This window comes from Canis lupus, chromosome 3 (assembly GCF_048164855.1).
Source record: "Canis lupus baileyi chromosome 3, mCanLup2.hap1, whole genome shotgun sequence".
NCBI classification, from domain to species: domain Eukaryota; kingdom Metazoa; phylum Chordata; class Mammalia; order Carnivora; family Canidae; genus Canis; species Canis lupus.
The window spans coordinates 32,623,600-32,894,189 of NC_132840.1; the positions used below are offsets into that span (position 1 = coordinate 32,623,600).

Here is a 270,590-nt window from a genome sequence, read left to right on the forward strand (position 1 = left end):
CCTTTTTGTGATCCACCTTGCATATCTGACTGCTCATGTGCCAACCATGTCCCCACATGAGGCCTTCGGGCTTGGGCCCTCCTCTGGAAACATGCTCATTCGTAGACATCGCTCCTTTTCTCACTTTTTTTTTTTTGGGGGGGGGGGTGGGATTTCTAGCCTTTTCCTGCTACATTGCAAAATTCCTAGTATATTCTAGATGATAGCCCCAATGGATTTGCTCATTTCAACGAACTCAGGTTCCATCCTGTCCGTTGGTCAGGAATCCCTGACTTTGATACAATCAAATGCATCCATTCTTTGCCTGATGGTTTGTACATTTGAGGTTTTGCTTTGGGTCTCGCTCCCTGTGCCTCCTAGGATGCCAGGCACCAGCGAGCTCTCCAGCCTGCCTTGCACAAGCTATGAGGGATCCAGCTCTGTTGTGCACCATACAGTGACCCCATCCCACTGATTTGTCCAGATAAGGTCATGGCACATTCGTCCCTGGGCTGTGTCTCCTCTGTCTGTGTCTCGCTTTGCCCAGATCACCTGGTTTATAAAACTGTCACTTTGCCATGTGCCCCTAACACCTGCAAGAGCTGGCTCTCCTCTTCCCTCTTTTTCTTTTTTTAAAGATTTTATTTATTTATTAATGAGAGACAGAGAGAGAGAGGCAGAGACACAGGCAGAGGGAGAAGCAGGCTCCATGCAGGGAGCCCAGTGCGGGACTCGATCCCAGGACTCCAGAATCGCCACCTGAGCCAAAGGCAGACACCCAACCTCTGAGTCACCCAGGTGTCCCTCTTCCCTCTTTTTTTTATGTTTACTTAGTTATTCATACCTTTTTCTCTCACAGATTTTAAGAGTAAATTTATCTAGTTCCTGAAAAATCTCCACCTGTAATTTTGAACAGGACAGCTTGGGCTTTGCAGTCCATGAGGGAGAAGTGGTACTTGTCTAACGCTCAAGCCTCATCCACAAGCGCAGAGCACGTCTTGTGGACTCAGACTGGTGTCAAGGGCATCCATCGAGGCTTCCCATTCTCTCCACAGATGCTCTGTATACTCTGGCTTCAGTTAGCTCCCAGGTACTTTATCATTTTTCTTGCTCTTGTGAATTCTTTATTTTTTTCCCCCTAACTGGTTAATGGTGGTATATAGAACACTATTGATTTTTTTCTTTGTTAGAAATGAGGTGAGGGGCGCCGGGGTGGCTTAATCAGTTAAGTCACTGACTCTTAATTTCAGCTTGAGTGTTGGTTTCTGGGTTGTGAGTTCAGGCCCCACATTGGTCTCCACACTGGGCATGGAACCTGCCTTAAAAAAAAGTGGATTTTACATAATGTAAAAGTAACCTTTGGAAAAAAAAAAAAAAAAAAAACAGAAACAAAAACCTAAGCCCCACACCCAAAGTGGGTCTTTTTTTTTTTTTTAATTTTTTTATTTATTTATGATAGTCACAGAGAGAGAGAGAGAGGGGCAGAGACATAGGCAGAGGGAGAAGCAGGCTCCATGCACCGGGAGCCCGACGTGGGATTCGATCCCGGGTCTCCAGGATCGCGCCCTGGGCCAAAGGCAGGCGCCAAACCGCTGCGCCACCCAGGGATCCCGCCCCAAAGTGGGTCTTGAGCTCACCACCCCGGTATCAAGAGTTGGATGCTCTCCTGACGCGCCAGCCACACAGCCCTGAAAGTAACCATTTTAAAGTATATGTTGCAGTGGCACTTAGCGTGTTCACATGTTGTGCAACCACCACCTCTGCCTAGTTCCAGGACATTTTCATCGCCCCAAGGGAAGCCCCACACCCATAAGCACTCACTCCTCAACCTCCCAGCCCCTAAAACTACTAATATGCTTTCTTGTTCAATGGATTTGCCTATTCTGGATATTTCATAGTAATGGAATCACACAACATGTGATCTTTTATGTCTGGCATCTTTACTATTCTTTACTATAATATTGACCTTTTTATTGTGATAAAATATACTTCACATAAAATTTACCATGTTAACCCTTTCTGGATACACATCTCAGGGGCATGAAGCACATTCATACCGCTGTGCAGCCATCCCCATGTCCATGTCCAGAACTTTCTGCGTTCCCGAGCCAACTCTGTCCCATGAACATTCATGCCCGCCCCAACCTGCGTGCCACCATCCACTCTCTGTATGACTTGACCAGTCCAGTTTTCTCATGTAAGTGAAGCCACACGGTGTTTGTCTTTTTGTGACAGCCAATTTCACTCAACATAATGTCTTCAAGGTAATGTTACTGGCTTTTGTAGATTAGTTTTTCATCCAGCGCTCTCATTGGGCTCTTGTTCTAAGAGTTTACCCATCAATTCTCTTTGTTTTTCTAGATGGATGATCCAGATCTTCTGCAAATAACATCAGTTTTTGTCTCTTCTCATATCCAGATGCCATGTCCCTCGCTGATTTTTCCTCACCCTATGGAGAAGGTCTCCAGGACCATGTGAGGCTGTGCCGGGCCATGGGGCACCCTGACCTGACCCAGGTCTTAAAGAGAATGGGTTGGAGGCTTCCACAGGTCCTATGACGTCAGCTTCGAGGTTTCAGCGTGTGGACACTTTGCTAAGAGGTATCTTTAAAATCACAAATGGGTTGGTTGTAAGATTTATTAAGAACTTTTACTGCATCACTTGAGCTGATCACACTTTTCTCCTTGTGTTAATCTATCAAACCAGCCTTGGATTTCTGTGATGAAACTCATTCGGTCATGGTGTGTTATTTTTAATACACCACTCCATTGGGTTAGTTCCAGAGGGGGTCTCTGTGCTGAAAGCTGAAGCCTGCATCCTCGCCCCATGGGTCAGCACAGTGGCCTCACCTTCCTCTGCCCTGACCTCCTTGGGGACTTTCCCCATCTTGGGAGGAGGGGCAGCGCACAGGAGTCACAGCAGGCTCCAAATACCACAGCCTGAACAGCAGGCTTCCCCACACATCGGGAGGCCTCTCTGCTGCCTGCATTCCCTAGGCCGGGTCCTGGGGGTGGGCACAGGGGAAGGCCCCTTCCCTCACATCCTGGGGGCATCATGAGCCCCCTTGGAAGGTGGGGGACCATCAATGGGGTCCATGGTGGGTGAGTGATGGCAGGTGTTGTAAGGTGTGGGTTCTAACGACATCTGTTTGTGTATGTCTCAGACAGAGACTCTAGCAAAGGGAGCAGAAACATTTCAGAAAACAAATCATCATGTGCAGGGAACAAATCCCATCCTTTCCAAGGGAAGACACAACAGAAAAAGAGCTCACTGTATATACCTAAGACATTTGAAGAACTGACAAGTTAGAACCCTCAGCTCCTGTGATAGTTCCTTTTCACGAGGGAACCACCTGCAGGAGGCCACGCTTGGGAAAATATTGAGCACCAAGTGTTTAAGAAACACCAAGGCATCAAGTGCCTATGAGTTAAAGTTTATTCAAATAATAAAACTGCTCTGGGTGTCAGCTCAGCACTCTTAGGTACACGTAAAAAGCATAAGCCAAATGGGGTGCACCCTAGGGTGTGTGTTCATTGCTATCAAATTAGGAAACCTTAGGGAAGCCCAATGATGCTTCAGCACTAAGACCACCCAAAGGACAGAGGAGCAGAAGGGACCCTGGCCACCCCTGGAATGGGACCCACGAGCTCTGACCAGGCACCAAGGCTGTAATCAGTAAAGGACACAGACCAGGTCTTGGGAGATGGGGGGCTTTCATCACAGGGCAACATGCAGATGGAGCAAAGAAAAGGAAGCCGGGGTGAGGGCCTCAGAAAGTGTTCTCAGCAAGGGAGATGGCCCTGGAGGGAAGGTGGATGCAGTGGATTGGGTGGGGGGGATAAAGCAGGTACAGCCACACCTGTACCCCCTACAGTTTAGGGGTACAGGTGTGGCTTTGGGGGGAAACTTCTGTCCAGGGAAGGCAGGTGTGGCTAGGGTACAGGTATAGCAGGGGAAATAGCTACTTCGGGGGGCAGGTGGCACTGGGGGTGGGACCTTTGCTGACAGGCTGGGGCTGAGGGCTGGATAGATGGGGAAGCCACAATGTACGCGGTTGGCAAAAGACATGTTCCCAGGGCTGGCAGGAGTGATAAGTGGGGACAGCAAACAGGCCAGGGGACCATGCTTCCCTGGGAGCAGGTCTGACAATGGGGGTGACCAGCAGGCCCAGCCCAGAGAGGGTCTGATAGAAGTTGTGCTGGAACCCCGACCAGTCCCCAGATGGCCAAGGAGCCAGGGAGATCATGAGTGTGCAGGACCAAGCACCAAGGGGTGGGGGTGGGAGGGCACTGGGCCTGCCCTGAGGCCTGGGAGCAGGGTCAGGTGCCAGAGCCAGCCCTCACATCAGTCTCTACCTTGTGACCAGCTGTCCACATCAGCTTTCTATCCTGTGCCTCTGGGATCATTGCCTCTGCTTGCGGGGACCTCGCAAACCTCCAAAGGAGAGGAGGGCAGTACCAATTGTGAGGCTCTTTCAGCCCATGCGACGTTCAGGGACATTGGGGGTGGCCCTCCAACACCCACCAGCATGTGTGGTGGTGACACACAGTCAGGGCCCAGGAGGACTGCCTCGGAGAGGGTCTGTCTCAGTGTGTGTGTGCACATGTGTGTGCCTGGACATGTGTCAGCGAGGTGGTGGAGGGGCAGGTCCAGCCTTTGGCTGGAAAGCCTGCCCAGGCCCCAGGCTGTCTGCAGTTCAGGGTGCCTGGGCTTGGCCATAGGGTCAGAACCATGAGAATCCACAGGCTGGGGCAGCTGCAAGGACCAAACCAGCCAGGCGGAGCCATGCTTGGCGTGACGGGTTTCTGGGCCCTCGAAAGGCCAAAGGCTCTCAGCTGACCACTATCCACTCTTCCCAAGATGGGCAGGACCCTTGTGATGCACTGGGAGCCAATGAAGGAGCATTTCCCTCAGGATGAAGCATGACCTCATGGAGCCCGTGGGCTGGATGGGCAATAATGCAGCCCTGACTCTGGTGAATAAACAGGAAGGCACCTGATGCGCACCACCCACTCTGGTGCCAGGACACGCAGGTGAGTGCGATGCTTGCTGCCCTCTGCCCCAGGGATACCTGCGGGCGGGCCTTCAGCAGCAAGGTGGTCAGCTGTGGGAGCAGGAAGGGAACAAGCTGCTCCCAGCCATGAGCCGCCCCCAGAACCAGACAAATAGCAGGACAGATCAGGTTCAACACGAGTCCTCCTTAGAGTCAGCCCAGCCCCTGAGCTCAGCCAGACAAGCAGGAGGGAACGTGCAGGTCCCGGGCAGGCAGCACCGGCTCCTGAGAGTGGCCAGCGATTCCCACGCGTATGGACGGGGCCCCCTTGGCGTGAGCCTGGCGGTGGAGGTGGGTCACCGGCCACAGATGGGTCCCCAGCACACCGAACTGGGAGCCTCACTGCAGGCAAGGACGTGTTGGGTGCGCACCGCACAGCACACACCAGCACATGGGTGGGTTTTCCCTGATGGTGAAGTAGTCACTCGGTGGAAAATACATACAACTGTTCGAAGGAAGTCACCACCAGGGCAGATCCACATCTCACAGGTACATCACCGACATGTTGGTGCGCTTCCTTATAAACTTTTCCTACGCATTAATACAAGTATAGGCTAAAAGCCAATTATGCTTTTCCCATTCAAGGCCACACTGTCTTTTCTCCCTTTTTGTTATTATGCACTCACCAGACACAGCTTGGTGTCATAATATTACCCGTCTGTGGCAGGGTTTGCTTAAGACAGCTTCTGTGAGGTCAGGCAAGCACCTCATCTCTTGTTTCTGATTAGAATTCTAGGGACCAGTTCAGAGGGCTAGTGCCCAGGGGAGCCAGGATGTGGGTTTGCGTCACCTGACAGGTGAGCCACGGGGAGGCCGAGCTGCTCATCCCAAGGCTGGCCTGGGAGCCGGGACTAAGAATTGGCCCCAAGCTCTGGAGGTTGGCCACATCCTGGGGTCCCCCCGGAGGGGCAGGCCCCATGCCTCCCTCAATGCTGCTCCCTGGGGACCACAGGACTACCCTGCAGGCCAACACTCTGGGGTGGCTGAGGGTCCTGGCTCTCAGCCAGAGCTGTGGGGCCTCTCCCGCCCCTCCTCAGCTGTGCCCTCTGCCTCCTCCCCCAGCACCAGCCATGTTCCACCCTTCTCACAAACAGGACTGCGGGGTGAGTGCCGTGGTGTCTAAGGGAGAGGTCTCGGGTCTGGAATGGGCTTTTGCTAACTGGAAGGTGGCTGTGAACTTTGTACTTGCACTGGGAGCCAGGGGATCTTCCGGCAGCTGGGACCAGGCTCCTCAGTCCCTGGAGGGCCCAGCTCCCCAGAGGGATGAGTCAGGCCTCTAGGTACCCAGACAGCAGAGGGGAATGAGGTCTGGACTGCATGCCCCTCCCCAAAATCCTTAGGGGGTCAGGGAGAGCACAGTCCACATGGCCAGGGTTCCCAGAGGACACACCTCTGTGACAACAGCCCCTCCGAGGAGAGGCCTGCAGGGTCCCCAGGGACTCTGACCACACAGCCTACTACACCCTTACCACCACTCTTGAGTTCTGGGGCGGGGGAGGCAGTACTCTCCCAAGAGCCAGCCTTAGGCATCTGTGCAGACCACAGCCGCACACGGTGAGGCTCCAGGGCTGTGGGTCCCCTTGGCCCCTTTGTTTCCACCATCATATCGTCAGCACACAGGGACTCTGCTCCAGGACACGCCCTCAGTGCCCATGACCCCGCCACGCATCCTGCGCAGGACATGGTGTCCAAGCACCCCTCGGCATGGCCCCTGCTTCATATCCCATGAAACCCCAAATCCTCCAGAACCATCCCACCCTCCCTCTGTCCCCACCCAGGCCACCATTTGCGGCGGTTTGCTCACGTACTGCTGCCACAGCTCTGAGAAGCTTCTTGTGGCCTTTGTCCTGTGAGCCCTCCGTTGCCAAATAAATATTTACCCAGGGTGGGGCTTGTGCTCAGGGTTAAGCATTAAATGGGCCTAAAGTCAGAGCATCTGGTGGCAGCCGTGTATGGGCCGGGGCAGCCAAGGGAGTGCGGGGATGCAGGCCTGTTGGCACGCCACATTCCCGGCCTCCCCATCCAGGGCAGAAGAAGAGCTCACCCCTCAGCCAACTCCGCATCAGGCGAGGCCAGCAAAGGGACTGACCAGAACAGAGGCAGAGGGAAATCTGGGGAACGTGAGGTGACAGGAAGCCATCATCCATACCAGAGGGCAATCCCCAAGGCTGTAGAATTTATAGGACTTCTTGCTGCGTAACAAGAGACCCCACCTGTTGTAGGTGGAAATGACAGGTATTTGTCATCTCTTTCTGAGGCTCAGGGCCCCGGGGCAGCTGTCCCTGCAGTGTGGGTGTCAGAGTGTGACTGGGGGCTCCCACGGGGCTGCCCATGAGGGCTGGTGTCCCCCAGGGCAGGCAGTCCTGAAGAGAGCCCTGAGACAAGCTGTGGCCTTTTCAGAGCCAGTCTGGAAAGAGCTGCTGCCCACCTCTGTCGCATTGCATCCACCTTGAGGTGAGTCCGGAGTTGGCCAGGGGAGGGGTGGCATGGGGGACAGGTGCCTCGCAGTGGGATGCCTAGGCAGATCACAGGTGGCCAGCCTTAGGTGCTTGGAGTTGCAACAGCCACCAATCAGGATCATTGCCCACTCAGTTTTGGTTTTGTTTTTTCCTGGAAGTCATTCATCCCATTTATGGATTTGCTTGTGTTTACTGGTGAACTGGTGACTGGTTGGTTCAGAATATAAAGTGGGAGGACTTTAACTTAATTCATACAAACGCATGAGCACACATTACCCTCATGGGGACAGGCCTTCTCTTCAGAGACCCTAGGAACCAATGTGCACGCTGCAGTCCTGGACACCTATTGTCTGACAGCACCTTGTTCCACAGAAATGTTGCCACATGTCATCCTTATGTGGTCTTTTCAAGCATTAAACTTAATTTCCATAAGAACAGCTCCATGTCTGGGGCCATTCCATCTGTTTTTCACTTAAATCACCGCGGCATCTTGAACTTGGCTGAGTCTCCAAGGCAAACCAGTGTCTGGGCTGATTTTGTATCACCTTGGCTGGGCCACAAGGGGCCTCAGCTATGTGGTCAAACATTATTCCAGGTGTTTCTGTGACGGTGATTTGGATGAGATTAGTGTGTGAATTGGAGAGTCCTGTCCGTGAAGGTGGGCCTCATCTGATTCATGGAGAGGCTGAATAGAACACAAAGGCCAACCTTCCCCCACCAGGAGGCCATCTCTCCCGCCTGATGGCCTTCAAACAGGGATGTCTGTCCTCTCCTTCTCTACGCTTGGCCTGAGCTAAAACTTCAGCTTTCTGGGTCTCCACCTTGACAAGTGCAGATCTCAGGACTTCTCAGCCTCCACGGTTGGGCGCAAATTCTTTACGGCAGATCTTTCTTTGTATATATACCCCACTGGGCTCCCTGCAAGGAGCCTGCTTCTCCCTTTATATCTCTGCTTCTGTCTCTCTTTCTCATGAATAAATATTAAAAAAAAAAAAAAGGAAAGAAAAAGAAAATGAGAGCGCAGAGGTGCTCAGTGCAGAGGGAGGTGTGATAGCCGCCAGGTCTCCTCTGAGGTGCTGGCGAAGGTTTGGGGAGCTGGGGGTCCCATGATTTGCCTGGAGGCACGGAGTGTGAGAGGGTTAAGGAAGGCTCCCGTCCTCTCTGCTGGGAAGGGGCTGTCTCAGCGCCAACCTCAAGATCACTCCGACGTGCTTCAGTGTGGAGGGACCAACATTCAGGTCTGAGAAGCCAGCACCTCCCTGAGAAAGGGTCTGGATTGTCGCCAGCACAGCAGAACCACCTGGGCCAGTGTCGGGGCTGGCCGCCCATCAGACAGGGGCGCCACCTGCAGGCCGGCCTGAGAACGTGCCTCCCTGGGAAAGGGGCTGACCTGAGCAGGCCACAGGATCCCACTGTTCAAGGGTAAAGTTACCTCAGCCCAAAGGGAGGAAGGGGTCCCCTTTCAGCCCCACAGCAGGTGGCAAGGCGAGGCCCTGCAGGATTGAGGTCACCAGGGCAATTTCCTGCAACGTGCCCAGGCCTCAGCTAGGGGGTGGCCGAGCCCTGAAGGTAGCGTGACCTCAATAGTCCACCAAGTGGGACAGGTGCTACAGAGATTTGCTAATAACAAACAGAGTATTGGCTTCCCTGTAAGGCTGGTTCTTTGGAGTTTTGAGGACATTCCAGCAAAGGTTGAAATGCTCTTTGGCTTTCAGCTGTGAGCAAGGAGCATTTGGGGCCCAGGGCTCAGCCTGGCAGGCACTGTGTCCATGAAGCCAGCATCCTCCAGGCCCCATTCCCACTCAGCCTTGTGGCTGACTCAAGGCTGCTTTTTGTGCTTTGCCAGGTGCCAGGTATTCACACTGCATCCTTGTAGCCCTAGGGTCCTGGGGGGCTATGTGCTGGGTTCCTGCTGCAGGTGCCAGGCCTGCTGGTGGTCCCTGAGCAGTGAATGTCCCAGCAGGGCCTCCCCTTACACAGCTGAAAGGCAAGGCTGGGGTAGGGAAGCCTGGGGCATCCAGCTGGGCTTCCTGCTGGGCCTCAGATGTCCACCATGCACCCCACAGCCTAGGGAAATGGGCCTGTTGAGGACCGGGTTGGGGGAGCTGTAAACATGGCAATTAAGGCCTCCTTCTAATTGCAGGCAATCAATTCGCTGAAAATTGAGCCTCCCCCAGCATTAGGCTGTTTGGAAAGAGCTAACAACCTTCACCTGCTCCCTGTGCTGTGCAGATGTTCCTGCAGATGGGCGTGGACAGGGACATCAGGTGTGCTGAGGGTCCTGAGCCTGCTTACATCCACATATGTCCCTCAACAGCTGTGCCAGGGTTAGAGCACCTTCCCACCTTCCTGGTCACCGCAGAGAACACTCTCTCGAGGGAGCTGGGGCGCTGGGAGGAGCAGGAGCAGGGAACTTAGACTGGCCCAGGAACCTGCCTTCCTGAAGCAACCTCAGAAAGGCCTCAGATGGGAAGCTGGCTGTTTTGCTAACGCTTCTCTGGGGCAATCCTGGCTCAAGAGAGTGTGGCTCGTCAGGGGCTCCGTTGGCAGTTCAAAGACGGTTTCTTCTCTCAGAAGCTGCAGGTCCCCTTTGTCTAAACAGCCACGTTATAGGAAAAAGCTGGGCATGAGGAGGGTGAAGACAGGACACAGGACAGAAACCAAAGCCCAGAGGTGGGAGCCAAGCTGCAGGGAAGGTGGAGGAGCAGAGCTTCCAGAGTCCCACGTGCCCGCTACTCAGGTTCCCAGCCAGTAAGATCTTCCTAAAGACGAGGTGCCTGTCACTGTAGAGAATCCATATCCTTGAGGCTCCTCCTTCACCCCCATTCCAGATGTGGCTTCCACTTGCCTCCCTGCTCCCAGAGGCGGCTCCAGGACATGGCTTTCAGATGCTAGTGCTAGTAGGCTGGGCTTGACTGGGCCCAGGTAAGGCCTCTGCACAAACTTTGGAGATCTGGTGCCTGGTGTGGGGGGGATCTGCTCGTCTTGCTGCTGCCCAAGATCAGCCTCAGCTGTAAGTTCCTCTGTTTATCAGACCCTCACCTCCCAGCCTGGAGCATCCTGCTCCTTTCTTCAGGCTCTCTTGCCCTCCTCATTGGGGGCCAGTTTCAGATTTCACCAGGGAGGCTCCTGAGGAGCTGGCACAGCAATAGTTTCTACTGGGGAGGGACACTATTCATACTGAATAAACACAGTATGTTTATTCTATTATTTTATGCCACGTATGATGCTTGTGACCACCCTGCAATCAAGATGCAGCCTGCTCCACCCCCAGAGGCCCATCCTGCTCCCCTTCTGGTCACCCCCACCATCCCTAACCCCTGGCAACCACTGTTGTCAGCTCTCCACCTCTATAACTCAGTCATTTCAGGAATATTAGGTAAGCAGAACCATACAGCATATTGGACTGGATTTTTTTCACCGAGCAAATGCCAATGAGATTCATCCAAGTTGTCTTAAATTATTCCAAAGTGACTCTTAACTTTTCCAACACTGTACGTTAGTTGGGTTTCATTTTACAATACCAAGTCTAAGAAGTTTCCTCTTATGAACACTGGCATATGAACAATGGCAACACTAACCCTCTCATAGGAAGAGTTCTCTTCTGCTTTACAAACACAGAATGTGTCCTGATTCCACTTGAATGCCCCAAATGTTCGGGTATGGCTTTTTGACTCTCCCAACCTTCCCCATACTGAATTTGAAATCTCCGCAGGGTAGAGAGGTGTCCATGCAGGGACACAGCCAGCCCAGCGGGCCAAGGTGGTGCCGCTGACCTCGAGATTTCTGTGGGATCCACTCCCTGACCACTGTGGGTTTCTATGGGCACCAGCCCATGTCCTATTGTGTGTTGGCCTACAGGAGTATACCACACACAATTGCTGAATGAGATTTTGCATTTCTGTGGCTCTTAAGATAGTTAACTAGATATATTTTTTGTTTTAGTCTAGGGAATTGTAACTTAATGGGCTTCTTAAGAGATGTCCTTGTATTATGCACTTAACCTAATAAAATCTTGTATTCTTTCATCTTCTTGGCACCATTCTAGCTCATGGGGTTACTTAGAATGTCCCAAGAACATCTCTCTTGGCCTTTTCTGGGCCACAGGGTGCCACTGACCTTCAGAACATTTACCTGGGTGCCGTCACTCTGACAACAGCTTCACAGGTCTTGCTGGGCTTTCTCTGCCTGCTTACACAAGAGGAGTGGCACTGGAGGGGGGGCAGGTGTGCACCACCAGGCAGTTGCTTGGCAACGAGAAAACCAGTCTAGGGCAGCCCAGCCCCTACATCAGGAGAAAACCTCCCTGGATGCCTGAATGAGGGAGAGGACAGGAGATACTTGAACAGCAAGGTCTAGGCCATGACAGGACACGTGGAGGACATGACCGCCGCCAAGAGATGCCCAGGAAGGCTGGGGAGGAGGCTCAAGCTGGGAGGTGGATGTGGCAGGGGCTGAATTTAGGAGATGAGCTGAGGCGGTGGGGGCAGATAGAAATGGTCAGCTCTGAGCTCTATCCTGTCACTCCTGGGAGCACCTGTGGGGACTGGCAATGATGGGGGCTCCTGCTAGAAGGGTTCAGGCCTTCCCTAGGCCTCATCTTGCCCCCCAGCTTGGAATCAATCAGGCCCAGAATGGACAGAAAGGTGGAAGCCCATTGCTGGGCCTAGTGGGAACAGCCTGTGGCCACCGTCCTACGGCAGCTTCCCCAGCCAGCTCCATCGGCCCTGTCCCCCAGTCTTCCTGGAACACTGGCCTCCCACCTGACTGCCAGGCCTGTGACCCACAGAAGCCCCCGAGGGGTAGGCTGACAAGCTCCAAACCCTTTTATTAGCACACATGAGAGTCATTAAGTAATGGAAAACCTGTGAGTGCTGCAGGATGCTCACAACTGTTCTTTTTTTCCTGGGGCAGCTCCGCAGCAGAGCCTGAGAACACACTTGGGGAAACGCCCCCGGCCTCGCGGCCTCGGTGTCATCCTTCTGGGATGCTGTACAGGTCAATCACCCACACAGACCCCATGGACAGCCCCCTCGCCATCCGTGAGTCCTCGGGGCTGTGGGGTGGCGCGCCGGCTCAGAGAAACCCCAGGTCACACCCGGGTCTTGCCGGCCGGGCAATGGGGACCCCAGGTCTCTGCTCACCTGCAGCCCTGTTTCTTGGCCACGACACCCCCTGGAGGCGCCCCCGTGCCCTGGACGGTGTGTTGCCACCCGGGGGACCAACCCCAGCATCAGGAGGGTCTGAACAAGCCGGACACGCTAGGGGGTGTGGTCAGCCCGGGGGGGAGGGGCGGGTGCCGGCAGGTAGGATAGGACCCGCCCCCGCCCCTTGAGAGGCTGCCTGAGGTCTTCCGAGCTGCAGAACCGGTCCTGTCAGCCCGAACAAAGATTCCTTCCTGGGCCCGGCGCTGGCTTCTGGTCAGGACTTGGGCGTCTGCAAGGGCGCGGGGACGCCCGGAGCGCCCGCTACAGAAGGCCTCCCAGGGGACAACGTCTTCACTCCCCCGAAGGAGCCTCTGCTGGCCCGCGGCTGAGGTGACGTCACCTGGCCTGGACCCGGCACGTGACCTCGGTTGTGTGACGTCACTCCTGTCCTCCGTCCTCGCGTCCAGCCTCAGCCCAGACCGGAGCTTTCTATACTCTAAAACCAATAGTGTTTGTTCAGCGTCGTCGCCTCGGGAGCAGACTGGCGGTCTTCTCCTCCAGGTAGCCTCCGCTAAGGCAGACATTGGCCGAAGCCCCAGCGACCCCGCACGTCCTCTCCGGCCCCGCGCCGCCGCTGATTCCCGGCACAGACCCCGGCGGACCACGCGCAGCCACCTGCGGGCCCTCCTCCCCGGGCTTCCCGGTCTCCTAGCAACGCCAAAGATGGCCGGCGCGCGAGGACTCTTGGGGAGTGTAGTTCTTCCCCTCTTTCTCAGCTCGGTCTGGGGCCCAACTATGAGGACCTAGGCGCCCTAGACTACACTTCCTAGGTTGCTCCGCGCGCGCCTCCCACGACCTCGCGAGAACCCAGTGCCGGAACCCATCTGGAGAGAGGGAGCTCTCGAGGTGATCGCCGGGAGTTGTAGTTTGAGATGGGGAGTCGCGCTGCCTGGTACCGGAGTTGAGACGGCAGAGAGACTACAAATCCCAGGGGGCGCGGCGCGGCCGCCTGGAGGGCGGGGGGTACGAAAGAGGAACGCGAAGGGCGCCGGGGTGAGTGAGGGGCTGGGGGCGGGCGCGCGGGCTGCAGGGGCCGGGGGCGGACCCGGGGCGGACCGGGGACGGGGGCGGGGGGTGGCCTTGGGGTGCGGACCCTGGGATCGGGCGGTCTGGGCGCGGCGCGGGGCGAGGAGCCCGGACAAAGGTCCGCGGGGATCCGGCTCCCCTCGGGCTCCGAGCCTCCTGCAGGTGCCGTCCGCCAAGAGAGCCGGTGGGTAGCTGGACTTAGGGTCCCCGCCCCCGGAGTCGTGGAACCGGGGCGGGGTGGGAGGCCGCCCTGGAGCCCTTTCTAGGCTGGCACTGTCCCTTGAGGCTGCTGGGTTCTTCGTCCGTTTGTGGCCGCGAAATAATCAAGGCTGAGCCTCAACGTCGGTTTTCCGGGAGCGTGTAGTCACCACAATTTGATATGTTAATTCAAGGATAATTTAAGACTAGGTCGTTTGGATACACTTGGATACGGCTTTTCAAGGATTTCAAGGAGTAGCATTTTGGTAAATGCAGTTTCTCCCCCCAAAAACTGTTCTTGTGACAATTCTTAACCCGCTTCATCCTATTAAATTCGAGGGTGTCAAACTTGGCCCCGTTTTTTGTTCTGTGTTTTTCTGAGTATTACTACACTACACGGAGAGGGCTGAGCTGGGTCTTCGTCTCCCGGTGGTTTTGAACCCGGGGCAGCCCCGGAAGGGCGGGTGCAGGTGGTCCAGGTGCGGGGTGGTGGTGGTGGGGAGCTTTAATAGCCCACCTGGATCATCCGGTTCCCACTCCCAGCTAAGAGCCGCTGGACTGTGTTCAGCCAGAATCATGATGGCTACATTGTTTGCAGAAGTTCCTAGAAGGAAATAAAATCTGAATTATCAGGAAGTTTTCCTAGCATGTGCACACCCCACGCCTGCGCTAGTAAACTCTCCCCAAAGGAGAGCAAACCGATGTCCTGCTGGGGATCGCCTGAGTGGGCTAGTCCACAGGCAGGACCCCAGAGGCACCTCCCAACCCCTCCCTTACTCTTGTACTCCAAAGTATGCTGTGATTTATCATCTAACTCATTTGAAGAATGACTCTAGTCCCCATAGCTCTGAGAATTCCACGTCCTGAGGCTGAGAATGCCTTTGAGTGCTTTTCCAGCAGGCAGAGCCCTGGGGTACCTTGGGGGGGGGGGTCCACACCCCTCACAGAATGGTGGTCAGTGGGCGCCTGCGTGCTGCCCTTAGCATCTGCCATAGTGTCAGCAGATGGGAATGTTTCCTTTATGTCCATTCAGATCGACCACAGCCTTTATTTTCCATTACAGCATGAGATAGGATTTTCAGATGGAAAAGTGAGTTCTTATTTTTCCCTCAGTCATATTCTGTGTTGGCTTCCTTTGCTTGCTGAGAAGACAACCAGCAGTACCTACTCTGATGGGAGGAGGTCCAGTGGGCCTGTGTCGGCTGCCGTCAGTGCATCAGACCCCGGAGCTGGTGACCACCCATCCGCCCCCCTCCTGTCTGGCCACAGCCCTTGGAGGCTGGGGGACAGCTGCAGCAGATATTTGTGTGGTCATTCAGGCCAGGCTTCTGGCTGCAGTGCCTGTTTACAAAGTTGTCCTGTCAGCACTAACCCCTTACTGACTGACCACAAATAATTCCACCCAGTTAACCCTGATGCATTGCTAGTTTGGAATCACAGCAACCTGGAGGCTTTATTTCTTCGCTGAAACCAAGTCTCCTAAGGAAAAATGAGTTGTGAGAGAACATATAGTACACTTTAAAATTTCACCAAATTTTTCATTACCACATAGAAATATTTTTACCCAATCATTTAACTTTTTGGCTCCACTACGATTTTTCAAAATGAATCACATCTATTCAGTTAGTTATCGAGGTGTAATTCACATGCAGTGAAATGCACAGGTCCACTTTGACCAGTTTTGACAAAGCTGGGTGACCTGCACACTGATTGTGATAGAAAACATTTCTGTCATCCCTGAAAGGGTCCCCTGTGTTGTGGGCTGGATGGTCATGTCCCCAAATCCATATGCTGGGGCCCTAACTCCCAGTGTTTTGGTGTTTGAAGGTGGGGCCTTTGGGCAGTGGTTAGGGTTCGATGAGGTCGTGGGGGGTGAGCCGTGTGGTGGGATTAGTGCCTTAATGAGAAGAGAGAAATCTGCTCACAGGCTTAGGGAAGGGCCGTGGCACAGTTTGAGAGTACCACCCGCAAGGCTCAAAGGGGCCTGTGCCAGGCACTCCTGAATCTCTCTCTCTTTTTTTTTAAAGACTTTATTTATTTATAGAGACAGAGAGAGGCAGAGACACAAGCAGGCATCATACAGAAAGCCTGACGTGGGACTCCATCCAGGGTCTCCAGGATCACACCCTGGGCTGCAGGCGGCGCTAAACCGCTGCGCCACCTGGGCTGCCCACTCCTGAATCCCTTGAATCTCCCAGCACTTTGGGGTCTTTCCTCCAGACCCTGGGTGTTGCAGTGTTGGCACTCCTAGGTTGCACCACAGTGCGCTTATCTGCCCTGTGATGGCACTTGGTGTGGTTTTTTGGGGTTTGGTTAGTATGACTGAGGAGGTTATGGACATTCTTGTACACATTTTGTGGGTTTGCTTTCCTTTTTCTTGAGAAAATCCCTGGGAGTGACACTCCCTATGGGTCTCATAAGCAGAGCAATGTTTCATGGTGGCTTTAATTTGCATTTCCTTGAGCTTAGTGATGCTGAGCGCTTTTCCACCTGCTTATTATGATTCATACCTCTTTTCTGAAATGTCTGATCAAGTCTTTGGCCTTTTTTACAATGATCAAGTTGTAAAAGCCATTTATATCTTCTGGGTACACAGCTTGTCAGATACATATTGCAACTATTATCTCCCATTCTTTGACTTGCTTATTCATTTTACTAATGGTATATTTTAAAAATTCACTTAAAAATTTTTGGAATAATATTAGATTTACAGAAAAGTGGCAAAGACAGCCAGTTCTCCCTTATACCGACCTTTAGGTAACCACAGTGCATTTGTCAAAACTAAGAATCAGTGGGGCTGTTCCTGTTGCTCACACTCCAGCCTTCGGATTCCACTCCGTTCCCCAATGTTCCTCTCTATGTCCCACACTATGCTGAGTGTCATGGCCCCTCTGTCCCCTCTGGGATGTGCTGGTGTTTCTCTCTTACTCTTTCATGACCTCGACAGTTTTGGGGAGGACTGCACAGGTGTGGGGTCCCTCATTTGGGGTTTGCTGTGCTTTCTGGTGCTGAGAGTGGGGTTGGGGTTTGGGAAAGAACACCCCAGAGGTGAGGTGGCCCTCTTGTCATATCCCATTAGTGGGTAGTTGGCATCTGTAGGACAGCTCGGGACACGTTAGCCTGGTCACCTGGTCCAGGTGGTGTCTGCCAAGTGTCTCCCTGTCCCTTTTGTCTTCTTTGGGAGCCACTCAGTGAGACAGTTGCCCTCCAGGGAGGTTGGGGTGGGGAGCCACCGTATGATTTGGATTTCTGTGGGGAGCATTTCTGTCTCCCCGTACGTTGACTTATCACTTGTTTCCTTCTGTCAATCGGGACTCCTGGATGTTTGTTGTACACTTTGGGTAGGATCCAGTACTGCGCTGGTCTGCCACTCGCATCATTCCCACTTGGCGGTGGGGAGCCCTTCCATTTGTTTGTTTTGGGGGCACTTCCTTACTTGCTGGCACTACCAGGTGCTCCAGGGGCAACTCTCCAGGGAGCCCTGGCTTCTTATATTGCAGGACGGTGTGTAGAAGCCCAGATCTGGGCACTGATTCTGTGCATTGCTGCTGGGGTCACTGCCTGGAGCCCTCCTGGTGGGCAGGGCTAGATGATCTGGGGTCGGTTATCTGTGTGTATCTGTACCCAGCTTATTTGTAACCTTCCTGTGAGAACCTGGCTCCCACCCTCCACCATCCCTTTTTTTTTTCCTTTTCTTTTCTTCCTTCCTGAGAGAGTGGGGGAGGGGGCGGAGGGAGAGAGAGAATCCCAAGCAGGCTCCATGCACAGGCCTGAATTCCGGGGCCCTGAGATCACGACCTGAGCCAAAGTCAGGAATTGGTCGCTTAACCAAGAGCACCACCCAGGTGCCCCCTGCCATCCACCTTAGATGAGGTGTCCAGCCCAGCCCCAGTGTGCACATTAAAGCTCTTTCAGAATTGTTCACCCACATTCTGCCCCCACAAGAGACAAATTTACCAACTCAAGTACAGTGCTCATGTGTGGTTCTTCTTATCTTACCTCTCAGGCAAGTACCATTTTCCAGAGACACTGAGATCAGTTCCTGGTTCCCATCCCCTTCAGTGTGGGATTGTCCTACATTTGTAACACAGTCAGTCGATGGTCACAATCTATTCCGTCTTGCGATCCTTGACATTCTGTTTCATTTTTTTTTTGCATACGTTAAACTTTATTCTCTGTGATACATGCTTCTATGGATTTTGACAAATGCATAGTCTCATATCCACCATAATGGTATATTTTGATGAGAAGTTTTTAGTATTGATAAAATTTAATTTATGAATTGGTTTTCTTTTTATTTTTTTTTATGTTTTTATTTTTTTCAAATTTTTATTTATCTATGATAGTCACAGAGAGAGAAAGAGAGAGAGGCAGAGACATAGGCAGAGGGAGAAGCAGGCTCCATGCACTGGGAGCCCGACGTGGGATTCGATCCCGGGTGTCCAGGATCACGCCCTGGGCCAAAGGCAGGCGCCAAACCGCTGCGCCACCCAGGGATCCCAATTGGTTTTCTTTTTAAATTCGTGCTTTCTGTGTCATTTCTAAAAGTCTTCGCCTAACCAAGTCACCAAGATATCCTCCTGTATTTTCTTCTAGAAGCTTTATAGAATCTGTTTTCACATTTAGCTTCATGGTCCATCTCTAATCTTTTCATATGATTTGAATGTAGGTCCAGTTTTTATTCCATGTGAATAGCCACTTGTCTGGAACCATTTGTTGAAAATGGATCCTACTCTATTTTCCTCCATTGAATTGCTTTGGCCTCTGTCAAAAATCACCTGACTGTGTTATTTCTGGATTCTCTGTTTTGTTACATGGGTCTGTTTATATTCTCACCAATCCAACTGTCCTGTGATTGTAAGTCTTCAAGTAAGATCATGTAAATCCTCCATCTTCTTTTTAAAAACTGCTTTGGTTCATCTAGGTTCTAAGCATTGTCTTATAAATATTAGAATAAGCTTGTGAAAAAAAAGAATCAGCTTGTGAATTCCTCAAATAAAAGGCTTTTGTAATTTTGATTAGTATTGTGTGAAGTATAAGAACATGTGGAGACAATTTACATCTTAATAATGTTGAATTCTCTAAAACACTGACATGGATTAATGGGTATTTCCATTACTATAAAATGGCGTATATAATATATGCCATTATGGTATATCTTTCCCTTATTTAGATCTTGAATTTCAGCAGTGTTTTATAGTTTTCAGGATAGAGGTCTTACGTATTTTAAAATAAATTTATCCCCAGGAACTAGCAAATAATGTTTTTTTTAAAGATTTTATTTATTTATTAGAGAGAGAGCAAGAGAGATCGCAGAGGGAGAGGAAGACAGAGAAGCAGACTCCCTGCTGAGCAGGAAGCCCAGTGTGGGATCATGACCTGAGCTGAAAGCAGATCATTAACCTACTGAGCCATCGAGGTGCCCCAGCAAATTATGATTTTGAATGCCTGTAAATGATATTTATTTATTTAAGTTTCATTTTCCAATTAGTTGTTGCTGGTATATAGAAATAACAATTCATTTGTATATTGACCTTATATTCTTGGAACATTGCTAAATCCACTTATAAATTATACTAGCTTTTATCTGTAGATTTCTTAGGGCTTTCCATGTAAATGGAAAAGTCATGCCACCTGCACAGAGACAGTTTCTTGATTTTCTCTCCTTATTGCATTGGCACCTACAGGACAACACCAAATAGAAGTACTAAGATTGGACATCCTTGATTTCTTCAGTCTAAAGACTGAAGGGGGAAATGTCCACTATTTCACTGTTAATGTGATGTTAGTTATAGGTTTGTTTGTTTTTTTTTTTATAGGTGTCTTTTATCAGGTTTGGGTGTTATTTCCTTCTATTTTAAGTTTGCTGAGAGTTTTTATTATAAATAAGCCTGAAATTGTGTCAAATGCTTGTTTTGCGTTCTACTGAAAAGCTCATACATGTGATTGTTTTTCTCCTTTAATCTATTAAGGTGGTAGAGTACAGTAACTGGTTTTTGTATGGTAAGCCAATGTTGTGTTCCTGAAAGAAGCTCCTTTGGTCATGTTCTATCATCTTTTTCATTTGTTACTGTATACAATTTGCTAATATTTTGTTTGAGTTTTTGGATTGATGTTCATGAAGGATATGAGTCTGTATTTTGTTCCTTGTAATGTCCTTATCTGGATTCTGTTAGAGGATTATACTTGTCTGTCTTTTGAGTCTTGCTTTCTGTCCTTGTAAGTGAGTTGGGACATGTTCCCTCCTAGTCTGTTTTCTGAAGGACTGTGTATAATACTGGTATTTCTTCCTTAAATGTTGATAGACTTCACCAGTGACACTGAGTTTGTTGTTTTCTTTATGGAGAGTTTTGAAATTGTGAATTCAATTTCTTTAATGGCTATAAGGCTATTCATATTTTCTGCTTCATTTTGTATCATTTTTGGTAATTTGTGTCTTAAATAAACTAGACCATTTCATCTAAGTTGTTGAATTTATTGGCTTAAAGTTTATAATATTGACTGATTATCCTGCCATGTTTGTAGAATTTATAGTGGTGTCTCCTTTTTCATTTCTGATATAATTTGTGTTGATATTTTCTTCTTGATTATTCTTGCTTGAGATTTATCAATTTTATTTACTTATTTTTTTAAAGATTTTATTTATTTATTCATGAGAGACACAGAGAAAGGCAGAGACACAGGCAGAGGGAGAAGCAGGCTCCCTTCAGAGAGCCCAATGGGGGCGGGGGGACGGGAATCCCAGGACCCCAGGATCATGACCTGAGCCAAAGGCAGCCTCTCAACCACTGAGCCACCAAGGTGCCCCTCATTTACTTATGTTTATTGAAGTATAATTAACATGCAGTGTTATATTAGTTTCAGGGGTGAAACATAGTGGCTCAACAATCCCTTACATTACTCAGTGCTCACCACAATCAGTGTAGTCCTTATCTGTCACCGTACAACACTCCACAGATATTGACTATATCTCCATGCTGTACTTCCCATCCCTGGCATTTATTTATTTTGTAACCGGAAGTTTGTACCTCTTAATCCCCTTAATCTATTTTACCTAGTCCCCTACCACTTCCCCTCTGACTACCACCGATGTGTTCTCTGTATTTAAAAGTCTAAATTTGTTTGTCCCTTTTTTCTTTGTTTCTTCATTTGTTTTGTTTCTTAAATTCCACATCATGAGTAAAATTATATGGTATTTGTCTTTTTCTGTCCAACTTATTTCACTTAGCTTTGTACCATCTTGGTCCATCCATGTTGTTGCAAATGTCAAGATCTTGTTCTTTTTTATGGCTGAGTAATAGATCATTGTACAGATATATCACATCTTCCTTATCCTCTCATCTATGGATGGACTTGGGTGCTTCCATATCTTGGCTATTGTAAATAGTGCTGCAATAAACATGGGGGTGCATATACCTTTTTGAATTAGTGTTCTTGTTTTCTTTGGGTAAGTACCCAGTAGTGGAATTACTGGATCATATGGTATTTCTATTTTTAATTTTTTGGTGAAGCTCCATACTGTTTTCCAGAGTGGCTGTACCGGTTTGCATTCCCACAAACAGTGCATGAAGGTTCCCCTTTCTCTACATCCTTGCCAACACCTGTTATTTCTTGTCTTTGATTCTAGCCATCCTGACAGGTATAAGGTGATGTATCATTGTGGTTTTGATTTGCATTTCCCCGATGATCAGTGATGTTGATCTTTTCAAAGATCCAACTTTTGATTTATTTTTTTTAAGATTTTATTTTATTTATTTATTCATGAGACACACAGAGAGAGAATTTGTTGAGTGTCATATTCTACAATTGTCAGTTAATTGATAATTTTACCCAAATCTTTTATATCCTTACTAATTTCGTTGTCTACTTGATCAATCAATTATTGAAAGAGGGATATTAAAGTCTCAATCATGGTTGTGGATTGTCTTTTTCCTTTTTGTCCTGTCAACATATTCTTTATGTATTTGGAAGCCTTTTATTAAGTGCCTACACATTTAAAATAGTCTTATCTTCTTGATGAACTTACTCTGTTATCATTGTAAAAGATCCTTCTTTTTTTTCTAAGGCAGTACTGTTCTTGAAGTCTACTTTGTCTGATACCACTATATCTACACAAGTGTTCTTATATTCAGTATTAAGTGGACTAGCCTTTCCATCATGTGCTTTTAATCTGTCTTTATCTTTTAAGCTTGTTTCTTACAAAGAACATATTATTGGATCTTTTTATTCAATATGACAATTTTTACTTTTTTTTTTTTTTTTAATTTTTATTTATTTATGATAGTTACAGAGAGAGAGAGAGAGAGGCAGAGACACAGGCAGAGGGAGAAGCAGGCTCCATGCACCGGGAGCCCGATGTGGGATTCGATCCCGGGTCTCCAGGATCACGCCCTGGGCCAAAGGCAGGCACCAAACCGCTGCGCCACCAGGGATCCCTATTTTTACATTTTTGATAACTATAATAACTACCATTTATTGAGGTACTTATATATATTTTGTAATTTTATTTTTTCCAGATTTTTTATCATGGTAAAATATACATAATATAAAATTTACCATATTAACCATTCTTAAGTGTATAGTCTGTGGCATTAAGTATATTTATATTGTTGTACAACACTCACTACCATCCATCTCCAGAACTTTCTCATCTTCCCAAACTGAAACTCTCTCTACATTAAACACTAACTCCTCATTCTTACTTCTCTCCAGCCCCTGGCACTCACCATCCTACTTTCTGCCACTTAAATTTGACTGTTCCAAGTGCCTCATATAAGTGGAATTATACAGTACCTGTCTTTTTGTGTCTGACTTACTTCACTTAGCATAGTGTCCTCCAGGTTCATCCCTGTTGTAGCATATGTCAGGACTTCCCTTTTTTCAAAGTCTGAATAATACTCCGTTGTGTGTATATGCCACATTTTGTTTTCATTCATCTGTTCATGGACACGGGGGTGCTTCTGTCTTTTTGGCTGCAGTGAATAATGTTGCTATGAACATCCATGTGCAAATATCTCTCTAAGACCCTGTTTTCAGTTCTTTTGAGTATATAATCAGAAGTGAAATTCCTGGATCATATGGTAATTTGGTGTTTAATTTTTTGAGAAACTGCTATACTGTTTTCTACAGTGGCCTTCTACAGTGGGTGGCTACACCATTTTACATTCCCACCAGCAATGGACAAGGGTTCCAGTTTCTCCACATCCTAGTCAACAGTTGTTATTTCTGTTTTTCCACCTCATGGCACAAAGTAGTATATTTGCTACATCCCTAATGATTAGAGATGTTAATCTTTACTTTTTAATTGAGTATTTAGTCCATTTATACTTAATGCAGTTATTAGAGTATATGAGTTTAAATCTAAACTCAAATTAAATTGAAATATCTTGGTGTTTGAATTGTTTTTCCCATCTGTTCTTTGTTCTTCCTTTCCTCCTTTCAGGTGAATCCAGTTTTTGAAAGTTCATTTTATTTCCTTTACTGATTTTTTTAGTTCTCTCTCTCTCTCTCTCTCTCTCTCTCTTTTTTATAACGATTTTATTTATTTACTCATGAAGAGACACAGAGAGAGAGAGGCAGAGATATAGGCAGAGGGAGAAGCAGGCTCCCCATGGGGATCCTGATGCAGGACTCAATCCCAGGACCCCTGGATCACGACCTGAGCCAAAGGCAGATGCTCCATCACTGAGCCACCCAAGCATCCCATAGTAAAAGATTTTAACGTCTCTTGCTCTCACCAAATATTGGAACAAAAACCCAAAAGAAATTAGTAAAGACAAAGAGGATCTGAACACTGCTTTCAGACATCATGACCTAATTGCTATTTATAGAAAGCTACACTCATCAAAACCAGAATACAGGGATCCCTGGGTGGCTCAGCGGTTTAGCACCTGCCTTCGGCCTAGGGCATGATCCTGGAGTCCCAGGATCGAGTCCCACATCAGGCTCCCTGCATGGAGCCTGCTTCTCCGACTGCCTATGTCTCTGCCTCTCTTCCTCTCTCCCTCTCTGTGTCTCTCATGAATAAATAAAATCTTAAAACAAAACAAAAAAAAAAACCAGAATACAAATTCCTACTACGCGCATATTGTACATTCTTTAATATAGATCAAGTGCCGTACCCTAAAACATGTTTCAAAAAAACTAAAAAAGTAAAGCTGTTTTTATTTGCAGAGGACATCATTTATGTAGGATATCCTAAGAAATTTATAAAAAGTGCTAGAACTATCAAGTGAATTTAGTAAGATTTCAGAAACCAAGGCTGAGGGACAGATTTTAACTGTATTTTTATGTACTGACAGCAAACTATTAAAAAATGAAATAAGAAATTCAGTTCTATTTGCAATAATACAAAAAATAAAATATTTAGTAATAAGTTTAAAAACTTATTTGTTAAGTAGTCCGAGCTCATGTAGAGGACTGGCTTGTCCAGAACCTTCTTCTGCTTAGGACCACCTCTGCACCACAAACTTTAGAAGACAGCTGAAAAGAAAACTCGAAGAAATGGGAAGTGAGCACATTCATAGATTGGAAGACTCAGTATTATTAAAGTGTTGATTATCCCAGCCAAAATTCCAGCAGGCTTTTTTGTAGCAACTGACAAAGTGATTCTAAAATACGGAAATGCACATAACCTGGACTTGACAGAGCTATTGAACAAAGCAAAGCTTATATGACCTGTTTTTCAAGATTTCAGTAAAGCTTTAGTTATTGAGACTGTGGTGTTGGTGAAGGATGGACACAGAGATGAATGGAGCAGAAGAGAAAGTCTAGAAATAGACCCACACATATACACTCAGTTGATTTTCTTCTTTATTTATTATTTTCTTAAGATTTTACTTATTTATTCATGAGAGACACAGAGAGAGACAGAGAGGCAGAGACACAGGCAGAGGGAGAAGCAGGCTCCATGCAGGGAGCCTGATGTGGGACTCGATCCCAGGTCTCCAGGATCATACCCTGAACCAAAGACAGACGCTTTAACTACTGAGCCACCCAGGCATCCCTGAACATACGTATATCTGATAAAGAACATGTGAAGAACTATTACAACTCATAATAGAAAGCCAGTTAAACAAAATGGGCAAATAATTGAAGAAAACAAACACTTGAGTGCCAAGAACCATCATTAGCCATCAGGGAAATGCAAATTAAAGCAACGGTGAGCTATTACCACACACCCACTGACACAAAGCCAAGTGCTGGTGAGAGCATGTGGTGGTACCAGCATGGGAGACAGATCGGCAGGTTAGAAAGGTAAATACACACTTACCTTGACCCAAGAGAAATTAAACAAATGTCATACAAAGACATGCACAAAAATGTCTACAGCAGCTTTATTCATAGCCACTAAAATCCAGAAACAGTCCAGTCAGCAGGTGGTTGGGTAAAGGCAACGTTATATATCCTCACAACAGAATATCATTCAGCCATAAAGGAATGAAGTGCAGATGAATCTAAATATCATTAGTTCAAGTGGGAGGAGCCAGGAACAGAAGTGTGCATACTGTATGGTTCATTTACATAAAACTCTAGAAAATGCAAGCTGATCTGCAGTGACAAAGATCAGGCGTGGATGCATGAAGCCAGGCTTGAGGAAAAAACAGCAGAGGGGCTCAGATGTCATCTGCGGGTAGCAGAGACATCCTCCACAGTGTGTCTGAACTCACTGAGCTGTGTGCTTTACATGGATGCAATTTATCGTACATAAATTATATTCCAGGGCAGCCGGGGTGGCTCAGCAGTTTAGCACCGCCTTTAGCCCCCGGGCGTGATCATGGAGACCTGGGATTGAGTCCTGCGTCGGGCTCCCTGCATGGAGCCTGCTTCTCTCTCTGTGTGTGTCTCTGCTTCTCTCTCTGTGTCTCTCATGAATGAATAAATAAAAGCTTAAAATAAATAAATTATATTCCAATAACATCAACTAACTAGTGTTGATTAAAATCTTAGACTTCTGAGGGGCGCCTGAGTGGCTCAGTTGGTTAAACATCTGCCTTTGGCTCGAGTCATGATCCTGGGGTCCTGGGATGGAGGTCCCTGTTGGGATCCCTGCTCAGTGGGGAGTCTGCCCCTCCCCTGCCCTCCACTTGTGCTCTCTCTCTCTCTGTCTCAAATAAATAAAATCTTTAAAAAAAATTTTTTTGGGGGATCCCTGGGTGGCACAGCGGTTTAGCGCCTGCCTTTGGCCCAGGGCGCAATCCTGGAGACCCAGGATCGAATCCCATGTCGGGCTCCCGGTGCATGGAGCCTGCTTCTCCCTCTGCCTATGTCTCTGCCTCTCTCTCTCTCTGTGTGACTATCATAAATAAAAATTTAAAAAAAAAGTTTTTTTTGGACTTCTGATTCCTGAATTGAAAGTATTTTGTGACTTATTGTAACCCTGAGGATGCCTCTTACCACAGAGTAAGCTAGAAGATCCATGACTTTTAGGGTTTCCACAAGGCAGAGAGAGCACACATTGAATAGACAAAGAGGAAGAGATTTGATCACACCTGTCAGCGTGTCTGTGACATTAGGAGTTCCTATCCTAGAAAGGAGAAGGTACATTTTGAATAATGCATGCATTTCAAATGGGATGGCATGAATAAGGGGGCTCTTAACAAGGCCTGGTTGTTCCTGCTTCTGCAGGGCTCCTAAGCACTAAGTGAGGAGCAAGACAGAGCCCCAGCCCGTGTCCCAATATCGCTGTCAAGCGCATGTCATCCCGGCATCCTCGATGGTGGGGCTTTTCCCCAGGCTGGAACTTGCTCACTTCCTCGTCCTGATGGTTTTGAGGCCGGATGAGGAACGGGTTTCTCATTCCCCGGCCCAAAATGTATTCCTTGCTGACCCACGTTGTCACCATGGAAGCTTCATCTCCAGGAACCTGAACAGGTTCCCTGAGTAACTACAGCTCTTTCTGTTGAGTAAGAAGTCTTTTTAGAGGTGACTTTTTTACTCAAAATACTTAGCCAGCTGTGTTCTGGACAGATTATAATTATGGTTACCAGGTTGCAAGTTAAGAGAAACTTATTTTTTTTTAAGATTTTATTTATTTATTCATGAGAGACACACACACACAGAGAGAGAGAGAGAGAGAGAGAGAGGCAGAGACACAAGCAGAGGGAGAAGCAGGCTCCAGGCAGGCAGCCCGATGTGGGACTCAATCCTGGGACTCCAAGATCATGCACTGGGCCGAAGGCAGGCACTAAACCACTGAGCCACCCAGGTGTCCCAGAAACTTATTTTTTTAAAGATTTTTTTTATTCATTCATGAGAGACACACAGAGAGATGCAGAGACACAGGCAGAGGGAGAAGCAGGCTCCCTTCAGGGAGCCCAATGCAGGACTCGATCTCAGGACCCCGGAATCTCGCCCTGAGCCAAAGGCAGATGCTCAATCGCTGAGCCACCCAGGCATCCCAAGAGAAATTTGTTTAAAACCTTAACAGCATAGCAGGATTTGTCCTCTGGTCATTGGGAATGTGACAGCTTCGGTACTAAGTCAAGTGGGCTGCTGAGTTTTGAATTTGCTGGTGTTGGGAAACTTATGTGCAGCATGTGGGTGGCACTGTCCTGTCTGCCTGCTACCCCATCGAGGTCTTCTGCTCTGGAGTTGTCCTCAATCATGGTTCTAGATGGTAGTTCTGTCACCCAAGGTGACATTTTTCCTGCAGTTTCCATGACAAGAGCAGGGTGAGGAGTAGAAAATTGTAAGGCTGAGGGTCCCTGACTGGCCCCAGAGGTGTTTCACTGCCTCTTGGTAAAAATGCTTGAATTGGGGTTTTTCCAAGGACAGAACAAGGTGGTAGATGGGCAAGTCCTGTCCAAACTCATGAGTAGGGCTGGCGCATCCAGAAGTCCCTATTGTTTAGTTTCCTCAGGCGGGAGGGAGTGACTGAAAGCTGTGCAGGAAGGAGCGAGTTCATCCAGATCCACAACCAGATGGGTTGATCTCAGCTCTGGGGGCTTTTTACTGTAAGTCAGTGGAGCCTACCCACACAGGCCTCACCGTCTGCCTTGATTTGCAGGCTTGGGACCAGGGATCTGCAGTTTCATAGCAGCCCCGCCCTGCCAGCTAAGCACTGGGCACCCACTCTGGATGTCTGCAGCTCCCATCCCAGAGGGCCAGGTAAGGGTCCTGCACCTCAGCTCCCACCTGGTGCCCTGAGGAGGTGCCCACATCTGCACAGTTCCCCTATCTGTTGCAGACCCTATGTTCTGGAATATGGCGCTCCAGCGTGCCATCCTCCTGGCGGGCCTCCTGGTGGAAGTTGCCAGCAAATCCTCAGAAAGTGTGGTAGGTATCTCATCCCACCGTGGCTAGGGCCAGGAAGTAAAGTTGAAACCTTCTTTTCCTAGTCATTCATGGAGGCAGTGGGCCCTTTGCCCAGAAGGGGCCTCACCCTTCAACCTTATTTACCCACTGTCGGGGTCAGAGACGCTTGTGCCTCATGGAAGGCAGCAGACACACGCCCCTGAGCTGGCACCTGCTCTGTTATGCCCCCTAGAGCCTTCTTTTTCTCTTTGCCAAACTAAACCTGTTGCGGTGGCTGGAAATGGGTCTCTATAGAGCTGCCCCTACTGGCACGAATGGAGCCTGTGAGCTGCCTGCCCAACTTGGTGGATGGAGACTGCGTACTCCAGGCAAGAGGCAGCATTAGACAGGGTCCCAGGCCAGTGTTATGGGTACGCTGCACCCTGGCTGTGCCCACATACACCCAGCCACACATCATCGAGGCCAGGTGGGGCCTTCCACCCTCATGGGCTTGGCCTCGGCCATGAACTGGCCTTGGACACCTCCTGTGATGGCATGGATACTCCACTCCTTAGGCACCCTTTACTGTTGAATGTGTTCTAGTCGCTAAAAACAAGCTCAGCTATGGCACACACACACTGAGCCAAGTTCCCACTAGAAACCCCTCAAGTCTGGTCCTGTAAATGCCAGCACCTGGCATATCTGTTTCCCATTCAGTACATGCCCACACATGCATACAGCAGGCGTGAGTTCACACCCTACAACCTGCCCTGGTCTGGGCACTTCCTCTGCAGGGGCCACACTGGAAATCCCTGGTGGAGGGCATCCATGGAATTGCTGAGAATGTCAGTGGAGCAGCCAGGACCCTGGGGTGACTATCTTTTGGGGAGCAAAGGGCAGACATGCCTCACCAGGGAGGCCGTGAGTGCCTGGGTTTATCGTCCTATTTTATTACAGTCTAGAAAATCATGTGCTGCTTTTTCCTGTGAAGTAGTCCACATGTGGCACTGGAGTAGGGTTTAACACCTTTAATTGTTTAATTTTCAAAGCCACCATCTGGCAAGTGGTGAATAACATACAGGCACACCTTGTTCTGGGCACCCGCTTATTCTGTTGCACTTTACAGATATGCTGTTTACAAATTAAAGGTCTGGGGCTACCCTATGTTGAGCACACCTATTGGTGCCATGTTTCTATCAGCATGCACTCACATCATGTCTCTGTGCCACATTTTGGTAATTCTCGCGTTTCAGACTTTTTCATGACTATCGTATTTGTTACGGTGACCTGTGGTCAGTGACACTGACCTGCTGAAAGCTTGGGTGATGTTCAGCATTTTTAGTGGTGAAGTTTATTTTTAAATTTTTTTAAAGATTTTATTTATGCATGAGAGACACAGAGAGAGAGGCAGAGACACAGGCAGAGGGAGAAGCAGGCTCCATGCAGGCAGCCCGATGTGGGACTTGATCCCTGAACTCCGGGATCATACCCCCTGAGCCAAAGGCAGACACTCAACTGCTGAGCCACCCAGGCATCCTATGGTGAATTATTTAATGAAGGCATGTAGGTTGTGTTTAGAAACAATGCAATTGCATGCTTATGAGACTATAGTTCAGTATAAATATAACTTTTACATATACTGGAAGACAGAAAATTCACTTGATTCACTTTATTTTGTTCTGGAACCGAATCTACAGTGTCACCGAGTATGCCTATACATTTTTCGGATTGAAGTGCTTTACCCTATATCCTCTTGTAGTCCACAGGGGTGAGTGGCAGTAGCTCTCCCTCAGACCGAGAGACCCACCTGCAGAAAGGGCCACCACCTCCACCACCTCCCAGGTGAGGCTTTGCATGGTCAGGCAGGCAGTGGAGAGACCACTCACAGCCCAGGACCACTCCCTGCCTCACCAGGGCTGCCCCAACCCAGGGCCGGTCAGAATCCCCAAGGGGTCCCCTCTATCTGGCTCTTGGGAATCTGAATGCTGAGAAACATGCTTCAATGTGTATTCAGTCATCAAACACTCACTGGCGACACGAAGTTCTGTCCCAGGAGGTGTTCATGTGCTGTTGCTGTGTCCTCACCTCACTCTGGGAAGCCAGGAAGCGGCCACCTGATTCTGAAGTTAGAAGAGGCAGAGCCGTGAGTGTTGGGTCAAGCCTGTGAAGTAGGATGCCATTCTCAGCCTGGCCTGCTAGTCCTGCTGAGCCCCGGGCTATGGGGTCTAGAAACTCACAGCCATCTCCCCCGCAGGGTCAGCAGCCTGAATGCTGTGTGGACATGCTGGCCACTAACACCACCTGCCAGGGCACAGGCCTGTGTGGTCCAGGTAAGCTGCTTGGCACAAGCTGACCTTGATGAGCCTTGGAGATGAGAGCAGTGGTCACCATGCCTGCTATGAGCCAACAGGCACCCAGGCCCCTCAGGAAGGACATTGGACATGCCTGGGAGCTGGGGTGAGGGGCGGAAGATTGGTCAGAGGCAGCGGGAAGGTGACAGGATCCCATCGGAGCCCCCCTTCTGGCCGGCGGGTGGTGGCAGGACCCCATGAGGGGCCTGGCTCTGGGCAGTGGGAGGTGTGGGGGAGGTGAGACTCTGCTTGTCCCTCTTAGGGTCCCTGGCAGGGCCATTAAGGGGGGACGAGCCCCCAGACTGATTTAACATAAGCTTCACATGACACGGGGGCCCCCCGAGAATCTGAGATCCAGAGGAGGGGCACAACAAGCCTGTGTGCTCACCTACAGGCTGAGCAGGGAGAGGGGACTGCAGGAGGGCAGTGGCGTGCTGGCTGCAGGCAGATGGGGACGCCCGACTCTCCATCTCTGGCAGTGAGTGTATGTATATCTTTCCTCCCACTGCATGGGCGTCCTCCACGGAGTCCTGTCTCCTGCTTCTCGGGGAGAAAAAGGAAGGTCAGAGCCGTTGGCTGAAAATATTTTTGTGTGTGAAAGAGGCATATTCTGGTTTCCCTCAGTTCCATTTGCAACTTTATCTTCAGAAAGTTTCACACACTAAAAGCCAAGTTGGTAGCTGCAGAGAGAATTGGATTGGAATTTGTGAGATAAAAGAGCAGCAAAGGGGTGGAAAAGGCATAGATGGAACCAGATGAAAAACAGGGGTGTGAGCACGCCGTCGCATGCCTCGCCGATGGGCCCGAGCCTGGCAGTGCTCAGGCCCGTGAAGCTGATGCGCTGGTGTCAGGAGCCGGCGTGCAGGCAGGCCTCCTCCAGCATTAAGTCTCTGTGTGGTGCGAGTAATCAGGTCCTTGGTAAGAAGCGTTTTTATGGAAATAAAAACAAATGTCAGCAGTTGGAGCAAATCATAAGTCTAGTTTTTGAGTCTAGAGGGCAGTCAGCTCAGTATACTTCTAGATGTTGGACTCAAAGCCAATTTAGGTGGAGTGAGAGTGTCTGAGGAATCCCGGGGTTGCCCTGTCCCTGGTGAGGCCAGGGGGTGCTTCTTGTGAACTTTCTGAGTGGCCCACACAGCAGCAGGCATGAGGCCTCAGTTCGCAGGGCTCTGGGGGAAAGGGCAGCTTTATTTCATCGTGATTCCCAGTCAGAAGGGTGGGAGGAAGGTGGGAGTGTTAGTTTGGAGAGTTGTAGCCAAACATTGGAAGAGAGACTGGAGGGATGCAGGAGCCAGTGCAGCTTACAGGCAGGTAACAGAATGTCAGACACGACAAGCAGGAGTCTGATACCCACACAGATGCGTCACAGACACAGTCACCCCCACTTCTACCAAAGATAATCATAGTGAGACACGAATTTGCTTTTAAAATAAGTCTAGCCTCATTGAACGTGGCCTGATCATCTACATAAGTGCAGCAAGACTAGTGATTGACCACGTAAGACTCTAAGTCTGCCTTGCTGGACCTTTCCCACAAGGAATCCTCCACTGGACTCCGGGGTTGGGGGACCAAGCCAAGGACTCGCCATCAGACCTCAGCCACAATGCCCATAGATTTGGGTGAATTCCTCTCTTCTCAAAGTCAAATATCCTGTTTCCTGGACTTGCCCAGAAGTGACCTTCCTTACTCACCTGTAAGGCTGGGAAGCCAGTTAAGCCAGATATCAGATGGTTTTTCAAAGGGGCTTCATTGGCTTCATCAAGTCACCCTTAGCTCCTTAGTCTTCCTGGTCACCAGTCCCGGCTCTCTAGCTGTTCCTTGTCCCTGCACACAGCAGCCCAGCCAGGGCCTCCTCGCGGCCGGCAGCCCCGGGTAGCGTTGCCCAGTTACTCAAAGCCATTCAGAGGGGTGCTTTTCAGGAGATCCGCTGCCCTGGTGCCAGGTTTGTGCCAGGCTCCTGTTCCCAGGCCCCTGGTGCAGTGCTAGGCCTGTCTGCCCACAGCATCGCAATCTTCAGGCTCTGCCATCCGCTGGTTGTCCCTGCAGAAAGGTCTTCTCACCACGACACATTGTGAGTAGATTAAACATCAGTAAAATTCATTATGAAGGACATGTGGTCTGTGGCATGTCCCTGGACGCTGCCCCCAGCACCAGCACTAGCATTCAGGGGCAGCTCAGTACTGGTACTCAGTATCAGACAAGCACGTATTTGCAGCCTCTGTGCTAAATGTTGGGATGTTAAAAAATAAAGGTATGAGTCACAGTTCCTGCCCTTAAGGGGTGCCCTAGCTAGTTGGCAAAGTGGACTATCTGTTAACCGCTGGTTGGGGGGGGGCCAGGGCTGCTGGTGGCAGCAGCCATCTGGGACCTCCCCAGGGCAAGGGGCAACAGAAGGGCAGGGGTCACACCTGGGCTGCAGACGGTGCCACCGATGGGGGTGAGCCTGGTCCCTTGTGGCACCTGTGGAGGTGGGCTGACATCCGTGGTCCGGCTGCCAGGGTCCTCTCTAGAGCACAAGGCCACTGCATGGCACCTGCCTGTCTCAGATTCCCAGTTTCTCTGGAGTGTTTTACAAGATGTCCAAGGAAAGGAGCCTACAGGAGCCCCTGGGTGAGAGCTTGGTGTGGCTCCAGTCAAGCTTGCATCTTTTTCTGAAATCGAATGTGCCATTCCACCCAGACTTCCAGAACAAGCCCATTAGCATTCCTGATGAACTGTCCTATCACAAACTCAATGCAGAAAAGCTCCCTGGAGGCATGTACTGGTGTGGGTGGCGGGGTGCTGAGTCTCTGTCTCCTGCACAGGCTGCTACGGACACCAGAATGAGGACGGCAGTGTCAGCTGTGTCCGCTGCACGAACAGCACCTATGGCTCTGCCTGCAGTGGCCGCCCTGCTGCACCCCCCGCCAGGCCCACATGGCCTGCTTCCCACCGAGGGGCTGCATCTCCAAGTTCTGGAGGAACGGGTGGGCGTCACCCTATTTGTCCCCACACCAGCAGGTGGCCCTCCTCACCCTGGACCACTGTCTGTCGAGGGAACACCCCCACCCCACCCTGCCCGCCCGGTCCCCTCTCCCTGAGTCTTCTTGTCCCTGCAGGACAGCCATAGGGTGAGGGCAGCTCCGTCTCCATGGCCACTTCCCTTCCTGGCCTCTGGTCTGTGATTCCCCTCTGGGCTGTGTCTCTTGCTCCCTGGGGGTCCTCAGTGGGGTCCCCTGCATGGTCCACATCTGCCCATGGCTCTGGGCTGCCTGGGGAGCTGGCAACACTGACAGCTCTGCTTCCCCACAGTCGCTGGCTGGGGTGCACAGTTCCCGATGAACAGGAGTGCGGGGACGCCCGGACAGCCGAATCTTGGTAAGTCCCTGGCTCAGCAGATCAGAGCAGGACCTCTGCCCAGGTCCTGGTGGAGGAAGGGGTCATCATCTCTGGCATTCCGTGCACTTGACCACCTACGCTGGCCTCAGCAGGGCCACAGCCACGGCCAAGGTCACACTGCACTCCAGGTAGGAGATCTATGGACAGGAACTCAGCCTGACCACAGAGCAGGGCTGGCTCACTAGGCATGGGCAGGCAGCCCTGGCCCTCACACATCCCCCTTTGCCTCAATCCTGGCCCACCCAGCCCCTCAGTCCATGGGAACCCAGGATGTGCATGTGGTTCTCTGGAGATGGGAGGGCACCCTGAGGTCCCCTTGCCCCCCTCCCCTGCGGCTCTTCTGAGGATATGGCACTCATCCTGCATGCACTGCATGCCAGGCACACAAACCTGGTGCTCAGGGGCAGACATGGGACCCTCCTATCTGAGATGCAGCCTACCCAGCCACGGGGGCATGACCCTGCCATGGGGGCCACTGTGGTCAGGGAGCAGGACCCGCCCCAGGAGGGGTCACCTCCTCTTCTCAGATGACCAGGTTGTGATGGAGGCAGAGGGCGTGTTGGACCCAGACTGAGGGCTCTGGCTTTCTGCACAAGTTTCAGGCCCAGCAGCCAGGGCCTCACACTGGCTGGTCACCAGAGCAGCAATTCTAGGGTGGGGTCAGCACAGATGGCCATGACCTCCTGGGACACCGTGCTGGGTCTGGCAGTGAGGGTACCAACAGAGGAACACCAGCAGGTCTGGCTCTAGAGCCTGTTTTCATTGCAGCAAATTTGGGGCAGGACATGGCAAATTAGCTGGAATTCACTACCTCCCAGGTTCTAGCATAGCTGTGGCCACACCTCATGCCTGGGTTTCAAGATCAGAAAGTCACCTCCCCATAGACATTGAAGAGCACTTTCCCCACAACTACCACCCAGAGGCCCCTGCCAGGGGCCCACCAGCCCATCCTGACCCTGTGTAGGTAAAGATGGCCATCTGGGAACGAGGAACAAGCTCCCAGGAGGCAAGGGTGTTACGGGGAACCCCTGCCTCTGCCCTGAAGGCTTTGACCTGGCAGCCGGGGATATGTGGCACCCCACAGTGTGCGCTGGGTCTTCAGGAAGGAGCTGGGGACCCCAGGCCTGGAATCCCTGTAGCCCCATAGCTGGGTGTGTGGGTCTCTGTGTGGGACCCTGTGAGGGTTCAGGTGTGCATGGGAATCCTGGAGACCCCTGTCCAATGCAGCCCGCCCAGGGCAGTCACTGGCAGCCTTTCCTTTTGCTCACAGGGAGCCCTCAGGTGGCAGCCTCTCTCTTCCTGGGGACCCTCTTCATCAGCTCTGGCCTCATCCTGTCGGTGGCTGGGTTCTTCTACCTGAAGCGTACCAGTAAACTCCCCAAGGTCTTCTACGGGAGAAACAAAGGTATTCCATCTTGCCACGCTAGGACCAGAGCGCATGCCCACTTACTGCCTGGGGGACGCAGGGAAGGGGTGTCAGCCCTAAGGACTCCTCACAAAACAATAAGAAGGGGACTTGGTTGTCATGTGGTTCTTTTGTCAGAATAAGAGGGGCAGCCTCATCCTGGGGAGGCTTCCCTTGGATTCTGTGGGGCCCTCAAAGGAAAGGTATTGGCATGACCCCACCTCAGGGCATTATGGCGGGGTTGCTGATCCCTGGTCTTGGGTCCACCTGCCCGCGGCTCCCCCAGCCAGCTGTGTCCTCTCCCTATCCTGCGCCCTGGGAATGGGGTGGGCAGGCTGGTGCAGAGACTGGGGGGCCCCACACTGCCCCAGCTTGCCCTGGGACTGGACACCAGACCTGCCTCCCTCTGGAAGAGTCGGTGTCACTCCTGCTATGCCTTCACGTGTGCAAGGCAAATGGCCCGGCCAACAGATCTGACCCTTCAGGGGATAGTGCCAGTGGGTGATTAGCCAGGGTCTCCTCACCCAGCCTCCATGAGACCCAGTGCTGGGTGCCTCAGTGGGGCTGTTGCAGCTCCCAGGTCCTGAGAGTCAGGAGCTGGGCCCCCATGCCAGTTGTGTGGGCACTCCTGCTCTGCAGCCATGGTCAGAGAGGTCTTGGAGTGGCTGCAGTGGCTGGGGCAGGCCCGCTCCATGTCTCTCCTCCCTACCACCCCCAGGCAGGGCTTGGTCAGCCTAGGTGGCCACCAGGAGTGCAGGGGTGCATAGCAGCCTCCCCGTGGAGGTGCACAGGGTGGGACGGTGGTGGTCTCCTTGAGGTGGGGGTGGTACCCTCTCTTTACCTGCTGGTACCTTCTGAGGGCTGGGTTGTCGCTCTGCCAAGAGGGCCTGTGAGGGAAGCTTTCTCAGGGTTCTTGGGGGGCCCTCACCCTGAATGCAGGGGGGAAATGCAGCTGGACAGGCACCCCGGGCACTGCTGGGTGGGCGTGTGGAGTCAGGGGAAGAGCCTCTGCAGCCCCGTGGACCCCCTCCCCAGGCAAGAGGCCCCGGTCCTGGGTGAGACCCCTGTGCGACCTCCCGGTGACACCCATGTTTGCCCACAGCCCCTGCTCTGCAGCCTGGCGAAGCCGTAAGTAACCTGGAAGGATGGGCCCAGTGCCCCACGCCGCGGGCCTCTGCTGGGGGCCACCCACTCTTCTCACTGTGCCTTTTCTCCTTTTCAAGGCCGCCATGATCCCCCCGCCACAGCCCTCAGGTATGTCAGTCCTCATCTCAGGGTGAAAATGTCAACATTCTCCTGCTTGTGGGATCGGCCCATCTCCGGGGACACCGCAGGGCTGAGCTCTGCAGGCACCCGGCCCTGCTGCTCTTGGGACTCGGGCCAGGTCTCCCTGCAATCCATGGCTCTCCTGCCTCTTCTTTTTTATTCCTTTTTATTCTTGACATGTTGAGTCTGTCAGGAGAGAAGGAGATTCCCCAGCACAGGGCCTGAGGCCACCCCTGAAGCCTTCGCTTAGCCATCACCAAGTCCCAGCTCAGCCTGGGTGGTGGGTGCAGAGGGCGGGCTGGTCTGGGTGTCAGGCCCTCCCCTGCCCCTCTGGAGGGGCTGGCAGTGCAGTGTTACTGGGCCAGGTGCCCCACCTTGGACGATTCCAGGTGTAGGCACACATTCAACCCCGTTTAGATGACACTATGAGTACAGAGAGGTTAGGTGACTGGCCCGTGGTCACACAGCTACAGGCCATGAGTGGGAGTCTCCTGGCCTCCCCCGTCAGTGCAGCAGTCTGCAGTGTGGACAAGGCGGGCTGTGCTGTGTTCTGGGGAGTACTTGTCTCTGCTTTCTCTAAGGGGACACCATATGCACATGCATCTTACATCTCTCTGTGTTATTCTCCTGGGGCCATGTGACCAATAACCACAGACGGGGGGCTTGAAATCACAGAAATGTATTCTCTCACAGTCCAGGAGGCACAAGTCAGAGATGCAGGTGGGGGCGGGGGGCACTCTCTCCCATCTCTAGGGGACGCCCCCTCCTGCCCTTCCAGCCTCCCTGGGCTGTGGCCACACCAGCCCCTGCTCCCGTCTTCACGTGGTTTCTCCCGGGTCTCCTCTCTCTTTCTCCCTCTTGTGAGGATGTAGGGCCTCCAGCTAATCCAGGAGGATCTCCCTTCAAGATCCTTGACCACATCAGCAAATACCCTTTTTTCAAGTAAGGTCGCACTTGCAGGTTCTGGGGCTTCGGACGTGGGCCCTGCTGTACCTCACAGGGCCTCGTGTCTCAGGAGAGCAGGGCCCTTGCCCAGGCCGAGGGGCTTGAGGAGCAGGGGCACTGAGTGTCTGTGATGAGTGGGGCGGGCATCCGGCTCGTCAGCAGCGGCAGCTCCACACACGGGCCGGGGCTCCCTGCTCGGCTGCTCCCCACGCATGCCAGGAGCTCTAGGGCCACCCTCCCTGTCTCAGGCCCTGCTCTGACCCTGCCTGTCTCTGACCCTGTTTCAGTGCGGAAGCCGCGCTATGTGAGGCGCGAGCGGCCCTTGGACAGGGACGTGGGCCCCCAAGCCATCTCCTCGGTGGAGGCCCGGGTTAGCAACGTCTGACCCAGGGCCCCCCCACCGCTCCGCACACCGCCTTGGAGAGGACCCAGCGCACAAGGGGCAGGTGCTGCCCAGCAAGGCCTCAGGACGGGTGTGGGCGCGGCCCCTGGCTCCGCATGGCGATGTCCCAGCAAGGGACGCTGGGCGGGAAGCTGCCCGAAGGAGCTCCTGCCCCCTAACAGCTGCACGGCCTGAGGGGCTGGGAGCCATGGCCAGAGCGTGGCCAGATGGGGCCTGGGCCCCTGAGGAGAGACTGCTGGGTGGCACCATGTCTGGCCAAGCAGGGGGCTCGGCTACTCCCCTCGCGGAGCCCATGGTGGGCAGACACCCCCAGCACCACAGGGCCTCCCGCATCCCCTCTGGAACGTGCCCGGACAAGGGACAAGAGGAGGTGAGGGACGAGAACTGGCCACTCCAAGGTGGAGGCGCCCACGGGGCTGTCCCGTAGCACGACCCCCTGACCCCCCCCAAGCCCAAGACTACACATTTCCCGGAGCAGCAGAGGCATTTCCTGTTTCTTCCCAACTTCTGTCAGTTTTAAGCAGAACACTGCTCTCCCCGTCGTCTCTGCCTCGACCTGCTCCCACACTGGGCCCTGCCCCCCCGGAACAGACACGGACCCGAAGCGATGGGAGACCAAGGCCAGGCCCCCAGAGGGACGTGTCTACCTAGGGCCACGTGTACCTGGACCACTGCCTGGGGAGCCTGGGTCGATGACCCCGGGGAGGGCTGTGCTGACCAGTGGTCCCGGACCCCCTGCCCTGGGTCTGAGATGCGTTTCTGGCACTGGCTGGTTCCCGAGGAGAAAGCAGCAGTCATAGCAGCTCTCACGCACTGGGCTGGGCCCTGACCTCCCCAGATTCCATCGGGGCTGCTACCTCCTCCTGCACCGTGATGCCCGCCCGAGCATGGACAGGTTGCGGATACTTGAACCCACGACAGGCCCAGCAGCTGACGGGCACACCAGCTTTAATCAGTGTCAATAAACTCTTCAGGGCTTCCCTCCACCGTTCTTACTGCTCGGTCTGTTTCTCAGTGAGGGGGCCATTGGCCAGGCTGACAGGACCTCTCTCACTTTACCAGGAACGGGTCCTCGTGGGCACTGCCGCTCTTTCCTCTGTTCCCCAGCCCCACCCCCACCCCCTGTCTGAGGAGAAGGGGACCCAGGTGGAGGTTGAGACCAAGATCAGACCCCACCCCCCGGCCAGCTTCAGGGACCACAGCGGGTGCTGCCGCGGTCTGGGCCGCTCTGTACCAATCTGGGGGCTGGGGCTGGGAGCCAGGGGAGAATGTGCAGAACCCTCCAGATCCCCCTGGTTTCTGAGCATGGGGGAGCCTGTCCCATCCTGTGGACCCTTGGGGAGGGAGGGGATTCCCTTGTCCTGTTCCCACTTAGCACCAAGCCTGGCTGCCAATCTGGGGACAAAACAGGAAATGCAGAGCCATGTGTGACCAGGAGAGCAGGTCCAGCCAGTCAGGCCCTGGCTGGGCCCCCACCTCCTTGTCCATCTCCCACCCTGGGTACAGATTGGAAGCCTGGGCTGAGGCCAACATCTCCATGTCCCTTCCCCAAACCCCCCTGAGCCAGCCTCAGCTTTGTCCCACCCTTGGCAGCAAAGACAACTCTGAATTCGACCTTGCAGCCCCCTCTGGCTCCCATGCTCGAGATCTGCTTCTCCCGACCTTCAAGGCCTCGGTGGCCTGGTGTTTGGGGCCCCCAGCCTGCCAGCCTCCCTGTGCCACTGGGCATCCCCTGGGCCTGGGTGCCACTGTCCTTGAGGCCCCCAAATAGTGGGGAGTAAGGTCACTGGACTTAGCAGCCTTGTGACCCTGACAGGTATTCAGTCGAGAAAGCACATGAGTGGGTGCAGTGGGGCACAGGGGAACCTGAGCCCGGTGTGGGGCAGCTGATAGGGTCAGGGCATCTGCAGGGGCACCCTGATTGGCTGCTCCTTCCATCCCGTGCTCCATTCTCTGCCAGTCCTTACCTGGACTCCAGCCCTCACATATGAGGCCTATTTATGGGGTCATTGGCTTAGGCCAGAGTAGGCTGGTGGGCACCTGTCCCCTTCTGACCCCCCACCACGTCAGCTGCTTTGGGGCCCCTCACACCCTAGGAGGTGAATGTGGTATGGGGAGGATGGGCAGTTGGCACAGTCCTGGGGTCACAGCTGGCAGCTCACTCACTAGTTCCCTCAGCACTAGGAGAAGCCCCGAGAGCTGAGAAGTCAGAAGCCAGCAAGAGGAAGGATGACCCAGCATTAGGGGATGGGTACACGAGGCACCCCACCCCAGGCAGGACCTTGTGGGGCCTGAGGAGGTGATGTGAGCAGAGGTCCCAGCCAGGAGCCTGGGCATGACAGCCTGACAGGGCTGGCCACAGCACGTCGGGGAGGGGCCACCGTTTGACCTTAGGAGACCTAGGCTTAGGAGGGGCATGGGATATCCTGGCAGGGCTGCCTCATGCCATGGGGCCATGCTGAGCCTGTCCAAAGACCATGGCCCCATTTCTGCCCATATTAGAATCACAGCCTGGACATGTCCCAGAGTCTCCCGTGTCATGTCCCCAGCTGATGGGTGGGACAGCAGAGCAGCTGACAGATCACCCAGCACTGGGCAAGCATGGGTGGGGGCTCAGCCCTCACACCATTAGGCCTCCTGATGGCCTTTTCATGCAGTGGCCATTCCATGGGTCCTTGGAAGCACTTAGAGTTTGAAGCCATTCTGTCCCAGTCCTGGAGTAGAGGGACCCCCTTGGAGATATAGTCCTCGCACCTGGCCAAGGACAACCTCTATGTCCAGCCCAGAACTCCCAGGTGTCTTGGGGATCAGGGCACCCACATTTCAGAGCCATGAATGGACAGGGGTGCAGTGCTCACTGGGGACCTCGTCTTGTCCCCAGCCAAGTACCAAGGCTGCGGGGTCACACGCTGAGAGCCATGCCCCCCCCTCACACATGTGAATGCACCTGTACCTGAGCAGGCACATTCGTGCTCAAACAGCCAGGTTAACCTGTTCATGTGCACACGCCCATGTACACGGAGAACATGCACAGTCTCTGCGCCTACACAGCACAGGATCTCAGTGCCAGAGGTCTGTACTCTGCTCCCTGGCAGGGAGGCCTGGCCACCGCCCAGATGGCACATTCCTCAGGCCTTCCCTTCGCCTCTGGGCACTGACTTGTCCACTTAGGAGCTCCAGTGACTTCAGAACTTGGTATTCCTAGGAGCCCTCAGGAGGGACAGAAGATACTTCCTGGAGGCAGCATGTGACCCTGACTCATGGTCCCCTTGGGAACCAGAGCCCCATCATGAACGAGCTGGGCCAGGCCCATGCTGAGCCCCCACCTCCTCTCTGAGCAGCTCCCCTGACCAGCACACCTCATCGCATGAGCTGGATCCTCTGGGAGGCTTCCCACTGTCAGAACTGTGGCAACAGGGCTGTGAGGGGCACAGGCTAGACCCCCGTCCCCACTCCAACCCCCACATCCTCCATCCAGACCCCCTCCTTAGCCCAAGCCTTTGCAAGGACCCCACCCTGACTGGCGGAAGCCGTTACCCCCTCTTCAGGAAGATTTCTGGTCCCCTGGCTGTGTTGGCGGCTTCCTTGGGCTTTGGGGCCCTTGCTCCTGTCCCAGCAGCCCCATGGCTAATCTGATCCCTGAGTCCACCCCTTAAGGGTACCCAGCCCTGACCCCTCACCCGATTCCCTGGACCTAGAGGTGGAGGGTTCCCTTGCGTATGTGCACATTGGGGTGCCATGGAAGCAGGCTGGGTGGATGGGGTGGGGGTGACAAGCTAGGCTGAGATTGGGGGTGCTCCTTGGAGGCCCCTCAGAAGGGACGTCCCCCTAGGCAATCAGGTATACCCAGAGTTAGAGAGTGGATCTGTTTGTGGAATGGCGGCTCCATCACCCTGGGGCTGCCGGAGGGAGATTTTACCCAGACATCAGCACCCCCAGACCTGCCCAGGCTGCTGAAGCCTCTGCTGACCCCCAGCCTCACCACAGGCTCTGACCTGTCACCTCTGACTTCCTGCCCTCCACTGCCCAGCCCGCCAGGGCAGGCGAGGACAGGAGGCCAACCCCTCCCAGAGGCCCCAGGCCACGCCCCCTGGCCTGCATGACCTCGAGTGTATAAATACACCTGCCAGAAACCACACCCTGAGAACTCAACACCTGCTCCGGACTGTGCGCCGCGTCTAGAAGAGCACACGCATCCCCCGAGACCCACTTGCCTGCGACAGAGCAGAGGGCACACCTGCCAGACCAGCACCACCAGGAAGCCCAGCCACTGGCAGTCAGCCCCGTGGAGGGACCCCTGCCTGGTGGAGCACAGGCTGGCCCAGCCCGGAGGACAGGAAGCAGCCGCTGCTGGGGCCTCACAGCCTGCTGGTGGCCAGCCAAGAGGATCATGCGCAGGCCTTGCTGACCCCCGGCCACCAGGTAAGGCCAGCTCAGCGGCACCCGCCCCTCCCTCGTACAGGCTCAGGGGGCGGTACCTCTGGGGAGGGGCTGGGAATCTCAGCGCCAGGAACTGATTATGTGGTCCCCCCAGACTGTGCCAAGACCGCTGCCTAGCCTGTGGCCACCACTATCCCCAGAGCGTGGTGACATGTCATGTTGCAATGCTGGGAGCACTCGTGACATCACAGCAATGTCACTGTGATTCATGGCGGTCAGAGTCATCATGTAGCAACGCCCAGACCTTCACGACACATCACCACAAAGTCATTCCACCGGCCCACCTGGACTAACAAGCAAGTGAGGGTCAGGGTCACCTCTAGGGGGCCCTTCTGGGCTCCACGAAGTCTGTCCTTCATCTTCCTCCCTGTTCTCCTCTGGGCAGGACCCATGTGGCAGGGCAAGAGGCAGAGCTGAGCAGAGCCCCAGTCAGCAGGTAGGCCCCCAGAGCCTTGCCAGGGAGACAGAGGCAGGGTCTGCTGTGGAAATGGGACTGGGGCAGGAGGACGACAGCCTGTGTGACCCTGCAGGGTGAGGGTTCATCCCAGAGGATGGCTGGGGCTGCTCCACCTCTGCTTCTCAGGTTAAGGGCATCACTAGGTCCTGGAGGCCAGCAGAAAGCCCTCATCACTAGCTAGACGAGCTGGCCCTACAGGTTTGGGCGAGGCTGGGAAACAAACCGTCCTCGGGACACTGGCCCCCACCCTGCTCAGGCCCTCCTCAACTTCCTGAAGCCTGCAGGCTTACCCTGGCCCCCGGAGTCCTGACCCTCACCCAGCCAGGCCTGGCACTGCCCGCCATACCGCTGCCCAAAAACCAGATGTGTACCAATCAGGTGTGCAAGCCGGTGGGATCCATGTTCAAACCCATCTCACCTGACTCCTCCAGTGAGAGCTCAGGTCCTGCTGACCTCTTGGCCAGGGGACCCTGGCTAAGTCACCAACCCTCTCGTGTATCCCATGACCCGGGCCCAGCCTGGCGGATCCCAGACGTCAATAGCCACTATTGTGGGTCATTGTTATCAACTTTATTTCTGTCCAGACAGCACTGCCAGGTAGGACAGGCCCAGCAGGAGGTGTCCACTGAACGGTCAGCACAACACCCTGTGCACATGGTCTTCATGCTTAGACCCTCTGTGGGCTGGCCAGGACTCGAGCACCCCCTGATGCTCACCCGTCGTGGAATGTGAGGAGGTGGGGGAGGCAGGATGGCAATTTGAACAGAAAGACCTTGACTCTCATACAGAGGGGACTTTCTGGAGCTGCCCACAGGTGGGCAGTGTCCTCCCAGAGATTTTGGGGCTGGTGCTAGGCAAGAGACATGAGGCGAGGGCAGCAGGAAAGGGGCAGCCTGTGATCACACACTGTGTTCTCCGTTTGTCCCACAGCTCAGAGTTGTGTCATTAGGACAGCAGGTGTGGCACGGCCATGTCAGCCCCCAGTCGGACCAGCCCTACTGCCCCAGCGCCCAGATCCCCCAGCACCCCTGGCTCAGAGAAGGTGGCTTCCCCCCTGGAGTGCTCCATCTGCTTCTCAGGCTATGACAACATCTTCAAGACGCCCAAGGAGCTCTCCTGCACGCACGTCTTCTGCCTGGAGTGCCTGGCCCGGCTGGCGGCCGCCCAGCCAACAGGCCGGCCCGGCGGCGAGGCTGTGCCCTGCCCATTCTGCCGGCAGCCCACAGCCGTGCCCGCTGCTGGGGCCCCTGCACTGCGCACCAGCCACCAGCTGCAGGCCAGGATGCCGGCACACCTGCGACGGGAGGAGCCCGTGTGGCTGGAGGGCACCAAGCTGTGCTGCTGCCTGCCGCCCTCCGTACCTGGCCTTGGAGAGCCTGGCATCGTGTGTGTGGATGTGGGCCTGAGCAAGCCTGCGGAGCCCACTGCGCCCACACCCGCCCCGGGCCCTGCCCGCCGCCAGGGCCGCCTGGCCCGCTGCTGGGCACGCTGCAGGGACTGGAGGCGTGTGGCGCTGGTCACGGCTCTGCTGCTCGTGCTCTTCTGTGTGGTGCTCTGGCCCGTGCAGTGCGCGCTCAAGACTGGGAACTTGCACTGCCTCCCCCGGCCCTCCACCACCATCACCACCGCCACTGCCTTCTCTTCCAGGCCCCTGGCTGACAACTAAGGTCAGCCACCTCTGCCCCGGCTCTAGCTGTGGGTCCCTGGCCCACAGCTGGTGTCACGGGTGTGCCAGCCATTAGGAGCCAGTCCCCTGGAGGAGCCCCAACATCTCCGAGGACCCCATATCCCATGCAGCTCACCTTCCCCCTACTCTGTGGGGCTGAATCCTGATGGCATGAACTAAAGGGTCCCTGAGACCTCCAAGAATCACAGGCTCCTATGTGTCCACTTTCCGAACCCCCATCATGGAGATAGCCTTGATGAGGCTGCCTCCCTATACACTGTGAATGACCTGTGTTAGCAGCCCTTTGCTGAGAAAGGAGAGCACTCACCATCTTTTTTATTCTCACATTTCACCCATGGCTCCTTCCCCAGGCCCCTTCCCCAAGTAGGGCTGGCCCCTTCTGTGGGTGGGTGTGCTAAGGGGGCACAGGGCAGTAGCAGGAGACCCAGTCCCCCAGTGCCCACCCCAAACTGTACATTTTTAAATAAAGTATTTTGTATCCACATTTGTTAAGGCATCCTCACCCTGTGTGCTCTCCTTCCCACACCACTGTGCTTTTCCCTCCCCATTTCAGAGAGCTTTGATCCAGAGGACACCCCTGCTGGACTGAAAGCCCTGCAACTCCTAGGGTGGATAGACCCCTAGGTTCTAGGGTGTCCAAGTCCTGCTCCCTCTGGGCTGTGGATAGGCTCCTCCTTCCCCAGAAGTGTGAGGCTCCCCCAAGAAGATGGGGAGGGCCCAGAGCAGCTGGAGTAGGGTAGGGATGGGCCTTCAGCATACAGAGCCCTCCCCCAACACCCCCCAGTATCCCCAAGAAGTCACAGCTCCACAGCCCTGCTGAGAGTCCCAACAAGAGGGCCCAGGGCCCCAGGACAGACCCCCTAGGATCTGAGGTCTAAAGATGCACAGAAGCCAAGGTGGCGACAACTAGTGGGCCCCGAAGATCCTGAAGACCTCCAGCAGACCGCCCTGGGCAGGGCTTGGCTGCTCAAATGGTGAAGTGAAGGGCATGAGCGAAGGGCAGGAGTCCTGCCAAACCCATGGCCACTGGCACCAGTGCTTGTTCCTGCTATGAGCCGTGGGAATCCTTCACCACCAGTGAGCCAGGCTGGTTCTGGATCCCAGGCCTCAGACTCCTCATCCCAAAGCTCAATGCTCCCTGCTCCTACTAGCTCTGGCTGGGCTCAGGGAGATCCTCAAGAAGCTGGGCCCCAGGCCCCAACAAAGACACAGAACTGAGAAGGAGTGGTTTTATTGAGGATACCACAGAGCCACAGGACCATCCGTGACAGGAGGGTGTGAGCACAGACTACATGTCAGTGACATCACACCCGCCACACACCAGTCATGCACACGTGTGAGCCTCAGGCACATGAGCACCTCACATGCACCTACACTGTGGGCAGCTCGGAAGCCACGGTGGGGGCTTGGGACAGGGAGGGCAGGCACAGATGCCAAGGATGGCTACAGTCAGGTCAGGCACAGACCCACCCCTTGCTCACTGGTCAGTCATGTCACACATACAGGCCAATACCCAAACGTAGCACACACAGGGTCAGAGGTGGTCACTGTGTTGTGCAGGTGGTGACTGGTGGCCTCCCATACCAAGACAAGCCCCTGAAGCCCTGCCTCCCCCTCCTCCCTCACCTGGGAGCCCCAGAAAGGGCAGGGACACTAGCGTGTCCGACTGCCTCTCCCCATTTCTAGGCTTCCAGGACCAATTAGGAGGATCTGAGGGCTCGGGGACTCTTCTTCCCCCCAGCACTCCCCCCCAGCGCCAGTCTGTTCTGCCCTAAACACAGTCCTTCTGAGGAAGGCGAAGCCTCCAGCGTGGCTCCAGCGCCCCCTCCCCGACCCGGGGTGCACAGACGAGGGATCCCCTCAGCGCGGGAGGCCTTGAAGGTTCTCATACACGCCGCAGGGGGCCTCCGCGGTCCTGCGGGGCAGAGACAGGGTTTGGTCTGCACCCGCGCGGGACCCCGCCCCGGGTGCCCCCCCTACGACCTCCCCGCTCCCGGGGCGGGGGGGGGCACTGCCCGGCCCCCCCACCCTGGGACCCAGGCCTGGTCCAGTTCCCCGACGACCTCCCCACTCCCGAGGCGGCACAGCGTGGCCCTCTTATCCCGGGACCCCGGCCCGGTCCAGCTCCGCGACGACCCCACTCACGCCGCCGCCCGAGGCAACGCGGGTCCAGCGCTGTGGCCGGAATCCTGCGACCTGACGCCCACATTCAGGTAGTCGCGCTCCCCCGGCGGCTGGCGGGGGGAGGTGGGGCCGCCGGTCACCATGGTGATGGCCGTGCAGGCCCCACCCCCGCCCGGCCCCGCCCCCACCCCACCTGCTCGCGCAGGCGCCGCTGCTCGTCCTGGATGTACCGCTGCAAGGCCAGGTACACGAACTTGTACTGCGCTTCGGTCTGCACCATTCCCGAGCGCTGCCGCCGCACCAGCTGGATGGTCTTGGGAACGTCGATGTCGCAGTCCAGACCTGGACACAGCGCGCTCAGGGCCGGGAGGACGGGGCGGGGCTGGACAGGAGGGGCGGGGGCCTGCGGGGGGCCGGGGCTGGACAGGAGGGACAGGGCTGGACAGGAGGGGCGGGGGCCTGCGGGGGGCCGGGGCTGGACAGGAGGGGCGGGGGCCTGCGGGGGGCCGGGGCTGGACAGGAGGGACAGGGCTGGACAGGAGGGATGGGGGCCAGCGGGGGGCCAGGGCTGGACAGGAGGGGCAGGGGCCAGCGGGGGCCGGGGCTGGACAGGAGGGACAGGGCTGGACAGGAGGGGCGGGGGCCTGCGGGGGGCCGGGGCTGGACAGGAGGGACAGGGCTGGACAGGAGGGGCGGGGGCCTGCGGGGGGCCGGGGCTGGACAGGAGGGACAGGGCTGGACAGGAGGGGCGGGGGTCTGCGGGGGGCCGGGGCTGGACAGGAGGGGCGGGGGCCAGCGGCGGCTGGGACTGGACAGGAGGGGCGGGGCCAGCAGGGGCCGGGGCTGGACAGGAGGGGCGGGGGCCAGCAGGGGCCGGGGCTGGACAGGAGGGACAGGGCTGGACAGGAGGGATGGGGGCCAGCGGGGGGCCAGGGCTGGACAGGAGGGGCAGGGGCCAGCGGGGGCCGGGGCTGGACAGGAGGGACAGGGCTGGACAGGAGGGGCGGGGGCCTGCGGGGGGCGGGGCTGGACAGGAAGGACGGGGCTGGACAGGAGGGACAGGGGCCAGCAGGGGGCCGGGGCTGGACAGGAGGGGCGGGGGCCAGCGGGGGGCTGGGGCTGAACAGGAGGGGCTAGGGCCGGCGTGGGTGCCGCGGGCTCACCCTGCCTGCGGATAGTGTCCACCAGGATGTCAATCACGATGATGGTGCCAGTGCGACCGATGCCGGCGCTGTGGGGACGGAGCGGGAGGCCTGTGGCGAGTGTAGGGGAGGAGGCCGTGGCCCTGCCCCGGCTGGACCTGCACTGCCGGCCTACCCCGTCCCCGATCGCACCTGCAGTGCACCACGATGGGTCCGGCTCCCGGCATGCTGCTCTGGGTCCTGTTCACCTCTTCCAGGAAGCCAAGGACGCCAGATGGCTCTGCCGGGACCCCATGGTCTGGCCAGCTGAAGTAGTGGTAGTGCTTCACTGTGCGCCGTGGCTCTTCCTGGGCAGGGCGGGCTGGTGAGCCGGGCCAGTCTGGGAGTTCCCAGGTGGGGCCAAGCCGGGGGTGGGGTGGGGGGTAGGGGGGTGTCAGAGTGGAGCTGCTGTGACCCCTCATCCCTGGGGATCAGAGGGCACAGGGCAGGAACCTGCAGAAGGCAGGCAGGATTTGCCAGAAGGAATGACCAGCAGGGTCAAGGCCCAGCAGATGGGGATGGGAGGGAACTATAGGGTTCAGAGCCTGGGGGCACTCAGATAGCTCCAGGTGGGCTCGGGCCCCTGGGGAAAGGAAGAGGGAGCAACAGGGTGACAGGTTTAGGGACAATGAACTCTATTTGGGAAAAGCCAAGTGTGAGGGGCCTGCAGGGCCCCCCAGGTGGTTAGACATAAGAAACCAGGTAGAGATGGGGGGCCTGGGAAGGGATCTGTTCCTGCCACAGAAACAGGCACCACTGGCATATAAAAGTCATTGACTCTGCTGAGGTGGCCCATGGAGAGAGTAGGGAGGGAGAGGCCATGTGGATATGAGGTCACCCTGGGGCCAGGGAACTGGGACCTGGGGGCCTAGGGTTGGGAATGTCACCTGCCTGTGAACACTGCCCCGTAGCGCCCAGGCCAGGACTGTGCCCACTGTCCCCACTGGGTTAAGGAACCTGAATTCCATCAAGGCCAGTAGGATTGGGTGGGGCCCCATGAGGGGGTTCTCCCAGGACAGGGCTTCCTCACCCCCAGTGCAGACCTGTGGACTTCTACCACTGTGACTCTGACCCTGCATGCCTTGTGGCCCTCTGGGCTCACCTGATCTGGCCGCCACACCTGCAGTTCCCGCACACAGTAGCCCTGGGCCTGGTACTCAGCCAAGTTGCAGATACGTACACAGCCATATTCTTGGCTGCCATGCAGCTCTGGCCAGTATCGGAAACATTTGTTCTGGGAGGAGGGTGCATTGCATCAGCTGTGCTGAAAGACCACCAGCACCCTTGTCCCTTATGCCCTATGGGGATTTGCATATGCATACACAGGGGCCTTCCAGAGTCCTCCCACCCCCTACCAGCATCCCGAAGGATGAAGGAGAAGCAAGACAGCATCAGCCACCAGCACAAGTCCACGTGAGCACATGATGGGGAGGGGGCTGTCCAAGCTCCTACCCGGCCTCGCTCCACCTCCCTTGTGGCCATGACAATGACCCGTGTATTCTCCTGGTATACCATCGCCCAGAAGGCAGCCACTGTGGTTTGCAGACAGCCCTGGGTGGCGATGTATACCTTGCCCAGTCCATGACCTGGCTTCGCCTCTGGATCACTCTGTAAGGGGGTGGGGGTCAGGTGTCCACTCTTTACAGGATTTAAAGTGCAGAGAACAATGCAAATCTATGCAAATGATGTACAATGTAGCACCAGGTGGTTCACAAGCAAATCAAAGCAGCACCACCAGGTGCCTCGCACATGGCCCCTCCTGCCCTAGGCTAGGGAGGAGCTTAGGACCAATATTTAGTCCAGCCCATTCTGAGAACCCCTTGGAAACTGCCACAGCCCCTCTCTCCCAATCATGTCTCCTGTCCTGCCAGGGTCCATGATCCCTGGGGGACCCAGATCTTCCTGAGCCTGTCAGCAAGAGCTCTAGATTCATCATAGAGGGATAGGGTGACTGGTATGTAGCCAAACATGGCTCAGGTTGTCCTATGTGATCCATGCTAGGCTCTACATGCAGCTGGCCACTCACACGTGTCTCTTGCACACCCACCCTGATGTAGTTGGCATTGATGTAGTCTGCTCCAGGCACATTGTCGTCCACATCATGCAGAGTGACACGGGTGGTATCAACTGGGAAGGGGAAGATGCTGCTCAGGTTCCCAGAGGAGGAAAAAATAGACCCCACCTGCCTCCTTGCCTGGGGACCCCACGCTGAGCAAGATGAGGGAGGGAGGGGCTCTGAATGTGCAGAAGGCAGAGTCACACTGGTGGTGGGAACCCATGCGGCCTCAGCCCACACAGGGCTCCTCCTCGCCAGATCGGTCCTGCCCCCAGTGTGGCCCCGCACTTGGCCCTCACAGGGAAGGATGTTCTTGTAGCGATTCTTGGGCTTGTTTTCCAATCGCTGTCCCTCTTTCCGGGGATATAGGAGCCGACATTCCTGCTGCTGCAGCATCTAGGGGAGGGGTCATGGAAGCCTCAGTCTGTTGTTCCCCAGAGCCTTCCACAACCATCCTTCCTGTCCTGACCCTCCCCCCCGACCCCCCCTCCGCCGCTGGCCCTGGTCCAAGCCCCAAAGGATGGGAGTCTGTGGGAGAGTGAACAGTGGTGAGGGGGGCGGGCACCTCAAACTCTTCCCAGAAGCCCTGCTTGGCCTTCTCACTGGCATCAGCAGCCCTGTTGAGCTCCTGTACTCGGCTCTCGATGCTTGCGGCATTGATCCTCGTGGCCTTGAGGGGCTGGCCGGGAGAGGATGCGTCCCTTAGCAGGGCCCAGCAGACCCCACAGCGCCTTCCCCCGGGGCAGCTACCCTGGCCCCACACCCTTTCCCCTGGGTACCGGGGTCCCTTGGGCCCTCCCCACCCCAGAGGTGAAGCTCACTCTGGGTCCCAAGGCATCCCCTGGGCTCTGGGCATACCTGCTTGAGATGAACCACAATCCCCGACTTCTCCACCATGGGGTTCTTCCTGTAGCGCTCCACCAGGTCTCTGAGGGTGTCGAACCGTTCCCCACCTCCTATGTCATACTTCCCATCTGGCTGTGGGGGCGGCAATGAGGGGCCTGGCCACGACCCCCTCCCCTGAGTCACACCCACCCCTGCTACCACCTCCCACCTGGAAGTGGATCATGATGTGTGTGACCCGTGGCCGGCGGTCTTCCTTGTCTGGCTGCTGTGTGAACACAGACAGCACGAAGTCCCCAGGCTTGCTCTGACTCTCCCGTACCAGGAAGGTACCCGGACGTCCTTTTTCCATCAGCAGCTGCTCGGCCTCCTTGCCAGACAGGTGCCCATGGTACCACCTGGCCCAGGGTGTGGGGTTCGTGGGGGACACAGGTGAGATGGGGCTTTGGCCTGGCTGGGTGAGGGGACACAGACCCACATGCAGCCAGAAGGCTCCAAGCCAAGACAGAGGGAGACGGACAGACCCACCCAGATCCCCTCACCCAGGCCAGCCTGTCTACCCTGCCCTACTCTCTGACTCTCCCTACCTAGGAGCAGGCAAGCAGAAGGCAGGACAGGTGGGGCCTGCAGGGCCAGAGGTGGCCACCAGGTGGCAGCCTTGCTCCAGCAAGGAGGGTCAGGGCCACCTTCCTAGACCAGCCCCACAGCCCCACCACCCCTCCCTGGCAGATGCAGTTCCTTCAGGTCTCAGCAGTGCAGGTCGGGAAACTGAGGCTGGATGAAACCGTTCACCTGAGTCACCAGCCAGGAGGGTGGGCATACGACTGGCTGCAGGGCTCCAGCTGCTCACGCTGACCCAGGGGACATGAGTCTCAAAACCCCAGGGGAGGGCAGCATGCAGGACTCCCTCAGCTTTGCTGCAGCAGTGCCCAAGCCTGGCCCTGAGCCGTGGAGCACAAAAGAAACCAGAGGCCTTGCCCAACAGGCCCTGCCCCAGGACATCTGCATGCACATGGTCACAAACACCCAGATGTCTGCTGCTCACCGCTCAGATATGGGGTCCTGGCAGCCCAGGGGGTGCCTGAGCTCAACGGGGGCCCCGCTGCGCTCACGGAGCAGCCCCCCATGCTGGCCTGTGTAGTGCTGCACCAGCTCCGCCAGCGTGGCAAACTTCTCCCCACCGTAAAGATCATAGTAGTCGCCTGTGTTTTGGATCTTGACGTGGGTCACTTCGTCATGGCGCCTAGAAGGGCAGGGACACCAGTCACTGTCATGGATGTGTGTGGGGGAGGCATGCTCCCACCAACCCCCTTCTTCCCATCACCACCCTCAGCTTCCAGAACAGTCCTTGAGCTTTTCCTGTGCTGTTATCTCTGCCTCTGTGGTTCCCCTGCCAGGAAGAGCCAAGGCCAGGCCCTTCCCCATCCCGCAAGCCTGAGAGCCCCCCCGCACCCCCCCGGCTGGTGGGTAACCCACCCCCCCGCTGTCCCCCTGTGCCGTCAGGACTGGACTTGCAGACCACAGGCCAGACTCTCCCTGAGCCTGGAGGCAGACACTGAAGCGACCCTCCGTGACCCAGACCACCTGCCTGGGGACACGGCCCCCAGGATGGCCTCTCCAGGCCTCGCAGCACAGGAAGCTATGAGGGAAGGCTCAGGGGAGAACCTCAGTCTCCAAAGTGAGAGAAGTCCATCCTGACAACTAGCCTCAGGCCCACCTGCTGCCTCAGTTTAGCAGAGAAACTGGAAAGATCTAGAGCCACCCCAGCAGATCACCACTCTTTCCCACAGACTGACCCCTTCCCATCCAGGGCCAACACAAGTCTGGCTGTCCACTCTGCTGCTTGCAGCCCCTCCCCATCCCTGTCTCCACACAATGGGCCTTTCATGGCCTCTGGCCAGACCCTCAGTCGGCAGCACCCCCAGGAGATGGGGTCATAATCGTGGGCCATTGAGGCCCCCTGCCCAACATACCAGAATCCTCAGAGGGCAGGAGAGAGGTCCTGCCAACTCCCCAACCTCACTGAGCCCTTCTAAACGATTCCCTCCTGTCCAGAAGCCACCTGGCCAGGAATGCCTGCTTCCCCCCATCCTTGCCAACCTGTTGGCTCCCCACCCCTGGTGGGGATGCTGACTTCCTAGGGTGGGGGTACTGATCCCCACCTGTCCCCCAGCTTAGGGTGTTGGAATCCCTTGAGCCTCCTGGAGCCTCAGGCCTGTCCACACCAGGCTGCATCACCCATCCACCTTCACCCACCTGACAGACAATGTGAAGCCTCCCGGGCAGCTCTTGCTGGGTCTCGCCAGGAAGCTCCCGTGCTGGCCCCTGGATAGGAGCAGCTTCTCTGCCTCAACTCCACTGATGTTGGGGTGAAACCACCTGGAATGAAGACCACAAGTTGGCTATCCCAGAGAGCTAGGATGTACCCTGTATCCCCCCAGCCCCACCCAGAGTCCTGGCCCACACCCAACCTCCACCTGGTGCCTGCTGTGGGCCTCGTGCTTACCACCTTCCATGGTCTGAGGTCTGTGGGGAAGGAGGTGGAGCTATGGGGTCCCAGGGATATAGATGAGCAGAAACTTTCCTACAGCTGGAGGGTGGGTGGGGTGACCACCACCATCAGGATCCTCACCTTTTTTTTTTAAGATCTTATTTATTTATTATTCATGAGAGACATAGGGAGAAAGAAGCAGAGACATAGGCAGAGGGAGAAGCAGGTTCCTGACAGGGAGCCCTTTGTGGGACTCGATCCCAGAACTCCGGGATCACGCCCAGCCGAAGACAGGCGCTCAACCACTGACCCACCCAGGTGTCCCAGGATCCTCACCTTAAACTCTGTGCCTGGTCCTTCTGGCCCTGTCAGGGCATCCCAGCTTGGCCAAAGGCACTCGGGGAGCCCCAGTGTCACCAGGGCTTCCTTCCTGCCTTTATAGCCCCATGAGCAGACCCTGTCCACTCTATGCCTCCAGGCGTGGTATTGGCCACCACCTTCTCTCATGGGGCACATGCTGCAACCTCAAGGACGGCTTCCCCAGCCCTGGCTCTCCTCAGAGAGCCGCAGGACTAGCTGTTTTCTGCTCCACTGACCCACAAGCACAAGGCTGAGAGAGCCCTCTCACTTCTTCTTCTTTCCTGCTTACTCTGCCTTATTTTTCTCATAGTATTTGTCACCTCCTTGACATACAGGATGTATTATTGGCTTACTGTCTATCTCCCACTCAAGCATTTAAGCTCCAAAGGACAGAGACTGTTCTGCCTGGGTATTAATGAATATGCCTGAATTAAGAAATGAATGAAAAGGGGGGTACCCAGGTGGCTCAGTCAGTGAAGCTTCTGACTCTTGGGTTTGGCTCAGATTGTGATTTCAGGATTGTGAGATCGAGCCCCCTGTTGGGCTCTGCTCTCAGGGGCAAGTCCGCTTGAGACCCTCCTTGTCCCTCTGCCCCTCCCTCCACTCCTGCTCTCTCTCTAAAATAAATAAATAAAATCTTAAAAAAAAAAAAAAAGAAGAAGTGAATGAATAAGTAAATGGATGGCAGGGGTACAGGTGGATGGGTGGCCTACACCTGAGAGGAGGGTCAGGACAGCTGGCAGGTTCCGCCACCTGTGGAGCCCAATACAGGCTGAGTCCTGTTGGTGAAGGACTAGAGGGGCTGCAACCCTGCCTCCACCCCCCAGCCCTGCCTCCCTGGGACTGGCCAGAGGGACTAGCCAGGAGGGCCCTTGCTCAGGGCTGTGGATGAGGCCACAGCCAAGACCATAGCTGCTATGTTCTTTACCCTGGTAGCTCTGATGTCCCCTCTCAGGGCAAGCTTTTTTTTTTTTTTTTTTTCAGGGCAAGCATTTAAAGCTCAGGTTTATTTTATTTTTATTTTTTGAAGATTTTATTTATTTATTCATGAGAGACACACAGAGAAAGGCAGAGACATAGGCAGAAGGAGAAGCAGGCTCCATGCAGGGAGCCCGACATGGGACTCGATCCCGGTTCTCCAGCCAGGATCATGCCCTGGGCCGAAAGCAGATGCTAAACTGCTGAGCCACCCAGGGATCCCCCTAAAGCTCAGGTTTAAATCTGACCCAAGAGATAGGAGCAAAGACGATCCTGCCCTGTAGAAATCTTTCTAGAATGGAAATCAGACCACATGTCTAAAGCTCCCTGGATCCCTCCCTCTGGGTCTTCTCCTCCTTCAGGGCCTGTCCTAACTCCTCTAAGGAGCCATCTGTGCACACAGTCTATACCTGTATGTCCCACACAGCAGCTTCCATGTGAATGTAAATGAATTAAAATTCAACAAAATCAAACCCGGTTCCTTGGTCACACTGCTACACTTCACTGCTGAGAGCCACATGTGGCTGGCAGACACTGTTGACAGTGCAGGTAGGAAACGTTTCCATCACCACAGAAAGCTCTGGTCTGTGCTGGTCTGCAAGCTCGTCCTTGCCTGAGTCCTCACAGGTCTGTTCCCCTCTGCCCTCCAGCCCCACTGAGACCTCAGCTCTCAGAGTGTCATCTGTCTCCAGGGCCTGTGGTCAGGCCTCTGTCCTCAGCAGCACCTGACAGACACGGGTGGTTATGCCTCCTTCTAGAAATATTTCTCCAGAATTCCACACTGCCCAGCTCTTCTGCTTTCCCTGGCTAGAACCCTCTGCTGGGCCCTCCTCTTTCTGACCTCTCAACGTCAGACTCCCCACCTGAGCCCAGCATGTGTCGACACATCCATGTGCCTTCTATACCTCTCACCCCACGTGGGATCTGAGCCTCAAACTCACAAATACTTCTTGGTATCTCTCTTTGGAAAGGTAACATTTCTATCTTTCATTTGCAAAATTTAAAACTCCTGGCCATGCCCATAAACCATAGTCCTCACTCAGGGAAGGGGACACCACTCACTCATAGCTCAGGTCACCAACCTGCAGCCCCTCGGTGCTCTCTTCTCCAGCAGCCTTGTGCCCTATCTTCCAAATGCACAGAACCAACTGCCTGTGCTGGGCACGGTGTATAGTCCCTGCATTTCCCTGCAGCCCCACTGCTCCCCTACCTTGTTTTTTTTTTTTTTTTTTTTTTAAGATTTTATTTATTTATTCATTAGAGACACAGAGAGAGAGGCAGAGACACAGGCAGAGGGAGAAGCAGGCTCCATGCAAGGAGCCTGATGTGGGACTTGATCCCAGGACTCCAAGATCACGCCCTGAGCCAAAGGCAGATGCTCAACCGCTGAACCACCCAGGCGTCCCTCCCCTACCTTGTTAACAGCCCATAGACACATACACAATTTGTGTTTATCACCTTGTGCCTTCACTGAGAGCAGGCTCCCCAGGGTCCATGTGTTGATTCAGAGAGGCCTGGAAGCCCAGATGACCTGCCCAGGGCCACCTGGCCTGAGTAACACTCCTGTTCACACTTTCCCTGGGGGAATCAGGGACAGGGCCATCCAGGTACTTCCTGGACTTGGCCTGAGACTACTGCTTTGAGGTCCCTCCCACACTGGCTTGTGGGGGAGCCAGACCTGGGGCAATTTTTGGTCAAGTGGTCCGGCAGCTGAGGCTGCCAGGGAAGGCTTCCTAGAGGCGGAGATGCCATGTGGTGACCTCCAGAGCTGGTCACAGGAAAGTGGGCGGCGAGACCACCAGGAACAGGGCAATGGCTTTCTGCTGTCCTTGAACCGTGATGAGACAGCGTGGGGTGGTGGTGGGGGGAGGACTAGAACCCAGAAGAAAGCTTCCAACCCCCTCCACCCTGGGCCACCTACTCTGTTGAACCACATCCTGTGCCCAGATGCCCCCTCCCCCCAGCCCCAGCAGGCAGCCTCCGATTCCAGTTCAAGATGGGCAATGCCCAGAGTGTGGGGGCAGGGATGGAGGGTGGAGGCCCAGAATCAAAGCCACAGAGAGGGGTGAAGGGCACCTTGGTGTCCTTTCAAGGATTCTCATACTTTCCGTCCCCCTTGCCTCCCCACAAACTGTCACTGGGTCTATCAGGTGGAAATCTTCAGGGGTGGGGCGTCCTGAGAACTTGCAGCCACTCCTACCAACGCGCTCCAGAATCTCAGGCTGAGGCAGGGCCTCACATCCCCCTAGCCAGACCTGGAGGTGGAGCTGGGTGCCCAGCAGGCCAGTGAGGCTTGCTGCCCCTGGCTACAGGGGTGGGAGGTGGTAGGGAGGCTACAGGTGCCCATCTCTAATCCCTGGACCCTCTCTGTGCCAGAGCGCTCCCTGCCCTGTGACGGGTCAATGACTCAGCTCTGCCTTGGTGATGCGGCCTTGCGGTCCCAGGGAGGGGAGGTAGGTAGGGTGAGCAGCACATACTGGGCTTCCCACAGGTCCAATGGCCTGGCACCCTCAGGCCCGCTGGACCCAGTCAGTGCTCAGGAACCCAGGAACAGACCAGGCCACCTAACCAATCAGCTTGAACCCATGCTGGCCACTGGCTGGCCTCACTCCCTGCACAGCCTTGCTGCAACCCTGGGACCCTGGGAGGCATGCGATACAGATGCTGGACACCCCGCAGGGCAAACACTGTCGTGGTGATGGGGCGTACACAGGCCAGTGGAGGGGGTTCCAGGCGTGAGGACTCTAGAGCACACGCAGTGTCCTTCCCCTCTCCCTGTTCCCAGCCCCCAAGAGGAAACCAAACCAAGGTCTGCCTGTCCTATAGAGAACTAAACTAATCAGAGGTGCACTTTCCTCTCCAAGCCTGGGAGCAGAAGGAGAGGTGGAGGGGGTGCAGCAGGCCCACCACCCCATCGAGGGATCCAGCCCTTCCCAGGTACCAGTACTAAGACACCTGCACCCAGCCCTGCCCCACAGAGAACAGTGCCCATTGACCCGCAAACCACAGGGCCACAGGAAGGGGACATGACGTGGGGGCGGACACAGGGGGATCGACTGTACTGCCCAGGCCTGATAGGGGTGCAGGCCATAGAGTGACCTCCAGATGGTCACCATGGGGTGGGGCAGAGAGGGGCTGGCAAGGGCAGACAGAGCCCCACCCGGGGCTTTCCCAGGCTGGCACAAGGTCACATGCACATGACACAGATGTGGCCTTCGCTGAGCACCAGGCTGAGGCTGAGGGGAGCCTGAGGGGTCATCCCAACCAGACATCTAAACCCCCTCCTCCCCAAATTTGGGCTGTTATCGACAAATTCCTGAGATCCGACTGAGTTCCGATATTTCTGAGCCTACAAGGGCTTATGACCTTGGTGGAGGCCAGTGTGCTTCGTGCATCCCTCCTAGGGATACTGGGACCCTCGTTACTGAGCTGTTGCTGGCGGGAGACGGGTGGAGACAGGGGTCTCTGCCTGGGGCTGCGGACCTTGCCCAGGCAGGGAGACACCCTGTGGACCTTCAGATCAGAACTTGTCTAGCTCCTCACGGATTGAGCATGGCCCCTCCTGTGACCTCTGGCTTCAGCAAGCCCCCAGTGATGTGTCTCCCACTTGTTTCCCCCACACACAACCCGACATCCCCATGCAGGCTAAGAGTCTGAGCTCACACACGTGTGTGCACATACCCATAGAGCAGGGACCCACAGAAAGGGCAGGGTGGACCCACTTCTTGTCACAGTTCCCATTTTTGCCTCATCCCGGAGGCTGGAAGCTGGCCTGACCTGTGGCTACTTAGGCTCTCAGTCCCCACCAGGGAGCTTGGCCTCACACCTGGCCCTTAGGAGGGTCTGGAGGAAAGATGAGTCCAGCCACAGAGGGCTGGTCCTTGTGACTAGACCCTCAGGAGCCCTATTGCCCTGGGTTTTGGGCCTAAGGAAGGCAGAGTGACCCACACCTGGCAGGATAGAAGCCCAGTGGCCAAAAGGGAGCCTGGAGCAGGGCAAGGGGCACAGGGGAGGGAGAGTGGGAGGGTCTGCCCATTCTAGGCTCCAACCCCTGCCACCCACCCCTGTAGGGGCCCTTCTGGTCCCTGGGGTTGGAGTGCTTCTGACCTCCACCCAGGCCACCCCTGCCCCCCTTTTGGAAAGAGTCCTTTCCAGCTGCCTCCTGGGCCTGGGGCCCTGGTGTGGGGCCCTGGCTGGACAGAGAGGTCTCGCCAAGAGGTCTGGCCTGGGGGCAGGTCTCCGCGCTACCCGTCGGTGCCCGTCGGGCCGGGCACCGCCCGAAGCGCATCTCCAGGGGTCGCAGGGTCGAGCCACCTAGCGGCCCTGGCTCACCTGCGCGAGGTCATGTCTGCTCCGAGCCCGGTGCCTGGCGGGTCCGGACGGCCGCGCCCTCGAGCCTCGGAGAGAAGGCCCCGCCCCCCGGAGCCCCGCCCCCCGGAGCCCCGCCCCCGGAGCCCCGTCCCGGGACTTCCTTAAAGGCGCCGCGCCCGCACGTGTGCCCTGTGCGGGAGAAGTTGGGATGAAAGCAACAGTCTTCGAGGGCATCAGACTTCAGAACCAGGGGATCACGCGGCCATTCCGGGCTCGGAGGGCGAGGTTGCGGGGCGGCCGGGACCGAGAGGCCCTCAGCCTGGCCGGGGCGTGAATGTCCCAAACCCCGCGTGTCCCAGGCCCCATGGGCTTTTCCTGCATTGTCTCCTTAGTGTGTGTGTGGGGGGGGGAGGGGGGTGCGGAGCTGGACGAGGAGACCCCTGAGGGACGGAGGCGGGATCCAGTGTGATGACCAGGGAGCCCCTTCTCCATCCTCCTACCGTGGGGGGCTTCCCTCCTTCCCTTCCTCCCTAAGTGGTGCTGACACACCCTTCACCTGTGCTCCAGCTGCGCTTCCCACCATCAGCTTGTTCCCAGCCCAGCCCCCACTGGCCAAACCACCTGCTCCTAAGCCTGTTACTGGGAGCAGCACCCTAATTCCTCTGGACTCTCAACCTTGAGACTCATTAGGAACATCAAGGCCCTCTCCTGTCCACCTCCCCTCTACCACTTCTTCAGGAGTGGTACAGCAAGGCATGGAACCTTCTGCAGCTTCCAACCCTGAAGCCCAGATCCCCAGCCACCCTACTGGCCCACCATGGACAGAGGGGCAGTGCTTCCTGCCTGGGATACTTTCTCTCCTACACACTCAGGTCACTTCACCTAGCCACCTGAGGGCTCAGCAGCAATTGCCCTGAGAGCCTCTCCTTCTGGAAGCATCAACTCCAAGATACTCCTGGTCCTCCTGGCCCCACTGGCCCAACTTCTCCTTGACCTCCTGGTATGAGAGCCTCTTCTCCCCTCACTTGACCCCCAGAGCAGCCCACCGGCTCCCATATGTTCAGTGTGCCCTCCACCTAGTACTGCATGGCTTCCTGAACTCCATTCGGTTGGATCTCAGCTCCTCAAGCTGAGCACCTCCAGATGCGTCAGGGTGGCAGCCACCCAGGTGCCCCAGTGCCTGCATTAGTGCCCTGCCCCCCCCGCCCCCACCCACTACAGGCCTATCCACTCTGCTCCAAAATCCCTCTCTTCTCCCTGTCTTTCTTGGGCCTCAGTACCCTGTCCTACACAGCAGGAATGCTCTCATAAAGTCTGACCAACTCTGGTTCAAAGCCCTCCTGGAGCTTCCTACAGCTCTTCAGACAGATCCCCAGGCTAACCAGGCCCTGCAGGGTCTGTCGTGCCTATCTTCACCTGCTCCCACCACCCTGATAGTCGGCTTCTCTATCCTCCAGCTGTTTGGGCTGGCCCTGCACTTCCTCCTGCTCAGATCACTTCCGTTTAGCCGCAGGACCCTTGCACTGAGGTACAGATACCTCCTGCCCTACCTCAGGCCTTCACACCCTTGCTCTAGCAACTTCCTCACCCTCAGGCCTGGGTCTGAGCTCCAGGTTTTCCTGGACCTTCCCTGGAGCCTCAGGCTAGTCCTGCCCCTTGTAAGCATCTTCTCCTGTCTATCCTTCCTCAGCATCTTGGGGTTCAGAGCCACGCTCCTTCCCTTTCCCAGCACCTGACAACTGACTGGCATACACTAACACAGCATGCATTCCACACATGTCTCCTGAACAAACAAGTTAAGGAATAATGGATTAAAATGTGAATGTGCATGGGCTAACAGGTCACCTGGGTGCAGAGTGCATGTTTTTTTTTGTTTGTTTGTTTCCTTATATTCATTTTCTACCTTTTTTCTATTAACAACAATAACAAAAAGAACATTTAGTTATCCTTTATAAAGGTCACGAGTTTCAGAGAGAAGGCCACTCAACTCTCCTTTTCCCCTGATCCTTGTTAGAGGTTCACAGACACTGTGGGGCTGGTCGGTCATAGCTCCACAGGACCAACCCATGTCAGGGACTCCTACTTAGGGTCTCCCAGTAGGGCCAATAGTCACCCTCCCAGCTAGGCCAATGAAAAGGGTGTGTGCCCTACCCACCCACCCACCCTGGCTGCACCTCCAGGCCCCCCACCCTCCTGTCCTTAGTACAACCAGACCACTCTCCTCACAGTTCCCCTTCCCATCCAGTGCTCACATACAGATGTAGAGGACATGTGTGCAGACACACACATGCACATGGGCACCACCCCCATCCAGAACAGTGTGCATTCTGCGAAAAGCAGCCCTACACCCCAGTGCAAGGCCCTTTGCTCCATCCAGAGCCTCCTAAGGAAGCTTGGAGCCTGTGCTGTATCACAAAGCTGAATAAAAAAAACAAAACAAAACAAAACAAAACACCAAAGCTGAATAAGAAGCCACAAGAGAGGAGGCAGCCAGGTCAGTGATCACTCGGCCAGGCAGGGCTCAGGGGTGGTGTTGGGTGTGGACAGATGCCAGCACCTCTTTTAAAGTGTTCAGACTTTATTTCACGGTGATTGACACAGACACAGACACAGACTGTAGTTAGTAACATGACATATGGGGGTCCCTCCAGCCTTTGGGCTCACTGGCCCATTCACCACTGTGGGAGGGTTAGGGCTGCCACCCCCACAGGACAGGGGGTGGGGGACAGGTGAGATGGGGTGTAACATTGCAGTTTTCTCTGCTGCCTCTACACTCACCCCTTGGCCTTGGTATTGGACAATGACACCCCTCACACCAGTGCTTGCTGTGGTGTGTGGACTCAGGAGACCTTGGGGCAGGACAGGAAGGATGATGGCCCTGTCATCGCAGGTGTCAAATGAAATCAATGCACAAAGGTTGGTGGTCAGACCTGGACATCCATCCTTGAGAGGGGGATGGCAGCTGGCCAAGCCAAGAGGCATGGTCGTCAACCACATCACATAGCAGCTCTGCTCCCTCTCAGGGCTCCTACTGGGACCTGGGGTCTCAGGGAGAGGACACAGCTATGTCCAAGGTGGCTGAGTAGACAGGCAAGGCCAGCTAAGGGCCAAGGTGCCCTGACCAGGTCTGGGCCTGGCCTCTGTTCTCCAGCACTCAGGGACTGGTGGACATAGTTGAAGGAAGGGGAAGCACAGCCCCAACAGTAACATTGCTTCTAAGTCACAGTATTGGCACAGGAGGCCTGGGAGGAGGCCGTGTGGGCTCGAGGCTAGCCCTGGCCTACAGCACACGCAGTGGGCAAGAGCAGCTCAAGTGGGAACCTGGAGAGACCCCTTAGGATTTGTGTGGAAGAAGGGCCCCCTCAAGCCCCAGCAGCACCTCCCTGCTCTGGGGACACAGTGGACACACAGGGAGGCCCAGCAGAAGGGGCTGAGACAGTGGGCCAAGGTGGAGGCGCACATCCTGAGGCTGCTGCTGGTCAAGCCCTTCAAGCTGCCTGCGCCAACTCCCCTGCAAGTCCCGAGACAGAGTTTATCTCTGTAGCTTGTCTGCTTGGACGGTAGGGAGGCTGGTCCAGCAGTCCCTCTGGCCAACACATAGGCAAGAAAACCATATCAAAAAAGCAATGAATTTACAAAAATAGAAAATAATGACAACGGGGTAGGTAGTGGACTGTGTTGTATGTCATGGGGCGGCACAGGGTCGGAGCTCTGGCTTGGTGACAGCATCCTCCAGCAGGTGCAGTGGGCGCTGCCCCACCACCACATCCCGCAGGCAGCCCACAAAGCCCGTGCCATAGGCCTTGGGCAGGGCCTGGCCTATGGGCAGCTTCTCCAGGCCACCTGCAGGAAGACAGGAGGAAGACCGCCCGGTGTAACAAAGGGATGGGCAGCCTGGAGCACCAGCCAGCAGAGAGACCCGCCCATACTAGAAAGACCAAGTGAATTACCTGGGGCCTGTTGGTGCCCTGGGGGTGAGGGAACCATGTGACCAGGAGACATGCTCCAGCCTCCTCGCCCCACAGTCACAATCGCCCAGGGAACTGCAGTGCCTAAGATGGAAGTGGACAGAGCCCTACCCTGACTCATTGGTCTGCCCTCCTGGATGGGGTGACTCAGGTGGCACTCTTAGTTGCTAACCCCAGGGGATGAGGTCTGTCTTTCAGAGATTCTGAGACCCTGGGGGGGCTCCCCCCACTCTGGCTGACCCGAAAACACTCACCCAGCCATAGAGTTCCGTCTGTGTCTAGCTGTGTGGCACCCAGCGGGGAAGAGCCAGTCACGGGAGCCTCATTGCCCACCTGAAGGGAACCTTCCCTCTGTTCCCTGGGGGTGGGTGAGGCCATCAGACAGTTCCAGAGGTCACATCTGCCCCCAACCCCCATCTGAGCCCCATATCCCTCTCACCCAGAAGCCCTGCCCTGGGGCTCACCATCATCACCCCCAGGTCTAGAATGAGATGGCCATGGTCCCTAGCAGAACACGTGGTGGCTAGGGCGGTGGGGGGGGCCTCATATGGGTTAGACTTTGCTGTAGGGGATGGCCAGGCTCAGACTATACAGACAGGTCTCCACACATAAATGGGGCAGAGCAAGTACCCCCCTTTTGGATCAGGGATTCCTCGGCCGTAACTGCTTCTCTTTTGTCCTCCTGTCCCTCCCCCATCACTGGCAGTGGTCATGAGTGACTGGGCACACCCCGGCTGGGCAAGTCCAGGCACCACCTGCCGCTATTCTGGGTGTACCAGGCTTCCCACTGACCTATGTGCCCTGACTCGTAGCCAGCGGTTGGTGTTGACCGGCACGGTGGAGCGCAGCACGACGGGCTGGGAGCCCAGGTCATAGGTCAGCTGCAGGCGCCCATCCACGATGGCCAGTGCGACATAGTCGGCCCGCTCCGTGGCCTTGCCGCTCCACAGCACCAGCCCCTGAGTGGCTTCCGTGCGCAGGCTCAGCTCAAAGTGGTTGCTCTGCAGGGCCTTCTCACTGCGGAGCAGAGAGTGGGTCAGGGCCTCCAGGAGGGCAGCCAGAGATGGGGGGCGGGAGGAGGGAGGGCCAGGGCCATGACCGCAGCTGTGAGGAGACCCGGGGAGACTGGATGGGCGGGTGGGTGGACTCCCGCATGGCACAGACAGGCCGAGAGATGGACGCTAGGACACAGGGCCAGATGGCAGATACATAAGCAGAGGAATGAGGTGCAGACAGCAGGGGTTGGGGTGCCACTGCTCACCTGGGAAGGGCCCCGGAATCCGGAGCATCAGGACTTAGAAGCCGGAAAAGAGGGGAAGCAGGTGAGCAGGGGACAGACAGGCTGTACTGTAGGGTCTGTGGGGGGACCTGGCAGCCCCTCCCCAAGTCCCCTTTCCAGCAATGGAGAGTGAGAGAGCAAGCACCCATGGGGGACACACAGGACCCCGGGACCTGGCTCTACCCGCCACAGAGCCGGGGCAAGGTCACGTGCTTACACATACAGTTGGTGGGCATGACCCAGGCCAAGGGCAGAGATGGAGAGGGGAGGCTGAGTGCTCGGATGCCTGGGAAGGCCCCTGGATGTCTGAGCGCATGTGTGCGTCTGTATACACATAGGCACATGAGGTACACGTGCAGGGACGCATGTGCACGCATACACACGTGCCCTCTAATGCATGCATACATATACATGCCCTCTAAGGCACACACACACACGTGCACACTATGCTGGTGCCTTGTGTCAGGGCAGTGGCTACAGGGGGTGGATGGAGTGACTGGCCCTCAGCATGAACAACCCCTCACCCCATTCTCCTACACAGAATGGAAAGTCTCGCCCCTGCCCTCTGCAGGGTAGGGGTGAGGCTTGGGATGTGCTGCCGTGGATGAGGAGCTGAGATGGGTGAGAGTGAAGGTGGGAGAGGGGGCCAAGGTGCTACTTACGCTGGGATCTCATTGGTCAGTTCGCTTGGAAACAAAGAGACAGGTGGTGAGAAGGAAGGAGAGTGGAGGAGGGGGTGAACACTGGGCCTTGCCCTCCTGGCCATAGGAGGAGGGTGGGTGTGGAGGGTCCAGCGTCTTACCGTGCATGGCATGCACGGACAGGACCAGACAGACCGCAGAGGGCAGAGGGGTGCCCGGCTCCCAGGTGGCGTGTTACCTCTCAGTCACGGCATTGAGGTACTCGACGTAGGTCTGTCCGTCAAAGGCCAGGGCGTCCACATCCCCTGCTGACTTCTCAATCAGCCCTGAGAGATAGTCGGGGTGAGGGCCGCCTCGGACAGGGCTCCCCCCATCCAGTCTCAGCCAGGGGCTGGGCAGCGCTCATCCTTACCCTTCTCACAGTGAAGCCCTGAGAAGCCCCCGGGGCACAGGCACTCATAGGAGGCCTCTCGAGGGAGGCAGGAGGCCCCATTGAGGCATGGGTGGCCCGAGGCCTGAGTACAAGGGTGGTGGGCAAAAGATGAGACATCCACTGACCGCACCACGTGCTCCTGGGACAGCAGCTGGTGGCCTTTCAAGGAGACCTGGAGGGATAAAAGATGGAGAACCTCTGTCTGGACTGCTGGCCTCTCTACCACAGCAGCCACCACCTCTGGGCCACCTCTGGGAGGGGCCCCACCCCTGCCCCATGTACCAGTTGGATGGCGCCATCGAAGCCAGAGAATACCGCAGCTGCCCGGGCCAGTTTGCTGAAGTCAGGGGCCCCTCCAACATAGAGTGGCTCCTTCAGGTTGAGGACAGTGTGTGGCACCTGGGGTGGGGGGAGATGGTGGGTGAGGGGCTGCGGGGCCTGTGCACTGGGCAGAGACCCAGACACAGGGCCCCAGACCAGCAGCCCCACCAGCCTGCAGGGACCGCCCCCTCGCCCATCAGCCTAGCTAGGAGGCAGAGTTAATCACGAACATGGCCAATGCGGACTTAGTGGGGGCAGGAGCTACTCTAGAAGGTAAATGAGTAGGGTGAGAGCAAGAGACCAGTACCTTGCGGGATTTCTGTCGTCCGAAGAGCAGGGTGGGGGTTGCAGAGCAAGGGCCAGAGAGCAGTGAGGGCAGAGAGAGACAGTCAGAGCACAGGGCGGATGGGGGAGAAAACAGTTCAGTGAGAGCCAGCTGTGGGGTGGGGGCGGCCAGGCCTCCCAGGAGAACAGGGAGGAGCAAGGAGGCAGGCAAGTTGGTGATGGGAGGCCCAGGGCGGCAGGGATACTCACCGGGGACTCTCCCAGCACGCGAGGCCCATCACTGACACGCATGGCACCCTTGCGGCCATTGCGCTCTAGTGAGACCCTGGTCCAGGTGTCCAGGGCCACCGGCTCCTTGCTCCTGGTGAGGAGGGGTTACAGTGAGCAGGCTCTGGGCCCTGCCAGCCGGCCACCCCAGAGTGTCCCCAGCCTCACCCCCATGCCCAGCCACGAGGGCGCACCTGATGACCGCTGCTCCCTTGCCCAGGTCATAGCGGAATTCCAAGAAGCGGTCATGCAACGCCAGTGACACAAAGTCCCCCTTGCCGTCTGTTTTCTGCCCATTGTAGAGGAGCAAACCACTGGGCCCACGGGCCAGGAACACCACCTCCAGTGCCAGCTTCTCCCTGGGGTCAGTTAGACTCAAGTGGGCAGGCATCTCAATGGCCCTTCAGCCTGCAGGCTGGACGGGGGTTAGGGGGAGGTTTCCCCTCATCCCCCACTTCTGTCTACTGACCCCAGGTCCCGCTCAAAGGTATGCAACCCTTTCAGCTCCAGGTAGGAGAAGCCATGGAAGTCAGCCAGGAAGGGCTGGGAAGAATCCCGCTCCGAGACTGTGGAGGAGAGGACAGTGGTCACATGGGGGGCCGGCCCTGACCCCTGGGGCTTCCTGTAACTCCACTGATCTGCAAGCTCCAGGACTAACTCAAGCCCTAACACCGACCTGAACCGTGACCCTAACATCAACCAGAACCCACACCCAAATGCTTAACCCTCAACTCCTCATCCCCACCCTCCTCCCTGCACTGACGGCCCAGGGCCCCCACCTGTCTGGCAGATGGCACCCCCTCGTCCTCGGGGGCATTCACACTTGGCCTCCCCATCAGGCAGCACACGGCAGGGGGCTGCCCCATGGCAGGGGTTCGGCTCACAGGGGTTCTTGTCACCACTACAGGTTGGACCTAGGAGACAAGATGGGGTCCCAGGAGGTTCGGGCCCCTGCCCACAGACACACGGGCATGCCCTCACCCCCACCCCGGCTCCCGGCCTGGGCCCCACCCTCACCAAAGCGGCCAGGTGGGCACTGACAGTGGAACATGCCAGCCTCCAGGGCCTGGCACGGAGCCCCGTCGAGGCAGGGGTTGGGCAGGCAGGGGTGGTCTCCACACTCGCCCACCCCGGAGCTTCGGGCTGCAGCCCCTGGCCAGCTGCTGAGCTCTAAACGCTGATTATTGACATCCAGCAGGCGGATGCAGCCCTTGAGGCCAACGCTGATGGACGTCCTTTCGAGTACCCTGCCGCCAGGAGGAGGGTCGGGCATCAGAGGCCAGAGACCAAGGCAACTGTAACACTGGCACCTCCAGCCAGCCAGGATCGAGGTGGTCCCCAGCCTATCCCTCCTCTAGGGGCTCCCGGAATGGCCAGTCCCACAAACAGGACAGAACCCAGAAGTGCACTGAGGGTCAAGGGGGCTGGCCCAGCCCCTTCTCAGTGGTAACACGGCAGCCACCCAGGGCACAGGGTGAGGACCAGGATCAGGATCCGATCAGGGTCACTGCCATCATCACACTTGTCCTTCCACCCATTTTGCTATCCACAGCTTGGGCCTCCTGGGTGCCACCCACAGGTCAGGGGTCCAGGGTCAGGGCTACCCCACCCTCCTTGATGCTCACACAGAAGCCTGATCCTCAGGGATGCCGCCCACAAAAAGGTCTGTGTCCAGGTTGAGACCATCTGTACCGCTGGGGCTGTGGCCCAGCACCAGGGGCTCACCATCCACTGAAAGTGTTCCCCGGCGCCAGTGCCGAGACAGCTCCAAGCGATGCCAGCGGCCAGGCTCTATAGGCACTGAGCTGGTCAGTACTGCAGGCCCGGAACCTGTGTCAAACCTGATGGATGGGAGTAGACCCTCAGGTCAGCCAAAGGGAGCCAGGGCCATGCCAAACCTCAGCCTCTCGCCCTCACTCCTCACCCGCCTTGGCTCCACCCCTGGCCACCCTCACCCCAGCATGTCCCCCCACCCCCTCTGGGCTGCCCTATCCACTGACCTGAGCTGCACACGGCCCCCCAGCAGCGTCAATGCCAGGAAGTCCTTGCCCTGGGCATTGCCATTATAGAGCAGCAGGCCCTGTGGCTCTAGTGCCCGGAACTCAAGTGCTAGGCGCAGCGTGTGGTAGGCACGGAGGGTGGGGAAGGCCAGGAAGGAGCGGCCATTGAAAGCTGGCACCGAGAGGTACAGGGCTGCAGGGAGATGGGGGAGACCAGCTGGAAGGGCGCACAGGATGCTGGCCCCCCTTGCTGTGCTCCTCCAAACTGAAAGCCCCAGCCTTGGCTCCCCACCCTGACCCTGGCCCTGGCCCAGCTACAACCTGCTCCCCTCTGCCTCCCTGCCTCTCTCCATCATGGATGACCCTTACCCTTCTCACAGACGGCACCCCTCCTGCCCACTGGGCAGCTGCAGGTGAAGCCTCCACCCGAGTCCTGGTCCTGGCAGGTTCCCCCATGGAGGCAGGGCTGGGAGTCGCAGGGCTTCGGGGGCTGCTGGGTGCCTGGGGGCAAGGGCCGGCGTCCGGGCACGCGACGGGGAGCAGTGGTGGGAGGCTGGCGTGTGGTGGGTGGAGCTGTGGTCCTGCCCACAGGCCGGCTTGTGTGACTGGGGTAGAGGGCCCACTGGGTCCCAGCAGGTGGCAGGTGGGCCACCGTGGTGGCTCTGGCCGTGGCTGCGGCGGGTGTTGCTCCTGTGGTGGCTCCCGTGAAGAACGCAGGAAACCAGTCTGGGGGGAGGAGGACTGTCAGGACCCACAGAAAGCAGAGCACAGGCAGGGCCAGCAGGGTCAAGGGTTCTGGGGGTAGCAGGGAAGGGGACAGGTGAGCTGCAGCACTTTGCCAGCCTGGCACTCACCAAAGTCCATAAAGCGCACGTGCTCCTGCAGTGGCCGCCGTACGCCCAGGGACCGGCGCCGGGATGCCTGTATCTGCCGGAGCAGGGCTTGGCCCACATCAGGCGCCCTAAAGGTTGTGGCTGAGAAGGAGGGGACATGGAGCATGGTAGAGCCCCACAGAGACACCTGCTGCCTCCAAGAGGGCCCAGGGTGGGGGACTCACCAGGGTCAAAGTGCACATCCACAATGGCTCGGACTGAGCTGCCAGGCCCCAAGTCCCTCAGCCGGACGCTTCGGAAGTCCTTCTTAACCTCTGAGTTCCGGAAGAGGTCATCCAGCTGCAGGTGGGGAGTGGGTGAGGGCTCTGGGGAGCTGCCGGGGCCGGGCTGTTAGGCCCTCCCACTCCAGCTCGTCTGGGTCTGTCCTAGGGAAAGCTGCACCCCTGCACGTACGGTGCTCTCGATGCTCCTAGCAGTCTCCCCAAAAAGCTCTGACTTGGGGTCAGCCATCTCCGGCGTGTAGAACAGCTCTTGCCCCTCCACGCCCTCAAGCTCCAACACACCCTGGAACGCCTTGGTGGCTGTGGGGGAGGAGGCAGTGAGGCCCTGCCTGGCACCTGCCTGGCCTCTGGGCAGGCCATGGGTACAGGCCCCAGCAGCAAACCACATGGGGTGCAGGGTGGGTTAGTCAGATGGGCATGAGGTTAGTGGGGTGTCGGGGCAGGGCTGGCAGCAGTTACCAGGCAGACTTCTTGGAGCAGTGCTCCAGGCGGGCTTGCAACAGGAGAGACAAGTTAGCCACAGGGTCCCAGGTACCCACACATTTGTGGGGGCCGAGACCACACATGTGCATGCCTATGCTGAATCCCCAAGGCCATGTACACATGTATGCTAAAATCAGAAGACCATAAACCCTGAGCGCCCACCTTCTGGGCAGGCCTCCTGCCTGGGAAGAGAGACTGCATTTCTGGCCGTGTCCAGGCCACTGTTCACGCTCCACCCCAGTCCCCGGCTACCCACTCACCAGGACAGTTGGAACCCTCTGCGTCCAGCGAGGGCGTCTTGCCATCCGAGCAGCAGCCCAAAGGCGAGTTGTAGCAAGAAGCCCTCTCCATGGGTGGCTCAGGGGTCACAGCACTGCCACCTTCAGGGGGCTCGAGTCCTGGGGAGGTATAGTCTAAGCCTGGCCAGAGGGAGAGCCCTCCCAGGCCCTGTCCCCCATGTCCCTGAGACCATGCTCACCCCCTGAGCCAGTCCCACTGGCCTCCAGGTCACCACTCAGCCCCTCATCGCCGCTCCCGTCAGCACTGCCAGACTCGCCAAAAGCAGATGTGGCGAGGTTGGCTGCCGTGGCGGGGGCTGTGGGGGGCATGGTCAGCACAGGCCTCGTGACAGTCCTGGGAATGCTGGCAGTGGTCCGAGATCCTGGTGAGGGTCGAGGCGTGGGCCGGCTATGAGGGGTGCTGCTGGGAGCCAGGGGGAGGGTGCTGGGGGCGGGTGGCAGCGCCTTGCTCGTGCTGAGCCCTGAGGTGGCCCTGGGTACAGATGTTGGGCGGGCCCCAGGAGCAACAGTCTCTGCAAGGAGAACAGAGTCTGAGTGGAGGGCCGGGTCAGGTAGTCAGCCCAGTCAGCCCTTCTTGGTCAGTTCTGAGGCAGTGGGTTAGGCCTCACCCTGGCACGGGCCAAGGCTCTGGATGGAGATGTCCAAGCCCTGGCGGCAGGCGATGGTCCTCAGCTGGCACTCATTGCCGTAGGTGACTCCATCTGACCCACAGACCTGGGGCACAGGGCAAGGATGCTGGGGAGAGGCCCTCTCCCCACACCCACAGCCCCCCACATGCCCCAGCCCTCACCTTGGTAGCACTGGCCCCTGGACAGGTAGATGTTGGGCACACACAGCGTGCAGAGCCAGCCTCCTCCACGCAGGACGCCCCAAACTCACAGTGCATCTCAGCACACGTCTCAGGCGCCAAGGAGTCTGAAGCAGACATGGGAGACCCTGCTGCCAGCTGAGGAGGCCTGACCCCTATGATGGCCCCACCTCGAGCATGGAGAGCCAAGGGCAGTGCCTGGCTTGGCTCTCACCTGTTTCACAGCCGCCAGGGCCCAGAGCGTGGCCATCTGGACACTGCCCGCACTTAGGTCCAGCCACCCCAGGCTTACATGAACACAGCCCGGTCATCTGCTCGCAGTCATCCCGCACAGCGCCCCGGGGGTCACAGCTGCAGGCTGGGAGGCAGGGGGAGGAACCTGAGGTCTGCGCCTCGTTTCCCCATTGGCTCCAGAGCCTGGCCCAGTTCCTGCCTGGTGTGGGTCAGGCTAGGGTCTGAGCAGGTGAGACAAGGAGCACAGGGACAAGATGGACAGGGGGGAATGTTCGGCGGGGGACTGACCATTGCCCCTGTCACTCACGGGTGCAGCCGCTCCGGCCATCAGTGACAATGCCACGGAAGTTCCAGAAGCCAGGCTCACAGCGGTCACACTTGAGGCCCCCGACGCCTGGGCGGCAAGAGCACTGACCCGTAGTTGGGTCACAGGTGCCACTGTAGGAGCCATGTGGGTTGCATTGGCAGGAGCCTGCAAGCCAGGGCAGGATAAGGTCACTGCAGCTACACACGTCCACTTGGCTGTGGGCTAGGGCTGGGCTTGAGTACTCACTGGGGCAGCCAGCCAGGCCCACACCCCTGGCAGCAGTGACGTTGTCCTGGCAGCAGCCATAGGGGGTCTGGGTGCAGTGTGGGGGAACTGCAGGTAGCAATGGGGCCAAGGTGGGGCCTGCAGGGAGTGGCAGAGAGTTCAGATGTCATGCATTGCCAGATGTCTACCTTGGGCCTGGCCACTCCACCTCAACCTCCCCTGGTTGTCACCACTCAGCCCTCCTGATGCCAAATCCCAGCAGGACCTGGGTACCTGGAGCTCAGGTCATAGGAGAGGACCCACACTAGTTATAAAAACACACCTGTACACACAGGACCGAGAACATGCACAGCGCCCCAAGATCATGGCCATACAGCCACATACACACACATACAACCAGAACCAAACATGCTTAGGTTACGGTGTTTTTACCAACTGGTACATACGTGTACAAAAACGTGTGTGTGCACATTTACCCATGTTCCTCCCAAACTCCATGCATCAAACACACCCACACAGACACACATGTGTGCACACATACGTCTGCACACGCTCACAAGCACTTGTGCACACAGGTAAGGATGGTAAATGTAATATTTACTGGGTCACCATCAGCCTCCCCCCAGGAGACAGAAAGTGTCCCGAAGTGGGGGGCGTCACCAGTCCACCACCTCCCCACCCGGAGCCCAGTCTGGCCCACAGAACTCAGGTGCTTAGTGCACCCTGCTAACCACAAGGCACCCATGCCCAAATGCTGCAGTTGCACAAACATGAATACTCACCAGCATTGCACTCTTAGAACCACCCCAGCACACACACAACACCCATGAAGATATGCACACGTGTGTGCCTCACTCCTACATGTACACACGGCTTTGAACACACAGGCGATTGCACAGGTGTGCATGGGCCCTCGTGCACACACCCACATGGGCCTCAAGGGCCCACTCACCACGGCAGGCTCCCTGTGCTGTGACGTACAGTTCTCGCCGCGATTCACACCTGGCCTTCTTTAGCTCACACTCGGTGCCATAGGTGAGCCCATCTGAGCCACAGACCTGGAGGGGTGGTGTCAGGGTGGGTGGCCACAGCCATTCCTCGCTGCCTGCCCAGGGCCAGGGGAGGTGGGGGCCTCACCGGGCTCCTCAGGACGCTATGGCAGCTGAAGTCACAGACGCAAGGCCCATCTTCCGAGTCCTCATCCCAGACACCGCCATGCTGCTGGCACAGCTCCTGCTCACACTCGCCATCCTCTCCGGAGCCAGAGCCTCCAGAGCCACACTCAGCTGTGGGGAGGGGGCTGGGTCACCCACAGGGTCGTGCTGGAGGCTGATACACAGCAGCCCCTGCCTGGCATCCCCAAACCTACCCTGCTCACAGGGCCCCGCCCGGGCCTCCTCAATCTGTGTCTGTTGCTGGCAGGCAGCTTCTCGGAGATGACAGGCACTGTCGTAGGTGACACCATCGCTGCCACACACGGGCCCGGGTGGGGGTCGCTCACATCGGGGACACACACATTGCCCAGCCAAGCACACTGCCCCGAAAGCACACACTGTGTCTCCGCAGGTCTCTGCAAAGGGCAGGGCCAGGTAGGGGTCAGTGGACCCCAGCTGAGGGAGACAGGACCACGGCCTGCCCACACCCATGACCCCACTTACGGCAGTGTCCAGCTGAGACCACATGCAGGCTGATCTGGTGTGTGCAGGCGTGGACGTGCAGCTCACACTCGCTGGCATACGTGTGCCCATCAGAACCGCACACAGGTTGAGCCGAGGCCACGCACTCGGAGGGGCACACACAGCGCCCAGTCTCAGCCTCACACAGAGCTCCAAAGCGGCACTGCCCACAGCGGTCTGAGGAAGAGGCTCTGTCACCATGACAACCAGGACTCACAACCCCCTAGCAAGACTCATTTGCCCACTACTGACCACAGGGTCCTCTGCGAGCCACCCGGATCTCCCGTCCAAGGGCGCAGGCCGTGGCTTCCAGTTCACATGTGCTGCCATATGTGACACCATCACTGCCACACACAGGATCATAGATGCCCGAACACACCTGCTGGCACACGCACTCAGCCTCCCCATTCTTCACGGCACATGTTGCCCCAAAAGGACACCGCACCCCAAGGCACGGGGACAGGGGCTGGTCTGGGGAGAATACAGGCCCTCAGTGAGCTCCTCCCATCCCCCCAGGCTCATGCACAAAGCCCCCAGCTCCACGCAGCAGACCCTCTCCCAGGGTGGGGACAGCGGACGGAAAGTGGACGGGGAGAGGAGCCGAATGCTCAGGACACAGCAGAGAAAGGGGCAGACACAGGACAGACGCAGACAGGGACACAGACCCAAACAGCCTCAGCCCCTGCCTGAGTGCGGGAGGGGCTGCCCCCAAGACATAGGACCTTCCTGACTGCCCAAAGCAGCTTGAGGAAGGGCCAGGCTGTGCAGCCACCCAGGCTGCTGACCGCTGACCACCAGCAGCCCTGGGACACCCTAGTGTGGGGGGGCGGGGCCTGTAGCCCACAGTCACCCCAGGGCCACAAGGAGGAGGAGGTGTCTGTCCACTTGCTCTGAGGACCACAAGGCCAGGCAGCAGCGAGCCACCCCCCCCCCCAAATGAGCCGGGGCAGACCTCGGGCTGTGGGCTCCTGGCGGCAGGCGCGGTACCTCATCCTGCCAGCAGGTCAGGCTGGAAGACACAAGAGGCGGAGCAGAGAGGGAAGGAAGGACAGACGCAGAGAGCGCGGAGAGATGGAAGAGAGACGGACAGACCAACGGACGGACACAGAGTGGGGTGTTGGCAGAGCCGCGGCAGCCCAGCCCACACATTAGACGCCGGCTCCGCTCTCTGCCCCCCACCCCCCCACCCCTCCACTCCCTGTGCTAAGGGCTGACTGACACTTGGCCTTTGGGGGGACAGTGGTGCCCCCAGTGTGGGGCCCCGGGACTGGAGGCTTCTGGGGCAAGACAGCCTTGCACGGGTACGAGGGAGCCTGCACAGTGACCCCTGCCTCTGCCCACTGCCCCTGGGGGCTCCAGACACCCTCCACACAGAATCCACTTCCCTAGAGCCTACTGATGTACGACAGCCCTGCCAGGCCTCCCCCACAACTGGCCCTCACCCAGGACCCCAGGAGAGGCATGACTCAGGATGGAGATGGTGTGTGATGACAGGCAGCAGGACTGACTCAGGACCGACTCAGGACCAGCCCGTTCTCAGCACGGGCCCCACCCGCCGGTGCTCACCACACGGGCCCTGGTGCTTGGCGGGAATGGTGCGCTGCTGCCGACACTCAGCTTGCTGACGCCAGCAGTCATTATCATACGTGTGCCCGTCGTGAGCACACACGGGTCTATAAGCCCCATCACAGATGACACGGTCACAGGAGCAGCGGGGGCGGCCTCGGCGGGACAGACACACAGCATTGAACCTGCACACATCTGGACACTGGTCTGGGAGGGTGAAGCAAGGAGATCACTCAGCTCAGAGCACCCTGTCAGCCCCCATGAGGCACATAGAGGGGACCCATGGGCAAAGAGGGGAGGATGAGTGGGTACCAGTGAGGACTGCCAGTGACTGTGGGACAGGCAGGGCCCTAGGTCACACCACCAGGAACCACCCACCTTGAGGCTGGCACTGGCCAGAGCGCACTTTCTGGAGGACAAGGCCACGGGTGGCTCCTGTGCGGCCCATTATGCAGTCGTTGTCATAGGTGACTCCATCATCCCCGCACACAGGTGCTGGCTGAGAAGGGCAACTCTCTGGCCGGAGGAGCATCTCAGGATGCCGCGTGCGTGGGTGAACGCGGCAGACACGGCTCAGGTCATGGTGGGTGCCCTGGCAGGGGTCTAGGATGTGGGAGGGCAGAAGTCAGGGTGCTGTGCCATGCAGACATGCACATGTAGAAGAAACATGGCAGGGCACGGGGCAGGGCTCACCACAAGGGCCGTCAAACTTCTTGACGATGTTCTCCTGGCGAGTGCACGCGAGGCGCAGGAGCTGGCACTCACTGGGGTAGTCAGCACCGTCGCTCCCACACACGGGGCCCTCCGGGGGCCCCCGGCAGGTGGCAGGGCACAGGCATGTGGCTGTCTGCCCATCTGCTGAGCGCACACAGGTGCTGCCGAAGCTGCATGTCACATTGGAGCAGGGGTCCCGGGAACCTGTGGGTGGGGCGGGACAGGGTCACGGAGCCATCCACTGCACGCTCTGGAATGCCCCCCTCATACCTGCACTCACCACAGGGTCCGCGACTGAGTAGGCGGATGCGGCGCTGCTGGCTGCACTGCGCCCGCTGCAGCTCACACTCATTGCTGTAGGTGGAGGCGTCAGAGCCACACACGGGCGCCACCACGGCGGGACAGGCACTCTTCTTGCACACGCAGGAGGCTCGGCCTGAACCCCCTGCACTGGGCTCACACACAGCACCGAAGCCACACAGCATTCCTCGGCATGCTGGGGAGTGGCACAGGGGAAGGAAGGGAAGGTCAGGGCCCAGCACCTGCTGCCACCCAGGCCCCAAGGTCCGTGCACATTTCCTGCATCCACACACCTGCACAGACCAACATGCATTCAATATGTTCAACCCCCTGGGGACACAGCCACCCATCCACACGTTTGTGCTGGCACTCATGGGAACACGTGTGCCCATTGAGGCCACGTATACATACCCTTGCACATGTGATGGGGCCTGGCCCCTCCCCCCCTCAAGCCCACCAGCCCCAGGGCATTTCCTCATGGTAGCAATTCTCAGCCCTCTTCCCCTCCACAGCTGTGGAGGGGGCATCTCCCTGATCTCGCACCAGCACCTCAGTGGAGCCCCACACAAAGCAAGAAACAAATCCTCAGGCCAACTCTACCACGGGGAACCTGTCCCAGTTTTGCTTAGACCCCTCCTCACATCAGAACCAGAGCCCCTCACCTGACCCCTGACCCCTCAGAGGCCTGGTCCCTCCTGGGAGCTGCTCCAGGGCCCAACACCAGCTCAGCACCCAATACCTCTGGCCTGAGCTCACACACTTGTAGAGCAGATGGGTGGGAAGTCTCTGGGGTCAGCTCACCTGCTCCATCTCTGGCTCTGGTCGGGAACCTAGCACTCTGACCCCAGGCTTCCCCCTATGTTCTCCTTTTCTTCCCACATCTTTTCCCTGGGGGCCCTGCCTCGTGGGCTTTCCTTGGCCTCCCCTTCTCTACCCGACCTTCTGTGCCTCCCTCAGGTCTCTCAGCTGTGGTTTTCTTGAAGGTTCCTGGCTCTCCTGCCCTCCCAGGTCTCCCCGGGTGAGAGCTGATGGGGCATCTCTCCTGGAGCCCCCACCTCTGCACACCTCTTCCCCAGGCCTGCTGTCCCACCTCAAACGCAGCAGCCACCTCCTCTGGGAGGCTGAGCACTGGGTCTCTGCAGACCTGTAATCTTCCTCTTTAAACATTTAATTCCTATTTTTTTTTAAAGATTTTATTTATTCATAGAGACACAGAGAGAGAGAGAGAGAGAGGCAGAGGGAGAAGCAGGCTCCATGCAGGGAGCCCGACGTGGGACTCGATCCTGGGTCTCCAGGATCACACCCTGGGCTGAAAGCGGCGCTAAACCGCTGAGTCACCTGGGCTGCCCAAACATTTTAATTCCTAACTCTGTAGTTAAAAACTGCTATGCGCCCAGCACATCCCAACGAAGGGGCCGCTCCTGACACCCACCGATGAGAGACCACAGCTCCTCCAGTTGGAGGAATGCAGAAGGCTCTGGGACACTTTAACCCAGAGCTGTCAGGGAGAGCCCCTCCTGAATAAGGCCAACTGACTCCGTAGGACCTCCACTGGGACTTACACACACCCACAGGCACAGGTTTATAGGGTGCAGCTGTCTACTCTAATAAATGTTTAACTGGGTCTAATTATCATTAATAAGTTATGGTGGAGACAGCGGGTGGCTCCCTCCATCGTCTTCCAGCAGGCTCAGGAAGCAGGGCAGGAGAGAGAAAGCACCACCGTTCTGGGGAGGGCAGGGCCCCAAAGGGAGCTGGAGCTAGCTGTTGCCACAGCAACAGCCCCCATCAGGCTCCTTCACATCTGATTGGCAGCCCTACCCCTGCCCCCCCACAGGTTGAGTGAACAGGGGCCTGAGGCCAGGGTGGGGCCCATGTGCACACCCCAGCCTGAAGTCCCTGTGACCACCCGTGCTCCCCTCCCACCGATACTTCTGTCTTCCTCCTCCCACTTCACCTGGAGATCCAAGCCAGGCTACTGCCAACTCTGCATTCATCTGCCTGGTGACTGTGGGCAAGTTATCACCCTGCCATGCTTCAGGACCTCCTTATGTGAGTGGGCACAGTGGGGCCTACTTCCCAAGGTTACTGTGGGGCTAAAGGGGCTGACATCTGCAGAGGCTTGCAGGGTGCTCTGTATGCAGCTCTAGTGGAGGGTCAGCTGCCATAGTAATGACAATTGTTGTTACTGTCATTACATTGGCTTCCCCTCTGTCCTGACTCAAACCAAACTCAAAGCCTGTCCCCCCATGAGACTCTTCACACCCTGTCTCCCTCTACTCTTCCCTTAGCACTTTTTTCTCACCTTTTTTGCTCAAGGCTCCTGGGACCCCCCAGACCAAATCCATAGGCACTTGCCGAAATCCATCTGACTACTGTTTGGCATCCACCAGACCTCCTAACCAAGGTCTCTCCCAGAGTCCTGACCCATGGCCAAAGACTTGGTCCTCCTGTCAGTACACTCCAGGCTCCCGGCCTGGCTGTGGAGTGTCTGTGCCCTGGAGTCAGTGTCTGTGCCCTCCCTCTGCTCACCTTGGTCCAGCCAGACCCTCCCAAAGCCCCAACCCCTCAGACAAAGACATCTACTCTTGGATGACTACCATGTTCCTTGCCCACCAAGACCTGCACCCTTCCTCCACAACCCAAGACAGTAACTAGGGGAGGATGGTGATGATGACAATGACAGCTAACCTGTGATAAGCAAGCCTGGAGCACTGGGTCAGGTATATAGAAGGTGGACTGGAAGGGGAGGGGCTAGGGGCAGGAGATCAGAGAGACATCTTGAGGACAGGTTCTTTGGGACTAGCTGTTGGCCTGAAGGTGGCTGAGGGCAGAAGAGAGGCCAGGGTGCCTCTGGGGCCATCAAGCTGAGGCCCCCACACTGACTCCCAAGTCAGACAGGTGGGTCTAGGTCCCAGCCCTTCCACCTCCCACCACTTTGTGGAGCCTGCAGCCCTCTCAGAGTGGCAGTTCCCAAGGAGCAGGGTCTGGGCTGTAGAGCAGGGGTAGGTCTCATGGCTCCCAGGGCAGCTGCAGCATTTGGTGATGTGATGTGGGCAAAGCAGAAGCTTGGAATTCATGGCACTCATTCCCTGTCCAGGGTGAAATGGGTTCCTTCCCCAGACCCACGCTCAGGCTGTTAGGTCTGGGGAGGGCTGCTCCCATGCATAGTTTTGATGCCCACTTCACAGCTGCCTGTCTACATGTCTGTTCTCCGCTCCCTCCGGAACTAGGGAGTCATAGAGGCTCAAGGTGAGTCTCTTGACTGGACATAAAACATGCACAAGTACACATACATGCACACACATGCAAGCAAGCACATAAGAGCCATGCCCTTCATGTGTGAGGCACCACTCATACCACACCTCTATTAGCCCTTAACCATTACGTAAGCTGCCCCTCGTAAATGTATGTAGAGCACCCCTATGGCCATGAGCCACACTTGCCCAGCAATGACTACTACAGGAGGCTTTCCCTGACCACTCAACTCCCCAGTGCAGGCTTGCTCTCTGCATGCCCAAGGGCCCCCTCACAGTGTGCCATGCCGGAGGCGGCAGTGGTTTTTTATAGCCACCGGTTGAAGTGGGTATATTTAAACTCCCCTCCTGCTCTCGGGTGAATTAGGGGATGGAATGGCCTGCCCATGGCCACAAATACACAGTGTGTATGCCTAAGAGGGATGACAATGGCCATGGCATGGAGCTGTCCCCAAGTGTGCAGTAGGGTCAGGATGTGGGTGCGAGGGCCCACATGGGCAGCAGCAGGGAAGGTCAAGACACACATAAAGCAAAGGAGATGCACCAGGCTTTTAGGGTTCAGGAGAGGAGGCTAAGTACACTGGGAAAGGGGAAGGTGCCTCCCACCCAAACCCAGTCTTTAAATCCAGACAGAGCCCCAGGCCTCTTGCCCACAGCCTGTGGGAAACTCAGTCGGGTCTCCAGCCCCCAGCCCACTACAACGGAGTATCCTTTTATCCCATATATGGATAGCTTTCTATGTGGGGTTCTGAACTCCGGCAGGTACCTGCCCAGCAGGGAGCTTAGGTGCTGAGCACAAACTTGGAAACTTTCAGTGTCCCCACCCAAGGACAGAGCCCCAAGCCACCTTTTCCTGTGACACTAACTGCTTCATCCCCTCCCCCTCTCACATTAGCTGAATTACAGCGGCTCACAGACCAGCAGGCGTCTCAGGGAGGCCACGTCCCAGCCCACAGAGCGGGTCAGAAGGCCAGCCCTAAGCTGTTCAGTACCAGGGACAGGCTCTGCAATCTGTCCCCAATCAATGGTCCTTCACGACTCCCCGCCCCCCACACATATTGTCTGACCCATCTTACAACTTGTAGGCCCCAGGACTTATTCCCAATTTTTGGGCCAAGAAGGGCAAGGCCCAGAGAAGTTGGAGCTTGTGTGCAATGGCTCATGGCCAACACAGGCCCAAGCCCAGGCCCAAGGACCCCACCTGTGCTCTGCTTGTCTCCCGATGTAGACATCCCAGGAAGGACCCAGGCTCCCACATCCAGCATCCTCTCTGCTCCAGATACACCTAATATGTCTGGTGTGCACACCCCAAGAATGGCTCCTGATCCCTAAGAGTGCCACTGCCCCTCCGAGCACAGTCTCCCAAGTACAGCCTGTCACCAACTGAGGCCCCCCACTCCACTTACCATCTGGAGGCGTTGGGGGCGCTGGTGTGAAGTGGGTCCCAGGTTTGTCTGGAAGAAAACCCAAATATCTGAGTTAGGCCTCTCTGAGCAGACCTTTCCATAGCCTATCCCTTTGCCCAGTCTGAAGGGGCCACCCCTGCCCTCCTGCCCTTGCCCTCTATACCAGTTGCCCATCCCCAACCCTTCCCTGGCCCCATGCTGAGCCCCAAGGACCGGCCAAAGCCTGTGAGTAGCCAGAGGACAGGCCCTTCCTCTTCTCTGCCCCTCCAGCTGTGTGGTCATGGCCTAACACCTGTCAGGCGGGGCCCTAACAGCCGGGGTGTAGGCAGCCACCTATTCCCAAGATGAGCCCAGCCCCAGGCCCTGCCGAAGCTCCCCCTTCCAGTGTGGTCAGCTGCTCCCTTCCTCCCCAGCTCCCAGAACACGTTGTCTCTGCAGCTCAGGATGAAGATCAGGTCCTCCATGGGACCAAGGACAAGCTCCGAGGGGCCCAGGGATCCAGAGAGCAGCCCATCCTGTCCCTGGAAGATGCAGGTGGCCCATCTGAGCAGCATCTCAGTTGGTAGCCTCTGGGGGACCTGCCTGTCCCCTAGTCCGTGGTGGCTGAGGTAGGGGAGCTCAGCCAGCAGAAGGAGGGTCACACGGGCCTGGCCCACAACCACGTACAGTTGTTGAGGAAAAGCAGCACCGCGAAGCCCAGCGTGGACGTGGCCAGCAGAATCAGGCAGACGTTGCAGGGAATCATAAAATACCGCACCAGCAGGGAGACCCCACGCTGCTGCCGGGGGTCCCGCTCCAGAGGTGGCGGAGGCATGGCCCTGGGTTCCTCAGCCCCACTCTCAGGGGATGGGGGCTCCTCAAGGGGTGCCCTTGGGCCTCCTCGGGGCAACTCCCCCCATCCTGGGACCCCTGGGACAGCTGACAGCAGCTATGTCCTCAAAGTTCAGTGCCAGTCACCGCCCGGGGAGCAGCAGGGCCCCGCCAGCGCCCTTGAGGCTCATAACGGGAGGTGTGCAGAATTCCCAGAAGGAAGCGGAGGCGACGCTGAGGGCCAGCCCGCGGCCCCCCCTGGTGTCCACCACCCGGTAGCGGTAGCGTCGGCGCCGGTAGCTCTCCGCAGGGCTCCGGCCGCGCCCGGTCTTCCCCAGCCCGCGGGAGCCCCGGAGCCGCCCCGGCGAGGGCCAGGCCGAGGAGCGCGGGCGGCGAGGGCAGGCGCGGCGGGGTCCGCGGGCGCGCAGGGTCTCGGTCCGTCCGGTCCGGTCCCGTCCCCGGCGGAGGCGGGAGGAGCGCGCGCGTCGGACGGAGAGAATAAAGGGCCGGTCCTCGGTCCTCGGAGGGCCGCGCCTCGGTCCCGCCTCTGGGCGAGCAGCGCCCGCTCGCGTCGGCCTCGCCCGGGCTGAGGCGGTGAGTGAGGGGCGAGGGGCGCCGCGAGGGAGGGCGGGGAGCGGAGACAAAGGAAGCCGCCTCCGGGGACCCCGGTGTCCGCGGGGAGTCGGCTCGCGTCGCCAGCCAAGGACCGGGCGGAAGAGGACGGGAGGGCAGCCGCACAAAAGGCACCGGAGGGGCAGGGGGATGGATGGGAGTGAGGGTGGGGGCGAGGTGGGCGCGGGGCTGGGAGGCAGAGGAGGCAGGTGCTGGGGCGGGGTGGGGGCGGGGAGAAGGTGCGGGGCGGGGTCAGGGGCTGGGCGGCTCCCCTACCGCGCCCACCCCAGGAGGTCCGCGGGGTCACTCCGACTCCCCGCGGCGGGAGGGGGCTCGGCCCTGCACGCGGAACTCCGTTCGGGGCTGCAGTGTGCGGGGGTGCCTGTGCGCGCGTGTCACCGTCCGTGCTTCTGCGGCCCCGCCCTGGCAGTGTGCAAGGGGTAAGGGTCCCAGGTGCACGCGCAGGTGGAGGGCCGGAGGGGTCCGACCCGAGGGCGGAGGTGGAAGGACAGGCCCACCCCCACCGCCCCGCCGAAGTGATGGTCACACCTCAAACCACCCGGGCACTCCCCACCTCCCCTCGGACAGAGGAACATGCAAATGAGTTCCTTGGAGAGGAGCATTATGTAAATAGTCGCGGTCCTCCCGGCACCGTCCCGCGGGCCTGGAGCGCCCCCCAGAGGCCACAGGGAGCATCGGGGCCGTGACGTCACCGCCGGACCGGGGCGCGGGGCAGTACCGGAGCCAGGCCTCTCCACATCCGCCCTCCAAGCCCCTGCCCTGGGAGGGGGAGAGGCGGGGTGGGGGTGGGGGTGGGGGTGGGGGGGTCAGCGCAGGAGTGCAGCACCGGCCCCATAATCCGCACCAGTCACGTCCCACCCTCCGCAGCCGGAGTCCCGTAGGCGGCCATCTCTGACTCACCCTCCGCCCCCCTGCACCCCCATCCCGCCACCAGCCTTTGCGAGGGATCCCTGAGCGCCCCCCGCACCACACCCACCGCGGCTGGCCGCTTCCAGCCTGGACCTGGTCACAGGCCTTCGAGGACCTGCAGTGACCTCTGCCTGTCCCTCTTAGAGTCCGCCAGCCCTTTCTGGGGAGAGAGGAAGAGGAAGCCTGGCCTCCAAAACAGAGCGTCCCTCTTCTCCTTGGGATCAGGGCCCACCCAGCCCCATTCCAGAATCCCTTCTGGTCAGTTCTTTCCAACAGCTGCTGACCAACTCCCCGCTCCAGCTGAAAAGACGTGAATTGCACCACGGCCCCCCCATACATGCCCAGTCATACCCATCTACACAGAGTCCCACACTCTGCAGACAAATACCTGTCCACTCACTCAGAGTTACACACACCGCACTCAGTCCTCCAGAGGAGTATCTGCATGTGTGGTCAGCAGGTTTCCCTTTCAGCCAAATGGCTATTGCCACAGCCACCAGTGCCACCCCTGGTCACTTTAGGTCTCATCTCAGTCCACCCTGGGAAAGAAGATTGAACACACCCCCTTCCTACAGGTGCTCCCTCAGATCTGTGGGGCTCCTCTGCCCTGGAACAGGCCCTTCCCGGTGCCAATTCTCCACTCATCCACACTGACACCACCCCAGGGGACCAACAGACATTTTAGTGCCTCAACTCCTACCACACCTCCACCTGGACACTCCCTAAGGTCCCTCTACCCTATGCTATATTCAGCGATGTCATAAACATGTCCCTAGAGCCCCCTCCCTCCTGATCAGGTAGGTTTGTCCATAGTCCCCCCCAGCCCTCTCCCCCCCACCCCCACTTTCTCAGCCAGAGCAGCCACCTCTCAGCCAGCCGGTGCCCAGTCCCATGAGGTCCATCTCCTTTGACACAGTGCCACATCCCACACAGGATTAGCCCATCTTGTCAGGGTCCCCCATCACCCACAGCAGAGGTCATCAAACTTCTTAGAGCCTGGAACCTGGGGTTCTAATGATCCCTAATGAAACTTTGCAGGAAAAGCCAATAAACAAAGCGGTTCCCTCACCTCACACCACAACGGAGCCAGAGCAGCAGGCCACCAAACCACCTGGAGACCCTGGCCCCTGGTCGTCCTTACCTCCTCAAAGGTGCCTCCCATCCTCACCTCATTGGACCTTGGCACTGCCCACACCATACTGATAGTGCCAACAGCTCCCCAGGGTGCCACCCTGGACTGGGAGCACCCAGGGCAGGGTCTGACTTTTTATCTTCTCAGGGCAGGGCTTGGCTCAGAGCCCAGAGGCTTAGTGTGGTGAGTCCCAGCAGTTCACACATTTTCCCGTTTACTTGTCCCTGCAGTCCCCCAGGGTCCTCATCCCTTGGCTGAGAGAGGGCCCCATGGACAGTGCCAAGGGTCAAATCCCAGGCAATGCTCACATGCCTGCACAGATGGACCGTCTGCTCTCACCACAGCATCACGGGTAGGCTCTGCAGGAGGGAGATACAGGAACCAGGGTATGGGAGGGTTAGCCCAGGGATCAGTGTGAGCCTGGGGTGGGGGTGGGGGAGCAGATGTGCTCACCTTCAGATGCTCACTTGGAGGGGAAAGACTGGCCCACCCGGTCAACATGGGGGTGGGGCTTAGGGCCTGGCTTGGGGGAAGGGGAGCCACTGGGCAGCCTGTCCTTCCTGGCCCCAGTCAGAGTCTAAGCCCCTGACAGGGGCTCCACTCCACGCCTTTAGAGAGACAAAGGGCCATTGAGGCCCCAGACCCAGCAGGGGGAGGGGAACACAGGCTACCAGAGCTATTTTGGGATCTTCAGACTCAAAATCATTCAGCCCTGACCAGCCCACGCAGGCGCATGCCCTAGGAAGGAATAGAGGATATTCTGAGCCAGAAATTAGCCCCTCTGGTCTCCAGGCTCACACACAGCAACATGTGACTGCACAGATGTACACATGCACATCCAGGGTTCCAGGTGTCATGCAGGCAGACACCCAAGTCAGCACTCCACGGGGTACTGGGTGTTACACACTCCTTCCTCACTCGTTGGCATGAATATACATGGGGTATCTCACACACACTCTCAGCTTCATGCAGCACAAACCTTGTCCCTCACCCACACAACACACATTGTGTTTGCTCCCACATACACGCATGTGCACACATGAAGGCTCTGGTTGGGTACCTCCAGGTACTTCTTTGAAACTGAGAAGGAAGGTGAGGGATGGGATCTAGAGAAGATGGGATGTCCAGCCCACTGGCAACCTGCTGGCCGCTTTCTTATGCAGATGACCCCCTCCTCACTCCTGAGGGACCTGGGCCCAGCTTCTCAAGAAAGGATAGGGGTGGAGATGGGGTAGCATCAGCTTCTGCTTGGAGTGGTCACGGCACAAGTGCCCACACACACTTCTAATGTTGGGGCCTCTCCTGGCCAGAGCCACCTCCAGCCTATCTGTCCACCCCCTTCCCTGGGGATCCTGAGGTGCGCACATTTTTCTGAGGACAGAAAATGCAGCTGCCATGGAGGGAGCAGTCAGGCATGGGCTACCTTGCTGGCCAGAGTCACAGGTCCTGGCCGCCCTGGTGGGGGAGGGGAAGAGGACCAGACAGAGCCGCCCCCACCCCCAGTCCCCAGTCTCCTGGTGTCCGCTCTCAAGTGGCAGTCAATCCCTCCTTCTGGGCCTCCGCAAACAATGGGCATTTCACAGCGGGATGTCGCTGCTGGCCTGGGGCCAGCCACTGGGAAGGAGGCCATGTCAGGCCCCAGTCTCCAGTTCCCACCCCAGGTGAGGCCAGAAGGTACCCATGTTTGACTCTGCAGGCTGTGTGCTCACCCACCTGCCACCTGGCAAGGCCCATACTTCTGCCTGTTTGTCCCCACTGCAGGGTGGTGGGATGAAATGACAGTTTTGAGGAGGGGGCTCAGCAAGGCTGGATGCTTGGGTGCCAGCTGCCTGACCACTAGCCTCCACACCTGTCCCCCTTCCTTACACATGGCTGGCTCATGGGAGCCTGGGGCCCCTCCAGCCCTGTCTCACTAGCCTGTCTGAGCTCCTCCACAGAGCAGGCAGTCAGATAAAGTCTCTGCCCTCAGGAGGGTTACACTGAGGCCTCTACACAGAGACCTGGAGGATGGAGGAGTTGACACAGATCAGTAGGAAGAACTTCCAGACACAACTACGAAGTCTCCGGGGCCTGCACGGGACCAGGCGATGCCAGTGTGGTGAAGCCTGAAGGTGACAGAGATTAGGAGTAGGAGATAAGGAGGTGGGGGCAGATCCTCAAGCCTGGGGGGACTCGGGGAGGGAGCTCAGTTTGGGGCCTGGACACCTGCCAGGACACGGGGCTGGAGCCACCAGGGGGCGCCATGTGAACAGAGAAGCTGGAGAGTAGGTGCCTACAGAAAAAGCAGGGGTGGAGTAGGGCTGACCCATACCCTCCCTTCCTCTTCTCCAGGACAGCCCCATATCCACCTCATCCTCCATCAGGCCTTGCCCCTGTCCAGGAGGAAGAGAGAGCAGGAGAGGCACACAGGTGTGGGCAGCATCCGGTGGATCAGGACACCCTGTGTTCCTGCTGAGGGCCTGGCTGTGTCAAGCTGGGCATCCTTCAGAGGCAACGGGGGATGCACAGCCTGGCACCCAGGCCTGAATGGAGGTGATTGGTGGAGGAGATGACCAGGTGGGTGTCAGGATGAAGAGGAGTAGCAGACACACAGTCGCTGGGAAGCAAGGAGGACAGAAGGACAGACGCAGCAATGGGGTCTGTAGGGAGAACTGTCCCCAGGGGCAAGATGGAGGCTCAGTGGGTAAGGAGCAGCTTGCTCTCTCAGCCAGCAGGTTATAGCAATGGATTCTGGTTTTCCAGCACATTCTCCCTCCCCTCCCCCCCCAGCTACAGGGACACCTGCTGTCCTTGCGCCCACGGAACCTTGTGCTGTCTTTTCTGCCCAGAACATCCTTCCTCCTTTGCCTTTAGCCCTCAACACAGAGCACACACCCTGAGAAGCCCATCCAGAACCCCAGCAGGGCTCCATGCAGGGGGCAGCAGGTCTTGCCAGTGACCCCATTTCCAGTGAGGATCTGGTACTGCGCTGTGAAGGATGTGTGGATGAGGAAGGAGCCTCCGAGCACACATTCCCTCTTCTCCGGCAGGTTGGAGCAGGCCACAGTCTGGTCCAGATGTTTATTTCTCTCGATGTGCACTGGAGCCTCCTATCTATGGACAGAGGGCCAGGTGCCTCCAGCAGCCACAGTAGGCTGCCTGCGTCTCCCAAGGCAGGGGTGGGGCGACTGAGAAGATGCTACCAAGGGGAGGCACAGGCCAGCACAGACCCACCTCTCCAGATTTGCCCAGCCTGGCTCCCTAACTGCCCTATGTCAGACTCAGGCTCCTACAGGTACCTGCCAGGACAGGGAGCCTGTCCTGTCCCCACAGCCCCTTCATCTCAGTGTGGAGAGCCCACCGTGGTTACTCCCAGAGGCAGAGCCTACAGGAGGAGGTGCCCAGCCCTCTGCCAGGTCCAGGGTGGGCAGCAGGAAGGATGTGGACAACTGACCCCATTTTGAGGCCCGAGACACAAGCACAAGTTGCCTGCAAGCAGCCTGTTGGCAGAGCAACTGCAGGGCACCTGCTCCAGCCCAAGCCCAGGGAAGCAAGGGTGGCAGGAACTACAGACCACCAGCGGGGGCTCTGACCAGAATTCTCATGTGCAAGATCAGTTCATCGGAGGTTATGGGCACACATGCACATGTGCACACACACACATGTGCTGGCCACACAGCTGGAAACAGCTGGCTGCCGGTGAGGACAGAAAGCCCCCCCTCCCTTGAGCCTCCAATCCAGGCAGGGGGAGGGGTGACTAGGAGGTCCAGCTGTAAGCAGCCCCTGGCAGGGGGTCTTCCTCAGAGGAAGTTCTCAGGATCCGCTCTAGGGGGAGAGAGGCCCCTTTAAGGGGAGACCTCTCCCCACTGGACACTCTGCCAGAGGCCTGGGTCACCCCTCTCCAGATCCTGACTACAGCCTCAGGCTTGAACATGACCCCCTCCTAAGCCCCACATAGAACCATGGGGGGCACATTACCCTCCTTCCCTGAACCATGTCAGTAATCTAAGAACTGTCAGTGGGGTGCTGTCTCATTTCTCAGCCCCCTTTATCTGATCAGTGGGCACTTCCTGGGACTCTAGGGTGTGCAGTCCTGGGTGGGCTACTTTGCTGATTGCACCTATAGCCCCCAGCCCAGCCCCAGCCAGGCCTCAGTAGCTTGAGTGGGGAGCCTTGATTCCCCTGTCCCAGTGGCAGGGGGAGTTTGAGGGCCAGGCAGGGAGGAGGGGGTCAGGGGCAGAGCAGAAAAGGGAGTCTATTCTCTCCCCACAACCCCCAAGTCTCTGGGCAAGGGTAGAACTTGTTCGGGGTGGGGGCAGGGACAGGGTACAACTGGTCTGCATCCCACAGACAGAGGCAAGGGGTGTGGGGTGGGAAGGAGGCCTGTTTCTGCAGCTGTTTCCCACCCTCCTGTGGTGACGGGTGTAGGCTTTGATTCTCATGGGGTTGAGGCGGGTTAACCCTTCAGGAAGGAAGCAACACAGCCACACTGGAGGCGGCTATGCCCCCATAGCCCCCGTCCACTGGCTTCCCTGGGGCAGCCTGTGAGGGTTGGCAGGGTGGCGGCAGCTAGTGCAGAGCGGGTCATCTCCCATTTCCTCAACTGTGCAGGGGTGCCAGCACCCGTAGAGATGCCACAAGGGCAGAGCTGGCCCCATGGGAATGTGTTCTGCCCAGCACAGCTCCGGGCGGGGGTGGGGGTGGGGGTGCTGGTGAAGACACAGGCAGAGGGAGGTTGTTCCAAAACAACCCTTTTTCCATTTCCAATCTGCAGGGGCTGGGGAGGGAGGGGATGGGTGGTGTCTGGAAAGAGCCAGAGCTGTTTCTACTAGCTTAGTCCTGCCCAAAGGGAAGACATCCCCAGGGAAGTGACATGAGAGCAAGCCCTTTGGTTTTCGCTGGCAAAGCCCACCCCCGGGGTTGTCCCAGCAAATGCACACCAAATTCACAGCCAAAGCCAGCAGGTGCCCTGGGAGCACCTGACTCCCAAGCAAGGACTCCCCAGGTGGGAGCCCCACCTGGGCAAACTCCCTCCCCCAGCTGCCAGGGAAGGAGAGACGGTGGGGTGGGGGCGGGCAACCTCGAGTCTGGGCCTGCCTCCTCTCAGCCCTCCTGGCTGACCCGCCTGGGGGAATGGCCCAGGAGGACACTGGGTGGGGTCTACAAGGGGGTGGGGTGAGAACCCATAGTCTGGGAGAGGGCAGAAAACGGAACAGGGAGAAGCTACCTCCCACTTCAGCAGGGAGGAATGTGGGGGGAGTAGGGCAGTAGGGCAGGAATGGGGGGAGGAGAAGCTATGTGCCAGACAACAAGGAAGAGCCCAGAAACATGCCCTGGGCATCCTCCTGCCCCCACACTGTGGAGAGCCAGTCCCTGTCTGAGGGTCTGCCACCCACACCCAGCTCCAAGGCCTGTAGGGCCTGAAGGAAGTCAGGGGCCCAGGATCTCTCCTGGAACACTGACCTGGAGCACTGCCCTCCTGAAGGTCCTAGACAGCTGGTCTGGCCGGGAGGAAGGGAGGGGGTACTCACTAGGATCAGGCCTGCCAGGCTTGGCCTTGGGTTGCTGCTGCCAGGACCCCCTCCAGGGTTGGGCAGGGCTGGGCTGGGCCAGGGCCAGACCCACTCTGACCCTGTCCCTGTGCCAGGACCCCGTCCCTGTGCCAGGCCCCAGTTGAGGGCAGACAACACTTCCTTTCTCTGTTTCTGGCTCCTAGCAGGGAGGGAAGGGCCTCAGGCCTTCCGCCAGGCCCATGTCCCTTCTGGGGGCTACAGGAGAAGCCCTAGGACCAGCCTTCATGAGTGAGGGTGGGGAGGGTAGTAGGAGTGTGTGGGCAATGTCCAGACCAGGGCAAGGTGGCCGAGACCTAGAGGAAATACCTGGTCAGCTGCCAGCCTGGGCAGGCTCTTGGTGCGTGGGCAGCTGGCACTAGAAGAGGCCAGGCTACTTCCCTGACAAAGCAGGGGTGGGGGTCTCCTGGCAGAGGCCGCCCCAGAGCAGCAGGCCTCCCTCACCCAAAGGTGGCGCAGAGGGAGGGACACATACCTGTCTCAGTTATGCTAGGAATGTGGTTCCCCAGGCAGAGGAGGAGGAGGAGGAGCCTTCCTGGGGGCTGGAGGCTGGGGCAGGGACCTGACCCCACAGAGCCAGGAAGACCCTACCCTGTAGGCCCTGGCACAGGGAGCAGAAAAAGGGTGCACCCGAGAGTGCCCCCGACCTTGGCTGCTCTGGGCCTTTGGCAATGGGGGGGAGGCCTAGGGAGAGAAGTGTGTTAGGGACAGGGATTTCCTACACGAGGTGGGACCTGGTGGTCTCAGGGGACCTGTACGTATTAGGGGCTGCCCAGGCTTCCTCTGGACTCTGTGGGGCTGAGACAACTATGAAGCCCCTGGAAACAGAATGGGGTCAGAGTCAGCTTAGCTCAAGCCCTGTTTGTCTGTCTGTCCTCCTCACTTGGGTGAGGCCTTGGCTCCCAGAGAGCCTAGAGTGCAGTCCTGAGAGGGGGGTTTAAGGTCCGTATCTCCTGCAGAAAAGGAGGAGGGCCATCCTCCCACCCTCACCCAACTTGGGAAGGTGGGCACAGGGTTATTCTTTCCCCAGCCTGGCCCCAGCTCCAGGGGATTTTGTGCCTCAGGCCTCAGGGAGTCTCAAGGGGGAAGCACCCATCTCACCCTGGGCCTTTGGGGTGTATCAACCCTGTCCTAGCACCAAAGCAGAAATGTATGTCACCCAGCTCAAAACTTCCAGGCACCTCACAGTGGATCCCAGGCGCCTCAGTCTGCAGTTCCACCCTCCCCAAACGTGCTCCCTTCCACCCCCTCCAGCTGCCAGGCCCCAGCTGCAGTCACAGCTCATGCCTCTCTCTGCATCCCCTCTCCCCAAGACCATCCTCCCCAGCAGGCCCACCCCAAGAGCCAAGAGCGTCCAATGGCTCAGCCCCTCCTGGGAGTTCACACCATTGCTGCACGCTGTCCAGCACCGCTCCACCTCCAGCTGGAGCCCAGGTCCGAGCCTAGCACCTGAATGCTGGCTGCACAGGGCACATAGCAAGTCAGGTCTCACCTGGTCCTGACTGGGGTAGGGGCGGGGGGCTCTCCCCCAGTACCCTCTTTTCCAGCTATTCCCAGTGCTCAGCCTGGCATAGCCAGTGCTGGCAAGATGCCAAACCTGTTCTGCCCAGGGTGGCCCTCCCGCCACATGCCCTCTGACCCCACAGAAGGCCACAGTTACTGAGTCACAGACCCTCAGACTGGACCCGCCCAGCTGCAGAGTTGATAATTCACTCTATCTCATAGGGACAGGGGACTTTCTGTACCCTGCTCCTTCTACACAGCTTCTCCTTAGACCTCCCCCCCTCACAACACATCCCCCAAACTGGGCATCACCAGCCCACAGCCTGCCCCATCTCCAGGCCGCCCTCCCGTCTTTGTGTCCAGAGCAGGGCCAGGGTCTCAAGTCTGGGGTTGGTGTGAGGGCTAGGCTGGGACCCCTCATCTGAGTCACTGCCAGGAAGAGACCAGGGACACACAGCCCTGCTGGCTTCCCTGTGTGATGCTATGGCCTAGGACCCTGGGACAGCCCCGGGGACGGGTGACCACAGGCTGGGCAGAATGCACAGGGCTCCCCATTCCAGGCCATGCCCCTACCCATGCACAGGGTACATGACCACCGTCCAGGATCCCATAAAAACCAAGCCAGCATCACAGCAGTAGGTTAGATACAAGGTGGGACTTCCCTGATGGCCAAAAGAACAAATCTGAGAGACAGAGTTGTCTTCCAGAGAAAGGAAGCCACAGACCCTTCCCACTGCCCTGAGGAGGAAATGTTCTTTCCACCACCACCACCACCACCACCACCCCCCACCCGGCCCCCTTCAATGCATCCCTTCCCAGGCAGCCATGAGGGGACAGACAGGATGTGGGGGCAAGGGGCAGCTCCTACATTCTCCCAGCCACATTCCCCAGCAAAGGATCTCAGCCCCCAACTGGGACTCTCCTGGGGCAGGGGGGCAGGGAAGCCATGGTCATGTGATTCTAGCTCACCTCCCAGAGGCTGGGCTGGGGGAGGGGTGCTCTTGGGCCATTCAGAATAGACACGTGCTGCATGGACGACAGTCAATTAGGAAATTCCATACCCACCAAACCCCTACGAGTACCCACCCCACATAATTCCCCCTTTCCAGAAATGACAGGCCTCTTGGAACACAGAAGGGTGCAGCCCCTCCTCCAATCCCTACGCCCCACTCTAAGGAGTTTGCTCAACATCTGGGACCCGTCCAGACAGATGTTTGGGCTTCTGCAGGAACATAAACAGCTGGTGTTCATTCACCTGGTCCCTGCCTCTCGCTCAGAAAGGACCCTCCAAGAGGGGGTGTGGAGCCGGTGGGGTGGGGGGAATGGCAAGCAGAAGAGGAGGAAGCTTGTCCCTTTGCAGGACTGGGACTTGTGTGGCTCCAAGACAACAGATGGTGGCATTGTGGGACAGGGGGTGGTTAGTGGGGGACTCTACTGACGTCAGAGACTGGAGCTGACCTTGAGATGGCCAGACTCGGCCGGGAGATCAGGGAGACAGGAAGGAGATCAGCCTTCGGCCTTCAGCCACAAGATACCCATGCTCTAGACTAAAGCAAACTCTCCTCTACCCCCTAGGGCAGCCCCACCCGCCCCAGTCACCTCTTCCCCTGGTCAGGTCCCCAAATACCTTCTACACAGTGCTCTACTTCCTCCAGATTCCGCAGGGTGATGCGCATGAGGCTGGAATTGAGCATCAGCTCATTCTTATGGGCTGGCCACAGGTATGGCGGTGCAGGGTTCACAAAGAAAATTCTGGTATCCCCAGTGGACACCTGGTTGTCACAGATGAGGGGATCTCCAAAGCCACCAATCACCACCTTGTTGCCACCATCAAGCAGACTCTCTTGGGTCACCATGTCTTTGCCCTTCAAGTACCGCCAGACTCGAACCTGGGGTGGACATGGGAGGGGACAGGTATCAGTGGCCTTCTTGCCATGAGAGATGAAGCCACAGAGTCCATGTGGGCACCTGGGCTGCTGCTTCTCTTCCCACCTCTGTTGCTCAGGCCAGATGTCCAGAGTAGACCCAAAGCCTGGGCAGAGATGTACAGAGATCTTAGGGGCACACACGCATGATGGATGCCCCTGCCAGTGCACATCACACCAAAGGACATGCAGCCTGTGAACACACACCCTCACCTAGGAAGCAGCACTACCACCCCCTAGGTCTAACTGACCCCAGCCACCTCCAATAATGTCTATCTCAGCTCAGGCTGGATATGGGAAGGAGATCCACCTGGTCTGGGTGCATGTCCCTACTTTCCCCATCTACCCACCCTCTAAGAGCCAGAGGAATCTAACATGGACAATGGATTTTCAGGGCAATGGGCTCTGAGCTTAGGGCTCTGGGCCAGCTTGGCTGCTTGCAGCCCTGTGGGTGGGCTAAGACACCCTCCCCCCACACACACACAGGAGGTGAAAGACCCCTCCTCCTGCCAGGCTCCTACAGTGAATGCAGTCAAGGCAGCCTTCGAACCACAAAATCAAGTTTGGGCAGCACAGGGCAGCCCCACCCTACACACTCTCACTCCTGGGGCCCTGAGGGTACCTGATCTAACAAACCAAACCCTGAGACACCCACAGCCTGGTGTGGCGGGGGTGGTGCAGGAGGGTCATGGGAGCTGCAGACTATACTAGGATGTCCATGGGGATATGCCCAGGGGACATGAGCCCACACACTCTCTGAGAAGAAGCCCCTTTCTTCAGGAGCTCTGGGGAGCTGAGACTTCTGGAATGGGTGATCAAAGACAATGGTGGCCTGCCCACCTGCCAGGTCCCTGCTGGAGGCCTCAGGACTGCAGCTCCTGTAAGGTCCCCCTCCACCATCCAGTGGCCCAGTTGGGGGCCTTGTCCAACCTTATCCCTCCCAACCCCAGACACATAGTAGGCTCTAGAAGGATGATAACCAGCGGGGAGAGGGCTGGGCCATTTCATCGCCTCCCCCCACCCCAGCCACACCCAGGAGCAGCGGGGAGGAAGTCGGGAAAATCCTGCAGGGACTTGGCAAAGTGCCCTGGTGTGGTGGAGGGGAGGGGGCTGGGCGGGGGATCCCAGCTGTAGCCTGCACAGGCCAATCTGAAAGAAGCTGCCACCCCTCTCCATCTCCATGGAGAAGGAATGATCCGATTTCTGGTCAGGGAGGTGGTTTTAGGGGCCAGAGTGGGGATGGGCCCTGAGTTCCCTGAGCCCTCCCCAGGAACATACTGTGGGAAAAAAGCAAAAAAAAAAAAAAAAAAAAAACCAACATACCTATCCCAGGGAGCTCCAAGATCCAACTGAGGGAGGGGCTGGGCAAGCCCCCTCTCCTGTGACTAGAAGGATCAGTTCTCATAGGAGCAGGATGGGGCACCTGTCCCTGCACCCCTCCACATTTGAGGCTCAGAACAGTCCCCGCCCACTTTTCTGCCCCTGTCCCCCACACCTAGTCACTGCAGCTCCCCCAGGGTCCCTGGGGTTGGGGGACTAGATGTGCATCCCAATCTCTCCTAATAACCCCCTCTTGCCCTGGTAAAGGCCTCTGGGAAGGGGTGACAGCACTAATCAAAGGCCGAATCCCCACTTTCAACCCAAGCTGAAGGCGTCACCGCCCCTCGTCCCCATTCCTTTTCTTTAACTGATGGGGAGAGGTGCGGTAGCCATACAGTTTCCCTGGGGGGCGGCGCACTTGTTTCCAATAAGGTAGTGGGCCTGGGGTGGGGGTGGGGTCAGACATCTCCGGGTCTCCAGGGCCTGGGCTCCGCGAGGTGGGACTGCAGCAGTACCGCAAGAACTTTCCCTCTGGCACTCGAGAGTTTTCCGGGACCCGGCGCCCCACCCGGGGGCTCTGCGGTCGCCAAGGGAGCGGGAGCGGGTGCTGCGGAGCGCCTGGTGCCCGTTCCCACGGCCTGGGGCGGGGGTCTCAGTGGGGCGGCCAGCATCTCCAAGGGGGGGAGCTTCGGGCAAGGGGTCCGGGATGGAGGGGTAAGAGACCCCCACCCAGGCTTCCAGGAGGGTTGGGGTGGGGGGCTCAGGGTCCCGGCGGGGGCCCACCTTGCACGAGTACGTGTGCTGCACCGGGTCCACGTTGAGAATCTCCTCCACAGTGCCGGTGAGCACCACGTTCGCCTCCTCCTCCCGCCGCTCCAGCGCGCGTTCCGGGCACGTCCCGTCGGCGCTGGGCAGAGCGCGCGCAGCCACCACCAGGAGCAGCAGGAGCAGCTGCAGCGGGGCCGGGCCGGACCGCCGCAGGCTGGCCATGGCGCGGGCCGAGGACGGCGGAAGGCGGCCAGAGCAAGCGCGCGGGCCTGGCCGCGCCGGGAACGGGACTAGACAGGACGGGACGCAGCTCCCGGGAGGCGGTGGGAGCGCGGGCGGCGCGGGGGCGGGACCCGGGGCAGCCCCGCCCCCTCCCCGTCTCCCCACCTCCCCCCAATCCAGCTACCCAGCCCGCGCCGGTCCCCGGCCCGCCCGGCGCCCTGCGACCCGCGCCGGCCGCGAACAAAGCGCCGGGACGGCGGCGCCGGGCGGAGGCCCGGCTGGTGGGAGGGAGGGGGCCGGACTGGGTCGGGCCAAGGTGGGTGGTGGGACTCGCAGGGCGGAGGGCGGACCGAGCGGGCGGGTGGGCGGACCCGGGGGGTGGGGGGTGCTCTCTTCTGCGGCGCGCCCCCACTGACTCCCCTCCCCCTCCCGCGCGGACGTCTCTCCCCCACCCCGCGCCCCCGCCCAGGAAATGCGGCTGCAATCGGGTTAATGCATAATCTGGAGGCGACGTGACGGGACTTCCAAGGGGCTCCAGGCTGTGCCGTGGCCAGAGCCGCGGGAAGGGGCTGCCGGGTGCTGGGACCCCGCCGTCCCTCGGGCCCTGCGGGACTGCGCCCCTCCCCTGGCGGGAGGAACCCGCTGGGGCACGACAGCCTCTTGGAAAACCGGGGCCGCAAACTCGCCGGGGCGCGGGACCCCCAGCCAGTTCGGGCGAGTAGGCGGCCCCCGCAGGCCGCGCCCCCGGCGGGCTAGGACCAATGTGGGCTGGGGGCCGTGGTGATTGGCCAGGACGGAGCGCAGACCCGCCCACCTCCCGTTCCCGGGCGAGCTGGGGCCTCGCTGCAGAGCGGAGGGCTCCCTCTACAGGCCAGCGGTGACAACGTGGGGCCGGCGGCGCACGGACAGCCACGCCCCCTCTTCAGCCCCGAGAGGAGCGCCTCTCCAGCCTGCCGGCCTGGATAACCCGGGTAAACCGAGATCCAGGGGGTACAAATGAGAGCCTAGCTTAGCTGGAGATGGAGGGAAGGGAGAGGCTACCGCTTCTGTCCCGCCAGGGCCGGGTCGCCGGCACACCTCCTCAACTCCGAGCCAGCCACAGATCGCTGAAGCAATGGAGGGTAAGTGGCAGAAGAGCCCCCCTCTGGAGGAGGACCCTACCTCCCCAGGCCCTGGTGGGAGGGTGCCACCAAGGGTGTATGCTCACACTGGCTAATTTGTCTTATGACAAAGAAGGGAGGGTAGGGACCCAGGAAATGAAACTGGAATCAGGGGAGCACCCCACCCCCACACACACACAGCTGCCTGTCTACACATATTGGTCACAGATAAGCCAGACCTAGAAGTCCCTTGGCCTAGATACAGACCCCCACAGACCAGAAAGGGGCTTCTGGGCCTCCAGCCAAATTACCCTTGCAGTCTGAAAGCTGAAGTCTGAGTGTCCTCAGAGAAGTATGTTCTGAGCGTCCACCCCCCCCACACACACACACACACACTCCCCATCTTGCCTGTGTCCAAGGCTGACTCCATCTGGCTCCTGTAGAGCTCTTGGGGAATTGGTATAGAAAGAACCATTCTATGTGGAAGCAGGTGTGTTTCCACCTATGTGGAAATAGGTGCCCCCCACCTAGGACAAGCTCTTCCGTATGAACTAGAGGAACCCCTCATCCCGGGAGGCCCCTCTCCTGCTGGCCATGGCCTCTCCATTAAGTAAAGCCCTGAAGGAAGGTGTATCTGCTGGAGAATAGTCTCCGTTTAGCAGTTTGTGGGACAGTGATGTGTGTGTTCAAGGCCCTGCCCGTACCCCTCCCTAAACCAATGCAGACTGGACAGGGCAGGCTGATGGATCCTGGAGGGCCATGAGGCCCCAGGGCCCTGGCTGGTTTGGAGGAGCCTGCTTCACAGCCCACCGAGGCAGGCTCTGGGGCCTCACCCTCTCACCATTTCCAGGGGTGCTGGTCCCAGCAGGAACCTGACCACACCTCCCCCCACCCCACCATACTGTCTGCTGACCCAGGTGTAGGGAATGGGAACCAGTTGTGCAAAGGCTGATTCTGGCTCAATCTGGAGATAGAGGTGGGCTCCAGCAGATGTGTCTCTTTTCTTTCTCTAGAAGTTAACTTCCCGAAGGTGTGGGGACATCTTCAATTTGTCCAAGGTGTGGATGGGAGTAGATCTCTATTTTGATCTCACTAGTCTTGTCCCTTAACTTGGCAACCCCAGCCTACTGACCACCCAGCGTCCCTGGGTCTCCTTATCCCACTTCCTCCTCTGTCCCTCCCTGTCCACATCAGCAGGGATGCAGAAGTGAGGGATGCTGGGGGAAGGACCAAGCAGAAGGAGCCATTTAATTTTGTCAACTTTTATTACCCATACTTGGTCAAGGACTTGGGTGGGTGGCTCTCAGCACTGCCCTCCTGGTCCTGCCCAATTCCCACCACCACCCCGCAGGCGTAAATTCATGAACACAGTGCACTGGGGTGTGAGACCATACTCCCCCAGCTGGTGCTTGTCCTCCATGGGCTTCCCTTCAAAACTCAGCCAGAACAGGTCAGCCTGCACGTGCTCCTGCTGGCACACTTGCTGCTTGAGCTCAGCCACAGTCTGTGTCAGCCAGACCTCGTAGGCGATACTGCGACCCTTATTGTTTCTCACCAGGATGCTCAGGGGGTCATTACAGTTCTTCACCACCAGCAGGACTGTGCTGCCAGGACACAGGCCCTGCCTGATGAGGGAGATCCCATCCTGCAGCACTGTGCCAGCCGGGTGGGTAGCTAGGCGCTGTTGGAACGCAGGCACGCCAGTTTTCAGGGCTATCTGCTGCTTCAGCTCTGATGCCAGCATAGAGTCCCTCAGGGGCACCAGGAACTCCTCACCTCCCAGCATCTTCACAGTCAGGTTCCCAGCCTGTGGGCATCACACAGACTCATAAACCTCACCATCAGTCCTGGAGCCTCTACATGCAGATCATTGGCCACAGGGAAAGCTGTGCTCTCCTCCCCACCCACCAGGAAAGGAACCCCAGGCACTAGAGGGAAGCAGGGAGCATTTCCAGAAGAAAGGCCCATCCCCCAGGACCATCACCTCACCTCCTCAGCCCACTAAGATGCCTTCCTGTGCCAATGCCAAGGGATCTCAGAATTCAACACTGGCAAAACACATTTTCCCAGACCCAGACCTCAATCTCAGAAGCGGCCCTGCCCCTCCCCTCATGCTTAGGGACCTGGGGGAGCTCTGAGCACCTCCACTTGCCTGGCTCCACCCTTGGAAGACCCTAGCAGTAAGATAGGAAAAGAGCCTGGTACAGAGCCCACCTGCCCCCCGCCTGTCAAACACCCCTTACCATGGCTGTAGGCTCCAGCATCAAGTCCTCCAGGGGCACAGATGGATTGGCTGCCTCTCAGCTTGCAGCTACTCTCCTGTTCAGCCCTTTTATGAACCTGAGCTGTTCACGTCAGAGGGCAGTGTTGGGGAGAGAGCCTGACCATTGGCTGAATTTAGCTTCGGTTTCAGTTTCCTTTTCCCAGGGAATGCTCCTGTGAGTAGCAGAAACAAAACAGTAATAAAGACCTGGGATTACCCACCTGCCCAGAGACTCAGGACAATGCTCTCACCCTGTGTTCATTCAGAAACCCCCGTAAGTGTCTAGCACTTCAGGTTCTTTACAAGCTACACGGAAGTCATAACAGAAACTAATGACTGGAAACATTCACTTTCCATTTACCAATTTGCAAAATTAGTAAGTTTGGAAAACATTGCTGCAATTAATTCAGAAATAACAAACAAGTGACAATCCAAACTACCCAGAGATTATCACCATTGGTTTAGGATGGTATTTCTTCAGATTGTTTTTTGTTTGTTTGTTTTAATGAAAGAAATATATCTCTTATTTTCTATAAAAATGAATTCATGAACACTATCCAGAAAGTGAAAAGGCTTTTCTCAAAATGGAAGAAAATATTTGCAAATCATAAGTCAGATAAGGATCTGGTGTCCATAACATATAAAGAACTCTTAGAACTGAACTATAAAAAATATAAACAATTCAATAAAAAATTGGGCAAATGGGGGCACCTGGGTGGCAGAGTTGGTTAAGTGGCCAACTCTGTTTTGGCTCAGGTCATGATCTCAGGGTTGTGAGATTGAGCCCCATGTCAGGCTTTGCACTCAGCCTGGAGTCTGCTCAGGTTTCTCTCTGCCTTTCCCCTGCTCTCTCTTTCTCTCAAATAAACAGATAAATAAATCTTTTTTTTTTTAATTGGGCGAGTGTTTGAATAGATCTTTCTCTGTAGAAAATACATAAATACACATGAAAAGATGCTCAACATCATTAGTCCTTAGGGAAATGTCATTAGAGAAACTTAGATCAAAATCACAATGAGATACTATGTCACACTTATTATTATAGCATGACTATAATAATATATTAGTATAATATAAAATAATAATTCAAAAAAAACAATAACAAGTGTTGATGAGGATGTAAAGAAATTGGAACCTTCATACATTGCTGATGGTAATGTAAAAATGGTGCAGCTACTGTGGAAAACAGTGTAGTCACTCCTCAAAAAGTTAAACAGGATTTTCACATGACCCAGCAACTCCATTCCTGGGTATATGTTGAAAAGAATTGAACACAGGTGTTCAGAGAAGTACTTGTACCCAAATGTTCATAGCAGCACTATTTACAACAGAAAAAAGATAGAAATTGTGGAAACAACCAAGTCCATCAACAGATGGATGCATAAACAAAATATGATACACTCTTATGATGGAATATTATTGAGCCATAAAAAGGGATGAAGTACTAATACCTGCTACCACATGAATGAATCCTGAAAACATTATGTTAAGTGAAATAAGCCAGACACAAAAGGCCACATATATCATATGATTCTATTTATATGAGATATCCACAATAGGCAAACCCATAGAGTCCAGTATTGATTGCCAGGGAATGATTGCTTTATGAATATGAGGCCTCCTTTGAGGGTGATACAATGTCTTATAACTAGATAGAGGTAATGGTTGCACAATGTTGTAAATATACTGACTCTGAGTTATGTACTTTAAAATGGTTAAATTTTTGTTATATGAATTTTACCTCAATAAAAACAAAGCCAAAGAAATTAACTCATCCTACTCTTACCATTTTGTAACCTGCTTCATTCAAAACAGTATATCATAAACATTTTTCCATATTAACAGATATTTCTATGCAAGTTTTTTTTTTAAACATTTTCTTTTTTTTTTTTTTTTCATTTATTTATGATAGTCACAGAGAGAGAGAGAGAGAGAGAGAGGCAGAGACACAGGCAGAGGGAGAAGCAGGCTCCATGCACCGGGAGCCTGACGTGGGATTCGATCCCCGGTCTCCAGGATTGCGCCCTGGGCCAAAGGCAGGCGCTAAACCGGTGCGCCACCCAGGGATCCCGCAAGTTTTTTTTTTTAATGGCTGGATATATTCCCCATGGCATAATGAATCCATTATAGTATAGAGTGGAATTTAGTTAACCAATCCCATATCATTGACTGTATCGGTTGTTCCCAAATTTTTGCTAAAATAAATAACACATAACAGACATATGTTAGCTAAAAATAAAGAAATAAAATTTAAATAAATAAGAAAGTAAATAAATAATTTTGAAATAAAGAAGCAAAGGACTGGAAAAATAAATTTCTGAATATGAATCTTGGCCATTTAACTTCCCCACCCCCAAAAAGATTTCATAGGGCTCCAAAATTATGAACACACAAAGAACAAACAGAGGGGCTTAAATGTCTTTCTTTTTATTATTATTTTTTTAAGATTATTTATTCATGAGAGACACAGAGGCAGAGACACAGGCAGAGGGAGAAGCAGGCTCCACACAGGGAGCCCGACGTAGGACTCGATCCTGGGTCTCCAGGATCACACCATGGGCCGAAGGCAGACGCTAAACTGCTGAGCCACCCAGGGATCCCATCTTTTTATTATTTTAAATGTATATCTTGACTCGTTCCTTGCATAAATAATATTGCTTTTATGAAAAGGAAACCAAAAAAAAAAAAAAAGGAAACCATAAATGTTTGTTTATTTATTTATTTATTTATTTATTTATTTTCATAAATGGTTATTGAAACAAAGAATACAGGGCAGCCTGAGTGGCTCAGAGGTTTAGCGCCACCTTCAGCCCAGGGCGTGATCCTGGAGACCTGGGATTGAGTCTCATGTTGGGCTCTCTGCGTGGAGCCTGCTTCTCCCTCTGCCTGTGTCTCTGCCTCTCTCTCTCTCTCTCTCTCTGTGTTTCTCATGAATAAATAAATAAAATCTTTTTTAAAAACGTAAGAAACAAAAAATACAGAATATGAAAATTTGCCCCTCCATATGACCATTATTAAACATGGTATTTGATGTCTTCTGATTTCTTAATACTGACATATAGTACTAGAATCTTCATTTTCTTTTAGTTACTTCATCCATGCCACCAGTTGTCTTTCTACTCTTGATAGGAAAAAGTAAATGCAAAGGCATTTACCGACAGAATCTGTCTCCATTTCCTGGGGCTGTCGTAACAAATTATCACAAATGAGGAACTTGCAACCTTAGCAAGAGGTTGAAATGCAGGGGGACTAAATGACCAATATTGTCAGCTGGTTAAAAATAATCTAATTTTATGTGGCTTACAGAAGACAGGAATCAGGGGATCCCTGGGTGGCGCAGCGGTTTGGCGCTTGCCTTTGGCCCAGGGCGCGATCCTGGAGACCCGGGATCGAATCCCACATCGGGCTCCCGGTGCATGGAGCCTGCTTCTCCCTCTGCCTGTGTCTCTGCCTCTCTCTCTCTCCCTGTGTGACTATCATAAATAAATAAAAAAAATTAAAAAAAAAAGAAGACAGGAATCATTTGAAATATAAAGATACGAGAAATTGGAAAGTAGAAGGATGGAAAGAAACATACCATATGGCTATTAACTAAAATGAAACAGATGTGACCATATCAACAACTTTAGCTTTCTGCTGTAGGCTCAAGTGGCTGGTGTCAGGATGGGCAAGTTCATGAAACCCGGGAAGGTGGTGCTGGTCCTGGCCAGCCGGATGCTACTCCGGACGCAAAGCAGTCATCGTGAAGAACATTGATGATGGCACCTCAGACTGTCCCTACAGCCATGCTCTGGTGGCCGGAATTGACCGCTATCCCCGAAAAGGGACAGCTGCCATGGGCAAGAAGAAAATCGCCAAGAGGTCAAAGATCAAGTCTTTTGTGAAAGTTTATAACTACAATCACCTCATGCACACAAGGTACTCTGTGGATATCCCCTTGGACAAAACTTGTCATCAACAAGAATGTCTTCAGAGACCCTGCTCTTAAACGCAAGGCCCGAAGAGAGGCCAAGGTCAAGTTCGAGAAGAAGTACAAGACCGGCAAGAACAAAGGTTCTTCCAGAAGCTGCTGTTTTAGATTTCTTTTGTTTCAGTCATTAAAAAAAGAAAAAAGAAAAAAACACAATTTTATTAACACATCAACAAAGAAATTTTATAAGCAAAGTGCTACAGAGACACAAAACGTCGTGTAACAATAAAAGGTTGAGTTCACTGGTAAAATAAAATAATTTTAAACTTGTATGCACCTGATAATATGGTCACAAAATACATAAATTCTAGTCACAAATATTAGCATTCCATTTATAAAATTATAACAGCCACTTATAAAGGGACCTTTGGTTAATATTTTATCTCATTTACCAACTAACTTAAACTTCCTTAAACCTTTAAAACAGCATCTAGAACATTTAATATACTTGATTTGACTTTTAAAAAAAGATTTTATTTATTTATTCATGAGAGACACAGAGAGAGAGAATCAGAGACACTGGCAGAGGGAGAAGTGGGCTCCCTACAGGGAGCCTGATGTGGGACTGGATCCCGGACCCCAGGATCACGCCCTGAGCCGAAGACAGATGCTTAACCGCTGAGCCACCCAGGCGTCCCTACTTGAGTTGAATTGATCCTTTGACTATTGAATAACCACAAAAAAAAAAAAAAAGGACATTCTTTCCAAGAATGTCCACAGTCCTTACCACTTAAACTTCGCAGAGGTACTAGAGGTACTGAGGCCTTTGGTCCCAGCTCAAAGGTCACCCCGGGGCACTATGGAACGATGGGTGTGGGCTGCCCCAGGAGGCCTCCTGATGGACAGATGTTGGAGGCCACAGGCACACCATGACTTCTGAGAAAGTAGCACAGAGGAGCACCTGAGGGGCTCAGTTGTTTGAACATCTGCGTTTGGCTCAGGTCATGATCCTGGGGTCTTGTGATCAAGCCCCTCATTGGGCTCCCAGCTCAGTGGAGAGCCTTCTCCCTCTCCCTCTGCTGCTTCCCCTGCTTTTCTTTCTTTCTCTGTCAAATAAATAAATGAAATCAGAAAGAGAGAGAGAGAGAGAGAGAGAGAAAGAAAGAAAGAAAGAAAGAAAGAAAGAAAGAAAGAAAGAGAAAGGAAAGAAAAGAAAAAGAAAAAAAAGAAAAAGAAAAAGAAAAAAGAAAAAGAAAAAGAAAAAGAAAAAGAAAAAGAAGATCCCTGGATGGCGCAGCGGTTTAGCACCTGCCTTTGGCCCAGGGCGCGATCCTGGAGACCCGGGATCGAATCCCACGTTGGGCTCCCGGTGCATGGAGCCTGCTTCTCCCTCTGCCTGCTTCTCCCTCTGCCTGTGTCTCTGCCTCTCTCGCTCTCTCTGTGACTATCATAAATAAATTTAAAAATTAAAAAAAAAAAAAGAAGAGAAAGGAAGAAATAACTTCTTGTTAGTATGGCTGACCAGGAAAAATATCATCAGAGAGCCTGGGGGGTGTGGGGGTGGCAGCAAATTTCTTAAGGAAGGTTTATTGTTGAAATCTAATTAGCTGTAAATATGTGCCAGCTGGGCTCATTAAGTTGGCAGCCCCTTCCTTTCCGTGTTTTCTGAGGGAGAAGTGTTGCTCTGTTCCTCCCACCCAGCACTAGGAAGGTTGAGCACCCCCAACCTGGGCCACAGTCTCACTGTCCTGGACCCCAGAGCTTCTCAGGCCAGACCCTCACTACCTGCCTGGTGGGCACATCCCTCTCCTAGCCACAGTCCTTTGTGATGGATGTCTAGGGAATGCAGGACTCAGTGCAGGACAAATAGGCTGCTGTCCCCACACTGACTGGCAGGCTTAGAGGGCCATTCAAACAGCCCCCTGTCTGGTTATCCCCAAAACAGACTCTGGGCTGTAGGGCTTGGCCCTCAAGGAAGTCAGGAGGTAGTCTTCACATGAGAAAGATTCTTTTTGCTGCAGGGATGGCTTATAGGGAAGGAAAGGAGAAGGCAGACCTAAGATGGGAGGGTTGTTCTCTTTTTTTAAAGATTTTTTTTCTTTTTTAAGTAACCTCTGCACCCAATGTGGGGCTCCAACTCATGACCCTGAGATCAAGAGTCACACACTTCTCTGACACAGCCAGTCAGATGTCCCCTGGAGGTCTATTCTAACCTGGGGGAGGCAGCAAGTTGGAGCTGTGGTATGGGAGGAGCAAGGTAGGGGGCACTCAACTTGGTTCAAACCCACAGGACCTGGTGACAGCAAGGAAGGAGCACAGCTGGATTCTGGCCCATGTGGCCCCTGTGCTAAGGCTGCCAGTGGCTGAAGGGCCAGGCACATCCCATAATCCTGTGTGGTTACCTGTCTGTTGGACAGGTCTTCTGAGTTCAGGCCCACACGAGAACAGCCTGGAGTCTGCAGTGTGGAGACCCAGGGCCAGTTGTGCTGGAGGACTCCCAAATGTCCCTTGCCACTAAATGGCACTTTCATCTTTTCATCCCAGATGCAGCAGGGAAGTTACAGGCACCTGACACACCCAAGGCTAAAGCTGAAAGACACAAAACAGAGAAAATCTAATGGGATGCATCTGCAGACCCCACCTGCTCTGCCCACCCTTTGAGGGGAGAGGAAGAGGTGGGGAGGGGAAGAGAAGGAAGGATCAGTTCCTTATCCTCCCTTTCTGCAGGACTTACCCCTGGACACAAAGCCCTGACACTTCATGAAGTCCAGAGCCCCTAGCTTGAGCCACACCTGACAATCTCTCACCACACCAGGTTGGGATCTGGGCCTTGGGGCCAAAGTGGGGAGGAGGAGACTCACGTAGGAAGGTTGGGGGAGAGGCTTCTACTGCCAGATGGAGAGGAAGAGCCTACCAGTCCCCAGTGTTAAGAATATTATCCCAAACTTGGAAATTGGGCACAAGGAGCCTTCCCATCCTTGAAGGTCTCCCTGGAGGTACCTTTGCTGATATTCTTGAAGTTACAGGTTAATGTGGTGTAGACATCTATCCTACCAGACGTAGAGGACTTCTATCCTGGAGAAACATGATCTTGCTGCCTCATATGGCATCTGACCTGTACTCCCTCAAAGCCTCTTGGAACCTGCTGGTTTTCCCATTGGTGAGCTAAACAAAACACTCGACATGTGCTCACTCTGGATTTTTTTGGAAGTCATGTTTTTTTGCCTTGAAAATCATATTTTGATATGAGATATTGGAATATATGCCTCCATTGCTCAGATCTTGGTAGGATGCTGTCACCATTGATTTTGGGAAAAGATGGTATCATTATCTGGATATTGGAGAGGTGCCATCTTTGTTATTCATTCATTTGGCTAACATGTCTTTACAGAGTACACACTTTGTGCCAGGTACTACTCCTGGACAAAATGGAGTTCACATTCTAGTGTAGTGGACAGACATTGGTATAAGTAGGTACAGAAGTCATGTGTTGCAGGGTGCCCAGCTGGCTCAATTGGTATAGCGTGCAACTCTCAATCTCAGGGTTGTAAGTTTGAGCCCCATGTTGGGTATAAAGATTACTTAAAAATAAAGTCTAAACCAAAAAAAAAAAAAAAAAGAAAGAAAGGCATATGTTGCCAGGGATAAGTACAAAGAAGAAAAGAGCAGGAAAGGGGGATGTAAGTCCTAAAGAATCCCAGGCAGAGGCCAGGGTGCTGCAAAACCCTGGGGCAGGAGTGTGTCTACACATGCGGGAGGCAGTAAGGCTGGTGAGTGGATGCGGAGAAGCAGGGCATGGAGATGGCCACTGGAGACACTATGCATTCCCCCAGGAGGGGCTGACCTGATTTTGCTCAGGCCTAACAGGATCATCAGGACAGTTGCATGAAGTAGAAGACCTCAGGTCAGGAAGGGAGCTGGAGATCAATTAGGAGCTTCTCTGAAAATCCAGAGAAAATGTGGTGTTGGTGTGGAGTCAGTGGCAGGAGAGGTATTGGATATATCAGGGAGCTAGAGCTGTAGTAGGGCCTGATAGGCCAGGGTGGAGAGTGGACTCCTAGTGTCAAGGGTGGCAGCAGAATGCTGGTCTGAGGAGTCCAAGAAAGATGTAGGGGAGGCAAGGGGCTTCAGTCAGGCCCAGACACCAGGCAGAGACTGCCCCATTTGTCTAAACAGAAAAGTTAGTATAACAACTTGTTCACCAGGTGTCAGAGGGGGGAAAGTCATAGGAGAACATGGGGACACTACAGTGGGGCAGGAGGTTGGGCAGCAGAGAAGAGGCTAGGGCTATAGAGGGTAGAGGTGGGACAAAAGTGGTCCAGAGGGAGGTTGGCCAACCCTACTCATGCCTCTGTGGTCAGGACCTCCTGGTGGTGGGAGGGAGGGGAAGACTCCAGGGTGGGTGTGAAACTGAGATCCACAGTCAAAACCCAATACTATAGGACTCAGGAACTTGGTTATAGACATATTGCACCTGAAATGTCTGTTAGATTTAAAATCCGGTGAGGGATATGGCCTGCGGTTCATGGATAAGTCCAGACTGGGGTTACCATTTGGGATGTCATTAGCAGGAGACTGTGTGAGGCATGCAAGGGAGTGGGTACAGAGAGGGTAAGGAGTCATGCAGAAATCAGAAAGGCAGAAGGAGTGGCAGTGAGGCGGAGGGCAATCAGGGGTTGATATGGCTAAGAAGCCAGAGAGGGATGTGTAGCCACCCTAGTCACTACTGGATCAGCCGCAGGGACATCCTGGTGACCTTGCCGAGCTTGGTCTCCACAGTCTTGGGGCAGACTGAGAGAGTTTGAGAAAGCAGAGGAGAGGAACTGGATTCACACGGTAGATGGTTGTCCCAGGAGCTTCGCCATAGAGAAGCAGCAGTAGGTGGAGAGTGAAGTGGGGACCTGATAAGTTGGTGTTGTGTTGTGCTTTTCTAACATAAGCGGCATAATGGGAACAGACTCACAGGGAGAGGAACTGAGGATGCAGAGAGAGGGGAGGGTGCCAGCTACCTGCCTAGTGCAGAGCACAGGGGCTCAACCAGGGGACATTATGTTCTGCAGGCCTCTACATCCTTGGCTTCATGTCAGGTGAGACCAGGATAGGGGAGAGGCACTGTGGGCCCAAGGAGGACCACCAGTGTGCTAAGAGCACATTGGGGAGTGGCCAGGGGATGTGAGGTGCCTGGGCAGCATCAGGGCCACCTGAGGCTCATGGTCCAGAATGCAAGGCAAGGATGATCAGTGGTTTGGAGCATCTCTGGCCACATGCAGCTGCAGGATGTCAGAAGGTTCATGTGACTGACAGAGAAACATGGCCACGGCATGTTATTCTTGAATCTGGCTGGTCTTGTTTCAGCTGATGCAATGTCTCAGAAGTTTCACTGTGTGAGTTCTGGAGCTCAGGCCTCAAGAGACCCCGAGTGTCCACTTCACCCTTCTGAAATGTTAACCAAGCCAAATGAGGAAGCTGGTCCAGCTTGGGCAGGATGGGGCCACGTGGCAGAGAGCCAGAAGTCCGGAGACCGCAACTCTAGTGTCCATATGTGGTGCCACTTCCCTCCTGGCAGGCCAGCGGACAACTGACAGCAGGTGCATGAGGAAGGCCCCAAGGAAGCCACAGCACCACCCAGATCCTACAACTGTGCAAAGGAACAGGCAGAGGACTATGAAGCCACAAAGATAGCTGGGATTTAACCCAGGCGGTGGTTTGGCCTAAAGAATATGATGAAGCAACAGGAGGGAGCAAGGGTTAGGGAGCAGGCCCCATGGCTGGCCAGATAAGGTTCTCTTGATACAGAGGGGAAAGGATGTCAGAGGATGAGGAAGCACCAGCTTGGGTCTTATCCAGGGACTGCCAATCTTAGCAGGGCTGAAGGAGAGTGGGAGACACGAACTGTGAGGCTGTGAAGTCAGCAGGGAATGTGATGCTTGAGGTTAGCCCGGGGAAGGGTTGCATTCACGAGAAGGACCCTGGCCAGGGAAGTGAGGGGCCAAGTGGGGAGGTAAAAGGACTGCTGAAGGGGAGGACGTCCAGAAGGTTGGAGAATCATCTTTGTGGATTTTGAAATTACCAAGAACCGTGGCAGGAGTGCTTGGGGAAAGTGACAGAGGATCGGGAATAAAACACATAGGGGGGACACCTGGGTGCCTCAGCGGTTGAACGCCTGCCCTTGGTGCAGGGCGTGATCCTGGAGTCCCAGGATCGAGTCCTGCATCAGGTTCCCTGAGCGGAGACTGCTTCTCCCTCTGCCTGTGTCTCTGCCTCTCTGTGTCTCCATGAATAAATAAACAGAATCTTAAAAAAACAAAACAAAACGAAACAAAACACAAAGGGATTGAGAGAAGCCCCAGGGGCAGAGACAACTTCAGCAAGGTGAGATGTGACGATACAAGGTTGACAGCTGGGGCTTTTGTGGTAGAGAAGAGAGTGGTCTGGAAGTTACACAGAGGAAGGGCAAGGAAGCTCACCTCTCTCCAGGTGTAGTGGTCCAAGAAGAGGGAGCAGCACCCCTAGGAGCCATCCCACACAGACAGGGGTTGGGAGAAATTTCACCACTTCCCAAGGTGGAGAGATATGACTTCCCGGATCTGGAAAGGTGTCAACACTCAGATTTTGGAGAAAGATATTAATAACGCCCAGACCATGGGGAAGATGCTATCACTCACCATGTGTTGGGCGGGGGGTGCCCTGCCCACTCTTCAGGTAGCTGAGGGAAAGTGTGTCAGTTCCATGGCCTGTAAGGGTGGAAGATGCCCCTTTGGCCAAGAAGATGAGGACCATCCTGGAAACTGAAACCTCATCATCAGCAAGCTGTGCTCCTGGCCTCTGCCTGGGTCCTGGGTATTTGTTTCCCTCGTTGATATCTTGCATCCTGGATCCATCAGCCCTGACCTTTGTCACTTGCTGGATTCTGGCAAACAGTGACTCAGCCCCCAGCTCCCACTTTGCAGCAGAGAACCAACAACAGTCCTAGCTTAGTCACTTGACAGCTCTGGCCCCAGTTGCCTGAGTCGATGGGCTGCTGCCTCTTGGCAGGAGAGGAGGTAGCAGACTCTAAGGAGGGTACATGGGAAGACAGGAGCAGATGGTGGCCTATGGTATCTCCTATGTTCTGGAATCCATGTGCCAAAGGAATGTGAGGGGCAGGGTGTAAATGCAGGTGCCATCTTCCTGTCAGAGGTTGGGAGGCAGGATGCACACAAACAGCATTTTACAGGCTCTCAAGTGACACTGGCTGAATGTTGTCATAGGGAATGCTGTTATGGTGGCCGATGTGAGACCTCCTCCCCCATAAGGCTAGAGCCCCCTGTCTGGCCTAGAAGATATCTCCATCTTTCCTCACAAACTCCCCCACTGACTTTCCTGCTTTGCTCCCCACCCTCTGGCCATCAGTGGGCCCTGCGGACGTCCCCTGAACCATCAGCCATCTGGGGTGTGGCCCACTCAGGCCTGGGTCCAGGAAAACAGACAGCTGGCCTTTGATGGCTTCCAAGAAGCATTCATCAGACAGAAAGCCAGGGTTCAAAGGCCCTGTAAATGCAGGAGAAAATAAGGAATAAGGACAGGGAAGGAGGAGTGGGTGGAAAAAGCCACTGTCCTGGGTTTAGGCCTTGGTTCATCCCAGGTAGTCCAGTTACTACTGCTCTGAAACAACTGACCCTGAAATGTCATAGTAAACAACTGTCCTACTCTGGGAACCAAGAATTGGAACAGAGCACACAGGGGCAGCTGATCAGATGTGAAATAGGTGGCATGGCAACTTCAGGTTAGGATCATTTGGAGGTATTTCGCTCATGTGTTTGGCAGCTGAGACTGACCACTGGGCTGCTGGCTGTGACACCTACACAAGGCCTTTCCATGGGACCTCTCCTTGTGGCCTGTCCATGAGGCCAGCTGGTGCTTCCTTACAGAGGCAGTCTGTGGGACAAGGGCCTAGAGGGTCATGACCAGACAGATAATGGGGATGTAGGTGATGAGGACATTGGGAAAGCATACCATGCTCTGGCCTAGAGAGGGCTCCTTGCTGGGAAGGCCAAGATACAGGCCCCTGGACACCCTGGGTGGAGGGCTTCTTTCCTTCTCTGGCAGGCCTCTGAGGATGAGCCGAGGAGGTGCTCAGAGTGTGGAGAGCATTGGGAGGCATATCTTCCCTCTGTTCCCACCTGCTTCTCTGGGGCAGTTGCAGGGCAGCTGACACGTCCCCCGTTCTCACTGCATGCTGGGTACCTTTAAAGTAGGCTCTCGTTTATCTTACCAATAATCCTAGGATAAATAGAAAGGTGACCCATTTTACAGGTGAGGAAGCAGGTACAGGAAGGTAAATCAGCCCATCTAACAACTAGTGAGGGAAAGAATGGGCAAGAACGTCGCTGCCAGGCCTCTCCTTCCAGTCTGGCCGCCTGCCAGAACCCACCTGGCCCAGCGGCTGCGCCCCGACCACTCCCAAGAGGAGGAGGAGGCGCCGGTGGCCACTGGGGGCGCTCGCGGGCTCCCGGCCTCTGCAATCCCTGCGACCTCCTAGACTGCAGGACTGGTTCCAGCTTGCGCCCCGCCGAAAAGCGCTCCCAGGGCTTTTTGGGCTCCGGTGGCAGCTCTTCAGATTCCTGCCTGACCCCAACGGCTTTCCAACGCCCCCTCCACTCCCGTACGCTCCTCTGGGCGGGAAAGGGGAACCGGTAGCCTCATCTAGGTGCCTGTGCAGAAGCGATCGCAGGCAGGTAGCGGAGCGGGGCAGGGCGAGGGCATCGGTGGAGGGCAGGTGGAGGGCAGTCCTCCACAAGGACTTTGCTTGACCCTAGACTACAGTCACCCTCGGAAAGGAAAAGTGGCTTCTGGATGGGGGCCCAGAGTGGGACCCGGAAATGGGTGTTGGGGCAAGGTCCAGCCGTGGACACTCACTATGGAGACCCACAGCAGTCGAGCTGACCTGACCTGACCCTTCCAGGCTCGCCATCGGCTCACTCCATTGCTCAGAAAAGCTCCCCCCGCCCCAGGCTCTCCCACAGCCCTCCCGGGGCCCAAAGCCTCCAGGTCCCCGTGCCTCTGCCTGTCCCTTCCCCTCCTCCCTCAGCCCCTGGGGTCCCTTCCCCATCCTGGGGGCGCCATGCCCTCCCCCTGAGGCTCTGCAGAGCTGCCGTCTCCCTAGAGGATTCCATCTCAGAGGAGACTTCCCCACCACCCAGTCAAAAGAAGGGTTTCCTCTCTCCCAGCAGCCGATCCATTTCTTTCCATCGCTTACAACGGAATGATTATTTCGCTCGGCAATTCCTCCAGCACCAGATTAGAAGCCCCAGCACCTGGCCAGCCCCACTGTGGGACTCCAGAAACGTCTATGGGAAACCACACTGCTGCCAGGCGACAGTGGACTGTGGACTGTTAGTATGCAAAGACTATGGCCCTGCAACCTAATTCAAAATGAAAACAATATCGAACAGGAAAATAACATAGTCCTGTTTCTCTCACTGTGCCACTTTGAAAGAAACAGATATTAAGAGTTGCTCCTCGGGGTCCCTGGGTGGCGCAGCGGTTTGGCGCCTGCCTTTGGCCCAGGGCGCGATCCTGGAGACCCGGGATCGAATCCCACATTGGGCTCCCGGTGCATGGAGCCTGCTTCTCCCTCAGCCTGTGTCTCTGCCTCTCTTTCTCTCTGTGACTATCATAAATAAATAAAAATTGAAAAAAAATATTAAAAAAAAAAGAGTTGCTCCTCATTTTTTTGTGAGCCCTCCTTCGCTGGTGCTTAGCCTACTGTTGAGTAATCTAAAAGAGTGTGACATTACCAGCCCGGTGACATTACCTCATCTGGCTTGTGTGATCACTGACCTTCAGCCTGAGATATCGCCTCATTATCTGGTGGCCAGTGACATCTTCCAGCCTGATTGGTGACATCACTCCAACCTGTCCAGCAATATCACCCTCAACGGTTCTATGCCATAACGCACTTGTCCTGCGACTCCCTGGCTGCCTCAAGACTGTAGCCAGCCGGTCTCTCTCCTGCCCCGGGTCCGGTGTGCCACGTTCACCATGTCACACGCCTGGGGTAGGTGTGCAGGCAGTGGGGGTCCCGTGAGGCTGTTCAGAGCCCCTCGGCCCCGGACGGGAACCCGGGATGGCGAGGGAGAACGGAAGAGGCGCGTGGGCCGAGGCTCGCCTACTCCTCCGGGGCCTGGCCCACCTCCCCTGGCGCGTTCTCCTTTCAGATTTCCCGCGCCGCCCTCCGCGAACTCCGCGCCCTCCTCCCATCCCGGGCCTCGCTCGGCCTGAAGGAGCGCCTCGCGACTCCGCCCCGCCAGGGAGGTCCGCTGCCCGGAGCGGTCGGAAGGGGCCCGGTCCGGGCGCCCAGGTCGAGCGGCGGCAGCGGAGGAGGGGGCGCGGCGATTTTCCCGCTTCATCCCCGCGCAGCTGGAGGCTTTTGTCGCGCGCTGGATCGCTGGGCGGGGAGCCGGGGCGGGGCTGACATTGGGCGGGGGCGGCGGCCGGGGCGGGGGGGGCGGCAGGCGGGTGGAGCGCAGCCTCTCATTGGCTGGTGAGAGTGTGGGAAAGAATGCCGAGCCCGGTTCACACAGCCGGCGGCCGCGCTGCCTTAAATAGCCGAGCGGCTGGCAAGTGTGCGCGCGGGCCTGCAGCCTGAGACCCGAGCGAGGGGAGCGTGGGACGCCGCGCGCCCGCCCGCCGCCGGCGGTGCACCCCGCCCGGCCCCGGAGGCGCACCATGCCTGCGGACACCCCAGGGAAGCCGAGGGCCTCGCCGCTGGCAGGAGCGCCGGCCAGCGCTAGCCGAACCCCGAATAAGCCCCGGAGTGCGGCGGAGCACCGAAAGGTGGGGACCCGGCGGGGCGGGGCGGGGGGGTGGGGGCGTGGGGTGGGGCGGATGGACGCGGGACTCAGCCACAGCCCGATCCACAGTCCTCCAAGCCGGTCATGGAGAAGCGGCGCCGAGCGCGCATCAACGAAAGCCTCGCGCAGCTCAAGACCCTCATCCTGGACGCTTTCAGGAAGGATGTAAGTCGGGGTCGGGAGGGGAGGTCGAGGGGCGGAGGTGCGGACCCGCAAGTCTTGGCGCTCTACTGGCTTGCAAGCCGCCCACCACCGCCCTCCCCCCAGAGCTCCCGCCATTCGAAGCTGGAGAAAGCAGACATCCTGGAGATGACCGTGAGGCACTTGCAGAGCCTGCGGCGAGTGCAGGTGACAGGTGAGGCGCGGGCAGCAGCGGCGTGTGGGAGGAGGTGGCCGGGAGGCGCCCCCCGGACCGCCGCGGCGGGAACCGACCGCCTGTCCCCTGCCGCCCCGCAGCCGCGCTCAGCGCCGACCCCGCGGTCCTGGGCAAGTACCGCGCCGGCTTCAACGAGTGTCTCGCGGAGGTGAATCGCTTCTTGGCCGGCTGCGAGGGCGTCCCGGCCGAAGTGCGCTCTCGCCTGCTCGGCCACCTGGCGGCCTGCCTGGGCCAGTTGGGGCCCTCGCGCCGCCCCGCCCCGACACCCCCCGCTGCAGAGGCCCGCGCGCCCGAGGTCTACACGGCTTGCCCGCCGCTCCCGGCTTTCGACGGCCCCTTCCCCCTGCTGCGCCCCGGGTACGCCTTCGCGCTGCGGCTCCCGCCGGGCCTGACCGGGACGCCCCCCACCGTCCCTAGGGCGGGGCTGCAGAACCGGGGCGCGCCCTGGAGGCCTTGGCTGCGCTGAGGCTGCACACGGTTCTGGGGCCGTGGCCCTTGCTGAGAGCGTGCCTGAGAATATTTGTTTCCAGAGGCCGCGTGGAGGGAGCTTTGATCTTTTCTTTGTGAAGACTCTAGGCTGGCGTTTCTTTCAGCCCTTAGTTCTGGGGCTCTGCTGGTTACTTTGCGCCAGACTTCTGGGGCAGGACTGCGGGTGGCCCTTCCCCCAGGCTCTGTACCCTGCCTTTCCTCTACCCCAAGGCTTGGCCGATGTGCCTGCCTCTGTGGAGGAGCCAGCGACCCTCCTGGAAGCACTAGGAATGTGAGAAGCCACTGAGGAGGCCCAGGAAAACGACAACTAGTCATCACATTTTCTGGAATGTATCCCAATGTCAGAAAGCAGTCTTGGCGGCATCATTGGGCAAGGTTGGTTTGTTTGTGTTTTAAAGTACTTTACCCTACTCTCACTCCTGTGGACCTTAGAAGGTGGAAACATTGTCACTTCTTGTTCTGGGCTGCTGAGCTGTGGGGAGAGGTGATCATGGCCTGAAGCTTCTGGCTTGGTGCACTGGTTCTGGCTTGGTCCACTTCCTACTTTGTTCTTATGGTTCAACAAAAAGCTGCCTGGACTGAGCCTGCCCCAGGCCAATGTGCACGGAAAAGCCAGCAGGAGAGACTGGCTGAGTCCTGAGGACAGGGAACTGGGGCAAGACTGGCCAAGAGCACTTAATGTCAGGGCTTGTGTGTGGGGGTACTGTCCCACCAGAGTCCAGTCCTGCTGTGTACCCTGGGAGGGGAGGTCTCCTTGATAGTGGGAAAAGACTGGAGGGTGGTCCTGCGCATGCCTCTGTCCTGAGCACCTGCTGTGTGTCAGCCCTACAGTCCCGGGCAGTAGTGCTGGGCAGCATTGGACATCAGCCCTGGAGTCACTGTCCCAGATCACAGGTCTCCCTCAGCTGCTGCTGGGGGCTATGCTCCAGTTGCAATGAGGGGGTGATCTGAGTCATACAAGTTCAGACTGGAGTGTCTCACCCTGAGCCCATCAGAGGTTGAGCCAAGATTCATTTCCCTACTGCAGCTAAGTTCATCAGATGGTAGCCTGCTGCCTACCTGGCCAGGGCCCATCAAGGAGAAAGAGGGTGAGTCACTGCTAGAGGTTAGCTTCTCCTCCAGTGGCTTCCATGGTTGTGTTAGAGGCAGGATTCACCTGGGCCCTCCCGCATTTAGCCATGCTCACCTGGCAGAGATCTCCAGGTCCCTGCCAAGCCATCACTCTTGGCCCTCTGATCTCCTTGCCCATCTTCCCAAGAGTCCAGGGCCTTGGTCAGTGGTCCTAAATGGTGGCAGTTGCTGGGCCAGGTACTATATCCTTGGACTTTTATACACTCAGTGATCCTGGCCCTAGGGGAGCTTCAGAGTAGTCTCTCCTTCTTCAGAGCTGTGGCACTAGCAGGACTGTCCAGGAGGAATAGTTGATTAGGCCTAGAAAGCTCTCTTGGGCAGGAGACCAGCACAGGGTCCATTGCTGAAGCTGGAAGCTCAGTTTGGTTGAGGGAGGAGAGCTGCTGAGGGTCTCAGGGCAGAAGCTTGGGGGAGGGGTGTGGCACTTTGGGATGTGAAGCCTGATGGGTGATTAGGGGGGTGGTTAGGGTCTGTACAAAGTGGGCCCCTCACATCCTGCAGGAAAAAGAGGGATCTTCCTACCTGTGTGGCCACCTGGGGAAATCACCTGGAACTTGGGCCATCATGCTCTCATTACTCCCATGAGAGGGCAGCAGGAACTTGGCCTCCTGGCCCCCACCCACCCATACCTCTTACTTCCTACTTCTGATCCTCTCAACACTGTGGCCAAAGGGAGCTGTGCCATGAGGACCCTCAAGGACCTCTCAGGCTCTGTGGGGGACCACACACAGTCCCACAGACAGGCAAGCTCCCCGGTGCTCTGTCCTTTTGAATCAGCCTCCCTGCTGGTGCTGTCTCCTTACTTTCCCCCTGGAGGCAGCCACTGTGGGCTCCAGAGGCTAAGGCCGTATCTGTGTCACTCCCTTTGTTCCTAGCACCTGCTTGGGACACTTAAGTTCATAGTGACCTGATTGATTAAATGAAAGTCAGAGTCTGGAGGTTTGGGAGAGTTTTTGAAGTATAGTTGACATACAGTGTTGTATTGATTTCAGGTGTACAAGGTAGTGATTCGACCGTTGCGTACATTAGACAGTGCTCATCACCATGAGTAGTCACCATCTGTTAGGGCACAAAGTTATTGTATTACTGACCATATACCCTATTTCTCATCTTTGTGACTTATTTATTATATACCAGGAAGTTTCTACCTCCTAATTCCCTTTTGCCTGTTTCACCCACCACCACCCCCCCCCCTTCACCTTTCCTCTGAGAACCACCAGTTTGTTTTCTGTATTTAGGAGTATTTTTTTAAAGATTTTATTTTTAAGTAAACTCTACATCCAGCATGGGGCTTGAGCTCACAACTCCAAGATCAGGGATTGTATGCTCAACCGACTAAGTCAGCCACGCACCCCAAGACTCTATTTTTTGTTTGTTCATTTGTCTTGTTTTATAGATTCCACATATTAAGTAAAAACATACAGTATTTATCTTTTTCCGTCTGAATTATTATTTCACTTAGTGTAATATCTTCTAGGTCTATCCATGTTGTTATAAATGGCAAGATTTCCTTCTTTTTTAAGACTGAGAACGGTGTCGATCTTGCTTCCATCAGAGAGGTCTAAGGACACACAGCTCAAGCTGAAGCTGGCTTCCTCCCCAGGCCACTTCTTGCCTCCAGCTGTGGAAGGGCCCCCACCCTGACCCACACTCAGCCTGGACACCTGCCCAATCCAGCAGACCTCCTCAAGTGCTTTTGTACAGGCCTCAGTGGGGGGAGTTAGGGCCTAATATGTAGAGTAATTGCCCTCACACCAGGGGTTCTCCTTTCTACCCTCCCGCTCTTCCACCCATTTCCTACCCACCTACCCCCTTCACTGCCCTTAGATGGGCTTCTGGTTACTCCCCTATCCCTGACCTCCCACCCACCCACCCAGCTATTTTTATCTTGGCTTTTGTCTTGCAGACATTTCCTGCTGAATAATAAATGAAGCACCTTCCCCAGGCTCTGTAGTGGGGGTGGGGGAGGAATCAGGACCTCCTCCTGAGGAGAAGAAGGCTAGAAGGCCTGCCCATCATTTCCCCTCCACCAGTAGGTGGAGTCTCATTCAATACGTGGGGTCTCCTTCCAGCCCAGTTCCTGGCAGTCGGAGAGTGGGTAAATGTTTGCTAAATTCATGTGCATGGTCAGCAGTACTGCCTGCCTCTGTGGGTGTGGGAGCCTTGTGTGTCTGGGTCCCATCTGCCTGTGGGGCCAGGGCTTGGGACCAAACAATGACAGCAAATCATGGGGGTTTGAAATTTAGAGAAAGAATCAGTCTCTGTGGTGACAGAAGTTGGCCCATGAAACTGCAGTCAGTTGGAAATTTGGAGTGGTGGAGGGGCAGGGCTGTTTGAGCCCTGGCTTCTGAGAGGTGAGGCCTTAGTTCCCCCCACCAAATCAGTGGTCCCCTGATTATCTCCAGGCCCCAGCAGCCTCTTCCCATCACCTGGCAAGCTTTCCAGGGCAGGAAGTTGAGCCTACAGGATCCCACAGCTGTGCCTGGCTGCTCTGTCTCAGCTTCCTAGAGCCCTAGGGACTAGATCTATCCTGGGATGTACTATGGGCAAGAAAATAGGCCCTGGGGTTGGCAGCTTCCTAGAAGGCCACCAGCAATCCCCCTCCTGGTTTGTAGGCTTGTGGATGTGTTGAGAGGTTGACTCACATGATCAATAGGGCCCTGCAGAAGCCATGTGATGTCTCTTTAATGTTAGTTTGCAAGTCCATCTTATTCTGTCTCTTTCTGTCACATCATTCACTCTGGGGGAGGCCAGCTGTCCTTGACTATGAAGAGGCCAACTGAGTGTGGACCTGAGTGAGAGTGAGTTTAGAAGTAGATTCTCCAACTCCTTGAGCCTTTGGAGGAGACCCCAGCCACTGTCAACATCTTGACAGCAACTTCAGGAGAAATCGAGCCAGAACCACCCAGCTGAGCAGCTCCTGAATTTCTCTCTCAGAAACTGTGTGAGATGGGGGATCCCTGGGTGGCGCAGCGGTTTAGCGCCTGCCTTTGGCCCAGGGGGTGATCCTGGAGACCTGGGATCGAATCCCACGTCAGGCTCCCGGTGCATGGAGCCTGCTTCTCCCTCTGCCTCTCTCTCTCTCTCTCTCTCTCTCTCATGTGACTATCATAAATAAATAAAAATTAAAAAAAAAAGAAACTGTGTGAGATGATAAATGCTTGTCATTTTAAGCTGCTAAACTGTAGATTAATTTGCTATGCAATAAATAAGTTGTATGTAAAACTTAAATAACAATAGCAATAAACAACTGTGTACCCACAGTCACCCAACAGTCACCCCCACCTGCCCACCTAACAACGGGGTTGTAGAAGAGGTTGGGTGGGGGTAGGACTGGACTCTTGGGGCTTGCTAGGAAACTGCTTCCAGGTCAAAGTCAGGCCCATCCACTCTCCGTTTATGATAATAGTTGCAGGGACTACAGACCCTAGTCTAGGGCCCTGCCATGGTGCTGACCAGTCACAGTCCAGGTCCACCCCTGAGGGACCCAGGCAGAGCCAGGGGTCATTTCTGTGGCAGTAACTGATAGGGCACCCTGGATCAGAGCATGGGGTTGTGGAGTCACGGGCTCCAGGTTTCCAACAAGAACAGGTGTGAGAGAAGCTTCCTGCCGAGAGCCATAGTACCACTACTGTGGGTGGGCCTGGCCTCACCTGGCCCTGTCATCCATAGCAGAGACACTGAAACTCCTGGGCCACACTGCCCTGCTCCCTGATGGGGTGCATCAACTCTTAATGCAGCCTGGTAACCATGCTTATCAAAAAGTACATGTCTGCTGCTACCTCAAAGGTGTCTCCTCCTGGTGTCCCACCAGACCCCAACATCCACCTGAGGGTTTTGGGTTCAACACCTGGGCCTCTACAGTGTGGAGTGAGGAGTCCCAATGCCTGTGTGGGGAGGTAGGGGCTCAGCACGAGGAGATGGTTAGTGTTGGCAGCTCAAAGCCCTAAGCTTGGCCCTCATCAACCCCTGACCTGACTGTGAGGGAGGTGCACACACCTGAGCCAGCAGGGCCATCCCACCTCTTTCCCTCCCATCCTTACCCACCTAGTGGACTGGCAGGGGGAGCCTTCCTGGAGCTGCTTGTCCCAGCCAGAGGCTAGTGGAGAGCAGGGCCTCTCCAGCCCTACCCCTCCCCTCACTGAAGGTCCCCCAGCACCCCTTGCCAATTTAGCACAGTGAGGGAGAGAGGTCAGCAGCCCCTGGGTATAGGGAGGGGACACCATCCCACTCTCACCTCCCAACTTCCGAGCTGACCTGATAGCTGACCTGACCTGAATGCTGACCTGACCGCTGCCTGCACTAAACAGTCACACCCAGAGGGCTGGGGGCTGATTTGGCTCCTGACCCTCCCCTCTCATTGTTCAAGGCCCCAGGCCCTGTGATGCCACTGACCTCAGCTCTCCTGCCAGCCTGGGGTCAGGAAAGTGTTATATGAGCTCCAGCTGAGCTGCTTTCTGCACATTCAAAGACTGGCTCTGGGCAGCCCCCATGGTTCAGCAGTTTAGTGCCACCTTCAGTCCGGGGCGTGATCCTGGAGACCCAGGATCCTGGAGTCCCTGCATGGAGCCTGCTCCTCCCTCTGCCTGTGTCTCTGCCTCTCTCTCTCTCTCTCTGTCTCTCATGAATAAATAAATAAAATCTTTGGGATCCCTGGGTGGTGCAGCGGTTTAGCGCCTGCCTTTGGCCCAGGGCATGATCCTGGAGATCTGGGATCGAATCCCACGTCGGGCTCCCGGTGCATGGAGCCTGCTTCTCCATCTGCCTATGTCTCTGCCTCTCTCTCTCTGTGTGACTATCATAAATAAATAAAAATTAAAAATAAAAATTAAAAATATAAATAAATAAATAAATAAATAAATAAATAAATAAATAAATAAATATCTTTAAAAACAAAACAAAACAAAAAAACCCACAAAGACTAGCTCTGGTGGAACAGGCCATCATCCAGTGGTGTGAGCAAGCAATTTCCTTCTCCAGTTCAGCTTTAGGAAAAGAGTTCCGTGAATGTGTCTCTAGAGATTTGGTTTGCAAAATTGAGAGGTATGAGTCCCATCCCAGAATCTGAGCTGACTAGTCTGCTCACTTAGAGCTGGTGATATTTGGTCAGACTTTTCCTGAGCAAAGGCCAGGTGCCCTAGACTGACCAGCTCCCCCCAAGGTGATGGCATTAGGAAATGGAGCGTTTTGGAGGTGAACTGCTCACAAGGGTAGAGCCCTCAGTAAGGAGAGTAGATTGAGGTCCATATAAAAGGTCCAGTGGATTGAGGGCATGGGAGCTCGCACTCACTCTGCCAGGTAACGAAACAGAGGGCAGCAATCCACAACTATGAAGGGGCCCTCACAAAATCAGCCTGTTGGCACCCTGATCTCGGACTTCGGCCTCCAGAACTGTGAGGGCCAGCGTATGTTTCTGTTGTTGATAAGCTACCCAATCTGGTAGCCCTTAAAATACCAGAACTTACTGTTTCCAAGTAGATTGGTGACAGGAGGCAGTTAACTTTCTGGAAGTCACAGGGCAAATGACTGCTCCTCCGGAGGGCAGAAACAGCTTCAGGTGTCTGGGCTGATGCTCCTTTGTGTATGTTGTTGCTCCCTGGCACGAGGGTACAGAGGGGACCTTCCCCAGATGAACCCCATGGTGAGCCTCAGCCTGAAATTTGACCTCTTGCCCAAGGCAGCCCAGAACACTGGGGAATATTCTGGTCCACCTCAGCCTGGAGCTTGGAAGGGTTGTGTGGAGTGAATGAGATAGTGCTGGAATGTTCCAGTCCCCAAGAAGTACTTAGAGCAGGCAGCTGTAACAACAGGTCCTGTGGCTGCAACTCTGTGTGTGTATGTGTGTGTGTATGTGACCAGGTTGTGGGGTTCTTGGCTGCCATCCACTGCAGTCTGGGGTGCACAGTCCCCTCAGGCCTGTGATGTGGCATTGGGGGAAGTTTGGAGAAGGGAATTGGGAGGGAAGCAGTAACCAGCTCTTCCCAGAACAGCACCTGCTGCTGGGCTTCTTCTGGAGGTCTTCCCACCTAGAACCTGTTCCACTTGGATTGAGGAGGACAAACATGCTGAGTCAGAGACACACAATCCCTTGGTCAGAGATAGAGGCTGCATTGGGTACAGAGAACCCCCTCAGAGGCAGCCAGGGCCTTTCCCACAAAGACGTACAGACTCAGACCTTCTCTCCCATGTGCTGAATTTCCTTCAGCCTGTTCTGTGTTTGGGAAGGCTGCAGACGTGTATGTGCCCTACATCCACAATCTCCGCGTGGGGCTCTTGTGTTGGGCACCCCTCAAGGTCTTGTCAGCACGGTGGTTCAGGGAAGGCTTCTTAATCCCACAGACTGGGATTAAATTTTATTTCTGCTGTCCCTTAGTTGTGTGACCTTGGGCAAGTCACAAAATCTCAAATGTATAGGATTAGTAATACTAACCTCTAGCACTGTGTGATTGAAGGAATTAAATAAAAGAAACAATCTGCATAATGACAATTGCCTCCACCAAAGGTGGAGGAGCAGGGACCAGATTTATCCTCCTGACTAAAACAACTAAAACGTGGACAAAATATATGAACTAACAAGCTTGAAAGACAGTGGTCCCTGAGAAGTGGGCAACAAATGAAGTGAGCCCTGTATTGTTCCAGCTGAAGGTTTAGAAGAAGGTTCAGGCCTCCACTGCAGGGAGCCGGGAGCCCGGCAGTTCAGCAGACTTCCTGACCCTGGGTGGGGGTGGGGAACCAGTACAGCTGGAGATGCTAGAGACAAGAGAACAGCCAAGAGGAAGACATAGAAAACACTGAAAGAAATAATGACTAGAATTTTTCCAGTCTTGATGTAAATTTAGAAAACCCACAGATCCAAGAAGCTCAAGAAAACTCAAGCCTAAGAAGTTTGAAGAAAACTACATCAAGGAATCACATAATCAAATTGCTATGATACAGGAATAAAACAATGGTGTCTGCTGGTGCCACTTCTGTCCAGCAGTGTAGGAAGTTCTAGCTAGGCCAGTTAGGTAAGGAAATGAAATAAAAGGCACCCAGATTGGAATGGAAAAAGTAATATGCTCAAATGACATGACCTTATATGTAAGAAATCCAAGAAATCCACTAAGAAAACAATTAAAACTAATAAATGAATTAAGCAAGGTTGCAGGGTACAAGATTGATATTTTAAAAATCAACAGTATTTCAGGGGGATCCCTGGGTGGCGCAGCGGTTTGGCGCCTGCCTTTGGCCCAGGGCGTGATCCTGGAGACCCGGGATCGAATCCCACGTCGGGCTCCCGGTGCATGGAGCCTGCTTCTCCCTCTGCCTGTGTCTCTGCCTCTCTCTCTCTCTCTCTCTCTCTCTCTGTGACTATCATAAATAAATAAAAAATTAAAAAAAAAAAAAAAAACAGTATTTCAGGGATCCCTGGGTGGCTCAGCAGTTTAGCGCCTGCCCCTTTGGCCCGGGGCATGATCCTGGAGTCCCTGCATGGAGCCTGCTTCTCCCTCTGCCTGTGTCTCTGCCTCTCTCTCTGTGTGTCTCTCATGAATAAATAAATAAAATCTCTTTAAAAAAATAAATAAAAATAAAAATAAAGATCAACAGTATTTCTACACACTGGTAATAATTTGAAAATGAAATTAAGGAATGGGGGATGGGCTAACTGGGTGATAGACATTAGGAGGGCATGGGATACAGTGAGCACTGGGTGTTATATAAGGCTGATGGATCACTGAACTCTACATCTGAAGTTAATAATACACTGTATGTTGATTAATTGAATCTAAATTAAAAAATAAAATGTCGGGGCACCTGGGTGGCTCAGTCAGTGAAACATCTGCTTTCAACTCCGGTGGTGATCTTAGGATCCTGGGGTCAAGTCCTGAATCTGGTTCCTTGCTCAGCAGGAAGTCGTCTTCTCTCTCTCCTTCTGTCCCTCCCCACCACTCATTCTCTCCCTCTCTCAAACAAATAAATATTTTAACAACAAAAATTTGACTTTTAAAAATGCTCATTCCTGGGACACCTGGGTGGCTCAGCTGTTAAGCGTCTGTCTTCGGCTCAGGGTGTGATCCTGGAGTCCCAGGATCAAGTCCCACATCTGGCTCCTACATGGAGCCTGCTTCTCCCTCTTCCTGTGTCTCTGCCTCTCTCTCTGTGTGTGTCTCTTGTGAATAAATAAATAAAATCTTTAAAAAAAAAATAAAAATGCTCATTGCAGAAAAAAGAAAATCAAATTAAGAAATCTGTTCCAGGGATCCCTGGGTGGCGCAGCGGTTTGGCGCTTGCCTTTGGCCCAGGGCGCGATCCTGGAGACCCTGGATCGAATCCCAAGTCGGGCTCCCGGTGCATGGAGCCTGCTTCTCCCTCTGCCTGTGTCTCTGCCTCTCTCTCTCTCTCTCTCTCTGTGACTATCAGAAAGAAAGAAAGAAAGAAAGAAAGAAAGAAAGAAAGAAAGAAAAAGAAATCTGTTCCATTTACAATAACATCAAAAAGAATAAAATACTTAGGAATATATTTAATAAAAGAAGTGCATAACTCACACATTGAAATCAACACAGCACTATTCAAAGATATTAAATAAGTCCTAAATAAATGAAAAGCTATCCCATATTCATGGATCAGAAGGTTAAATATCATTAATTCTTACTTTCATTAATATCATTAACCAATACTTTCCAAATTGACTTTTAGATTCAACGTAATCACTATCAAAATTCCAGCTAGGAGGGACACCTGGGTGGCTCAGTGGTTGAGCAGATATCTGCCTTTGGTTCAGGATGGGATCCCAGGGTCCTGGGATTGAGGCCCACATCAGGCTTCCCTCAAGGAGCCTGCTTCTCCCTCTGCCTCTCTCTCTGTGTCTCTCATGAATAAATAGATACAATCTAAAAAAAAAAAAAAAAAAAAAAAAAAATTCCAGCTAAGATTTTTTCAGAAATTGACAAGCTGCCTCTAAAATTCATATGGAAATTCAAGCAACTCAGAATATCCAAAATGGTCTTGATAAAGAAGAGCAAAGCTGTAAGACTCAACCTTCTAATTGCAAAACTTATTATAAAACTACAGTAATTAAGATAGTTTGGTACTAGTATGAGATTGAGGTTAGACATAGTGATTGAGAAATGAGAGTTCAAAAATAGGCCATCATATTTACTGTCAGTTGATTTTCTGCAAGAATGCCAGGACCATCCAATAGGGGAAAGACCAGTCATTTCAACAAATGTTGGGACATCTCATTATCCACATCTTTCCTCACACCATACACAAAAATTAGCTCAAAATAGATGCTACACATAAATGAATGAGCTAACACTTTTATAAAATTTTTAGAAGAAAATGATCTTGGTTGATAAAGGACCTTAGGCAAAGCCTTTCCAGGTATGATATATATTTTTTAAGATTTTATTTATTTATTTATTCATGAAAGACACACAGAGAGAGAGAGAGAGAGAGAGGTAGAGACACAGGCAGAGGGAGAAGCAGGCTCCACGCAGGGAGCCCGATGTGGGACTCGATCCCAGGACTCCAGGATTGCATCCTGGGCTGAAGGCAGGCGCTAAACCGCTGGGCCACCCAGGGATTCCGCCCCCCAGGTATGATATTAAAGCATAATGACAAAAGAAAAATAAATTGAACTGGGGGATCCCTGGGTGGCTCAGCGGTTTAGCACCTGCCTTGGGCCCAGGGCGTGATCCTGGAGTCCTGGGATTGAGTCCCATGTTGGGCTCCCTGCGTGGAGCCTGCTTCTCCCTCTGCCTGTGTCTCTGTCTCTCTGTCTCTCTCTGTGTCTCTCATTAATAAATAAATAAAATATTAAAAAAAAAAGAAAAATAAATTGAACTTAATAAAAATGTAAAAATACCTCAAAGGACATTATCCAAAAACAGTAAAAGACAGGAGAAAACATTGCATAACATATATATTATATACATATGTTATGTTATATACATGTTATATATAACATAACATATGTTATGTTATATATATATATACCGGGCTGCCTGGTATTTTCTTTTTTTTTTTTTTTTTAATTTTCTTTATATATAATATACAAATACATATTGATAGGTATTTTATATATATATATATATAAAATATATAATAACTCTCAACTCAATAATAAAAATACAAATAACTCAACTAAAAATTGGGTGAGAAACCTGAATGGACATTTCTCTAAAGATATATAAGTGGAAAAAAAAAAAAACGATATATAAGTGACCAACAAGCACCTGAAAAGATACTCAACATCATTAGCCATCATGGAAATTTAATCCAAAACCACAGTGAGATACCACTTCCCACTCACTTGGATAACTACAATGAAAAAGACAGAGGGGCACCTGGCTGACTCAGTTGGTAGAGCATGTGGCTCTTGATCTCTCAGGGTTATGAGTTTGATCCCCACATTCGGTGTAGAGATTACTTTAAAAATAATAAAAATAAGGCAGCCCCAGTGGCTCAGTGGTTTAGTGCCGCCTTCAGCCCAGGGCGTGATACAGGAGACCCAGAATCGAGTCCCACGTCGTCGGGCTCCCTGCATGGAACCTGCTTCTCCCTCTGCCTGTGTCTCTGCCTCTCTCTCTCTCTCTGTGTCTCTCATGAATAAGTCAATAAATAAAATATTTTTTTTTAAATATAATAAATTAAAAATTAAAAAAATACAGGGGTGCCTGGGTGGCTCAATTGATTCAGGTCATGATCTCAGGGTCCTGGGATCCAGCCCTGTGGTCAGACTTCTGGCTCAGTGGCAAGTCTGCTTCTTCCTCTTCCTCTGTGCTCTTTCTCTCTCTCAAATAAATAAATAAAGTCTTAAAAAAAAAAAAGAAAAAGAAACAAGGCATGCAAGGAAACTGGAACAACATGTTTAAAATACTAAAAGTCAAAACTATTAACCAAGACTCACCCATGCCTATATGGTCAGTTGATTTTCAACAAAGTTGCAAAGACAATTTAGGAGAGAAAGGAGGCTTTTCAACAAATAGTGTGGGAACAACAGGATGGGACATCTAAGTGCAAATTAAATAACTTGGATCTCTACCTCACACCATATACACAAATTAACTCAAAATGGATTATAGACCTAAAGACAAAATCTAAAACTTTTTGGGGAAAACTTAGGAAATCTTTGTGAACTTCGGTTAGGCAAAGATTTCTTAGCTGCAACACCTAAAAAAAAAGAAAAAGAAAAAGAAAAAATTTCCATGAAAGACAAATGGGTAAATTGGAATTCATGAAAATTAAAAACCTCTGCTCTTCAAGAGATATTGTAAAGAAAACAAAAAGATGAACCATAGACTAGGAGAAAATATTTTCAAATCACATATCTAATAAAGAACCTATATGCAGAACATATAAAGAACTCTGAAGACTCAATAATAGGAAAACAAATAACCATGTTAAGAAAATGGGCAAGGGACACCTGGGTGGCTCAGTGGTTGGGCGCCTGCCTTTGGCTCAGATTGTGATCCCAGGATCTGGGATCAAGTCCCACATCTGGCTCCCTGTGAGGAGCCTGCTTCTCCCTCTACTTGTCTCTGCCTCTCACTCAGTCTGTGTCTCTCATGAATAAATAAATAAATCTTTAAAAAAAAAGGGCAAAAGATTTAATCAGTTATTTCATAGACGAAGATCTATGGATGACAAACACATGAAAACATGCTCAACATCACTTGTCATTAAGGAAATTAAAATTAAAACCACTATGAGAGGGACGCCTGGTGGCTCAGAGGTTGAGCACCTTCAGCTCAGGGCGTGATCCTGGGGTCCTGGAATTGGGTCCCACATCAGGCTCCAGCAGGGAGCCTGCTTCTCCTCTGCCCATGTCCCTGCCTCTTTCTCTGTGTCATGAATAAATAAATGTTTTAAAATTAAAAAAAAAAAACCACAGAGATGCCACTGTATATCTATTAGAATAATTAAAGTTAAAAAGACCGACCATACCAAGTGTTGACAAGGATGTGGGGCAACTGGAACGTTCATATATTTCTAAGAATTTTTTTTTTAGATTTTATTTATTTATTCATGAGAGACAGAGAGAGAGAGAGAGGCACAGACACAGGGAGAAACAGGCTCCATGCAGAGAGCCCGACGCGGGACTCAATCCTGGTCTCCAGGATCACATTTTAGGCTGAAAGCAGTGCTATACCACTGAGCCACCGGGGCTGCCCCGTTCATACATTTCTAATGGGAACAAAAACTCGTACCCACACTAAAAAATAGTTTGGCAGTTTCTTAAAAGTTAAACACACACCTATCATATAACCTAGCCCCTCCACCCTAAGTGTTTACCCAAGAAAAATGAAAGCACATGTCCACACAGACTTAAACACAAACATTCACAAAAGCTTTATATATAATAGCTCCAAAATACTCATCATGATGAACATTCAAAATGTTCATCAGCAGGCAGCCCCGGTGGCGCAGCAGTTTAGCGCTACCTACAGCCCAGGGTGTGATCCTGGAGGCCCTGGATCGAGTCCCACGTCGGGCTCCCTACATGGAGCCTGCTTCTCCCTCTGCCTGTGTCTTTGTCTCTCTCTCTCTCTCTGTCTCTATGAATAAATAAATAAAATCTTAAAAAAACAAAACAAAATGTTCATCAGCAGGTGAATGGATTAATAAGTTAAGGTATATCCAACAATGAAATACTCCATGTTAATACATAAAAAAAAGAGAGGCGCCTGTGTAGCTCAGTCAGTTGAGCATCTGACTCCTGGTTTTGGCTCAGGTCACACTCTAAGTGAGATGCAGCCCTATGTCAGGCTCTGTGCTGGGCTGGAGTCTGCTTGAGATCCCCTCTCCCCACTCGTGCTCTCTAAAATAATTAAATAAAGTCTTTAAAAAAAAAGAACTGTTATATTGTTATATATAATGGATGAATTTCAAATTATGCTGAGTGACAGAACTTAGACACACTGTACAAAGTACATACTTTATAATCCAATTTACTTAAAGTTCTAGACACTGTCATCTAACTATTGTAGATTGATGGTCAGCTTGGCAGTAGGGAAGAAGGCATTGCCAATGGTACAGGAGCCATTAGGGGTGATGGGCATATTCACTCTGGATTGTGGTGATTGCTCCCTGGGCATCACAAATGTCAAAACTAAGCAAATTTTACAGTCAAATATGTGCAGTTTATCATATATAAATTGTACCTCAATAAAATTATTTTTACAAACGTTAAAAGCCCCATTATTTGTGTAAAACATTGAAGATTGGCACGTAACAGCTTCTCATTGAAAGTGGGCTCTTATTTTTCAGTGCTTACTGTCGCAAGGTCAAGGGCTCACAGGGGGCCACACAGCTTCAGGAGAGGAGGCTCCAGGCCTCCCCTAAGTATCCATCCCCCCCAGACCAGGGTAAGGGTGGGAAGGGCTGAGCTCTGTCTGCTTCCAGTGGAGTCCTGGTGCCCTCATGTGGCCCCAAGGGGTACAGCAGGCTGCCTTCCCTGTAACCTCAGTCTCCTGAGGCCCGTCTTCCTGCTCTGTTCTTGCTCCCCGCTTTATGGCATGTGTGCCCAACTGCCCATCGTCCATCCACTTGTTACCCCTGGTCCAGGTCTACACCAGACATCCCTCAACTGCCCCCAACAAGGGAGTCCTCCATGATTGGATGGGGAAGGAAGAAAGGGGAGCCTCAGAGTTGAGCTCAGTCCTCACATGTCCTCCCAGGTGAGATCCTTCTCTCCATCACCCTAGTCCACCTTCTCCCTCCTCACAGCCTCAGAGCCAGCCTCCCTGCCTCCCTCCCTTCAGGCTCTGTATTATCTTCTTCTAGGTCAGCTGGGCAATTATTGAAAAGCCCTGCCCCAAACCCTCCAAACCCCCTCATCTTGTAGGGCTCCAATACCATGTGGGGCTGTGGGGCTGTGGAGCTGTGCCTCTGTAGACAGATCCATACATGTGTGCGACCTGGGCCTTGACATGGACTGGGCCAACTAGGTGTCCACACGGAAACAAAAAGGTATGACACGACCCCATCACCTACCATCCACAAAAATTAACACCAAGTGGATTGTTGATCCAATGTGAAAGGCAAAGCAACAAAGCTTTAAACCAATATGCAAGGGTCTCTTCGTGAAATCTTTGACTTTGGGGCAGGCAAAGGGTTTTTCAAAGAACAGAAAAGTGCCACCTGGGTGGTTCAGCGGTTGAGCGTCTGCCTTCGGCCCAGGGCGTGATCCTGGGGACCTGGGATTGAGTCCCATGTCGGGCTCTCTGCATGGAGCCTGCCGCTCCCTCTGCCTGTGTCTCTGCCTCTCTCTCTGTTTCTTATGAGTAAATAAATAAAATCTTTTAAAAAAGCTTTCTGTTTATCAAAAGGCACTGTGAACAGAGTGACAAGACAAACCTGAGGGAGAAGATATTGATAACACAGAGTCAGCCCACAGTTTATGTCCAGATGCTCAAGCCCTACAGATCAATAAGGAAAAAGCACATAAAATGGCAAAAGCATCAAGACATACCTTCACAGAAAAAGACATGTGAATTAACACTGCCATGTGGCTGGCATGGAGCCTCTAGAGTGCCAAGGTGACCAAGACGTGCAGCAGACGTGTAGCACACAGACTGTCCGAGTGTGTCCTGAGGTCGGAGCAAGTATACAGCCATTCAGGAAAACTGCTGGGGAGTGTCGTCTGAGGCTGAACACGCACACCCTCTGGCCCAGCCCTCTGACCTCTCCAAAACCACGAACACAAGTTTTCCAAAAGAAATGTTCTGGATTGTCTGTAGCATCATTATTTTTAATAGCTGCAAAGTGGAAACAACCCAAATTTCTATCCATGGAGACATGATGCAGAGACATGTACATTCACACGTGCTCCACTCTTGGGGGTGAAGCTGACAGCACAACTCCTGACATGCCTCACTCCAAAAATGGTGAGGCTCAAAGGAGGCCAACTATGAGATCATAGAAAATATACATATTGGTTTCTGCTCTCCATTCCCGGTACAGAGCTATTGAAACCTTATAAATTTGTAAGTGACAAGAGTACCAGGACCATCTTTTGTTCTAATGAGGCAATTCCAGGTGGGCTCTCAGATAGGAATGGTCATCAGAAAGACCAGCCCCCCATCTTCCAGAGAGGGGAGAGGGGCTGGAAATGGAGTTAATGAGCCATCATGCCTATGTGAAGAAGCCTCCAGGGACACCTGGGTGGCTCAAGGGTTGAGCTCCTGCCTTCGGCCCAGGGCATGATCTTGGAGTTCTGGGATCGAATCCCACATCGCGCTCCCTGTAGGGAGCCTGCTTCTCCTTCTGCCTATGTCTCTGCCTCTCTCTCTATGTGTGTCTCTCATGAATAAATAAATAAAATCTTAAAAAAAGAAGCCTCCATAAAATCCCAACAGTATGGGGTTCAGAGAGCTTCCAGGTTGGTGAACATGTGGAGAGCAGCCCCCTGGACAGGGGACGGAAGCTCCATGCCCTTCCCACATACCTCACCCTATCCATCTCTTCTATCTGGCTGTTCACCTCTACCCTTTATCGTATCCTCATACAATAAACTGATAAACCTAAGTCAATGTTTCCCTGACTTCTGAGAGCCGCTCTAGTGAATTAATCGAATCCAAGGGGGAGGGCTCATGGGGAACTCTGGTTAGTAGCCAAGTTGTTCAGAAGTTGTGGATGTCCTAAGGACCTGCTGCTTGTCACTGGCATCTGAAGGAGGCTGAGCCCTTCACCTGTGGGGTCTGTCTCCAGGTAGAGGGGGTCAGAACCACGTTCAACTGTAGGACACCAGGTTGGTATCAGAGAGACAGAAGGGAAGCATTTGTGTGGGTAGTGCTGGAGACTCGGAGGAGAACAATATAAGAAGGAAACTGGGTTTTCTTTTTCCACAGACACAGAACAGTTCTTAGGGTACAATTCCACTTGTATAAAGTTCATTACAGGCCAGGCTGGCCAGAGGTGCAGGGTGGCCAGGGGGCAGATACCAACAGGTGGCGCCCCTCCTGGGTGGATTTGGCAGCAGCTACCCCTGCGCTCATCATTTGCACACTTCCTGCACGTGGGATATGCCACCTAGTTTCCTGGAATCAAAGCACTCCAGCCTCTCTCATCCTGTGTGTAAAGTTGATCCCTCCATCATCACCCTCGCAGCCTTGGCCATTGCCATCTCCCACCCATTGAAGCTTGTCCTTCTGGCCCTTGAAAGCCGTCTCTGCAGAGAAGTCTCCAGTCCCTTCAGGGCACCTATTCTCTCCTCAGGGCTTCCTTCTTACATTATGTTGCTGTCAGAAATGGTCTCATTTACCTATTTGTTTAGATGTCTCCTAGCCTGGAATCCACAAGTGTGCGTGTCACAGGGACCTGCGTGGGGATGGCCAACATCAGCCCCAAGATCAGGATGGCTTAGAGAATGGCTGAGAGTAGGGACTTTGCAACCCAGCTCTGCCATTTCCCAGCTGTGTGGTCGTGTGCAAGTCTCTCGCCCTCTGTGTGCCCCACCAAGCTCAACTGTGAAAAAAGAGTCCTTCTTGTGACCCCTCTCAGGATAGACAAGTTTTAGGAAAAGTGCTCATGAGGGCCTGGAAGAGGAGGTAATATTCCAGAGGCCCATCTCTGAGTCCCTGACACACTTGGTGGCTCTACTCTTAGTGGCTGGTTCACCCTGGGCGCGGGGGGTGGGTGGGGGCAGAGTGGGGTATAGGAGGGGTTGGGAGGGTGGCACAACATCAGACTCCCTTTCTTGGAGGATTAGACTCTGTGCTACTACCTCTTTCTTGGGCCCTTTTATAGGAGCCTAAGTCAGGAGAGAAGCTGGTGGGGAATAACCCCACTTTCCACCCCTGAATCCTCCTAACCCTCTCTAGAGGCCCAAGGCCCATACTCCTTGGGCTTCCTGCAACCAAGAGCCCTCAATGATCCCACTGATCCCTTGAGCCTCACTGGCAGTTTCAGTGATGCTGCTGGAGGAGGGGCCAAGGAGCCTCTTGAGACCAGAGGCCAGAGGTGCAAGCCTTGCTCCACCCCTAGTCAGCAACACCTTTAGGAATGTTCTGGAATGGTGATTTTTCACTTATCACTCTGCAATCCTCACAGGTAACAGGGAAAAGCCCTAAGACCCAGAAGGGCCTGGGTTGGTGGAGAGAGAGAAGATGGAGCTGCTGGCGGAGGGCCTGAGGTCTCATAGCAGGTGGGGCTACTTTAAGAGGAAAGGTCAGCCTGGGCCAAGAGATGAAATGCAGAGTGGCCTTCAGCTTGGAAACGGGAGGCCCGTGCAGGACTGGTTGCAGGTCAGCATTCTCTGGCCGGTATCTGACCTGACTAGGAAGGCGTCCCTCACAGAGCTGGAAGCGCCTCAAATGCCATCTATTTGTGGCCTGGACCCTGAGGGCTGGCAGGAGACATGTGACCTCAGGGATGGAGTATTTTTGGTCGTGGGGGTGGGGCCTGCGTGGTGAGCCCAGCACCATGCTGCTCTGGGACAGGCAGCTCAGACGCCCAGCTCCACTGCCCTGGCTGGCCACAGGGGCCCAGGTATGACATCGTTGGTTTCTCAACCCCCCACCCCCCAGAAGTCCTAAAGTCAGACAGCCCCAGAGGGGCTTCCCCAAGGGCCGGCAAGGAGGGTAAATTTCAGAGGTCAGGAAGCCACAGTGCTCTGGTCTCAAGGCATCTTCATCTCAACTCTGGCCTGGCCAGAGGGACCTCCCACCTCCCTGGGTGTGGTGGTAACTGACCAAAGGCCAAAGAGCACTTCCTGTAGGAGGCTGAGACATTAGGGGCTCTCCAGAAGTTAGGGTCACCTTTGTTCCCTGAGCTGAGGCAGAAGGAGGGAGCTCTGCCAACTGGGCAGGTCTAGGTCAGGGGCACAGGCTTTGAAGATGGCCCTAATGGTCCACTGGGACTTAGGAGGCTCGTTTCTGTTCTGAGACCTCTTGGCTAGGCAGGGGGCAGAACCGGGTGCTCCCTGATGACCCTGGGTGGGCTCTGGCCAGCACTAGTGTGACCTTGATGATCTCAGTGGATGCCCAGAAGCCTGTCCCAGCCAAGGCTGGTGGAAGGTCATCACCAGAGACTGGTCACCTGATGGACACTGTGGCCCCTCCTCCATGGCCAGCTGCCACCTGAGGCATCCTGGGACAGACCAGGGCTGACCATCATTCAGGTGAGTGACCAGTGCTGAGACTCCCAGTGAGTGACCCTTGAAGTGGGCTTAGCTGTGTGAAGTTTACTTTGGTCCCTGCAACTCCCGAGGAAGTTTGAAGAAGCGGAGCTGACCCGGTGGGATAGAAAATGCTCAAAGACCACTTCTGCAGACAAAAATTCACCCACAAGGAATCCTATGTTCTCAGTGTACTTCACTAATCTAAGCCTTCTGTGATTCTGGAATGTAATGATACATCGCCACAAGGTTATCCCGGGGGGTGAGTATGGACCGTGGGAGCTGCAGGTTTCTAATCTGGAGGAGGCTCAGCTTGGGAGCAGCTCAGCTTCCCTCAGGATTCCCTGTTTTGCTTTCCTTCAGAACGCAGATGGAGTGCTGGGCCCTAAGCCAAGGAGGTAGGGGCCCCCCACGAGTGTATGCTGGTCGGTGCCTGGGACCTGCATCCACGAAGACCCCGCCTGGCCTGGTGCTCTGCTGATCTGAGATGGAAAACTTCCAGTACAGCATTCAGCTGAGTGACCAGGATTGGGCTGAGTTTTCAGCCACAGCTGAGGAGTGTGGCCTCCTCCAGGCCAGCTTGGCATCTGGGGATGAACTCTTGTCCAGTGACATTGACCAAGGGGACAGGAGTGGCAGCAGTCCCCTTGGGCCTCCACCCCTTCTCGAAGGACAGCCGGGCTCTCAGGGGAGGGGCTGGCCCAGCTTCAAGAAGGAGGACAAGGCAGCCACCCGGCCACTGGTCAGCAGGTCTTGGCATGAACCTGGCTTGGCCCTGGGGGCCGATCAGCAGATGCCCAGCACGTCCACACTGTCAGAAGCTTTGCTGTCCCTCGGATCTGATGCCGCCCCTCCAGGCCAGAGCTCGTCCCTTCTAGGGCCAGTGTCTTCCAGAGACAAGATGCAGAAGCTTCTGCAGGGGCCGGCCTCCCAGGGCCCTGCCCCTAGTCCCTCTGGCGAGCCTCCTCAGAGCTCTGAGTCTCCCGGCTGCAGCAGTGCTCCCCAGAAGCCCCCTGGTAGCCCAGGAGCCCTACCATGCAGCCCGAGCCGAAAGAAGAGGCGCTCTGCTGGAGCCAAGGGAGGCAGGTGCTTGAGCACCCCAGACTCTGCTCCCACCCAGCTGGGTTCCCTGCTGCTTGCTGATGTCAAGCCCAAGGAGGATCTTGGCCTGGCTGGGTCCAGGGGGAAGGGTCTCTCGGCTGAGACAGCAGAGCAGACAGCAGGAACCGGGCAGGATGAACTGGGTCCAGACTCTGCAGGAGCCCCTGCACAGGTGACCAGGCAAGGAACAGATCTGGATCTGTCTACACCTGTCCCTACGACCGAACAAGGTACAGACCTACTCAGAATGACCCCTACAGCTAAGCTACATACCATGTCCACACCTCCCCAGGAGACTCATGCAGATATCTCAATGGCTAAGTCAGATGTGGCTCTGTCTACACATGCCTCCAAGCTTCAACCTGACACGCCTCTGTCTACACCTACCTCCAAATCTAGACTGGACATGGATCTGCCTATGCTAGGCCCAGTGGTTAAGCTGGAGGTGGATTCATCTACACTTGCTTCGCCTCACCTTGTTTCCAAGGCCCAACCTGATGTGGGTGTGTCTACACCCACTCCCATTCCCCAGGCTGGGCCAGACGAGGTGAAAGTGGAGGTTGCCCCAATGGCCAAGTTGTGTTTGAGCCCTGTTGTGTCTCCAGGAGGACCCCAAGAGAAGCCCAGAGAGGAGGAGGCTTCAGCAGGTACCCCTGGATATCACTCAGGGGAGCCCCCACTAGGCCCTGTCCAAGCACCCAAGAAGAAGAAAGTACGATTTTCCATGGCTGTGCCCAGTCCTGAGGAGCCAGGTTCAGGGGACACCTCACCACCTTCACCAGCCACAGCCCAGCCCTCATCCCCCAGGACCACAGTGGGGGCCCGAGGGGGGCCTGGAGCCTGGGACGCCATGGCTGTGGGGCCCCGGTCTCCGCAGCCTCGGATCCTCAAACACCTGCCTCCCCCTTCGCCCTCTGCTTCAGTGGGGTCCAGGCCCAGGAACAGCTTTGCAGTGACCCTCCCGGAAGCCTATGAGTTCTTGTTCTGTGACACTATTGAGGAGGAGGATGAACAGGCTGAGGAGGAGGCAGAAGCTGGCCAGGCCTTGGCTGAAGTACAGTGGCCAGACACGTGTGAGTTCTTCTTCCAGGACTGCCAAGCCCAGAGATCCGGGCCCCAGGGGAGCCACTCTGTGGCCCAGCCCCCACCAGCAGAGCCTGTGCCTGCCCCTCCCCCTGGAGACCCTGTGCCCATCTCCATCCCCGAGGCCTACGAACACTTCCTTGGAGAGGACTCTTCAGGGGGCCGGCTGGAGCTGGCTGCCTTTCTCCAGCGGCCGGCCACCGAGCACGCCAGCTTGGTCCCCTGGGGAGTGGGGCCTGGCACCCTACCAGAGCCCAGCCCAGCCACAGCAGAGCAGCTCAGTCTGGCAGTCAAGCAAGCAGGTGCGTGTCGCGTGGGCCCCATGGGCTGTCCAGGGCCTGGGAACATACTGTCCAGGGAGTTCAGCCAGGAGGGCCGTTGGGGAGAGGCAGGCTAGGACCCCGAGTCATGAGCCGGGGGAGGGGGCTTGGGGATGATCTGGGAAGGATGGACTAGCCTACGTCGGGCAGACTAGGCCAGACGCTGCAGCCACTCAGATTTGTGCCCACATGGACCATCATTCTGTGTTCAGGCCCAGATGAAAGCAGAGCCCTGGTCTCTAGCCTCTAGCGTGGTAGACACAGGGACAGCTTCCACTCAGGCCTTGCTGCTGGCCAGGTCAGACACAGTCCCCCTGGAAGATATTTTACAAACCAGGAAAAGGTACCCCAGAGGCAACTCGCTCAAATCAGCTTGACCCAACCCTGCCACACGCTATTCTGTGTCTTGGGACGGAGGTGTCCTAGGGAAGATGTGACTTAGACAGCATGTCTAGGATACAGGGGTCTGAGTGGAGCGGCCAGAGCACAGAGCATGCTTTTCTCTCCTAGGGGAACCCCGAGATCTTCTCACCTCATTCACCTTCAGCCAGAATGACATGTGCTTGGTGTTTGTAGCCTTTGCTACCTGGGCTGTGAGAACATCAGATCTCCACACCCCAGATGCCTGGAAAACAGGTTTGGGGGCCCTGAGGGAGGAGCGGGCTGGTGCCCAGCCCAGGGGGGCCAGTGGTTCCAGCCTCACCTGCTGGGCCAGCAGGGATGAGGGGTGCATGAAGAGGCAGATGTCCCTCTGACCCTGCTCCTCTCATTGCTGACCCACTCTTCACCTGGCTGGCCTGCTCTCACCCTTTGAGGGCCAGGCCATATGCAGGAAGGGTGGTGACCAGGCCAGAATGGAGCTGGCACTTACAAAGCTTTGTGTTTCTCTTGCAGTCTTGTTGGCCAACATCGGTACCATCTCTGCTATCCACTACTTCCGCCGGCAGGTGGGGCAGGTTCGCCGCAGCCGCAGCCGCAGCCGCAGCCGCAGCCCCAGCCCCAGCTCTTAGAACATAGTAGGCTCCGTCCAGGAAAACACAGGACAAAGAAATGGCCACAGGTGCTGAGGACGAGATGCTGCCCTCAGGTCTTGCCCTTTGACCCCTGTGTTCTATGGCATCTAGGAAGGAGCCAGTGTCCTTGGTCCTGCTCCCTTGGATTCCACCCAAAGTTCTAGCCAGAAGCTAAGGTGAAGGCTATGCTCCACATGTGGAAGGAAGGAGATTCCCAAAGGCTGGGTGGGTAGGTGCTAAGCAAGGAGCTGGTCAGTAAAGTGTCCAGATTAGCTAATAAAAACATAGGGTGCCAATGAAACTAGAATTTCAAACATGCAGTATTTGAGATGTATTTGTACTAAATTATGTGTGGTTTATCTGAAATCAAACTTAACTGGGTGCCCTAAATTTTATTGGGTCATTTAGTTAGGGGGCAGAGGCAGGATAGGGCGTTGGAACTAGAAGGTATCAGAGAAGCAGCAAGGCCAGCTGGAAATCTGGGCAGGGGACAAGAGTGAGGAGACTGAATGGCCTTCGGGCTTGGAGGGGGGTGTCCCAGGGACTCTGCCCTGTTGACAAATGGGCTGGGGTAGTGAAAGCCTCTAAGGCCTCCTTGGCTCCTGCCTAAGACAGTGAACAGGTAGGGTGGCCCCAGTGGCCCCTGCAGGGTGGGGGTCTATAGGGCAGAAGCTGGAGCCCCTCCTCTGGGGAACCCCAGATGAGGTGCAGCAACAGAAATATGATGGTATCAGATAAAGGGATTGGACATTTGGGATTGTCCCAGGGCTTTGAGGAGATGGGGCAAGAAGGTGGGTGGGAGGATGGTGGTAGCAGAGCAGTGGAGGCCACCAGGCTGGGTGCCGGGTGAGCATGTGTACAGGGCCCCCAGGATGGGGGACGCCTGACTGCTGAGAGGAAAATGCATGGACACACAGCACAAATAAAATCTTCTCTTTCTTTCTTGTTCGGTCTCTTGTCAGTTTCTCCAACCAGACTCAGCCCACCGACACTCACCCTGAATACCCTTCTGTCTCGGTCATGTCTCAGGCTTTGCTGACCACCTGCCCTTGTGCTCTCTGACCCTCACTAACTTGACTGTTCAGCCCTCTGACCTTCACACCTGCACCGTTCTCCCCCGGCAAGGTAAAGCCAGCATCTAGTGGCCTCATTCAGTCCTTTCCTGGAGGAAAGGTGGAAGTCTGGTCTGATGTGGGTACAGCCCTGTCGCCAGGCCATCTTCAGTATGAGGCTGTCCCCTGGCCTCTCCAGAGCCCAGGAAAACTCATAGTTCTGGAGACCCCTTCACCCTGCTGGGATCAGACACTGACTCAGCATTGAATGGCAGTCGTATTGGATGCCGGCCAGCCTGTGGCCCTACAAAGAAAGAGCCAGGCTCTGTGCTCTGCTGTAGACCCCCACTCCAGGATCCATGCTGGCAGGTGGTTCTGAGAACCAGCTGCCCAGAGGCCATCAGATCCACTGGATGAGCCCCCCTCCAGCCTCAGGTTCTCCTCGGGGCCACCGCTGGTGGGAGAGAGATGAAGCTTTGTCCAAGATGTTGTCATAGCTTGTGGGGGGATGGCCACCTGGTGGGGAGGACAGAGATGCATGTGTCTTCAAGGAAGCAGCACCCAGAGCTCCCCTCAGAAAGAGGCAAGGGCCCTCACTCACCTGAGGGAGGCAGCGGGGGGTCGGGTGAGACGTCCCTCTGAGGGGAGACCTGAGAACCCCAACCACGAGTCTGAGAGCTGAGCCCTGGGGGAGGAGACTTGAAGACCAGCCCATGAATCTGGCAGATCCCAGCCCTACATTTTCCTCCTGGTTGTACATTGTCCATTCCTGCCTCCATCCCCCCCTGCACTGCCTCCTGTCCTTGGTCTCAGCTGGCCTTGTCTTCCTGTTTGCATCTCTCCTGCTCCCCCAGGGTCACTGAGGCCCAACACTATTTCCCACCCACCCACAGAACCTCTTGCCTGGCAGGGGCAGAGGCGGCTACTCACATGCTGAGGGGAGCCCAGGTGTGGTGGCCTCCGGCCCTTGACGGAGCCTCGGTGCCTCTGGGAGGCTCTAGGCTGTGGGGCTCCCTTCTTGGAGAGCAAGTGGGGACCGGAGGGTCCGGAGCTGGAGTCGGAGACGGGCACGGACACAGAGATGGAGGGGAATGGGCTCGAGGACTCAGGTCCTAGTGAGCTCTGCACTGCGCTGAGGAACTGCCAGGAAATGGGTGCTGACCTGAGGTCCTGAACTGGAACCTCCATGGAGCTGAAGGACCCTTGCCCCCAGAATCCTGACCTGAGCAGACTTCAGGCTGTGGACACATCCAGCCCTTTCTGTCACCCACAGGGAACTGACCTCATCCAGGCCCTGGACGTCTGTGATCTTGTGCTGGGAGTTAGCAGGTGGTGTGTAGGGATCAGCATAGAGTGGGGAGTGTGGGGTCCTCATAGGGTCGTCTGGGGCCTCAGGGTGGTCCTCTAGGCTCTGCTTGCTCAGCTGCAGGCAAGAGACACAAGAGACAAGTTTCCTGGAGCTGGAGGTGGCCTGAGTCCTCCCTTCTCTATGGAAGAAGGCCCCTAGGTGGCTCCAGGACCTGAGAGATGGAGGCCCGGGTGGGGGCTGGAGGGAGAACTGGGTCAGTGTGCTGGGCCCACCTTGGTCAGGTCCAAGTACAATGAAGTGGCCAGGCTGCGTCCCTCACCCCGGGCCTTGCTCCTGGGTGACCGGCTGCTGCTGCTCCGTCTCAGCTCTGCCCTCTGCCTGCTGATGCCGGTGCAGCCAGGGTTGGCCTGGTCCTGTGGGGACCAAAAACCTTCCTTCTAGAAGCTTCCCTAGGGCCCTGGCCCACTCAATACTCTGAGGCTGCACAAAGTTCCCTCCGGGTTCTGCTTGCGATAGAGTGCCATGGGACCCAGTTTCCCTAACACAAACTGTCCTCATGACCCCCTACCCTTTCCTTCTGCTGATTCCTCCCCACCCCCAGGTACTCACAGGTATAAGCTGGGCAGGGCAGCCTGCTGTGGATGTCACTGAGGACTCAGGGAGAGAGTGGCTGGTGTGGGTGGAGGGGGGTGCTGGGCACCCCGAGTCCCAGCTGGTTCGTCCATCTGAGGAGAGTGAGCCCCGGCCGCCACCCATGGCCTGGACAGCAGGGGGCAGGGAGCAGGGAGGTGAGACATCAGAGAGCGGGGCCTACCCTTCTGCCCAGGATGTGAGATAGGGGGGCAGCCTCTCCCCCTGTTGATGCCTCACCTGTGTAGACACCCGCAGCCCCGGGAAGCGCTCAGGGCCCAGCAGTAGGGGGACTCCATCCCTGTGGGAGACAGTCTGCAGGCAGAGCAGCCAGTGGCTGTAGTCCTCGTAGCTGGCGCACACCACTCGGATAGTGTTGATGAAGCGGCCTAGGACACAGACACTGTGAGGGGCCTGGCAAGCAGAAAGCTCCCTGCACGGCCTCACTGAAGAGCTGGCTCATGCCCTCCCTCCCAGGCTGGGCCTCTGCCCACCTTCAATCAGGAAAGAGCGGATCTGCTTCTCCTTCTCTTCCAGGTTGATGTGGATGGCGCTGAGTGGGAGTTCCGCCTGTGCCAGGCAGTGATGAAAGATGGAGCCTTAGCCTGGGCCCATACTTCTGTCTCACCCTCCAGAGCTGGGCTGGGCCCTCAGATGGCAGGCAGAGGGCAAGGCAGGGCTAAGGCTGACATCCCCGAGGGAGGCCAGGGCTCCCTGTCTGTCCTGAGGGATCCCTTTACCCCTGGACTCTGGGTGGGGCCTTCATCAGCCAATGGCAGGCACAAGTGGAGGCTTCACTCCAGCCCCAGAAGACTCTCATAAACATACATGCATACACACACACACACACACACACACACACACACGCCCGTGCATGCACACACCCCTCAGGCACCAGGAAAATGTCCACTCAAAAGTATAGGCCCCTCTCAGGGATACTGGGGCCCAGCACAAGAGTACCTCCCAGGAGTGGTTCTGCCCCCATGCCACCTCCCCACGTGATAGTCCTGCTGGTGGTGGTGGACCCTTTAGGATGATAATGGGTGCTGAAGCACAGACCCTTCCTTGGCCACATCACAGCTGAGACCAGACTGACCAGGACAGCAGGCTGGGGGTGGGGGTGGGGCCAGCAAACTCTGTCCCAACAGGCCCCGAAATACAGGTTCCTCCTAAGCCGCTGCCCTCTCCCACCCCCACACACAGGGCGTCTCCCTGGGGTGGGTCCACAGTGGGGAGGGACCCACCTTAAAGCAAAGGCCATCTGCTTCTTCGGAAAAGATAGCCAGAGATGTTGGGTACAGGACCAGGAGCCGGTCCCATTGCTCCTGTGAAGGGGTCAAAGGGCAGAATGGGGCCTCAACCAACCAGTGTGTGTGAGGGCCTGACCCCACTTGCCTCCTAAACTCCTCCCCATTTTCTGTGCCCTCCCCCATGTCTTCCCACCTACCCTGTGCCCCCATCTCCTCCCACCCCTGGGTACTGCCCCACTCCCACCTGGCCACGCACCTGTGAGGGCAGATGCTGCAGCTTGACCCTCGAGGCACAGATGGCACTGCCCACCATTTGATGCCCTGATTCCATCCGTAGCTGGGTCAGACTGTGCTGCAGAGTCCAGGGCAGCTCATCCTCAGGGGCACCCTGGAGAAGGGGGATCAGGGGCAGGCAGAGGGTGTTGGCACAGGGGAGATAGGAAAAGGGCATGGGGGTTCCCAGCACTGACCTGAGGGGGTGCCAAGTGGCAGCGCTGCAACCCTCCCACGAGGGCTATCTGCTTTTCCAGGTGGAACAGCCAGCGGCCTAGCTCAGTCTGGCTGGGGCAGAGCACATGAAGGGGAGCAGGCAGCGGGCCTGGGGGTAGAGGGGTGGAGTGGGCTGGGGCCAGCAGCCCACAGGAAAGGCCCCACCCAAGGGCTCTGTGCGCACCCCGGGGCCAGGACCAACAGCCACTAACAGGGCCACATTCACAGCTCTGGAGGTCTCCTGCCCGCTGCCCTGCACCCCACCCAGCTTGGTAAATGCTCATGCACCCACTGGAGGAAAAGCCTGGATCCCTCAGTGCATGCAGAGTCCCTCCAGTGTTCTGAAGCCCAGCCAGAGTCCAAAGTCACTGAGCAGCCCTCACGCCCCCCACACACCTGTGATCTGGAAGGCATGCTCTCTGGACCCCTCAAGCGGGCAGACACTCAGCTCCATCAGTGGTAACAGCCCCTGCCAGAGCACATGCGGGGAGGGGAGGGCTGGGGGACCCCTAGTGGGACTTGGATACCCACCTCCCAGGAGGCTGCTCTCTCCCTCTACCCCTAGTCTCCTCCTTTTGCCTATTTCCCCTCACCTGGAAGGTGAGTCCTTTGGAACCATGGGCCTGGAAGTGGAGGTAGGAGGGGAACAACTCCAGGTAGCAGTCGCTGACGTCCTGGGGGAGAGTAGGGCTGCCGGTCTGAGGGGCTGGGGGGCGGGGGGCAGGCCCCAGGCTGGTACCCGAGCACCCCCCACTTGGCCCAGCCTGGCCCCACCTGGCTATGTTGGAATCGTAGCTGGACCTTGGCGTAGTGTATAACCTTGCCCAGATTCCTCACAGGTACCCTCCGCCGCCCCTTCTTGAACACAGTCAGGAATGGCTGTTCCAGGTTTTCTCGCGGGCTCTCCAGGCCCCGGATGTCCTGTGGGGAGCAGAGCTCAGGGGAGGGGGCCTGAGCTGGGCCGGCTGCCCCACCCATACATATAGCCACAGTTCTATGACCCAAAGGTTAGGAACATACACACAGCATCATTCGTAGCTACGGCAGCCTCATACACGCTCCCAGCCTCTAATGTGGAGATAGTGGCAGCCTATACGCGTGAGCTCACTGTCTGTTAGTCATAAAACTGCACAGTCTAGAGCAGAGATGGTGAAGCCTGAACTCAACGGACATTCAACTCTTATTTTTGATATTTCCTAACTTGTAATACCTTCTTTTTGATTACTCAGCCTCCCAAGACTTGTGGGTCAGAGGATGTCTGAGGGGTGTCTGAGGGGTGTCTGAGGGAGACAATGCTCCAAACTCTCCCATGCCTCTCAGGTTGGCTATAAGTGTTTAACACCTGGGTCTCTGGGGGTGGGGGGCAATTTCCATGTAAACACTCCCACCAGGACCCATTTAAAGCTACCAGGACCAGCTATCAGCTCTCGAGCACCCGTGCTGACTGCATTAGCACACGGCAGCAGGCCCCTCATCTTACCCATGGAGAAGGCCAAAGTCCCAGCAATGGCCCAAGGGGTCCTCTCGGATCTGCCCCTTCCCTACTCATTTTCTCATATCAGCCATAGGTGCCTTGGGACCTTTGTACTGGCTATTCCCTCTGACCAGACCACTCAGCCTAACTCTCTTCTCACCCATCAGGACACTGCTCACAACCCACCTTCTCCATGAGGACCTGTCTGAGTAACCTAACATTCCAGCCTTCCTGACCCCTCTGCATACCTTTCCTCCTTTATCTTTCTCAAGACTCACCACATCTGGCTTCTCATATCTTTTACTTATCACCTGGTTCTGTCATGGAGATGGGAACACCAAGAGAACAGGGCCTTTGTCTATCTTGCCCACTGGCGTACCCCCAGAGGTAGGCTGGGTCTGGGATGCGCTGGGGGTTCAATGCTTGCCTGCTGAGGGGAGGGACTATTGGTGCCTACAAACATGTAGCCAATCCTGGCACTCAAAAGATCCTCTCTAATCAGGGACTCGATCATCAGACGGGAAGTCAGACGGGGATGGGTGATGACCTGACACCCTAGCTGGAAGAGCTGAGGTCTAGGGGCTCAGGGGTGAGTTGGGGAGGGGCCATGCTCCATTTGGGTGCTGGCAGGGGCTGCTTTGAGGGCTGTTGAGCCCTGGCCAAGCTAAGCTGCCCCTTGGGCAAGCCCAGGAATGTGAGACCTTCCTGTCTCTGGGTGGGGCCTCCTGTACCCACACCCAGTGTGGCAAACAAGTCAGGGATGAGACCCACGAAAAATAGGCCATGGAGCAGGAAGGGCCATGAGGCTGTCCCTGTGGCCCAGGCTCAGCCTTAGGGCCCAGGGAGGAGGCAGCTAGGAGCCTTGGCAATGCTAGTTCATTTGTATACGCAGAACCCACCACAGGGCAGGGCCTAAGAAGTGGCTTCTCCCCCAGCCCCACCTCCCAGCTTCCAATGTGCCTGGTCCCCTCTTCTGGTACTATGTTTGTGCCAGAGAGGACCACCAGGGCCACAACATCTCATGTGATTCCACCCGGTTTACACGATATGTCCTGGGCTTGGACAGAGAGAGTTGGGGTCTGAGATGCAGTCACATGGAGGGATCCCACTGCAGCCCAGCCAGACCCTGGACAGAAGTGCCCTGTCTACTTCTCTGAGGCAGCATACTTCCTCAAGCCAGCCCTTGCCTGCAGGGAGCCCTGGGACCTCAGCGGGCAGGAAAGGAGTCAAGCCTGGGCTTCCCAGCCTGATGGAAACAAGTTGGAAAGGTGGGCTCTGCAGGCTGCTTGGCCTCAAAGAAACAGTGTGAGGATGAGAGTGCAGGGTGGGAGCCCTGGCCCAGAGTGACAAATGTTCCTCCTTCTCTGGCTTGAGGTTAGATATTGGTATATCATTTCCCTCACATTCTAGGGCTTCTGCACATAGCAGAACCTCACCCCAACCCAATGCTCTCCAGGTTAGGGAAAAGGGATGGGTGTCCCTCTCCTCTTAGCTGACCCTCAGCCTCTCAGGAGCTGGGCAGGGTGAGAGGAAGCAGCATTCAGCTCAGAGGTGGCCTAGCATGTGGGAGCCATGTCCTTGCTGTGTGGCTTTTGTAGAGGGCAGGGGGAGGGGGAGACAGTGGGCTCCTTACAGTGGAATGAGGCAGTGGTGGAGGCCCAGACACCCCGGGGGGACAAACCAAGGCCTGGAGTGGGTGAGAGTCTGGCTCACTGTTCACCTGAAACCCCTTACTGAGTGATGGCAGCAGGTAGAGGTTCACAGCCACACTATCAACACAACAGCCATCCCCACACAGCAACACGGATATAAGTGCTTGGTCCATCTCAAATGTGCCTGGACATGCAGGCAGACACCCGGGTACGGCTATGAGTGGAAAGCCTGGCCATGGTGCCCCCTCCAGCGTAGCACAGGGCTCCTGCAGGCCCCGCCTGTGGCCCGCCCCTGCTGGGTGCTCCTCACCCCACTGACTCAGTGTGTCTCAGTTTCGCTCTCTGCTCAGACTTTCGGCCAGATGAGCTCCCCAGGGCGGGGCAGTGTCTACTTCCTCACTTCATTCTGGATCGGATTCCCCCCAGCCAGGCTGGGTGAAGATAGGACAGGTACACACAATCACACAGAGACCACCGCCACCGCACCCCTGTGAGCTGGGACACGCCCACCCGCCTGCTCACCGTCCCAGGGATGTAGTAGAAGATCTTGTCAGCAGTGGCGTCCTGGTCAGGACCGGCCTCGATGCCAAACAGGCCAGCCAGCTTCCTTGTGCCATCCTCTCTGGGGACAAGGGAAGGGGGGGGCTCACAGCCTGGCCCCCAAGGCAGACTGAAGGACGTCCCGTGACCTAGTGACGGAGGCTGCGCCCCGCCCTCCCCTCACCTATTTCCCTTCAGCGAAGGCTTTCTGGAGAAGGAAGCCCGGAGCCTCCTAGGGGCCTGAGGGACGCAGTGGCTGTTTCCCATGGGTGGCGGTGGCAGCGGGCCCAAGTGGAGCAGGTCGCCGGGTCTGGGTCCCTCTGTACTGAGCCTCTGGTCCTGCCTCCCAGGCGGAGCTCTAGAAGTCCTGCCCTTTCCCTAAGGGTTGGACGGGGGTGGAGCCTTCCTGGGAGGGACCTGGCCCTTACCTGGGCCCAAGCCTTTCAGTTCAGACCTGGGTCCTGCACACATGCAGGCCAGGCTGGAGTCAGGGTGCGGCGTTAGGGGGAAATCTTCTCCCCTGGTCCAGCCAAGAGCACCCATCTCAGTCTCCAATCTGTGTGGGAGGAGCCTCAAAGTCCAGGTTTGGAAGTAGTTGGCCTGCCTGTACTCAGGCTGGAATTGCCTGGGGCTGGAGCTCCATGAGTCCAGGGATCCCTCCCCCTAATACCACCCCTCCCCACGGAGAACACACATCCTGTTTCCACCTAAATGCCACAGGCTGAGTCACCACTGACTGTAAGGAGGTGTGTGCTTGCTCTCAGCTGCTGAAATAGAAGTTTGCAACTTTGGGGAAGGGGAAGCCAGGACCCTCCCCCAACCTATCCAGCTTCAGCCCAAACCTCACCCCAGGCCAAAGTCCAAGGAGGCCACAAATGTCCCGGGTGCACTCAGAACCATCATGGTGAAGCAGGGATAGTACTGTGCACATACCCTGCTCTCCAGAGCCCGGAATGAGATGGGACCACGAGGGCCTCTCAGCACCAGGGTAACAGCAAATCACATTCCTGGCTGGGTGCTCGTCCACAACATCACAGCCCTGACCCACCCGGACATGATGATGCTGCCTCAAAGCCCCCAGATGCCAAAGCAGAGCCTCAGCCCAGCTGCACACTTGTCTCCAGGCCCTCCTGGTCACCGCAGACAAGACCCCAAAGGGTGGAGATGTACACTCAGCCTCAAGCCCACAGAGCCCAAGAAACATGTTTATTGTTCAAGTTGGCTCATATTGCTGTGTGGGATCTGTGGTACGCTTGTGCTCAGCTCAGTGCAGGATCCAGAAGAGACACCATGCCCACAAGAAGGAAGCTTGCTTCATGCCCTTCTTGGGAGCGTGCCTGGCTGGGCAAGGTAGGGGTGCTATGCTAAGCCCAGGCTAGAAGGGTCTGCACCTGCTCAGAAAACCTCCACCCCACTAACCCTGGCCTGCTGCTCTGCACCTGTCCCCTCAGTCCCTCCAGGTCTACAGAGTTGGAGTTCACCCCTGACCCATGCGAGATTCAAGTGTCCACACCCATTGCTTCTTGATGCCCCCAGGGGGACAGGAGGACACCTGGAAAGGCAGCTTGGTCCCAGAGACACAGGACACTTCAAGGGGAAACATGTAAACTAGTAGGTGCTGCACGGCTCATCGACCAATAAATAATAAATAAATAAACCAGTAAGTAAATAAATGGCACACACGTAAACAAACACTGAAAAACGAACACAGACATGGACAGCCTCGACGCAGAGAGACAAGGACAGACAGGGCAAGACTTTCCTGGTGGGGGGGCCGAGCATCCTGCCCCCGACACACAAGGCGCTGGGGCCCGCCCTGTGGGGCTTAAGGCATGTGGGAGGCCGGGGGGCCGGGCCTCAGTGCAGTCCGCGCCGCGGGTCAGAGGCTGGTGGACGACACGGACAGCGTGGGCGAGGAGGGCGGTGGGAAGTTGAGCAGCTCGAGCACGGCCACGCCCACGCTGCTGCGCCGCGTGAACATGCAGGACGCGGCCACCCACTTGTTGGTCCTTGGGTTGTACTTCTCGATGGAGTTGAGGCTAGAGCTGCCGTCGTTGCCTCCCACGGCATACAGCCAGCCGTCCATGGCCACCAAGTCGTGTGTACTCCTGGGGGTGGAGGAGGTGAGCCGTGGGGGCAGGGCCGCGGGAGGAGCCTCCTGGGGCAGGAGGGGGGAGTGAGCCGTAGGGGTGGTGCCGTGGGAGGAGCCTCCCGGGGGCGAGGCGGGGTGAGCGGTGGGGGCGGGACTCTAAGAAGAGCCTCCGGGGTGGGGGCGAGCCATGGGGGGCCTTGGGCGGAGCCTCCTGGGGAGGGCGGGGCGGGGGAGTGAGCTCTGGGGGCGGAGACTGCAAGAAGAGCTTCAGGGGCCGGGTGGAGACCTGCTGCGGGCGGTGCGGATGCGAAGCAAGGGCATACCACGCAAGCCAGGCCTGAGGCCTTAAGACCTCTATTTCAGTCCCTGGTGGGTGGTAGTGACAGGGGCGCACCTTCGGATGTTCATGGGTGCCACGCTCTCCCAGGCACCGGCCTTGGGGCTGTATCTTTCCACAGAATTGAGGCAGCTGGTGCCATCATTGCCGCCGGCCACGTAGAGGGCCCCCTCCAGCACCGCCACCCCTGCTGAACTTCGTCGGCTCAACATGGAGGCCACGGGGGTCCATGCGTTTACCTGCAGTGAAGGGGACCAGCTGGGGGCAGACCCATCAGCAGCCTCCCTCCTCCTCCGCGGGGGAGATCCCTACTCCAGAATAGGCTATCTGTGGGACAGAGGTGGGACGTACAGGGCTGATCCTCTGGGTGGTGTGGGTGACTAGGGTGATGACCTCAAGCAGCGCTTAGGAAGGGAAATTCACATGATTGGGGTGTTTCATACCTGGGGCTCATACTTCTCCACAGTTGCCAGGTGTGATGAGCTGTCATAACCACCCACAGCATATAGGTTCCCATCTGTGGAGAGTCAACATGCCCGTGGTATGCCTGCTACATGCGGGGTCCCCCAGGGTGGGGGCAGGTGGGAGTAGGGTAGACATTACACAAAGCAGGCCTGTCACCTACCAAGCATGGCCACACGTACATATCGCCTCCGGGTGCTCATGGCAGCGATGGATGTCCATGTTCCCGTCAGAGGGTCGTAGCGCTCAGCACTGTGGATACCAGGCCTGCTGCTGACCTTGAGCAGTGGCAGAAAGGCTGCCCTGGTCCCAGGACCTGCCCTCCCCCATGGAATATTAAAATCCCAAGCTGGGCAGTCACAGAGACTGACCCCAGAATCCCACTGGAGCAAGAAGCAGACCCTCTGGGTGGAGACACAGGCCACTAGCTGGCTCCCTGCATGATCCTGGGCAAGCGTCCACATGGTCCCCAGCCCCTGGGCTGGTGGAAAGACCTTGAGAGTTAAAGAAGGGGCAGCTGGGCTGATGCACACAAAGAAGCAGGGCACCCTGGTGACTTGAGTCAGGTGGGATCCCTCTTCACTCCCCTCAGGCATGATCTCTGCAGTCCTGATGCAGGCACACCTGCAGCCAAACCAACCCCAAGAGGCCACCCGGCCCTGACCCCGGCCACTACCTGTTGAGGCAGGAGGCCCCATCGTAGCCACCAGCTGCATACAGGAGCCCGTGCAGGGCAGCCACACCCAGGCAGCTGCGCCTCGTGCCCATGGACACCTCAGGCTGCCAGGTGTTGGTCACAGGGTCGTACGACTCTACGGTGGCCAGGTCTGAAGTCCCATCGTAACTAGGGGAGGGGTCCGCTGCCGGTCAGGACTGGTCCAGTGGGCACATGCTAAGCCCCTGACCCAAAACCAGCCTCCACACTTACCCACCCACAGCATACAGCCGGTTCCCAACTGCTGCCACACCCACTCGGGCCCGGCGCGTGGACATGGAGGCCACCACGTGCCAGCGGTCAGTGCGTGTGTCGTAGGCTTCACAGTCCCCATGGATGGCGAATAGGCTCCCACCACCTAGGAACAGGGAGGTGACGGGGCAGGACAAAGGACCCAGGGAGGCAATGGCTGTGGGTCTCTAGCATAGCTTAAGGTCAAGAGTGATTATGGGCTCCAAGGGTGGGCAGAAATGGGGACTGGTTAGTGGGTCACACCACACGGGGTCCTCCATGGGCCAACAGAGGAACAGGTGTGGAGTGGGTACAGAGTATGACCAGCAAAGTGTGATGTAGCCTCAGGTGGGGCTCAGGCCAGGGATGGGAGGGGAGAGGTAGGGTATGTTGGGGGGCCCAGACATGAGACAAGAGACAACATAACAGGTGAACATACCCACAGCAAAGAGTACCGGGCCAGCTCCCTCACAGCGCCGGGGCCGTGTACGGCTGGTGCCCAGAACGCCCCTCTGCTCTGGTAGCAGGTGGAACTTGAGGGCCTCAATAAGCAGGTCCTTGCAGTCAGGATGGTGCCTCACCAGGCTCTCCGCATCCACGTGGCCCAGCAGGAAGTCCCGGCTCAGCAGGGGCAGGCGCACACACTTCATCAGCTGGGGTGCAGGGGTGCCATGGTCAGGCGGCAGGCTCCAGTGAGGAGATCCCCCTCAGACACCCTGGACCCTTCTTTTTTTTTTTTTTTTTTTTTTTTAATTTATGATAGTCACACACACACACAGAGAGAGAGAGAGAGAGAGAGAGGCAGAGACATAGGCAGAGGGAGAAGCAGGCTCCACGCACCAGGAGCCCGATGTGGGATTCGATCCCGGGTCTCCAGGATCGCGCCCTGGGTCAAAGGCAGGCGCCAAACCGCTGCGCCACCCAGGGATCCCTCACCCTGGACCCTTCTTGAAACACGTGTCTGCATCACTCCTGTGAGGGGGTCTCTGGACTGAGCCCAGGTGCACCCAGGCCCTCAGCTACTGTGTATCCCCTCCTAAGCACAGCAGGCCTCCCTAGGTACTAGCCTCACCCTCGGGACATGCTGCCTCCGAGCATCCACGTCATGTTTGACCCAGCTCAGGACGGCACGGTAGACATCTTCCTCTGAAGGCACGTTCAGGCTGTCGCTAGAGACCAGTTCCAGCACCTGGGGGTGGGGATCCTCAGATCTGAGATCTGGGGAGGCTCTTGGGGGCCCATGGAGCCCTGAAGGTGCCCAGGAGGGAGAGTCCAATGGGAGCCCAGTGTTCCTATGAGAAGGGGCCAAGTGGGGTCAGGAGCTACAGATTCGGTTCTTGGGGATGTAGAACCAGGGACTGGAGATTGTAGGCAGGGATGTGGTCAGGATAGGATCAAAGTCAAAAGCTGAGGGCTTAGGTAAGTCAGGAAAAGGGGATGAGGCAGGGGTGTGGGGGTTGGGGAGGGCAGGGGATGTGTAATGAGGCTGGAAATAACGGTTGGGGGGCAAATGGTCAGGTCTTTAGAGTTAAAATGAAAGGAGTTCAAGGGCTGGGTCTGGGGTCCAGGGTCAAGGCCATGCCCCAGCTGTCATGTTACCTGCTTTAGTGGCAACAGCATGAACTCCTCAGTCTTGGCCACATCCACGAAGTGCTGCAGCACATACCTGTGTGCTGCCTTGAGCAGGTCGCTGCATGAGTGCGTGTCAGCAAAGCCCCGGATGCCCAGACAGTTGGAGGGGTCGAGCTGACTCAGCAGGAACTTGCAGCAGGCGTCACGGACGCCATTCAGCTGCAGGAGACTGGCCGCTGGGAGCAGAGTCTGTGGGGTGAGAGGAGAGAGAGCGCCACAGGAGCAGGGACAGGGAAACGGGATGTGAAGAATCGAGGGGACACTGGGAGCTGAGGTGCTGGGCTGGGCAAAGGTGTGCGATGTGCAATGAGGCAGCCTCACCTGCACGTTTCCTTCGCCCACCACAATCTCAGCAGTGTACGCAAACTGCACCAGCTGGTCCAAGGCCTGAGGGTCGATGTCGTGCAGAGTCACATGCGTCTGGCGGCTTTCACTCATCTCATCTGTGGGGACAGCAGGTCAGGCCGGTCCCTGCCCTAGGAGATCGGCGGAGCCCCCCGTGTGCCCAGACTGGATGTGGCGGTACTTGCTTGTGAACATGGCGTGGAAGTAGGGGCTGCAAGAAGCCAGCACCACCTTGTGTGCTCGGATCTCCTTGGCTGCCACGTGCAGGACGATGTCACACAGGAGGCCACGCTGCCGCATGCGGCTCATGGCCACGAAGGCATCATGGTAGTGCCGTTTGGAATTGTGGGACACAGTGTGGCCCTCACGGCTCAGCAGCTGCATTGCACCCTCCATTGGGGCTGTGGGCCGGGCCTGCCGAGGACGTGCACGCTCTGCCTCCGGGCTGCGGACGGGCAGTGCCAGGTCAGGGTGCGCTCTGCAGGGAGCTGCTCGCCCACCCCTAACACCTAAGGCAGGGCTGGAGCACCTCGGAAGGCCACCCCTCTCTCCGGCAGCCCATACCTGGGTTCCATCAAGGACCAACCGCTATCCCCTCCCCCTAACTCTTGTCCCTCATACAAGGGAGCCTTCCTTGGAGTCCAGCAAAACTGCTCCACCCCTGCTCCTTGCATGGGGTCCAGTCACACACCTGATGCCAAGGCTGAACATATCCAGCTTCCTCTGCCAGGACCTCTCCTGGCACCACACACCCCTCTGCCCAGGTGCCCCCATAAGAACGGGACTTCTGTGCCTGTGACTCTTCTCCATCTGTCACTGGCCACCCTTCCCACTACCCAACAGAGTCAGTGTCCTTAGCACGGGCTGGGCGCGAAGGACGCGTGCCAGGTGTAGGACAGCTCTGAGACCCCTGTGCCCCCCAGCAGGCCTGACCTCGCTTGACCCTCTGGAGCGGCTTGCCCCCATCCTGCAGGCGAGCTGTCTAAGTCTGAGCGGCGCGGCCGGAATTCAAGGGCGGCGGGAGAGGACAGAGGCTCCGGGAAGCGGCCACCTCTGGACGCCCTGTCCCACGCCACCGTGTGCGCGATACACAGGGGTAGTCGTACCCTCCGCGGGGCGGCCGAGGCTGCCTCCTCCGGGCAGCCAGCCAGGCTCGGTGCACCCCCTCCCGGTGTCCTTCCCGGACCCACTCGGCCCCTGCTCTGGCTTCCGGGCCCCCAGCCCCTCGGCCCACTCACGCTGGCGGCTGCGGCGGCGGCGGTGGCGGCGGCGCCTCCGGCCCGGGCCCCGGGCTGCCGTGCTCCGGGCTTTGCGTCCTGCCCGCCGGGCGCTCGCTGCGCGGCTGCATGGGCTCGGCTGCCGGACCCGCCGCGACCCGCGGAGAACGCACTGGCGAACGGACGCCCGGAGTGCTGGAGGGCTGCTAGGCGGTGGCGGCCCTCTCCGCGTCCCTCGCTCCCGCCGCCTGCCCGCAGCCGCTGTTTCTCGGCGCCGCCCGCCCCGCCGCCCGCGCTCCGCGAGTCTTCGAGGACTGAACCTCCCCCAGTCAGTAATGACCGGGCACCCCAGGTCTCCTCCAGGAAGACCCCGGGACCGTCCATCCCCGCCAATTCATTTAAGAAGAAGCCCTGCCCCCGTAAGCACCCTGGGCCCGCAGCTTGGAAGGCCCTGCTGCCCCGGGGACCCGAGGCAGCCCTGGCCCACATCCTGCTTGCCTTTTGTGACCCCAGGCGGACCACTCGGCCCATCTGGCCTTTACTGGTTCGCTCCACGAACCCCTGCAAGTACCAGGCCTTGAACTGGACACCGTCTGCGGGGGACAGAGTGGCGTGGGTGGAGGTAGCCTGGGGGACCTGCCAGGAGCCACGCCTGCTCCCAGGGCGGCTCTGGGGTCAGGGGGTCCAGACCCACCAACCCTTGCCCTTAGGTGGTGGGGGCAGGGAAGGAGTGCATCAGTGGCTTTCCTGCCTCCTTTCTCCTAGCAACACAACCTTCCAGCTTCTGGGCCTTGGAACCCGCCCTTCCCACAGACTGGGCAAAAGAAAAGTAGCCTTTCCTGCCCAGCCCCACGCTGTGGGCTTGGGCAAATTGCCAGCAGAGGACTCCATGGACTCAAGTATCAGGAGCAGTACTTTCAGGAAGGTTTGGCCAAATGGGCTTCAATAACAGCTCTGGGGACAGCCCGGGTGGCCCAGGGCCTGATCCTGGAGACCCGGGATCCAGTCCCACGTCGGGCTTCCTGCATGGAGCCTGCTTCTCCCTCTGCCTGCGTCTCTGCTTCTCCCTCACTGTGTCTCTCATGAATAAACAAATAAAATCTTCAAAAAAACCCCAAAACAATAAATAACAGCTCTGTGATCTGTTCACTGCCCCCCCACCCCCACTCCTTGGTGTGGACTGTCCAGTGAAGTAGAAATGACTCTCTTCATTCCATTCACATGAGACCGGCCTGGCCATCAGAGTCTCTCTCTCTCTCTCTCTCTCTCTTTTTTTGTCACACTGCCCACCTATGGCATTGCCTATTCTACTAGACTGCTTTTCCTGCTGGGTTGTTGGCTCTTTTCTCTCTTTTTCTTTCTTCCTTTCCTTTCCTTTCCTTTCCTTTCCTTTCCTTTCCTTTCCTTTCCTTTCCTTTCCTTTCCTTTCCTTTCCTAAGATTTTATTTATTCATGACAGACACACACACACACACACACACACACACACACACACAGAGGCAGAGACACAGGCAGAGGGAGAAGCAGACTCCATGCAGGGAGCCGGACGTGGGAACCCATCCCGGGTCTCCAGGATCACACCCCGGGCCGAAGGCAGTGCTAAACCGCTGGACCACGGGGGCTCCCCTTATTGGCTCTTTCTTATTGATTTGTAAGAGCTCTTTGCATAGAAGTCCTGTCAAATGTTTTCACCTGGATGCACCTTGTCGGTTGTCAATGCACTGACCCCCTCACAGGCACGTGCTTTGGAGCTCTGGGGAGGCTGTGGGCAAGGAGAGGGTGCCCAGGTCCTGGGCCTCATCTTCCCGTCTCTTACCGGGAAGGACACAGATCTGTGAGCACCAGGTCAGGATTCCATCCTATGCAGTCTTGCCCGATATTCGAGATCTACAGCTCAGCACTCAGCGATGTGTGCGGGAGCCGTAACTGCACTAGGCCTGCGCAGTTAGCCCGCATCCGGCCTGCCATTCTGGGAGCCCACGGCATAGGGTTGTGAATGCGCCCTCCCGCCTGGATGCCGCCCGAGTCACGATTGGAGAAACTTAGAGCCACCAGTGGGGCGCGGTGGGGCGGGGCCGGGGGCGGGGCCGGCCCGGAGGAAGTGCGGCTAACGCACAGCATTCTGGGGCCGGAAGTGGGGCCCACGCTGCGGGCTTGCAGTAATGGCGGCGGCGCGGGGTAGAAAGCGGTAAGCTGGGGGTCTGAGGACCAATTCGGCCTTCCGGTGGGTGCTTATATCCAAAGAGGCTCTGATTGAGCGTCTCCGTGTTCCTGGGGCAGCAAGGCTGGGGCAAACCGGGATGGCGGGGAGTCCTGACACCGGCGTTGTAACCTGCAGGCGCCTGGCAGAACTGACGGTGGACGAGTTCTTGGCTTCGGGCTTTGATTCTGAGTCTGAGTCGGAGCCCGAAGGAGCCCCAGAAGTAGAGACGCGGGCCGCGTGTGGAGCCGACCGGAGCCTGGATGGGCTGGGCGGGAGCCCCTGGTCCAGGTGAGGGGAGCGGCTCCGGTGGCACGTCCGTAAAGCAAGCCCTTCTCCTGGCCCACCCCATCGCATGAATGTTGACCTCCGACCCCCTCCCCCAGCCCAGACCCTTGGGCTTATTCATTCCCTCATCCAGCGTTTGCTGAGGTCTTGTTCGCGGACGAGCGTTTTTTGTTACTTTTTTAAAAAATTGAGAGAGCGCGGGGGGGGGCGGGAGGGCGGCGCGGAGGGAGAGGAAGAGAGACTCTCAGGTCGACTCCCTGCTTGAGAGCGCCGAGCCCTCTATCTACCCTGAGAGCACCATCCGAGTCGAAGGCAAGAGTCGGAGACTTAACTGAGCCTCCCCGGGCGCCCGGCAAACCTTATTTTAGGTGGTGGGCATGTGTTAGTGAATAGCAATGTTTGGAAGAGCTCAGGCATTCACCTATGATTCGGGTGAATCATAGGTATCGTAGGTTAGAAGAGATAAGTGTGGCAAACAGCGAAGAATAACACGAGGGGTTAGGTGAGTAGGGAGCACGTTGGGGGCGCCTGTTGTGTTTGGTGGAGGCGGCCCTTGGAGGAGATGCTCACTGAACAGAATCCTGAGGGGTTTTGGAAGCCACACAGGGGAAGAATGCTTTGGTGTTTCACGGATCAGGAACGGCCAAGCTGCTTTTGCCTCGTTGCATCCGAAAGAGCAAGATGGGTCACCAGCAGCTCTACTGGAGCCACCCGAGGAAGTTAGGCCAGGGCTCTCGTTCTTGCCGTCTGTTCGGACTGGCACGGTCTGATCCGGAAATACAGCCTCAACATGTGCCGCCAGTGTTTCCGTCAGTATGCCAAGGATATAGGCTTCATTAAGTTGGATTAAGTGAACTTCCTTGAATGGGTCATCCAAGATACCTACCTTAACTGCAGATGTCCAAGATACCTACTTTGATGCCGACTCATTGTACATAAAATAAAAACACTCCAATTATGCAAAAAAAAAAAAAAAAAAAAAGGAACAGCCAAGCTCCTAAGGTGGGGGTAGGTCTGCACAGAAGTGTGTGTCTGAGAAGTGGGAGGAAGAGTAGTAGAAGAGGAACCTGGAGAGATGGTGATGGAGTCAGATCTCGCAGGTCATCTGTAAGACGTGCAGGTAAAATGGGAAGTTATCTCAGGGTTTAAACCTGTGAAGTGATGTCACAGGACACAACACAAAGGGGTGTTTTGAGAATAGGTTGGAGATGGTCAGTACCGAGATAGGGAGACAGAAACTATGGTAATTGGGACACTTGAGAGATGGTGCTGGTTTAGGAGGAAACATGAGGGAATTTGAAGGATTTTTTTTTTTTACTGATGAGATATCGTGGCACTTTGCATGCTGGGTATGAAAGATAGAGCTTGTCTTCCCTTGAGTCCCTGGAAAGGCAAGATTACCAGCACCTGAGATGGAGCAGGGTGCTGGCAGAGCAAGTTTGGGAGAACCACAAGTTTGGTGTTGGATGTGATGGGGTTGAAACACAGGTGTTGGGATCCCTGGGTGGCGCAGCGGTTTAGCGCCTGCCTTTGGCCCAGGGCGCGATCCTGGAGACCCAGGATCGAATCCCACGTCAGGCTCCCGGTGCATGGAGCCTGCTTCTCCTTCTGCCTATGTCTCTGCCTCTCTGTGTGTGTGTGTGACTATCGTAAATAAATAAATAAATAAAATAAAAAAAAAAACACAGGTGTTGAAATGTATATAGAGAGACTGTTGAGTATATAAGTCTGGAGTTTAGGGGAGTGGGGGATCTGCTGAAAACTTATCCCTGGAAATCCCCCTGCCTTGGTTGTTGATAGTTGTTGTGGAGCAAGCAGATCAAGCCCCGTAGCTTCTCTGTGGAGCCTGGGAGGCTTAAGTGTGGAGGACAGGAAGCCTCACCCCACTTCCCCCATCTCTGTGAGCTGTGCCTGTCTGTTGTACTTTGACGACACTCACTTTCTCAGCCGGCGGAAAGGTCAAGCATCTGAGCATAAGGACCAGCTCTCACGGCTGAAGGACAAAGACCCTGAGTTCTACAAGTTCCTGCAGGAGAACGACCAGAGCCTGCTGAACTTTAGTGATTCAGACACCACTGAGGATGAAGAAGAACAGCTCCACTCTCTGCCAGACACGCTGGAAGTGAGGGCCTAGGCAGAGTTGGGTGGGGGCAAGGGCATACTTAGGGCCTTTTCATCCTGCTTCAGCCCAGCCCTCTGTATCTGGTGCAGGAAGCAAGTGTGGAGGAGGAAGATGCAGATGAGGATGGAGTCCCTGGAGGGCTGAAGGGGAAGAAAAGGGATTCTGTTCCCGTGACCCTTGCAATGGTTGAGAGGTGGAAGCAGGCAGCAAAGGTGAGAAGTGGCATGGGGTGGGCAGCTGGACTCCCCCCACTTTAGGAATCTGCCCTGGGCTCATTTCAGACGCTTGGATCTGTGCAGTTGCGAGGAGGTAGGTGGGAGGAGCCCGTCTCTGAGCACGGGCGCTGGACTCCTATTGAGCACCAGGGAATCTCACATAGTTCTTTCTTTATGCTGAGAGGCTCCAGGATTACATGCTCTCCTTTGTTTAGAGATCCTAGGGGCTCTTGCTCTCTCTCTCTCTCGGTTTCTCTCTCAGGCTCCCTGTTACCTGAGTGCCATCGTGGGCAGAACATAGTTTCTGTGTCTTAGTGGAGCCAGAGCCCTTCTTTGAAGGGTTCTGCATTGGTTTTGCAAGAAAAGGAAAGGACGGAAGGGAGAATCCTAGGTACTACTTGTCACAGGCCACCATGAAGATCTGGAACCCTTAGCCTTTCCCCTGTGGCCCTGAGCCAGGCTCCCTGCCCTTCCAAGAAGATTCTGGACTCCTTTTTCTCTTCCTTGCTTGTGGCTCCGTAACACTGCCTCCACCTCTGCTCTATGTCTCAGAATGTGGGCAAGGGATGCTTTTCTCTCATAGAGCAGGTTTCTGGAACTCTGGTTGCCTCTCACTCTGTCTGACACAGCTGGTTGCTCCCCCAACATTCTGGGTCCTCTTAACCCCTTTAGCAGCACCTCACTCCAAAGCTGTTCCACGAAGTTGTGCAGGCATTCCGAGCTGCTGTGGTCACCACCCAAGGAGACCAGGAAGGTGCTGAAGCCAGCAGATTCCAGGTCACGGACAGTGCTGGTGAGTTGGGGCAAGGGGATGTGGGATAGTGGCTTTTTGTTCTACCTTTTGTCCTGTGAATAGCATCTGTAGTTTCCTTGTTGCAGTGTTCAACGCCCTGGTCACCTTCTGCATCAGAGATCTCTTTGGCTATCTCCAGAAGTTGCTGTTTGGAAAAGCCACCAAGGACAGTAGTAGGTGAGAGGGAAGAGGGGAGGTAGAGGGGCATGGTCAGGCCCCCCACATTAGGGAAGGCAGAGGCTTTGTGATATAGTGGCCCTCTCTAGACCCAGCCAGGATGGAAGGATGTTGAAGATGGAGCCAGGCCCTTTGCAGAGTTCCTGGGAGAGGGTGGGCACTCATGGCCAATTGGGTGGTTTTGTCTTTTTTTTCCTTTTCTTTGTGAGAAGGTAAATTCCTTACCCATAATTCTTCTGGGGCCCAGAGTGTGTGCTTGACTTTGCACCACTACTTTTATAGATCAGGATGCTGTTTTCTTTGCTATTTTTCTCTCTTTAAATGAATGTTTTGTTCACTTCCTTCTGTTTGCTCTGGTCATTGTGTGTGCTTGTAAGTAGGTGAATTTGAGAAGAGGCTATGGAAAGTCTTCAGAGGGGAGAGAAGAGCAGCAGATGGGTAAAATGGGAGGGATATTTGCCTGGGAGGGTCATAGAGCCACATGACTAGGAGGTAGTAAGGGCACAAAAGGTCAGATTGCGCTAGACACCAGGGAAGGGTCCTGCTGTTACCACCTGTAAGGGAGGCAGGGGGCAGTGGCACAACTGGGGACACGAGGATCTGTGTTTGGTGGAAGCTGCCAGAGTTGGACTAGTGATCAGGAGGGTATGGCTTGGTGGAGGTAGCCCTGTTTGAAAGGGGCAGGGAAACTGACAGACCTTGGGAAGGTGGTGCTGGCATTGGCCAGGCATGGGCTTTTGTGTGAAGGGGACCGTTGCACTGGGAGAACAGGGTTCACTCAGATGGGGTGGGTTTGGTCTCTCTGCAGGGTGCTGCAGCCGTCCAGCAGCCTACTGTGGGGGAAGCTCCGGCTGGACATCAGGGTTTACCTGAGCTCAGTTATACAGGTGCAGTTACAATGGGGAGAGGGCCTGCTGGGTCCCACAAGGCCTGGCCACATCTGGTGGTCCGGTCCTTCCTTGTTGCCCAGATGTGACTGGGTGTTGGGCCTCATAGACCTCTTCTGCTTCCCCAGCTGGTGGCCTGCATAACGGAGACGACGGTAGCGGCAGCTGTGCTCCAGCACATCAGCAGCTCTGTGCTGTACTACTTGACCTTTCCGAAGCAGTGCCGCATGCTGCTCAAGGTGTGCAGTTCCCTTCCCGTGTTGGTGTTAGGGTGGAGGTGGCATCGGCGCCCATCCCCACCTTGCCCCTTGTTTGGCCTCCGCCTCTATCAGCTCTCTATTCTTGGGGTTGCAAGACCAGTCACGTAAGGTGGCAGCTTTCTGATGTTTCTGCTGAGAACTGCAGTGAGACATGCTCTTCTTTATAACGTATGTTCCTGGATCTGTGTGTAACATGTTTTTGTGGTACTGCTGTGGGGAAAGAGTGTGCTCTGTTCTACATTTTTGTTACTCCCTATTTGAGCTCTGACTGGTTCTCTACTGAGGTGCTTTGGGAAGGGCTGTCTCCTAGCCTTGACCACCGGGGCCTCTGACAGCCTTGGGGAGGCTGGGGCAGGCAGTGATGTCACACCTTTTGCAGAGGATGGTGGTCCTGTGGAGTACAGGTGAAGAGACATTGCGTGTACTGGCCTTCCTGGTCCTCGTCAGGGTCTGCCGGCACAAGAAGGAAGTCTTCCTGAGTCCCATCCTCAAGGTAACGCAGGCCCAAGGCTCTTGCCTCCAGTGCCTCCGAGTCTGTGTCCATCAGGGTCTGGTGGAAAGTCTTGGCCTGAGGGCTGGGGAGCTGCTTTTGTGGTCAGCGCCCCTTGTTGGCACCACGGCCCTGGGATGACCCACACCATCATCATAGTTTCCTCCCTGAGAAGTTGGGAACAGTGACAGGGATGGGAACTCTTGGCCCCCAGGAGCTGCACATGGACTGCTCTGCGTAGCTCTCTCCTCAGTGGCTGAGGACATCAGGTGTGTAGAGGGATGGGGACCTTGCTGCCTGCCTGCAAGCCTGGGGTGGCCTGTCCCACATGGAGTCCCTCTAGAAATTCCCAGATAGGCCTGGCACATAGCTAGAGCTTTTTTTACCACCCTCATCCCCAGTCCCTCTGTGGTGTCCTGGCCTCTTCCTGCAGTTATTCATGCTGCAGCTTCCTTGACACTCCACCTTCCCTATAGGACTGCAGACTTAGTACATGAGATTGGTGAGTGGACACCTGTGGAGGCTGAGTAGCAGCAGCAGGGGGCCCTAGGAACAGGTGCTATAGGAGGAGGGGGTCTCAGCAGACATGGCCATGGCCAGACTGTGGTTCCTGCAGTAGCTCTGAGGGAAAGGCCCAAGTATCTGGTGGTGGCTTTGAGCTGAGTGGTGGGTACATATGGCCCTGGGAGCTCTGGTGGCTCTGACTGCAACTTTTCTGGCAGCAAATGTACATCACATACGTGAGGAACTGCAAATTCACCTCCCCCAGCACCCTGCCCTTCATCAACTTCATGCAGCGGACCCTGATCGAGCTGCTTGCCCTGGACACTGGCATTGCCTATCAGCACGCCTTCCTCTATATCCGCCAGCTTGCCATCCATCTGCGTAATGCCATGACCACACGCAAGAAGGTGTGTGATTGGGCTTGTTGGGGGAGGAAGCCTCCCATCTCTTAGGAGAGACAACCCAGCACCCTGGTGGGGTCAGGGCCCTTGCTGGTGGGGGCTTTGGCAACAGATGGAAGGTGGGGACGTCTCTGAGGGTGGGGGGTGGGGAGTTTGGGTAGGTGGGCACAGTGTTGCTGCTACCTGGGACCCTGTGCACAGGGTGGGTGAGGAAGGGCTGGGCCTCTCCAGGACCCCTGAGCTGATTTGGAGATGGACTTCCCTCTGTGCCCAGGAGACCTACCAGTCCGTGTACAACTGGCAATTCGTGCACTGCCTCTACCTCTGGTGCCGCGCTCTCAGCACTGTCTGCCCGAGTGAAGCTCTCCAGCCCTTGATCTATCCCCTCTCCCAAGTGGTAATTGGCTGCATCAAGTGAGTCAGGGGTGGGCAGGGCTGCACTGAGGGCCAGAGGAGGCCAGGGCCAGGGCTACCCGGGCAGTTGTGGGGGTCAGAGTCAGGGCTATGCAGGGAGGCATTCTGGAGGGCCAGGCAGAGCTAAGTCCCCAGGAGTGTCTGGCCAATCCCTGGGCCCTGGGATCTGCTATTTGACAGTGCCTGAGGAAGGACAGGGGGTGGTGGTGTCTGTGGCCCAGTGCCCTGCATGGGAGAATGCCCCAGACTCATGCATTCTGGGTGATGCTGGGTAGGAAAGACTGTGCAATTTGAAAGGAACTTGGGTTTATTACCATGGGGTTCTTGGACAGAGCATATCTGGTATGATGTGCCACATTTAAGTTGTGACTACTAAGCTGTGGTCAGTGGGGACAGAGATTGGAGGAGCTGCCTGTGGTTGGGTGGCTGCCTTTGTTGGCTGGGAGGGATTGCCCCTGAGCTCCTGAAGGGGGGACTTTGAAAGTAGGGGCAGGGAAGAAAGCAAGCCTTGAATGAACGAACCATCTCCCTTTGCCACCATCCTGTATTAAAATGAAGTGAAAAGTCAGTTGGGGTGTTTCCTCATCCCGGTGAAATAGTGAGGAGGCAGGGCCTTAAGACTAGAATTTCAGTCAGGGCCTTTTGTTCTGCTTTGTTGTGTCTAGAGGAATCAGAAAGGGCAGGTGTCCCTCTGACTCTGAGAGAAATTGACAAGAGGGCCCCTTCCTAAGATTAGAACCCCAAGGGTTGGAATGAGTCATGGGCAGCCAGGTCAGGAGGGTGAGGCTGATTTGTGGGGTCTCTGAGGCCCAGGCCTCTGCTCACCTCTGCTTTCCCACGTGCCCCCAGGCTGGTCCCCACTGCCCGCTTCTATCCCCTGCGCATGCACTGTGTACGCGCTCTGACGTTGCTCTCGGAGAGCACTGGCACCTTCATCCCAGTGCTGCCCTTCATACTGGAGGTGAGAGGGTGCCTGTCACCTGGGGTGGGGTGGTACAATGCCTCTGTGCTGTTCTTGGAGGCACTTCTTGCTGTATGGAGACCATCTGTTCTGAGATGCATGTAACCTTCCAGAGTGCTGCTTTTTGCATTTGTAGAGCAGGTTTTGTCAGGACATTGTTGAGTGCAGTGCCTTGCTACCTGCCCAAGCTGGTGCTGTGTGTTGGTAGGCCAGAGTGGCAGGGAGAACAGGCTGCTCTGCAGGGCTGGCCTGAGGGTGCTGGTTTTAACACTGCTTGGGTCTTTCTGGTCTGTAACAGTGAGCAGGAGAGCTCGGCCAGAAGCCTAGAAATGATTCCAAAGCTGTATTTCTTTTCCTGCACACTCCTGTGTGCATCTGTGTGTATGCGTTGATCTGCGTGTACACACATGTGAGTGTGTCCTTGTATGCCCACACGTGCATATAGCTCAGGTAGGGAAAGGTTGTGGACTAAAGCCCAGAAATCCACTAGGGGTTAGGCCCCAGCCCACTCTAGACCTAGAGAGGTGTTAGTGTCCCTGTTCACCACATGGGCTGGATAGGGGTGGGCTCAGTGTAGCCAGGGCTGTTCTTTGTGTCTCCTTACCAGGTAGGGGAGAGAAAGCAGTCTCCAGAGGGTTCCTATTCTGATTTCTTCTTTTAATTTTACTTGGCTTTTGTACTGATCCCGGCCTCTGTGTGCCTCAGCCCTACTTGGCATGTCCTTTTGACCCCCAGGCATGTAGGCCTCTCCTTTCCAGAGAAAACAAGTTACAGAGGCTGAAGCAAAGCTCTCTGCCTCCAGGGAATTTCTGCCTTTCCCTTCCTGGGTGGGTGGAAAGGGGGTTGAGAGCAGTCAGGCTAGAGAAATAGAGAAAGGGCAGTGCCCCCCCTAGGAAAACACTTTGTTGTTACAACAGTTACAGTGCTTTCTGTCCGGGGTTGTGCTGAGCCCAGCTGGGAAACCTCATCCCGGCTCTGGTATCTTCAGCATCAGCTACCTGTTCCCCCTCAGAACAACATCCTGGATCACCCCTGTGAGAGGGTGGTGAGGAGGGGCCAGGTATGGCTCCCACTCTGCTGCCACAGGGCAGCCTTCAGCCTTTGGACCTGAGGGTGGGCTTCTCCAAGGGCGGAGGTCGGTGAATGCAGCTTGTGGTCTCTTGAGGGTGAGGGAGTGGAAGCTCTTTAGGGCTTTATCGGAGACCCCCTGTCCGTTGGTGTGTTACTCCCAGGGATGCAGCCCTGGGGTTGGCACCAGACCTCAGGGATGCAGTCATGGATGAGGATGTTGTAGTGACAGTGGCTGTGTGTACAGGAATGATCTCCTGACACTGATGCTTAAAGTTTCTTGGTTTAGTTTTAGGAGAGAGTCAGGGTGTGTGTGCTCCTGTTCCTGCCCCCATCGGTCCCACTTCATTCCAGAGAACTCCACTGTGGAATGAAGTGATTCCCTTGGAGGCCAGAGCTCTGGAAGGCAGGGAGTCTGTGGGGCCACAGGACTGGCGCTGCATATGGCTGCTTGTCCCTGGTTCCAAAATGGGTCCCTAAGGAACCAGTGTATGGGTGGAGTGTGCGGTATAGTGGGGCATGAGCTACAGCAGGCCAAGCTGATGTGGCCTTGGGACAGGTTTTCCAGCAGGTCGACTTCAACAGGAGGCCGGGGCGCATGAGCTCCAAGCCCATCAACTTCATGGTGATCCTGAAGCTGTCCAAAGTCAACCTGCAGGAGAAGGCATACCGGGTGAGGCCAGCCTCCAGGCCTTCTGTGGAGGGGCTTGGAGAAATGCCTTGGGTAGAGGTCACAGGTAGATGTCATAGGGCATTAGGGTCTGTGTATGGGGTGACAGCAGTTAGAGGTGTGTGGACACGAGGGAGCTCACTGCCCTCCAGAATTTGTGTGGATCTTCATGGGTGTCTTGGGGTGGAGAAAGCAGTGTTCCCTGGCCTCAGCCACACTCAGTGGCTCACACACTCAGTGTGAGTGTGGCTTGTGGGGAGGCTGTGGAGTCACATCCTCTGATTTCCACCCTGGAGAGTGAGCTGACATACTGGCCTGCTTTGGAAGGTCACTGAGCTTCCGTCTCCCCTGACATTCCCCTTTCTTCCCTGCTGTCTCAGGATGGCCTGGTGGAGCAGCTGTATGACCTCATCCTGGAGTACCTGCACAGCCAGGCCCACAGCATTGCATTCCCTGAACTAGCACTGCCTGCCGTGCTGCAGGTGTGTACCACTGTCTGGTTCCCCCTTCCCTGCCCAGATCACTAGATGGCCTGCTTTGTTAGCAGGCTAGACTGTCTTAGTGGGCTCGGCTCCCCATTTACGTAAGGGGCCAGGAGCAGAGTCTAACCTGAGGCCTCCATGTTGGCACTGCCTCAACATGGGAAGTATGAACATAGGGGTGTGGATCTTTAGGGGTGGGGCTGGCCCAGGTAAGTCAGCAGGGGCCCTAGGACTTGCCAGCTCCACCCCAGGTCTGCCATAGTCCAGGGACCAGACTGGCTAAGAGGTCTACCCTAGGGGTAGTTGGGCTGGAGTGGGCCGAGTCAGACTGGTTTCCTGACTCTAGGCTTTCCCAGGTGGCCCTGGGTGGAAGCCCAGTCAGCCCCATCACAGACCCTGTCTCAACTTTCCTTCAGGTGATACAAGAGTGGAGTAGGCGTCCCTTCTCTCAGAAGTCCCTTCTGGGCCTCTCTGGGAGTGTCCATTTGCTTTTAGACCAGATGTTTCCCATCTTAAAGGGGCAGGTGCCTGTCATAGGACGGGTCAGGTGGCACAGCCTGTCCCTGTCTGACCCTGGTGGGCAGAACCAGCCCCCACAATTGTAGGTCTGCTTAGTGAGTAGGGGTGGGGCTGCTCACCTGGCTCAGAGCCCCATCCAGACATGGGTGTGGCTGAGTGCAAGGCTTTATTTCTGGACTCTAGGTCCAGGGATCATAGTCTGGAACAAGGCTCAGCAAACTGTTTTGGTAGAGTCAAATGATAAGTATTCAAGACTTTACAGTCACTTGATTTCTCGTAACTGCTCAGGTCTCCCCGTTGATATACAAAACCCCCACAGAAACACGTAAGTAAATGAGTATGGACATGTACAAATACAACTTTATTTACAGAGACAGGCCAAAGGTGGGATTTGACCTAGAGTGTAGACCCATGCTGCCCCACTGCTGCCACCCATGCCTCTGCATGGCCTGTGGGATGGGCCATCTGCTCTCCAGCTATCACAGGCCCAGGCAACAGAGCTCATGTGGCCCCTGCCTCTCACATTCTGGTGTGTGCACTTGGGCCTCACTCCCCAGGTGTGTGCACTAGCACTCCTGGCTAGGGTGCCAGGACATGTGCACTAGGGCCGTGAGACACACGAACCCATGTTTCCTGCTTCTCCATTATCTCCTTGGGGTCCTGTGTGACCCTGGCAGATGGTGTGGTGCAGAGCATCCCTGCATCTGGACCTTGACTGAGCCCTCCCTCCCTTCTGCAGCTGAAATCCTTCCTCCGTGAGTGCAAGGTGGCCAACTACTGCAGGCAGCTGCGCCAGCTGCTGGAGAAGGTGCAGGAAAATGCGGAGTACATCTGCAGCCGCCGCCAGGGGGCCTCCTTCAGTGTGGCTGACCTGCATGCAGTGGTGAGTTGGGAGCTGGGGAAGGCGGCATTGCCTGAGGGCACCAGTCAGCACAGAGCTGGGCTTTGGAGGTTTGTGCAGAATGGGACATGATCCTGATCCTCTCCCCACAGGATACCTGGGAGAAGCAGACCCGAGAGGAGGGAACCCCTCTCACCAAATACTACAACCAGTGGCGGAAGCTGAGGGAGCGAGAGATCCAGCTGGAGATCAGTGGCAAAGAGCGGGTATGTCTGCAGGGAATGTTTGCTGGGGGGTGGGCATCACCACTGGTTTGTTTGAAGATAAAGATCTAGCTCTCTGGCTGTATCTTTAAGACCAGACTGGGGAAGGCGGCTTGTGGGAAGGGACAGTGCCAGGGATGAGGTCAGCTGATGGTTGGGGCCTGTTCCCAGCTGCAGCCTGTCCTGTGGCTGCTCTGAAGGGACAGATGTTGTGCCGAGCAGAGTAATCGGGGGGCTTCTCTTAGGGCCTTCAGCAGGAGGTCACTGGAGGCTGGACTGGCTAGGGACTTGGGGGGTGGGAGTGGCTGGACTGACCCTGTTACCCAGGCCAGCCCATGGACAACAGGAGGGTGGGAAAGGAGGTGTAGGAGGGGCTATGCCTCTATAAGTCTGGGCCTGGCCTGTGTGGGACAGTGTGACTTGAGGGAACAGCTTCATGCTGAGTGGCATGCCTGTGACTGTGTCCTTGTGCTGATGTTTGCTATTTCTGGGAGCCAGAAAAGGGAGGGATTGCAGCTGGTCTTCAGCCAGTGTGTGGCTGGAGCCTCCTCACCTGCCTAGCAGGACAGCTGTCCAGGAGTCCTACCTGGTGATGCCGACCAAGAGTTGGCTATAAAAAGTGGAGGACCGGTTGGGAGGCAAGGCTTAAAGGGAACAAGGGAATGGGACGGTGGGTTTGGATAGAGTTGGTCTTTGGGAATGTGAGGGAGAGGAAGACCGTAGTTGTGGTCAGGGTTCTTGCTGTGGTTGTGGGCTAAGCCTTAAGATGGAGGTCAGGCCTAGGGCTAAGACAGGACAAGTTGGGGACTGGGCTAGCGTAGGCTCTCAGAGCCACCTTGACCACCCTCATCTCCTCCTCTGGTTCTGGATCCTTCCAGCTGGAAGATTTGAACTTGCCAGTGATAAAGCGGCGGAAGGTGGGAGACCGTAAGAATGAAGACAGAGTGGAATTTAAAGACCTCTTTGATCTGCACAGTGATGAGGAAGATAGTACTGTGGACTTCTCAGAGAGAGGTAGGGTCCTGAGCTCTTTCTGGGTAAGGGGAAGGCGGACTTAGAAGGCTTCCTTGCACACCTCCTGGAACCAGGAGAGCGGGCGCTGGCTCCCACCTCACTGCTCACTTTTGCTATGCCCCTCCTACCACCAATTCTGCTTGTCTTGGGGTGAGGGCCTCCTGGAATTAGGACATGTGTCCCCAGACCTTGTTCCCTTGCTCCCACTCCTTGCTGGGAACTTGTGAATCCTCTCCACCTGCCCAAAGGTGGCCTGAGGAGAAGATGGGTGGGTGTGGGGTTGTGAGCTTGCCCCACCCTCCCGCATTAGCTGCACCTAGTATGCATTAGCTGGTGGGCCTACTCCCATGGGCTCTTTTTCCTTGGTCCCCAGGGAAGCCTGGGTCCCCAGGAGCTTGGCAGAGGGTAAAGGAGGAGGAGGAAGAGGAAGAAGATGAGGAAGATGAAGAAGATGGCAGCTGTAGCAGCCAAGAAGTCAGCAGTTCAAAAGGTAAGTGTTTCCTGGAGGTGAGGAGTGGTGCTGTGGCCCTTTGAATCTTTCCAGGAGCCCAAGGCTGTCATGGGCTTAGGTGAGTGGATAGGCAGGGCCATTGGGTGGGAGTATGGCTCTAGGCTGGGCCCACACCCCTCCTTGGGGATGCCAGGCCAGCTGCTCTGTTCCCACTGGCTCTGGCAGCCAGTAACAGCAGCACCAATAAATTTATTAGGACTGTGATTAATTAGTGATGAGTAATCTCTAAGGCTGGCTTCTTCCCGATAAAGCAGAATTTATGTAGCCTCGGTCTTTTCCTGCAGATGGAAGCCCAGACACAGAGGTGGGCCTGGATGACCAGGAGCTGTGGCGGCTGGCCCAGGGACCAGAGGATGAGTTGCAGGATCTCCAGCTGTCTGAGGAGGACTGAGGGGTGCCAGCCTGGGGACCTGTGGGAACTGCTGTGCAGTGTTCCTACCTCATCAGGCAGTCGGGGGGGAATGTGGCTTCTTGGCTGGCCCAGAGGTCAGGCAGGACGCGTGCCATGGGGTAAGGGCAGTAGATGGTGGATGGGGCTGTTTTTACAACATGAAAGACCAGAAAGTACTGAACCCTGTGCAGATCCCTGGAGGGGTGGCTATGGGGATAGAAACCAGCACTGTAGAATCTGTCTACCACTGCACCCCACAGTTGAGAGAAGCTGGAGTGGGACCCTGCCCTAACCTCTCACCCAATGGCAGGCTGCTGAAACCCTGGAGAAGAGCAGTCCCAGTCCCAGACAGAGCTAATAGGCAAGGCCAAGGCCAGGGTGGCCTGACATGCCTCCTCTCCTTCCTTTGTCATTCTTTGGTTTTTGTCTGCAGGTACCCAGGATGCAGAGTCCCCGGGCTCTCTGTACCTGGCTCTACTGCCACCCCCAGAAAGTTCTAGAAATTTTTCCTCTTAAGTCACATTTTCCGCTTAAAAACTTGTGTTTTTGCATCCAAAGCCAAAACAAAATTATGCAGTAGGGTGGGTGTTTTGCATCAGAGCTGCTGGCACTGAAGGGCTTCAGGATCAAGGTGGCTCACCCACCAGTTCAGCACAGAGGCTGGGGAGGGTCTGCAGGCCCTGGGAGCAGAGCCACAGTTCCATTCTCTTGCTTAGGTGAGGCTCGGCCAGCAGGGGGGTGGCCACCTGCATAGGGGGAGGGGGCCATCGTTGGGGACAGGGACTGCTCCCCAGAGGTGAGCTCCCGCTCTGGGGCCCGCAGTGTTGGTGGCTGCAGCGGCAAAGCCACAGGGAAGCTGGCCATGTAGAAGACTCGGCCTAGGCGCTTGGCCACCTGTGGAGAGATGGGCCTGGGTGGGGGCCTGTTGGCTTGCAGCCATAAAGAGCCTTTGTGCTGACCCACCATTGTCTGGAAACAACTGGTCCCAGATGAGACTCACCTGGGCCCGGATCTTGAGAGCAGGCCCTAGCTTCAGCCCCATGGTGGTCAGGAGGTGCTCCTCTGTCAGCAGGGGCAAGGTCTCCCCATCAATTCCTTGTTCTCTGAAGACCTGAGGGACGGTGGGGGGGGGGGGGGGAATATCAGGGCCTGAGTGCTGGGACCAGCGCCTGCCCACCATGCTGGGTCCCTCCAGCCCACCAAGGGCTAAATGCCTGGGGTTGGCCCAAGGTTTTCCAGAGAGAACAGGGCCAAGAGAAGCTAGTTTGCTAGAAAAACTTGTAAATGAAAGGAAGACCTTTGTCTTGGGCACATACCATTGTTGGAGGCAGAAGCATTGACATGGTGGGGTGCAGGGAGAACATGCAAAGCATCCTTCTCCCTCCCTACACACTGCTTTTGAGGAAGGGAGATTTTGGGTGGGAAGAGGCATTGGGGAATGGAGAACTCAGAGCCATCTCAAAAAAGGTGTGTCCACTCCTGCTCCCTCACCGGTGCATATTCTCCGCAGCCAGACAGGCCCCCCACAAAGCTGCAGACATCGTCCACTGTCCACTTGCTGAGGTCTTCAGGGGCTGTGGCCTCCTCCCCATCCATGAAGAGTCCCCCCATGGTGCCTGGTTTGGGGGGTTGGTATTACTAGGGCTATGGCCAGCTCTTTCCTACGCACCCACCCCTGTTGGTTGGCCTTTTGCCCAAATTGTTCAGAGATGGACTGATAAAAGGGTTTTTTTTTTCTCCCCATGGACACCCTCCCTAAGACCCCAGGCGGTGGTGGGACTGGGTTTCCTTCCACCCCATGGAGATCTAAAGCATGGAGGGGGGTATGCCCACCTGTGTGGAAGTAGGGGCTGACGGCGTAGGGTAAGCCCAGGGGCAGTGGAGGGGGCAGCATGGACCCTGAGAGAAGCCCCTTCCCTTCAGGGCTGGCCCTTCCAGTTGGGGCTTGGCCCAGGTTGGGGCCCTGGCCCCCAGCAGCCACCATCTCAGAGTCCTCTCCTTCTGAATCCTTGGGGGGCTCATCCTCAGAGCCATCTTGTGCCCAGAGCCCAGCCCCCGTGGTCTCCTTGGACTCACTGGAGTGGGCTGAGGCAGGGCTGGGGCCCCCCTTCCGAGGGGCTCGGCGGACAGGCTCCCGGGGAGGGGTCGGGGGGCCGGGGCCTGGGGGTCCCTGGGGGGGCAGGGCCAGCAGCGGCGCAGAGCTGTGTCTCAGCACCAGCATGGCCCCGCGCCGCTGCAACTCCTCGGCGCCATCGGACGGGCGCAGGGCGGCTTCGGGCGCCAGCAGCTGCGGGCGGTGCGCGCTCTCCAGCTCCTTCTGACGCAGCAGCTCTGCCGACATCTCCAGCCTGGACCAGGAAGAGCAGACAGTAGCGGGGGTCAGGTAGTTGGGCAGTGACGCCGCGGCCGCCACCTCCCCCTCTCCCCCTTCTTCCACCCCCTACCTCGCCGCCACGGCGCTTAGGCGCTTACCGGGCCAGGTTTTGCTTCCGCAGGAGCTCCTGCTGCCGGGCAAGCATCTCCGCCTGGGCAGGGGGCAGGAACCCGTAACCTGGTGGGAAGGGGACAGACCACGAGGCCAGGTGGCCGAGTGATCTAGGGCCACCCATGCCCACCTGTCTGTCCTTGGCTTCAACGGGGAGGGGCGGGGTGCTCCGAACGCGGCCGGGCACCAGCAAACCCGGATGCACCCGCACGGACAGCCTCGTGGCGCCCACTCACCAGCCCCTTCAGACACCAAGAGCTCGCACACCCGCCCACTCCTCACCTGGGGTCTGGCACAGGGCCGAGGGCACCCCCAAAAAGGGAGGCCTGAGGTGGGGGCCCAGGGCGATGTGGGGGGCATTCTGGGGCGACAGCAAGGGAGGCGGCTGCGACAGCTCCCTGTGGACGACAGGGCGGTAAACGGGGCGAGCCGCAGGCCCTCGCCCCGCGCGCCCCCTCCATTCCTGTAACTGCCTCGCGCCGCCCGCCCCTCCGGCCGCCGCCTCTACTAATTGCCGGCCCCGCGGGCGGTCGATGCGCTGCTCGTTATGGCTCCGGGTCGCGCGCCGCCCCCGCCCCCGCCCCCGCCTGGCGGCGCCAATTAATCTCGGCGGCGGCGCGGAGGCGCTGACCCGGCGGGCGGCGGCGACTGCAGCGGTAATTACCGCGCGGGGAGCGCCGGGCCCCCGCCTCTCCGCCAGCAGTGGACCCTGGGCGGCTGGGCGGGTGGGGGGCGCAATTAGCTGCAATCCAGGAGGTGGGGGAGGCAGCTGCAAATAGCGCTCGCGGTAGGAGGGCGGGGGGCGCGGCGTTGCTGGGGGGCGTACCCTGGCGCCCGGCGGGAGACCGCGGAGAGCTGCCCAGCCGCTTAACGCCCCCTAGCTCGCTCACCCCTTGGCCTCTGCAGGTGGACCAGCCGGGCGCGCGGAGGTGGGGGTGCCCCCCGCTCCAGCTCTCCGACTTCAAGGCTTCCAGACTTCGCGCTGCTCCCCCCTCCCCCCGCCCCGTTCTGCCCTCTGCCCTCCCTCCACACCCCTCTCTCCACGGACTTCCCCAGTCTGCCTCCAGCCCTTCACCTACCTGTTGGGGGGACAAAGCCCTCAGCTGTCTCTGGGGCACCTGGATTCAGCGAGTCCCAACAGTTGCTCAACAGAAACGGCAGTCACCCTTAACACCCTGCCCAGAGGGGTGGTCACCCCCACGCATTCTACTCCAGAGTGTTCTGGGCCTCTGACCAGCTCAGCGGGTGTCAGGACCCTTCTGCAGACCATGAACCTAGGGCCAGCACAATGCCTGGCACACTCCGTCCCAACACGGCCTCGTGTGGCTGTGATGGGGGAGGTACTCGATTGAAGGCAGGTGACAAGGTAAGGAGATGCAGGCTGTGGACGTGACCTGCAGAAACCAGGTACTAGGTTTCTGATAGGCCCACCCCAGCTTTGTATCCAAGAAATAAGCCAAGAGAAAATGGGGACCTCTCCTGTGTGAGCACCCAGTACCTCTCTGAGAAGGATGGGGTGCCAGCTGACACGGTGCCCTCTCGGTGCTGAGCCAGGCCCTGCTTTCGACGTTGACCTGCAGTGGATGAGGGCAGGTGGACTTCCAGGGCACTGGGACTCCTCACAGCTGCTGCTGCCACCTCCTGCCGGACCCTTAGGAGATCTGGGAGTGGGGAAAGTGGTCAGTGGTGACCTAGAGGCCAGGCTCTGCCCAGGACTCTCGCTACCTCAACCCTGGTGAGTGAATGACACCAAGGAGATCAAAAGCTGGTCAGAGTACATCCTTAAAATAACCTTGCTGGTTGGTCACAGAGAAAGACAAACAGAAGGCCACAGGACAGAGGAGACCCAAATCATTACAGTGCAACTAGCTTCATGGTGCCAGGAATGGGGGTTGGGAGGCACCCACTTGTATTGGGAGGGGAGCTGGTAAGCATTTGAAATGGATATGGGGAGGTCAGAAACCAAAATGCAGTGGGAGGGAGGGAAAGAGCCGGCAGATGGGATTCTGTAGTGCGGGCATGCTGATACGGACAGGAGTTCAGAGGTTCTGGAGATGGGTTGTGCAAAGACCCAAAAGTGAGGGCGCAGGCCTGCTCCTGGAGGATGGGAATGGGCTTCCAACCCCAGACTAACGCTGCCCAGGTGCCCCCTTCTAGATAACAATGCAGCGCCCCCCAGGGCGCCTAGCACTCTGCTCCCCATCCAGGTTCCTCCATCCTGCTCAGGGCCGGGCCTCTGAGTACCCCCCGCAACCCCCCATGTGTGCAGGCTCCGCCGACATCGCCGCCGCCGCCTGTTTATAAATTAATTACCCGAAAAGCGGAGGTGGGTCCTGCCCGGGCCGGGTGCCAGCCCGCAGAGCCCAGCCGGCGCGGCCGCCTGCATCGATCCCAGCGGGGCCCCTCGCCCCCGCGCCCGCCCGGCGGCCTCGGTTATTTACAGTCGGCTCCGCGGCGGGGGCGGCGGCGCAGGGCCATGATTGACAGCCCGGCTCCCAGCGCTGCTCCCCGGTGGCCGGCGCCCCCTCCCCCGCGCAGGCCAGCGGAGCGGGCCCCAGGCAGGGCAGGGAAAGCAATTAAAAAGGAAGATTTTTAAATTATTAACATTTGGTGAATTATTCAGGCTCTCGGTGCCTGACTGCCCTGGGGGACAGTGCCTTGTGTAAGGAGAAGAAATCCTGCCCTCTTCCCAGCACCCCTCACCCACCTCCAGCCAGAGAAGCCAAGCTAGGGGCAGCGCCCTTGAGCTGGGGTCTGCTGGGCTACGGTGCAGCTGGTCAGGGTGCCAGATGGTGGGTGAGTGAGGGGTGTCCATAAGAGGCAGGAAGGACAGATGGACGAGCACAGGGTGGGGAGCCTGGTGGGGCAGGGACTGTGCTGCTGAGCGCTTCTCCTGAGCACCAGGGAAGTAGGTCCTGGTGGCCATATCCTAACTGCCACCCGATCTGCCTTCTGGATGTCCTAACCTGACTGCTCCCCTCCTCCCAGCCCCTTCCATGTAGAGACCCAGGCAGACCCCAGGCAAGGTGTTCAGCACAATCTCCCACACTGCCCTGATGGCGCTACAGTAAGAAGGACTGCAGCATACAGATCAGGCAACGATAAGGTGTGTGTACTACTGGAGAGGGGCAGGTTCTGTCTCTGGTTCTGTCCCCACCTCCCACTCTCACTGCGGCTCATCCCAGACTCAGTTTCCTCACCTGTGAATGACAGTGCTTGCATGCCACAGGTAAGGGGTGGCCCTGCTGGAGAGTCTATGGGAGATGATGGTAGGGGTGGACTGTACGGATATGCAGGTGGGGGATCTCCCAGAACTACCCAAACAAGTGGCTGCCTGGGCAGAGGGAGGAGAGTCACAGCAATGCCCACCTAAAAGGGGGGTGAGGGGCCTACAGATCTGCATCCAAACCCAGCCTTGGTGTCAGCAGCCAAAGATCCCAGGGCTTCTTTCCAGGGTAAGCAGAGGCCTGCAGGGACAATGGAAACCCAGCACACACAGGTAGACACTTGGTGAGGGATGGTGTCACGGGATGGGAGCACATACCGTGGCTGGGGAGGCCCAGGTGGTACAGGCGCTGGGGGTCCTCAAAGGTGCTGGCCTCACTCAGGGCAGACACAAGCCGGCGGTAGTGATCCTCAGGGGCCATGCTGGGCCCAAATTCTGGCAGCAACAGAGTCTCTGTTGAGGGGAGCAATGGTGAGGGTATCTTCCTTCAGATACTGCCCCAGGAGAAGGGCAGGACCTCTCCCTCTTAGAACCGGCTGCTGGGCTAATTCTGCCCTGTGCAGGATCAAAGTTATCCCCCTCCCTCCTTGTGACCTGTCCCTCCACCTCCTAGTTGAGCTCCCACCTTGGGGTGACTTGCTTCGTGCCTTCTTCTCCAGTGGGCAGTCACTGCTGATGTGGGGGGAGCGGCCTAGCCTCTTGCCCAACAGGTCACCTAGGGGAGGGCAGAGTGAGCCCCATCATGTGTCTCTGGGCTTGGAGGGGACAGAGTCTGGGAGGGCCGGGGTAGGGAGGGATCCAGCCCAGGCCTCGGCCCCTACCAGCTCCATCTCAGCCCAGAACCAAATCCAACACTGCTCAGGTGCCTTTGGGTCCTGGCCACATCAAAGACTTTTCCAGTCCAAGGTCCCAGGCCTTCAGCCAGAGGACATCTTGCCAAGGTCTGGGCAGGTCAAGGGACAGTTCTGATCCTGGATTTTAGAGTATGTGTGTATGTGATGGGAAATTGGTGGTAGCAGACTCAGGTGGCAGCTCAGGACTGCACAGGTGCCCTGGTGCCCCTACCCAGCCAGACTAGTCTCCTGTGTAAATTAACGGGCCCTCCGGGTCATTCTTTTTTTGGTTTTTTTTTTTTTTTTTTTTTTTTCCTCCGGGTCATTCTGCTGAAGAACTGAAGGCTTTGGTTTAGATTGGAAGCCATCTCCCCTCGGTTGAGGAGCCTAGCCTCTATGGCTCAGGGAAGTCACTAGGCAACAGGCCCCAAAGGTCAGGCACACCTGCCACATCCACTCTGGGCACCTCCACCGAGGCCACACCCTTTGCTGCCCTCAGAAGGCCTGAGCCAGCACCCTGGCCTTGCCTGTCACATACACGCTCACCTGCTCAGCTGGGCTCTGAGCTCTTGAGGGCACCCCTGAACAGTCACACCTGCTATACATAGTCTGGCCATAGTAGCAGGGGGACCCAGCCCCACCCATCTCCCAAAGCCCTCTCAGGTCCTACATCCAAACCATACTCCTCTGTCTTTCCAAGTTCGTCCCTCTCCATCCCAGCCCCTGGTCCTTCCTTCCTGGGCTCAGGGCCTGGGATAGCATCTTTGATGAATGGCTAGGCAGATGTCCTGGTCTCCCGGGCCCACCCCAGTGCTGGCCTGTGGGCCAGGGCCCTTGCTCTTGCCCCCTCTCCAACCTGACAAGGCTGCCTGGGTGGGTGGGGTGAGGGCTATCTGCTCTGTGAACCAGACTTGCCGTGACACCTCAGCAAGGCAGGCTTCCCAGAGCCTAATTCCCAGAGCCTAATTCCTTTCTCTTATTCCCTTAATCTGTCATTTTTATCAGGCTGGGGAAGTGCGGCAGCAGTGAGAGGCCGATCAATCTCCACTTTACAGCTGACAGAATGGTGCTAATAACTTATTGATCTCAGCCACCTCACTGCCACCGGTCTGGGCTCAGCAGCCCAACCCCAGGCCCTACCCAGAGAGGGACGAGGTCCTTCACCGCTTGACTGAAGGGTCCCTACCTCAGGGATCTGTCAGGACAGGTAGGAGCACAACCAGCCTGAGGGCACCTTGAGGAGGCCAAAGCTGGCCCCCAACAGCCTTGGGGCATCAGGGCCCAGCTGGCAGGAGGGCCATAATATCCAGCTGTGCCAGGCCTGGAGGCGGGCCTGGGCTTGGTCCACACCTGCTGCTCAGGCCCCATCCTACACATATACCTTTTCCTCTTGGGTTTAGGGAATAACCCAGCCCTCTCACTTCCCTGAGTTCTTCTCCCATTTCCCACAGTGGAAACTTCCCCCTCCCCTTCCTGTTGGGGGATCGGGCTCCTCTCTATCTGGGGGAGGAGCTGCTGAAGGTAGAAGAAGGACCCATGGGGAGACCCAGGCCCATGGCTGCAGTAATGTCCTGCCATGGAGATCTGAGGGTTCATGAGTCCCTGACGAGGGCAACAGTCGTAAGATGGCAGCTGAGCCCCTCACCCACGGCCCTTCCTATCCAGGGTCCAGGGAGGGACCAGGGCCGGGGCTGTAGGAATAGAGCTGACATGTGCTCCTGGGGAAGCAAGAGGCAAGGACACGCAAATGTCCCCAGCCAAGGGCCAACAGGAACAAGTGGAAGCCAATAGGAGACTAGAGCCCCAAGAAGAGGGCAAATTCTCACAAGACCTGGACACAGCACAGATGTGACACTTTACGCAGAGCACCTGAGCCCTGGAGTGCTTGCCTGCACCTCAGCATAAAGTGAGAGCGAGGACACAGGTGTGTGGCATGGTGATACCCACACACAGACCGTGAGCTGGGGTGTCTGGGCCATACCAGGGCCCCAAGCACACAGCCCTATCGGAGAGCAGGCCACACATGCACATCGGTGCCCGTGGACTGTGAGGTCTCCGTGTGTGCAGGCAGCCGGGGGAGGGCCTGCCGGTTCAGAATATCTCAATCACCGGGGGCTCCCATGGCTCTGCCGATCGATGGGGCAATTAGATTTTATCAGCTGCCTGCTCAGCCACCTCCAACAAGGCTGCAGAAGCGGCCCCCTCACACCCAGCCCGCAAAGGCCTTCCCAGGCACAGGCATGCCTGGGAGCACGAGGGGGATGACTACCTCCTACCCAGCCATTCTCAGAGCTGTTAACCACTGCTGGAAACTTCCCTGCCCAGGGCCCAGAGGGCAGCAAGGGCCCCCTGCCAGCAACTTTGACCTCCCCTCTTTCAGTGAAAGCTCAGCCACCACCCATTCTCTGCAGCAGAGCCTCATGGCCAAGTCCCCTCTGGCCTGTTCCTCTGAGGAGGGCCTAGGTCCCCCAACTGCCCCCTCCTCCTGAGCTCCTGCTGCCTCCAGGAGCTGTCCCTCTGAGATGACCTCAGGAGCTCTTGGGCCAGCACTCTCCCTTCCCACCCCTGCAGAGGTTCAGGCTCCAGCCCCCCCATCTCTTAGGCAATGAACCTCTTTCCTCTAGGAGCCTTTGCCCATGGGGTTGGTGGGCACTCTCATGCATGCAGAGCATGTCCCTGCCCTCAAAGGAGGCATTCAGGATGTGCATTTCTGGGCCTCTCTGAGGCCTGCACATCCCTGACTGTCCTCCCTGCTTCTGCCCCTATGAGAAGGGGGTGGCAATGGCCTTGACCACTCCGAGCCCACCCCAGGAGCAGCCATGGTGGAGCCACAGCCCCTGCCTCCTGTCTGCCCGGCTGGCCGGGATTAACACAATTACCATCACACGGAGCCCCAGGGGACAGCCAGCCTTGCCACCTCCCGCCTCCACTGGCCTCCCTGGCTGCCAGCCAAGGCTGCTAGGGGTGGCGGCATCCAGAGCCGCTAAGCAGAGACACTGGAAGGGTGGCAGGGCAGATTGTCCTCAGGCTGAGCTGCAGTGGCCCTGGCAGCCCTGTTCTCCCCCCCCAGCTCCTCACCTGCAGCTCCCAGGCCTATCTCCACACCACCTCTCTGGAATTCACAGCGGCTCTGATGCTCGGGCATAACGAGGTGGCGGCTGCGGTGGACACTGGATATAAGGGTAGGCAAGTCGCTGTCCTGGCTGCAGCGAAGCAATACAATGAAGGTGAGATCCCAAAAGGCCGTGCACCCAGCCCTGGGCACAGCAAGTGCCTGAAAAAGCTCGAGTGTGGGCATGCATAGTGCCAGAGGACAGTCTGTAAATGTGCAATGCCTCCTGCATACCTCTGTGTGAGTCTGTGACAGCACACATGTGGGCATCCCCAGAGCAGGTCCCAAGGGAAACCTCTGGTGGGTGTGACCTACCCAGGTCTCACCCAGGCCCATTAGGACCTACCAGGTGTCTGCCAGGCCTCTGTCAGGCCTGGGGCCCTTACGCTCTGGCCCCACCGCAGCTCCCAGGGAGGTGTATGCAGAGCACGGGAGCCCAGCTCAGTCTTGCCATGCTCTCCCCATAGTGACCAGAGCAAACACCAGGCAAGGGGGTGTCTGCTCATGAGGAACAGTGACCAGAGAGGACACGCACTGTCACACATGCACCTACTCCTGCGCCAGCTGCTTCATTAAGAAAGTTGCATTTACTCTTCCAACTAAAACCTGCAACTACCCACAGACCCTCAATTTCTTCAAATAAGGAAAGGAAACTGAAATTCAGACCAAAGTCCTGCAGGCAATGAGATGTGTGCACAATAGGGACGTACACACGGGCACGTGCAGGCTCATGCAAGGGCAAGAGCATGCACCTACATTTGCACATACACATAACCCTCCCTCCTCCCCCGCCATGTGCCCATGACACCGGTCTCCCCAAGGCCCCCTGCTAAGAATCTCAGCCACCAGGAATAAACAAGTATTTAACTCTTCTATTCCCTTTATTCCCTCATTTCTCTTTTTGGTAAATCAACTCAATCCTACAGCACAGGGTCCCAGAGGAAACGTTAGTGTGATTGTGTGTGAACAACCCCCAACCCCATTGTTCCTTGTGTTCTTAGCATAGAGAAGGGTCACCTGCCACCTTTCAGATGCAGCCTGGAGCAACAGGAGGTCAAGACAGTACAGAAGAGGAGCAGCGAGGGCCTGGGCACCCCACCCTCCCCAATACCCTTGCTCCCTGGCCCACCTGTAATAGAGCAGCCTCCCAGCTGGGCCGCTGCAAGGAGGCCTCCACGGAATGACCTGGGAACCGACCCTAAACCTCATTAAATAGCCCCCAGCCCCCCTGGCCTGGGTGGCTGGAGCAGGCTAATCCAGGCTGGCCCCTAAGCAGATCAGTTTCAGCCCCAAAGACTCCAGGGCTGGGCTCTAGAGCCTTCTGGGAGACCCAGATGCCAGATCTCTCCCCACCCCCACCCCCCTCCCAGAAGGAGAGAAGGCACCTCCCCCCCCCCCCAAACACACACAAAGAGGAGGGCAGGTGGGACTAAGTACTTTATGAGATTAATTGGCAGCAACTCTCATCCCTCTATCATCCTCATCAATGCGAGGATGTTTAGGACAGAAGTGCTGTCCTCAGCATGAAGGAGGGGATGGGGGGTGGCTAGAGTCCTCCAGGGAGTTCTCCCCTGTGGGGATCCAATGCTGTAGGGGTCCTGATCCCCAGGACCCCTACAGGAAGTAGATCAACTCCCCAGAGACTGAGTCGGCAAGGAAAAGCCACCTTAATTTGTTACCCATGAAGCCATGGTCCCATGCCCACACTGGGACCTGGGGACCATACCCCTTACCTCACCACTACCACTGTGGCCATCAGCCCTTTCACTTTTGGGTCATTCAGGCACTCAGGTGGTGTTGTGGCACCATGGAGGTGAGGCCCAGGGGGGCATCTGGACACCACTGCCCACTATACCCCTGCTCTCTGCCTTGGGGGTTCACTCCACAGGCAGCCTGGCCTGATTCTGGAAAACCTGTTTTTGTCACTCACTGAACAAATTATGGAAGCTTTTGTATAAAGAACTACAAAGAAACACCAGGCTGAAAGCATATAAACTCTGCATTTGGCACCCCAAGTATGAGGTCCCCGCAGCCATGAAAACACTCTCTGCATCCTGCTGTGCATAAGGGGTTTGGGAGGCTCTCTGTTCCACTGTGGGGGTGTGACTGTGTATCAGGAGGTGAGGGCAAGAACTTGAGTGGCAGAAGGAGCTACACGGAGGAGGGCGTGTGCTGGGAGGCTGAGGGAGAAGGATCTGGCCCCTTGCACCCCAACTCTGCCTGAGGGGCTCCTTGGGCTTCTCCAGGCTTCCGCAGCCAACTGTCATACTGGCAGTGTTTGCCCATCTCCTGGCCAGCTCAGGGGCCTCCAGAGGGCAGGGACCACATCTCCTGCCAGCAGCGTGGGGTGCCACGGGTGCTGAAGCAGGAGCTCCAAGCAGGCAGGTGGGCCAGTAGATGGAACTCATGGACAGATGGATGGATGGATGGACAGATGGATGAAGACCAATGGATAGAGGGAGAGGGATGAATGGACAGTGAGAGACGATGACAGGTGAACAAATAGGCATTACTGAATGGATGGATGCAGACAGAGACAGAAAGGATGGGAATGGCAGAGAGATAAACACACAGAGCCTAAAGAACGACAGGACATTACAGATGAAAGACAGATGGACAGGGCCAAGAGGAGCCAGGAAGAGACAAGATAGACATGGGGTGGGGGGCAGCATGAGGCAGCCCTCCTGGGCCGGATGCTGAGGTGCCACATCAGCAGGTGGGGGGCAGATAGGCTGTAAGTCCTCTTGGCCATGCTACACCCCTGCCCCACAGCCCACTGCAGTCTCCCCTCTGGTAAAATTCCAGAAAATCATCCCAGCCACCCCTAGTGTCTGTGCAGGACCGAAAGAACCCACATGCACATGGATTTGGCCCCATACCACGGGCACCCTCCATCTGGACACCTGGGATCTTCTCTCACTGTACAAGGCGAGGGGTAGGTGAGGAGGGGATGCCACAGGAGGCAGGAGGAGTCGTTCTAGGAATGGAGGAGCCTCCCTTGGGTTCGCTATAAGCTTTGCTGACAAATTCAGCCTGTAGCTTCCCAAGTAAAAGGCTCATAAAATGTCATCAATGTTCATAACGGTTCATAAAAATGATCAGTTGAGTGGGCAACTTCAAAATGAGGTGGAAATAAGTTTAAAGATGTTTTCATTGTAATTTGGCTCTAGGATCCAGGTATTTTCAGAAGCATAAATAATAATATACACAGCACAGAGCCAGGCTGGAAGTGGGGAGGACAAGCTCCCACCCTCCAGGGCTGCCATCTCAGCTTTGACAGAAGCAGCTGGGCCTATGCTCGGTGCCCACTGCCTCCTGGGCTGGGCCCTTCCTGTTCCCTCCCTTGAAACCACAGCCTGGGCTCCAGCCACAGACTGACCATCCTCTGCTCCCCTGGAATCCAGAACCTGGGTCTTTCCAGTGCACCACCCACCTCCTCATCAGGTCCCCCCTGCTCTCCATCGTGCTCCTGCAGCTAAACCACCATAGACCGAGTAAACCTCAAACCTCCTGGGCAGGGCCTCCAGAAAGACCCCACTGAAACACACTCTGTCACCCCTCTGCTCAGGAATTTTTGGTGGCTCCTCACTGCCTGGAGGACCCTGTCCTACAGGCTCAGCACCCAAAGTCCTTTAGCATTCGATGAGGCCAGATCTGCTGGCCCTCCCTCATCCCTCCCCCCACCGACATCCCCTTCCCTTGTTCTTCCACATCTTTGCAGACCTCCTCTGTCCCTATGAGACCATTTTTACCTCCTGGTAGGTAGATGGGTGGGTGGGTGAGTGGGTGGGAGGGAGAAGTCATGGCTCATCTTTGGGCAGTTTGACTCAAATGGCTAGTCCCATGTGGGAGGCAGAGTGCACTCTAGCTCTAGGGTTGGGCTGCTCAGAACCCACACCCATGCTGCTGTGAAGGCCTAAGCACAAACTGAAAGACTACAGAATAGGGCGGGGAGGAAGGGAGGGAGGCTGGGGAGACTGAGAAGCAGAGGGGCAACAAGGCTCCAGCCTGCCCATGCACAGCGTGCGGGGATAAGCCCAGCCCAGGCCCAGACCCTACCTGCAGGACGTCTCTCGGAAGGAGATGTTCACATCCCAGTGGGTGTGGACTCTGCAGGGAGAGAAGCAGAGGGTCAAAGTGGCCTCCAGGACCTAGTACCCAAACAACGGGGTGGGTGTATGGCATAGCCCTCATCTGCCCTGGAATGCTGGCCCCAAGGGAGCAGGGCCGGCTCACATTTGTCTCCAGTGCCATCTGGTACCAGCTCAACCAGCCAGTGGCTGCCACCAGGATAGAACCATGGGGCAGGAGTCAGCTCCTGGTCTCACCAGACAAAGGACTTGAGATAGACAGAATCAGGCTGCCATAACCGTCCTTCCAGTTGCAAGAAACCCAGAAGAGCTGCCCCATTGTGCTAAGGGTGGGAGCTGCAGCCTCTTCTGCCCATCAGCCAAGCTACTGAACCAAACCCCTTGGTGTTAGAACCGCTCAGCCAGGCTGGAACCATGTCAGGGAGCAAGCACCACGGCTGTTGCTGACACCAATGGTCCAGTGTCCACCCAGGTGTGTGGAGCTCTCTAGGCCCAAGCTGCTAGCAGTCTGCCTCCTGAAAATGACCACCACACGCTGTAGGTAGGAGGGATGCCAGAACGAGAGGCTCTGCGCTATCTCTGTCCCCTCACCCAGAAAGACCCTCAGGCTGACGGACGGCAGGTGGAAGCCTGCGGTGTGTCATCTCAGCAAGTGTGGGTATGAGGGCTAGGAAGTGGGGATGTTGGGGGTTTGGGAGGGTTATTTTAGCGTAGGAGAAACTGGAACATATTGAAAAACTAGGTGAGAAGAGAAAAAGGCCTAGAAACTCGGGGTGGGGGGTGGTAAGTAACATGTGCTAGATGGACAGACGGATGAAGGGATGAAGAGGAGAGTGGACAGAGGGAGGTGTCTCTGCCAGAAGAAAAGATGGAGGGAAAACAGAAAAAGCAGGCCCCAAGCCTGGGAGGGACAGTGGGGAGTCAGGACTGCTGCTGCATGCCAAGGAGAATGAGCACGAGTGTTTTAAGGGCTGCTCCCGGGGGGTCTGCTCAGCTCCTGTCTCTCTACTTGGCTGTGGTGGTGTCAGGCCCTCTCCTCCTGGGTCTCCCTGACTGCCCTCCTCCCAGAGCCCCTGGCCCAACATCCCTCCTTCACAACATGGAATCATGTCGGCCCCCTCCCTCCGAGTGGGGGCAGGGCAGGTTCTCCCTACAGTCTTGTGGCATGGAGGGGTTCAGACGCGACAAGCTAAACTTGGGCCTGTCTCCAGGACAGAGGGCCCTCACACTAGCCTGGCCTGGCCTTCAGCTGCCTGGAGACACCAGCCTTGAGGTGCCGGCCGGAGCCTGTGTGCCCTCCCCATCCAGGTCCCCAGTAAAAGTACCTTCTCTTCATGATACGGACATGTGGGGTGTCCTCCTGTTTCAAGCCTGGGCGCCGCCCACAGGCTGGACCACTCCCATCGCTGTCACCATCACTGGCTGAGAAGCTGGGGGTCAGCTCCTTCTTTAGGACCCTCGCAGTGGGGAGGGCAACTGTCCTCTTGTCTGCCAGTCGCCCCCGGTTCTGGGCAGGGAGGGAAGAGAGGAAGGTTAGGCTGAGCCAGGACCCTCAGGCTCCTGGGAGGCTTGCACCCCAGGCCCAACCCTCAGGCAAGGGCCCAGGTGAGAGAAACCCTCAGAGCAGCCTCTATGACCAAACGGGCACCATCACTGGCCCTGCTAACGGGCTTTCAGCCTGCAGGACAGGCCCAAGGCCCAAGGCTTACATAAGTTCCAATGGCTGGAGGTGAAGACAAGAGCAGAGACATGAGGCCTGGGACTGCCACCCTGGAGGGCGGTGGAGTGAAGGGCTATAGACCTTGTCCAGACTGCACACTCCAGCCTAGCTCCCACCCCACGCTGTCAGCAGACCCCAGCTTTCCCAGCTCCAGGGAGCCCCACGGGGCCATGTGTGCCCCCACAACACAGCACATCTGCTCTCTGCCCCTGATCCAACACGCAGTTACGGCTGTGTATATGTGTCTGCTGGACAACCCCACATAGCTCCTGGGCCAAGTCCTTTTTCTGTTCTGCTAGTGCCATCCAGGGGCCAGTTCAGGGTGGTCTAAAGCCTGACCCTGGGGCCTGGTCCTGCTGACCCCGTGGCAAACTGCAGGTCTGGGGTTCCCACGTCAACAGGTGAGGAGTCCTTACCAGCCTAGACCCTTTGTCCTATGGGCCCCAAGTGAGCCCACCCTCTAGAGCAGAAACAGAGATTCAGTTTCTCCCACAATAGCTACTTCTCCCGTCCCTGCACCCATGTTGTGTGCTGTGTGCTGGGAGAGCAGAGCAGGAAGGTATGTCCTGTGCACAGACATGGAGGGCACTCCACACTGAGCTTGTCCATGTTCAGTACAGGAACACACCAGACGGTACACGCCCCTCACTCGAGTGACAGACAAGCTCACTCTACACCATGGCTCCCTCCAGTGTCCTTAGGTCCTGCTGCCCCAGTGGAAGAAGAAAAGGTGTTTAAGTATTTTCAGGTGGGCAGGACTCTTTTTCTTATTTAATAAGGGGGTGCTGTTTCAGGAAGGTGGCCAGGGACCTTTACATTATCTAATTCTCTCTTGTCTTTTCAGTCACCAGGGGCCCCTTGGACACCCTCTTTCCTCTTCCTAGGACCATGCCACCTGTGAGCTTGAGGAAGAAAGTGTGAAGGAGGGTCTCACCTCACCCTGGACCAGTGTAAGGACAGCTATGCAGTCCTGACCTCCAGAGTAAGGGTCCTTCTCTGAGCCCACTGCAGCTCTGGATTTGGGCAGTGACCACAACAGGGCCAGGGAGCCTTAGTCTTCTCCCCTTGTTGGGTCTGGGGGCCACAATTACCCCAATCCCCAGATCCCCACAGATGCTAGGAGCCACAGTCTCCTCCATACTTGCCCTTATGAATCCATTTGGAACACCCTCCATGAGATACACTGGACAGCACTGGGACCAGGTGGGGTAGGAGTCTGGGGGCAATGGAATCTGAGGGCAGGCCTGAAGGGCCTGCTCTGTTGCCCCTTCTGAGACCCTGGCCTTGGCCCTGTGGTCTAAAAGCAGTATCAGAGAGTGGGTGAGGCTGCAGGTATGACAGTCCCTCTGGTCTCTATGCCAGCCAGTGGGCTCCAGGGGGAGTGTCTTCAACAATCCCTGGCCTGTCTGACATGTGCCCTGCTGGGAAACCCCACTCAGTTCTGCCCTTCTCTAGCCTGTGGCCCAAGCACCAGGGCCTCTTCTCCTGTTAAACCATTATCTTAAGAAGGAAAGGAAATGCATTTCCCTCTGCTTTTCATCTGTAGGACCAGAAGGAGGAGAGGAAAATGAAAGCAGTAAGACTGCCACTTGAGATGAGGCCAGAGCAGCTATGCTGGCCTGGGGTGGCTCCTGGAGGTGCTCCTGTGGGAGGGGAGCTGAGGAAGATGGACCAGGATGGGCAGCCCTGATCCTGACCAAGGACAGGGAGCATACTTTCCTCCCATGCACACTCAAGACCTCAACCACTCACCCTTCTCAGCAGCACACAGATGTGAAAGCTGGGTGCCAAGCTCCTGCCCTTCATCAAGCCCTGGCTCCTCAGAGTGCAAGGCTGGGTACATGAAAGCCAGTTTGCATGGCTGCATGATCCCTGCACCCTATGCACATCCACACTGTGCCCTGGGTTATCTGACTGTGAAGTGTGTACATACCTTTGGGCTTGGCTGTGAGGGATGGAGGAAGACAATCTCTGTATGGCAAAAGTGAGGGCTGGAAAGACAAGGGGGTCTGTGGAGCTTATTCCTAAGGGAGTGTACAGGGATAGGCCTAGGAGGGACCAGGTTCAGGAGAGGCAGGCCCAGGTCTGAGGCATCCCTCATGCAGACAGGAAGGCAGTCCTAGACTGTGGCCTCATCCCTGTCTGACCTCCACCCTCCCCAATCCAAGCCATGTCCTTGGAAAATTGATACTGGGCTCAGGCCATCTGTAACCCACACTCCTGTGAGAGACCTCTAAAAGGTTGGGTTGAAATAGGCTGGGCCCCTCTGACCCAAACAGAAGCCCAGACTAGCCTTGAGGATGCCCAGAAGACTCTTCTCTAGTACTAGCTGCTTGAAAAGGTGGGTAAGTGGAGAAGGAACTCATCTTCTTGCCCCAGGCAGGTACCATGGGAGTGGGCAGGAGGTGGGCTGCCTGTGCACACATACTCCAGTGACGAGCCCATGGCAGACAGGCGGGTGGAGTAGGTACACAGGTGAGGCATGGCTGCATCCCCCTTCCCCTGTCCAACTTGTGTGTCTGATCTAGTGTCTGTCTTCATAGATGTGGCTCTGGCTTCCCAGCCTGCCCAGGTTACCCGCCTCCAGGGTCCACGAGAAAATCAAAAGATCCCTTCCTACTTCCTCCTTCCAGTCCAAAGTAAAGAAGCTGAAGGTGGCTGTCTTGGGTCCTGTCTCACCCCTTCCTGTGAGAGGGTGCTGCTGGTGGCGCCAGGAATAGCATCACAATCCCAACCAACACCAGGAGCCAGGGCCCTAATTGGCTTTCTCCTAGCAGCTCAAAATTGGTTCCTCTCAAGATGCAATTTCCTCCTCAGATCAATCCTCCAACTATTACTGCCTGGAGGACATATGATGTGGAAGACAGTGCTTCAGGGGCAGGCATGGCACCCCAATCTCTGCTGCTTCCCTAGGCCAACGAGGAGGTCAACATACGTCTACACCGGGTCGGGGGCCCCACATCAGTCTTCATCTCCAGTTCTTGACACCAAAGGCCCATACTGCTCAGATTCTGGCCCTGACTGAATTGTATCCTCAGACTCTCCTGGACTCCAGGGCCTTGCCCAGCAGCGTTCTAATTCTTGGCATCCCAGAGACACATGTTACGCACATCCAAGCTGTGACCACCCCAGAATGCACATCCAGGCCATCCAGTAGTGTCACATCCCAGAACAAGTCTTACCCTAGGACCAGCCCCTCTTCCAAGCTGAGCCGGCTGACACAAATGGCCCCTCCCCCCCAGACTTGTGACAGGGCAAGGTCCCCAGGCCACAGTTGGATGACACTGTCCAGGGAGGAGACCTTCACAGCCTAGACTGTCCCCAAGACTTCAGGTGATGCAGTCTCGAGGCTCCCAGATAGGTAATAATCAGGCCCTGCATCCAAAGAGGAGAGGGCTCCCCAGGATTCCCACCCAGAGCAAAGTCTCCCCTATTTGCCCTTGGGGAACTCACTCCTGCTTACTGGCAGTGTTGAGATTAGGACTCTGGACCCTAGAAAACAGGCACAAGCTCCACAGGAGAGAAGGAAAACCCCCCCAAACCCCAACTTTTCTCCCACATCTCACCACCGGGGAGGATATTCGACAGCCCGGACAGTCGCAGATCGGAGGGTGCACCTGCAGAATCCCCTTGGACATAAGCGTCTTCAGACTTTTTCCTGTGAGGAGAACCGAGGCAGGACCGGTGAGAGGGCAGGGCTGGGGCACAGATGGAGCCGGCGCAGGCGGGCACGCTTTCGGGGCTCAGTAAGCGGCAAGGCCGGTTCCCCCTCCCGGCACGTGCACGAACATCCACCTCCGTTCAACTTCGGAACCCGCTACCTGGCCCTGCCGGCCACCCCACCCTGGAGGACGCCTCGGGGATCTGTAGAGCTCCGAAACTCAGGATGGGGGCAAGCGCCCTCCCCTGACCAGGGGCAGCCTCCTCCCCGCCCCTTGCGTCCTTCCTCCCGCGCTCTACCCTCTCCAAGCGGGTCCCGGGGAACCGGGAACAGGGCCCAGGACGGTCCAGCCTGCGTGCAGGTGAGCGGCGCTGCCGGGACCCGGGACTGTGCCTGAGCCCGCAGCGGGAAGAAGGAGGCCGCCGCAGAGCAGCGAATCCCAAAGCGCAGCGCGACTGGGTCCCTAACTTTCTGACGACCCCCACCCACGCCCCCGGCGCCCACTGCGCTTCCCCGGCTTGCCTGCTCCGGCGCCCGCACTTCACGCCCTCGGAGCAGGACCCCTGAGTGCTCCAAGCAGGCGGCTCCCGGCCCCGCCGCAGCTCCAGCTCCGCGCGCGCCCCCGCCCCCGCGCGCGCCCCCGCGGCCCCCACCTGCCTGCGACACCCCTTGCACCTTTCCCTTCCCTCCACCAACTCGCACCCGCACCCTGGCCGCTCCTGTGCCGCTCTACTCCCGCTAGCACCCGGTGGCTCCCCCGCCCAGGAGGGAAGTGTGTCCTGCCCAGCTGGCCTCCCGCAGGCTCCCGAGTTCCCGTAAACTTCCCCTGAGCCACAAAGCCCAGGAATCCCGCAAAGACCTTCCGAGTGGGAGGAGGGGCCGGCTCGTGTGCAGCCGGGGGCCCAGAGCACGCGGCTCAAGCGGGGGTGACGGTGGAGGCCGAGGGCGCTCTGCGGGGTCCACCAGCGCGACGGTGCTGGGGGCGGGGGGGATGGGGGGTGTCCCTGCGGCAGCCCCAGAGTCGCAGCGCCCTCTCTAGGCGGAGATGGAGTCTCCCAGGTGGCAGAAGAGGGGGTCCGGACCCAGGGGTCCTCGGGGAGCCGAGGGGAGGGACGGTAGCGGCCTGCGCCCCCACCGCGGCCGCACCTTTGTGGCGGATGCTTCGCTTCCAGTCCTTGGCCGTCTCTCGGCCGCTGACGAACTGGAACTCGTTGGGTGTGAGCCACTCCCCGCGGTGGCGGATGGACGGACCCTTGCTGCCTTGGCAGAGTTTGCGCACGTAGAGCAGCGCGCGGTTGGCGCCGCACTCCACCTCGATGCACGGCTCGCCGTTGTCCAGCAGCGGCTGGAAATCCGGTGCCGCGGCCGCGGTCGCCGAGAAGCGCTCGAGGGCCAGAGGGTCCCGGGGCAGGTGGAGGTGCGGGGCAGCCTCGTGCAGGCTCAGGTAGGCGCGCGGGGAGCGGAGTGGTGGAGCCAGCAGCGCCTCGTAGCCGGCGGTCGCGGCGGGCAGCGAGGCGGCCGGGGGCAGGGCGGCCGCAGCTGGCAGTGGTGTCAGGTAGCCCGGGAGCGGCGGCAGTGGTAGTGCGGCCAGGGTCGGATGGAAGGTGGCCAGAGCCAGGGCCAGGTCCTCGCGGCCTGGGAGCTCCTTCTTGACCGCCGGCATGGCGGGCCAGTGGCCCTGTAGCCCGGCTCTCCGCCGCCGGTGCAACTTGTTCGGGCCTGGGCTGGAGTTGGGTCTCGAGGGTTGGGGGCCCAGGAGTCACCTGGCCGCGCGCCCGCCCTACCCGCTACTGCGCCCCGGCACCTGCTGCCGCGCCGCCCGCCGGGCCACCTCCGACCGCTTCCCGGCCGGCTGGCGGGGCCTCGGCTGCCCGAGACATGGTGCTGCGGGAGCTGCTATCGATCCCCTAGCGACCTGCCGAGCGCCGCAGCTCCGGGGCCCCAGGGCTCCGCTGGGCGCCGGGCCACCTGCGCCCGCGCCCCCTGGGCGGCCCCGCGCCCCGCTCGCTGGTCCGCCGGCCAGGCCCAGCCGGGCAGTGGAGTCGAGAAGTCTCCGGCCCTGCGCCGCGCCCCGCCCCGCCCCGCCCGGGGGTCCCAGGCCCCCGCCCCGCCTCGCCGCCCCGCCGCCCCGGCCGCGCACCCGCGTACACTGGCGCGCGCCCGCCGGGCAGGGACTTGGGAGACTCCCGCCGCCGCCGCCTCCGCCGCCGCCGCCGCCACAACTTGGCCCATTTAAACGGCCCCGGCGCGGCGGGCGGGCGGGCGCGGGCTCCGGCAGGGGGTGCGTGACGGCCGACTGGGCTCACACGGCTGGCGGCGGGGGCGGCGGGACGGGGCTGCACCGCTACCCTACTCCGGGGTGGGCGAGGGTAGGAGAAAGGGAGACCCGGGCGTGGGGGGGGGGGGGGGCGTATGCTAGCGAGAAGCGGCGCGCGCGGACGCACCATTGTTGAGGGAGTCGCGGGGCGAGCGCGGGACACGTGGGGAGGGGCGGGCCCGGCGGGGCAGGGGGCTCCCTGCGGAGGAGAGGTCTGTGATTAGGGGCGGCCCGCGAGCCGGCGGCTGGGGTAGGAGCGCTTTCGCAGCGGCGGGGTGCGGTGGGCACAGCGGCGGGCGTGGGTGGTCTCCTCTGCGTCTGCAGGGTGTGAGGTTGTGGGTTTGTGGTGTGTGGCCTTGGCAAATGTGTTGGGGAGGTTTCATGTTCTGTGAATAACGACAACAATTCTGTCAATTATTGCCGCCCTAGCCGCCCTACTCTGCCCTGTACCTGCTTTAGTTCACTTGATCATCTCAATATGAGTTTTCCTTATTCTCATTTTATAGATGAGGAAGGTGAGACACAGAGAGGTCAAGTAACTCCCCTGATGTCATACAGCTATTTTAAATCCTGGGCCCTCTGGCCCCGGGACAAACAATACCTGAGCCCTGGTGTGTGGGGCAGGAAGGTGGGCTAGACCCAATCTGGGTAAGGAATGGAGGATGTGGGGAGGAAAAGGGGCTAATGAATGTGAAATTGCATACTTCCGTTCCTTACTATGAGCCAGTCTGGGGAGGAGGAACCCTCTGAGTCCATGTCAACTTTGGTGCCCTGAGGAAACAGGTCAGCCTTGGCCCAGGCCTGGAACGAGGGTGGCTTGTTCCTTGGTGATCAACCAACCCCCATCTCCCTGCAGGCCAGCATGTCAGCCTTGCTGTAGGAGCATTAGGAAGAGAAACCTACTAATAACTGATGAGACAGGTGTGTCTTTCTCTGATGTGTTATTCTCCACAAGTTAAAAAGTAGCCTCAGATCCCATCTCAGCACCTAAACCCCTACCCCTGCCCCTCTGAGATGCACTTGGCAGGGCATTCGTGTGGGTATCTCTCTGACAGGCTCTGGGGGGCTGAGCTGGATCACAGGCATGCTTGCATGCCCACAAGAGATGGACTGGCACTGAGGGAACACAGCATCATTATCCACCTCCTACCAGACACCAGCACCAGCTGGGCATGAGGCTGACCATTGGCTGCTGCTCTGCTTTCCCTTGCTGATGCACGTTGCCAAAATCATCCACAGCTGAGGAACCAGCCAGCCCCAAGACTGACTTGGGGGAGCAAGGCCTAGGCTCAGATCAGGAACGTGTCTGGGAATCTGTGCACCCAAACCTCTGCATCCCTCTTCTGCTCTTCTCCTTGTACATCTGCCTGTTGGGATTTAACAGGCCAGGTATGAATGTGGGTGTGAATGTGAATGATCCTATTTAGTTTGCCACCCTCAGCCTGATTGCCCGAGGTGCAGCCTGGATGCTTGCACATGCCTGACCCTAGGTACACACTCATGTTTTGTGGCCCATGTCTTGCTCTCAGGTGTGATGCCTCTATGTTAATGGATGCAGGAGGCTGTTCCTGCCCAAGAGCCAAGGCCCACAGAGGAGCCATCATGCTAATAATCTGTGGTTGTGGCACAGTGTGGAGAGGTATTGGTTGGGCTCAGCTGGAGGCCAACTGTCTGGCTACAGCTCTGACACTGCTTTCAAAAGATGGTCCCCACCATTCAGTTCTTCTCATACTTGCCTGCACCTGTTCACAGACCCTTAGGCCTCCTAACCCCTGACCTTTAAAGGAGGTTTGGGGAGGGAAGTTTATCTTTAGATCTGAGAAGGTACCATGTAGCCTGGGGGAGGGGGCCTCCCTTCCCTTCTGCAGGAACACCTCTCACTCACCCCTGACCTCTTTCATCCTGCACAGGTCCACAGTGGTGAAGGAGGGGCATAGAAGGCCCCAGCATGGGCTTTTGGAAGTGGGATTCAGCTGGCAAGGTATGGAGGCTAAACTAAGCCAGCCTAACCTCCATGCTACTCTCTCTGGCTCCTCTCTCTGCAGGACCAAGGTGCCTTCCTGAAAAGACCATGCTTGGGTTCAAAGTTCCCTGCAGGATCCCCTTCTCCTCCAAGGGCCACTCCTTGACTCTCAGAAGGCCCCCTTCCAGTGACTTTCCAGGGCTTTGGCTGATTTGTTCACCCCTACCTGATTTCCCCTCTTCATGGGGAACACACGTCTCTGCCCACGGGGTCAGAGCCACTTTCCCGCAGGGATTGGGCATCCTTACTCCTGGACATTATAGCCTTCCACAGGGATCTGCTCACTTCCTCCCTCCTGTCCACCTGTGTCCCGGTTTGGCATCTGGGGGCCCCTGCGCTCCTCTGCATTTCTGACTGAAGCCGGAGGTCAGAGGGACAGAATTTTGGCTCTAGAGTCACCCCAGGCCTGGCATTCTGGTCTGGTGGCACCCTGGGGAACACAGGCGGGATCCGCGGCAAAGCCCCTCCTCCGGCCCTCAGAGGCCCCGCCCCCGCCCTCCCCCGAGGCCCCGGCGGCGCCGTCGCTGCTCGCGGTCCCCCCGCTGGGGGCCCTCCGCCGCTGGGCCGAGGCCGGAGCCGCCGCAGCCGCCGCCGCCGCCAGGGAGGGGGAGGGGGTCATAAATAACCCGCGGGGCGGCGCGGCCCGGGCGGTGCAGACGCTGACCCGAGACGTCCCCGGGGAGCGCGGGGGCGGCCCGCAGACCCTGCTGCCCCCAACCCAGGCTCGGCCAGCCTTGACCGCCTCCTCTGGAGCTATCCGACCCCATCCACAGCTGGCGCTCCTGCCAGAAGCCTCCCTCCCATTCTGGAGTGCCTGCCTGCCCCCGTCTCCAGACTGTGCCCCTTAGAGCCCCTTTTCATCCATTCCTTCACCAATCAATCATTTATTGAGCACCAGATGTAGAACCCCAGGAAGAGAGATCCAGAGGTGAGATTGGAAGGACAGAAATGGAGAGGAGGGCAGTCTGTCTCTGAGATCACAGGTGCATAGTTGGGGCTGCCTTCTCAGCCTTGGTCTTCCTGAACTCATCCAGGGTGACTGTCAGGGTGGGGGAGCAGGCCCAGACATGCCAGACCCAGATCACACAGGTGTGGGCACAGCCGACACAGCTGTGAGGAAGCACACCCATGTGTACATATCCATGTGTTCAAACAAGCACCCAAAGCCACTAACAGAGGCGTACATTCTCTAAAGCACACACTGTCCATACACTTCCGTACTCACACACAGCGGCTCCTCAAGCTGCACACACAGGAAAAAAAAAAAAAAAAAAAGCTGCACACACAGGACAGGGGCATGCACAGATGCTGACATCTGGACCACAAATATGCACAGACCATATTTGTATTGACTTACATCATAAGCCAAGATTAAAGACACCACCAAGACCTGTGGGAAAACATCCAGAGACACGCAGGCCTGCAGCATGAGCCCTGGATGGGTAGAGCTGTCATAGCTAAGAAAGCATGGCTGGGCAAGGGTCTGGTTTAGGAAGGGTTAACTTGGGAGGTCAGAGGTGAGCCACGGATCAGCTGGGCCTCCCTCAGACTCCCTACTAGAGTGGTCAGAGCTTCCAGGAATGTGTGTCTGTTCTCAGCTGCAGGTCAGACACAGAGGGGCTGCCCTGCTAGGACATGTTTTACCTTTGGCTCGCCATGAGCTGGATGCAGGCCATGCCATCTCTGTCTCAGGAGTAGAGATGCTTCTGGGCCAGTCTGTTCACTGACTGTAATTTTTGCTATTAAAAGGAGCAAAGAGATAGGACCTATGGTCAATGGGTGTGCAGACTTGGGGCACCCACAGGGCACACACTGTCAGAGCATTGGCAACACCTGGTGTGTGACACATAAGCTGGCACACACACACCTCACACACACACACACACAATGACCTCAGGCAAAAGCACAGTGACACAAGTGAACTCAATACACCACAGGGTGCACTGGGTACACTCTGATGCCGTACAGAGGAAGTTGTTGGTCTGGCAACATGGATGGGAGTCTGGCCACCACTGGCTCTGCATGCCTGACCCCTCTGGAGGAGGAATGAACACACCCACTCGCTGGCATCACTGGGGAGAGACAGCAGCACTTACTTCAGGGCAGCCCTGCTGGGTGCTGTGGACCCTCCTGGGCCTGGGTTATGCTGTGCTAGGCTGACACAGGTGGTAAGCAGGGCAGACTCTGCGGTAGCCTGAGATTTGGGTCCTCCTGGCCAACCACTGGATGACCCAGTCTTCTTTGCCCTTCTTCAGACCTTAGTTTCTCCATCTGAAAATGAAATCAGGGCTCAAAATCTGTGGGTTCCCTTTTGGGGGAACAGGGGAGAGCAGTCAGGGTGAGATGTGGCTACAGGTGCCCTGGTTGGCACAGTGAGGTAGGCCTGGCATGCTCTAGATGCTTTCTCCATAAATGGAACCAGGATGCAGGAGCTAGGGGTTTCACCCCATGGTAGGGCCAAGCAAAGGGCAGGAATAGAGTCTTCCAGGGCCCCCAGGGACAAGAAAGTCTTCCCAGTGAATAGGCATGAGGACGGGTTTCACCCCTTTCTCTCCCTGCGGACATTGTTGGCCTGCTGCCTGGACATGGCTTGGGATGGAAATGGGGTTGGGAGGACCCCTGGATGCAGCTGTTGCCCTGCTGGGAGGATGTGGGTGCCAAAGTGGTCCACGTGGTCCTCATCCCTCATGGCACAAGCCTCTGCAGCACCAGTCACCCTCTTTTTCAGATGTCAAGTCAGGGAGATGACCAGAGTGGAGTAGCAGAGCTAAGGTGCAGCATGCAGACTCAGCTCCAGTCCCCTTACACCCCTATGTCCCAGGAATGTGCCAGCAGGGACTGAGTGTGAGGGATGAAGAGATCCTTATCTAGGATTGTAGGGATACCTATGTGCTCATGTGTGTCCATGCTGTATGCTTATTTGTGCAGTGACCACAGTCCTGCTGTGCATGTCAGCTCACACTGAGCATAGACCCCACATAAAGGCCTCAGGGACCCATGCTCCTCATTGTAGGGGTGTAGGCCCTGGAGGGTCAATCCCAACTGGACTGGTCACATGTCTTGGCCCGGGAAGACCTGTGAGTGTTTAGAGCCTATCACAGTCCTGATAGTGTCATCTCAGACTCATAGGCAGCAAACTCCCCGGGGGAGTGGGTGCTGGGGGAGGAATGGGCTTGGATATGGGAGGGGCCTTGGAGTTGAGCATGATGAGCATGACTGGAGGAGTGGGCTCAGTGGGCTCTATGCCAGGACTGCTAGGTGGAAGTTGAAGGAGAAGAGGAGACATTCGGGTGGGGGCATCAGCACAGCAAGCCTAGAGGCAGAGGAAAGCTGGAGATGAGGGGTCAGTTGGTGGAAGGCTAGGAGGGTGGCTGGCTACAAGCTGCTCTCCCCAGGCCCACCTCTGAGAGACTCCCAGGCTACACAGGGACTCCAGACTGGCCCTGGAAGTGACAATTTATATGTTGGACTTCCCGCCAAATGTGAGCTCCCTTTGAGCAGCAGGACTGTTTTTGAGCATGTCAGCATTTGAGGGCTGCTTATAGGGATCCATCCTGGTGTGGCCCACTCAGCCCAGCTTGTTCTCCTTGGCCTGCTCACCTCTTCTCCCAGCACCTGCCCACTGGGCTTCTGCCTAGGCAGGACTCTGAATACCCTCCTACCCCCAGAAGCTTCCTAAGACTCTGGACTCCATCTCATGACCCTGAGATCATGACCCGAACCGAAACCAAGAGTCGGACTGAGCCCCCACCCAGGCACCTTGTGAGGGTTCCTTTATTACTGCAGCCAACTGAGTCCTCCATGGGGTCGTCTCATCTGCACTGGTGTCTGTGGTCTCACTTGCACATTGTGCCATGAGAGCAGGAACTCTGTGATGTCCAACCTGTTGAAGTTATGCACAGTGCCCCAGGTGCAGTGTCGGAAGTGGGAAGGTGGAAGAGCACAGCTTGGTATGGGCTGAGACCCCAAACAGAGCCCATCTGCAGAGGCCAGACCTGCGCCTACCTCGGGTGGGGGAAGGGCAACAACCTGACAGTTTCCAGGGCTCTGTCCAAGGGCACAACCTGGCACTTTCTCTAGGACATTTAACCAAGTCCCAGGTTGGCCCTCTGGGGCTTCCTACCTGCAGACTGGCCAGGCTATGTGGAGGCCCATGGGAAGTGGAGCAGGAGAGGCAGCTGGCAAGGCTGGGGCTGGTCTGAGGGGGTTTTACCTTTGCATGGAGCACTGTGGCCATTTCCAAATGTGGAGTCCTCATGCCCTGCTCAGGACAGTGGAGCCTGAATGTTCCTTGCACATGTAGATGTTAACAGACGTTGGCATGCTATAGACCCCTTCCACAAGAACATACGACCATTCTTCTAGACTGGGTCGCCTTGCCAAAATCTGAGTCTGCCACATGCTGGCAGTGGAGTAACTGTGTATCTGAGGTCCAGCAGGTGTGCGTGGGCTCCTGAGCTCCTGGGACCTCAGACACATGGCAGGATGATTCATGACTGAAGAGGGACAGAGCCAGGACTCGGGCTGGGTCATTCCATCTTCCAGCCAGGAACATGGCCCTCAGCAAACTTGTCAGCTTTTGCTTGATACCTTGTTTTGGCCTCAACATATTGGAGGCCACCCCTCATACATAGGCGGAGTTGAAGGGTAGATGGATGGGGGAAGGATTGATGGGTGAATGAGTGGATGATGGGTGAAAGTGGGTGGGTTCTACATTATGCATTCTTCTCTTTCATAAGTACTTCTGTGGTTTCTGTTACAGACTATGACTCTGCATCTCCAGCTTCAATCCAGACACTCAAGAGTCTGTAGCCTGGTGCATCCACCCCACAGCCCCTTGAGTCCCTTTCCCACCACCATGCTGACATCCCCATCTCGCTCAGTCACTCAGAGCAGGCATTATATTTCCTGTTGGCCAAGCAGCAAATGCCATCTGTGCTCTCTTCCGGATCCCTTTTCTCCAAACACCTAATTTAGCCCCTCTCACCTTGGAAATTTCTGTGACACTCCCAGACTCTGTCCCCATTCACCTAGGGCCTGATGGGCACATCTGGCCAACTGGTTCTCCAGGGTCTTCTTTGGGAACAGTCCAGAACCCTTGGCCTGCAGGCCTCACCTCTGCCCCAGGGTTCAGCTTCCTATTTCCCTGTGTTTCTTCAGTGTTTGAGCACCACTGAGCTGTCACCTCTGCTCAGGAGCACCACTCCTCATATCACAATTCCATGGTCCCAATTAACAGTTGTGTAGCAACTGTTGCATTTGGGAGTCCTTTCCTCCATTAAAAAATTTTTTTTTAAAGATTTTATTTATTTATTCATGAGAGACACACATACACACAGAGAGGCAGAGACATAGACATAGGGAGAAGCAAGCTCCTCGTAGGGAGCCCAGTATGAGACTTGATCCCCCGCAGATGCTCAACCACTGAGCCACCCAGGCATCCCATGAAAAATTTTAAATTATATTTTATAACTCTTGATAAAAAGACAAATATATTCCATGATAGATTCATTATTCAATATTCATTATTATTTTTTCCCTTCTGGTTTTAAGGGAAATTAAAAGTAAAATGTTTTTGTGGTCTCTAAATGTACTAGGGTCCAGGTTCTATGCTCCCTGCGCATGGTGGTCATGTTGGCCCTGGTACCACCTACTTATCTTCAAGACTCACAGCAGCACCCCCTCCTCCAAGAAGCCTCCCTGGATTATCTTCCTTTCCTGTCAGGGTCCTCTGTACCCCCAGAACACCAGCACATATCTTGGACCCATAGATTTCCTACAGTGAGTGGTGCTGAGGCCCTGGGCAGACAAGGGTGCCCAAAGGTGTCAGGCGGAGCCTGGGAATGCTGATTTGGGTGATTTCACTGAGAAGTGATGCTGGCAAGCTGGTACAGAAGCTGGAACTGTCAGGGGCAGAGGGAGGTGGTGTTGACTGAGATTCTGAAGACAGACCTGACCCCTGGGGGGGGGGGGTGCAGGTGAGGCCAGCAGACATCACTCCCAATTCTGAGTGAGTGGCAAGAGCCTAGGCCCAGAGCGGCCCACAGCTGCCAAGACCTCCCCATGTCTGCCTGTGGGGTCCCTGGATGGGTTGTGTCTGTACCTGCAAGTAGAGCTGGACCAGGTCACCACATCTCTGGAGCTGGGGACTTGACTTCCCTCTTCTGGGTCCCCACTTCCAGCCATTTGGCCCCCAGGGTTCCAGGCAGATCCAGGTGCCCGTGATCCCTGAACCCTACTCTGCCTCTGGCCAGGCTCTCAAAGGTCCACCAGGGAGGGAAGGGCACAGACATACACATGCTTAGGTGCACATTGAGCCTCTGTTGTGACCCTCGAGTGTCCAGCCTGAGGACTGAGGAGTGGGCCCTCGGTCTGGTGCTGGGGGGATGGGGGTCTAGGGCATTTACAGCCCAGGTCCAGGGGATGCCTAGGTTCCTGGTGCCTGCCCGTGATGACAGGAAGCAGTTGGATCCCTGGGCACCATCAGGCTGCTCTGAACAGCACAGGAGGATTCCAGAACAGAGGACTCACCCCTCCTCCCCCCAATCTCAGTGCCTGCAGCATCGAGGCCAAGACTAATAAAACACCCACCTCACAGGAGACAGCTTTATCTTGTTGATCGGAAGTCTGCCAGCCCAATTTATGATGGAACATAAGCTCTCCAAATCTGAATTTATGCGCTGTAGTATAACGAGAGGTCAATGGGATTAAAAGTGGGCTTGTGAGAGGACCACAGGCGGCTCAGTCCTCAGCGCTGCCACAAGAACCTCGTGGCCCGAGTCCCTGTACCCAAGGGAAGACAGCCCAGCCCAGGAGCAGGACAGGAAAAGGGAGGGCAGGGGAGAGATCAGCCTGAGAAGAGGAAAGGAGGTGGGAGGCAGGCAGGAGAAGCAGACAGAGAGGGCCACGGGCTGGGGCTGCTGCTGGCTTGGCCCTTCAGTGTGATGGGGCAGGCACTGGGGGAGAAGGATGAAGAAAGGGAGGGAGCAGAGGTTTTCCTGCAGGGACCAGGGAGCTTTCTCTCTCCACCAAGCCCTGGGCTAGCCTCTGGCCCTGAAAATAGGTAGGAGATGGCCCTGAGGCAGGTTGAAGGACAGAGTTCTGACCCTGGCCCAGGGGCCCGTTGCCTAATGAGGTTGAAGTGTGCACACATGAACTCCTCCAGTTCGGGCCTACCTCCCTGACCCCCTCCTCGACACCCTCCGTCTTCAGCACCCCTTGAAGCACTGGATGAGGGTGAGGGAGGGGTGTGCTCGGTCCAGGTGGGGGCCTGAGCACCCGTCTAGTGTGAGACTGGCTTTCTAGGCTCAGGCTAGACCCTGACTTCAGAATTTATACAAATAAACGAAATGAAAAGTGCTGGCAGCCCTGATCTGATTACAGAGTCATTCATTCTTTGGTCGTTAATAATTTGTGCAATAAAGGATTGCGGCCGCTCAGTGTGAGGAGGAGGCTGTGGCCCAGCCTTCCCTTGGCGCCGGGGCCTCGGGAGCTGGAAACATAAATTATTAGTTTCTTATCGCTCAGCCTGCCATCGCTCATGCTGCCAGGGGCCTGGCAGGAGCCAGCGGCAGTCCCACCGCCTGCCTTGGCCTGATTCTCAGCTGCTGTTTGTTGTGGAGACTCTGGGTGAAGACCCTCATTGTCATCCCCTCCGCCGCCCCCAGAATCTCACTGGCGGGACGTGGATCCTCAGTGTAAGCTTATGGGCTGCAGCTAGCACTGAGGCCAGTTCTGGAGTGAGGGGGAGCTTGGGGGTTTTTGCTCTTGTGCTGCTCGGAGCCTCAGATCCTCCCTTTGTGTAAGTGAAGCCAAACCACTGGAGGTTGGTAAAGCTACCGCATACTCCTGGCCCATGGCACTTGCGCAGAAAGGGCAGTGGTCATTATGAGCAGTACAACAGAGGCCCACAAACTGCCCCCCTCCCTGACCTAGCCCATCCCCAGTCAGGAGAAAGGAGAGGTCTGTGTCTGGGTTTGTGTCAACTCCTCGGAGTGAGTCTGTGCCTTCCTGGGTGGGACTCAGAGCAAGCACCAGGACCTGAGTGTGCACACCTGCAGGCATGGCATTCACTTCCTGGCTCATTTTGTTTTCCTGTGTCCAGCACTGGGCTCTTGGTCTGGTGCGCAGGCATAGGGCAAACAGTCTAGACAAGGGTGCTGTTGGAGGCAGGTGGTGCCCAAGCTGCAGCAGGGAAGGGCTTGCTGGGGTGGCTGGGTGAGCATGTTGTGCCCCTGGGCTGTGCATCTGTACCCCCAGGTGGACCTGCTGAGGTGTGCAGAGGTGGGGGTTGAATGCAAAGGCTGCAGAAGAGTGTTCCAGCCCAAGTGGTGATTAAGGCAATTATGGTAATTACGGAAATGAACACCCTCAGGCAGGGTTCCCAGCCTGTCCGCTGTGGTTCCCTGTCTCCACCCACAAACTGGGGAGGCCAAGGCAAGTTTGGGAAATTGGGGTGGTGGGCTCCAGACTCCAGATAGCCTCGATGGAGGATGTGGAAGGAGTCAGGGTTTGGGCACTGACATCTGCCTCCTGGCAGCTAATGGGATTGGACCTGAACCCTCCTGTCTTGGCTTACTTCCTAGGGGACTGGGGTTATACCCTAAGCCTACCTCAAACTCATCAGATTGGTACAGATCTGGTGTTTGGTGGTGTGCTGCCCAGAGTGTCTGAGGCTACATGCCCAGTTCTTGGCTGCCAAGACCTTTAACCTCTCCGAGTCTCAATTTGTATAATGGGAATGAGAATTAAACAAGACAATTAATATGTATCGAGCACCTGCTGTTTGCCAGGCATCCCAAGCCTGCATAGGGTGGGATAGAAATGGCTCATCCCAGCAGCTGTGCATGCTGGGAAACCGCCTGCAGGTCTGGGTCCAAGCCCAAGTCCCCCTGGCAGAGATCCTACTCTCCGCATCTATGCAGTCCGCCTCCTTCCCAGAACTGACCTCATCTTAGCAGCCCCAGAAGGTCCCCACTTAACTTAACTTGTTCAGCCTGTCCTCTGGCTTCTTGAGCACCCAGAGACAGTTGTAGTGGGCCCTTTCGTGCCCTGTGCTCTTCCCTTGCCATCCCCATAATTTCTGGGTCAGCATCAAGTGACTGGTTTTCCTTCTCATGGGTCACCTTTTCCTGTTTCCTTGCATGCCTGGTGATTTTAAATTGGATGACTAGGATTGTGTACTTTGATGGGTGCTGAATATTTTCAAAAATATTCTTATACTTTACTCTGGACATCAGGAAGTCATTTGGACAAAGTTTGGTCCCCTCAGGTCTTGCTTTTAAGCTTTGCTGGGAGGACCAGAGCAGTGTTTGGCCTAGGGCTAATTTTGTCCATTTTACAGTAGCAAGACCTAAATGTACTCCACCTGGACCAGGGGGTCCATCTCTTAGCTGGGAGGGCTTCATCACCAGTGCCCTAGGATGCTGCCACTGGGGGAGGAAATTCAATCTTGAAAATTCCCTGGGAATGGAAAGAAACTTTAGAGATGCTAGGTTTGTTTTATTGCCTGGAAGTGTATTCTGTAGACAGAAGGAACAGCAGCTTTGATAATAAACACACACATGTGCCACACAAGGGCATGCATTTGCTAATATGTGTACACACAAGACGCAGGCAGGAGTAGACATCGTCTGAAACAGAGTTGTGTTCAGATCTTGGCCTGTCATTGCGTAGGGACTCCAAGGACAGGGTGTTTCTGACATGGGGAGCTTGGAGGGAAGGACTCTTAGGGCTGGCCCTCTGGCCAAAGAAGCAGCCTTGGGATATGGTACCTGGAGGAGGCGGATATCTGACCTGCAGGCAAACCAGGATCTAGGCCCCTAGCACTGTGGATAGATGGGCAAACAGTATCAGGAATGGCATATTCCAGAGCAGGGTGGAGGGACAGAATGAAAGGGAGTGAGGGCACCATCCACCAGTCTTGCTCTTAAACTGGGCTCTATTTCTTCTATTTGGGGGACAGGTTGGACCCAAAGGCTCCAATGAGCCAGGCATTCTTTAAGTGGCAGGTAAACCTCTTTCTCAGAGAGAGAACCTGGTTTCAATTCAAAATGTCCCCCTTCAGCATAGCCAGCATCAAGTGAGAACATCTGGGAATCCCACGTCAGAGGCTTACATGGCAGGAGGATGCTGTCCCCAGCTACCCCAGGGGAGCTTAGAGGTCCGTGTCACTCTTGGGAGGTGACCTCTGTCCCCATGAGGTACTATCTTCAAAGGTAGTGACTGATTTTCAAAGCTCAGTGCCCAAATAGCACGGACACCACAGGCCCTCTGCCCTAGCATTCTCCTTTCAAGCCCTGAGCTGTCTGATGAGCCCCCCTTCTTATCCCACACTTGCTCCCCTTTAGCATCTTAGGCCTTCCCTGAGCCGGGCCTTGTGGGCAGACCTCCTAGGGTCCCACTCTTTCCCCACTGGCCTCTCTCATACTGTCCAGAATGTTCGACCTGTCATTTCTCGACTCATTAACTCCATGGCTCCACTGCCTGCAAGGTGAACACACATTTATTATTTCTCTCTGATTTGTTCAGTCAGCACTAAGCCTGCCTCTGTGTCAGGCACAGCGTCATGCCCACTATGGACAAAAGTGACTGGTTCACATGGCCCTCTCTTCTGGGCGTGGGAATCAGAAAAGGAAGCTCTAACCCTCCACCTGAAACGGGCTGGACCACCCGCATTCCAGAACAGCACTTTGGCACCAGTCCCCTCTGTCCAATTTTACTCATCCTTCCATGCCAATTTCAAATGCTGCTTCCCCTTTGAAGCTTCCTGGATCTCTCTGGTCCGAATGAGTCCATTGTCCCTTGAACTTTTGAGCATACTTCCCTGCTTTTCCAGAACTCTGACTCTGGCTCTGGCTTGCACAGGAATCCGATATTTCTGCTTGATCTGTGAGCCTAAAGAGGGGTCTCTTCTCTACTCTGGGGGGGCCAGCCAGCCCTCTGAAGACCTTGGAAATAAGTGTCGCAATGACTCAGCATTTCACAAGCATAATCTCAAGTGCCCTTAGAGCAACCTGTGTGGTAGGTGCTCTTTCCACTTCCTTTTACCCATGACAGCTGGCAGGTGGTGGAATAACTTTGAGGTCTGGTCCTCTGGATTTCTGTACTCTAGCAAAGGAGCCCACAGCTGCTCTGGCCCAAGGACTGCCCTCGAGCTCATCATTTTGATTATTAATTAACCCTTTAGTTATCGGCTAAGGAGTTCTCATGGATTCCAAGGCTGCAAGCAAAAGAAAGCAAGGGATCCAGAGAAATCCAGAGGAGCCATTGGATATCATTCTGCTACCTGGTGGAAGGGACTGGAGGGATCAGAAAACTGCGGTGAGAGGCAGCCCCGGTGGCTCAGCGGTTTAGTGCTGCCTTTAGCCTGGGGTGTGATCCTGGAGACCCTGCATGGAGCCTGCTTCTCCCTCTGCCTGTGTCTCTGCCTCTCTCTGTGTGTGTCTGTCTCTCATGAATAAATAAATAGAATTAAATCTTTTTTTTTTAAGATTTTATTTATTTATTTATTCATGAGAGACAGACACACAGAGAGAGAGAGAGGCAGAGACACAGGCAGAGGGAGAAGCAGGCCCCATGCAGGGAGCCTGACGTGGGACTCGATCCTGGGTCTCCAGGATCAGGCCCTGGGCTGAAGGCGGCGCTAAACCGCTGAGCCACCCGGGCTGCCCTAGAATTAAATCTTAAAAAAAATAAAATAAAATAAAATAAAGTCTGTTTAAAAAAAAAGAAAACTGTGGTGAGCCACGAAATGGGGTGCTTGAGGCAGACGAGGAGGAGGGGGGAAGAAGGCTGGTGCTGAGAGCCTGACCTCTAGATACCTTAGTGTCCAGAGGCTCCAGTTAATATGGGCAAGGGCTCATCTGACTTCTGAAGCTGCTAGAAGCTGCTTTGTCATGCTTACCTGCAGCTGCATGGTCACTGGCCATCCTGGCCTTTCGTTCAGGATCGGCCTGCTTCCTTCTTTCAGCACCACACAAAGCTCATAGACACCCAGCCCCTCCTCCTGTCTGCCCCAGCACCCCATTCTTGTGCTCCACAGTTTTCTGATTTCTCCAGCCCCTTCCTCTGGGGGATAGAGCCTCTCCTCTCTGTGACCTTGCCTGGACTCTGAATCCCCGCTGCTTCAAGGCTCAGCCCCCAGCCTCTACGCCGATTATTGTCACTCTGCAAGGCCAACAGGCTGGCTCAGCATGCCCAAACACAGAAACACACACACAGATCTTTTTACCAAGAGTACACATTAGGACACACAGACCTACTAACTTGGCCCTCACCAGTCTGTGTGCTAACACAGAGACAATTCATCAGGGTTTCCCTCACCCAGGCCCAGAAACCCTGAATGAAGCACCCCCACCCCGCTCTGTGTGGTCGCCTCTAGACCAATTTCATTTATCACTGGCTGAGGATGAGTAATTTTATCGTGAAACACAGTTCAGGGTGATAGATGAGGGAGTGGGACAGGTGATCGCCTCACTGCCTCCCTCCCCTTGGAGAGGGAGGCTGGAAGGAGATTCTTGCCCTTTTATAAAGGGAGAGCAGCCTTGGAGGGGGATGAAGATGGAGGAGCCTCTGAGATAGGGTGGCTGGCAGTGCTGGGGTGGGAGGGTTGTTGAGGAGGCAGAGGACCAAGGTCCAGGCCCCGCCATGAAGAAGAGGAGACAGGGCCCAAGTAAGGAAGTGGACAGGTCTTCCCCCCAAATCTTGCTCAGGGCTGAGGCCCACAGGGTCCTACTCGGGGGGAGGGTAGGTATGTCGCTCCAGTGTCCAGACAGAGAAAGTAGAGAAAACTTTTCTCTGAAAACCTCCATAATCGTTTCCTCTTCTTACTCTGAACCTTGTCTTCTATTTGCAGTGAGATTCTCTGAATTGATGCCTTTCTCACCAGTGTCCATCTCAGCAGCTGAGCACACCTACACTGTTCAAAATAACAACCAAGACTATCAGCACTTGTCATATGCGTTTGGAGCGTATAGATTTGGATTTTCTGGAGCTTCTTCTGGCTCCAATTCGGATTCTAGTTTGAATGGCTGCCAGTGGTGGTCGGCTGGGGAGTGCTGAGCTGCCCAACCACCACCAAGGTTTCCGGCCATAGTGGGTGGCTGAGGGCTCCACAGGAGGGTGCTGGCAGGCTCAGATTGCCCAGGGAACAAGTCCCCCCCCACCCCCCCCATTTGTACGGTATGAGAAGTTCCTGGGGTCTGGGAGGGGGAATGAAAGCATCCAGATCCAGCTTTTTCCTAGGTGTGAACAGCCGGAGGATCAGCTCTTACCCCCAGCTTCATGGGACCTGGCCGATTGCCCGTGGCTAGGCATGGGGACAGACAGACTCAGCCCCGCAGGAGCCCGCGGGGAGGGGCATGATCGTGGGCTGGCCGGTGGGAGCCCTTCCTAGGGGCCGGCCTCGGAGGGCGCGGACAACCTCGCTGTCACCGGGCTGACGAGCACCGAGAGAGACAGTCCCCGCCCCCCCCCCCCCCCCCCGGGGCGGGAGACTTGGGGGAGGGGGGGGCTGGCGCAGGAGCAGAGCTGTCCCCAGGCAGCCGGGCAGCGCGTCCCCGGAGGCCGCCGGCGGCGCAGCGGAGGCGCCAGGCGCGTCCGGGAAGTCTGGGCGGCCGTCCGCCCGCAGCTGCCCCCGGGTCCTGCGGCCGAGCCAATCGCGACGGCTCGCCGGCGGCGGCAGCTCCCCTGCCCACCCCCAGCCGGCGCGCCGAGAGCTTAACCCTTCCCTTCCCGTCCCCCTCCGGGTCGGGCTGCGGGCCGGGGCACTGCGCGCCGGAACCCCGGGTGATGCAGCCTGGGTGGGGGTGGGAGCCCGGGGTGGCCCCGGGGCCTGGGCGCACTGCCCAGAGATCCCGGTGGGCGCCTCGGCACGGCACGCGGCAGGTACAGGAGCCGCCCAGCGGCGTCGGGGCGGTCGCGGGTCAGCGCGGTCTCGGTCTCGGTCTCGGTCTCGGTCCCGAGGAGGCCACCTCCCGTCCTTCGGTCCCATACTCCGCCCTGCCCCCACCCCCCAGTTCTCTGCAGCCCTATCTGCTCTTCTGTCTTTCCTCCCCACGTCACAGGGATAGCAGGAACGACACACCAAGGACGACTATTCTTACTAGTGTTACTAGCGGGGTAGGCACTGTGCTGTTCATTCAGATCAGAAAGCCAACGATCGCCCTCGCCGTGTTGCCCAGGTGGCGGATGAGGAGACGGAGGTCCAGAGAGGCTAAGGACGGCGGCCAAAGTCACCGTGGAGGAAACTGGACAGGATCCTGTCTCCTGCTTCGGGACTAGTGTCCCCTCTATCCCTCCTCCTGCACCTTCCATCCTATTGCTGTTGTGTGGATCTACCACAATTTGTTCATGTATTCATCAGTTGATGGATATTTGGGTTGTTTCCACTTTTTGGCCATTACAAATAGTGAACATACGTGTATAGGTATTTGGATACTAGTTTTCGATTCTTTGGGAGTATAGGCCTAAGAGTGAATTGCTGGATCATACGGCAATTCTGTGTTTTACTTTTTGAGGAACCACCAAATTGTTTTCCTCAATGGCTGCATCATTTTACACTCTCACCAGTACTCTTTTTTTTTTTTTTTTTAATTTTATCTATTCCTGTGGATGTAGAGTGGTGCCTTGTTTATTTATGTGTTTGTTTTCTCAGCCGAATGGCAGTTTCAGGTGGCAGCGATTTACCAGTAGAGTGGGGGAGAGGGTCAGGCTGCCTGGTGATGGGGGGAGAACTGTACACATTGCCTCTGATGGTTCTAACAACCCTTCTGGGAGGCACTATTATCTCTGTGACAAAATTGTCTCTCAGAGACTGGGTCCCCTGCTCAGGGACATTCAGCTTATCGGAAGATTCTTGCTGAATTCCAAAGTCCGGTTCTCCTCTATTCCCTGCTGTCCTTGTAAGTGTTAGGTATTAGGCTGGTCTCCAGGTGAGCCCAAATGGCCAAGTCTGCAAGCTCTGGCAACAAAATCCCACATGTGTTTACCCAGAAGTGGGGGATATGGTTAGATGTCAGAACCAAATTTCTATCGCAGATACTTTCCGGAATGTGAGCCCCTTTTTGTCAATTTCGGGTCCAGAATAAGACTAGAATTTTGGGAACCTGGCCCAAAATTGCTATGATGCACTCCCACCCCCAGCTTCCTTTTTGCTCACCTTCATTTCTAAACGTTTATTTGGAACTCTTCAGCAGGGTGCAGGATGTTCAGAGAAGGTTGGAGCGGCATTTCAAGGAGGAGCAGCGCCCTCTCGTGGCCGTGCTGTGTTCCTTCGCGGAGGACCCACAGCAGTTCCACCCTGGGAAATCAAGACAACGGATGGAGAGACCCCGTGCCCTCTCAGGGACAGCAGGCAAGCGCCCATGGTGTCTAGGGACAAGACACGGGTGCGAGGAGGGTGGGAGTGGGTAGTCTCTCAGTCATCCAGCTACTGGAGGAGGAAAGGCAGGCGTGAGCAGGCACATGGGCCCCGCATCCCCAAGCCCCAGGGATCCTGGTTTCTTGGGTGATGGGAAGCGGTATCAGGTGGCCCTGGATCCTCACCAAACTCCTAGGAGCAGGGGCCTCTTTGGACCTCACAGGTCTGAGTGTGGAGGGACCTCCACACTCATATGTTCAAGGCTCTGGCTCTGGAGAAGTAGTGACCTAGTGTCGGCCCTACACCCTTTTGCTGGTACTTCATCAGGGCTGCCAAGAAGAGCCTGCTGACACAGAAAGTGAAGCTCTGAGGGTTAGAAGGCCTTGCTTCAAATCACAAAACTGTTAGACCAGCATCTGGGGACACTGGGACTTGCACCATCCTGTGTGGCTGGCACAGTGCTCGTGCATGAACCCTGGTGGCTTTGCATAGTCGTTATTCTCACTGCTTGGGAGAACATTGCAGTGACAGAGGGAACTCTGGCTGCAGTGGTTTAAGCCACCTCTGTCCTGCTGAGAGACCCCTCATTTGGGCTAAATTCCTGGTCCCCTTTGCTCAGATCCAAGTTCTTTCTTGGGCCTGGTCACTGTTCATACTATATGTGGCTTGCTGGTGTCAGTTCTTTCCTCATCAGCAGAGGAAAGGGCTTGCGATATCCCTCTCCTTCGATCTCTCTGGCCTGGACTCTCTCCCATGTCCCCCTGCACAAGCCTTGTATTCAACCTTGTTTTTGGCATTTTAGAAATGTTTTTCTAGCTAAAGTTCCCACCTTTATTTTTTTATTTTTATTTTTTTAAAGATTTTATTTATTTATTCATGAAAGACAGAGAGAGAGAGAGGCAAAGACACAGGCAGAGGGAGAAGCAGGCTCCATGCACCGGGAGCCCGATGTGGGATTCGATCCCGGGTCTCCAGGATTGCGCCCTGGGCCAAAGGCAGGCGCCAAACCACTGCGCCACCCAGGGATCCCTAAAGTTCCCACCTTTATAAGTTATCCTCCACAATAGTGTCTTTTTACATAAATTAACATAATCCTGTAGGGCCTAGAGAGGAGGCTGAGCTCAGCCTGTGGACTCCTCTTTCTCTCTCTCTCTCTCTCTCTTTTTAAAAAGATTTTATTTATGAGAAAGACAGAGAGAGAGGCAGAGACACAGGCAGAGGGGAGAAGCAGGCTCCATGCAGGGAGCCTGTTGCAGGACTACATCCCGGGACTCCAGGATCATGCTCTGGGCCAAAGGCAGGCACCCAACCCCTGAGCCACCCTGGTGTCTCTGGACTCCTTTCCAATGACAGGCCCTAGGGTCTCTGATGAGGGTCTTGAATATGAATTGATGAGCTGTATGTGGGAGTGGGAGTGGGAGGAACAGTCTAGAGGGGGGAGATGAACATATGTTGGCAGAAGTGCATAGATGTGGGGTGTTCATTTATTTTCAGCTCCTAAGTGCCCAGTGTGTATAGGAGGTGGGGCTTAGAGGCAAGACAGAGTAGAGCTTGAAGGAAGATGAGAGCCCCTGAAAGCCTCTAAACTGCCTCCAGTGATCCCCTCATGTTGCCCATGATCTGTGTAATGGCAGGAAATGATGGAGCGTCACTTCTGAGCTTCTGAGATTAAGTTATGAAAATATCATGGCAAGCAGAAAAGATGACACAGTGAGAACCTCAAAAAAAAAAAAAGCGAAACTATCAAATAGAAGTCATGGAAATGAAGAATATAATAACTGAAAAATACACTAGAGAGGTACAATGGCAGACTAGATGAAGCACAAAAAAGGATCAGTGACACCTTTTAAAGACAGGGCACCTGGGGTACCTGGGTGGCTCAGTTGGTTAAGCTTCTGACACTTAATTTTGGCTCAGGTCATGATTTCAGGGCTGTGAGATCAAGCCCTGCATCGGGCTTCATACTGGGCATGGAGTCTGCTTAAGATTCACTTTCTCCCTCTCCCTCTGCCCCTATGCCTCTCTCTCCGGAAAAAGAAAAGAAAAGAAAAGAAAAAGACAGGGCAGTGGAACTCACTGGAACAGAGGAGCAAAAAGAAAAAAGAGTGGAAAAACAAAAATAAAGATAGCTGGAGGGACTTCTGAGACAATATCAAGTGCACTAACATACATGTTAGAGGGCTCTCAGAAGGAGAAGAAAAGGAAGAAAGTGACAGGAAGCTTATTTGAAGTAATGGCTGAAAACTTCCCTAACCTGAGGAAGGAAACAGACATTTAGATCCTGGAAGCAAACAGAATTCTAAATAAGATGAAGTCAAAGACACCAACACCAAGACACGTTATAATTAAACTGTTAAAAATTGATGACAGGAGAGAATAGTAAAAGCATCAAGAGAAAACAACTTGTTATATGCAAAGAAACCTCCACAAGAATATTGGTAGATTTTTTAAGCAGAAACTTGTCAGGCCTGAAGGGAGTGGCATCATATATATTTAAAGTATGATATATATTTAAAGTATTGAAGGGGTGTCTGGATGGCTCAGTTGGTGGAGCATGCAACTCTTGATCTTGGTTTTGTGACTTCAAACCCCACATTGGGCATAGAGCTTACCTAAAATAAATAAATAAATAGACAAATAGATAAGTTAATTAATAATAAATAATAAACAAATAAACTAAAAATAAAATTCCTTGAAAAAAGTACTGAAAGAAAAAACTTCCAACCCAGAATACTCTACCTAGCAAAGTTATCATTCAGAATTGAAAGAGAGATACAGAGTTTCCCAGACAAGCAAAATCTAAAGGAGTTCATCACCACTAGACTGATATCACATGAATTGTTAAAGGAAGTTCTTAAAGCTCAAAACAAAAAGTGTGTTAAGTATGAATGAGAAAAAAAAAGTATGAATGAGAAAACATATGAAAGTATAAATGCCATTGGTAACATAGAGTAAAGATAGTTTATAAAGCTAGTATAATGGTTAAAAAACTGAAATGGTAAAAATAGCTATAACTACAACAATTAGTTAAGGGACAGACAGGATAAAAAGTTGTAAAATGTGACATTGAAAACATAAAATCTGTATGTCGGAGAGTAAAAATGTAAAGCTTTATTTTTTAAAAAATTATGCATTTTAGAGAGAGAGAGAGTGAGAGGAGGGCCAGAGGGAGAGAATCTTTCAAGCAGATTCCCTGTTCAGCATGGATCCCACTGGGGGCTCCATCTCACGGCCCATGAGGTGGTGACTTGAGCCAAACCAAGAGTTAGACACTTAAGTGACTGAGCCACCCAGGCATCCCTAAAAATGTAGAGGTTTAGAATGCATTCAAACTTAAGTTTAGAATGCATTCAAACTTAAAACAGATAGACTGTTAAAATATACATTATTATATGTAGGCCTCATGGTAATGACAACTCAAAAACATATGGTAGATACACGAAAGATAAAGAGAAATGAATCTAAGCATAGCACTAATTAAATTCACCAAACTACAAAAGAAGAGAGCAAGAGAACAAAGGAACAGAGAGAAACTACAAAAACAGCCACAAAAGAAAGAATAAAATGGAAATAAGTACACACCTATCAGATAATTACTTAACATATAAATGGACTAAATTGTCCAGTCAAAAGACATAGAGTGACTAAATATATAAAAAAATAAGACCCATCTATATGCTGTCCACAAGACTCTATTTTATTTTATTTTTTAAAAAATATTTTATTTATTTATGAGAGATACACAGAGAGCGAGAGAGAGAGGCAGAGACACAGGCAGAGGGAGAAGCAGGCTCCATGCAGGGAGCCTGATGTGGGACTCGATCCGGGGATTCCAGGATCACTCCTTGAGCTGAAGGCAGACACTCAACCGCTGAGCCACCCAGGCATCCCCTACAAGACTCACTTTAGATGTAAGGACATGCACACATACTCTGAAAGTGAAGAGATGGACAAAGGTGCTCCATGCAAATGGAACACAAATGGAAGCTGGGATATCTATGCTTGTAGCAGACAAAACACACTTTTTTATTAAAAAGATTTTATTTATTTGAGAGAAAGAGGAAAAAAAAAAACATGGGAGGAGCAAAGGGACAGGGACAAGCAGACTCTGTGCTGAGCACAGAGCCTGACATGGGGCTTAATCCCACAACTCTGAGATAATGACCTGAGCCAAAATCAGGAGTCTGATGCTTAAGCGACTGATCCACCCAGGTACCCCCAAAACACACTTTAAGACAAAGACTAATAAGCAACAATGAGGGACTTTACATAATAATAAAAGGATCAACCCAAGAAAAGGATATAATATTTGTAAATATTTCTGTGCCCAACAAAAGAGGATCTAGATTTATGAAGCAAATATTAACAAACCTAAAGGGAAAACTAGCAATATAATAATAGTTGGGGGATTTTAATACCTCACTTACATCAATGGATAGATCATTCAGGAGAAAATCAATAAGGAAAAATGGTCTTAACATATAAGACCAGACAGAATTAATAGATATATAGTTGATCCTTGAACAACACAGGTTTGACCTTCAGGGGTCCACTTTTATGTAGATTTTCTTAATAAATACAATACAGGACTAGAAATGTATTTCCCTTCCTTATGATTTTTATAATAATATTTTCTTTACTCTGGTTCACTTTATTGTAAGAATAAAGTATATAATATAAATAACACAAAAAATACATGTTAATCAACTGTGTATGTTATCAGTAAGTTTCTGGTCAACAGTAGGCTATTAGTAGTTAAATTCTGGGGGACTCAAAAGTTAATACATGGATTTTTGACTTGTGGTAGGTTAGCACTCCTAATCCCTGCACTGTTCAAGGGTCAAGTGTATACAAAACATTCAATTCCAAAATAACATTTTTCTCAAGTGCACATGAAACATTCTCCAGGATGAAATATAAGGCTCAAAACAAGTCTTAATAGATGTAATAAGCTTTTTGGAACACAATGGTGCAAAACTAGAAATCGATTATTCACATATGTGAAGATTACAAAACATTCTACTGAACAACCAATGGATCAAAGAAAAATATCCAAAAATACCTTGAGACAAATGAAAATGGAAACATAACATACCAAAACATATGGGATGCAGCAAAAGCAGTTCTAAGACCATAGCACTACATGAAGGTCAATGCCTACATAAATAAACAAGAAAAATCTAAAACTAAATTTACACTTCAAGGAACTAGAAAAAGAACAAACAAAGCCCAAGGTTAGAAGGAAGGAGATAAACATCAGAGTGGAACTAAATGAAACAGAGAGTAAGAAGACAACAGAAAAGATCAATGTAACAAAGAGCTGGTTCTTTGAAAAGATAGACAAAATTAACAAATCCTTAGTTAGACTCACCAAGAAAAAGAAGAGAGAAGGCTCAAATAAAATCAGAAATGAAAGAGATGTATCATGAGAGACTGCTGTGAACAATTATAAACTGACAAATTTGACAACCTAGAAAAATGGATAAATTCCTAGAAACCTACAACCTACAAAGACTGAATCATGAAGAAATAGAAAATCTGAACAGACCAATTAGTAGTAAGGAGATTTAATCAGTAATATAAAACCTCCCAACAAACAAAAATCCAGGACCAGATGGCTTCACTGGTGAATTCTTACAAACATTCAAAGGAGAATTAATACCAATCCTTCTCAAACTTTTCCAAAAAAATAGAAGAGGCGGGAACACTTCCAAACTCATTTTACAAGGCCAGCATTACCCTGATACTACAAGTAGACAAATATGCCACAAGAAAAAGGAAATTACAGACTAATATGTTGATGAAAATACATGCAAAAATCCCAGACAAAATATTAGCAGACTGAATTCAATAATACATTAAAAGGATCATACACCATGATCAAGCAGTATTTATCCCAGGAATGCAAAGATGGTTCAATATCCACAAATCAATCTGATATACCATATTAACAAAATGAAGGATAAAAATTATATGATCATCTCAATAGATGCAGAGAAAGAATCTAACAAATTCTAACATGTATTTAAGATAAAAAACTCTCAACAAAGTAGGTATAGAGGGAATGTACCTCATCATAATAAAGGCCATACACAACATGCCCACAACTAACATCATACTCAACAATGAAAAGCTGAAAGCTTTTCCTCTAAGATCATGAACAAGACAAGGATGCCCACTCTCACCTTTATTCAACACAGTATTGGAAGTCCTTTCCAGAACAATTAGGCAATAAAAAGAAGTAAAAGGCATCTAGATTGGAAAGGAAGAAGTAAAACTCACTATTTTCAGATGACATATTATATACAGAAAACCCACTAAAGAACTGTTATAACTAATAATGAATTCAGTTAAGTTGAAGTATACAAAATCAATACAAAAAATCTGTTGCAGTTCTGTACACTAATAATGAAGTATCAGAAAGAGAAACTAAGAAAACAATCCTATTTATAATTGTATCAAAAAGAATAAAATACCTAGGAATAAATTTAACCAAGGAGGTGAAAGATATGTACTGTGAAACTATAAAAACACTGATGAAAGATATTGAGGATGCCACAAAAAAATGGAAAGATATTTCATGCTCATGGAACCTGTTTTGGATTTGAAGGTGAAAACTAAGACAGTAATGAAAGAAATTGAAGAAGATGCAAATAAATGGAAAGATATTTTGTGCTCATAAACTGAAAGAATTAATATATGTTTAAAAATATTTTATTTATTTATTTGAGAGAGAGAGAAAGAAAGAAAGAATGAGTGAGGGGGGAGGGACAGAGGGAGAGAGAGAAGCAGACTCCTCACTGAGCAGGGACTCCAACATGGGGCTCACTCCCAGGACCCTGAGATCATGACCCAAGCCAAAGGCAGACACTTAACTGACTGAACCACCCAGGTGCCCCAATAATTAATATTGTTAAAATATCTATATTACCCAAAGCAACCTACAGATTCATACAATTCCTATCAAAATTACAGTGATAGGGCAGCCCTGGTGGCCAAATGGTTTAGTGCCGCCTTCAGCCTGGGATGTGATCTTGCAGACCTGGGATCGAGTCCCATGTTGGGTTCCCTGCATGGGGCCTGCTTCTCCCTCTGCCTGTATCTTTGCCTCTCTCCCTCTCTCTCTCTGTGTCTGTCATGAATAAATAAATAAAATCTTTAAAAAAATTAGTGACATTTTCCCATAGAAATAGAGCAAACAACCCTAAAGTTTTTATGGAACCACAAAAGACCCTAGATAGCTAAAGCAATCTTGAGATAGAACAAAGCTGGAGGCATTATACTCCCTAATCTCAAACAAAACAGTAATTTGAAAATATATATGTACCCCCATGTTCATTGCAACATTATTTACAATAGCCAAGACATGAAAACAGCCTCAGACAGAAAAATGGATAAAGATGTGGAATATTACACACACACACACACACACACACACACAATGGGATATTACTCAGCCATATGAAGGGATATGCAACAACATGGATGGACTTTGAGGGAGTTATGCTAAGTGAAATAAGTCAGAGAAAGACAAATATTGTATGATCTCACATATTTGGAATCTAAAAACAAAAAGAAAATAAGACAGGAAACCCCTGAGCTCATAGATACAGAGAACAAATTGGTGGTTGCCAGAGTTAGAGGGTGAGAGAGGTGAAATGAGTGAAGCATGTTAAAAGGTACAAATTTGGGCAGCCCTGGTGGCCCAGCAGTTTAGCGCTGCCTTCAGCCTGGGGTGTGATCCTGGAGACCCGGGATCAAGTCCCACATCAGGCTCCCTGCATGGGGCCTGCTCCTCCCTCTGCCTGTGTCTCTGCCTCTCTCTCTCTCTCTCTCTCTCTCTCTCTGTGTGTCTCTCATGAATAAATAAATAAAATCTTTAAAAAAGGTACAAATTTCCAGTTATAAAATAAGCATATCATGGGGATGTAATGTACAGCATGATGCATGATGACCAGAGTTAATACAGTATTGCATATTTGTGAGAGTAGATTTAAGAGAGTAGATTTTAAAAGTTCTCATCACAAGAAAAAAATTTTAACTATGTATGGTGATGTGTTAATTAGACTTGTTGTGGTGATCATTTCACAACACATACAAATATCAAATCATTACACTGTATGCCTGAAATTAATATAGTATTTTATGTCAATTATACCTCAATTAAAAAAAAAAGACTATAGTTTCCTTCTTGGTCCTATGCTCACTCTGAGCAAGCTCTTTACCATGTTGTGAGGTAAGCCCATGAAGAATCCCATGTGACAAGGGACCAGGCCTGACCACAACCACATGACTGAGCTTGGAAGAAAAGTCTTCAAGTCAGGCTTCCAGAATGAGACCATAATCCTGGCCAATAACTTGAGGGAAAGAGGGCCTGGGAGGTAGGGTGATTTAGGTTGTAAGGTCAATAAAGACTTTGTGAGGAATTGATGTTCGAACTAAGCTTAGATGGCAATGAGTCAGCCATTGGAAAGTGGAAGGGGTTTGATGGAAGAGACCCTGAGTCAAACCAAGCTTGATATTTTTCAAGGACAGAGAAGTGACAGGAGTGTAGAGTAAAAGAGAGAGAGATGGCACAGAGAGAACTTCACTGGACCAGTTGAGAGAGGAAGGCTCTGAGCAGGGAAGGTGTAATATGAAGAGTCTGGCACCAAGAACACCCCAAGGTTCAATGATTTGCTGGAAGCACTCAGGTTGAGAGACGCTGCTATGCTCATGGTTACAGTTTATTACGGGGAGAAGATGTGCACTAAAAGCTGTTCTGTTTCTCGGTGGGACATCCAAGTAGAGGTGTTGAGTGGGCAGTTTGAATATGTATGTCTGGAGTCTGAACAGGAGTCTGCTATGTAGATGCATTTTGGGGGACAAGTATCAGCAAATTGAAGCCACAAGTGTTTGAAACCATGGGAGCATTCTCCAGTGGTGTGTATGTGTGTGTGTACACAAAGTTCTGAAGGTAGCCAGGGAACTTTTGCCTGTGGGGACAGTGGGCCCTGGGCAGAGCAGGAAAACCAGAGGGACATTTGGAAGAGTATCCCACAAGGATTGTGTGGTTAGTAAAGGTCAGGACCCTTGCCCAGAAGTCAGGGAGGAGGAGGCTGACGATTGTCCTGAATTAACTACATGGAGGCTGCTAATCACCATACAAGATCCTGACTGCAATGTTGAGAGATGGGAGAGGTGAGGGAATGGAAGCCACTCTTCCAGAATAGGGATGCATGAAGCAGGCTGTGGAAAGGCACTGGACTCTCTCAATCCTGGACACAGTAGCCACCGGAAGTCTCCTGTATTGAAATGCTTGAAGGTAGAGATCAAACAGACTGGCTTTGTGGAGGAGAGTTAGCTGGCAGGGAGTCTTCACTGACTGAGTCCCACCCATTACAAGTCTTCAGGTGTACCTGGAGGTTCCCTTGGGGCTCCTCTCCAATTTACATTCCCATCAGTATCTTGACAGTGTGACAGGGCAAAGCCACCACTGCTGATGGCTGCCTTGGCTCTTCTGATCAAGGTCAGAGTCATGAGGCGCTTACATTCCCTAGAACTGATGCATCCTGCTTGTGCCCAGAAGCTCTCAAAACTTCGACGAAGCCGCTTCCTCTGTTTCTTACCCTCCAAAACTGTCACATGCTGTGTAGATGCCAAGGCCATTCTTCCATTGTTTCCATGCCCATGTCCCCTCTCTGCTCTCCCCAGGCTCCCCTGCTGCCAAACTAACCTTTCCTCCTTTGGAAAAAAAGTACATTCCCTTCCTTATATAGGTGAACTGTCTCATCTCCAATCCTGCCCCCAAAGTCACTGTGGTACCCAGTCTACAGGACAATGCTCATGGCTGAGTCTTCAGCTCCTGCACAGCACTGTGGAGTCAGGAAAGTCTGAAGTTAGCCATGTCCCCAGAATACCAGCAGGACAGTCCCCTTTAGGCCTGGCTGCCCTTGGGAGGTGTCTGCAGTGTACCTGCCCCAGGTGTCCCAGCCTAAGCATCCCTCACCCCCATGGTACCCTTCTCACCTGGGCTTTTCCCTACTTGCTACTTTTTATCAGTGTGTCCTTCAGGCTCCCTGAGCTGTGCAGGTATTTGCTAGTGTCTGAGCAGTTAGCACCCTGCTGTCCTCTTGCCCAAAGCATAGCCTGGAGGGTGGGGTTTACACTCTCCTTCCATTTTCAAGCCCTCCTCCCTTCCCCTTCTCTCAATGACTCACCTCAGGGAGGGCTGTTGGGAAGAGAATGAAAGGGGGCCTTAGGAGCTCCGACCCAGGGGGTACTGGGGGCTCAGAACTCAGGGACTTTAGAAGGGGGTGGGCTTCAGCCTGGCTTCTGTTGAAAACAGATGAGGTATCCTTGCTCGTCTGCTGGGGCTGGCAGGACATCAGTCTGCTTTTCCAGAGATTGGAAGCTACAGCCTCACAAAATCATGGCCATTCTTCTCCTGGGGTTAGCGGCAGTGGCCAGAGGGTCCACACCTGTCATGGGTCTTGTCCCTTGCTCCCTTCTTTCCTCCCAAGTTATAGCTCCTTGCTTTTGAACAAGTGTCTAGCGTGCCGATAGCTAAGACGTTCTGGCAAACACTGGGCAGACACCAAGACCTGACATGCATAGGTGGACCTGTCGGCAAGTGCAGCAGGACTTCTGTGGGACAAGCTCATGGAGGGATGCTCCTCAGGACACTGTGCTGCACAGCCCACACATGGCCTCACACTGATCCCTCCCCCACTGACCTTCCCGAGGCTGCATCTCCAGCCCCACATCTGAAGGCTGGAGACACCCAGGCTTGGCCTGTCCCAAATGAAGCTGCCCCCAAACTGTGTTCAAATAGCCTCTCTTGCAGGGGTCACTTCTCTCCCCACCTCTTCTTCCCTACAGACAGGACTGCCTTCTAGACACCATCCTTGCTGGATCCTTTTTGTTTTTTTAAGATTATTTATTTATTTTAGTCATGAGACACACACACACACACACACACACACAGAGAGAGAGAGAGAGAGACAGAGAGAGACAGAGGGAGAAGCAGGCTCCTGGTAAGGAGCCTGATGAGGGACTCAAGCCTTGGACCAGGATCAAGCCCTGAGGGCAGCCTGGGTGGCTCAGTGGTTTAGCGCCACCTTCAGCCCAGGGTGTGATCCTGGAGACCAGGGATTGAGTCCGGAGTCGGGCTCCCTGCATGGAGCCTGCTTCTCTCTCTGCCTGTGTCTCTGCCTCTCTCTCTCTCTTTGTGTCTCTCAAGAATAAATAAAAAGTCTTAAAAAAAAAAAAAAAAAAAAAAGGATCATGCCCTGAGCCTAAGGCAGACACTCAACCATGGAGTCACCCAGGTGTTTCTGAGGCCCATAGGTTAAATGTGACTTTCTTGATTTTCCCATGTTCACTGTCTTAGTGGCTTGGGCTGCCATAACAAAACACCATAGACTGGGTGATTTGAATAATAGAAATGGACTCTTAGCCTTTAGAACTGTAAGAAAATAAATTTGTTTTTGAAGCCACATAATCTATGATATTTGTGATGGCAGCCTGGCAAATGAATACAGTAAACACTCAGCAGCCCATATACATCTGGAGTCAACCACATGCAGCACCATTTCCTGCAAACCAGCTTTGCCTTTCAAAGGGTGAACTTGACTGACTTTCCATACTCAGGTGAGAAGGGGTTGCTGCTTTTTTTTTTTTTTTTTTTTCCAAATCTTTAACTTTTTTATTGCATTGATGAGAACTTTCCAAACTTTATTGAATAATATAAATCTTAGTCATCATCTTTGTTTTGTTGATATTTCCTCATGTATAGAGAATACCTCAAATGTTTCACTTTCAAGCGGCTAAAAACTTGATTAACATGATTTTGTTTCAAGTACATTGAGCTGTTTTTATCAGTGTACCTACATTATTTTCACTGTAAGAATCTGTCAAATAGGGGTGCCTGGGTGGCTCAGTCAGTTACGGGTCTGCTTTTGGCTCAGGTCATGATCTCGGGGTCCTGGGGTCAAGCCCTTGCATCGGGGTCCCTTCTCAGTGAGGAGCCTACTTCTCCCATTGCCTCTGACCCTCCCCCTGCTTGTGCTCCCTCTCAAATAAATAAAATCTTCAATAAAAGAATCTGTCAAATATTCCTATTCTTTTGTCACTTCCTTCATATTGATCTTCTTTGCAAGATCTATGCCCAGTGTGGGGCTGGAACTCACAACCCCAAGATCAAGAGTCACATGGTCCACCACTGAGCCAGCCAGACACCCGAGAAGGGGTTGTTGGCTCCCACTAACCCACTCCTCCCTCCGCTGGGAGGCCCACTCTCTTCTCCTTACAGGGCGTGCAGAGGAGCATGGTTCCCAGTGCAGTACAGCTTGAGGAGCAGGATGAAACCCTGAAGGTGAGCAGAAGACCAGTCTGCAGGAGCCCTAAAGGGGCTTTGCCCAGTTACAGCTTAGGACCCCAGGCCAGGAGAGCTCCATAGTGTTCCTCCCATCTGATCTCCATGGTACCCCAGATACTAAGTCACTTTCTTGGGGCTTCTGTTAACTTGGTACCACCCCAAGACTCCTCCCTTCTTATGGAAAAGCACAGACTGCTTCCTAACCATCACACATGGGCAGTCCCTCAACTCAGGGTAGCATGTAAAGACTCTTCCCCCAGCCACACGAGGACACCTCCACACTGTCATTTCTTAGTAAATAAAATTACCTGCATAGCCTACTGCCCTGCCCAGTGTCAGTCACGCTGACCTTGCACACACAAATACATTCTTATACATGGCTGTGCGTACATGGCATCCCTTCACACACACAGACATTCTTGCCCCACCACACTCGGTCCACATAGACCCTGCCCCACCCAGAGGTTATGCACACAGTCTATACAGCTCCCCCCCCAACATGCCCATGCTCCCATCACCTCACCCGACCCATCCTGGGTTGCCTGTGAAGATTCCCCTTTCACATAGACTCTTCCTTGCCCCACACACTTAGAGGGAAGGGACAGGTTTTCCAAGGGCAGCTCTTCCCTGGGACCCTTTCCAGAGAGTCCAGGTCTGGGAGGGTGGACAGAGTGCTCTTTGTAGGCCTGGAAATGGTTGTTTGTGGTGGTCTGGGGGCATTTCTTTCATAGAAAAATGGTCTTAGCCCCTTCCTGCTGTGCCTAGGAGACTTGGGGACCTTGTTTGCCCTGTGTGCCACATAGGCATTGACTTAATTAGGCAGGCAGCTCAGGAACCTGAGGCCAGGAATTGCCCCCATCCTCCTTCCTAACTTCCAGATGTGACCTCTGAGGCCTAAGTCACAAAGGCTCACCTGATGTCATTTGAAAAGGCATTTGACACAGAAGAGAGGGCAGTTGAGGTCAGGCCATGGAGACTACAAATCTGGGCTGCAGGAGCATTTGGAGGGGCCGAGGCAGCAGGAGCTTTTAGCCCTTCACTACCCAGCAATCCTAGTCAACAATTCTTGACATTCAAATTTCAATGTTTAAATTGCTAGTGTGATTTTAATGAGAGCAGCTATTGAAAGAATAAAGAATGAGCCCCCTCTCGTCAGGCTGTCCATCCCAATCACCCAGAGCTGTTACTGTAAGGTCATTACTGACCTCACATTGGTAAATGCAACATGCCATAGAGTTGATGCCTTCTTCAGTCACCGGTTTACACTGTGTTTCCAGGATGCCACAGGCTTTGGGTTTTTCTATTTCCCTGGTTGTGGCTTCTCAGTATCTTTTCCCGATCTTTTCTTTCTCCTCTGGATCTCTGCTCTGTTCACCCTGACAGTGATGATCTTATCTGGTTATACATGTACTTGTGGCTCCACGCACACCTCTCCCACCCTCCTTCTCACAGGGACTTGTACCTGTGTGCCCAGCTCTCTGCTCATACTTCCACATGGATGTGGGAGCAGATGCTGTCAAAGCCCACCCACTTCTCCACACTCACCTACGGCTTTTTATTGCAAACTCCTGCACTCTACTCAGGGGTTACTCTGGTCACAGGAATATGCGTGTCCAAAGTGCCAGAGAATTCATGCCCTGGAAACAGCCTCCCAACAGAGATGGATGGGGGTCAGTGAACAAGCTCCTAGCCCTCCATGCTAGTGTGCAAATCTGAGGCGTGTTCTACGGTCTCCCTGAGGTCCCGGAAAGGACCGAGTCCAGAGGCCCACCCCCTTCTTAGGATCCTCCGCCCTCATGCACTGCTTGCAGGCAAGTACGGCCTAAAATCCATTCTCAACCCTAGGTTTCTACACATGATCTGTTTTCCATCTTCATGTCCTACATTGCGCAGGGCAAACTTTTGGCCTATGGCTAACTCCTTTGTCTCACACCCTCACCGCTCTACGCGAGTCTGACCCCCTCTGCGTCTCCGCCCTCCCCCCCCCCCGCCCCCCGCGCCCGCGCCCACGCTGCTTTGGCCCGATCCGCTGTCTGTCCTGGACTCGGTGGGACCACAGGTCAGCTCGGGGTGCCCTCTACTACTCTCTCCCCTCAGCCCCGCCCCCGCCCCCGCCCCCGGCGTCAGGTGCCTCACCTCTGCCCTCGGGGCGTCCTCGCGGGGCCACCCACCCCGAAGGACCGCCCTCTGCCCGCCTTCCTTTCTCTTTCGCGTTTGTCCCTCTGCCTCCGTGCAGCGCGAGCTTCGGAAGGGCAGGGCTGTCCTCTGTTCTTTATGACCGACCACGCCAGGAACGCCGTATTTATTGAACGCTTCTCCCGCCACCTGCGGCCCCTCCACCATCCTGGTGACCGGCTCTGAGACCCTCTGCAAGCTGAGGGGACGCCGGAGGAGGACAATCCCGCTTCCTTTGTTCCAGGAGTCGCTCACACCCGCAGGTTCCCCGGACTACAAATCCCAGAATACGTCACGCCTCGCGTCGTTCGTGTCCTTGCTGCGGTGGCGCTGAGCATTCTGGGAGGTGTAGTCCATGACGCTCAGGTTTTTTTTTTTTTGCGGAGCCTTGGGTAACCAAGGCTTTTTGGCTTTTGCCAACGATGTACCCACTCGCGAAAGAGACTTCTGCCTTCTTCGCCTAGTTGGGGGGAAAGTGTTTGGACTCCCTGTCTCCCAGAGTAGGCCAGACGCCCTTCTTAGGTCTGTGCATCTCCAAGTGTGGGAGCATTTACTGTGCCCGTCACCTAAATTACGGGCTGGCGTGTCACCCGCCTCTACGTGGACACCACCCACCGAGGGCCTGCGTGCACCATTTCACTCATGGTTCAACGGCGTTTGCTCACCAGCTGCCTACTAGGCTGCATAGACAGCCCAGGAGTCAGATAACAAACACTTTAACTGGATATGTCCCAAATGCGATATAGTTTTAACTGGAAGACTCTGGCTATTGTATTTAAAATGGCCTATGGGGGGAAGGGCTGAAGAGGAGAACCCATTAAGAAACTGTTAAAAAGAAAACCACAGGCCCCAAATGGTGTCACTTAGACCAAATTGGGGCTGGATATCTAATATAATTGCAGTTTCAACCTCCCCCAGAAATGTCGTTTTAACCTGTCAGTCAGGGATTTTTTCATCTGGTATGAGGGGCGGGGCACCTGGGCCCTCTCCATCCTCCCAAGAAAGATGAGGTAATCTGCACGATCCATTTGCTTTCCCCCTCAGGGAAAGTAGCCTTGAACAATCTATTCTTTTTGCTGCTAAATATCTTGGGCCACCTTCCTTTTATAAAAACCTTCCATTGTATACCCTTTTATTTGCTAAATGGGATGAAACCCCATTCATGAATCATTTAATAAAGCCAATTAGATCTTTAAAATCTACTGTGTTGAATTTTTGTTGACAAGACTTCTCTTTGTGTGACCTTGGGTAAGTCAGTTAACACCTCTATGACTCAGTCTCCCCATCTAAAACTGAGTATAGTGATAGTATCCATCCAGGTCCCAAGTCAGTAAACCGAGGCTTAATACCTAACCATACTGCAGTTTCAAGTCCCCAGGAATGTCACCTTTAACCAGTTCAACATGGTTGATCAGAATTAGGAAATTGTCTGATAGATGCCGTCTGTTCCCTTTAGGAGTGTGACTTGCCTAAAATAAAAGATTCTTTGCTAATAATTTCCTTGTTCCTTCTCCCTCTCTGCCTTTAAAAACCTTTCCTATATTTAACTCAGGGGAACTCTCCTCTGCTTGCTAGATGGGAAGTTGCCTGATTCACAAATCATTTAGTAAAGCCAATTAGGTGTTCAAATTTTCTCAGCTGAATTTTATTTTTTACAGAGTTACTGAAGGGGAATTTTTTAAAAAGATTATTTATTTATTTATTTATTCATGAGAGACACAGAGAGAGAAAGAGAGAGAGGCAGAAACACAGGCAGAGGTTAGAAGCAGGCTCCCTGCAGGGAGCCCAATGTGGGACTTGATCCCAGGACCCCAGGATCATGACTTGAGCCAAAGGGAGACGCTCAACCACTGAGCCACCCAGGGGCCCAGTGAGGGGGAATTATTAAGAACAGTGCCCAGTACACTGAGGGGGGCACTTGGCGGGATGAGCACTGGGTGTTATGCTATATGTTGGTAAATTGAACTCCAATTAAAAAACAAACAAACAAACAAACAAGCAAACAAAAAAACAGTGCCCAGTAGAGAGAAAGATCCATGCGTAATTTAATAATTCTCATTATTAAAATCAATGCCACCAGCCAGGTGAGGGGTAAAAGTGGTTTCAGCCAGGTGGTAGTGATAGAGTAGGCAGTTGTTAGACACAAGCTGGAGGCAAAAGTGGCGAGAAGTAGGTAACACCTTAGAAGGTTGAGGGCACAACATCCTGACTTTGTGGCTTCCAACACCCAGGGGGCTGACAGACCAAGAGCCTGGGGTGCAGAGCTTGCATTCTCCTCTTCCATCTCTGCCCCAGGGTAACCTATAGCTTCATTATAATATATTTACATTGTGGTTTCAGCCTCCCCCATGGGGGGATGAGGCCCTGACAGGCCAGAAAGAACCTTGCAGGGCCAAAACTCCTCCTCCCAATTGGTAGGAGTCCCTTAGATGATTGTAAACAACCTCAGTCAGAGACTGCCCTGGCTATATAACCACTGTAAACATAAAAAGAAAAGACACCCCTAACCTGGGTGCAGTTGCCACTTTTGTGCCTCTCTATCCCCCTTTCTTGAGCATGTACTTTCCTTAATAAACTGCTTTGTGCTTACTGGGGAGATCCAAGAACCGAAACCTCCATTCACACAACCCAGACTCTCCCACTGGTAACAGTAGCAATGCGGCTCATGAAAAGTAGTCACGTGCTGGAGCCAGTTTTCAGATGGAGCCCACAGACTGTGCTGAGGAGTTGGATGAAAGAGTTTGGCCTGAACAACCAGGAAGACGACAGAGTCATTTCCTGAGTGCAGGAAGCCTGGGAAAGGTTGGCTGTTAGGAGGCATCAGGAACTGAATTTTGGATATGTGAAGTTCAGGAAGACTAGTGGACACTCAATACAAATATTGAGTAGTTATTTGGATATGAGACTGGAATTTAGGGAAGTCCAGGCTGTGGGGACAAACCTGGGAGTCATTGGGATATAAATAGCCTTTGAAGCTACTAGGCTGAATGAGGTCACTGGAGGAGTGAGTGAGATGGAGAAGCAGCCTGAGACTGAGCCTAAGGGTGAGTCAGCAAGTAGAAGGCTCTGGCTAGGAAAGCAGCAAGGACAGAAGCCCCACCTAGGTAAGAGTCCAACTCTGCCATGTGGAGCTCTGAGGCTTTGGGCAAGTCAGCTAAGCTCTTTGAGCCTCAACTTGTTCACCTGGGGAGGAAATAGGAATGGCCATATTTAGTTTGCAGGAGTGTGTGACAATTAAGATAAGTAATGCAGCTACAGGACCCTGCACAAGGCCTGACTACAATAAGTGCTTGGAGCAACTGTGAACCTGGAGTGACAGGTGCCTCACCCCTATCTTACCCTTTCCCCATGGATTTCTACTCAGGGGCAGACACACAAGAACTCAAGACATTCAGAGGGAGCAACCTGCAAATGCCAGGCCCCAAACATTCCTCCTATGGTCAGCTCACTGCCCACGTCTTAGGCTGGAGCTCAGAGCTGGCTTCCTGGTTTCACTTCCTCTGGTCAACAGCAGATGGGCCTTGGAGCAAACTGCAAGTCTACAGGGATGGCTTAGAGCCAACATGCAAGCAGGGAAGAAAGAGGCACATTCGCATATTTAATTATACAATTTTTGTCAATCATAACTCAATGAAGCTAAAAATAGATGTAAAAAAATATAATAGAACTCAGAAAAAGAAAGAAAAAAAGGAGTCATATTCTATGGCTCTCCTCCTGTCTTAGTCTGTTCTGGTTGCTCTAACAAAGTACCTGAAACTGTCAGCTTATGAACAACAGAAATTTAGTGCGCATGTTTCTGGAGGCTGAAAGTCTGAGATCAGGGTGCTGGCCTAGTTGGATGAGGGCCCTCTTTCTGGTTCACAGCCAGTGCCTTCTCACTGTTGTCCTCACATGGTAAAAGGGTGAGAAGCCCATGGGCTGTCTTTCCTAAGAGCACTAATCCCATTCATGAGGGAGGGGATCTATCCTCATGACCTAGTCACCTCCAATATCTTCTACATTATCACACTGGGCATTAGGATTCCAACACATACATTTGGGGGGGACACAAGCATTTTGACCATGGCACCCCCTGACGCATAAAACAGGACCAAAGTGTTTTGTGGTGAGAACCACATTTGATGTTCTACTCTGTGCGTGACCCCTGCGGGCCAAGCTTTTCCACAAGAGGTGACCCCGGGCTGTGCATTGTCCAGGACATGCTGACGGGTGACAGGTATCAACTCTTTGCTCTGACTTTTCTCTTAGATAAAACTGTTGTTGATTTTGCCCTTTTGTTTACATATTGTTTTCCCAGGAAGACAGATTTCTATAGCTTTGATTCAATTGTTGTTTTTTTTAAACAGGTTTTGCTTTGTCATGAGTGTATTTCTGACCATCTGGGTTTGATATTTTGTACCCTAGCCTCTCATTTAGATTTGAGAGGCACTATAGTTTTTGTTTGCTTGCTTGCTTGTTTGTTTATTAAATTAGCTAGCCACTTCAGATTTCTTGGTAAAGACGCAGGGAATGCTGTAGTCTATAACTCATTCAGACCTCTCAGGATGGGTTATTGTATGAAGGCTGCACTTGGCAGTGTTGGGTCTTGTGCTCATGAGAGGATCTCTCATAATTATATATGGCTGTCATCAGGAAAAGGTTAAATTATGTCTGCTATTTTTCTTTTCTGAAGTGGAGAAGTCTTATGTCAATGAGCCTAATTTCTGGGTGGTCAGAATAAGGGAGACCCAAGCAGAGATAAGGAACAGAAAGAAAGCCAAGATGATTTTAGGGTTCACTATTTTATTCTCTTCTCTCAGGGATTCCTAGCCTGCCTTGCCTCCAAGCAGTTCCTATTTTGTCCAATATTGTCATTGTTTATATGGTTCAAAGAAAAGATGAATTCATCGGTGTCTTGCTTCCACCCATGTCCTCACACTATTCCAACCCTTCCACACACAGTGCAGTTGTTTGGCTCCTAGTGTAGCCTTACTTGGGAAACAAACATCTGCTTGTACATTCTAATTCACTCCCCTGTTCTCACAGAAAGTAGCATGCTATGTGGACTGCTTTGTGCTTTGCTAGTATCTCGGGGATCCCTTCACCTTTCCACATAGGAACATGCCTCTTTTTTGCTTTGGTGCATAGTACTGTAGTGTGTGGATGTAAGAGACTTCATTCATCCAGTTCACTATTGATAGGCATTTGGGTTGTTGCTAACATTTTGCCTTTACAAATAAATATTGCAAAAAAAAAAAAAAAAAAAAACAAATAAATATTGCTTCAAGTGAAAAGCTCGTGCATGTGTTATTTTTACTTAGGGAGGCAGATCTTCATGGTAGAGTCTTAGAAGTGGGATTGTCAAAGGGCAGATGTATCTGTGACTTTGTTAGATGAGGTAACCTTCTCTTTGGTAACCTACTATCTTGCACTGTCAACATACATGGATGCCTGTTGTTCCACAGCATCACTCATGGAGCATTTTGCCAACATTTTGGATTATTGTCAGTTTGGTAAGTGAGACGTAAGTCGTGAGAAGTCAGTGTGATACAATTTGCATTTATCTTTTTGAGAGAGAAATTGAGCATCTCGCTATATGTTCAAGGGCTATTTGCACTGTCTTTTCTGTGAACAGTCTATTCATGTCTTTTGTCTCTTTTTATGTTTTTTTTTTTCTTTTTATGTTTTTTAAAGAATTTTTCTCCTTGATTTTTAAAAAAGATTTATTTATTTGAGAGAGACAGTGTGGGTATGCATTCACTGGGGGGGAGCAGAAGGAGAGGGAGAGAGAGAGACCCAAGCAGACTCTGTTTTGAGTGCGGAGCCCTGATGTGGGGCTTGATCCCACAACCCCAAGATCATAAATCCAGTCAAAACCAAGAGTTGAATGCTCAACCAACTGCGCTACCCAGGTACCCCTTCTTGGTTTTAAAAAGCTCTTTATATATTGGAAAGATCAGCCTTTTATTTTTGATATAAGTTGTATGTTTTTTCTACCAGCTGCTTGGATTTTGGCTTTGATCGTGAGACTGCCAGCTCTTTCTAAAACATCTTCTGCCCTTAGCTTTCATTTTGCTCACTGGCTACTGCTCCTCCGAGGCCCATCTCTCTCTGCCTGACAGTGGGTGTTTGTATCCTGCATTAGGTGGCCTTCTGTCTTCTTGCACCCCCTCTCTGGGTGGCCTTGGTCATAACTGAGGCCTAAGTGGGCATCTCTGTGTTACCCTGTGCACCTCCAGCTGGGGCTCTCCTTGGAGATCCCAGCCACCTGCCCCATCATTAGTAGATCCTGCCTTCAGGTATCATCTCAGGCTGTGTGGGTCCCAGGCTGGACTCAGAAACACACTTTCTCTTGTGACCTCTCTCCTGGCAGTGGCAGAAGTCTCTCTCAATCCCATCTCTGAGCTTCCCTACCTCAAACCTAATGGTTGCTTCTCAGGTTGTCAGTGGGGAGATGGCTCCTTTTTGTATAAAACGTCTGATGTGCTGAGAAGTTCATGATGTCCTGGTCTAGGAAGATCTTGCATGGAGGGTTGAGGGCTCCACTGAGCAGCACTACCCTTCACTGTCAGCTCCTTTGACTTGCTTGGGGTCCACATCCCTTGTCTAAATAGTATCCCCTTCTGCCCTGAAAAGAGCCATGTTGGTTCACACAGTCACAGCATCCTCCTGTGGCATCTGTCCTCCTTATGCCACTTGTCATTGCACACTTCAGGCCCCCAGATGTGCTGCAGCAAGCAAAGGCCCCTTTGACACTTGGAAGGTTGTGATGTCCCCCAGGGGGTTCCATTCCTAGAAATGCAGGACAATATGGGCCACTTGGGGAATGGTTTTTCCACATAAGTATAGATGTGCTGAGGCTGGGCTTAAGCGGTCAGTGACTGTATCAGAGCTCAGTGGGGTTTGAAAGTCCCAAACAGTTCTCACCACAGAAAGTTAAATACTTCTCTTGGCTTCAGAAACAAACAAACAAACAAACAAACAAACAAAAAACACTCTCCAATTGGCTCTTTCTACAACAGAATTCTCAGTGCTGTGAGAGTCCTTAATGGGCATCTAAAACTTACCATGTCCAAGATGATATTCAGGGTCTTCACCCTGGGCGATACTGTGTCAGTATGCCCCTGCCAGCAGGATCAGTACTATCTAAGCTGATGAAGAGAGATATGCAGATATTATTCCCCATTTTCCCCTTACCTCACTCTCCATACTTGTGTCATCTGTGAGCCACTCTATAGTGCTTTTAGATGTATTGCCAAGGATGGTCCAGCTCCCACCTGGTCTTGCCCCATAACCGGTGACAAGCAGGTACTCCTCTGCAGCCAGAATACACCTGTTGATCCTACCACCCGACCACATTGTTTTGTCCTTGGCATCAAAATTCATGTCCTCAGATGGGAGCTACACTCATGGCGAGCACGGTATAACATATAGAGTTGTCAATTCTCTACATGGTGTATCTGAAACCAGGGTGACATTGTGTGTCACGTATGTTTCCGTAGAACAAATAAACCACATAAACAACACCCCCACCCCCACCCCCGGCTGCAAACTCATATCCTTAAGCAGCAGCAACCTCAGGCAGAGCCAGACTCGTGGCGTGGAATGAATGAGGCTGCAGGTGGCACAGCTAGACTGAAGAGCAGATGTGACCTCATGGAGCTGTGTGTGGATCGCATGGATTGCTGCAAGGCCCCCAGACCCATTGTTGTTGGATCTTCTGATTCTTTCAGGAGATGCTTGAACTGTGGATATAAAAACTATAAAATCTCTTCCCCTTTCTTTCACAATTCTTTGAACAGGCCATCCTCCTGCCTGGTTTTCCTTTTATTTTCCCCTCCATTTCCTACCCTTTCTAATGTCCCCCCAAGCTTCTTGGACACCTGAACTATTGTGTTGGGTCTGTCTTTTGTTATGCATGTACCCTTGTATGTCATGCGGTGAGGTTTGTGTATATGTGCATTTCATTTATGTACATATCATCGGGCCACAGATCTGGTGCTTGCACCCCTTGCTCAGGACTGTTTTAGTATTGATCCCTATTCATTATATCATCACCCCCATGATGGGCCAGAAGGTGCCTCTAACTCCCACACACAAAGCTGCAATGAGCTCCCTCCAAGCTGTCCTCCTATAGCCCCCAAACTGACCTGGGGTGGGAGTGCCATGCCATGGGACAAGCGTGCTTAATCACAGCAAGGGCTGACAGATTGCAGTCATTGGTCTCCACACCCCAGCAATGCCTTCCACCTGGCCGTACCCATACCAACCCTTGTGTATACACAAAGGGTACAGTGATATGTGATTTCTGTTTTAATGACTTTTTTTAATCATGTAGTTTTAACAGTATTCGAAATAGCCTTATAAAAAAGGCCTTTCATGAGAAAAATGTTGCACAAGGGCAAAAATTTTTTTTTAAGATTTTATTTATTTATGCATGAGCGACATAGAGAGAGAGAGGCAGAGACACAGGCAGAAGGAGAAACAGGCTCCATGCAGGGAGCCCGATGTGGGACTCGATCCCAGGTCTCCAGGACCCTGGGCTGAAGGTGGCGCTAAACCACTGAGCCACCAGGGCTGCCTGGAAACTTTTTTTGTATGTGATTACTTGTCTCTGTGACTATCATATAAATATTTGATATTTGGAGCTTTCATAACCTTTGTGATAGTGGACAGAGCTGTTACATTTCTCTCACTGGGGTCATGGTTAGGGGGTTAGGGGTAGGGTTATGGATTCTGGTTAAAGCCAGGCTTGGGATCAGGGTCAGTGGTCTGGGCCAGGATCTGGTTCTGAGTCAAGATCAGGGTCAGGGTCAGATTCAGGGTTAGATATGAGCATAACTGGCTTTCTTCCCCCTTCTCTAACTGTCTGGCCCTCTGGGATGGACAAGACTTGCCTAGGGTTACACATGCATCAAGGACTTGAACTGGAACATTGTTTTTTTGTCCTAAATCCTGGTCTCTAACAGAAAAAGAATAAAATGTCTGCCTGGACACTGACTATTTCAAATACAACTCAATCCCAGCCAAAGGTTGTGGAGGGCCTCAGAGCTTGTGCAAAGTCCTTCCACCCTGCTGCCTGGGAAGGATGCTGCTGGCCCCACTCTGCCTGGGCTGCCCCAGGTTCCAGCATAGCCCTGACCCTCGAGGGCACTCAGTAGACACTTGTGGATTTATATAGGACTGGCTGCAGTGGCAACTGTTTTAAGGCTGATGAGGCCTTCCTAGCACTGGCTGGATCCTTCATCCCATCCGAGTGATCCACAATAGTCAGTAGATAGGACAGCCCTTGGCTTCCGTCCATCCTGGCAGGCATCTGTGGTCCTCTGGCTCAGGCCAGCCTGGGTCTTGTCAACCCCAATGGCCAATTACTGAGCTTACTGTGCTCCTTGCAATGTAACAGGTCCATAGGCAGTGTAGACAGCTCCTTGGGATGTTTCTATTCCCAACATCGGTGCAGTTGAGCCAAGTGCCCCCCTCCCCATCTTACAGCCTCTTAGCCTGCCAAGAGAGGTAATAACCCTCCAAACATAAAATGTAACCCTGTCCACAATAGCCATAGAGCATACTGGCCCTGCCATCCTTTGCCCTCTTGATTATAATATAAACCTGACACACATACTTGTTAAGAATCAAGGATATACGAGCAACTGTGTCTCCCAGTGGGCGGTCTTGGGTGCTGCATGCATGACCATTTGTGGCCTCCAGAAAGCCTGCCACATGTGGCTTCTCCCTTGTAGAATAATCTTTGAGGCTCCCACTGCTTTACTGAGCAATAATTTCCTTACTGTCCTCACAATTGGTCTCTGCTCTTTGTAAAGGAGAGGGGAGACTGGAAAATGAGCCAGTCTGTTCTTTTGGGATGGATGATTAACGTGGAATTAATGTGTGACTCCTGGGCTCCGTCCCCCACAGGGACACAAGTGAGGTCTGTGAGCCTTCCAGTCTTTGAAATTCAAGGACCCAATGCCCAAAGGCAGGAGCCTTGAGTGTCCCACCAACAGCAAAGTTGCTTTTCCAGTGGTTGGAAGAGCTTCTTGCCATCATGGGAAAATAGCAAGAGCACTGGATAGACCACTGCAGCCCCTGACCCAAGTGAACATCTTCCTTCCTTGGGCTTCAGGTTCTATAGCCATGCAATCAGCCACCAGTGATGTAGAACCTGCTGCTTTCCTAGCCCAGCATCTGTTCTCACGTCCAAGTCCAGCACCTCAGCTTGCCTTTGGGAACTGCACCTTACCTGTTTCCCATCTAAAAAGTTCTAGAGGGTAGACCCCACTTTCCACCCACCGCAGAGATGGGCATATAATCCAAGTCTAGCCAAGCCCTTGCTTCATCCTCTGGGTGCTCTGAAGGCCTCAAGGGTGAGAGTGTGACCCAAGCCAGGTCTTTTAAAGCCATGACTTTTCAAGGAACCCAAGAGAAAGAGAAACCCTTCCAGTAGAATGGTAATGAGTGGGTGTCAGTCTGGAGTTGCTGGAGGTTCCAGATACAGTGAGAGAGATTGTGGCTGTGAATGGGGCCATCCCAGAGCACTTAGCAGGATGGAGATTTAGAGATGGTCCAGGTCACACTATGAAAGTATGAGCCCCTGGGCCTGCCAGATCCAAAACTTCTCTTAAACTTGCCTCTTGCAAGTATTAATTTATTTCTACCATTTAAAACATTATTTTTTTTTTTTTTTTACTTCAGTAAGTGTGTCTAGTCTCTTGCAAGCCAAAAAGTCCCAGCTATTACATCAGGACCAGCAATCCCTGAAACTCTGTGCACCTGTGTCCTCACTGAGTGGGGCAGGTCTGGGGAAGACAAAGTCAGTGGGTGGGGTCAGGTCTTAGGGGAGCTCCAGAACAGCTCTGTCCCTGTTTCTTCTCTGTCCTGGAAGAGGAAAAATCTTGAACAGTGAGAGGAGAGCCAGCAGGAGGAAGAGGCCCCTGGATGGCTAATTGGTCTGCTTGTTTTTTCCCTTTGTTTTAGGGTCCATTTTGTTAATGTGTATTTTTATTAAGAAATAACCCATTTTCTCTAGGTTTCTAGCCTGATGCAATAGGTTTCTCTTATTTGACCTTTAATTTCTCCTCTTTTTCTAGTTCTCTCCAAAATTGTCACTATTAATGAACAGATACTGATATGTTATTTTTAGCTAAAGTCCATATTTTATTCAGGTTCTCTCTGCTCTGCCTTTTCTGGCTCCAGGATCCCATGCAGAGCACCACATGACATGTGTTCATCATGTCTCTTTAGGTTCTTCTTCTTCTTTTTTTTTTTTTTTAAGATTTTATTTATTTATTCATGACAGACACACACACACACAGAGAGAGAGAGAGAGAGAGAGAGAGAGGCAGAGACATAGGCAGAGGGAGAAGCAGGCTTCATGCAGGGAGCCTGACATGGGAGTGGATCCTGGGACCCAGGATTACGCCCTGGGCTGAAGGCAGGCGCCAAACCGCTGAGCCACCGGGGCTGCCCTCTTTAGGTTATTCTTGACTGCATTTCTTTCTTTCTTTCTTTCCTTCTTTCTTTCTTTCTTTCTTTCTTTCTTTCTTTCTTTCTTACTTTCTTTTTTTTCTTTCTTCTTTCTTTCTTTCTTTCTTCTTTCTCTTTCTTTCTTTCTTTCTTTCTTTCTTTCTTTCTCTTTCTTTTCTTTTCTTTTCTTTTCTTTTCTTTTCTTTTCTTTTCTTTTCTTTTTATTTATTTATTCATGAGAGACACAGAGAGACAGGCAGAGGGAGAAGCAGGCTCCATGCAGGGAGCCTGACGTGAGACTCGATCCCAGGACCCCAGGATCACACCCTGAGCCAAAGGCAGATGCTCAATGACTGACCCACCCAGGCGTCCCAACTGTGACAGTTTCTCAGTAGTGCTTTGTTTCAATGACCTTGCCAGTGTTGAGGAGGACTGGTCAGGCATTTTGTAGAAAGTCCCACATTGGGATTTACTTGTTTTCCTCATAATGAGACTGGGGTTATGGGTTTTGAGGAAGCAGGGAGGTAAAGTGCTCTGTCATCATTTTATAGCAAGGGAACACTTATCACTGTCTGTGCTAACTTTGGTCACCTGGCTGAGGCAGTGTTGGTCAGGCTTCCCCACATGAAGTTACTCTTTCCCGTGTGTGTATGGTGTGTCTTCGTGAGCAGGAAGACATGGCACGGAGCTCACACTTTAGGAGAGGGGAGTTATCTCCACTTCCTTGATGGCTGAGTGTTTGCATCTATTATTTGGAATTCTTATAGGAGAGGTCTATTCAATCCCATTTTTAAAAAACTGTGTAATTTGTCAATAAAAATGCAACCAAGTAATTTAAAAGATCCCCATCCCATTGGCTTCATTGAACAATTCATGAAATGGGTAGCATCCTGTTTAGCAAATAGAAAGGAGCTCTTTCGAGCTGCAGGGAAGGGAAGGATTTTAAAGGTAGAAAGGGGATTGAAAAAGAAATTACTAGAAAAAGAGGCCCTATTTTAGGCAATGTCTCCCTCCTAAGGGGAACAGAAGGGGCCATTTAGTATGTTTTCCAGGTTGACTGGTTAAATTTCTCGCAGAGGTGAAGGTGTGTGAAACTGCAGTTAGGTTAGGTAGTAAGTCTTGGTTTGTTGGTCTGGGTCTCTTGAATAAGTGACTCCATTTTGGGCCTGTGGTTTGTTTTTAAAAGATCATTTATTTTTACCAGTGTGGACACCAGGGTAGGTTACACTCCAGCACTACAGTGTCTGGTCGTTGGTTCATTCCTATTTTGGTGATTGAGAGCACTTCCTATTGGCTCCTCTTTTCCTTTGACATCATTTCAACTCTATCGTTTTTCTTGGTACTTCCTCACTTTCTGATACTTCAAGATCTCCCGGCTCCTATGTTTACTGTCTCAGTCCTAGTGTCAGCAATTTCTTCAAGGAGCCCTGGTTCCTTTTAGTAGAGAATGGAATTAAAAACTTACATGTGAGAGTTAAATGTGCTCAGTGGACAATGCAAGGAATTGTATGCATATATCCCGACCTAATTATGTGGAATTGTATCCATATATTATTTTTAGATTTTATTTATTTATTCATGAGAGACACAGAAAGAGAGAGGCAGAGACACAGGCAGAGGGAGAAGCAGGCTCCCTGCAAGGAGCCGGATGTGGGACTGGATCCTGGATCCCAGAATCATGCCCTGAGCCTAAGGCAGATGCTCAACTGCTGAGCAACCCAGGCCTCCCTGTCCGTATCCATAATAAGCTAAAGAGGAGGTTATGCTGATTGCTCCAACTCAGTCACCACCACATGGATATTGTGATCTTTTCCCTTTGCTGATTTATAACTTTCTGCTCCAACAGTGAGAAACCCGACTCTCACCACCTACCATTTATTTAAGTCATTACTCTGTTCCAGATTATAGATATGCTACTTTCAGAACTGTTAGCCTCCACCCTGATGAGAAAGAACTTTATAAAACGCTGTTGATGTACAGTACATTTTTCCTTTAGGCTCCAGATGTCATTCATTTCCAAAGTTACTTAGGTCAGCATCTTTTGCCATACAATCCACAGTGAGTTTTTTCCATACATTTCTAATACAGTTAGATTATTTGCCACATCCTGTATTCCATTGAAGGGGGGGAAGACATTTTCTCTGTTCAAGTTTCTTCCAGTCGGACTAGGAATTAAATTGACCTGAAACAGATTAATGGGAAGAAAGCAACAACAATAATAAAATGTAATCATGTGCAGATAGAGATCCAACAATAAAATTGACACCAAAGAAATGACCAAGAAGGGTGGTTTTTATACTTTTTGGATAAAGAGAAAATAAACCTGTGAGGGATTCGTTCACAGGACAAAGAAAATCTTTGGAGCTTCAACTAGTTAGGATTCTAAACAGAATTTGGACCGGGGTGGCAAATTAGTAAAAAGGAACAAGGGTTGTTTATGCAGCCTTCTCAGCTCTAAATTTCCTATCTCTGGTGACAAGAAAGCCCTTTTACCTCATGGTAGAGAGTTAGGTTATTTTGTTTGTTTGTTTGTTTGTGGATTGGCTTCTGGGATTGTGCATTAAAACTCATCACCAGGCCAACAGACACGTGAGAAAATGCTCAACATCACTCAGCATCAGGGAAATACAAATCAAAATCACTTGCAATATCACCTGACACCAATCAGAATGGCTAAAATTAACCACTCAGGAAATGACAGATGTTGGCGAGGATTCAGATAAAGGAAACCCTCTTATACTGTTGGTGGGAATGCAAGCAGGTGCAGCCACTCTGGAAAACAGTATGGAGGTTCCTTAAAAAGTTGAAAATAGAACTACCCTACAACCCAGCAATTGTACTATATTAGAGATTTACCCTAAAGATACAAATGTAGTGATGTGAAGGGGCATCTGCACCCCAGTGTTTATGGCAGCAATGTCCACAATAGCCAGACTAGGGAAAGAGCCCAGATGTCCATCAACAGATGAACGGATAAAGAAGATGTGATATATCTATTGGAATACTATTCAGCCATCAAAAACAAGAAAATGTTGGGGATCCCTGGGTGGCGCAGCGATTTGGCGCCTGCCTTTGGCCCAGGGCGCGATCCTGGAGACCCGGGATCGAATCCCACGTCGGGCTCCCGGTGCATGGAGCCTGCTTCTCCCTCTGCCTATGTCTCTGCCTCTCTCTCTCTCTCTGTGTGTGTGACTATCATAAATAAATAAAAATTAAAAAAAAAAAAAAGAAAATGTTGCTGTTTGCCATGATGTGGATGGAACCAGAGGGTATTATGCCAAGCAAAATAAGTCAATGAAGGAAAGACAATTATCATAGGATTTTACTCATATGTGGAATGTAAGAAACAAATAGGATCATAGGGGAGGAGAGGAAAAAAACAAGACCAAATCAGAGAAGGAGACAAACCATGAGAGACTCTTAATCATAGGAAACAAACTGAGAGTCTCTGGAGGGGAGGGGGGCGGGGGACCCGCTAACTGGGTGATGTAATGAGCACTGGGTGTTATAGAAGTCTGATGAATCACTGACCTCTATCATTGAAACTAATAATACATTATATGTTAATTAATTGAATTAAAAAATATTTAAAAGCTAATCACCAAACCCAAGGTCATATAGATTCTCTTTTATTTCTTTTTTTAAAATTTTTATTTATTTATGATAGTCACACACAGAGAGAGAGAGATGCAGAGACATAGGCAGAGGGAGAAGCAGGCTCCATGCACCGGGAGCCCGACGTGGGATTCGATTCCGGGTCTCCGGAATCACCCGTGGGCCAAAGGCAGGCGCTAAACCGCTGCACCACCCAGGGATCCCTCTCTTTTATTTCTTTTGATATTTTTAAAGTCTTGTATATTTAAAATTTATCTATAATTTGAGTGAATTTTGATTTAGTTGTAAAGTTAATGTCTGCATTTCATTTTATTCCATATTGTTTCCAATAATTGTTCTTTAAGAGTTTCTGGATAGATCAGGGGGATATTTGGCTCCATTACAGTTAAAAATTTCCAAAATTTTATAAATTCAGCTGGAGCGGGGGATCAACAGTCCAGCCTCTACAGAACGGAGTGCGAGGCATCCTGCAGTGTCTCCACCTCCCGCAGGGGCGCCGGAGTCCTGCTCCCCCAACCGTGGGTGCATAAGTCCTCAGCCAGCCTGGTCCTCTGCCTGTGGTGACGGGACCCCGGTCTCTGCAGAACCCTCTACAGAGGACGTGGGTCCGCGTCCACGACAGGAGCCCGACTTCTTCAGCATCCCCTGTGGTAGACTCGGACAGGAACCTCTCAGGACCCGCTGTGGAGGATTTAGGGTTAAGATTAGGGTTAGGGTTTGGGTTAGTTTTAGGGTTAGGGTGAGGGTTATGGGTTAGTGTTAGGGTTAGGGGTTGGGGTTAGAGATTAGGGGTTAGGGTTAGGAGTTAGGGTTAAGGTTAGGGTTAGGGGTTAGGAGTTAGGGTTAGGGTTAGGGGTTAGGAATTAGGGTTAAGGTTAGGGTTAGGGTTAGATTTAGGGTTAGGTTTAGGGTAATGTTAGGGTTAGGGTTAGTGTTAAGGTTAGGTTTAGGGTTTAAAGTTAGGTTTAGGTTTAGTGGTTAGGGTTAGGGCATAGCTATAGTTTATAGTTAGGAGTGTGGTTAGGTTTATGGCATAGGGTTTGGGTTAGGGTTATTTAGTGTTAGGGGCTTAGGTTTGTGATAGGATTAGGCCTCAGTTTAGGGTTAGGGGTTATGGCTGTATAGTGGTTAGGGTTAATGTTAGAATTCAGGTTAGCTTTAGGGTTAAGGTCAGTTTTAGAGTTATGGTTATGGGTTAGGGTTGTGTTTAGGGTTAGTTTTAAGTTTAGGGTTAAGTTGAATGTTAGATGTTAGGGTTAGGATTAGGGTTAAGTTTAGTGTTATGGATTAGGTTTAAGGTTAGGTGTAGGTTTAGTATTAGGGTTAGGGTTGCATATTAGGCCTGGTTAGGGGTTACGTTGTGGTTTAGGGAGAGGGTTTAGGGTTAGTGTTAGGTTTAATTTTAGTGTTAGAGTTATGAATTAGGTTTAGTGTTAGGTTTAGTGTTGTTAGGTGTTAGGGTTAAGTTTAGGGTTAAGCTTAGGGTTAGGTTTATGGTTAATGTTAGCTTACTGTTAGGATTATGGCTTAGGTTAGGGTTAGGGTTAGGGTTAGTGTTAGTGTTATGGTGATGGGTTATTGTTAATATTGGGGTTAGGGTTATTGTTATGAGTTAGGGTTAGGGTTAAGTTTAGGTTTAGTGGTTAGTATTTGGGTAGGGTAGGTATAGGGTTAGGGTATGGGTTAGGGTTAGGGTTAGGTTTATGGATTAGGGTTAGGGGTTAGGTGTAAGGTTAGGGTTAAGTTTAAGATTAGGTATAGAGTTAGGGTTAGGGTTAGCGGATAGTGCTTTAGGGTTATGGGTTTGGATTAGGGTTAGAGTTATGGTTAGTGTTAGGTGTTAGTTTTAGGGTTAGGTGTTAGGGTTGGGTTATGGTTAGGGTTAAAGTTAGGGTTATGACTTGGGGTTCAGGATTTTGGTTGGGATTAGGGTTAGGGATTGATGTGAGGTTCAGGGTTAGGATTAAGTTTAGTTTTGGGGTTATGGTTTATGGTTAGGTTTAGTGTTAGGGAGAGAGATTGGGGGTTAGGGTTAGGTTTAGGGTTAGTGTTTATGGTTATGTTAATGGGTAAGGTTAGGTTTATGAATAGGTTTATTGTTATGGTATAGTGTTAGGGTTAGAATTAGGATTAGGGTTATGGTTATGTTCAGCTAGGGTAATGTTATGCTTAAATTTAGAGTTAGGTTTTAGGTTTAGGGTTAGCTTGAATTTTTGCGTTAGTTTTTGGTTTCGGGGATAGTGTTAGGGTTAGTGTTAGGGTTACAGTGTGGTTAGGGTTAGGGATTAGATTTAGGGTTAGGGTTATGGTTATAGTTTCAGGTTAGGGTTAGGTTTATGGTTGTGGTTAGGGGTTGGTCATGGTTAGGGTTAGTGGTTAGGGTTAGGGTAAGGGCTAGGTTTAGGGTTAGTTAGAGTTTGGTTAGGGTTAGGAGTTAAGGTTTGAGTTAGAGTTAGAATTAGGGTTATTGTTTTGGGTTAGGGTTACAGTTAGGATTTGGGGTTAGGGTTAGTAATTATGGTTAGGATTAGGGTTAGGGGTAGGTTTATTATTAGGTTTAGGATTAGGGTAAAGGTTAGTGTTAGGGTTAGGTTTAAGGTTAGGTGCTAGGGTTAGGGTTTTTTTCGGGTCAGGTGTTAGGTTTAGGGTTAGGTTAGTGTTAGCATTATGGTTAGGGTTAGGTGTTAGTTTTATGGTTTATGTTAGTTTATGGTTTTTGAGTTAGGGTTATGGTTAAGGGTTATGGTTAAGTTATGATCTGGGTGAGGGTTAGCATTAGGGGTTACTGTTAGCATTAGGGCTAGGATTAGGGGTCAGGGTTAGGATTAGGTTTATTCTATGGGTTAGGGCTAGGGTTAGGGTTAGCGATTGGGTTAGGGTTAGGGTTAGGGATGGGTTAGGGTTAGGCTTAGGGATGGGTTAGGGTTAGCGTTAGGGCTAGGTTTAGAGTTAGAGTTGGGTTAGGGTTTGGGGTTAGAGTTAAGATTACAGTTAAGGTTAGGATTTGGGGTTATTTTTTGGGTTTGGTTTGTGGTTATGGTTAGGATTAGGTTTAAAGATAGGGTTAGGGTTGGGTTTAGAGTATTGTTAGGGTTAGTGTTAAGTGTTAGGGTTAGGTTTATGGTTATGGTTTTGGTTTAGGATTAGGCTTAGGTTGGGGATTAAGTTGTGGCTTAGGGTTATGGTTATGGTTATGGTTTGGTTAGGGTTAGGGTTAGGTGTTAGGGTTATGGGTTTGGTTTAGAGTTAGTTGGTTTAGTGTTAGAGTAGATTTAGGGTTATGTTTAGGGTTAGGTGTTAGGGTTGCGTTATGGTTAGGGTTAAAGTTAGGGTTAAAGTCATGGCTTGGGGTTCAGGTTCAGGTTTTGGTTGGTGTTATGGTTAGGGTTAGGAATTAGTGTTATGTAGGGATCCCTGGGTGGCACAGCGGTTTAGCGCCTGCCTTTGGCCCAGGGCGCGATCCTGGAGACCGGGGATTGAATCCCACGTTGGGCTCATGGTGCATGGAGCCTGCTTCTCCTTCTGCCTATGTCTCTGCCTCTCTCTCTCTCTCTCTGTGTGTGACTATCATAAATAAATAAAAAAATTTAAAAAAAAGGAATTAGTGTTATGTTTAGGTTTAGGGTTAACGTTAGGTTGGAGTTAACAGTATGGATGGTTAGGTTTAGGGTTAGGAGTTAGAGTTAGGGTCACGTTTAGGGTTAGGATTTATGGTTATGGTTATGTTATGGGTTAGGGTTAGGTTTATCATTATGTTATAGTCTTAGGGTTAGGGTTAGGATTAAGGTTATGGTAAGGTCAGCTGTAGGATAATGTATTGCTTAAGTTTAGAGTTAGAAGTTAGGTTTTAGGTTGAATGCTAGGGTTAGGTTTAGTTTTAAGAGATAGTGTTAGGGTTACTATTAGGGTTATGGTATGGTTAAGGTAATGTTTACGGGTAAGTTTAGGGTTAGGTTAGACTTAGAATTAGGGATAGGGTTAGGGGTTAGTGTTAGGTTTAGCGTTAGGTTTAAGTTTATGGCTAGGTTTAGTTTGGGGCTAGGTTAGGGCTGGATTAGTGTTTTAGGGTTAGGTTTAGGGCTAGGGTTAGAATTAGGGGATAAGGTTAGGGTTAGGGTTATGTGTTAGGTTTAGAGTTAGTGCTAGGGTTATGGTTAGGTTTAGGGGTTAGGGCTGCTGTTAGGGTTAATGTTGGGGTTAACTTTGGGTTAGGGTTAGGGTTAGATTTAGGGTTCAGTTTTTGGTTATGGTTATGGGTTAGAGCTAGGGTTAGCGTTATGGTTATGGGTTAGTTTTAGGTTAGGGTTACCTTTACATTTAGGTTAGGGTTATCTTAAGCTTAGGGGTTAGATTTAGTGTCAAGGTTTGGTTTAGGGCTAGCCTTTAGGGTTTAGATTTAGAGTTATGGTTAAGGTAGGGGATAGGATTAGGGTTAGGGTTACAAATTAGTATTAGGGTTAGGTTTAGTGTTAGGGTTAGAGTTAGGGGTTAGGTCTGGGTTATGGGTTAGTGTTATGGTTATGGTTAAGGTTAAGTTTAGGGTTAGGGTTTGGTTTAGGTAGGATTAAGGTTAGGTTGATGTTTAGACGTTAAGGTTAGGGTATAGTTAGGGTTTAGAGTTAAGAGTATGGTTCAGTTTAGGGCTTAGGGTTAGGGTTCAGGTTAATTTAGTATTAGGGTTTTGGGTTAGTGTTAGGTTTAGGTCTAGAGTTAGGGTTAAGGGTTAGGGATGTGTTAGTGGTTATGGTTAGAGTTAGAATTAGGGTTAGGTTTAGGGTTATGGGTTATGGTTATAGATTAGGGTTATGTTTAGGGTTAGGTTTAAGTTTAGGGTTTAGTAGAGTGTTAACTGTTAGGTTTAGGATTAGGGTTAATTTAGTCTTAGGGGTTAGGTTTAAGGGTAGGTTTAGGTTTAGTATTAGGGTTAGGATTATGATTAAGCCTGGCCTAGGGTTTACATTTCTAACCCACCCCTACCCCTAACCTACCCTTACCCTACCTGTACCAACTCTATCCCAAGCTCTACACCTACACCTACCCATACCCTACTCCTACCACTACCCCAACTCCTAACCCTATCCCTACTCCTAAATCCCATCCTACCGCTATCCCTACCCATGGAGCCTGCTTCTCCCTCTGCCTATGTCTCTGCCTCTCTCTGTGTGTGTTATAAATAAATAAATAAATAAATAAATAAATAAATAAATAAATAAAATCTTTAAAAAATAAATCCTTTATCTGAGAGGCTGCTTGAAGGCTGTATTCAAGAGATGGTTGTTACTCTCAGTGTACTCAGAGTTTAGTACACTGCATTTCCATGTGCCTCCACTGCTACTTATGAGATAGGTGCTAACTCCCTTATATTAGCAGCTAGTTGAAAGCTGCTTTCAAGGAACGCTGGTTCCTCAGAGCTAACATAACCCTGGTCCTACCCCTACCATTCCTACCATTCTCCTAATCCTACCATGACTCAGTCCCCTACTCCTACTCATAACCCTCACCCTATTCTAACAGAAACCCCTAGTGCTTCCCCTACTCCTAATCCTAACTCTACCCCTACATGTACCCCAAACCCTAACCCTACTACTACCCCCAACCCTACCACTACTCCTTCCCCTAATCCTAACACTAACCTACACTAACCTTACCCCTACCTCAATTTCTAACCCTACACCTACCACTTCTCCTACCCTACACCTAACACCAACCCTACCACTAACCTTCTACTACTCCTAACCCTAAACCTATTTCTAACCCTACTCCTACACCTACTCTTACTCCTAACCCTAACCCAAACATGAACCCTAACCTAACCTCACACCTACACCTACACATATACCTAACGCTAACCCTAACCCAATCCCTAACGTTACATCTATTCATACACCAAATCCTACCCCTACCACTCTATAACCCTATTTCTACCCCTACCTTTACCACTAACTCTCCCCCTGCTCCTACTCCAACCCATATGCCTACTCCTAAATCTAATCGTAAACCCACTCCTACTTCTAATCCTACCCTACCTCTAAACTGGCCTCTACCCCTAACCCTCCCCAACCCTAACACTAACTCTAAACCTACCCAACCCCTACAACAACACCTACCCCTAACCTAAGCCCTAACCCTACACCTAACCCTAGCCTTATCCCTATCAGTAATCATAACCCTAAACCTTCCCCTAACCCTAACCCCTCTCTACCCATATCCTTAACCCTACCCTACCTCTATCCCCAAAACTACCCTGACCCCATCCCTATACCCATCCCTACCCCTATTTCTACACCTACACCTACAACTACTCCTAAACCTACCCTACCCCTACTCCTAATCCTACCCCTACCCCTAATCCTACCCCAACCCGTACCACTACACCTAATCCTACCCCTAATCTACCCTTACCTCTACCTGTATCCCTACCCCTAACTCTACTCCTACACCTACCCATACCTTACTCCTACCAATACCCCTACTTCTAACCCTATACCTCCCCCTAAATCTAATCCTACCCTTACACCTAAATATAAACCTACCCTATCCCATCCCTAGATCTAACCCTACCTCTAAACCTACCTCTATCCCCTACCCTTACCCTGAACCCTACTCCTAACATTCTTCCAAAACCTACTCCTACCCCTAGCCCTACACTTTCCCTTACCCATACCAATAACCCTACCACTATACCTAACCCTAAATCTAACCTACTCATAAGTTTATCCCTACCCCTACACCTGCCCCAACCTGTAATCCCACCCTTATCTTTAATGCTAACCATAATGATACCCCTACACCTACCCCTACCCCTACTGCTATCCTTACCCATACCCCTACATCTACCCCTACTCCTAATGATACTCCTACCATACGCCTACCCTACCCCTATCCCTACTCATAACCTTACACCTACCCTTACCCTAACCCAACACCTACTCCTACCCTTAACCCTACCTCTAACCCTACTCCTATGAGTACCCCTACCACTACACCTTACTCTAACCTTAATCCTACACCAACCCAACTCCTACTACTACTTGTATCTACACTCTACTCCTACCCCTAACCATATCCTATCTCCACCCCTACCCCTAAACCTACTCCCACACCTACCCCTATACCTATACTAACCATAACCCTACCCATACCCTACCCCTACCCCTACTCATATCCCAACCCCTAAGACTACTCCTAGAACTACCCCTAACCCTACCTTAACCCTAACCTACTCCTATCTGTAATCTACTCCTACACTTAACCCCTAACCCTAACTCTACCATTTCCTCTGACCCTACACCTTCCCCTAACCCTACCCCTAAAATACCCTACCTGTACAGCGCATTTCCATTGTGCCTCCACACCTATTGCTGAGACACATTCTAACATCCTAATGTGAGAATCTAGTTAAAAGCAGCATTAAAGGAACACTTGTTTCTCAGAATTAAGGACAATGCATTACCAATTGTGCCCCCACAACTACTTTGCAGTAAGTTCTAACTCCCTTATGATAGGGGCTCATTGAAAGCTGCATTCAAGGAACACTTGTTTCTCAGAGATACCCATAAACCTACTCCTACCCCTGCCCTTACCTCTAACTACTTCTAACCCTACCCCTACCCCTAAACTAACCCTACTTCAACACCAACCCCTACCGCTACTCTTACCCTTAATCTTAACACTAACCCTACCCCTACCTCTAACCCTAACCCTAACCCTATTCCTACCCCTACTCCTATCCTACACCTAACCCCAACCCTACCCCTACCCCTTCTACTACTCCTACTCCTACATTGCCCCTAAGCTATTTCTTTATTTTTTTAAGATTTATTTATTTATTCACGAGAGATACAGTGAGAGAGGCAGAGATATAGGCAGAGGGAGAAGCAGGCTCCATGCAGGGAGCCTGATGCAGGACTCAATCTAGGATCCCAGGATTATGCCCTGGGCCGAAGGCAGACACTCAACTGCTGAGCCAACCAGGCTTCCCTCCCTAAGCTATTTCTAACCCTACCCCTAGCCCTACACCTAACCCTACTCTAACACAAACCCTAACCATACCCCTACACTTACCTACTCCTACCCCTACACGTATGCCTATGCTACCCCTACCCCTACCCTATATCTATCCATATCCCTAACTCTACCCATACCCATACCCATACCCATAACCCTATTCCTACCCTATCCATACCGCCAACCCTACCATTACTCCAACCCATACACCTATCCCTAAAAGAACCCGAACCCTAAATACTACCCCTATGCATAAACCCACCCCTTCTATACCCCTAAACATACTCTACCCCTAACCCTACCATGACCCCTACCTCTACTCCTGCCCCTAACCTACTCCTACCCCTACCCCATCCCTAGTCCTATCCCTACCTGTACAGTGCATTGCGCTGTGCCTCTACAACTTCCATTGAGATAAGTTCTATCCCTTATGTGAGAGGGTAGTTGAAAGCTGCATTCAAGGAATGCTTGTTTCTCAGGTTTATGTACAGCGCCTTTCCATTGTGTCTCCACACATACTTTTGATATAGGTTCTAACTCCCATATGATAAAGGCTAGTTGAGAGCTGCATTTGAGAAAAGCTTTTTTTTTCACAGTTAAGTGCAGTGCATATCCATTGTGCCTCTACACCCACTGTTGAGGTAGCTTCTAACTCCCTTATAATAGGGACTAGTTGAAAGTTGTATTCAAGGAATGCTTGTTTCTCAGGTTTATGTACAGGACATTTCCATTGTACCTCCACAACTTCTTTTGAGATAGGATTTAACTCCCTTAGATGAGAGGATAATTGAGAGTTGCATTCAAGGAAACCTTGATTCTCAGAGCTACCCATAACCCTACACCCACCCCTACCCTCACCCCATCCCTAAACCTACCCCTAAACCTACCGCTACACCTACTCTTAACCCTAAACTCACCCCTACACCTATCCCTAACCCTAATCCTACCCCAACACCAACTGCTTCCCCTACTCCTAATCCTACCCCTACCTCTACCCCTACACCTACTCCTACCCCCTACCCCTACCCTATACCTAACCCCAATCTACCCTTACCCCTACCCCTAAACCTATTTCTAACCCTACCCCTACTCCTAATCCTACACTTACCCCTAAATCTAATCCTACCCCTATCTCTACCCCTACACCCTAATATAAAATTACCCTACCCCTAAAACAAAATAAAACAAACTACCCTACTCCTATATCTAACCCTACCGCTAAACCTACCTCTACCCCTACCCTGAACCCTACTCCTAATGTTAACCCAAAACCTGCTCCTGCCCCTACCCCCACCCCACCCTTTCCCCTACCCATTCCAGTAACCCTACTGCTACACCTACTGCTAACCATACACCTACCCCTACCTATACCCCACCCCATACCTAACCCTAAATCTAACCTAATCATACCTTTATCCCTACTCCTACACCTACCCCAACTTGTAACCATACCTCACCTTTAACCCTAACCCTACCCCTACCCCTATCCCTACCCATATCCCTACTTCTAACCCTACCCCGACCCTTACCCCTATATGTATCCCTACCCTTACCCCTACCCATAAACATACCCCTAATGATACTCCTACAACTACCCTTACCCTACTCCTACACCTAATCCTAACATAACTCCTACCTCTATATTTCTACCCTAACCCCTTTCCCTACCTCTAACTCTAATCCTAACCCTACCCTTACCTGTAACCTTACACCTACCCCTACCACTAACCCTACCCCTACTCCTACCCTTAACCCTACCTTTAACCCTAATTCTATCAGTACCCCATACCAACACCTTATTCTAATATAACTCTACACCTACCCAACCCCTACCACTACTCCTACCCCTAACCATACTCCTACACCTAAACCTAACTGTAACCCTAACCCTACTCCTACACCTACCCCTACACCTATCCTAATCATAACCCTACCCATACCCTACCCCTACCCCTACTCGTATACCAACCACTAACATAACCCCTATACACCAACCCCTAACCCTACTCTAACACTAAGCTTAATACTACCCCTACCCATAACCCTACCCCTATCTACACCCCTAAACATACCCTACCCCTACACTGACCCCTACCCCTGCCCCAAACTACTCCTACCCCATCCCTACCCCTACCTGTACAGTGCATTTCCATTGTGCCTCCACAACTTCCATCAAGATAGGTTCTATCCCTTATGTGAGAGGGTAGTTGAAAGCTGCATTCAAGGAATGCTTGTTTCTCAGGTTTATGTACAGCGCCTTTCCATTGTGTCTCCACACATACTTTTGATATAGGTTCTAACTCCCATATGATAAAGGCTAGTTGAGAGCTGCATTTAAGAAAAGCTTTTTTTTCCACAGTTAAGTACAGTGCATATCCATTGTGCCTCTACACCCACTGTTGAGGTAGCTTCTAACTCCCTTATGATAGGGACTAGTTGAAAGTTGTATTCAAGGAATGCTTGTTTCTCAGGTTTATGTATAGGACATTTCCATTGTACCTCCACAACTTCTTTTGAGATAGGATTTAACTCCCCTAGATGAGAGGATAATTGAGAGTTACATTCAAGGAAACCTTGATTCTCAGAGCTACCCATAACCCTACACCTACCCCTACTCTCACCCCATCCCTAAACCTACCCTTAAACCTACCGCTACACCTACTCCTAACCCTAAACCCACTCTTATACCTAACTCTAGCTCTCATCCCACCCTAATACCTACTGCTACCCCTATTCCTAATCCTAGCTCTACATCTACACCTAATGCTACCCCTATGCCTAACCCTACCCATACCCCTGCCTCTAACCCTACTCCTACTCCTACTCTGAACCCACCCTACTCTTACAGCTTCTCCTACTCTCACACCTACCCCTACCCCTACCCCTAAGCATACCCCTACCCTCAACCCTACCACTTCCCTACCTGTACCCCTACCACTATCTACCTACTCCTACTCCTACTGCTAATGCTACCCCTAAACCTATTCCCACCCCATCCTTACTCTTACCCCTAACCATATACCTTCCTCTAACCCTACACCTAATTCTAACCCTTTCCTGCCCATATCCCTAACCATAAGCTTATCCCCAATCCTAAACCTACTAATACCCTTACACCTACTCCTATCCTTAACCTTTCCCCTAACTGTAGTGCTACCCCTAACCCTACACCTACACCTAACCCTACCATAACCCCACCCCAAACCCTACTTCCACCCCTACCACTACCTTACCCCTAACCCTAACCTTAACCCTACACCTACTGTTACCCCTCCCCAACCCTACCCCAACCCCTACACCTAATCCTAACCTTACTCCTACACTACCACAACCCTTATCTCTACCTCTACAACTAATCCTAACCATAACCCTACCCCTACCTCAAACCCTACTCCTACCCCTACACCTAAACCTACTCCTAAATCTTACCCTACCACTACTGCTAGACTGCCCTCTATACCTCCACCTCCCCCTATCCCTACCCCTATCCCTACCCCTATCCCTATCCCTACACCTACACCTAACTGTATTGCTACACTACTCCTATCACTAATGCTACACCTACACACATTCGACCCCTTCAAGTACCCCACCTACCCCTAACCCTTCAAATACCACTCCCCTATTCCTACCCAACCCCTACACCTACCCATACCCCTACCTTTACACCTAACCCTACTCCTACCACTATGCCTACCACTTTCAGTACCCCTAACCCTACTCCTACACCTACCCTTACCTCTACTCCTAGCCCTAGCCCTACCCCGACCCCTACCACACCCACTGTACTCCTACCCTACCACTACCCCAAATCTAACCCCTATCCTTATCCTTACCTCTACCCTTAATCCTAACCCTAGCACAACTCCTACCACTACCCCAAACCTAACACTAACACTAACTCTACCATACCCATAAGCCTACCCCTTCCCAACCCCATATCCCTACCCCTAACCCATAACAATACCTATATCCCTACCCCTAACCCAATCCCTAACACTACCTCTACCCTACCACAATCCCTACCAATCCCCGATCCCTACTCCTAGCCCTACTCCTACCTCTACACATAACCCTCTTCCTCATACCCCTACACTTAACCTTAATCCTACTGCTACCCTTCCCCTAACACTACCCCTATTCTAAACCTACCCCAACACTACCCCTAAAACTACCCCTACCCCTAACCCTAACTTACCCTTGACTCTACCCCAACCATATTCCTACCTGTATACTTCCCCATACACCTAATCCTAACCAAAACCCTACTGTACCCTACCCCTACTCTTATTCATATCCCAACCCCTAAACCTACCCTAACTCTAAACCTACTCCTACCCCTAAAATTACTCCTATCCCTAATCATACACCTACATCTTATCATAACCATAACTTCACACTTACATACCTCTACCCCTGATTGTATCTCAACAGTTAACACTACCCCTAAACCTACCCTAACCCTAACTTACTCCTACCCGTGATCTACTGCTACATCTACCACTACCCCTACCCCTACCCTTTCCTCAAAGTCTACACCTACCCCTAACCCTACCTCTAACCATACCACTACTCCTAAAACTACTCCTACCCCTAACCCTACATGTACAGTGCATTTCCATTGTGCCCCACACCTACTATTGAGATAAGTTCTAACTCCATTATGATAGGGGCTCATTGAAAGCTGCATTCAAGGAACGGTTGTTCTCAGAGTTACCCATAACCCTACTCCTATTCTTACCTTTACCCCTAACTCTATACCTAAACCTACCCCTACCCCTACTCTTTCCCCTAACTCTACATCTAACTCTAACCCTACTCCAACACCAACCCCTACCATTACTCCTACCCATAATCCTAACACTAACCCTACCTCTAACTCTAACCTAACCCTACTCCTACCCCTAATCTTACCCTACACCTAACACCAAGCCTACCTCAACCCATATACTACCCCTATCCCTACCTCTAAACCTATTTCTAACCCTACCCCTAGCCCTACTCCAAACCCTAACCCTAACAAGAACCCTAACCCTAACCCTAACCCTATGCCTACCCCATCCCTACATAATCACCTAACACTACCACTACCACTACCCTTACATCTTACCAATGTGAACAACAGTGAGATAGTGCTACACACCTACTAGAAATGCTAAAGTAAAAAAAATAAGGATACCAGCGTCTGGAGGGTGGCATATGACAGGAATGCTCCTTCATGCTGAGGATGTATGTACGGTTGCTTTGGAAGACAGTTTAGCAGTTTTTTTCAAGGCTAAATAAATCTCACCTTAGGGTCCAACAGTCACACTTCAATATTTACACAACTGCTTTGAAAAAACTATTTCTACACAAAAACTAGCATGCAATTATGCACGGCAACTCTATTCATTATAGCTAAAACTTAAATAGATCAGGATGCCTTTCAACAGATGAATCCATAAGTAAACTGTGGTACATCCAAGTGAAGGGTGCCAGGAAGGCACCACCAGCCTGCAAGAAGAGTGCACATGGAGATTGCTGGGCCCATGCACACAGTCCTGTATAAATCCACATGTGTCTATTGAGTGCCCTCACGGGTCAGGGCTGTGCTGGCACCTGGAGCTACCAGGCAAAATGGGGCCAGCAGCACTCTTCCCAGGTGAGAGAGTGGAAATAATATGACCTCTGACATCCTCCACAACCCTTGACTAGGGTTGGTTTGGATATGAAACAGTCAGTGACCAGGGAGACATTTCACTCTTCTATTAGAGCCCAGGACCAAAGGGCAGGAAACCAATGCTTCAGCTCAATCCTGGACTTGTATGTGACCCTGGGCAAATCCTGTCCACCTTGGGGGCCCAGGGAGATGGAGGAGAGAAGAGGGTCAGTTATGTTTAAACTTAACCCTGACCCTGACCCCAAACCTCTAACCCCAGACCCTGACCCTAAGCCCAAACCTGAATCTATACCTTATTTCCCAACCACATGCTGGAACCATCTGATCTATACTATTCTACTATATCATAAGCTGAGCATGTAGCCCTTTGTCATAAGGTGTAATTGTGACAAGCTGTCTTATTTTCTCTGCCTGTAGGAGATACCTTGTTCTTGGGTGTTGACCTTTCCGTGTCTTTTTCTTTCTTTCTTTCTTTCTTTCTTTCTTTCTTTCTTTCTTTCTTTCTTTCTTTCTTTCTTTCTTTCCTTCCTTCCTTCCTTCCTTCCTTCCTTCCTTCCTTCCTTCCTTCCTTCCTTCCTTTCTTCTTTCTTTCTTTCTTTCTTTCTTTCTTTCTTTCTTTTTCTTTCTTTCTTTCTTTCTTTCTTTCTTTCTTTCTTTCTTTCTTCCTTTCTTTTTCTTTCTTTCTTTCTTTCTTTCTTTCTTTCTTCTTTCTTCTTTTTTCTTTCTTTCTTTCTTTCTTTCTTTCTTTCTTTCTTTCTTTCTTCTTCCTTTCTCTTTCTTTCTTTCTTTCTTTCTTTCTTCTTTCTTTCTTCTTTCTTCTTTTTTCTTTCTTTCTTTCTTTCTTTCTTTCTTTCTTTCTTTCTTTCTTTCTTTCCTTCCTTCTTTCTTTCTTTCTTTCTTTCTTTCTTTCTTTCTTTCTTTCTTTCTTCTTTCTTTCTTTTGATTTTATTTACTTATTTGACAGAAAGAGAGAACACAAGTAGGCAGACTAGCAGGCAGAGGGAGAGGGAGAAGCAGGCCCTCCACTGAGCAGAGAGCTCAACGGGGGGCTCTATCCCAAGACCCTGAATTCATGGCCTGAACTGAAGGCAGACACTTAATAAATTGAGCCACTCAGGCAGCCCTGCCCCCTTCTTTCGATCTTCAGTTCAAACCTCAAGTCACCTATATATTCAATAGTTCTCAGGGCAATAATCTTCAGAGTATTTTGAAATCTTGTTCCTTCTTTATCTTAAACGTAGGTAAAAAATTATTGCAAATTTAAACACATTTCTGAATTTATGTGCAAATAATACTGTTTAAAAATTAATTATGACATATTTCTGACATAAAAAAGTATAGAGCACAATTTAATAAACACACACTTTTCATTACCTTGCTTAGGGCTAGGATTACCTTATACCAAAAAGTACCCACTACCCTTTTAGGGGTTTATTGATTTCTTTAATTGTGTGATAATATTTCTGATGTTACAAAACATTCTACATTATGTATGTGCTATTATTTTATAAAATTTTAAAACTTATATACGTGGCATCATTTTCTAAACCATACATTTAATCTCTAAAATGTTTTGTAAATTGGGGCACCTGGGTGGCTCAGTGGTGGAACATCTGCCTTCAGCTCAGGGCATGACCCCAGGTCCTGGGATCGAGTCCCACATCAGGCTCCCTGGAGGGAGCCTGCTTCTTCCTCTGCCTATGTCTCTGTCTCTTTGTGTCTCTCAAAAATAAATAAATAAATCCTTTAAAAAATAAAAAAAATATAAAATGTTTTGTAAATTGACAATAAATTATAGCTCTTTGGATTGTTAACTCAGTTCAATGGGGACAATAAATGTAACTTATGTCATTGATAAGCATGTTACTTTATATTCATACAAATGACTCCTGTGTTGCAGAAGAATGCTAAGGAGTGTTCCTATGATCAATGAATTTTCTTTAAGAAGAGAAAAATCTTTTTCTTTTTCCATGAAATTTATTGTGGAAATTTTATTTTCGGGGATCCCTGGGTGGCGCAGCGGTTTGGCGCCTGCCTTTGGCCCAGGGCGTGATCCTGGAGACCTGGGATCGAATCCCACATCGGGCTCCCGGTGCATGGAGCATGCTTCTCCCTCTGCCTGTGTCTCTGCCTCTCTCTCTCTCTCTATCTCTGTGACTATCATAAATAAATAAGTTGAAAAAAATTAAAAATATTTTAAAAAATTTTATTTTCATTTTTATTTAGAAAGAAAGAGCAGATGGTCAGGTAACATGATGAAAAAAAAAGTTAAAACTTCTCCAGTTGCTGCTTTTTCTTACTTGCATAAAATAAATAAATAGTAATAAAGGTATTGGTCCAGTAAAAGAAAACAAAGCAGCTCATCAGTATGAGAATAACATGAGTAGCTTTGTTCTCAGCAGAGTGTGATGAAAACTGGATGGTACTGCGAACATTCTGAGCTGCATTGTGGTGTCTGTAAAGGATATTTACCATGTAGATACTACTACAGGTCATCAGGGAGAGAAAGGACAAATCTTGAATGAATACTGCACTTAGAAATATTGATGATATCTGACCATCATCTGCATTGTTTTTACAATAAGCAATCTGATACTCAAGTCTATCATCGGTGGTATTCCTGTTGGCCACCGTTCATAAAATGATCATAGAATAGATGGCCATGTTGATCATCCAGAAGAAAAGTAAAGCGGGTTGAGTGATTGGAGAGATTTTGTATTTGAGTCAGGCCCATTTATGACTACTTGGAGTAATAGTCATTGCCTGAAGTGTACTCTGGAGGGCAGTTGTACACAGATAAGTACTCCGGGTAACCCTCTAATATACAGCACTGTTTTACATCCAGTATTACCCATCTCCAGCCTAATTCCAAAAGATATATTTGGAATCCCTCCAAATATGAGCATCAGGGCACTAGCCAAAGTTACATGGGTAAGAATCACATCTACAGGCTTCTTCTTATGAGGAAGAATTAAGAAGTTGTACATATATAAGGTAAATGACAAAGAATTCCCCATGAAACTGATACAAGTTTGAAAGATAAAGAAGATCCCAAAAATTATGTCACTGGAAATCATTGTCTTTCAGTCTCTCTTAGATCATCAAACCAAATCCAATACATCCTATAGACAAATAATTTGATTATGAATGTAAATATTAAAAGTAATTGAGACTGAGGGGTAAATGATCAAGTTTCAGGGAGTCTTCCTGCAGAATCGGCAGCTATACAGCTATACCAGACCAATGGATCATTGAGATTCTTAAAGAACAGAACTGTCAAGGAACAGAATTCAATGTTTATGAAGAAAGAGAATATCACATTTTCTGTGGCAATTAATAAAAGTAAATTTTGTTTAAAATGAAGGCAGGGGGCCAAAGCGAAGAGCTCTAACACCTTACCATTCTAAATCAGTTGCAGACCCAACAGGAAAAGAAGTCACAACTTGATGCCACTTTAGCTACTCCTTTACTATCCCAGCAGGAGGAAGGGTAGTCTCCTCTGCCTAGGCAACAACAGCCTAGTGATGAGAGACTATCTGGCCAATTTTGAAGACTATTCTTATATATTATGAGACACGTTTATTTCAAAAATTTAATTCTTAATCTATATATTTTAATATTCCTGTTTCTACGCACATTGAATGCCAGTAACATCTGTGCAATGATATTCTTCCCAAAAGCTTACTGTATTACATAGCTCATTTTTACAGATTGTATTATTGTAGCATATATAAACACGTTGCACAGATTCTGCTAAACAAAACCTATTTAACACTAGCTATGTTTTGCTAAGTTTGTTATAAGGTTGACTAATTTCAGAAACATTATGGTATATATGGTCAAATGCAAAATACCAAAACCCACAGCCAAGTTATAGATTACTTCCATCATATTCTAAATCTCTTACCTCCAGCAAGTGGACCCTGTGATCTGCTAAAACTGGAAAACTTGTAATTACCATAATCTCACTCCATATTCAGTTCACTTACACTGACTGACATGTGTCTTATACTGCCTACCTATGTGTCTCAGGACTCTCTTATCCCTCCATTTGAGTATTTCCTGAAATCACAGGTCAAGACTGGAGGTGCCACAGACAGACCAAGAGGTAAGAGGAGGCTTATTACCTACATAATGAGGTTCTGGGGAGATCAGGACAAGCCTATGGAGATGATCCAAACATGGCTAGGGAATGAATAAATATAAGGGAAACTGACCAGATTTCTTTTGTTATGGCTACAAGTGTGGCTGGGGGAATGGGAATAGCTTATACATGCCAGCAGAGGGTTGCATGCTTTGAATCTCCTACTGGTGCCAAAGGAGGGAGAATTTGGGATTTCTTATTGCTTTGCCCAGAGTTGAGGCACAGGGAGAAGAATGAGGAGGGAAGCCTAAAAACTGACAGCGAACATTTTAAAAAAAACAGAGTCAGATTTATTATTACAACTATTCACCCATTAGAATAGCTACAATTTTACAAATGACAACACCGACTGTTGGCAAGGATGCAGAAAACTTACCATTTGTATACATACAGTTGTAATGTAAAGTCTTACAATCACTCCTGGAAAAGAGTTTCTTCAAAAAATATTTTGCATACAATTATCACATAATTCAGTAGTAGCACTCCTGGGAATTTATCCCAAAGAAATGAAAAATTATTTTCACATAAAAAATATGCTACTGTATATTTTTTGCTACTGTAGATAGGATTATCTACAATAGCCAAATTATGGAAACAGCCCAGTGCCCATCACCTGCTGAATGCATAAGGAAGAAGTGGTATACATTGTAATAGTGGACCTATAAACATGTCCATATGTATGTATATTTATAATATTTTTTTGTGCCAAAGGGACTTTCATGCCCTCAGAAATATGCAAATATGTGATAATTTAAACTCTTTCTTTTTTTAGTCAGATAGTTTAAATTATATTTTTTCTTAAATGTGTTCTTGTCTAATGGTTCATGTACATCTCTGGGGAACACCAAAATTTAAGGTGGCACTTGTGACTTTTATCCCATGATATTACTCCTATGATAATGTGGCAAAAGGTAAATTATTCAGCTAGGCTCAATCCAAACACAGAAGACTTTTAATTGCATAGAGTTTTCTCCAGGTGGTCATAGAAGGCAAATGTCAGTGGGATTTAAATTGCAAGAAGGACTCAATGCACTGCTATGAAGATGGAAGGGCCATGCAGAAAGAATGTGGGTGGCAAGAATGTTGATAGTATCTATGAGCAGAACGTGCTCCCATCTGACAGCAAAGGAAACAACCGGAGACCTATGGCCACAAGGAACTGGATTCTGCCAACATTCTGAATGAGCTTGGAAGTGCCTTCTTCCCTAATCCTCTAGCTAAAAGCCTACTCAGGCTGACACTCTGATTGGAAACTTGTTAGACACTAGGCAGGATTCTGTTGAGCTCACTTGGACTTCTCATCTACAGAACTGTGAGCTAATAAATGAGTATTGTTGAAATCTGCTATGTTTTGGTAATACACCAAGATTTGTTTAGAAAAAAAAAAAGGAGATATACATGAATTACTCCCCCATAAAAAAGAACAAAATCTTACCATTTGCAAAGATATGGATGGAGCTAGAGTATCATGCTAAGTGAAATAAGTCAATCAGAGAAAGACAAATACCATACGATTTCACTCATATGTAGAATTTAAGAAACAAAACAAATGAGCAAAGAGAAAAAGAAGAGAGAGAGAGAGGCAAACCAAGACAAAGACTCTTCGCTATAGAGAACAAACTGATAATTACCAGAGGGGAAGTTGGTGGGAGGACAGGTGAAATAAGTGATGGGGATTACAGAGGGCACTTGTTGTGATGAGCATGGGATGTTGCATGGAATTGTTGAATCACTACATTATACTCCTGAATCTGATATTACATTGTATGTTACCTAACTGGAATTTAAATTAAAACTCTAGCAAAAACTAGACAACAAAAATAGAGGCATCTATTACATGAATACAGACACAAAACTCTCAAGCTAAATAGTAGCAAAATGAATCCAGCAATACATAATAAAGTGAGGGAAACCATAATGATGAAGTTGGGTTCACTCCTGAAAAACATGAAAAGGTGTTCAATGTCATTATTCATTAGGGAAATGCAAATAAATAAAAGCCATGATGAGATATGACTCCACACTCACTAGGAGTATCATAATCAGAAAGAAGGAAGATAATGACAAGTATGTGGAGAAGTTGGAACTCTCAAATATTGCTGGTGGAAATATAAAGTGGTCAGCCGCTGTGGAAAGGAATTTAGTGGTTCCTCCATAAGTTAAACATATTATTACTATATGATCCAGCAGTTGTACTCCTAGGCATATACTTGAGTAGAAATAAGTGCTCAAACAAAGACTTGTATAGAAACAAATATAGCATATCCAGTTGCAATAGCTGCAAGGTGGAAACAACCTACATGCCCAACAATAGAAGAATGGATAAGCATTCATGTGATGGAATATTATTCAGCTATAAAAAGGAATGAAGTGCTGATACACACTTCAACATAGGCAAGCTTTGCAAGCATTATACAAAACAAAAGAAACCAAACAAAAAGTGTCCATATTGTAGGATTCTATTTACATGAAATATAAGTGTATATAAATATAAATGCCCAGAATAGGTAAACCCACAGTGATGAAGAGCAGAGGAGTGGTTGCCAGAGGCTGGGAATGGGGAGGGAATAAGGAAGAACTGTCTACATGGCATGAGGTTTTCTTTGGAATAATGACAATGTTCCAAAACTAGATATTGGTGATGGTCACCTGATACTGTGAATGTACATAATACCACTGAATTGTGGACCTTAAAATGGTCAAAAGGTAAATTTTATGTTATGTTTATCTTAACACAGTAAAAAATATGAAGAAAAAACAGAATTTAGCTCAAAGTTGAGATATATTATCATTATTGAGAATATTTCACTGCTTCTAATCACAAAGAATAGAATTATATATTTAATGTGATTTATTTTTTTAAAGATTTATTTATTTATTCATGAAAGACACAGAGTGAGAGACAGAGGCAGACACATAGGCAGAGGGAGAAGCAGACTCCACGCAGGGAGCCCGATGCGGGACTCGATCCTGGATCCTGAGATCCCAGGATCACGACCTGAACCAAAGACAGGTGCCCAACCGCTGAGTCACCCAGGCGTCCCTATTTAATATGATTTAAAAAAAATAACTCTTATCCTAGAAATTAAATACCAATGAAAATATTACTTAGGGTAAAGGTACACTGAAGATATTTTCAGAGACATATGCTAAAACATATGCTAAAACATAAACACACACACCAAAGCTACTGTAGTTAATATAAAAAGAAATTCTAAAGAATATTTTTCAGGCAGAAGAAGTTACCCCTGAAGGACCAATGTCCTAAGTTGAATTCCTTCACCAACCTACAGTGCAGTCACCAAAACCCTCCACAAGGAAACTGCAGAACCAGAGAACATCATGGTGAACTCTATTAAACAGTCAAAGTAAAGTAATTTCACACTTACATTTTGACAAATAGTGAAAATTGCAAGCATTCCACAACTATTACACTAGTAAAACTTGAAAACCAAGAAAGGAAAATACTAAGACATATCAATATCATTCATGAAAATGTAATCCTGAACAAAATCACTTAATCCAACAGAATACAAAATGGTAGTTTACATGTATGAGTTAGGTTTACCCCAAGAAAACAAAATTCCTTACTGTTAAAAAGAAGTTAGTCAACTAAGCTTTGACAAAGCAGGAAAGAATATCCAATGGAAAAAAGATAGTCTCTTCAATAAATGGTGTTGGGAAAATTGGACAGCCACGTGCAGAAGAATGAAACCAGACCATTTTCTTACACCATTTTCTTACACCTTTCTTACACAAGGATAAACTCAAAATGGATAAAAGACCTAAAGATGAGACAGGAACCCATCAAAATCCTAGAGGAGAACACAGGAAGCAACCTTTTTGACCTCAGCCACAACAACTTCTTGCAAGACACGTCTCTAAAGGCAAGGGAAACAAGCAAAACTGAGCTATTGGGACTTCATCAAGATAAAAAAACCTCTGCACAGCAAAGGAAACAGTCAACAAAACTAAAAGGCAACCTACAGAATGGAAGAAGATATTTGTAAATGACATCAGATAAAGGGCTGGTATCCAAGATCTATAAAGAACTTATCAAACTCAACACCCAAAAAACAAAATCCAATCAATAATGAGCCAAAGATATGAACAGACATTTTTCCAAAGAAGACCTACAAATGGCCAATAGACACATGAAAAAAAGCTCCACGTCACTTATCATCAGGGAAATACAAATCAAAACCACAATGAAATACTACCTCAGACCAGTGAGAATGTCTAAAATTAACAGACAGGAAACAACAAATGGCGAGGATGTGGAGAAAGGGGAACCCTCTTACATGGTGGGTGAGAATGCAGGTTGGTACAGCCACTCTGGAAAACAGTGTGGAGGTGCCTCAAGAAGTTAAAGTCGTAGAGCTATGACCCAGAAATCACATTGCTGGGAATTTACCCCAAAGATACTGATATAGTGAAAGGATGGGACACCTGCACCCCAATGTTCATAGCAGCATCATCCACAATAGCCAAACTGTGGAAGGAGCCATGATGTCCTTCGACAGATGAATGGATAAAGATGTGAGATTATATATATATATATATATATATATATATATATATAATCTCACACATATATATATCACACACACACATATATATAATGGAATATTGGTCATATATATAATGGAATATTAGTCAGCTATCAAAAAGAATGAAATCTTGCCATTTGCAATGACATGGGTAGAACTAGAGAGTATTATGCTAAGTGAAATAAGTCAGAGAAAGACAAATACCATATGGTTTCACTCATATGTGGAATTAAAGAAACAAAATAAATGGAACATCAGTGAAGGGAAGGAAAAATAAAGATGAAAACAGAGACAGATGAAAAAGACACTCTTAATCATAGTAAACAAACTGAGGGTCACTGGAGGGGAGGGGAGTGGAGGGAAGGAGTAACTGGGTGATGTACATGAAGGAGAGTACATGATGTAATGAGCACGGGTGTTATATCCAACTAATGAATCACTGAGTTCTACCTCTGAAACTAATACACAATATGTTAATTGGATTTAAATTAAATTAAATTTTTTTTAAAAAGCACATTTCCTTCTGGGCTCTCTATTCTGCTCCATCAGCTTATGCTAGAACCACACTGTTGTGGGTTTGGTTTTTAAAAGTAGGCTCCATGCCTCATCCACAGTCCAGCACTGGGCTCAAACTAATGACCCTGAGATCAAGACCTGAGGGGAGTTCAAGAGTCAGATACTTAACTGACTGAGCCAGCCAGGTGCCCTAGACCCACACAATTTTAAATCTATAGCTCTGTAACATAGTTTGAAATAGGAAAGTGCTGCGTCCAACTCTGTTCTTCAATACTGTTTTTGCTGTCCAGGGTCATTTGTGGGGGGCGTATGAATGTTAGGATTGTTTTTTTCTATTTCTAAAAGCTGCCATCATGATTTTGATAGGAATTACATTGAAACTGAGGGTTGCTTCAGGTACTATGGGCATTTTAACAATATGAAGTCTCCCACCCCATGAGTCCAGGATGTTTTCCCAATGTCTTCTAGTTTTCAGTGAACACATCTTTCACTTCCATGGTTCAGTCTAATTATTTTGTTCTTTTTGATGCTACTGAGAATGGAGTCATTTTCTTAATTTCCTTTCTGGTAGTTCATTGTTGGTACACAGAAAGGCTACTGATCTTTGTATGTTGATTTTGTGTCCTGCAACTTTACTGAATTCATTAGTATCTAACAGTTTTTGTTGAAATCTCTAGGGTTTCCTATTTATAGTACCCTGTCTTCTGCAAATAGGGTCAGTTTGACTTCCCCCGTACAGATGTGGGTACTTTTTCTTTCTCTTGTCTGTTTACTAAGGTGAGGACTTCCAGTGCTAAGAGGGGACTTCCTTGTCTTATTCTTGCTCTTAGGGGAGACAATTTCAAGTTTTCACCATTGAGTATGATGTTAGCTGTGGGCCTTCATAAATGACCTTTATTCTGTTGATGTATGCTTCCTCAAAACCCACTATGCTTTTTTTTCCCCCACTATGCTTTTTATGTTGTATTTTCTCAAGTGCTTTTTCTGCAACTATTGAGATTATGGTATGGTTTTTGTCCTTTCTCTTAATGTGATGGATCATGTTGATTGCCAGAGGGGAAGTGAGTGGAAGATGGGAAAAATAGATGAAGAATGTTAAGAGCTATAAGTGTCTGGTTCTAAAATAAATAAGTCACAGGAATTTAAAAAGTACAGCCTAGGGAATAGAGTCAGTATTATTGTAATAACTTTGTACGGGGACAGATGGTGACTACACTTCTCATGGGGAGAGCTGAGTAATGTACAGAATTGCCGAATCAGTAAGTTGTAGCCATGAAAATAATGTAATATTATGTGTCAACTATACCTCAATAAATATTAAAGAACAGCGGTCTCTGATAGAAATCACAGTGGGTCCATGAAAGGCATTTACACAGCCATTACAAATATGAAGGCACCTCTGCAGAGATGATAAAGATTTCTCAAATGTTTTATTTTATTTTTTCTCAAATGTTTTAAATGTTAATTTGTGAGATTTATTTGAGAGAGCGTGAGGTGTTAGCAGGGGTGAGAGGCAGAGGGAGAGGGAGAATCTGAAGCAGACTCCTCATCCACCACAACCTCGAGATCATGAACTGAGCCAAAATCAAGAATCAATGTTTATCCGACTGAACCACCCAGGAACCCCTTAAATGTTCTTATGCGCAAAACCCATGCTGTGAACCCTTGGGGGCCAGAGAACATTAGTGACACCCAGTCAACCTAGAAGGGCGGGAGGCCTGGAGGGCCTGAGGATGGGAGCTAAGGATGTGGGAGGATGCCAGCATCCCCTTCCCACCCTCCGTGATGACAGGACCCTCCCCGGGACGTTTGGCCTTCAGGATGAAGGGTTAAGTCCTGACTGGACCCGCCAACCTACAGGGATGATCCGGGACCCCATTGTGGGTATAACTGTGGTGCCCCATGGTTCCACTACTGCCTGATGCTTACTCTGTGTCTGCAGACAGTTACTCATGCTCCATACCTGGGCTCTGCTGCAATTGAACTGTCCCAGTCTCCCCAATACCTCAGTCTATAAACAGTAGGTGCTCACACAATGACATGTCACAAGTGGGTAGGAGCTGCTCTCTGCTCCCCTTGTGAGACTGTGGGGCCTGTGGGCTCCGGGTGGAGGCACTGGCCTCCCAGGCTGGGGTGAAGGACACCCCGACCCCCATGTGAAGACCATGAGGCAGTCAATGGGATAAGGGCTGCCACCCTGCTGCCCCAGTCCAGGGAAGGAGGCTGAGGTTAGAGCCCTGGCAGCTCACCTAGGACCTCTGCTCCTGTGTAAGCCCTGTGCAGTGCAGGGGAGACCCAAGCCATGACCTTTCCAGCCCATCCTAGATCCATGGATCCCGACACATGATGACCCCTCCCCTCAGCCCTGTGGTCTGGGGTGGACGGTCAGGGCTCTCTGGGACCTCCTGGCCAATGAGCAGGCTTGCTCTTCATGAACTGGAACATGGAGTCCTTTGTGCTCTGCACAGACCCTTCCTCAGGCCATTCACAAGTCATTGCATTCAGGGTGGGTAGTTTTGTCACACCCTTGCTTGCGTAAGTTTTTAATTTTGATGAAGTCCAGTTCATTGCTTTTTCCCTTTGGTCACTGTGCTTGTGGAATCTAAGAGAAACCTTCAATACCATCCTTCCCAAGCCCATAGGAACACTTACTGGCTGGCCCATCCACCACCATCTCGGTGCTGATCCTGTGCTGGGAGATGTCACCCCAAGCATCAGGTCAACAGTTACCCAGAGCCTCCTGGGCCCCTCGTGTGCTCCTGATAATGGGTTGGGAGAGCTCCGTCATCTCAGCATGACGGTGTGTTCTGGGACAGTGGCTGGGAAGGTGGACTGCAGGTGGGCAAGCTACAGAGAGTGAGTACTGGTGTGTGATCCACCAGCCCAGCAGGTCCCCCTTAGAGCATAGGGTTGTCTTCATGCTCTGGAGATGGAGATATGCCAACAGGGAGCAGATGGACTCATGTGTCCTCTGAAAGTTTTCATGCAGTGTCATACTTGGATGTGTTTGGTTTGCAGCACCATGCAAGAGGACCTGGAGAACCTGCTGGTCTAGGAAAGGGCCTATATAATAGCCAAATACCATCAGGTGAGGCCCAAAGAGGTCCTATAGATGCTAGAGCACCCACTAGAGGGGGGGGGGACCATACCTGCAAGAGCAGGTGAGGCTCAGGTGGGGATCAGAGCCAAGGATGAGCCAGGTCAGCTCAGACAAGGACCATAGTCATCAGGAACAAGTGAGACACTGGGAATTGTCCTGGGCGTCAGTAGCAAGTGAGGGTCCATCTTGGATCATAGTCATCCATAGCAGATGACCCCAGGTGGGGATCATAGTCACCAGGTCCAGGTGAGGCCCAGGTGGGGATCGTCACTGGTAGAAGCAGGTGAGGCTGTCAGGCTGCTCCCGTTGGGCAGACAGGCCCTTCCTCCTGTGCCCAGCCAATCTCAGAGGGTCCTGAGCTCCCTCAGGATTCAGGGGAGGGCGGAGCCATTCTGCTCCCTCTTTTCACCCATGTCCCTGGCTCTGATCAGTTCCCACCATGGGGTACCCTCTGTTTCAGGCATGCCAAGCAGGGTTTCCCCGGGACCCTTGGGATGATGCTGACCTGTCGCTGTGGAAGGTCACAGACCGTTACGGCTTTCTGCAGTGAGTCCCCTGGACACCCCTTTATCCATCTCAGGGGTGGTTTGCATTTGTAGGAACACCTCTCTGGAGGCTGACCCATTCCCCCCAGGTCAGGATCTTGTCCCCTGGAGCCCTCTGAGGGCCATGTCTGCACTGGGCTGGAGCTGAGAGACCCAGGAGGCAAACCTGGGCAGGAATGGAGCTGGGCCTTGGGTCAGGCCCCTGGGCATTCAGAGGAGCAGCCTCCATGCCTGCTTTGGGGAGGCCAGGTGTCTGGCTCCTGCATCTTGGGGGGAGGGGGTCCAGTCCCTTCAGCAGGGGCTCCAGAGGGTGAGGGGCCCTGGGACCGTGGTGTGCTTTCTGTAGAAGGATGGTCTGTTCTGTGGCAAGGCCAGAGGGGTGCTCCTCACTGACACCCCCCAGGCCAGGGCCTCCACAGTCCCAAAGGCTTCTGTGGGGCTGCAGGTAGATGCCAGGGACAAGGCAAGGTCAGGGAGGGAGAGTGCGCAGCAGAGGGAGTGAATGACCAGCTTAGGCAGGAGGAGGCTGCCCTGGGGCAGGAACGAGGGAAGGGGGACAGCCCAGTGGCCTTTGTCAGAGGGAAGGAGGCTGCTGGGTTGATGGCCCCACAAGAAGCTTTGGAGGCTGGAGACTCCTTGGGAGGCCAACAGGGCTTCTCCTGGCCCCCTCAGCCCTGATCACTGCCCAGTGGCAAGTGGCTGCTTGGATGAGTCAGGGGTGAGTCATGCTCAGGAATAAAAATGGGCCAGAGTGGCAAAAGTGACAGCCAGATGAGTGGAGTCAGGGGACAGCACGGGGACAACCAGGGTGCAAGGGAAGGCTGACTGGACGCTGGGCAGTCAGGCCCTGGAAGGCATGGGGACCTCGGCTGGACAGTCACTGGGGCACCCAGGCTGCGCTGACAGCTCTTAGACTGGTCCATCCCAGGACGGTGGCAGGTCACCTCCTGGGGGTACTGAGGGGCCCCTGCCCAGCCCACCACCAGCAATAACCCTTCTGAGACCCCCCCAGAATGCTGCCCCCGCCTGACCACAGGCATATTCACACATAGCTGGCCACTTCAAGGTTCTCTAGAGGGTCTGTTCCCATCAGAAGCCCTGGTGTCCAGTAGAGTCCCCAGGGGCTGAGCGGGAGGGCGGGGAAGGCAGCGTGCCCCCAGACAGGGTGGGGTACAGGTGGATGGAGCAGAGGAAGGAGCTCTGTCTGTGTAGCATGCAGTGGCCGGCGGTGTGTGTCAGAGCCCTGGACCCACAGAGGCTGACCTGGAGGGGCCCCTGGGACGGGCTGAGGAGCTGCCAGGTAGGGGTGCACTGGGGCTTCCCAGGGGGCCACTTGGACAGTCTCACCACAAGATGTCGATGCTCTTCCATGCAAGGAACCTTGGTGACCCCTGTGTCGCCCTTGGCCCTCAGCATGTGGCTGGTCTGGCTGACCTGTGACCCCTGGCATGGCAGGCAGCAGGGGCTGGGGGTGCAGACTCATGCAGCTGTGTGGGAAGGTAGGTAGGTGGGCGGCTTCTGGCAGTTAAGTGGGGCCTCACCACCATTCACCCCAAAGTACTCATAGATAGTGACCCAACTGGTTCGAATCCTTTTATTGGAGTCAAACCCGCATGAACCTGCTTTCTTCACAATGGCTCAAACCTGGAAGCACCCAAGATGCTCTTGGATGAGCAGGGACGGGGTCCCTAACACAGAATCCAGTTCAGGGACACATAGGAAGGAGCTGTGGATGCACTCAGTGCCATGGGTGTACCTGCTGCATTTGCTCAGGGCAGGTGGCCAGACGGTGGCTGGTGGTGTTCACAGGACACGGGGAACAAGCCAGAGCAGGGGGAGGAGAGGCATCAGGGGCTGCCGGGAGCGGGTGCAGGGTGAGCGCCTGGCTCCTGAAGGGGGTTTAGGGTGGGGGGCTGCTCTAGGGCTGGAGGGGGAGCTGGCGGCTCTGGGAGAGCCCAGGAGCTGCACATCCCACAGCAGGAGCTCTCATGAAGGCAAAAGAAAACCCCAGAATGTGGATAACTGCCCAGCACTCTGTGTCTGAGATCGATGCCTGTCACGGTGTGCAGACCTGACCCCAGAGAAATGTCCTCCACTGAGGTGCCCTGAAGACCACAGGGCCTGCATGGCTGGTGTCCACACCTCACCAGGCTCGCTCAGCGTGTGGCCAGATGGAGCAGACCACCCTGCTGCCACCCCTCCTAGGCAGCAAGCCTGTTCCACGTGCTGTCGGCCTATTTCACGTACAACACTGTGAGTGTCCCTGCCCCCAGGCCTGCTGCCCCACGGTGTCCTTGTCTTGAGTATTGGTGACTAAACAGGACACATAGGACCCCAGCTCCCACTGTCTCAAGATGCAAAGAAGGGTCTCTCTCCTCTAGGACCTGGGCAGGGGTCTGGGGTGCAGACCTCACTGCTGAGAAGGAGGGCACCTGAATGCCTGAGTGCTGGGGCTGCCTGGGGCTCTAATGTGCACCGCTGCTGTCCTAAAACTCAGGTCTGGGTCCTGAAGAGACGGGACTGCGAATCAGAACCAGTTCGGGAGGAAGACTCCCATTATGGAGCCGTGGTGGTGTCTTGGCCCTGCTACCCTCATGGGACCTCCCAGGTGCCACACCCGACCTCCACTCATGGTGGAGTCTCCAGACCTGGCTGGTTCCTTTAAGCCTGGCACACCTAACAGAGGCACCTCCTCCTTGTCTGAGGAAGGGGGCCCTGACATGGTACCTGCAGGGCTCAGTAGCAGGGCCGCGTGGTGCTGGCACATGAGCTGGTCCAGGTGACCCTGTACCCTGCTCTCCTCACTCTCTGGGAGCACTCTCTAGGAGCCTAGAAGGTGGACACCTTCCATGGGCATCTGGCTCTTGCAGGAGGTGGGCTACTGTCAGGGCATTAGCCATATCATGTCCATCCTGCTGATGTACCTGACTGAAGGATGCCTTCTGGGCACTGGCTCAGCTGATGACAAACAAGAGGCACGCCATGCATGGTAGGGACTGGACTGACTGCTGGATGGGACTTGGAGCTCAGGAGAGCCTCACCGCAGGGCTGCTCCAGCAGTGGGACAGGTGGGGACCTCCACCCAGCCCACCTCCCTATCTGCAAGAGCACTGCCTCCCCAGGTGGCCTTCAGGGTCCTAGTGCAACGGCCACTAGCCCCACCATTTGCAGACCTGTCTTGCACTCCTGCTGTCACTTCAGCCTCATATCTGGCTGCTTGCTTGCCCACCAGGCCACCCTGCCACCCACAGTCAGAGAAAGCCCAGGTGGCAGTGTCTCCCCCTTCCCATGTGCCCCCAGCCTGACTCCAAAGCTCCAGAGAAGGCCATGCACACCCATCACCCTCCCTGTGGCCAACACTCCCTGCCCCTTGGTGCTGGGGACCCACCTGCTCCTGCTACAGCCACTGCAGGAAAGAGGGTGCTAGGTCAGATGGGCCTGGTCCTCAGCCTCAGGCACCCACTCAGTGGAGTCTCTGTGAGGACGAGGGTCCTCAGGCCCTGCCACCCCTAGCCTGGAAGGCAGTCCTGCTCTCTGGGATCGAGAGGGTTATGGGCACACTGGGCTCAGGGTGTGGGGGAGGAGGCCCCTGCCAGGATACCCCGACCCCGTGCCTGGTGCAGGAGAAGGCCCTGATCACTGGGGACCTGGGGCCTTCTCAGGCTTCTTCATTCCAGGATTCCCCAAACTGCTGAGATTCCAGGCCCATCACAAGCATATTCTAGATAAAGCTCTCCCCAAACTGAGGAAGCACATGGCGAGTAGAAGCTTCCCAGAGGCACCCTCCCAGTAGCCCTTCTGAGCCAGAGTTGGTGTCATGTTCCTCCTCCTGGAGGGCCTGGGGGCACCCTCGGGGCTGGGCAGGGCTGTGGGGACTGTGTCCATCTGACTCCACAGGGCTGCTGGGTGGGTCCTGAGCACCTTTTGTCCTTCCGCCAGAGGACAGATGTGCACTGGCATTTACACCCCTAAGTGGTTCCTTCAGTGTTTCATTGACCGGGTAAGGCCACCCAAGAACCCCTGCTCTCTAACCTGCTCCCTTACCCCAGGGGAGGGCCGAGCTCAGCCCTACCCTCCAGACAAGCCAGACCCGACCGCTGGGCCCTAAGGCCAAGGCTTGCAGCCTAGACTCATCCTGGAGAAGCCCAGAGGGTTCCTTGAGGAGGTTCCGGGGGACAGGCTGCCTCTGCCTCAGCTCCCACAGGGAAGGCCAGGTCAGCCTGGGGTGTGGACAAGCCCTCAGCCCATTCTGCAGCCAGCCTGGGGTCCTCTCTAGGCATATTGCCACAAAGTGGGGGCAGAGTCTGTTACCTCCCAGGTTTGTGGATGGTGCTGGCCAGGATTAAAACCCAGAGTGGCCTGGAGCCCTGATCTCCCCAGGAAGAGTACATGCACAGGAGGTGGATGGGGTGCTGTGGGGTCTCGTTTGATGCAGTCAGGGGGGCGGCAGGGGTTGTGGGCAGATGGGAATCCCTAGCCCCATCATGGGGGTGAGCTGACACCCCCAGGGGCCCTGCTCAGGCCAAGCCTCCCACCCCTGCTGTCCTCTAGACCCCCTTCTTGCTCACCCTGAAGCTCTGGGATGCCTACATCTTGGACAGGGAGAGTGTGCTCACAGCCATGGCTTACACGATCCTTAAGGTACACACCAGTAAGTGAGCCCCTGGGAGCCCAGGTGTGCCCGAGGTGGGGGAGGCAGGGGCATTGGCCCACTGCTCTGAGCAGCACCCAGGCCTGGGAGAGGGGGGACAGCCGGGCAGTCGGGTTGAGCAGGGCTCCGTGAGAGGAGCAGTAGGCATGGGGCCTCCCCCAGCCATAGCACTGTTGGCGGCGCTCCTGGCCACAGCTGGACCCCTAGCCACTGCCCCTGGGAGGCACCCTAGGGTGGGGCCCTTCTGGGTCTGACTTACACCCATTGCCCAGAAAGCCTCCTGAAGCTGCCCCTGGAATGTCTTCAGGAGTTTCTGCAGGACTCGCTGGCCCAACGCTGGGCCCTGGAGGATGAGGTGCTGCTCAGACACCTTTGGGCCTCCATGGCCCAGCTCTGAAGGATGAAGTGTGATCTGTAACACCCCCTGCCCCTCATACCGCCAGGTGGGTTCAGGCCCCAGTCCCCTCCTGATTCAGCCTCCTGGGGCAGCCTGTTGTAGACAGAGCCCCTGGGGCCTTCCTCCTCTTCTCTGTCCCTCTCCTCTTTTGCTCCAACCTTGGGGAAACCAGGCCAGGGCTGGGCTTGTGGGCACTCACTGAAGGGTCTGGGATCAGCAGTGTGGAGAGCTGTGGTCAAGGTCAGGTCAGGGTGGCCACACAGGGAGCCTTGAGGACCCCTGGGGCCCTACCAGCTGGGGACATACAGCCTGCTGGAGATGCTAACCTAGTCTGCCTCTTTCCAGTGGGACCCGAAGAGTTCCCCATGATGCCCCTGGGCCTGGAGTAAGTGTCCCTGGTGCCCAGTCCTCTCCTCCTTTCTCCTAGCATTGAGACGCTGCCCAGAGTGGACAAGCTGCCTCCCCAGGCCCAGCCACCTAACCTGAGCAGCCTGGACCCCCTCCAGGCCAGGCCAGCCTCAAGACTGAGATGCTGCTGCAGGAGGGAAGCTCCCCTGAGCCCACGGCTGTGCACCTGTGTCCAAGAACCCCAGGGGCTCCAGTTCTGAACCTCCTACCACCAGCTCAGGACCCCTCACTGGCCCGACTGCCCCCACAGCATTGGAATTCCCACCCCATCCTCCCGGTGAACCAGGAGGGTGCAGGCAGGTGGCCCCCGGACATGGACTTGAAACCAGAACACTGGGTCCTGTTCTGTTAGCACCTGCCTGCCACCCCAGAGGACACAAAATAGCCCAGGCCCTGGAGTCCCCCTGGGACTCCTGTCATAGGGTCTACCCAGCTCACTAAAGATGATGCTGTAGGGCCCAGGACACCATTCCCTGGGCTCCATTCACTGCAGCTCATGTCCCTTGCTGGGCAGTGACTGGCACAGCCAGGACAGAGCCAGGGCAGCATGGAGTCAGCTGCCCCAAGGCCCTGCACATGCCTGGGATCCTCTGACCTCTGTGTCCACAGGGAAGCTGAATGCTCACAGGCCTCTGGAGCAGAGTGTGCTGGTGAGTGTAGGGGCCCTGAGGCTCTGGCCAGCAGGCACCATGCCCTGCCCCCTCACCCTGTCCTTCCTGGAGGGCAGCACCCCTGACACAGGACACAAGTCCCTGACCCAGAGGAACCTGGGCTGGCCTGGCCCTGGGCTCTGTGGGAGCAGAGATGACTTGAGCCCCACAAGGGCCAGAATGAAGACTGATGGGATTGAGCTCCCCATGGCCCTGGCCAGTCCTGGATTCTACCCCAAGGTTGGGTGAGCCCTCTCAGAGCAGTGTGTGGCCACGTGGGACCTGGGCATACCCTACAGATCCAGGTCTCTGACCTAGGGCAGAGCTGGGAATAACAGGACATCCGCAGCTAAGGGGTAGCAGGGGCAGGCTGGTGGGCCCCACCCTCACTTATACTAGGCGACAGGCTCCTCCACATGCTGGATCTCGAGCAGTCACCTGGCACCAATGGGCCAGAGGCTGGGGTCCAGCAGACATGCTGGGACCCACCCTGGGAACCCAAAAGCTGCAGGTCCAGGTCAGGTCTGCTGTCCTCAAAATTGCATCTCATGGCCCAACCTCAGAAAATGTGCCCCCACCCGGAGTCAGCACAGGCTCCAAGGTGGGGGACTCTAGCACCCACACCCCCATGTGATTTTGGCTTTCCCCTAAAGGATAGGAAGGTCTCCCTCCCCAGGGGAAGGCACGCACCCTCGGCTCTGAGCCCCTTTTTGCTGTTGAAAGTTCAATAAACTGCTGTTGTGTTAAAATGCATGGCCAGCCTGTGTCTGCAGCTCCCAGAGCTCTGTGCAAGCAGTGCCAGACAGACCCCAGAAAGGAAGACGGTGGCACACCCCTGGCCCCCTAACCAGCCTCTGCAGGGGGGCCACCAGGCAGACAAAGCTGACTGACGTTCCCACATGCCTTCCAATGTCGGCCAGACATCAGGGTCAGGACTGTCAAAGAATTTACTGTGACTCAGCCTGTGTCCCACGGGCCAGCATGAGGGTGGGAGGAGAGTGACAGCCAGGGGGCCGGTGGCATCAGTTCACAACAGTCTGTGCAAAGCATCCTGGGAGGTCTGTGTTCCCTCTGTCCAGGGAGGCTGGGCTGGCAGGGCTCCAGGCGCTTCCTTCCTTCCTCATCCCATGTTTGTGCTCCTGGGGCACAGAGGGTCAGTGGGGCTGTCAGGGTGGCCCTGGAAGGGACGTCAGGACAGCAGGCACCTGCAGCTCATGCAAGCCTGGGCCACCCTCTTCGGGCAGGCTCAGCTTTCACACTTTGTGCTACCAGATCTCTCACACCAGCGTGTGGAAGGCATCTTCCACGCCCTGGAAAGTAGGGGCTGTGTGAGAGTGGGGCTCAGCCTGGGGGCCTGGCCATGGAGGGGATCAAGGGACCCCAGCCCCTTCCGCACTCCCTCCCCTCCCCGACTCCCACACTCAGGCCGCCCCAGGGCTACCCCCATCAGGCAGCTTGCTCCTCAGGAGCTCCCCCACATGGCGGCCCGAGGTCTGGATCCCAGCTTGAGAGGCATTGAGGAAAAGAGAAGCAGCTGATGCTCAGCTGGGACCAACTGCCAGACACTTGAATGTGGCCAAGCTGGACCTTCAAACTCAGCTGACTGTCTAGTGGAAAGTCACTGCTTGAGCGAGCCCAGGCTCGACCAGTAGAACCCAACTAGCTACCCAATGCCAGCCCCAGAAATGATAAATGTTGGTTTCAAGCCATTTCAGGGCTGTCATCAATAGGATGAGGA

At 53.6% G+C, this 270,590-nt stretch overlaps 11 protein-coding genes, 3 long non-coding RNA genes and 2 pseudogenes across 65 annotated transcripts; 9 read left to right on the forward strand and 7 right to left on the reverse strand.

Annotated features, from left to right (window-relative positions):
* The first annotated feature begins 5,177 nt into the window (after positions 1-5,177).
* On the forward strand, positions 5,178-38,896 carry C3H1orf159 (chromosome 3 C1orf159 homolog). 12 transcript variants are annotated; one of them, XM_072820191.1, is made up of 13 exons: positions 5,179-5,323; positions 12,406-12,533; positions 13,200-13,691; positions 27,931-28,031; positions 28,111-28,199; positions 30,412-30,487; positions 32,511-32,579; positions 33,313-33,474; positions 33,800-33,865; positions 35,157-35,291; positions 36,394-36,419; positions 36,515-36,545; positions 37,790-38,896. In XM_072820191.1, the coding sequence occupies exons 5-13, from the start codon at positions 28,116-28,118 to the stop codon at positions 37,885-37,887; spliced, it is 747 nt and encodes a 248-aa protein (XP_072676292.1). In that variant the 5' UTR covers positions 5,179-5,323; positions 12,406-12,533; positions 13,200-13,691; positions 27,931-28,031; positions 28,111-28,115; the 3' UTR covers positions 37,888-38,896. The 12 variants fall into 12 exon arrangements, with proteins under 12 accessions (XP_072676293.1, XP_072676294.1, XP_072676295.1 ...); XM_072820192.1 differs by having other exon boundaries at positions 5,178-5,323; positions 12,406-13,544; XM_072820193.1 differs by lacking the exon at positions 13,200-13,691 and having other exon boundaries at positions 5,178-5,323; positions 12,406-13,199.
* LOC140630295 (uncharacterized) lies at positions 29,812-33,536 on the reverse strand. Its single transcript, XR_012028068.1, has 3 exons — positions 32,200-33,536; positions 30,897-31,048; positions 29,812-30,277 (listed from the first exon to the last, which is right to left on the reverse strand). It is a non-coding gene; the product is annotated as an uncharacterized lncRNA (long non-coding RNA).
* Positions 38,897-42,047: 3,151 nt separating the features above from the next.
* On the forward strand, positions 42,048-44,973 carry RNF223 (ring finger protein 223). 2 transcript variants are annotated; one of them, XM_072820203.1, is made up of 3 exons: positions 42,048-42,327; positions 42,731-42,781; positions 43,733-44,973. In XM_072820203.1, exon 3 carries the CDS (start codon positions 43,773-43,775, stop codon positions 44,466-44,468), a length of 696 nt encoding a protein of 231 aa, XP_072676304.1. In that variant the 5' UTR covers positions 42,048-42,327; positions 42,731-42,781; positions 43,733-43,772; the 3' UTR covers positions 44,469-44,973. The 2 variants fall into 2 exon arrangements, with proteins under 2 accessions (XP_072676304.1, XP_072676303.1); XM_072820202.1 differs by lacking the exon at positions 42,731-42,781.
* A 731-nt stretch (positions 44,974-45,704) lies between these two features.
* LOC140630292 (tyrosine-protein phosphatase non-receptor type 11-like) lies at positions 45,705-58,927 on the reverse strand. 3 transcript variants are annotated; one of them, XM_072820186.1, is made up of 15 exons: positions 58,855-58,927; positions 52,950-53,072; positions 51,739-51,936; positions 50,905-51,091; positions 50,709-50,828; positions 50,416-50,529; positions 50,150-50,246; positions 49,842-49,921; positions 49,247-49,402; positions 48,897-49,028; positions 47,948-48,102; positions 47,777-47,844; positions 46,807-46,955; positions 46,635-46,723; positions 45,705-46,404 (listed from the first exon to the last, which is right to left on the reverse strand). In XM_072820186.1, exons 1-15 carry the CDS (start codon positions 58,866-58,868, stop codon positions 46,350-46,352), a joined length of 1,737 nt encoding a protein of 578 aa, XP_072676287.1. In that variant the 5' UTR covers positions 58,869-58,927; the 3' UTR covers positions 45,705-46,349. The 3 variants fall into 3 exon arrangements, with proteins under 3 accessions (XP_072676287.1, XP_072676289.1, XP_072676288.1); XM_072820188.1 differs by lacking the exon at positions 49,247-49,402; XM_072820187.1 differs by lacking the exons at positions 45,705-46,404; positions 46,635-46,723 and having other exon boundaries at positions 46,817-46,955; positions 47,948-48,134; positions 48,897-49,402.
* Positions 58,928-61,354: 2,427 nt separating this feature from the next.
* AGRN (agrin) lies at positions 61,355-95,261 on the reverse strand. 9 transcript variants are annotated; one of them, XM_072820205.1, is made up of 38 exons: positions 94,981-95,241; positions 92,580-92,841; positions 80,417-80,464; positions 75,734-75,949; positions 75,433-75,657; positions 75,118-75,342; positions 74,740-74,946; positions 73,426-73,644; positions 73,156-73,350; positions 72,867-73,067; positions 72,635-72,783; positions 72,450-72,555; positions 71,519-71,635; positions 71,273-71,437; positions 70,946-71,089; positions 70,714-70,838; positions 70,532-70,637; positions 70,103-70,453; positions 69,885-70,022; positions 69,314-69,441; positions 69,085-69,199; positions 68,882-69,001; positions 68,397-68,753; positions 68,028-68,220; positions 67,653-67,868; positions 67,045-67,274; positions 66,807-66,941; positions 66,497-66,593; positions 66,222-66,386; positions 66,010-66,121; positions 65,437-65,553; positions 65,134-65,326; positions 64,960-65,047; positions 64,743-64,766; positions 64,063-64,095; positions 63,594-63,818; positions 63,056-63,159; positions 61,355-62,676 (listed from the first exon to the last, which is right to left on the reverse strand). In XM_072820205.1, the coding sequence occupies exons 1-38, from the start codon at positions 95,185-95,187 to the stop codon at positions 62,519-62,521; spliced, it is 6,216 nt and encodes a 2,071-aa protein (XP_072676306.1). In that variant the 5' UTR covers positions 95,188-95,241; the 3' UTR covers positions 61,355-62,518. The 9 variants fall into 9 exon arrangements, with proteins under 9 accessions (XP_072676306.1, XP_072676307.1, XP_072676308.1 ...); XM_072820206.1 differs by having other exon boundaries at positions 61,394-62,676; positions 70,103-70,435; positions 94,981-95,261; XM_072820207.1 differs by lacking the exon at positions 64,063-64,095 and having other exon boundaries at positions 61,394-62,676.
* A 2,272-nt stretch (positions 95,262-97,533) lies between these two features.
* ISG15 (ISG15 ubiquitin like modifier) lies at positions 97,534-112,581 on the reverse strand. Its single transcript, XM_072820215.1, has 4 exons — positions 112,283-112,581; positions 108,928-109,047; positions 98,531-98,723; positions 97,534-98,094 (listed from the first exon to the last, which is right to left on the reverse strand). Exons 3-4 carry the CDS (start codon positions 98,549-98,551, stop codon positions 97,591-97,593), a joined length of 525 nt encoding a protein of 174 aa, XP_072676316.1. The 5' UTR covers positions 98,552-98,723; positions 108,928-109,047; positions 112,283-112,581; the 3' UTR covers positions 97,534-97,590.
* On the forward strand, positions 102,214-102,628 carry LOC140630298 (large ribosomal subunit protein eL27 pseudogene; annotated as a pseudogene).
* A 416-nt stretch (positions 112,582-112,997) lies between the features above and the next one.
* HES4 (hes family bHLH transcription factor 4) lies at positions 112,998-118,432 on the forward strand. The gene is made up of 5 exons (XM_072820216.1): positions 112,998-113,278; positions 113,365-113,460; positions 113,563-113,650; positions 113,752-114,535; positions 117,198-118,432. Exons 1-4 carry the CDS (start codon positions 113,171-113,173, stop codon positions 114,135-114,137), a joined length of 678 nt encoding a protein of 225 aa, XP_072676317.1. The 5' UTR covers positions 112,998-113,170; the 3' UTR covers positions 114,138-114,535; positions 117,198-118,432.
* A 14,098-nt stretch (positions 118,433-132,530) lies between these two features.
* On the forward strand, positions 132,531-137,853 carry PERM1 (PPARGC1 and ESRR induced regulator, muscle 1). 12 transcript variants are annotated; one of them, XM_072820241.1, is made up of 6 exons: positions 132,531-132,763; positions 133,225-133,394; positions 133,488-133,653; positions 133,730-135,877; positions 136,406-136,531; positions 136,790-137,853. In XM_072820241.1, exons 4-6 carry the CDS (start codon positions 133,879-133,881, stop codon positions 136,903-136,905), a joined length of 2,241 nt encoding a protein of 746 aa, XP_072676342.1. In that variant the 5' UTR covers positions 132,531-132,763; positions 133,225-133,394; positions 133,488-133,653; positions 133,730-133,878; the 3' UTR covers positions 136,906-137,853. The 12 variants fall into 12 exon arrangements, with proteins under 12 accessions (XP_072676342.1, XP_072676333.1, XP_072676334.1 ...); XM_072820232.1 differs by having other exon boundaries at positions 132,531-133,394; XM_072820233.1 differs by having other exon boundaries at positions 132,531-133,394; positions 133,755-135,877.
* On the reverse strand, positions 137,832-146,343 carry PLEKHN1 (pleckstrin homology domain containing N1). Of its 4 annotated transcripts, none has more exons than XM_072820247.1 (16): positions 145,489-146,343; positions 145,287-145,386; positions 142,413-142,559; positions 142,232-142,312; positions 142,035-142,107; positions 141,620-141,747; positions 141,406-141,537; positions 141,144-141,224; positions 140,394-140,469; positions 140,140-140,288; positions 139,879-140,028; positions 139,542-139,682; positions 139,243-139,383; positions 138,891-139,100; positions 138,562-138,610; positions 137,832-138,476 (listed from the first exon to the last, which is right to left on the reverse strand). In XM_072820247.1, the coding sequence occupies exons 1-16, from the start codon at positions 145,569-145,571 to the stop codon at positions 138,361-138,363; spliced, it is 1,857 nt and encodes a 618-aa protein (XP_072676348.1). In that variant the 5' UTR covers positions 145,572-146,343; the 3' UTR covers positions 137,832-138,360. The 4 variants fall into 4 exon arrangements, 2 of the variants coding, with proteins under 2 accessions (XP_072676348.1, XP_072676347.1); XM_072820246.1 differs by having other exon boundaries at positions 138,562-138,658; XR_012028074.1 differs by having other exon boundaries at positions 138,383-138,476; positions 138,891-139,011.
* A 152-nt stretch (positions 146,344-146,495) lies between these two features.
* KLHL17 (kelch like family member 17) lies at positions 146,496-154,338 on the reverse strand. 4 transcript variants are annotated; one of them, XM_072820243.1, is made up of 12 exons: positions 154,152-154,333; positions 151,304-151,563; positions 151,095-151,216; positions 150,741-150,962; positions 150,214-150,330; positions 149,581-149,794; positions 149,124-149,268; positions 148,872-149,039; positions 148,359-148,447; positions 148,177-148,250; positions 147,791-147,972; positions 146,496-147,412 (listed from the first exon to the last, which is right to left on the reverse strand). In XM_072820243.1, the coding sequence occupies exons 2-12, from the start codon at positions 151,512-151,514 to the stop codon at positions 147,184-147,186; spliced, it is 1,773 nt and encodes a 590-aa protein (XP_072676344.1). In that variant the 5' UTR covers positions 151,515-151,563; positions 154,152-154,333; the 3' UTR covers positions 146,496-147,183. The 4 variants fall into 4 exon arrangements, with proteins under 4 accessions (XP_072676344.1, XP_072676343.1, XP_072676346.1 ...); XM_072820242.1 differs by lacking the exon at positions 154,152-154,333 and adding an exon at positions 152,357-152,587; XM_072820245.1 differs by lacking the exon at positions 148,872-149,039 and having other exon boundaries at positions 154,152-154,338.
* A 65-nt stretch (positions 154,339-154,403) lies between these two features.
* Positions 154,404-167,987, forward strand: NOC2L (NOC2 like nucleolar associated transcriptional repressor). Of its 2 annotated transcripts, none has more exons than XM_072820228.1 (19): positions 154,404-154,523; positions 154,674-154,826; positions 156,771-156,945; positions 157,035-157,157; positions 157,833-157,953; positions 158,040-158,130; positions 158,939-159,017; positions 159,146-159,256; positions 159,657-159,770; positions 160,490-160,678; positions 160,947-161,086; positions 161,936-162,047; positions 163,675-163,788; positions 164,166-164,267; positions 165,526-165,669; positions 165,780-165,893; positions 166,769-166,904; positions 167,278-167,394; positions 167,700-167,987. In XM_072820228.1, exons 1-19 carry the CDS (start codon positions 154,498-154,500, stop codon positions 167,804-167,806), a joined length of 2,268 nt encoding a protein of 755 aa, XP_072676329.1. In that variant the 5' UTR covers positions 154,404-154,497; the 3' UTR covers positions 167,807-167,987. The 2 variants fall into 2 exon arrangements, with proteins under 2 accessions (XP_072676329.1, XP_072676330.1); XM_072820229.1 differs by having other exon boundaries at positions 157,836-157,953.
* On the forward strand, positions 155,490-155,770 carry LOC140630307 (small ribosomal subunit protein uS14-like; annotated as a pseudogene).
* Positions 165,127-221,673, reverse strand: SAMD11 (sterile alpha motif domain containing 11). 11 transcript variants are annotated; one of them, XM_072820221.1, is made up of 19 exons: positions 221,130-221,673; positions 220,539-220,630; positions 220,199-220,369; positions 206,435-206,575; positions 193,371-193,545; positions 192,919-193,013; positions 186,840-186,931; positions 182,879-183,060; positions 181,522-181,572; positions 177,429-177,553; positions 174,143-174,232; positions 173,836-173,970; positions 171,790-171,952; positions 170,574-170,689; positions 170,279-170,357; positions 169,640-170,154; positions 169,298-169,422; positions 168,807-168,917; positions 165,127-168,700 (listed from the first exon to the last, which is right to left on the reverse strand). In XM_072820221.1, exons 6-19 carry the CDS (start codon positions 192,953-192,955, stop codon positions 168,455-168,457), a joined length of 2,067 nt encoding a protein of 688 aa, XP_072676322.1. In that variant the 5' UTR covers positions 192,956-193,013; positions 193,371-193,545; positions 206,435-206,575; positions 220,199-220,369; positions 220,539-220,630; positions 221,130-221,673; the 3' UTR covers positions 165,127-168,454. The 11 variants fall into 11 exon arrangements, with proteins under 11 accessions (XP_072676322.1, XP_072676324.1, XP_072676321.1 ...); XM_072820223.1 differs by having other exon boundaries at positions 220,539-220,641; XM_072820220.1 differs by lacking the exon at positions 220,539-220,630.
* LOC140630308 (uncharacterized) lies at positions 169,997-178,376 on the forward strand. The gene is made up of 4 exons (XR_012028077.1): positions 169,997-172,026; positions 173,280-173,397; positions 175,356-175,557; positions 177,421-178,376. It is a non-coding gene; the product is annotated as an uncharacterized lncRNA (long non-coding RNA).
* LOC140630309 (uncharacterized) lies at positions 179,544-196,572 on the forward strand. 2 transcript variants are annotated; one of them, XR_012028078.1, is made up of 4 exons: positions 179,544-179,847; positions 184,118-184,255; positions 191,162-191,232; positions 196,037-196,572. It is a non-coding gene; the product is annotated as an uncharacterized lncRNA (long non-coding RNA). The 2 variants fall into 2 exon arrangements; XR_012028079.1 differs by lacking the exon at positions 179,544-179,847 and adding an exon at positions 183,928-184,021.
* Positions 221,674-270,590: the final 48,917 nt, after the last annotated feature.

Bases quoted from the DNA above. Each gene is read 5' to 3' on its own strand.
- PLEKHN1 (XM_072820246.1), bottom strand. From the start codon at position 145,571: ATGGGAAACAGCCACTGCGTCCCTCAGGCCCCTAGGAGGCTCCGGGCT. The intron at 140,470-141,143 runs GTGGGTCCCTCC...TGCCTGGCACAG, and splicing joins CAGATGGCCTTTGCTTTAAG to GCGGAACTCCCACTCAGCGC. The intron at 140,289-140,393 runs GTGGGCAGAGGC...TCTGTGTCCTAG, and splicing joins CCGCTCTTTCCTGATTGAAG to GCCGCTTCATCAACACTATC.
- ISG15 (XM_072820215.1), bottom strand. From the start codon at position 98,551: ATGCTGGAGCCTACAGCCATG. The intron at 98,095-98,530 runs GTAAGGGGTGTT...TGATGCCCACAG, and splicing joins TGCTGGAGCCTACAGCCATG to GCTGGGAACCTGACTGTGAA.
- KLHL17 (XM_072820242.1), bottom strand. From the start codon at position 152,466: ATGCAGCCGCGCAGCGAGCGCCCGGCGGGCAGGACGCAAAGCCCGGAG. The intron at 151,564-152,356 runs GTGAGTGGGCCG...GCCCGTCCGCAG, and splicing joins CCGCCGCCGCAGCCGCCAGC to CCCGGAGGCAGAGCGTGCAC. The intron at 147,413-147,790 runs GTGCGCCCCTGT...CTCCACCCCCAG, and splicing joins GCACCCATGAACATCCGAAG to GAGTACACACGACTTGGTGG.
- C3H1orf159 (XM_072820192.1), top strand. From the start codon at position 28,116: ATGTTCTGGAATATGGCGCTCCAGCGTGCCATCCTCCTGGCGGGCCTC. The intron at 28,200-30,411 runs GTAGGTATCTCA...TCTCCCCCGCAG, and splicing joins GCAAATCCTCAGAAAGTGTG to GGTCAGCAGCCTGAATGCTG. The intron at 36,546-37,789 runs GTATGTCAGTCC...ACCCTGTTTCAG, and splicing joins CCCCCCGCCACAGCCCTCAG to TGCGGAAGCCGCGCTATGTG.
- AGRN (XM_072820205.1), bottom strand. From the start codon at position 95,187: ATGGCCAGCCTGCGGCGGTCCGGCCCGGCCCCGCTGCAGCTGCTCCTG. The intron at 92,842-94,980 runs GTGGGCCCCCGC...TGTCCACCCCAG, and splicing joins AGCACACGTACTCGTGCAAG to GTTCGAGTCTGGCGGTACTT. The intron at 62,677-63,055 runs GTGAGTGTTTTC...GTCTTCCTGCAG, and splicing joins AGACGGAACTCTATGGCTGG to GTGGCCTGGAGAAGCTGCCC.
- RNF223 (XM_072820203.1), top strand. From the start codon at position 43,773: ATGTCAGCCCCCAGTCGGACCAGCCCTACTGCCCCAGCGCCCAGATCC.
- PERM1 (XM_072820230.1), top strand. From the start codon at position 133,879: ATGGAAAACTTCCAGTACAGCATTCAGCTGAGTGACCAGGATTGGGCT. The intron at 135,878-136,405 runs GTGCGTGTCGCG...TTTCTCTCCTAG, and splicing joins TCTGGCAGTCAAGCAAGCAG to GGGAACCCCGAGATCTTCTC. The intron at 136,532-136,789 runs GTTTGGGGGCCC...TTTCTCTTGCAG, and splicing joins CCCAGATGCCTGGAAAACAG to TCTTGTTGGCCAACATCGGT.
- NOC2L (XM_072820228.1), top strand. From the start codon at position 154,498: ATGGCGGCGGCGCGGGGTAGAAAGCG. The intron at 162,048-163,674 runs GTGAGAGGGTGC...GCCTTGGGACAG, and splicing joins TGCTGCCCTTCATACTGGAG to GTTTTCCAGCAGGTCGACTT. The intron at 165,670-165,779 runs GTGAGTTGGGAG...CTCTCCCCACAG, and splicing joins TGGCTGACCTGCATGCAGTG to GATACCTGGGAGAAGCAGAC.
- SAMD11 (XM_072820217.1), bottom strand. From the start codon at position 188,597: ATGCCGGCGGTCAAGAAGGAGCTCCCAGGCCGCGAGGACCTGGCCCTG. The intron at 183,061-186,839 runs GTGAGATGTGGG...CTCCCTGCCCAG, and splicing joins GTCGAATATCCTCCCCGGTG to AACCGGGGGCGACTGGCAGA. The intron at 181,573-182,878 runs GTACTTTTACTG...CTCTCCCTGCAG, and splicing joins GTCCGTATCATGAAGAGAAG to AGTCCACACCCACTGGGATG.
- HES4 (XM_072820216.1), top strand. From the start codon at position 113,171: ATGCCTGCGGACACCCCAGGGAAGCCGAGGGCCTCGCCGCTGGCAGGA. The intron at 113,279-113,364 runs GTGGGGACCCGG...CCCGATCCACAG, and splicing joins GTGCGGCGGAGCACCGAAAG to TCCTCCAAGCCGGTCATGGA. The intron at 113,651-113,751 runs GTGAGGCGCGGG...GCCGCCCCGCAG, and splicing joins GCGGCGAGTGCAGGTGACAG to CCGCGCTCAGCGCCGACCCC.
- LOC140630292 (XM_072820186.1), bottom strand. The intron at 49,922-50,149 runs GTGAGGGCCAAG...TCCCCTTCCCAG, and splicing joins CTACAAGAACATCCTTCCCT to TTGATACCACCCGTGTCACT. The intron at 47,845-47,947 runs GTGCGATCGGGG...CCGTCCCCACAG, and splicing joins CCCATCGTGGTGCACTGCAG to CGCCGGCATCGGTCGCACTG.